The 260,793-nt window shown below is 36.9% G+C and overlaps 1 protein-coding gene across 2 annotated transcripts; it reads left to right on the forward strand.

Moving 5' to 3' along the window:
* Positions 1–6,229: 6,229 nt before the first annotated feature.
* Grasp65 (Golgi reassembly-stacking protein 2) lies at positions 6,230–228,410 on the forward strand. Of its 2 annotated transcripts, XM_090387074.1 has the most exons (11): positions 6,230–6,387; positions 29,552–29,632; positions 32,819–33,022; positions 75,875–75,961; positions 113,336–113,466; positions 140,704–140,869; positions 166,804–166,912; positions 169,400–169,462; positions 192,620–192,769; positions 207,365–207,386; positions 228,181–228,285. In XM_090387074.1, exons 1-11 carry the CDS (start codon positions 6,325–6,327, stop codon positions 228,194–228,196), a joined length of 1,092 nt encoding a protein of 363 aa, XP_090243200.1. In that variant the 5' UTR covers positions 6,230–6,324; the 3' UTR covers positions 228,197–228,285. The 2 variants fall into 2 exon arrangements, with proteins under 2 accessions (XP_090243200.1, XP_090243199.1); XM_090387073.1 differs by lacking the exon at positions 207,365–207,386 and having other exon boundaries at positions 228,181–228,410.
* Positions 228,411–260,793: the final 32,383 nt, after the last annotated feature.

Consider the following 260,793-nt stretch of genomic DNA (forward strand, 5'->3'; position numbering starts at 1 on the left):
TGATTGTTAATATAAGAATAATATATGCAAGGTATCCTATATTTAACTTTGTATGCATATTACATGTTTTTTTATTCAATTGCATATTATGTTGTATATATATATATATATATGTAAATAAACTTTGTTGCTTATTAAAATGTGTTGTTTGTTATTCCTGAACACTCAGCCCTTCCGAAGGGAATTATAATTAATTAAGAAGTTCCCTTGAATTTGGAATTCTCCTGTAAAGTAAGATCAGATGTGTAAGTGGGGAAATTAAAATAAGGTGGACAAACACACATAAGGAAACAAATAATAATATAACCAAATATAAATAAAATTAATCATTCTCTTCTTTATAAATTCCACCCCCCACAGCCTCCAGACCTGTACTCAGTACTTAAGGCGTGGCCTGGCCATTGCCTTACACAGAGGGACAATCAACTCTTTTTCCCTGCTAGCAAAATTCCTATATATCATTGACAAAACCCCATGACCTGCCCTGGCAGCCTGTCTACATTGCTCAGAAAAGTTCATATCTGACTGCACAATTACTCCCAGGTATTTTTAATTTTCTACCACCTTAAGTGTAGTACCACACGGTTGGTACGTTTCTCTGGGGTTATTTCTACCCAAATGCAGTACTTTGCATTTGTCAAGGTTAAACTTCAGGTGCCACTTCTTAGCCCATCTGCTCAAATTAACTAGATCCTGTTGCAGTAGCACACTGCCATTAACAACCCTGCAAACCTTTGTATCATCTGCAAGTAGCATTAGCATTAGCATTAGTAGAGTCATTTGATGCAAGAAAGCAAGCTTATGCAGCATCAGCCAAAAAAAAAATAAAGTAAAATAAATAAATAAAAAATAACCGCTTCCACTTCACCCCTCTGTTCGTTCGAAATACCTGTCCAGCTGAGCCTTAAACTTATTTAGGCTATCAACTTCCACGACAAGGGATGGAAGTCTGTTCCACCTACCAACCACCCGCTGACTAAAGGCAAATTTTCGCACATCTATCCTACATCGGTCTTTCCTCAATTTGAATTTATGCCCTCTCAGGTGATTATTCTGAGCGAGAGGAAGAATCCCATCAGCATTGAGCATGCTCAAACCATTCAAGGCTTTATACAGCTCTATCAGATCACCTCGCTGGTGTCTTGTCTCCAGACACTGTAATTCGCAAAATTTAAGCCTTTCTTCGTAAGAGCACCCCTTTGTCCCATTCACTAATCTTGTTGCCCTTCTCTGTACTCGTTCCAGCAGCTCTACATCCTTCTTGAAATGAGGCCTCCAGGCCTGTATACAGTACTCTAGGTGTGGCTTGACCATTGCCTTATACGAGGGAATAATCACCTCCTTATCCCTGCTAGAAAAATTCCTATATATCATTGACAATACACCATGAGCTACTCTTGCAGCCCGTCTGCACTGCTCAGAGAACTTCATATTTGCCTGCACAACCACCCCCTGGTCCCTTTTATTCTCTACCACTGTCAGTGTAGTACCACAGAGTTGATACGTTGCTCTGGGGTTGCTGTTTCCCATATGTAGTACTTTACATTTGTCAATGTTAAACTTCATTTGCCACCTCTCAGCCCATCTGCTCAACCTTTCCAGATCCTGTTGCAGCAGCATAGTGTCAGTAGTGTCCTTGACAACCCTGCCAACCTTCGTATCGTCTACAAACTTGGACATTAAGCTTGATATACCATCATCAATATCATTTATAAATACAGAAAACAATAAAGGACCCAATTCTGAACTCTGCGGGACTCCACTAATAACATTAGTCCACGATGAGCAGTGTCCATTGATTACCACTCTCTGTCTTCTCCCCCTCAACCACCCCTTTATCCATAGCAGCAATTTGCCTCCAATGCCACACTGCTCCAATTTGTGCAGCAGTCTTCCATGTGCAACAGTATCAAAAGCCTTTCTAAGATCCAAGTATATAATATCAAAGTTATTGCCTGCATCCAGTTCTTTTGTGACTGCACCATAGTATCCAATCAAATTGGTCAGGCAAGACTTACCCTTAACAAAACCATGCTGTGTCCGAGGTATAACTGAAGTCTTGTCTAGATGATCCTGCAGTGCTTCTTTAACCAGTGCCTCCATTAATTTTCCTGGAACAGAAGTTAAACTCACAGGTCTATAATTACTTGTGTCAGCCTTTGATCCTCCTTTGTGAATTGGGGTCACATTTGCACATCTCCAGTCCATGGGTACCTCCCCTGAGTCCAAGGAAGCTCTCATAATTATGGCTAAGCGTTTGCTCACTTCCTTTGCTACCTCCGTTAATATAACTGGATAGATCCCATCCACCCCAGGTGCCTTTCTTGTGTTCATCTTCAACAATTTCTCCTCCACTTTACTCTCAGTTATTACAACATTCTCTAGCTTACTGCCAGAGTTGAATACACCTCTGGCAATCCCCTCGCTGAATAACTCCTCATTTGTGAATGTCGATGCAAAATATTCATTTAGTTTGTTAGCTACCTGAGCAGGATCATCAACAGTTGACCCATCGATATCAAGTGGACCAATCTGATTCATCCCCTTCCTTCTAGAGTTTACATAAGTATAGAACTCTTTACTGTTTTTCTTTGCATCGCTTGCCAAGGATTTCTCGTAATCTGCCTTCGCCTGCCTAACCTCCTTTGTAACTTGGTTACAGATCAACTTGTATCTATCATAGGCTTCCATATCACCCATTAGTTTTTATGTATGCCATGCATTTTTCTTCTATGCTACATGTCTCTATTGTTCATCTGACATCCATTTAGGCCAATTGAACAATATTTCTTTGTTGCTATGTAAAGACTTCCAAGATTAATTTATTGAATGCGTCCCATTTGGAATTTGCTGTGGATAACATCATCAGTTGGTCCCATTGTATTACTTTAAATACAATGTATTTAAACAACAGTATTTAAATTTAATTTAAATACTGTCTCAGACCTCCGTAGTCGTCATTACGAAAAAGCAATAACCCTTCACTTTACCCCTGATGGTAGTTACCTCTTTGAGTAAATCCCACTTCAGCACACTGTGATCACTGCCACTTAGTGGTTCGTTTATCTGCAGATTCTTAACTTATCACTGCTGATAATCAAATCAAGAGTATTACTCCCTCTTGTTGCCTCCCGAACATGCTGATGTAGAAAACAATCATCCAATAAATCCACAAAAGCCCTGCTAGTGTGTGAGTGACCAATCCACAAATTCCAGTCAATATCAAGGAAATTGAAAATCCCCAATTATAAGACTAACCGATTTACTGGCCCACTTTATTTCCTTGTACAGTTTTTTATTATACTCATCAGAGTGATTAGGCCTGTAACACACTCCTACTCTCAATTTTGATCTCTCAGTGCTTATGTCACACCAACTGATTCGACATTGGGCTGTCCAGCGATATTGACTGGCTGCACTTCTTTGGATTTTATGTGTTTCTTAACTAATAGCATTCCTATCCTGTCTTTCCTTCCTGTACACGTTGTACACCCCAAATTCCAGTTCTGCATTCCTTATATCTGTGTGACACAACGTCTCTGATGTCCCAACAATATCTGCCTTTGATGTTTTGAGCAATACCTCGAATTCATCAAATTTATTTAATAAACTCCTAGAATTGGTGTACATTCAGGTATATATATGCACCTGTTCTTTTTCTTAGCTACACAACCGATGTGTTTACTTGTACCCAATGATTCCCAGCAGTCTCTGAAATATCCTGAAACTTATTTTCCAGGTTGCGGCTCATTCCAATAGAAGAAGTGCAAGAATCACTTTCACCTCTGCCAGTGGCTACTCTTTCTCTATTAATCCTTGTATCCCCCCAATCTAGCAGTTTTCCAACCCACCTAACACTGCCTCGATAGCATCAGCAAATATTCTTGCACCCTTGCTATTTAAGTGTATCCCATCCCTGTAGAAGCAGTCTCTCCTCAAGTACAGACCAGGCTGAAAACAATTCTACCCCTTGAGCCTTGCACAATCTTTCCAGGGCCGAATTGATCGACAGAGCTCTCATCATATACTCCCTCCTATCGTGTCTGGGCAGAATTGCAGACACTTTCAAATTTTCAACTATGATCTGAACTATGGATATAGGATAGGACTCAACTATGGATTGCTTTCACGTAATATCGCACCTAATGGAGAAAGCAAAAGTATATAAAACACTATTATTCCTAGCATTTTTGGATTATGAAAAGGCATTTGACTCCATACAGCATAAGGCAATATTTCGGGCACTGAAAAGGCAAGGCATAGATATCCCACATATTAAGATTTTGAAGAAAATATATGAGAATGCTACCTCCTTTATTACACTAGACAAAGACAGTAGGAAATTTAAAATCGAGAAAGAAATTCCACATGGAGACACAATATCTCCGAAGCTGTTTACTGCTGCCCTTGAGGAAGCTTTCAGAAGATTAGACTGGTCGCAGAAAGGAGTTGATGTGAACGGAGAGTACTTAAACCATTTACGATTTTCAAATGACATTGTGGTCATAATCCACGATCCCAAAGAATTAGAGGAAAATCTTAATCAGTTATGCACAGTTAGTAAGGATTTTGGACAAAAGATGAATATGGCTAAAACAAATGTAATGATGAACAAGAAGGGAAAATAATGATTGCAGGAGCAGTAATTGAACAGTTGGAGTCATATACTTATCTGGCACAAGTTATTAGCTGTAATAATGATAAATGGCTGGAAGTCAAGAGAAGAAGAAAGTTTGGATGGATAGCATTCAGGAAATATAGTCACATACTGAAGAGGAATATCCCAGTTTGTCTGAAACGTAAAATAATGAACCAATATATACTCCCCACCATGACTTATGGAAGTGAAACTTGGGCACTCACCAAAAGAATGGAAGAGAAGCTGAGAACTACACAGCGAAGAATGGAACGAATTATATTGTGAATCAGACTGTTAGATAAGAAGAGAAACACTTGGATTAGGTAGCAAACTCAATTAACGGACATTCTTATCAAAACTAAAGAACTAAAATGGTCTTGGGCAGGACACATAGCTCGATGACATGATGACAGATCGACTAAGAAAATAACAGAATGGTATCCAAGAGGAGCTATAAGAAAACCTGGAAGACAACAACAACGGAGATGGATAGATGAAATTCATGAGTTTGTGGGTAGTGTATGGATGGCCAGTGCTGAAAACAGAAGGAACTGGAAAGTTGCTGGAGAGGCCTTCATCTTGCAGTGGATTGAAAATGGCTGATGATGATGATGATAAAACAGTAAGCAGAGACCAGTGGCATATGTGGAACAAAAAAGCTAGTGAGAATATTTTGAATGCTTTATCTACATGATTCCGGGATTATAAGTTGCTTTCGCTATAAAGAACAACACTAAAGGAGGACACGTCTTGATTTGCGACCAGAACAAATTTAAAGTCTTTGCCATCTATTCAGATAGAGTGTTTGCACAACAAGCTGGAAGACAGATCAATGTGGAACTCATCCTTAACACAAGGCTTGTCATCCCTGTTGAAACCTTTAAAAACCTCTCCCCATTGATAATTATTAATAAGAATTGGTTTGTAAAGGTTTTAATACTTGACTGCACGATATGTTAGGAATGTTTATGACATTGAAGAAGCACCATAGAATAAATAACTGGTAACTTCTGTTTAAATTGGATAATTAAGACTGTGAAAAGGAACATAAGTTGTTCTTTTATAAAAACCTTGGTTATCCTTAATTTTTATTATTTTTTTTTTTTCTACAGTGTCAGTGAGGAAAAAAAAAAAAAAAACATTTTCAGAGTTTGGTTACCCAGCGGTTGAATGAACAGAGGATAACATAATCAGAAACATGTACAGTACTGTACTACTAGGGTTTAATATCAGGGTGGCATTGTGGCAAAATGCCACTGCCTTAATCGTTCATGATGTGCAAAAAAAAAAAAAAAAAAGAAGACCATAAAAGAACTACCTAGTACTTTGGAATATTTGACTTCAGTCGGTGACAGAACGCTAAACATTACTTTGCCGCACGATGAAGTAAAGTGGTGGCAGAACCAGCTATTCGACCATGTGGGCTTGGTCTTCATTGATAAAATTTCGCAAAAGTCTATCTTAGTTAACCTTACATTACTGACCATTTTTGGAATGTCAAATGCAGTACCTCTTACCGACAGAATACCACTCTTTGCAGTAAACGATAACGAGATGGCGCTTTTATGTATCACTCAGCCGTGTGCCACGTAATGGTGAAAACAATTTTGATAGTTTGTTTGTGATCGATGGATATGCTTCTGTTTTTGTGATTTTTTTTGTAAACTTGTATAACAAAACGCGCCATGGGTGCTACACAGACCACTCCCGTTCCTGGAGGAGGAACAGAGGGTTATCATGTTTTGAGGGTGAGAAAAATAATTTTTTATCTGTGGCAAAAACAGCTATCTTGAGAAAAGTAATGCACGTTCATAATCCGCAGTTATTGAGTGACGATAGTTTAGATTCCCTAGATACGATCAAGCTGTTTATTATGGGTTTAGTTATGTTTGCTTAAGATATAATTGTATATAAAAACATTAGACAAAAATTTCTTGGCATTTTTGAAACTATACAGAGCAAAGAGGCTTTAAAGAGTCAGTTTGCTTTCTCAGTAACATGGCTTGTTTCTATTTAGAAAAAGGCTGAAGAAGTCTTTATTTAATTTATAATTGTTATATGAATAACCAGAAGACCGTAGACTATAACTTGCGAAGTATTAATGATTGTTATATATTAATTCTTAAGTATATGCCCACATAGTGACACTGACATCGATGACTCGACTTACACAGAACTTTAACTTTTCGCTTTTACATTTTATTATATATAGCATATATAATAAGTACGTGATGTCATATACTTAGATACACATATACTTGTGCTATACATGTAGGTTAGGTTATGTCAGAAACCCCAGGGGCCCACATCTGGTGAGTATGGGCTTGGCAAACCAGGGTCCTGAGGTATCATCATTCTTCTCTTTCTTGGTGATTCCTTTCTACTTCTCTCTCTCTCTCTCTCTCTCAGGGTAACTGAGGATTTTTTTTTTTTTTTTTTTGGCTGGTGCATAATAAGGCTCAGGCTTCCTTGCACCATATGGCTAATAATAAAAATATACTTAGTTTTTGCATAAAAGGCTGCTGCACAAATTGGAACAATGTGGCATTAGGGGCAAGTTACTGCTGTGGATAAAGAAATAGTTGTGTAGGAAAAGACAGATTGGTTGTAAATGGACACTGCTCTTCTTGCAATAATGTTATCAGCAGAATTCTCCCAAGGTTCAGTGCTGGGGCTCATTGTTGTTTTCAGTATTTATTAATGATAGTGATGAAGGTATGCCAGGGTTAGATGATTAAAAGGTTAACAGGGTGGTTAATGACTGCAATCAAGGTATGCTACTCCAGCAAGGTCTAGAAAATTTAGACAAATGGCTGAGAAGTGGCAATGCAAGTTACTTGACGTGGGTAACAGTAATCCAAGAATAACATACCAACTGTGTGCAACACTGAGGATAGTATTGAACAAAAAAAAGATGGCTTAATTGTGTAGACATTAAGTTTTCTGAACAGTTCAGACAAGCTGCAAGGACAGTTCTTCATGGGGTTTTGCCAATGATATACAGGAATTTTTTCCACCAGGGATCCTGTTATATAATGCAGTGGTAGGCCACATCTTGGTTACTGCATACATGTCTGGAATTCTCATTTAGGAAGGATGTTGATCTGTTAGAACAGGTGTAGAGAAGGTTAGTGAGATTAGTTAAAGGGAATCAGATCTACGAAGAGTTTAGTATTCTTAGGATTATTTTGCTACTGTGGTTAGGTTTTGGATCTTTACTGTTTTTAATATTTGTTTATGATATTGATATAGATTTTCCAAGTTTAATATTTAAGTTCTATCAGTCCAGTTTCTGGCCTTCAATCCTCTAAGCATTTTAACTTAATATCTGAAGAGTGGATTGCTAGCTCTTCTTTTTGGTAGTGGACTGCACTTTGTATGACTCCTATTCTTTGACCTATCTGGCCAGCATAGCTCTCAGGGTCATTGGGGTACTCAAACCTTAGCACCATGATAAAGTGGTCCCTGGGGCAAATAAAGCAAAATTCATTGGCTAAGTAGAGGAAGGCTGAGAAGAAGATGGAAAGATAATATATCCTAAATTCAACAAGCAACTTCTGATGATAAAGGTGGGCTTGATGGTTAATGACAGTAATCAGGGTGTGTTGCTTAATAAACTAAGAGCTGAATAAACTAAGTAAATGTGTTGAAAAGTTGCAACTGAGGTTTAACATTAATGAGCTAATGCCACACTGCATTTGGATAGCAGTAGTACCAGAATAACATACACATGCTATTTGGATAGCACCAAACTTGAGGTTGTTGATAAGCAAAATGACTGGTGGTAATTGTACAGTCTGACAGACTATTCTGAGCAGAGCAAACAAGCTGCTGGAACAGCCTATGTGGTTGTCAGTGATACACAAGACTGCCAGCAAAGACAAAAAAGAGGTGACAATTCTATTGTATGAAATAGTGGTTAGGCTACATCTGGAATACTGCAGACAGGTTTGGAAACCTCATTTTAGGAATAAATCTATTGGAAAGGGTGCAGAAAAGAGCAGTAAGGTTTATTGGGGGCATAATAGCATATTCTTACTGAGAAAGACAGGGGGTTCTGTGAATTGCAATCATTGAAAATTTAGCATTTGCATGGTAACCTGTTTGTATAAACTGTTTTAATGTAGATGCTAATGGTACCTTTACTTTTTGCACACACACACACACACACACACACACACACACACACACACACACACACACACACGCACAAGATTAGCTGTATAATAGATATAAAGAAATTTGCCAAAGAGTAATTGATTTTTAGAATAAACTTCATTTACTGTTGTTATTTGGTTTTTAGGAGCATTAGCAACTAAGGCCATATTGCTCCGGGATATGCGGTGGTCAATCCCTGACCTTTCCGCATCCTCCGTATTTGGTGGTGATGGGCTCGAATCCCGGTCTAATCAAGAAGCGTGTGCTACGCACTGCTGCTCCTTCCCACCTGGCTACGGAGGCGTCATTTACTGTTGTATTGGTAGTTCAAATAAAAATAACAATTTGGGCCAGCTATTTGCACGGACAAATGATGCAAGGCTTTTTTTTTTTAGATGGAGCTGTATCAGAATTTCTTCCTTGCATGACGTTGCTAATACAAATATTAGAAGAAAATTTTTCAACTCGTGTAAGCTTAAATTTGCAGAACAGAGTTTATCGTTCCATTTTGTAACACAAGTGTTACAAAGCCTGACAGATCTTGTTTTTATCTTATTTTGTTTTATATACTTTTATTTTATTTTATCTTATTTTATATGCTTATTCAGTTGAAAGAAATTAGAACTGTAAATAAGCAGCTAGAAAGACACAATGATGTCCTATGCTTTGGTGAGACTACAAAATAGTGTCCCAGTCTAGAGGCCACACTTGAAAAAAGACATAGGACTTATAGAAAGGGTTCAACGTAGTGGTAATGGTGCCAATTAGTTTAGTAGTTTAGAAAGTGCAGACTGCAAAGCTTGGCAACTGCAGTGAGTATAGCATATACAGAAAGGACAGCAGGGGAGATGGGGGAGTTATGCTCTTAGTTAAGAAGCACATAACAAGGCAGTGTATCCAATTGGCAAGGATAGCCATTCAATGTTGAGTCAGTTTGGTGTAACATAAGCACTGAGAAAACAAAAATTAGAGTGGAAGTATGTTATATGTTTAATAACTGTGATGAGTATAAGAGAAAGAGTGAGAGTGTGTGTGTGGGCCAATTTTCCAAATATTGACTGGACCTTGTGAGTTCATCACTTACACAGTAGCAAGACTTTTCTGGATTTATTGGGTGACTGTATTCTACACCAGCATGTTAGAGATGCAACAAGAGAAGCAGTACTCTTGCTCTGATTATCATAAGTGACTCTCTTTGTACATTAAGAATCTGCAGATAAAAGACCCTCTAGGTGGCAGTGATCACAGTGTATTGATGTGGGATTTACTTAGAAATGCAAATACTGTCAAGGACAAAATTTAAAGGTGACTACAGTGTTCTCAGACAATTTTAAATTCAAATTCAATCAAAAATTTAAATTCATATTTAAATTCAATCAAGTCACAAAGGAGGTTAGGCAATCTATGGCAGATTACAAGAAGTGTCTGTCAAAGAATGCAAAGACTTCTTTACTTATGTAAACACTGGAAGAAAGGGGATGAATCTCATTGGCCTACTAGGTATGAATGGTTTAAATGTTGATTTTCCTGCTCAGGTTGTTGACAAACCGAATAGGTATTTTGTATCTACATTCATACATGAGGAATGTTTTAGGGATGGGGATGTTTATCAAATTCTAATTTTTAACAGAAATTCTAAATCAGAATTTTATCATATTACAACAGAGAGATAAATGATTTTTTGATAACTAAAAGTAAAGTGGAAAAGAAATTGTTGAAGCTAGATGTAAAAAAAAGGCACCTAGGGTGAATGTGATCTATCTAAATATATTGAGGCAGGCAGCAAATGAGGTAAGCAAACCTTTAGACATAATTATGAGTTCATCCTTGGATTCAGTGGAGGACACTGTGGACTGGAGATAATAGTAGTGGCATGTGATGCAAGAAAGCAAGTGTATGAGCTTATGCAGCATCAGGCAAAAAAAAAAAAAATAAATAAATAAATAAAATCACACCATTCCCTCCAAATGCCTGTCCAGTTCCTCCTTAAATTTATTCAACCTATCAACTTCCACAATGACAGATGGAAGTTTGTTCCAGCAATTAACCACCAGCTGACTAAAGGCAAATTCCGCACATCTGTTCTACATCTGTCTTTTCTTAATTTGAATTTATGCCCCCTTAGGTTCGTAATCTGAACAAGTGCAAGGATCCCGTCAGAATTCAGCGTGCTCAACCCATTCAAGGCCTTATATACCTCAATCAGATCACCACGCAGGTGCCTAGTCTCCAGCCACTGCAATTTGCAGAACTTGAGCCTCTCTTGGTAAGAGGATCCCTTCATTCCCCTCACCAATCTTGTTGCCCTTCTCTGTACACGCTCAAGTAAATCTACATCCTTCCTAAAATGAGGCCTCCAGACCTGTACTCAGTACTTAAGGCATGGCCTGACCATTGCCTTATACAGAGGGACAATCACCTCTTTTTCCCTGCTAGCAAAATTCCTATATATCATTGACAAAACCCCATGACCTACCCTGGCAGCCTGTCTACATTGCTCAGAAAACTTCATATCTGACTGCACAATTACTCCCAGGTATTTTTCATTTTCTACCACCTTAAGTGTAGTACCACACAGTTGGTACGTTTCTCTGGGGTTACTTCTACCCATATGCATTACTTTGCATTTGTCAAGGTTAAACTTCAGTTGCCACTTCTTAGCCCATCTGCCCAAATTATCTAGATCCTGTTGCAGTAGCACACTGCCATTACTGTCATTAACAACCCTGCCAACCTTTGTATCATCTGCAAACTTCGACATTAAGCCTGATATACCTTCATCAATATCATTGATAAATATACAAAACAACAGTGGACCTAACACCGAACCCTGTGGGACTCCACTAATAACATTAGTCCAAGAAGAGCAGCACCCATTGATTACCACCCTCTGTCTTCTACCACTTAACCATCCTTTTATCCATTGTAGCAACTTACCCTTAATACCATTCTGCTCCAATTTGTACAATAGTCTTCCACGCGCAACAGTGTCAAAAGCTTTCCTGAAATCCAAATATATGATACCAAAATTATTTTTTGCATCCAGTTCCTTTGTAACCACATCCAGATGTGTGGATATATCCATAATATATAAAGGGGCATCAAAGAATGGCATGAGTAATTACAGATCTGTTATCTTCTACTCCAGAGAAAATAATGGAGTCACTGGTTAAAGAAGTAATGCAGGACTGTTTAGAGAGGAATACAATTATACTGCAGTCCCAGCATAAATTTGTTAATTGGTGATCTACATGACCTATCTGATTGGATACTATAGCACAATAACAAAGGAACTGGATGAAAAAATAGTTTTGATATATACAGTATTTGAATTTCAGGAAAACTTTTGATACTATTGAACACAAAAAACTACTGTATAAATTGAAGTAGTGTGGCATTAAGGGCATTTTACTGCTATAAATAATGTAATTAATGCTAAATAATGGAAGTCACTGGTTAAAGAAGCAATGCAGCATCATCTAGACAAGACTGCAGTTATAATTCAGACACAGCATGGGTTTGTTAAGAGGAAATCCTCTCTGACATTGACTGGATACTATGATATGGTCACAAAGGAACTGGATGCAAAATGTAATTTTGATATCATATACTTGGATTTTAGGAAGGATGTAGAGCTGCTGGAACAAGTACAGAGAAGGGCAACAAGATTGGTGAGTGGAACAAAGGGTTGCTGTTAACAAGAAAGGCTTAAGTTGTGCAAATTGAGCGACTGGAGACCAGGCATCTGCAAAATTAAATAATTCAGGTGTATAAGGCCTTGAATGGTTTGAGCAAGCTCAGTGCTGATGGAATTCTTCCTCTTGCTGAGATTACTCATTTGAGGGGACATAAATTCAAACTGAGGAAAGACAATATCCCTGTATATCCCTGGAGCAATACGGCCTTAGTTGCTAATACTCCAAAAAAAAAAACAAAAAAAAAACAAACCAAACCATCTATTCTACAATTATTATAGAATAGATGTGCAGAAATTTGCCTTTAGCCAGTGGGTGGTGGATAGTTGGAACAAACCTGGAGGTCAGCAACTTAAATAAGTTCAAGGTAGAACTAGACAAACATTTGGAGTAAAGGGATGAGTGAGATGTTTTTTTTTTTTTTTTTTTTCCTTTGGCTGATGCTATATAAGCTTGCTTTATTGTATCATATGCCTCTACTTAAACATCAATAAATAAAAGGAATGGTTGAGTGGAAGAATACAGAGTGTGGTTATTAATAGACACAGAACTTCATGGATTAATGCCAACTCCATGGATCAATTAGTGGAGTTTCCCATAGTTTAATGCTGAGTTTATTATTGTGTTCAATTTTTATTAATGATAGTGATGAAGTCATAGCAGTTAATGTATAAGTTTGCAGTTGATGCAAAGGTTGACAGGGTGGCAGATGAATGACAGTAATCAGGGTTTGCTACTGTAACAAGATCTAGAAAATTAGGCAGATGAACTCAAAAGTTGCAGTTGAGGGTAGTGGAGTATACAAAAGACCTGTATGTGGAAAGGTCAGGGAATGACCACCGCATATCCCCGGAGCAATACGGCCTTAGTTGCTAATACTCCTAAAAAAAAAACTAAAACCAAACCAAGAAAGAGAAGAATGATAATATCCAGCTCAGGACCCTAGGTGTGCCAAGCCCATACTCACCAGATGTGAGCCCCCCCCGGGGGGGGGGGTAATTGTAACACTTGCTGGAATGAAAATACACTGTTGTTTACTAATTTGTTTTTAGCCATGAACTCTCCAAACAGTTGCTCTTATTTTCCCTGATGATACCCACATAGGCAAATGGTGGTCTTTGAGAAGCTTTGGGATAGTGGAAAACATACCATTTTCATCACAATGATGAAAAGCAGTTTTGCTACACATGCTGTCATGTAAAAGACTGTGTGCAGCAAAACTGCTCCACTGACAACATGAGCAGAGATTATACTAAAAAAGTCATTGTGACCAAATCAACCAATCAATCATAATATATATATAGTGTTATCCAATTGTGTGCATTATATATGATAGAATAATAATATAGGGTATATGTCAATTATCCTTACAAAAAAAAATACATGGGAGTGGGCTATGCATATTTATGTATAAATAAATATACATGCATATACTGTTAGGTTATGTTATGTTAGACTCGCCAGCAACTAATATAGCACTTTGTTTCAGTTAATATTAAATTAACAGTGTAATGAAGACATAGATATACAGTGTATTTTAATTTTGACCTAAATATAAATGGTAACAGAAAAAAAATAAGAAAATTTTAATCAAACAAGAAATATTAAATAAAACAAAATTGGTTGTTAATGAATTTAATGATCTTAAAATTTTTTGAATATAATGATTTCCATTAAATAGTTAAGCACTTCTAATTTTAATACTTGAAATTTGAATACATGATTGTGCACATGTGTATAAAAAAAAAAAAAAAAAACTATTGAAACATGTTCTTCTGGATAAACAGGTTGTGGCATCCAAGAACAGGAAGTTCTTTGGCGAATGTGTGGGCATGAGCAATAACATGTAATTTCAAATGAACTGTACTGGCATGTAGATTATAAATAATGTAACCAAAGTGACACCAAAGAAAAGTTCATACATAACTAACAAGTAACTAAGTACATGTTATGTGTAACTGAAAATTATCGTACTTTACTTCACTTACTACATCTCAAAATTATTATTATTATTATTAGCCATATTGTGCAAGGAAGCCTGAGGCTTATGCTGCACCAGCCAAAAAAAAAATTCTGAGTTGCCCTAAGAGAGAGAGAGAGAGAGAGAGAGAGAGCATCACCAAGAAAGAGAAAAATGATGATATCCAGATCAGGACCCAGGGTGTGCCAAGCCCATACTCGCTAGATGTGAGCCCCTGGAGATTAGTTATGTATTGAGGCCAGATATTTTTCCTGTAAGGAATTATCTTTTTTCAGCTAACTAATATTTTAAAACTGCAAGCATTATCTCACAGCAATCATTAATATTCTCTTAAAATGTGCAGTGAGCATGTAAGTTGATAATTGATATGGATATAGCCATGAGTGTGTGTATACCTATATGTAGGTATGGAAATCTATATGTGTATTGTATTATTTTGTCTATCCACTTTTCATTGATTTATAATTATTGGCAGTTCATTGTAAAAAAAAGGTAAAGTGCAGCCAATATCAACCCACTGCAGGATGGAAGCCTCCTCAACAATTCATCCTGAGGGAAATGGACCATAATCTGCCACGCTGTTCCAGTGTGGGTTGGCAGATCGACCGTATTCAGCAGTCAGGGGCTTGAATCCCAGGCTACTGAAAGAGCGTGTGCTACTGCACTCCCGCTCCTAGCCACTTGGCTACAGATTGTAGTGTTTATCAGTTTGATGGAACTTGTATTATTATATCAGTTATATTATTGTAATCACATTACAATTCATTTCTGTTTTGTGCTCTGCTTTGCTGGGCAATTGATGGGTTATGATTTAGATATGTGTGCACATATGGTAGACTTATGATAATCTTGAGGCAGGTTAACAAGAGCCTGGGAAGTCTAAGTCAGTCTAAATCAGATAACAAGAAATGCATGCAGTCCATTATGAGTGTTGTTTATTTACATTTTGTAATGTTCCTATGGCAAGACCTTTGAATTTTTCAGAAATCTCATCCTCACCTTTGCTTTCTGTCTAGTAGTTCACCCTAGTCACATTTCAATAATTCTGTTGTATTTTTAATTTTAACATTCCTCTCTCTCTCTCTCTCTCTCTCTCTCTCTCTCTCTCTCTCACTCTCACACACACACACACACACACACACACACACACACACACACACACACACACACACACAAATTCTTTCTATTGGACTAAAACTTGAGCTTACTAAACATGAAATACCCATTAAAGTGTCAGTATTAATGAGGAGTACGGTAGTAGTAAACAAGTAGAACATAATAAACAATTGACCATGTTTGCTGGAATTTCTGATAGTATACTTTTATAAATATGTATGTAAATAATATGATATTTTTGTCACATTTATGAGTTTTTCCTTCGTTCTGTATGTTATCCAGTAAAATTTATTTCCGAACTACCACAGATAATTGTGAATCAAATGTGTAACTTTATATAAAGGACACACATGCACAAGGCATTGTGCTTGCTTGTTCCAGTCCATATGATGACAGATATTAGGAATGTGGAATTGGAATTTGGGGAGTAAAATGTGTACAGAAAGGATAGACAGGATAGGAATAGAGGAGGGTTGATGCTGTTAATTAATAAAAACATAAAATCTAAGGAAGTGCATCCAGTTGACATACATGGACATTGTAGCCAGTGCTATGTTCCCATTTTTGAATAAAGTCCCTCTGTACCGTTTTGTTTCTGTTGTTGTGTCGGTGTTGTTTCCTTCATTTCTGTACCTCACGAGGTTCCTTTGGTATGCTTTTCCCATTTCCAGGCCACTCATATGAGAAGCTACAGGTGAAAACCTGACTGGTCCTTAAATTTTGCACACCAGTGTATTATCATCAGTGGTAAAGGGAAAGGTTTTTGCTTATGTAATGATGACTACAGTGGGACCAACTGATGATGTTACTGGCAGAAAATTCTAAGTGGGAAGCATTCAGAGAACTAATTGTGGAAGCTACTAGGCTTTCCATACAGATTAAAAAATATTGTTCAAGGTTTATAGCTAAATGGATGTCAGATGAACTAATGAGACTCGTGGCAGAGAAGAAAAATGCATGTGATGCATATAAAGTATCAGGCAACACAGAATCCTGTAGCAGATATAAGCTAGTCTATAATCAAGTCCTAAAGGAAATTAGGTAAGCGAAGGCAGATTATGAGAAATCTTTTGCAAAGGATGCTAGGAAAAACATCAAGGACTTCTATGGTTATATAAACTCTAGAAGGAAGGGGATGAATCAGATTGGTCCACTTGATATCGATGGTTCGACTATTGATGATCCTGCTCGGATATCCCTGATAATCTGAATGACTATTTTGCATCTATATTCACACATGAGGAGTTATTAAGGCGGAAAAATGCCAGATGTTTATCAATCTATAACAGGGTGCTTATAATTAACAGGGTGTAATAATTGAGAGCAAAGTAGTGGAGAAATTGTTGAAGTTAAACATAAGAAAGGCAGCTGGGGTGGATGTGATCTATCCAGTTATATTAAAGGAGGCAGCAAAGGAAGTAAGTAAACCCTTAGCCATAATTATGAGAGCATCCTTAGACTCAGGGAACGTCCCCCATGGACTGGAGATGTGCAAATGTATCCCCAATTCACAAAGGAGGATCTAAGGGTGGCACAAGCAATTACAGACCAGTTAGTTTAACTTCTGTTCCAGGTAAAATAATGGAATCACTAGTTTAAGATGCATTGCAGGACCATCTAGACAAGACCACAAAATAATTCAGTCACAGCATAGGTTTGTTAAGGGAAAGTCTTGTCTGACAAATTTGATTGGATACTATGATGTGGTTACAAAGGAACTGGATGCAAAAGATAATAATTTGGTTTCATACACTTGGGTTCAGGAAAGCTTTTGACACTGTTGCAAATGGAAGATTACTGTACAAATTGGAGCAGTATGGTATTAAGGGTAAGTTGCTGCAATGGATAAAAGGGTGGTTGAGTTGGAGAAGACAGAGTGGTAATCAGTAGATGCTGCTCTTTGTGGACTAATGTTATTAGTGGAGTTCCATAGGTTTTGGTGTTGGGCCCACTGTTGTTTTGTGCATTTATCAATGATATCGATGAAGGTATATCAGGCTTAATGTCCAAGTTTGCAGATGATACAAAGGTTGCAGGATTGTTAATGCTAGTAATGGCAGTGTGCTACTGCAACAGGTTTTAGAAAATTTGGACAAATGGGCTGAGAAGTGGGAACTGAAGTTTAACATTGAAAAATGCAAAGTACTGCATATGGGTAGAAGTAACCCCAGATAAACATATCCACGGTGTGTGGTACTACACTTAGGGTGATAGAAAATAAAAAAGACCTGTGAGTGATTGTGCAGTCAGATATGAAGTTTTCTGAGCAATGCAGACTGGCTGCTAGAGCAGATCATGGGGTATTGTCAATGATATATAGGAATTTTGCTAGCAAGGAAAAGGAGGTGATTATCCCTTTGTATAAGGCAAATGGTCAGGTTGCACCTTAAGTACTGCGTACATGTCTGAACACCTAATTTTTGGAAGGATGTAGAGTTTCTTGAGTGTGTATAGAGAAGGGCAACAAGATTGGAGAGTGGAGCAAAGGGGTACTCTTACCAAGAAAGTTCTAAGTTCTGCAAATTGGAGTGGCTGGAGGCTCGGCACCTGAGATGTGATCTGATTGAGGTATATAAGGCTTTAAATGGGTTGAGCATGCTGAATTCTGATGCGATTCTACCTCTTGCTCAGATTATGAACCTGTGGGGTCATAATTTCAAATTGAGGAAAGACAATTGTAGAATAGATGTGCAGAATTTGCATTTAGCCCGCAGATGGTTAATTGCTGGAACAAACTGCCATTTGTCATTGTGAAAGTTGATAGCTTACATAAATACAAGGAGGAACTGGACAAATTTTTAGAGGGAATGGATGTGTGAAATTGTTTTTTTTTTTTTTTTGGCTGATGCAACATAAGCTCTTATGTTTGCTTTCTTGCATCACATGCCTCTTACTAATACTACTGCTAGTACGTAACATATTAAGGGCATGAAAGGTGTGCACATTGGCACCAATGATATTAAGAGTAGGAGATCTGAGGACTTATTTAACAAGTACAGGGCAAGACAAAGGCCCTGACAACAGATGGGTCGCAAACCACCATCTATCTCGAAAGCATCCAGATCGAGCAAGTGCAGGACTTTAAATCCCTTGGGTCGCTGGTCCAGGAGAAGAAAGTTGCATCCACCATGGAAATCCTCAGCAGAATTGGACAGGCGGCCACTGTGTTCGCCTCGCTCAAATGGTGTCTATGGAAGAGGACCAACATTTCCTCAAAGACTAAAATCCGACTCTTCCGGACTTTGATCCTGCCCATTCTCCTTTACGGATCAGAAACATGGATTTGTCTCAAGCTAGATTTAAACAAACTTGAGGTATTCCAAATGCGATTCCTGCGTCAGATTTTGGGCATCTCACTTCGTGACCGCATCACTAATGATACCATCCGCACCAGATGCCAACAGCAACCAACCATTGCCGACCAAATCCAGAAGCGAAGGCTTAGATGGTTTGGCCACGTATGTAGAATGGGCACGAACAGAATACCATCCACACTCCTTTGGAGACAACGACCCACCCAATGGAGCATCCAACGGACTGCGCCTAGGAAAACGTGGGCCAAGCAAGTGGAAAATGACTTGAAGAGCCGACGTCTCGACCTTAACCAGGCCAGGACTGACGCCATGGATCGTAAAGTATGGAAGAACATCACAGAGCAAGTCCGAAACCCTGCAGCACCTACAGCAGCATACTGGTTGCGTGGCCAACCGCCTCCCCCAGCTGCCAGCTAAGGACCAAGAAGAAGAAGAACAGGGCAATGTTGAGAAAATCTTAGTTAGGATTAAATTTGAAAGTGTATGTAATTCTGCCCAGACATGATAGAAGGGAAATACATGTTGAGAACCTTGTTAATCAGTTAGACTCTGAAGAGACTGTGCAAGGCTCATGGGGGTAAAATTTTCTAGCATGGACTGTGATTGTTAACAGGAAAGACATTTTACAGAGATGGGATACACTTAAATAGAAGGGGTTGCAAGGGTATTTGCTGATGCTGTTGAAGCAGTGTTGGGTCAGAAAACTGCTAGCTTTAGAGGATACACAAACTAATAGATTAGTTGAAGCCACAGAAAGGTGAAAAGGATACTTGCATTGCTACTATTGGAACATGCAGCAGCCTGGAAAGCAAGGGATCGAGAATTTAAAGAGCTGCTGTGGGTCATCATGTTACGAGTAAATGCATGGGCTATGTTAGGGTAACTTAAAATAAGAATAGGTGTCTATATACTTGCATGTACACTAATGCTAGAAGCAGAGTAAATAATTTTGACAAATTTGGAGTACTGATTAAGTCAGTGGTTTTCAATCTTTTTTTAATAACAGCACCCCTAAGTAATTTATTCTATTTTGCGGCACCCCTACTCAATTTCAATTTTCTGCCTGTTAGATCCGATTCTCTCTGTGTGTGTATATATATATATGTAATATTAAAAATATATATGTTATATGATATTTATTACAATAATGCAATTATAAAAATAACATTTCATAATACAAATATATATATATATATATATATACACTGTATATAATTTTATTCTTTATATAGAGGTACTAAGTAAACATCAATTATAGATCACCACAAAATTAAAAAGATACTGTACACCTTTTTATAATGAAATAAACATATAAATTTAAAAATAATAATAAGTTTTAAGTAACTTAAACCCGAATTACGTGACACCCTAAGGTGCCACGGTACCCCGGTTGAAAACCACTGGATTAAGTCATGAAATGCAGACATTGTATGGATAATGGAGAATGTGGTGTCATTGAGGCATAAGAGATGCATAATTTGGAAGTAAGGAGTACAGTGTGTACAGAAAGGACATTATTTATATTATGTAGCTTTACTGTCTTGCTATATAAATTCTGTAAAGGCCAGAGATTGTGTAGTGGGGTTATATTGTTACTCTGGCCTCTTAGCAGCTGATCCCTGGGAACTGGGGAACCACTGTTATCCACCCAACACCACGAGGGGATGATAGAGGATGTAGAGTGTAAGGTTGTCTGGCTGAGACGAACCCAGGCATCACCAAAGCTTGCTAGGGAAGTCACTCCCCCTCCATTTTTGTTGGAATGGAGCACTGGTACTGAGGGGAAGGGTTTATGCCCTTAAAAAGCATATCAAATCTAAGGCAGTGCATCCATTTGATATGGGTGGCCAGTGCAATGCTGAGTCAGTTTGATGTAACATTAGCACTAAGAAAAAAAAATGAGAATAGAAGTGGTTTATCACAATCATTATAGGCCTAATGATTGAGATAAGTATAACAAACAACTATACACAGAAATAAAGTTCTTGTACATAGGAATGGTTTATAGTGGGAGATTTTAACTTTCCAGATATTGACTGTTACTTGTGGTATTGCTACTCACACACTAGCACCTTTGTGGATTTATTGGTTGACTGTTTTCTACAGCACCATATTAGGGAGGCAACAGGAGGAAGCAATATTCCTGATCTGATTATTAGCAGTGATTCTTTGTGCATTAAGAATCTGCAGGTACAAGATCCAATGGGTGGTAATAATCACAGTGGACTGATGTGGAATTTACTTAAAGACCAGTATTGTAAAGGGAAAGGCTTTTGCTTTCATAACAGTGATAACAGTGGTCTCAGACAGTTTTCAAATTCTGTGCAGTGGGATCAGCTGATAATGCTACCAACAGCAAATTCTAAATGTAAATCATTCAGTGAAGTAATTGTAGAACCTATTAGTCTTTACGTATGAACTATGAAATACTGTTCAAGGCATAGACCTAAATGGACGTTTGATGATTCTTGTGGAAGAAAAGAAAGCTACATGGGATGCATATAAATTATCAGGCGATTCAGAAGCATATGGTTGATATGAACTAGTCTGTAATCAAGTCATAAATGAGGTTAGTCATGCTAAGGGAGATTACGAGAAGTGTCTGGTAAAGAATGCCAAAAAATCAGCAAAGACTTTACATATATTAACAGTAGAAGAAAGGTTTAATTCACGTTGGTCCAGCTGATGTTGATGAATTAACTGCTGATGGTCCTGCTCAGGTTGCTGACAAACTGAATAGTTATTTTGCATCTCCATTCACAGATTACCAATTCTTTAGGAGCGAATGATAAAAGTTCATAAAAATCTAATAGGGTGCTAAATGATTTTGTGATAACTAAGAGAAAAGTGGAAAATAAATTGACATACAAAAGGCACCTTGGATTAATTGAATCTACCCAATTATATTAAAGGAGGCAAGCAAATCCCAAGCTATAATTATGAGAGGGTTTTTTGAATTCAGGAGAGGTCCCTGTGGACTGCAGATGTAGCCCCATTTCATAAAAGTTGATCCAAATGTGAAATGCATAATTACAGACCTGTTAGCTTACCTTCTGTTCCAGGAAAAATAATGGAATCTCTGGTTAAAGAAGTAATGTAAGACCATCTTGACAGGAATACAATTTTGTGGCAGTCGGCATGGATTTGTTAATCTCTCTTCGCACAAGCACATTACAAATATTGCTTCCTCTGCATCTAAAAAACATGGTTTTCTCTTTCACTCTTGGTGTTATTTTCTTCCAAACAGCTGTTCACTCTGTACAAATTGCAAATCTGCCCTATCATGGAATATTGTTCCCACATCTGGAACGATGCCCCCAAAAGCTCTCTCAGGCTTCTTGATTCCATTCAGAAGAGGGCAGTTAGGTTAATTAATGACTCATTTCTAACAGTCTCTCTCCACTCTCTGTCTCATAGACGTATTGTTTCTGCTGCATGCTTCTTCTACAGATATATCCATGGCACTGTTCTTCTGAATTGGCTTCTATAATTCCTGCCCTCTCTTTCAAAACAGTCCAAATATGTGCTGCCACCAGCCAACATCCATTTACTGTCTAACTTCAAACTCACAGAAACAACTTTTCATCTTCCTCGTTTATTCATTCAACTGCTGTTTTCTGAACCAACCTTCCTTCGTATGTATTTCCTGAAAATTACAGTCTACAGAAGTTCAAGTCAATGTCAACAAATATCTTCTTTCGTCTTCTCAACCTCCGACCCAAGCACGATACTGAGTACTATAGATTCTAATACCTCTACTGTTTGGGGTTTACATAAAAAAAAAAGTCACCCATTAATTTATATGTATCCCATGCATTTTTCTTCTCTGCCATATGTCTCATTATGTCATCTGACATCCATTTAGGCCTAAACCTTGAACAATATTTCTTAGTTGGTATGTAAAGTTTAGTAGCTTCCAAGATAAATTCTTTGAATTCTTTCCATTTTGAATTTTCTCTTGGTAACATCATCAGTTGGTCCCACTGTATAGAATTTAAATACTGTCTCAGACCACCATAGTCGCCTTTACGAAAGCAAAAACCCTTTCCTTTACCCCTAATGGTAGTTACCTCTTTGAGTAAATCCCACTTCAGCACACTGTGATCACTGCCACCTAGTGGTTCCTTTATCTGCAGATTCTTAAGGCATGAAGAATCACTACTGATATTCAGATCAAGAGCATTGCTCCTTCTAGTTGCCTCCCGAACATGCTGATGTAGAAAACAATCATCCAATAAATCCACAAAAGCCTTACTAGTGTGATTGACCAACCCACAAATTCCAGTCAATATCTGGGAAATTAAAATCCCCCATTATAAGACTCTAATTTACTGGCCCATTCTATTTCCCTGTACAGTTTCTTATTATACTCATTAGAGTCATTAGACCTATAACACACTCCTACTCTCAATTTTGATTTCCCAATGCTTATGCCACACCAAACTGACTTGACACTGCACTGTCCCAGCAATATCAACTGGCTTCACTTCCTTGGATTTTATGTGTTTCCTAACTAATAGTATAACCCCTCCTCCCTTCCTATCCTGTCTATCCTTCCTGTACACATTGTACTTCCGAAATTCCAGTTCTGCATTCCTTATATCTGTGTGACACCACGTCTCTGATATCCCAACAATATCTGCCTTTGATGTTTTGGGCAATACCTCAAATTTATTAAATTTATTTACCAAACTCCTAGCATTGGTGTACATGCAAATATACATGCACCTGTTCCTATTCTTAGCTACCCTAACACAACCCATGTGTTTACTTGTACCACAATGACTCCCAGCAGTCGCTGAAATACCCTGCATCTTGTTTTCGAGGCTGCTGCTCATTCCAATAAAAGCAGTGCAAGAATCACTTTCACCTCTGCCAATGGCTATTGTTAATCTATTAGTCCATGTTCCCCCCCCCCAATCTAGCAGTTTTCCAACCCATTTAACACTGCCTCTATAGCAAATATTCTTGCACCCTTTCTGTTTAAGTATATCCCATCCCTGTAGAAGTAGTCTCTCCTGTTAACAAGTACAGACCAAACTGAAAAATATTTTACCCCTTGAGCCTTGCACAATCTTTCCAGGGCCGAATTGATTGACAAGGCTCTCATATACTCCTAGCTATCGTGTCTGGGCAGAATTGCAGACACTTTCAAATTCAATCCTAATTCACAGCTTTTTTTCAACAGTGACCTGTACTTGTTAAGTAATTCTGCCGGTCTCCTACTCTTAATATCATTAGGTCCAACGTGTACAACAATATCACCTTTTGTGCCCTTAAAAGATGATATCCGCTCTACAATGTCATCAGACTTTGCCCCTGGCAGACATACTCTGGTCCTGTTCACCTATCCTTTTGGGCACCTCCGTAGCCAGGTGGGAAGGAGCAACAGTGCGTAGCACACGCTTCTTGATTAGACCGGGGTTCGAGCCCATCACTACAAAATACGGAGGATGCGGAAAGTTCAAGGGAATGACCACCGCATATTCCCGGAGCAATATGGCCTTAGTTGCTAACGCTCCTAAAAACCAAATAACAATAACAACAACAACCTATCCTTTTTACATAGCTTGTTCCCCATTTACCTGACAATAGAGTCACCAACAACTACTAGTTCCTGTGGGACCAGTGCATTCTGCCTTGTGGGTTGCCGCTGTGTTGCCTGATGATCAAGTGGAATCTCAACATTGATGTGGGCAGCTGAGAGCTTGATGGGTCCTCAATTTAGATCCTTCGAGGTCATCCACCCTGTCCTTCAAGCTCTCATGTAGGCCCATAACAAAGCTGAGTTGTCGTCTGATTTCCTCACACTCCTTACATCGCGCACACACAAAGACATCCCCCTTGGCAATATCATGTCCCATACCTGACTGTCCACAAACATCAAGCAAGCAGTGCATTTTAAAAGGCTGTGATTTAGAGGGCAACTGTCCCCCCTCAGTTCTCCCCTGAGCCACAGCACTCCATTTAGCTTGAGCCTTTTGCTTTGCTGTTCTGGTCTGAGTCATTGTTTCGATTCAATTTCAGTATAAAATTATAACCCTAAACTTTTATCCCAATGTAGTTGTAACACTATATATTTATATATATGTTTTCAGTATTGAGTAATACAAAAAAAAGTACAATTTAATTGACAATGAAGTTTAACAAGATTAATAAATTTTACTGATTAATTGATAATATTATATACTATACTAAGCTAACGCTATCTAGTTCAGGATATAACGTTGTATCGTATAACAATGGCGGCAAGTTATGAACGGTAAATCTATGGACACTTAAGTATTAATTAACTTCCAAAATCTCGCTGTCTCAATTCAGAATAAACCAATGATCTTGACTAGGTCTATAAGCTACTTATACATCTCAATCAGATCATTTGCAGGTGCCTAGTCACCAGCTGCTGCAATTTGCAGAACTTATGCCTTTTTTGTTAAAAGCACCCCTTTGTTCCCCTCACCAATCTTGTTGGCTTTCTCTGTACTCATTCTAGCAACTCTACATTCTTCCTAAAATGAGGTATCCAGACCTGTACGCAGTATTCAAGGTGTGGCCTGACTGGCTTATACAAAGGAATAACCTTTGTATAACCAAATTCCTGTATATCATTTACAAGACCCTATTATCTGCTCTGGCAGCCTGTCTGCACCTGCTCAGAAAACTTCATATCTGACTGCACGATTACCCCCAGATCTTTTGCATTCTTCACTACCCTGAGTTTAGTACCACATAGTTGGTACATTTCTCTGGGGTTACTGCTACCCATGCATAGTACTTTGCATTTGCCACTTATCAGGTCATCTTCTCCCATTCTGCCATCTCATATATGCTCTTGGTTTTTTCCCGTTCTGGATGTGTCCAGGGGGATGCTCTGGCATCATATCTAACTTCACTGCTCCACAGGTTACTCTAAGACTCCTCAATCACCTTCCTGTCGGGTGGTTTGCTATCCTCCTCCTCTTGTCCGATGCAGTTGTTTTCTTCTAGATCAGGTCCAGGCAAACTATGGCCCGCTGGCCGCACAAAAATGTGCGGCTCGCGAACTTTAATTGTATTTTCGAAAAAAGTTTACTTATTTTATGCCTTTTTGAAAAATAAATTTGTATATGTAATACATTATAGAATTTGTCGACTTGTAAATTGTTTTATCATCTCTGTATTTTTCAAATTGAGATAGAATTTGAAATTGTGCGCGAACCGGAGCGAGCCAACGGGCGCTTTTATAACGGCATAATTTGCGATTATGAACTAACCGCGCGAAATTACCGGAACAGATAACCGGTGATGATGACAACGGCTTTGCTGCGGTGGCAGAGTAATAGGATTGGACTGCTGATCGGCCGCAGTTCCAATCTGTTTTCTCTGACGGTCAATCCTGCAGTTAGTTATCTTCGGTTATTATCTTGGTGCCAGTAGCGATAAAAATAATATCTACGCCCTTTTAAAAATGAATAAAAAAACAAAAAATTCAACAAGAGCATCGTGTCTTCAATGAAGAGTGGAACACAAAATATTTTTTTGCTAACATAAATAACGAGACTATTTGAGAGTGTCTCAGTGTTGAAAGAGTACAGTATTAAAAGACATTTCACTACTAAACATTCCGAATATGGGGCCAATGTAACTCCGGAAGCGAGAAAGAAAACTGCTGATGGATTGATTCAAAATTTATCTAGACAACAAAATGTGTTTACACGGCTAACTAAGGAACAAGAAGCTACTGTAGAGGCAAGTTTTGTTATTTCTCATATAATTGCAAAAAGCAATGAGCCTTTTTGTGATGGAGACTATATTAAAGAATGTATGACTGAAACTTGTGGAATTATATGTCCTAACATTAAACACAAATTTGAGAATATAAGTTTATCTCGGCGAACCGTAGTAAGAAGGATTGAATGTATCGATACAAATTTGAATGAGCAATTGTTATCAGTATTAGAATCCATAACATGGTACTCGATAGCTCTCGATGAAAGTAACGACCAAAAGAATACTGCGCAGTTATTAATTTTCATAAATGGATGTACCTCTAATTTTGAAATTATTGAAGAGCTTCTTTCAATGGAATCTCTTAAAGACCAAACAATGGGAGCTGATATATTTGAAAAGGTTGAAAAATGCTTAACAAGATATAATTTACAATGGAACAAAATGGTAAGCGTAACAACTGATGGAGCACCAAGTTTGACAGGTAAAAATGTTGGAGCGTTAAAGAAAATTCAGGATAAAATTTGTGAAAATTATCCTGATTATAATTTAATTACAATTCATTGTATTATACATCAACAAGTATTATGTAAAAATGTGTTAAAAGTTGAACATGTCACATCTTGTATTATTAAACTATAAATTTAATACGATTGAGGGGGCCTGAAACACAGAAAATTCTTTAATTTTCTTCAAGATATTGAATCCAACTACACAGTTATCATAGCCAAATTCGATGGCTTAGCTAGCTTAGGAAAAGTTCTTCGACGAGTATGGGATCGTAAAGATGTCATCATTCTATTTTTAAAACTGAAAAATATTATGGACTTTCTCGAATTAACTGATGGATTTGTGATTTTGCGTTTACCCTGGACATCGTGACACACAAACACTTTCAACACCGTGTTACAAGGGAAAAATTTATACGCCCATGATATGGTAAAAAGTTTGAATGGATTTCAATTAAAGCTCCAGTTGTTCCTTCCACATTTATTGATTAACAAGGTAGACCACTTTCCAACCATGAAGTTGCTGAAGATTCCAGAAAATAAATTTGAAAAATATTGTGAGATTATCAACGCGCTGAATGACGACTTTTCACGAAGATTTGGCAACTTGCAAAAAAATTGAGACAAGTTTAGCAATAGTGCGCGACCCATTTTCAATAGAAATTGATCGTGCATCGAGTGAACTATAACTTCAGATTATAAATCTGCAGTGTGATACCGATTTAAGGGAATTTCACCGTTGTGAGGAAATCTGTAAATTTTACAATACTCTTAATTCGGACAAATTCGACGAACTTAAAGATTTTGCCCGAAAAATGTTGGTTATTTTTGGATCAACCTACATATGTGAACAAACATTTTCCATCATTAATCTAAATAAAAATTCTTTACGATCAAGCATCACCGATGAACATTTACAAGCAATTTTAAGAATCTCAACTACAAAATTAACACCTGAAATTTAAAAAAATGTTAAAAGATGTAAAACAGTTCCATTCATCTCATTTAATTCTTGGTTGTTAGAGAATAATTTTTTTTATATTATATTTCTTCATGATAACAAATAATATATATCTAAAAATAGTATTTTATGTGCAGCCCACCTTCTTTTTGAATTCCTAATGTGGCCCTTCAGCCAAAAAGTTTGCCCAGGCCTGTTCTAGATGCTTTCTGTGGTGATGCTCTTCACTTTTTCAATCAGCTTCTTACTTCTCTTTCCCCTTTGATGCTGGATTAACTGTTCTGTCTTGACTCTTAGCTCTTTTTTTTTTCTGTTGAAGACTCTTTACCCTGTTGGTGGTTCCTTGTTTTTGCATTTCTTTTTCTGCCAGTCTTTGGTTTCTCTTCTGTTGATCTGGGTGGCTGCTATGATGACATAATATACAGCTCTGCAGGTGACATCCATCATTATTTCAGTGTTTTTAAGGTAATCTGGTGTTATTCGTTGATTGACATAGTCTTTGACTTCCCACAGGATTTGGGTCTCTGCTTCAGTTGAGTGTGTGTCTTTGTGGGGGTTCATTCCCTCAACTTCTGTGAGGCCTTCTTCCACTTGTCTTCCATTCTGAATATGATAACCTGTTCTGTTCCCACTGGCTGTTCCTGGTTGTATTTTCTGTTCTTGCTCCTCTAGTTCTGGTTTGGCATTTTTTGTATTCTTTGTTCCTTTTTTAGTCTTTTTTAGTTGGTTGCTCACATCCTACTTGTTTTTTTGAAGGTTGCAGGTGCTATCAGGTTCTTTATGATGCTAGTCTATCTCTGGTTCAGCTGTTCAGTGACCTGAGTGTTTGGGAATCATTCTGACTACTGGTGTATAGTTTGGTCCAATTATTGTCATGTTGGTCACCATCTTGGTTATTTCATAGTATGTTTGCATGATAAATATATTCATTTCAATGCTCCAATTCATGTATTGGTGTTTTTCCCATCCTGTGTGGTCACTAGCACATTTGCGTTGGATGCACTTCCAGTTGGTTGAGTTCTCGTTCCTTGTGATAGTTATATGGAACACAGCACCACTTACTTCACTTTTTTTTCTTATGAGACTTGCCGACTTTTCAAACTGACCCTTCTGCCTAAGGCTTGAACGTGAGTGACTTTGTCTTGCCGGAACTCAGTGCATTATGTTCAAATACTTCTATTTGACATCTTCATCCAGCTATGGAGGTGGGCCTATTTGGCTTTGGCTTGCTTCCAGTGGTGAGCTTGAGTTATTAGGTGTGGTGCCAGAGGAGGGTACCACTTCTAGCCTCAGTTGTCATTTAGGTTCAATAAAGTGACTTGTAATTCTGCTTCTTGCTGGGGCAAGACTTGAACTCAGGTCTTCCAGTTGGTAAGCTGTTGTCATAACCACTGGGCTGTCTTGCCCTTTATTATTATTATTATTATCATCATCATCATTATTTTGATATTCTTATTTTCTATTTCTTTAGGTGCAAGAAAATTCTCCAGGACACAAAGCAGGGCTTGAAGCTTTTTTTGATTTCATTGTTGCCATTAGTAATACACGTTTGGTAAGTTGATTAATAAGATAAACATTCATATATTGAAAACGTTTGTTATATATTCTCCTCATTTAAAAATAGTGAAATATTGCAAGTAAATTGCATTTAACAGATGTAAATTCAGTTTTCAGGAGTGTTTTCAGTTATTTTGCTATATTCTTCCTTTCATATTCAGTACAGGTGCAGCACACTTATACGACATGCAAACTGATTTACAAATTTGATCAGAAATATAGAAATGGAAGAAAGCTAAGATATTAGTTTCTTGATGGAGCTTTTGGTTGGCTCATCATTTTCCCACAATTATTAGAGATTACACTGCAACACTAGTATCCACTGTCAAAGATGCCAAAAATCTTTTCCAAAAAAGATGGCATAATGGAATTCACATTCAAGAATCTAAGCAATCAAAACTATTGTAGTATGGCCAAATAGTAGTGAAAGACTGTCCAGATGCAGATATATGTAATAAAGGTTGAAATCTCATCATTCGTGCATGGTTGATTGAGGGATCTTAGCAGTTATGCTGATTTTAAGTGTCTGGCATGTTCCTTTGCCCATGGGGAGGGCACAAATGAATGTTCCTGTTATCAAATCCATTTATTTAAAGTGAAGGGTTGGGGGAGACAATTAGTAAATGAGTGTCATTTATATAAAGTTTGAAAATGACTGAGCTACTGTATTCTCTTCTGCAGTATATTCAGTTAGAGTAAATTTTTATAACCAACAGTACTTATCACTGTAGATTCACAGCTTCTCTCTACTTTTCGTTAACCAAAGAAGCAATAAAAAATATATCAATGAGAACACTAATTACTAAATACACATGGGAACTTGCAAAAATGAACGTTGCTTCTGAGAAGGGGACCAGCTACCATATCTAAAACTGCTAGTGGTTCATGCACACATTGTTCCTAAACTGATAAATAGAGTGCATGTTGTTAGAGTCTGTTACTGGCATCAGTTAGCATTCTCTCTAATTATAATGAACTGTAAATTTTGTGTGTGCTGTTCATAACCTGAAGAAATGCATCTCTTGAGGGGGGGGGGGTGGATAGTCTCCTTCAGAATGTAAACCAGCATTGTTATGTTATTTTCCTGTGGAAAGTGATTTCTAAGATGCAGGTTTTTGCCTTTCACTGTGATTACCAATATAGCATTAATTACATGATGACTATGCAGCCTTCTGTAGTTTGCTAGTGCCCTCTTCAAGCATAGGGCAGCCATTACCCGAAAGCAGCAGCAACAACATCCTGACATGCAAACTCCAACAACAAGATCAAATTGATCGGATAAACATTAATGGGACCACTCCTCCAACTGTGACCTACGAAGTAAGCGACCAACCTTGGTCTCTTGCTTCGTTAGGTAAGATTAGGTAGGTCACCTACTGCATCCAACTACTGCAACACAACCTGCACTGCGGGACTTATCCAACAAAGTCCTCACCTGTGACCACTTACTGCAACATCGTCTCTACAGATCCCTGAGTGGGATCATCAACAGATCACCATCAATATCAACTGGACCAATCTAATTCATCCCCTTCCTTCTAGAGTTTACATAAGTAAAAAATCTTTGCCGTTCCTATTTGCATCCTTTGCCAAAGATTTCTCACAATCTTCCTTCGCTTGCCTGACCTCCTTGGTTACTTGATTACAGACTAGCTTATATCTACCATAGGTTTCTGTGTATCCTGATAATTTGTATGCATCCCATACACTTCTCTTCTCTGCCACAAGTCTCATTAGTTCATCTGACATCCATTTAGGCCTAAACCTTGAACAGTATTACTTAGGCACTGATCACCATGATTAGATATTATGTTGTGTGTAATTCTGTATGTCACAATTAAAGTATAGTAGCTTCCAAGATTAATTCCTTGAATGCTTTCCATTTAGTATTTGCTGTTGGTAACATCACCAGTTGGTCCCCCTGTTTAGAATTTAAAAACTGTCTGAGACCACTGTAGTCACCTTTACAAAAGCAAGAACCCTTCCCTTTACTCCTGATGGTAGTTACATCTCTGAGTAAATCCCACATCAGTACACTGTGATCACTGCCACCTAGTGGTTCCTTTATCTGCAGATTCTTAATGCATAAGTGTTGGCAGCATACTAAAATCTGTGGTGAATGTTGCTGTTTGTTTAATTTATTATATCACAGAGAGTGAAATACAGATTGCATTTCAAATGTTGAGAGGTATGTGTAGTGAAGTGAAAACAGTTACCTTTATATATTATTAGTTAATCATTTAGTAATTAATTGGTAACAAGATAAATGAGTTATCTTTTCACTTCTGTTAATCAAAGAAAAAAGAAATTCAATTTTATCTTTTTCATCACTTTTGTGCAATATGTTTTGATATCATTATCTTTGAGTCCACTATATAAACAAGAACATTTAATAGCTTTTTTTTCACACATTCATTATTGTACCTGCTTTACTTCATTTGAGCTGCATCCCCTCCCCTTGTAAATAGTATATTTAACATTTGGCTATTGTCTTTTCTCCTCTTTTTGGAATTGTCAAAAGAAAACCCAAAACCCTTAAATTGATATAAATTTAATATCATTTGATATAAATTTTACAGTTGAGCACAACTTCCTGATACACAGATTGTAAGGGCTATGGCATTGGAAGATAAGAAAATGCACTTAATATTGCTATCTTCGTTTGATAAAATTTCACATGAAAGATGTATAGAGGGACATTATCTAACAAGAAAAATGTCAGAATGTTTCATTTACATATTTAACTTTTCCTTTTCAATGATTTTACTTCACTTACAAAGTGATGGTGAAATCATCCTGAAAGAATTTCAGAACTGTAATTAAATTCTTGTTTAGGGAAATTGTGTTATGCATAAATAAAATGTATACGTAAGGTGTATGTATACATACAAATAAAATGCATACATACAGAAGGTGGTCCGAGTACATAATCAAACTGACACGAGTTAAGGATTGCCTTTATTCATATTTTCTTTCCCTTCCATTAGCATGTATGAAGAGAAGTTTGCTGTATTAGCAATTTATTGGTTATTCCAGTATTGTCTTCGTTACAGGTCCTTGATAAGTCTCTTGTCTGTTTAAAATAGAGTTTAAAATTTTCTACATATGTACAAAAAAACTTTATTGCTTTTTACACTTTGTAAAGATTTATATATTTACTTATATATTTTTTTGGTTCCAGAATCAAGACAATGATACATTAAGAGAAATATTGAAGATAAATGTAGAAAAATCACTTGTAATGACAGTCTACAGTAGTAAAACGCAAACTGTTAGAGATATTGAGATCATTCCCTCCAATATGTGGGGTGGTCAAGGTCTGTTAGGTGTCAGCATCCGTTTTTGTTCATTTGAAGGAGTCAACGAGAATGTTTGGCATGTGTTGGTAAGGATAACGAACAATTCAATGGTTTATATATGCATTAAGTTATTCAGCATGAAAGTAGTTATATTTATAGTTTATGGTTATATTGTTAAATAAATAAATAAATTTTCTGTTTATGCTCTAGAATGACCATATAACGGATGAATTCAGAGATAGAGAGAGAGAGAGAGAGAGAGAGAACAGTAGCATATTTAGTAGTCGTGAGTTTGAACCATGGTTACTTGTAGCACTTGTACTTCAGTACTCACACACTTGACCACTCGGCTATGATGCAAGGAAGTGATTATCAGTTTTTCAGAAACTTGTATAAATATTTGTATAATCACTTGATCGCTTCATCAGTAGTAAATGAGATTCATCCCTTTCCTCCTAGTTTTGACTATATAATATCGGTGTAGATACACCATAGTTTATCCATAAATTTAACTACATATGTAGTGTAAAGGCATCATTTAATTTTATCTCATATTGTGGCTGCCTTCACAACGAGATACCTGGTATTGCACTACTTCGAATAAATGACGTATGCAGTTAAATTTATAGGTAAACTATGGTGTATCTACATCGATATTATATAGTTAATTTAGACCCATATCATATTATGCCTTTCACATTTAATCTTCAAATTCTAGTTTTAACATAAACAAAGAATTCCTTGCTACTTTGTATTTCTTGCCAAAGATTTCTCAAAATCAGGATTGATGTGCATAACCTCAGGAATTACTTGGTTACAGACTAGTTCATACTTAGTGTACCACTCTGGGTCCCCTGACAATATAATCATCCCTTGCATGTTTCTTCTCTACCACTAAACTTCTCAGTTTATCTGATATCTATTTCAATGTAAACCTTGAAAAATATCCCTTAGTTGGTATAAAAATCTTAATTAGTTTCAAGGACAACCACCTGGAATACTTTCCATTTTGGCATATACATTTCTTTAACAATAACAGTTGGTCCCAATGTTAGCTCATTATAATCATCACCTTTGAAAAAAACAAAACAAAAAACTTCTATTTTACCCTTGATAATATAGTAACTACTCTTTTACAAAAGGGATGTGTTATTTAATATTCATTTGTTAAAGAAAATTAATTGAGATTAATTATTTTGTTATAGAACTTTGCTATAGAATGCCCTTTAACTGTGAAAGCCACCTTTAAATTTTCTACTTAGGTTTATGAGGCTGCATTCTTCATCGGGTCATCTTCAGAAATCTCTAGGGCTGTGTCTTTCATCATGTCATCTTTGTTGAGGCTGTTTGAGAATTAGTCATCTTTTTCCTATGTGTACACTCATCTCTATAGGGCCTTTGTTTGTCAGATTCTGATTCAGAAAATAAGATTACAGAAGATAATGTTGATGATATACTGGAGTTTCACCTCCAGTATATCATCAACATTATCTTCTGTAAATCCTATTTTCTGCCATATTTCAAACCCAACTGAGTGAACACATTCTGACTGTAACTTCCTCCAGAAAACATTTGTGGCTGCATTGTTTATTTAATTTCACAATTCTCATGTTATTCAATGCCTTCTTAATGCTATTATTCTTTGAGAATTCCCAAACATTTGGTTTAGCTTCTCTGTCTTCTTTTCTTTTTTCCCCCTCTCTGTCAGAATAAAAAAAAAAAAACCACATGTATAAGAGTCTGCTTTTGACCAAATTAGCCACCTGTTTTGCCTCTTCCTTAATTATCTTTAATTACTTTAATTAATCTGGGAAACATCTCAGCATCATCCTTCATATGAAAGTTGTGCCTTTTCATGATGTTTAGTTTCATAACTATATTGACATCTTGACTGTATTTCTGGCTGGTGATATTTACTATTGCTTGGAATTCATGATGGAAGCAAAATATTTTGAAATTAAACTTACAGAAATTATTAATGTTAAGTATAGTACACATCCACCCAACAAACAGTATAGTACAAAGATGGTGACTGGCTGGGCAAGAAGTTGGGGGTAGGGTGTTACATATTCAGTTAACTGTGTATAATCCTTTTATGGCCAGAAGTCTTCCTTAAAAGGAGTCAGCATTCATCACTAAGTAAGTGCTAATTATTTATAATTTATGATAGAATAGTAGAGAGGTGGAGATTCCTGAGTAAGAGCAATAATACTTCAATTTATCATCTTCAGCAGTGACACCGATCTTATTAATCTCATTATCCTTTGATTCTTTGATAGTCTATACAAAGCATGCACAAAGCAAGGCTGGAAATATACCTATAATTTGATGTGTTACCTAGTAATGAAAATTCATTACATATACCAGAGGTTCCCGAACTTTCTCGGTTCACAGCACCCTTAGTGTCTCAGTAATTTTTCCGCGGCACCCCTAATGTCTCAGTAATTTCTTCACAGCAACCGTAGGCCAAAAGAAATACCTAACAGTTCCGTTTATTAAGTAGTTAGGTCTAAACAACTTAATAAGTAATGTTGAAACTGAACTACCTAGAGATATTAGTTCATGCAGTGTCTGACAGATTTCAAGTGTCCTTGTGTTTCCATCGAAAATTTAAAATATCCTGCAGCACCCCTGTGAGTTTGCTGTGGCACCCTGGGGCACTGCAGCGCACAGTTTGGGAACCGCTGGAAAAGGGGTATTGATGCGAAATTCATTAAGTAAAAGTTTTTAAAATAGGAAGTTATTATAATTATTTCTTTGAATAACTCCCACATTAGTACTCTGTGATCACTGCCACTTAGTGGTTTCTTTACTTGAATATTCTTAATACATGCTGAATCACTTCTGATAAACAGATCAAGAATATTGCTTTCTCTTATAGTCTCTCTAACATGTTGGTGTAGAAAGCTGTCTAATAAATCTAGAAATATTGTACTGCTAATTGGACTGCCAACCCACAATTGCAAATCACTGTCTGGAAAGATAAAATCCCCAGGATAGCTCATTCTTATTTGTCAGTGGCCCGCTCTGTTTATCTGTATACTTATTCATTACAGTCATTTGGACTATAACATATTCCTATTCTCATTTATGTAGTGTTAAGTCAGTCTAAGTCAACATTACAATGATCACACACATGTACTGGTTGTACTGTTTTAGAATTGATGTGCTTATTAATTAAAAGTATAACCTTCCCCTCCCCCTTTCCCACTCCTGTCATGTCTGTTCTTTCTGTATTTTGGCCCATGAATACACACACTGCTACAGACAAAACTTATCATACAGATGTGAGTGACACACTTCAGTGCTGTTAAATAAGGTAAGGTTCTACAATTTGAGAAATAGTAATGTGAGAATAATTTATGCACCTGAATGGTGTAGACCTGAAAACCGTAAGTTTGGAAAGAAACTTCGCTGCTTTGATAGAGTTATAGATGAAGGTTTGTATGTCTAACTGTATCATGAAGTGGAAACAAGGAAGGTGTATGGTGTTTTATCAATGATTTACCATAATTTTGTATCTAGAGAAAAGACACTTAAGTTCCATTATACAAGTCAGTGATGAAGACATTTGGAATATTTTGTTTAGGTTTTGAGGAGCAGATTAAAAGATGTTGAACTTTTTCAGAATCCAAACATGAGCAATTTGTCTAGTGAAATCAGTATCCATGTGTGGAAGGATTCCATTGGTGTGGGGCTTTGAAATAGTTGTATCAGAGAGGATCTATTGAGATATATAAGAAGTATGGGGTGGGGGGGCAAACAAATTGATTAATGGTGGAGTTTTCACATGAAATGGGATACAAAAATCAGCAAGCACAAATATAAACTATTGGGGAAAACTAATAGACTGGATTTCAGGAGGCTTAGTTTTTATCTCGTGGTGCACAATTGTGATAAACCTCTTTCCTTGGGTGGTTGAGATTGACAATGTAGTGAGAATTAAGGGACAATTTGATCAGTACTTTTAGACAGTGGAAAGAGGAAAGCATGTTTTTTTTTTGTTTTGTTTTTTTTTTGCTGATGCTTCAGATGCCTAGCTTCCTTGCATTTTATGGCCTGTATTTTAATCCTTGCCCTTCACATAAATATGCTGTTGTTGCTGCTAACAACCAAATTGAGAATTTTTCTTTCTCACATTGCCTTGCTAACATGGTTTAGAAAACAGTAATCGGGCAAATAACCTGATACCAAGTAAGTTGCCAATTTGGAAGCTATAATCAATGTCTGTAAAATTATACTCTGTAATTTTGTAAGTATCTGTAATACTCTATATTTGGATGGATTGAAATTAACTAAGTTATCATCTTTGTCCCACTGGAGATCAGCATTTAAGGAACTGGTAGTGGATATTCGAGAAATTGAAGGTGTTTGTATAGGGCAAGGTTCCTCAAATTGTAAGGTGGAATGCAATGTGCTATCATCAGGAAAAAATACGAATAGGATTTCCAATCAATGGAAGCAGATCATTAATATATGAGGAAAACAGTGGGAGAAAGAACTGAACCTTGGGGGAAACCAGAACTAGTGGAAAGGTTAGAAGACGGAAAGCCTTCTACCATCTCCCGCAGTGAACGGTCAGAGAGACAACTAGATATCCATTTACAAAAAACAGTTGACAAACCATAAGATGGAAGTTTATTTAGAAGACTTTTATGCCAAACACAATCAAAAGCTTTTGAAATGTCAAGCACAACTGCTTGAGTTTCACCAAACTTTTTCATTGAATTTGTCCCTAGATAGGTAACATAAGCCAGTATATCACTAATGGATTGGCACTGACAGAAACGCCACTGGTGATCATTGGTCAACTGGAAGGTTTCTAGGTAGGTTAGAAGTTGGTGGTTAATGGATTACTCCTTTACTTTAGAAAGAGTAGAAGTAAGTGCAATGAGACGATAACTAGATGGAAGGGATTTGTCACCCTTTTTAGGAACTGGTTGGATATGAACAAATTTTCAAACAGAAATTTGTTCATATCCAGCCAGAAGAAGACTGTTCAAAATTCTTCAGCCATCCTTTTGACAGAAGACCACAGGAGACATTGAATGGAGTTTACTGGGAATGGTAGGAGGTGGTTTACCAAGATTATTGATACAGGAGTTAGAACTAAAATAGAATGCTAGCAGGTCAGCTTAATCCTGAGGTGGAAAAGAATCTTAAAGCTGAGGTGGCAAAAGAATCATTGGATTTTAACGGAGGTGGGAGTAGAGATAGGCAAAAGTTGCAGCCAGTAGCTTTTGCAAGAGAACAGAATGCTCGACTACCATTTGGACAAGAAGCAAGTTTTCTACTTTTTGCCCACTCAAAATCTAGTTTGGACTGATTAATAACTGCTTTACAGTTTTTGCGAGCTTTTATGTAGGCAGAAAATGAACTAGAGATTTGGATAATATGAGCCAATTGCGATATGCAGCATTCTTATCTTGAACAGCCTTAGCACATTTATTGGAAAACCAATATTTAGATAAAGGATGAGAATTTAAGGTGGAGTGTGAAATAATGGATTTCATCCCTACAAGAATAATTTCACTGACATGATCTGAGGAAACATTGATCCCAGAAAGATTAAAACAGTAATCCAACAAAGGGAAAGAAGAAGAATAAAAGACTTACATATCGCCCCATTTTGTATTCTTGTAATGCCAAACAATGTGAGGTTGAGAATGGCCACAAGAAAAAGGCTCCATTGGAGAAAAAACAATCACGAAGTTGTGATCTAAAGTGCCTAGAGGACCACTCAGCCCTCTAAAATAGAATGCTATTTTAGAGGCTGAGTGGTTATTTCACTCTCCACCATGTACTTGGATGGGTTGTTTTTCAGAAAAAGATCAAGTGTTGGCTGTGTGCATCAGCCAAAAAAAAAAAAAATCACACCATTCCCTCCAAATGCCTCTCCAGTTCCTCCTTAAATTTATTTAACCTATCAACTTCCACAACGACAGATGGAAGTTTGTTCCAGCAATTATCCACCTGCTGGCTAAAGGCAAATTTCCGCACATCTATTCTGCATCTGTCTTTTCTTAATTTGAATTTATGCCCCCCCTGGGTTCGTAATCTGAACAAGTGGAAGGATCCCATCAGAATTCAGCGTGCTCAACCCATTCAAGGCCTTATATACCTCAATCAGATCACCGCACAGGTGCCTAGTCTCCAGCCACTGCAATTTGCAGAACTTAATCCTATCTTGGTAAGAGGATCCCTTCATTCCGCTCACCAATCTTGTTGCCCCTTCTCTGTACACGTTCAAGCAAATCTACATCCTTCCTAAACTGAGGCCTCCAGACCTGTACACAGTACTCATGGCATGGCCTGACCATTGCCTTATACAGAGGGACAATCACCTCCTTTTCCCTGCTAGCAAAATTCCTATATATCATTGACAAAACCCCATGACCTGCCCTGGCAGCCTGTCTGCATTGCTCAGAAAACTTTATATCTGACTGCACCATTACTCCCAGGTCTTTTTCATTTTCTACCACCTTAAGTGTAGTACCACACAGTTGGTACATTTCTCTGGGGTTACTTCTACCCATATGCAGTACTTTGCATTTGTCAAGGTTAAACTTCAGTTGCCACTTCTTAGCCCATCTGCCCAAATTATCTAGATCCTGTTGCAGTAGCACACTGCCATTACTGTCATTAACAACCCTGCCAACCTTTGTATCATCTGCAAACTTCGACATTAAGCCTGATATACCTTCATCAATATCATTGATAAATATACAAAACGACAGTGGACCTAACACTGAACCCTGTGGGACTCCACTAATAACATTAGTCCACGAAGAGCATCACCCATTAATTACCACCCTCTGTCTTCTCCCACTCAACCATCCTTTTATCCATTGTAGCAACTTACCCTTAATACCATTCTGCTCCAATTTGTACTATAGTCTTCCATGCCCAACAGTGTCAAAAGCTTTCCTGAAATCCAAATATATGATATCGAAATTATTTTTTGCATTCAGTTCCTTTGTAACCAAATCATAATATCCTATCAAATTTGTCAGACAAGACTTTCCCTTAACAAACCCATGCTGTGTCTGAATTATTGCTGCAGTCTTGTCTAGATGACCCTGCAATGCATCTTTAACCAATGACTCCATTATTTTACCCGGAACAGAAGATAAACTAACTGGTCTGTAATTACTCATGTCACCCTTCGATCCGCCCTTTGTGAATTGGGGATACATTTGCACATCTCCAGTCCGTGGGGACCTCCCGTGAGTCCAAGGATGCTCTCATAATTATGGCTAAGGGTTTGCTTAGTTGCATTGCCGCCTCCTTTAATATAACTGGATAGATCTCATCCACACCAGGTGCCTTTCTTATGTTTAACTTCAATAATTTCTCCTCCACTTTGTTCTCAGTTATTACGAAATCATTAAGTACCCTGCTACAATTTGATAACCTTCTGCCATTTTCAAGCCTTAATAACTCCTCAGGCGTGAATATAGATGCAAAATACTCATTCAGTTTGTTTCCTATCTGAGCAGGATCATCAACAGTGGAACCATCGATATCAAGTGGATCAATCAGATTCATTCCCTTCCTTTTAGAGTTTATGTAAGTAAAGAGTCCGTGCTGTTTTTCTTAGCATCTTTTGCCAAAGACTTCTTGTAATCTACCTTCGCCTACCTAACCTCCTTTGTAACCTGATTACAGACTAGCTTATATCTGCCATAGGCTTCTGAGTCGCTTGATAATTTATATGCATTCCCTGTATTTTTCTTCTCTGTCACGAGTCTCATTAGTTCATTTGATAACCATTTAGGCCTAAACCTTGAACAATATTTCTTAATAGGTATGAAACTTTTAGTAGCATCCACGATTAATTCCTTGAATGCTTCCCACTTAGAATTTACTGTTGGTAACATTGTCAGTTGAGCCCACTGTACAGAATTTAAAAACTGTCTGAGACCACTGTACTCACCTTTACGGAAGCAAAAACCCTTTCCTTTACCCCTGATGGTAATTATATCTTTAAGTAAATCCCACATCAGTACACTGTGATCACTGCCACCTAGTACACATCAGTACACTGTGATCACTGCTGATAAACAGATCAAGAGTATTACCCTCTCTGGTTGCCTTTCGAACATGCTGCTGCAGAAAACAATCATCCAATAAATTCAAAAAAAGTCTTACTAGTGTGTGAGTGACCAACCCACAAGTTCCAGTCAATATCTGGGAAGTTAAAATCCCCCATTATAAGACATTCCGATTTACTAGCCCACTCTATTTCTCTGTACAATTGTTCATTGTACTCATTCGAGTCATTAGGCCTATAACACACTCCTACTCTTATTTTTGCTTTCGCTGTGCTTATGTCACACCAAATTGACTCAACAGTGCACTGTTCATCTATATCAACTGGATGCACTTGTTTTGATTTTGTTTTTCTTAATTAACAGCATAACACCTCCTCCCTTCCTATCCTGTCTTTCCTTTCTGTACACATTGTACTCCCCAAATTCCAGTTCTGCATTCCTTATATCTGTGTGACACCGCATCTCTGCAATCCCAACAATATCTGCCTTTGATATCTTGACCAGCACTTCAAATTCATCAAATTTATTTACTATACTTCTAGCATTGGTATACATGCAATTATGCATGCACCTATTCTTATTCTTAGTTTCCCTAACACATGCCATATACCCACCTGTTTCACGATGACTGCCATCAGTCCCTGAAACCTCCAGCACCTCTTGCTCCAGGTCACTACTTATTCTAATAGAAGTTGTGCAAGAATCACCTTCACCTCTGCCTGCAGCTACCTTTAACCTTTTAGTCTGTGAATTCCCCCCAAACTGGCAGTTTTCCGACCCACCTAACACTGCCTCGATAGCATCAGCAAATGTTCTTACACCCTTTCTATTTAAGTGTATCCCATCCCTGTAGAAGCAGTCTCTCCTGTTAACAAGCATAGACCATGCTGAAAAAAATTCTACCCCTTGAGCCTTGCACAATCTTTCCAGGGCCGAATTGATTAACAAGGCTCTCATCATGTATTCCCTCCTATCATGTCTGGGCAGAATTGCAGACAATTGCAGACAAATTTAACCCTCACTCACGACTTTTTTGCAACATTGACCTGTACTTGTTAAGTAAATCTACAGGTCTCCTTCTCTTAATGTCATTGGTGCCAACGTGTACAACAATATCAACTTTTTTGCCCTTAAAAGATGATATATGCTTTACAACGTCATCAACTTTTGCCCCCGGACGACATACCCTGGTCCTGTGTTCAATATATCCTTTTTACACAATATATTCCCTGTCTCCCTAACAATAGAGTCACCAACAATAATTAGTTCCTTTGAGACCAGCACATTCTGCCTTGGAGATTGCCGCTGTGTTGCCTGATGCCCAGGAGTGAGCTCTGGCGTTGAGTTGCGTAGCTGAGAGCTTGACGGGCCCCTCATATTAATTTCTTCGAGGACATCTACCCTACACCTCAAGCTCTCATAGTCGCCCCAGTAGAACGCTGAATTGATGCCTAATTTCTAGACACTTTCTGCACCTGACACACACAAAGACATCCTCCTTGGCTAGATCATGTTCTGTTCCAGAGAGTTCGGCAAACATTTCACTAGTTGCACATTTTTTAGGCTGTCATGCATTGGAGAATTGCTCCCCTCAGTTCTTCCCCGAGTCACAGCATTCCTGCCACTTTGTACCCGAGTAGAGAGATTTTTAGCCAGAGATGATCAGAAAGAGGAAATTCTAAATTACTAAGTCTCTTTCAGAGAATATCAGAGCAGACTTATGCCAAATACCACCTTGAAGTCAAAGGAATTGTACAGCAAATAATTAGGACAACTGGGATAATCTGCCAATGATTGTTTTTCTGTCTGAAAAAGTAAGTGGGGCTTGGCAGACTGTAAGTGGAAATGAACATGGAAATAATTGGGAGTGTAGATCTTTTTGCAGATAGGTTTTTCCTATTCGTTTAACTATTCATGATGTATTTAGTGGTAAGAAAAGGTAGGGAGACATGTTGCATGAAGTAGTGAAATTTTGTACATGGCAAGAATATACCCAGCTCCTTGACAATGCCCCACCAATGGGTGGACTATCTAACGGCTGGCTGGAACACCAGTTTAGAGCTGTACCCTCCAAATGTAAGGAAGATTGGATCTACCCGTGATGCCCATCATAACCTCAAAAGACATCAATCATACTATACAACGGAAAAGGTGGGGGGTTGCTGGAGGTTTGCCCTGGAGACTAAACATGAGTTTTACCACTTCGAGCCTCCAATAAGCAATGTGGTGGTATTGCAGCAATTGATGAGTCGTGGACCACCTAGTATTGCCTGGTAACATAGAGGGACAGTATTTCTCAACTCCTGCTTACATGAATGGTTCACACCTGGGTGGTCACCTCCAGTATACTAGGTGCTGTATTTCAGAACTTGCACATTGGGGTTATACTCAGGGATATTAATGGTCCCACCATCGTTGAAGGTGAAGCTCCTTAAGTTGATGAGAATCAACCGAAAGAGCAAGCTGGCTTTAGGACAGGATTAGCATTAGCATTAGTAGAGGCATTTGATGCAAGAAAGCAAGCTTATGCAGCATCAGCCAAAAAAAAAAAAAAAAAACCCACTTCCACTTCACCACTCTGTTCGTTCAAAATACCTGTCCAGCTGAGCCTTAAACTTATTTAGGCTATCAATCTCCACTACAAGGGATGGAAGTCTGTTCCACCAACCAACCACCCGCTGGCTAAAGGCAAATTTCTGCACGTTTATCCTACATCTGTCTTTCCTCAATTTGAATTTATGCCCTCTCAGGTGATTTTTCTGAGCTAGAGGAAGAATCCCATCAGCATTGAGCATGCTCAAACCATTCAAGGCTTTATACACCTCTGTCAGATCACCTCGCTGGTGCCTAGTCTCCAGACACTGTAATTTGCAAAACTTAAGCCTTTCTTCGTAAGAGCACCCCTTTGTTCCATTCACTAATCTTGTTGCCCTTCTCTGTACTCGTTCCAGCAGCTCTACACCTTCTTGAAATGAGGCCTCCAGACCTGTATACCGTACTCTAGGTGTGGCCTGACCATTGCCTTATACAAGGGAATAATCACTTCCTTATCCCTGCTGGAAAAATTCCTGTATATCATTGACAATACTCCATGAGCTACTCTTGCAGCCCGTCTGCACTGCTCAGAGAACTTCATATCTGCCTGCACAACCACCCCCAAGTCCCTTTCATTCTCTACCATTGTCAGTGTAGTACCACAGAGTTGATACGTTGCTCTGGAGTTGCTGTTTCCCATGTGTAGTACTTTACATTTGTCAATATTAAACTTCATTTGACACCTCTCGGACCATCTGCTCAACCTTTCCAGATCCTGTTGCAGCAGCATAGTGTCAGTAGTGTCCTTGACAACCCTGCCTACCTTTGTATCGTCTGCAAACTTCGACATTAAGCTTGATATACCATCATCAATATCATTTATAAATACAGAAAACAATAATGGACCCAACACTGAGCCCTGAGGGACTACACTAATAACATCAGTCCACGATGAGCAGTGTCCATTGATTACCACTCTCTGTCTTCTCCCCCTCAACCACCCCTTTATCCATAGCAGCAATTTGCCTCCAATGTCACACTGCTCCAATTTGGCCTCCAGACCTGTATACCGTACTCTAGGTGTGGCCTGACCATTGCCTTATACAAGGGAATAATCACTTCCTTATCCCTGCTGGAAAAATTCCTGTATATCATTGACAATACTCCATGAGCTACTCTTGCAGTCATGGAAGACTGTAGCAGTCTTCCATGTGCAACAGTATCAAAAGCCTTTCTAAGATCCAAGTATATAATATCAAAGCTATTCCCTGCATCCAGTTCTTTTGTGACTGCATCATAGTATCCAATCAAATTGGTCAGGCAGGACTTCCCCTTAACAAAACCATGCTGTGTCCGAGCTATAACTGAAGTCTTGTCTAAATGATCCTGCAGTGCTTCTTTAACCAGTGCCTCCATTAATTTTCCTGGAACAGAAGTTAAGCTCACAGGTCTATAATTACTTGTGTCAGCCTTTGATCCTCCTTTGTGAATTGGGGTCACATTTGCACATTTCCAGTCTATGGGTACCTCCCCTGAGTCCAAGGAAGCTCTCATAATTATGGCTAAGGGTTTGCTTACTTCCTTTGCTGCCTCCTTTAATATAACTGGATAGATCCCATCCACCCCGGGTTGAATTTCTTGTGTTTATCTTCAACAGTTTCTCCTCCACTTTACTCCCAGTTATTTCAAGATTCTGTAGCTTACTGCTAGAGTTGAATACACCTCTGGCATTCCCCTCACTGAATAACTTCTCATGTGTGAATGTCGATGCAAAATATTCATTTAGTTTGTTAGCTACCTGAGCAGGATCATCAACAGTTGACCCATTAATATCAAGTGGACCAATCTGATTCATCCCCTTCCTTCTAGAGTTTACATAAGTAAAGAACTCTTTGCTGTTTTTCTTTGCATCCCTTGCCAAGGATTTCTCGTAATCTGCCTTCGCCTGCCTAACCTCCTTTGTAACTTGGTTGCATATCAACTTGTATCTATCATAGGCTTGTATCAACTTGTATCTATCATTTGCTGATGCTATCGAGGCAGTGTTAGGTGGGTCGGAAAACTGCTAGCTTGGGGGGAGACAAAGACCAATAGATTGACAGTAGCCACTGGCAGAGGTGAAAGAGATTCTTGCACTGCTTCTATTAGAATGAGCAGAAGCCTGAAAAAGAAGATGCATGGTATTTCAGAGACTGCTGGGAGCCATTGCGGTACAAGTAAACACATGGGTTGTGTTAGGGTAGCTAAGAATAGAAACAGGTGCAGGTATACTTGCGTGTACACCAATGCTAGGAGTTTAGTAAATAAATTTGATGAATTTGAGGTATTGCTCAAAACATCAAAGGCAGATATTGTTGGGATATCAGAGACGTGGTGTCACACAGATATAAGGGATGCAGAACTGCAATTTGGGGAGTACAACGTCTACAGAAAGGATAGACAGGATAGGAAGGGGGGAGGGGTTATGCTATTAGTTAAGGAACACATAAAAACCAAGGAAGTGAAGCCAGTCGACATCGCTGGACAGTTCAGTGTTGAGTCAGTTTGGTGTGACATAAGCATTGGGAGATCAAAATTGAGAGTAGGAGTGTGCTGTAGGCCTAATGACTCTGATGAGTATAATAAGGAACTGTACAGGGAAATAGAGTGGGCCAGTAAATCAGAGAGTCTTATAATGGGAGATTTTAATTTCCCAGATATTGGCTGGAATTTGGGGGCTGGTTACTCACACACTAGCAGGGCTTTTGTGGATTTATTGGATGATTGTTTTCTACATCAGCATGTTCGGGAGGCAACTAGAGGGAGTAATACTCTTGATTTGATTATCAGCAGTGATTCTTCATGCAATAAGAATCTGCAGATAAATGAACCACTAGGTGGCAGTGATCACAGTGTGCTGAAGTGGGATTTACTCAAAAAGGTAACTACCATTAGGGGTAAAGGGAAGGGTTATTGCTTCCGTAAAGGCGACTACGATGGACTGAGACAGTATTTAAATTCTATACAGTTGGACGAACTGATGATGTTACCAACAATGAATTCAAAATGGGAAGCATTCAAAGAACTTATCTTGGAAGCTACTAGGCTTTACATACCAACTAAGAAATATTGTTCAAGGTTTAGGCCAAAATGGATGTCAGATGAACTAATGAGGCATATGGCAGAGAAGAAAAATGCATGGGATACTTACAAATTAACACATGACACAGAAGCCTATGATAGATACAAGTTGATATGCAACCAAGTTACAAAGGAGGTTAGGCAGGCGAAGGCAGATTACGAGAAATCCTTGGCAAGGGATGCAAAGAAAAACAGCAAAGAGTTCTTTACTTATGTAAACTCTAGAAGGGAGGGGATGAATCAGATTGGTCCACTTGATATTGATGGGTCAAGTGTTCATGATCCTGCTCAGGTAGCTAACAAACTAAATGAATATTTTGCATCGACATTCACACATGAGGAGTTATTCAGCAAGGGGAATGCCAGAGGTGTATTCAACTCTAGCAGTAAGCTACAGAATCTTGAAATAACTGGGAGTAAAGTGGCGGAGAAACTGTTGAAGATAAACACAAGAAAGGCACCCGGGGTGGATGGGATCTATCCAGTTATATTAAAGGAGGCAGCAAAGGAAGTAAGCAAACCCTTAGCCATAATTATGAGAGCTTCCTTGGACTCAGGGGAGGTACCCATAGACTGTAAATGTGCAAATGTGACCCCAATTCACAAAGGAGGATCAAAGGCTGACACAAGTAATTATAGACCTGTGAGCTTAACTTCTGTTCCAGGAAAATTAATGGAGGCACTGGTTAAAGAAGCACTGCAGGATAATTTAGACAAGACTTCAGTTATAGCTCAGACACAGCATGGTTTTGTTAAGGGGAAGTCTTGCCTGACCAACTTGATTGGATACTATGATGCAGTCACAAAAGAACTGGATGCAGGGAATAACTTTGATATTATGTACTTAGATCTTAGAAAGGCTTTTGATACTGTTGCACATGGAAGACTGCTACACAAATTGGAGCAGTGTGATATTGGAGGCAAATTGCTGCTATGGATAAAGGGGTGGTTGAGGGGGAGAAGACAGAGAGTGGTAATCAATGGACACTGCTCATCGTGGACTAATGTTATTAGTGGAGTCCCTCAGGGCTCAGTGTTGGGTCCATTATTGTTTTCTGTATTTATAAATGATATTGATGATGGTATATCAAGCTTAATGTCCAAGTTTGCAGACGATACAAAGGTTGGCAGGGTTGTCAAGGACACTACTGACACTATGCTGCTGCAACAGGATCTAGAAAGGTTGAGCAGATGGGCTGAGAGGTGGCAAATGAAGTTTAACATTGACAAATGTAAAGTACTACACATGGGAAACAGCAACCCCAGAGCAACGTATCAACTCTGTGGTACTACACTGACAGTGGTAGAGAATGAAAGGGACTTGGGGGGTGGTTGTGCAGGCAGATATGAAGTTCTCTGAGCATGCAGACGGGCTGCAAGAGTAGCTCATGGAGTATTGTCAATGATATACAGGAATTTTTCCAGCAGGGATAAGGAGGTGATTATTCCATTGTATAAGGCAATGGTCAGGCCACACCTAGAGTACTGTATAAAGGTCTGGAGGCCTCATTTCAAGAAGGATGTAGAGCTGCTGGAACGAGTACAGAGAAGGGCAACAAGATTAGTGAATGGAATAAAGGGGTGCTCTTACGAAGAAAGGCTTAAGTTTTGCAAATTACAGCGTCTGGAGACTAGGCACCAGCGAGGTGATCTGATAGAGGTGTATAAAGCCTTGAATGGTTTAAGCATGCTCAGTGCTAATGGGATTCTTTCTCTAGCTCAGAAAAATCACCTGAGAGGGCATAAATTCAAATTGAGGAAAGACAGATGTAGGATAGACGTACGGAAATTTGCCTTTAGCCAGCGGTTGTTGGTTGGTGGAACAGACTTCCATCCCTTGTGGTGGAGGTTGATAGCCTAAATAAGTTTAAGGCTCAGCTGGACAGGTATTTTGAACGAACAGAGGGGTGAAGTGGAAGTGGGTTTTTTTTTTTTTTTTTTTTTGGCTGATGCTGCATAAGCTTGCTTTCTTGCATCAAATGCCTCTACTAATGCTAATGCTAGGCTTCTGTGTCATGTGTTAATTTGTAAGTATCCCATGCATTTTTCTTCCCTGCCATATGCCTCATTAGTTCATATGACATCCATTTTGGCCTAAACCTTGAACAATATTTCTTAGTTGGTATGTAAAGCCTAGTAGCTTCCAAGATAAGTTCTTTGAATGCTTCCCATTTTGAATTTGCTGTTGGTAACATTATCAGTTGGTCCCACTGTATAGAATTTAAATATTGTCTCAGTCCATCGTAGTCGCCTTTACGGAAGCAATAACCCTTCCCTTTACCCCTAATGGTAGTTACCTCTTTGAGTAAATCCCACTTCAGCACACTGTGATCACTGCCACCTAGTGGTTCATTTATCTGCAGATTCTTAATGCATGAAGAATCACTGCTGATAATCAAATCAAGAGCAATCTAGTTGCCTCCCGAACATGCTGATGTAGAAAACAATCATCCAATAAATCCACAAAAGCCTTGCTAGTGTGTGAGTGACCAACCCACAAATTCCAGTCAATATCTGGGAAATTGAAATCCCCCATTATAAGACTCTCTGATTTACTGGCCCATTCTATTTCCCTGTACAGTATGTTATTATACTCATCAGAGTAATTAGGCCTATAGCACACTCCTACTCTCAATTTTGATCTCCCGATGCTTATGTCACACCAAACTGACTCAACACTGCACTGTCCAGCGATGTTGACTGGCTTCACTTCCTTGGTTTTCATGTGTTTCTTAACTAATAGCATAACCCCTCCCCCCTTCCTATCCTGTCTATCCTTTCTGTAGACGTTGTACTCCCCAAATTGCAGTTCTGCATCCCTTATATCTGTGTGACACCACGTCTCTGATATCCCAACAATATCTGCCTTTGATGTTTTGAGCAATACCTCAAATTCATCAAATTTATTTACTAAACTCCTAGCATTGGTGTACACGCAAGTATACCTGCACCTGTTTCTATTCTTAGCTACCCTAACACAACCCATGTGTTTACTTGTACCGCAATGGCCCCAGCAGTCTCTGAAATATCATGCATCTTGTTTTTCAGGCTTCTGCTCATTCTAATAGAAGCAGTGCAAGAATCTCTTTCACCTCTGCCAGTGGCTACTGTCAATCTGTTGGTCTTTGTCTCCCCCCAAGCTAGCAGTTTTCCGACCCACCTAACACTGCCTCGATAGCATCAGCAAATATTCTTGCACCTTTTCTATTTAAGTGTATCCCATCCCTGTAGAAGCAATCTCTCCTGTTAACAAGTACAGTCCAGGCTGAAAAAAATTCTACCCCTTGAGCCTTGCACAATCTTTTCAGGGCCGAATTGATCGACAAGGCTCTCATCATATACTCCCTCCTATCGTGTCTGGGCAGGATTCTCAACTATGGATCACCTTCACGTAATATCACAGCTAATGGAGAAAGCAAATGAATATAAAACACCATTATTCCTAGCATTTGTGGATTATGAAAAGGCATTTGACTCCATATAGCATAATGCAATGTTTCGGGCACTGGAAAGACAAGGTATAGATACCCCATATATTATGATTTGGTTTTTGCAGAATGACCAGATTTTGTCAAAATTTAGTCCATTTGACTCAGATATCACCTGAATATCAGTTCCATCAGCATTTCAGATCCCAGGTAGCAAGCCCAGCATGTTTTACACAAGAGAATGTCTGTGACAGCCTGTAGAACTTTATCTTGGTAGTACACTACTACCACAGTAATGCTGTGATATACAAGTATAATACTAATGCTTTGTTATTTCCAGCTACTACAGCAGTCTGTTTACATGTTATTTATAAAATACTTAATAATAGTTAGACACTGTGAGAACCATACAAAAGAAATTATTTAAAATTATACCTATCTTCATTTTTATTTAGGAACTTTCCTACTTCTGTGGCTGAAAAGCCAAAACTATTGTACGAAGTTTTCTGCACTACTACCAGTGGCAATAATTAAATTTATATAAGATTTAAATAAATGTGAAATTTATTTAAATCTATTATTTAAATAAATGTGAAAATAAGTACAGCAGCATAATTAAAGTACATAACACTATTCCTTTGCTACGAATTACAATATTAGCTAAACAACAACGGTGGGGGGACTAGACAGATGACTGTCTAGGCAACCATAAATATATAAAAAGTCCATAAAGATATAAAAAACAACATTTTGGAATTCAAAAGTACATCGCTAAGGGCGTCAAGGCTACTACTACTCAGGATTCCTAAGAAGTACAAGCTAAAGGTTATAATGCTTTAAGCACCAACATTGAGCCATGATGAAGAAGAGGTTGAAGAAATGTACACCGAAATTGAGAGTCTTCTAGATGAGCAGAAAGCCACTACACTATCATTATGGGGGACTTCAATGATAAAGTAGGAAAGAGACAAAACAGAGCAGAAAGGGGAACTATAGGAAATTTTAGAATTGAAAGACTTGTGAAATTTGCAGAATCTCGAGGAATGTCAGTAATGAACACAATTTTTTCAAGAAAAGGGTGAACAGAAAGTGGACATGGAAGAGCCCAAATGGATTAACAACTAATGGAATTGACTTCATCCTCACTAACAGAAGATATATCGTGAATGATGTTACCGTCCTGAACAAGGTAAATGTTGGAAGTGATCACAGAATGGTAAGATGCACACCGGATATAGATGTAAGAAAAGAAAGGAAAAAACTGATATGAGTAAATAGTACAAAGTTCTTTGAGATAACAGAAGAGAAGAAAGCGCAGTATATACTGGAACTTAAGAAAAATTTGAGCTTCTACAGACTGCTCAAGACCAAGATATCGATGAGGAATATTACAACTTTCTGAAAGTGATAAAACCCAAGAAACCTATAGGTAAAAAGAAATCCAAATAAGAAAAAATTATTCGAGAAACACTTATCATGATGAACCAAAGACGACAAATGAAGAGCAAGATAAACACTGACAAGGAGAAAATTGACTATACTGAGTTATGCCAAGCCATTAGAAAGAGACTCAGAGAGGACATAAGAAGATTTAACACAAGAAAAGTAGAACAAACATTAAGGGGAAACAAAGGATTTAAATCAGCAGCATGAGCAGTAATACAGAATGACAAATGATACTGAAACTGAAGAATAGCGATGGTGTACTTATGAATAGCAGAGAAGACATAATTCAAATAGCAGAAGACTACTATAAAGAGTTATACAAGGAGCAAGGGAATGATGCCAGCATTGGGGAAGATGGATCGCAAATTAGTAACACACACACGACGTACATGATATCCTTTCTGATGAGGTAGAACATGATGAGAATGAACATGCGTTGAAGAAAATGAAGAATCAGAAAGCCCCGGGGGAAGATGAAGTTACTATAGGGTTGTTAAAACTGGGAGGAAGAGACATAACGCAAAAACTGGCAAGACTCTTCACAAAATGCCTTATAAAAGGTGTGATGCCTAAGAAGTGGAACAGTGCAATCATAATTTTGCTGCATAAGAAAGGAGATAAATTAGAAATTATAGACCAATTAGCTTGTTATCCGACATCTGCAAGTTGTTCACAAGGGTCATTACTAACAGATTAGAAAGAATACTTGATGAGAATCAACCGAAAGAGCAAGCTGGCTTTAGGACAGGATTCTCAACTATGGATCACCTTCACGTAATATCGCAGCTAGCGGAGAAGGCAAATGAATATAAAACTCCATTATGCCTTGGATTTATGGATTATCAAAAGGCATTTGACTCCAAACAGCATAAGGCAATGTTTCGGGCATTGGAAAGACAAGGTATAGATACCCCATATATTATGATTTTGAAGAAACTATATGAGAACGCTACCTCCTTTATTAGACTAGACAAAGACAGTAGCAAATTTAAAATCGAGAAAGGAGTTCGACAAGGAGACAGAATATCTCCGAGGCTGTTTACTGCTGCCCTTGTGGAAGCTTTCAGAAGATTAGACTTGTTGCAGAAAGGAGTCAATGTGAATGGAGAGTACCTAAACTATTTACGATTCGCAGATGACATTGTAGTCATAAGCCACCATCCCAAAGAATTAGAGGAAAATCTTAATCAGTTACGCAGAGTTAGTAGGGATTTTGGACTAAAGATGAATATGGCTAAAACAAAAGTAATGATGAACATGTATGCCACAGAAAGGGATGTAATGATTGATGGAGCAGTAATTAAAAGGTGGAGGATGCTTTATATTTTGGTTGTGTGGGACATTCGCTTTTGACTTAGAGTAGGGGGTGACTGAAGACTGGGGGTGAAAGTCAGAGTTGGTGGTCGATAGGGAAGGTGACCCCTGGGAAGATCAGTGGGGCAGGCCCAGTCTAATCTGAAAGCTTTCTTAAGAGCAGCAATAAACAACTTCAGAGACATTGTCTCCTTGTCGAACTCCTTTCTCAATTTTAAATTTGCTAATGTCTTTGTTTAGTGAACCCATGCCCATGCATAGGTTCCACCATGGCGGGACATGTGCCTGTCCCACTGATCTTCCCAGGGGTCACCTTTCCTATCAATCTCCTACTCTGACTTTCACCCCCCAGTCTTCAGTCTCTCCCCCCATATTCTGTCTAAGTCAACAGCGAATGTCCCACATAACCAAAATTTAAAGCATCCTTAACAGTGTCTTATCCCTTTTTTTTTTTTTTTTTTGAAATCTCAGGAAACTCGGTGGCAGGAGCAACCGGAGTACTTATCTAAAAATAATTGGTGTACCTTGTCTGCCTCCACAGGGCTTAGTGTGGCCAGGTTTGGGCCTCAGCATGTGGTCCAGCGGCTAAATGGCCAGATGAACAACGGTACACTACACCCCACAATGTCCACACACTTTAAATCTCTGGCCTTTACAGCGTACTGTAACACACAACAATGTATACTACATTTGTTATTTGGTTGGGTTTTTTTTTTTTTTTAGGAGCATTAGCAACTAAGGCCATATTGCTCCTGGGATATGCGGTGGTCATTCCCTGACTTTTCTGCATCCTCCGTATTTGGTGGGCATGGGCTCGAACCCCGGTCTAATCAAGAAGTGTGTGCTACGCACCGCTGCTCCTGCCCACCTGGCTACGGAGGCACCGTATACTACATGGAGATGGGGGAAACCCCTAGTGCCGTTAGACCCTAAACACATTTTACACTTTACTGTTATCTGGGACAAGTGATTAGCTGTAATAATGATAAATGGCTGGAAGTCAAGAGAAGAATAAAGTTTGGATGGATAGCATTCAGGAAATATAGTCACATACTGAGGAGCAATATCCTAATTTGTCTGAAACGTAAAATAATGAACTAATGTATACTCCCCACCATGACTTATGGAAGTGAAACTTGGGCATTCACCAAAAGAATCGAAGAGAAGCTGAGAACTGTACAGCGAAGTATGGAATGAATTATATTGAAGAGAAACACATGGATTAGGCAGCAAACTCAAGTAAAGGACATTCTTATCAAAACTAAAGAACTAAAATGGTCTTGGGCAGGATACATAGCTCAAAGACAGATGGACTAAGAAAATAACAGAATGGTACCCAAGAGGAGCTAGAAGGAAACCTGGAAGTCAATGACAGAGATGGACAGATGAAATTCATGAGTTTGTGGGTGGATGGATGGCCATTGCACAAAACAGAAGGAACTGGACAGTTGTTGGAGATGCTTCATCCTGCAGTGGATTGAAAATGGCTGATGATGGTGATCTAGGTAACAGAACTGAACAATGAAAAATAGAAAATTTTGAAGAAAGTAAAATTTTGTAAAAACTAAATAGCTAAAAACCAGAAAAATGTATCACTTTGGAACTTCTTACTTCTGGACATAATGCACAAAGGAGGAGGAAGAGATGGATGTTTTTTTTTTTTCCTGGTTTTCATTCCATATTAAATTATGCTTTTTCATTTTCTTCAAAACTTTACTATTGCAAAAATACATAAGGAAAGAAATCAATACATGTGACCTACTCATGTATTAGTATTATTATTAATAGCAGCAATGATCAAAAATGCAAGATTGAGCATAAACCAAAAAAAAAAAAAACCTATTTCACCTATCCATCCCCTCCAATAGTTTGTTTAGTTATTCCTTGAATTTAATAAAACTATCTACTTCCATAACAATAGATGGAAGCTTGTTCCAGCAATCAACCACACTTCCTCAGTTTGAATTTATTCCCCCCCCCCTATGTACATAGTTCATCTTTCAGGTGCCTAGTCACCAGATACTGCAATTTGCAGATCTGAAGCCTTTCTTGTTAAGTGCACCCTGCCTTTGTTCCCCCCTCACCAATCTCATTGGCTTTCTTTGTACCTGTTCCGGCAACTCTACATCCTTCCTAAAATGAGGCCTCCAGACCTATATACAGTATCAACATGTTGCTTGACCATTGCCTTATGCAGTGGGATAATCACCTCCTCATCCCTGCTAACAAGATTCCTGTATATCATTAACAAAACCCCATGAGCTCTCCTGGCACCCTGTCTGCACTGCTCAGAGAACTTCATATCAGACTGCAACAATTACCACCAGGTCCATTTCATTTTCTGCTACCCATATGCAGCACCTTGATTTTGTCAATGTTAAACTTAAATTGCCATTTCTCGGCCCATCTGCCTAATTTTCTTGGTCTTGTTGCAGCATTATACCTTCATTACTTTCATAACCACCTATCAACCTTTGTATCATCTGCAGACTTAGACATTAAGCCTGATATACCCTCATTAATGTCATTAATAAATAGAGAAAATAGCAGTGGCTCAGCATCGAACCCTGTGAGTCTTCACTAATAACATTATCCCATGAAAACAATGTCCATTGATAAACACTTTGTTTTCTCCCACCCAATCATCGCTTTATCCCTGGCAGCAACTGTCCCTTAATTAAAAAAAAAGGTAAAATGCAGCCATTATCAACCCACTGCAGGATGGAAGCCTCCTCAACAATTCATGCTGAGGGAAACCTAGAAGTAACTTTCCCTTTCCCTTAAACATCGATCCAATTTGTACGGCAGTCTTTTATGCACATCAGTATCAAAAGCTTTCCTTAAATCGCAATATATGATATCAGAATTATTTTTTGCATCCAGTTCCTTTGGCTCGATACTATGATGCAGTAACAGATTGGTCAGACCAGATCTCCCCTTAATAAACCCATGCTGTGAGTGAAGTATAACTGCACTCCTGTCTAGATGATCATGCATTACTTCTTTAACAAGTGACTCCATTATTTTCCCTGGAATAGAAATTAAGCTAAGAGGTCTGTAATTACTAATTTCACATTTTGATCAACATTTGTGAATTGGGGATACATATGCACATCGCCGATCCACAGTGACCTCTTCTGAATCCAAAAATGCTCGCATAATTATGGTTAAGGATTCGCTTACTTCCTTTGCTGCTTCTATTAATATAACTGTGAATAGATCCCATCCAATCCTAGTGCCTTTTTTTTATGTGTAACTTCAGCAATTTCTCTTCCACTTTCCTCTCAGTTATCACAAATTCATTAATTTTATTTGATATGAAAATTTTTCACAATTTTTGTAACTTTGTGGTTTCATATTCAATAAATAAATAGTTCCTTGAGATACGCAGGTAAATATTCTAATTCATAACAAACAAAAACAACTTCAGATGAAGTTGTTTTTTGTTCTTGCGAATGTCTGAAAGTAGCTGTAGTTCCTTTTTTTTTTTTTTTTTTTTTTTAATCGTATGATATGATCAATACACGAAGGAACCAGTTTTTTCCTGCTTCCTTCGTGTATCGTGGCCATGAGATCCAACCAGATAATACGTCACCATCGTGATATTCAAGCCCGAGGTGGGAATCGAACCTGCAACCTTTGGGTTGCCAGGCTGGCACTTTACCCACCCGGCTAGCCCGGTTGGCGTAGTTGTAGTAGTGACAAATGATACAAGCTTATACAGCATCAGCAAAAGAAAAAAGAGGCCAGTACTTCCCATTTCAATTGTCCATCTTCTCTGATGGTTTATCTAGTTCTTCCTTGCATTTATTCAAACTACCCATCTCTACAATTCCAGATGGGAGTTCATTCCAACAATCAACCACCCTCTGGTGGAAGGCAAATTTGCACATATTTGACCTTTATCCATCCTTCCTCAATTTGAATTTATGCCCCTTCATGTGTGTAGTCTGAGCAAGAGGAAACTACACATTTTACCCATTTATACGCTTCTAAGAATTTGTCTGGTTCTTTCTTGAATTTGTTCAAACCACCCACTTCCACAACAGAATTCAGAATGAAAGTTTGTTCTAACAGTCAATCACCCACTGACTGAAGGCAAACTACACACATATCCAGCAACCATCCTTCCTTAACTTGAATTTATGCTCCCTCCTGTGTGAAAATTTATGCTCCCTCCTAGTCTTAGAAAGTGGAAAAATGCCATCAGCACTGAGCTTATTCAATCCATTCAAGGCCTTAAACACCTTAATCTGATCTCCTCGTAAGTGCCTAGGTTTCAGACACTGCAATTTGCAAACCTGAAGCCTTTCCTGCTAAGTGCATCCTTTTTCACCCCTCACCAATCTTGTTGCTCCTCTGCACCCCTTCCAACAGATCCATGCCCTTCCTATAATGAGGCTTTCAGATCGCTGTACAGTACTCGAGATGTGGTCTGACCATTGCCTTATACAATTGGATAATCCCCCCCATCCCTTATTCCGTATGGTTGCTTTTGCTTTGTTTCTTATAAACAAAACAAAAATGGTGGGTGACTAAAGCAAGAATCATTTTCAAGAGTATTGAGATGCATATACTGGTATGGCATTCTATATTTTTGAAGTAAAAAAAATAAAGTAGGTTTGCATTTTGAAGTTTGTTTAAATACTCATAACACAAATATAGTTCAAAGTGTAAAAAAATTATATTATAGCTATTGTTTATTTCAATTCAGTTTTTCAGTTCTATTAATTTCAGTGTTGGATTTTGCAAGTATGATTAATCAACTGTTTCTGGTCTTTGTTGCATGTATTTCCATCACAATATGACACTGGACCATAAGATGCACCAGTTTAGAAGGTAAATTTTGGGGAAAAATATTTTATTCTGTATATGAGTGTTTGAAACACAATTCTATAGCAGTTCAGAAAATTGTTCTGTACAGCCCTGAATTCATATTTTTTGAAATAATGTGTCATCTTCAGGGCCATTTACAACTCTGCTGATTCCACACTTGAAAGATGAAACTGTCTCGTGTTTCACTAACTACCACTAATTTTCCACCTAGTCACACATGGGTGGTAGCTGGTCACTTTGTGATTTGGCACCTCCATCCTCAGGCATGATTGCTTTAAAGAATTTTTGTTAATTGTCAATTGTCACGAAGGCAGATATTGTTGGGATATCAGAGACGTGGTGTCACACAGATATAAGGGATGCAGAACTACAATTTGGGGAGTACAACGTCTACAGAAAGGATAGACAGGATAGGAAGGGGGAGGGGTTATGCTATTAGTTAAGAAACACATAAAAACCAAGGAAGTGAAGCCAGTCGACATCGCTGGACAGTGCAGTGTGGAGTCAGTTTGGTGTGACATAAACATTGGGAGATCAAAATTGAGAGTAGGAGTGTGCTATAGGCCTAATGACTCTGATGAGTATAATAAGGAACTGTACAGGGAAATAGAGTGGGCCAGTAAATCAGAGTGTCTTATAATGGGAGATTTTAATTTCCCAGATATTGACTGGAATTTGGGGGCTGGTTACTCACACACTAGCAGGGCTTTTGTGGATTTATTGGATGATTGTTTTCTACATCAGCATGTTCGGGAGGCAACTAGAGGGAGTAATACTCTTGATTTGATTATCAGCAGTGATTCTTCATGCATTAAGAATCTGCAGATAAAAGAACCACTAGGTGGCAGTGATCACAGTGTGCTGAAGTGGGATTTACTCAAAGAGGTAACTACCATTAGGGGTAAAGGGAAGGGTTATTGCTTCCGTAAAGGCGACTACGATGGACTGAGACAGTATTTAAATTCTATACAGTGGGACCAACTGATGATGTTACCAACAGCAAATTCAAAATGGGAAGCATTCAAAGAACTTATCTTGGAAGCTACTAGGCTTTACATACCAACTAAGAAATATTGTTCAAGGTTTAGGCCAAAATGGATGTCAGATGAACTAATGAGGCATATGGCAGAGAAGAAAAATGCATGGGATACATACAAATTAACACATGACACAGAAGCCTATGATAGATACAAGTTGATATGCAACCAAGTTACAAAGGAGGTTAGGCAGGCGAAGGCAGATTACGAGAAATCCTTGGCAAGGGATGCAAAGAAAAACAGCAAAGAGTTCTTTACTTATGTAAACTCTAGAAGGAAGGGGATGAATCAGATTGGTCCACTTGATATTGATGGGTCAAGTGTTGATGATCCTGCTCAGGTAGCTAACAAACTAAATGAATATTTTGCATCGACATTCACACATGAGGAGTTATTCAGCGAGGGGAATGCCAGAGGTGTATTCAACTCTAGCAGTAAGCTACAGAATCTTGAAATAACTGGGAGTAAAGTGGAGGAGAAACTGTTGAAGATAAACACAAGAAAGGCACCCGGGGTGGATGGGATCTATCCAGTTATATTAAAGGAGGCAGCAAAGGAAGTAAGCAAACCCTTAGCCATAATTATGAGAGCTTCCTTGGACTCAGGGGAGGTACCCATAGACTGTAAATGTGCAAATGTGACCCCAATTCACAAAGGAGGATCAAAGGCTGACACAAGTAATTATAGACCTGTGAGCTTAACTTCTGTTCCAGGAAAATTAATGGAGGCACTGGTTAAAGAAGCACTGCAGGATCATTTAGACAAGACTTCAGTTATAGCTCAGACACAGCATGGTTTTGTTAAGGGGAAGTCTTGCCTGACCAACTTGATTGGATACTATGATGCAGTCACAAAAGAACTGGATGCAGGGAATAACTTTGATATTATATACTTGGATCTTAGAAAGGCTTTTGATACTGTTGCACATGGAAGACTGCTACACAAATTGGAGCAGTGTGAAGCAGTGTGACATTGGAGGCAAATTGCTGCTATGGATAAAGGGGTGGTTGAGGGGGAGAAGACAGAGAGTGGTAATCAATGGACACTGCTCATCGTGGACTGATGTTATTAGTGGAGTCCCTCAGGGCTCAGTGTTGGGTCCATTATTGTTTTCTGTATTTATAAATGATATTGATGATGGTATATCGGGCTTAATGTCCAAGTTTGCAGACGATACAAAGGTTGGCAGGGTTGTCAAGGACACTACTGACACTATGCTCCTGCAACAGGATCTAGAAAGGTTGAGCAGATGGGCTGAGAGGTGGCAAATGAAGTTTAACATTGACAAATGTAAAGTACTACACATGGGAAACAGCAACCCCAGAGCAACGTATCAACTCTGTGGTACTACACTGACAGTGGTAGAGAATGAAAGGGACTTGGGGGGTGGTTGTGCAGGCAGATATGAAGTTCTCTGAGCAGTGCAGACGGGCTGCAAGAGTACCTCATGGAGTATTGTCAATGATATACAGGAATTTTTCCAGCAGGGATAAGGAGGTGATTATTCCATTGTATAAGGCGATGGTCAGGCCACACCTAGAGTACTGTATACAGGTCTGGAGGCCTCATTTCAAGAAGGATGTAGAGCTGCTGGAACGAGTACAGAGAAGGGCAACAAGATTAGTGAATGGAACAAAGGGGTGCTCTTACGAAGAAAGGCTTAAGTTTTGCAAATTACAGTGTCTGGAGACTAGGCACCAGCGAGGTGATCTGATAGAGGTGTATAAAGCCTTGAATGGTTTAAGCATGCTCAATGCTGATGGGATTCTTCCTCTAGCTCAGAAAAATCACCTGAGAGGGCATAAATTCAAATTGAGGAAAGACAGATGTAGGATAGACGTGCGGAAATTTGCCTTTAGCCAGCGGGTGGTTGGTTGGTGGAACAGACTTCCATCCCTTGTGGTGGAGGTTGATAGCCTAAATGAGTTTAAGGCTCAGCTGGACAGGTATTTTGAACGAACAGAGGAGTGAAGTGGAAGTGGGTTTTTTTTTTTTTTTTTGGCTGATGCTGCATAAGCTTGCTTTCTTGCATCAAATGCCTCTGCTAATGCTAATGTTCAGTGACTGTAGGTTGTTAAAGCCTTCTGGCATACAGCTAACTGCATATTGACTCTTGATTTTTTTTTAAGGAGTCCTTATGTACTGTTATGTAATAACTAGATCGTATGTATAGCTTAGCTTAATTTTCAGCACTCACCTCATAGTAATCCGCTTAGCTGTTGGAGAGTTTTACCACATACGTAGTGGTTATAGGATTCTAATAACTTACAGGGATTATAGGTTTAAAACTAAGTTATGGGCTATAAAATTTTTTTTAAGAAAGGAAAGTGCACCTTCCATTCTATGGTTGCCTAATTAAATTAAATTAAATGAAGGAAAATAGAAGCTAATAGTCGCGCACGAGCGACTTTCGAAATTCGTCTTCAGTTAGCTATAGTGGGGGGGAAAGAGAGCGCGCTTGTGTTATATACGGGTTGGGTTCCCGAAATGCATTTCAGTGCACGTGGAAACTTAATACGTGCTAAATTCCAAATGGGGGAGAAATTGGCGGGAATCTTTTTGTTTAACACATTGAGTGATGTATGGCGCTTAAACCATTCGATGACGAGGGCTTCGTTTTCAAGGATTTTGTAGCTAGAATTTAATTTAACTACTGTGATGGCTGAATCGATCAGTGGGTTGTGATTTTGAAATTGGACGTGTTGTGTTAGTTCTGTACTTGCTGAATTAGTTTTGAAGCTATTAAAGTGGTAGTATGCACGCGTGTTGGAATTTTTGATGTCCCAAATTTTGCTGTTGTACTGCCTATGTAACATGCTTGGCAATCTGATCGGCATCTGATCAAATATATAATGTTGTTGTAATCTTGTGTCTCGTACTCGTGTGTTGTCTTGTATGAATTGAATTTGGAACTTAATTTGTTATAAGATGTGAATTTGATATCTGTATTTTTTTTTAAGGAGTCCTTATGTACTGTAATGTAATAACTAGATCGTATGTATAGCTTAGCTTAATTTTCAGCACTCACCTCATAGTAATCCGCTTAGCTGTTTGATAATTTGTTAGCTGTTTTATTAATTTGATATCTGTATTTTTAAAAATCTGTTGAAGTCTTCTAGTGTATTGTTGATGATATGGGAGCGTGATAAGGGGTTTATGTATCTTATTCTTGTTCACGTGGTTAATAATTTTGTTTGGGTTATTAGTGTTATTATGAACTTTGGTGATGGTTTCTTTTATTAGTTGTGATGGGTATTTTCTGTTGATGAATTTTTTGGTGAGGTATTGCAATTCTACAGATAGGTCTGTTTGTGTGTGGCTATATTTTACAGCGTTGTATATCTGGTTGTATAGAACTGCTTTTTTGATGTATAGAGGGTGGGTGAGTGGTAATGTAAGAATTTACCTGTATGTGTGTTTTTTCTGTATATTTTGGTGCCTAAAGATGTGCTTATTTTGTATGCAGTGAGGTTTAGAAAATTAATTTTATTATCGGTTTCTACTTCGAGGGTAAATTTGAGTCTTTTATGTGTTGTGTTAAAGGTGTTCAGTAAATTATCGATGGTGGTTCTGTTGCCTATTAAGAGGAAGTCATCTGCATACCTCATGTATAGTTTAATTCCTGGGGGAAAGGGTTGGAGAACTCCCAATTAACTAGTAAACCTAACATTCCCCAACAACAATTAACCCACATACGAGACTTTACGAAAACCCCGAACATTATAATACAAAAGGCAGACAAAGGGGATACCATCGCAATCATGGACAAAAAACACGTATATAAAGAAAATGTTACACATCTTATCAAATTCAACAACATACAGAGCTTGCAACACGTTTAACATTAACAAGCTTAAAAATAAACTTGATGGGATCCTAAGAAGACTCAGAGCCAACAAACAAATTAATTTACATACCCTCCAGCAAATAGGCATACGCAGTAACATTCTCTCACACATTTTTGGAATAGTCAAACTCCATAAAAAAGATCCATAATCAAACTCCATAAACAGTCCGCTTATGCTAACCTATCCATATTCCTCGTCAAAATTATTTCAACTTTAATGAGAATTTCTCGGTTTGGGGTCTACAATAGTAAACAAGTACACGAACGTATAACTTCCATAACCATATCTGAAAACGATATTCTCGCGTCCTTCGACGTCGTCTCCCTATACACAAACGTGCACATCGAATCCATGCTACTGGCCCTTAAAGAACTATTAATTAAAGACAACACATTAACAAAACGTACCATCTTAACATTAATGACATTTTAGAACTCACATCACTGTTACTTGACGCCAAACAATTTAAATTCCAAAATAACATCTATGAACAAATTTTCGGTCTTCCCATGGGCCTCGGTATCTCTGCCCCTTTATCCGAAGTCTACCTCGCATCTATCGAAGAAAAAATTCTCCAACCCTTTCCCCCAGGAATTAAACTATACATGAGGTATGCAGATGACGTCCTCTTAATAGGCAACAGAACCACCATCGATACTTTACTGAACACCTTTAACACAACACATGAAAGACTCGAATTTACCCTCGAAGTAGAAACCGATAATAAAATTAATTTTCTAAACCTCACTGTATACAAAATAAGCACATCTTTAGGCACCAAAATATACAGAAAAAACACACATACAGGTAAATTCGTACATTACCACTCACACCACCCTCTATACATCAAAAAAGCAGTTCTGTACAACCAGATATACAACGCTGTAGAATTGCAATACCTCACCAAAAAATTCATCGACAGAAAATACCCATCACAACTAATAAAAGAAACCATCACCAAAGTTCATAATAACACTAATAACCCAAACAAAATTATTAACCACGTGAACAAGAATAAGATACATAAACCCCATATCACGCTCCCATATCATCAACAATACACTAGAAGACTTCAACAGATTTTTAAAAGTACAGATATCAAATTAATATTCACATCTTATAACAAGTTCCAAATTCAATTCATACAAGACAACACACGAGTACGAGACATAAGATTACAACAACATTATATATTTGATCAGATGCCGATCAGATTGCCAAGCATGTTACATAGGCAGTACAATAGCAAAATTCAGGACATCAAAAATTTCCAACACGCGTGCATACTACCACTTTAATAACAACACGTCCAATCTCAAAATCACAGCCGCCTGATCGATTCAGCCATCACAGTAGTTAAATTAAATTCTAGCTACAAAATCTTGAAAACGAAGCCCTCATCATCGAATGGTTTAAGCGCCATACATCACTCAACGTGTTAAACAAAAAGATTCCCCACCAATTTCTCCCCCATTTGGAATTTAGAACGTATTAAGTTTCCACGTGCACTGAAATGCATTTCGGGAACCCAACCCGTATATAACACAAGCGCGCTCTCTTTCCCCCCCACTATAGCTAACTGAAGACGAATTTCGAAAGTCGCTCGTGCGCGACTATTAGCTTCTATTTTTCTTCATTTAATTTAATTTAATTACGCAACTGTGGAATGGAAGGTGCACTTTCCTTTCTTAAAAAAAAATTTATAGCCCATAACTTAGTTTTAAACCCATGATCCCTGTAAGTTATTAGAATCCTATTACCACTACGTATGTGGTAAAACTCTCCACCAGCTAAGCGGATAACTATGAGGTGAGTGCTGAAAATTAAGCTAAGCTATACATACGATCTAACTGCATATTTAATTCAGCAGCTGTGTTTTTGTTTTTGCTGCTATTGCATGTGATCTGAAATGGTCATACAGTAAAAGAGTTGGCTTTTTTAGATGACCATCTGGATGTTTTGACCATACTGTCTCTAGTTGCAGCCAAAGATATCACTACATCACCCAGTATACTTTCAGACCATAAGACAAGGAAATTTTAGGCAGCATTTTCCATTAAGAAAATAGCACATCTTATGATTGGGAAAATAGACAAAAATCTTGAGCAGAAATCTTGAGCAAAAATCTTGAGAAAAGAATCTTGAGCAAAAATCTTTTACTGTCTAAAATTGAACAAAGCAAAAAAAACTATTTTTTTAGACCATGAAACTGAGGTAAATAACTTTAAAATACTGTTTATTATACTTCCTAATGGCATAGATAATTTTATTCTGTGCTATGTGATATGCATTAATTACACTGATTTACAGTGTATCTGGGGTTTGAGTAAAAGTATGTGGCAGTTATTTATGCATGTTTACTGATTACTAAACCAAAGTTAGTTTGTTTCTATCATGTAAAGATTTTTCACAATTCATTAACAAAATATTACCTAGGAATTATATGCAAATGTGTACATAATTATAGTTTCAGCAATGGTTTACAAGTTTTATAACCCTATATTCGTAATCAGTATCAAATATTTGCCTCAAATACAACAGACTGTGCATGTTTAACCCGTAACTACATACACTGCAAGGTAGCCGACCTTGACCCAGGAAGGTAGACGGCCCCCCACCCCGCTCTTCCGGCCCATCTGTGATTCTCAGAATTTTATTTTCCGAGTGGAGTCTGGGAGACTCCTGTGTGTAGTTATGAGTTAAACTTGTCTAAGCATGCACTCACTTGTTTGTACAGTCCACTCAACCACAGAGCCTATAAAAGTGGCACATCCCTTATGCGGTCACAGTACTGTAAAAACCGTCATGAACTCTTATTCTGTGTTAGTTTTCTTTTAGTATGGCAACCAGAAAGTGTATAAACAGTCCCGACATATTTTGTTATATATGTGGTTGTTTTGTTCCTGTAAAGCAGAGGTGAAATATTACCGATTTTGTAAAAAAATCATATTATGCATACTTTGACATAAAATTAGGCAATCAGGATAAATCGTGGGCACCGCATAAAGTATGCCATGCATGTGTCGAACATCTTAGAAAATGGAATCAAGGAAAAAAAGTTGTGCTTGCCATTTGCTATTCCTATGGTGTGGCGCAAGCCAGTAAGCCTTGCCGAATGTTACTTTTTATATGTGACATTAAAGGTTACAATTCAAAAAATAAAAAGGACATCAAATATCCAGATCTACCGTCAGCCATAAGACCGGTTCCGCATGGACCTGATCTGCCTGTAAAACCTCCACCAGAAACTTTGGAGTCCACATCATCTTCCATCGAAGCAGAAGCTAAAGAGGTTAGTGAAGAGGAATGTTATCAACCAGAAAATATTTTAATGCCACAGCAATTCACGCAAGTCGAACTGAACGATTTAGTAATGGACTTAGGTCTTCCAAAGTATGCTGCTGAAATTCTGGGATCTAGACTTCAAGCGAAAAACTTACTTGCTCCAGGTACATCATTTTCCTGGTACATAAATCGTGAAAGGGAGTTTATACAGTATTTTTCAAGAAGGTCCTCTCGTATATTGCAGTGATGTCACTGGACTCGTATATTGCAGTGATGTTAATAAGTGCCGTTGGAGCTCCATCATATGTTCCCAGTGAATTAGATAGTATGAATCAGAGCTGTACTACTCAATATGTTCTATGTTGATAATAATATTAGTAAAATAATAAGAGGAGTTTACCTCAATATAGTGCGTAGAACACTTCCGTATAATACCCTCCGGAAATTAAAACGGAAAAAATGAAAAAATCGATAACTTACTGGTACATTAGAGTAAAATATAAATAATTAAATAATCAATTTAACGCAATTCAAATCAATTTAAAACAATTAAAATCAAATTAATGCAATTAAAAGAATCTAACGAAAATATTCAAAACGATTTTCCGTTTAATGTACCGGTAAGTTGTCGATTTTTTTCGTTTTTTCCGTTTTAATTTCTGGAGGGTATCATACGGAAGTGTTCTACGCACTATATTGAGGTTCCCAGTGAATGGATACTATTTATAGACTCTTCTAAGACTAGTTTAAAAGGTGTTCTCTTGTATAATGGAGATAAGTACACATCTGTGCCAGTTGCTCATTCAGTCTACTTAAAAGAAACTTATGACAATCTAAAGTTGCTTCTGGAGAAAATTAAATATCAAGATCACAATTGGCAACTATATGGAGACTTAAAAGTGTTATGTATGTTGTTGGGACAACAGGGTGGGTACACTTAAATGCCATGCTTTATTTGTGCATGGGATAGCAGAGCTAAAGTGCTGCATTGGACAAAGAAGCAATGGCCTCGGAGGCACAGTCTTACACCAGGGTCAAAATATATTGTGCACGAAAGTTTGGTGAAGCCAGATAAAATACTTTTACCTCCACTGCATATCAAGTTAGGCATAATGAAGCAATTTGTTAAAGCATTGAATAAGGATGGCAACTGCTTTTAAGTACCTTTGCAGTAAATTTCCCAGTTTATCTGATGCAAAACTTAAGGAGGGTATCTTCATTGGTCCCCAAATTAGAAAATTGGTTTTAGACAGTCAGTTTGAAACTACTATGACTGATGTTGAAAGGAAAGCCTGGATTGCTTTCAAAAGTGTAATGGAAAATTTTCTAAGAAATCATAAATCACAGGATTATGAGAAAATTGTTCAAAATATGCTCAAAAAGCTTCGCAATTTAGGTTGCAATATGAGCATCAAAATTCACTTTTTGCATGCCCATCTTGATTTTTTCCCCGAAAATCTTGCATGGATGAGCGAAGAACAAGGGGAGAGATTCTATCAGGACATAAAGGAAATGGAGCAGAGGTACCAGGGAAGGTGGAATACAAGCATGATGGCCGACTACTGCTGGTGTTTAAAAAGAGAGAAACCTGGCACTGTACATAAAAGAAAAACGATTAAACGTTCTTTTCAAACAAAGAGACGAAAGTGTGATTAATGAAAGTTTCAGAATTTTGATTAATACTTGTTAGTATTTACGTATTTTTTGATATATGAAAATGTAATCTTATCAATTTGTCATTACTAAATACAGTAGACCCCCGTTATTCGCGGGGGTTACATTCCTGAGAAATGCCATGCATACTGAAAACGCGAATACTGAGTTATGGCTCCCATAGTAATAAAGGGGTTCTGTTCCAAAGTATGAAATATATAAGAAAAACTAGTCTAAAATTTTGTCTATGTATGCATTATATGTACCTTCATAATATGACTATGTACATAGACAGTACATAGTGAAATGCAAGAATATGGCATCGAAATGAAAATAAGAAACAATTTAATATTAAATGTAATTTTTATTAGAAATTTCAAACCAGCGCCTTTGCTAGCTAAAAAACTTATCCCGCCAGTGCTATCACCAGTTTCGCTAAAGTGTTGATAAAGGAGTTTTACCTTTTCACGAATGATGAGTGAACTTAACGGAATTTTATTTTGAGTTCGGTCTTCTATCCACAGATTTAAAGCTTTTTCCATTTTTTCTAATTTAGCATCACGAGTTACAGAGCAAATTTTTGAAGCAATTAGCGCGTTTTCACAGACACTACGGCAGATTTTTTCTTCAGATTTCCTGATTGATCGATCGTACTGTTGACTCACTGATTTTATAATGTTTTGCCACTGAGGAGACATTTTCACCATTAGAAATTTTATCTAATAACTCAATTTTATTCGCTAATATCATCACCTTCTTTGATCTTTTCACATTTCTCTTGTTATTCATAGCCATATTTTTGTACGGGTTAGAAAGAACTTGTCCACAATAAAGTCACTTTCTTCCATTAACACATTCAAAAAAGTCTGTTTTACACTGCAAAACGGTAGATTTATCACTTTTGTAATCATATCAATTTATAAATTTATTCAATTTATAAGCATATAAATTAAAAGTAAACGACGAAACCTTCCATGACAAGCGCATAACACATACTGAACAAGGATTAGCGAGAAACATCCACACTCGCAATTTTGTCACCCCTCTCCCCCCACCCACTGAGCGGTGTTTTGACCAGGAAAGATAATTTTAGCCACACCCATGTTTTTTTATGGCGGAAAATGTTCACGACGCTATAAAATTCGCATTTTTTTAGGTTTCATTTTATATTAAATCAGCGACCGCGAGTAGCGGGAGTTTACTGTACAATCAAGTTATGTGTTTTCGTAAAAAAAAACAATACTTTTTTATTTCTTAAATTGTGATGTATCTGAATGTGATAGAAAAAAATCTAAGTCATATTTGAAATCACAGCGACATATTTCAGCAGTAGGACCTATTGAAATTCAAACCTCAGTGAACAAACTTAAATTTGTAAACTAGTGTTAATCCTGTAAACCTGCACAACAGACCAGACATAAGTGACAGTACAGATTTCTGATTTCTGAGAGTTGGTAGGCATTTTACCATTATCTGACATCAGATGATGGTAAATTTCTGATAGATATTTTGTCTTCATTTTGTTCTTGAAGTAACTGTTTTCTTTTTAGTTTAGAGCTGTCAAATATACTGGTTAGACAGATTCCATGTATATTTGTAAATTAAATGGTTTATTGGCTGTTACCCAGAAGTGGAAAAGATTTTCTACACAAAAGCATATTCAATTAACTAAATAAAATTGAATTGGAAAGGGCCTCTGTCTCCATGATTCATTTTTAATATATATATATATATATATATATATATTTCAGTCATACCAGAGCAACTGAAAAAAAAAAGGTTTGAGCAAAAAATCGTTTAATATTAGTTAAAGACAAGTTAAGCAAACAAAAATAACTAAATCTACAAAAAGCTTTCGCACTTGCTTAGTTCTTCAGTTGGGGAATGAGCGTTATTATAAAACAAAGAATACCAGGTGCCCAGCTATGGTGGTCATGTGAGGTGAAACACGTGATATGGGTGCAGGTAACAATCAGTTGTTGGAAATGGAGGCTTGTGGTTGGAAATGTAGTGTTTCAGTATGAAGTGTGTGCCAACACTTATCATTCTGGAGGATAACTGCTTCCACGATGGGATGGGATGGATGCATTCTCCTTTATTTTGGTTAAAAGCACCTTGACAACAGGAAATGTGTTAACGATTCCAACCAGATGCAATGATGGTAGTGTCATGTTAGCTGATAATTTCGATGTCACGGCGTGGACCAAGGTTGTGCTGGAAAGACCAGAAGTGCTCTGTGATCACTGAGTGTTGCGAATCTGCGGAATGGATTACTCATGTGCGGAGATCCTACAAGACTCCTCAGCCAGTGCAGTCATGGCAAGATATGCAGTACACTGAACCGCTACGCCAAAAGGGGGGGTCAGCTTTTTGCCCTCGAGAGGACGGACCGCAACTTCCCTCTTTGGTAGCTGCAAGGACTTTATCCCGTGGGCCCCTTAAGATTTAGAGAGCTATTGTGACATGCCTGGGTAGTATGGGATAGTGACAATGGAAGTGACGTCATTGCTACGGGCCCTAGGATGTGCTGCATGGTTGGGCCTGCAGTTCACACCTATCTAGGGCACTGGCATCATTGCCACATCTAGCTAGATCTGCTTTGATTTTAATTATCTCATGGCATCTTTCATCCATTGAACTGGAATGAGTCCAGACATGGGTTAGTAGGGCTCGTGCAGTACCGAGAAGCTGGCTATGAGCGTGTGCTGACCAGTAGTTGGTGAATTGACTAGCACACATTGGTTTGCGGTGGACAGAAATTCTTAAACACGTGCCCTCAAGCCGAACAAGAGTATCTATAAAGGGGAGAGCATTGCTGGACTCCAGTTCAGTGGTGAATTGAATAAAGGGTAACAGAGTTGAGGTGTTGCAAAAGTTGGTCCCTTGTGTTTGTGTTTGTCGTCAACGTAGCAACACCAGAAGGCAGAATCTGGCAAATCCACAAACGTGCAACCTTCCAGCTCTTACATAGCAATATTTGCTCTGACCGAGCTGACGGGTGCACTCATAGCCATACCATGAATTTGATGGTAGAGGGATTCACTGAACATGACAACACCACCCACCTGTCAGACACAACTTGAAGGTGGCGCAAACGTTGTTGGCAGATAGTAAAGTTCTGCTGCTCAGAGTGGGGTCATTGACCAGCACACCTACAGCATTGTTTCGAAGCTACATAAAAGTTTCATCTTCATGGGCTGCCATAGTCAAAATCTTCAATTTGCACACCGTTGCAAGGCTAACTGCATCATTCCAAGAGGCTTCCGCTACAGAGCACCGTTTGCCCACAAACTTATGCAATGTTCAACACAGAACCTATGAATTGGAAATGGCCTCTGTCTCGGTGATTCATTTTTAATATACTTCATATATATATATACTTCAATTGTACTGGAGAAACGGATATAAACCTTATCCGTTGCTCTGGTAAGACTGATACATATATATAGTATGTATGAGTAGGAAATGTAAGAAAAAGGGAAAAGAGAGACAGAGAGAGGAAAAAAAAAAAAAAACAGGAACTGCAAAGATATGTTAGAAAAAAAAACAGGAACACCAATACAAAAAGATATGTTAGAATTAGAAGTAATTAATAAAAAATACAAAAAGATGGAGAAGTAAATAACACAAGGTGCTTGAGCCTAATGAGCCTAATATAGGGAAAGAGAAGAGAATGAGAAATTAAAAGAAAAAGAATGTTAAGAACCTAAAAAAAAAAAAAAAAAATTATATAGAATTAAAGGCTGAATTAACAAGCCAATCATATGTACATGAGCTGAAAGGGAAAGAAGAAATTAATCAATGTTAAATAATAGAGAGCACCAAAATGAGGGTGGTAGGAAAGGTAAATAGGGGAAAAAAAAACCTTTTGATGCAAACTAAATAAAATTGGTACATAGATCAGGTATTTCATCAGGGAACTACACCTGATCATGTAACAAAACACTGCGTTTCTATGCAAACTTATATCAATGGAGGAAAGATTAAAATATAACAAAAAAGGGGGGGGGGTGAAAGATAAAACCTCCAAAAACATAAGTATGGTAGCCCTAATGCAGTTTATGTAATTAAATTAAATTAAAGCAAATTAAAGTGTAGAAGCCTTATTTTCATGTACATGGCTTAAAAGTATAAAATGTAATGTAAATTCTGAATCGTCTAAAGGACGAAAAGTTTTGAAAATATTGAAAAGTGTTTTGAAAAAGACGAAAAGGTGATTTTATGTATTATAATAAAAGTAACATATTTTGAAAACGAAATGCACAAGGCATAATCCTTATGGGTTTTGATAATTAACTATATAGTATTGGTGTAAATACACCATAGTTAACCCATAAACTTGAACTATATATGTACCGTAGAAGGCATCGTTTTAATTGTATCTCATATTGTGGTTGCCTTCACAACGAGATAGCTGCTATTGCATTACTTCAAATAAATAACGCTTCTCTTGTAGAGAAGACTACTGTTATTTATTATTCAGCAGTACCACCACCCAGACGATTGTTTCAAAGCTATTGGGCTTCATCATCAGTGGGCGGGTAGGTACCCAGGTAAACAAGCCATCACAGTTGCGAAGTTGTATCCACAATATGAGAGATGCCAAAAGGGTGTGGTAGTAATGTATTTTGAAAAGGAAATGCACAAGGCATAATCCTTATGGGTTTTGATAATTAACTATATAGTATCGGTGTAAGTACACCATAGTTAACCCATAAACTTGAACTACGTATGTAGTTCAAGTTTATGGGTTAACTATGGTGTATTAACTTCGTGTGATGGCTTGTTGCATTATCTGGGTACCTGCCCGCCCACTGATGATTAAGCCCATTAGCTTCGAAACGATCATCTGGGTGGTGGTACCGCTGAATAATAAATAACAGTAGTCTTCTCTACAAGAGAAGCATTATTTATTTGAAGTAATGCAATAGCATCTATCTCGTTGCGAAGGCAACCACAATATGAGATACAATTAAAACGGTGCCTTCTACGCTACATATGTAGTTCAAGTTTATGGGTTAACTATGGTGTATTTACACCGATTCTATATAGTTAATTATCAAAATACCCATAAGGATTGTGCATTTCGTTTTCAAAATACATTACTACCATACCCTTTTGGCATCTCTCATATTGTGGATATAACTTCGCAACTGTGATAGCTTGTTGCATTACCTGGGTGGTGGTACCGCTGAATAATAAATAACAGTAGTCTTCTCTACTAGAGAAGCGTTATTTATTTGAAGTAATGCAATAGCAGCTATCTCGTTGTGAAGGCAACCACAATATGAGATACAATTAAAACTATGCCTTCTACGCTACATACATAGTTCAAGTTTATGGGTTAACTATGGTCTATTTACACCGATACTATATAATAAAAGTAACGGGCAGTTGTATAGAAATGGGAAATAAAAGAGGCAAAAATAGCAAGAATGAGAAAAGTAGGAATGTCCGAATCACCCTCGTATTGCACTAATAGTTCGACGGATAGAAGAAAGGTGAAAAGCAAAGGAAAAGAGTTTAAAGGATACTAGGCAAGCTAGGTGTATAAATACCCAACCTCTTAGAGAGGGCCTTGGCTGTGAGAGTGTTAATAGAAACTAATACCACCGGCCTGTGTTATATTTTAGAATGCCAAAAATGCAATGCCGATAAAGCCAAAAAGTAAATAAAAATAGTGAATAGGAGAAAGCAATTAAATACCTGTTAAGTTATGTAACATCAAAGTTGGCCAAAATGTGTTATATTAGAAAGAAAATAATTCATCGAGATGAGTAAGTAAAAATGGAATATAAACAGAAGGAGAGCCATGACGACTGTGTCAATCAGACACTTTTCAATAATGCCTTAAATGGCCTTTATACTAAATTAATGATATTCCAATTAATTTCATCAAATATATTGTGAAAAATATATCTGCTTTCATCAAACAAAAATTTGGATTCACTATTTCTCATTTCGGTTAGGGCTAACCTGATGCTTGTACAGTTGTATAGATGTAAATTTGAATGGGGTATTTCACTACTTTGAAAGTGAACGCATTACATGACTTCTTTCTGAACAATATTCATGCCTTTTCACTAAGTTTATTTTCTATATTATTATTATTATTCATTTTAATAATCATTAACAATTGTAACAATACTCCATTTTCTCCCGTCACCACCAAATACGGAGGATGCGGAAACGTCAGGGAATGACCACCGCATAACCCGGAGCAATATGGCCTTAATTGCTAATGCTCCTAAAAACCAAAAAACAAACAAACAAACAACTCCATTTTCTCTGCTATCGTCTATGACCTGTTGCTCACATTTCTTTCAGAATTTTTTTCCAGTTCACATCTTTTTTTTTTTTTTTTTTTTTGTGTTATCTCACCTATAGAGGGCTTCTATGTCCCTTTCGCATATTTCTCTACTGAGCAACTCCATAGTCGTCATGGCTCTCCTTCTGTTTATATTCCATTTTTACTTACTCATCTCGATGAATTATTTTCTTTCTAATATAACACATTTTGGCCAACTTTGATGTTACATAACTTAACAGGTATTTAATTGTTTTCTCCTATTCACTATTTTTATTTACTTTTTGGCTTTATCGGCATTGCATTTTTGGCATTCTAAAATATAACACAGGCCAGTGGTTATTAGTTTCTACTTCTACTAACAATCTCACATCCAAGGCCCTCTCTAAGAGGTTGAGTATTTATACACCTAGCTTGCCTAGTATCCTTTAAACTCTTTTCCTTTTCTTTTCATCTTTTTACTTTCTATTCTTTTTTCCGTCCGTTGAACTATTAGTGCAATACGAAGGCAATTTGGACATTCCTACTTTTCTCATTCTTGCTATTTTCGCCCCCTTTATTTTTATTACCTTTTTCCCTCCCTTACCCTGCATTATTCCCCATTTCTGTACCACTGCCTGTTACTTTTATTATAATACATAAAATCACCTTTTCGTCCTTCAGACGTTTCAGAATTTACGTTACATTTTATACTTTTAAGCCATGTATGTGAAAATAAGGCTTTTACACTTTAATTTGGTTTAATTTAATTACATACACTGCATTGGGGCTACCTTACTTATGTTTTTGGAGGTTTTATCATCCCCCCCACCTTTTTTTTTTTTGTTGTTGTTATATTTTAATCTTTCCTCCATAAACATAAGTTTGCATAGAAACGCAGTGTTTTGTTACATGATCAGGTGTAGTCCCCTGATGAATGTACCTCTATTAGGCTCGGCACCTTGTGTTATTGACTTCTCCATCTTTTTGTATTTTTTATTAATTACTTCTAATTATAACATTATATAAATATTAAAGTATCACTATTCACGTCGATTCCCATCCAACTAGCCATCACGTTTGGGATTGCAGGTTTATTTAGTCAGTTGAACAAGCGTCTGTGTACGAAATCCTGTTTTCCACGTCCAGGTAACATTCAGTAAACCATTTAATTTACAAATGTGTGTGGGTATTGTTTTTTTTTTTTTTTTTACTTTTTTTAACCTTATGAAATTTAATTATTGAATTCTATGTAATGCCTTTCACAGAATGTATAATTTTACATAATTTTTTGAACTTTTAGAACTTGTATTCACAGAAGGGTTCTTTAACATTTAATAAAATACTTGAAACTCTCATATGCACCTGTTATGGCAGTGATATATTCCTAGTTTGGAAACATGAAGTGAGGGAATTGACATATATGAATCAATAAAATTTAGCCTTGGAAAATAAGTTGACAGCACAATATCATTTTTTAATGTTGAATTAATAAAAAAATAGCAATAAGCTAATGACACAAGTTTACAGGTGAAAAAAAAACTGACTCAATAGATACCTTAATTTCCAATCAAACTGTTCAAGCAGTATAACTGAAGGAGTAATTTAGTCTTATCTTCAAAGCCAAAGAAATCTCTGATATAGAATGCCTGCCCGTGGAACTGGAAAAAATTATGGGTACCTGCCAAACTTAAAAATCATTGACAATTAGCTTATGGATAACAAGAACAATAACTTCTGCACAGTGGTGTATTATTACAAATAACTAGTTAGTTAAGATATATGTTTTAAATTAAACAGTAAAAAGAAAAATTCTTAAATTTTAGACTTAATAATAATAAATCTTAAATACAATATAGATGATACCTTATGTAATTATATTCTGACAAGTTAAATTAATTTAATTTAATCTACATATCAGAATATTTGTGTCATACTTGAATTATATAGATAAACACTTGAGTTGACAACTTCACTGAGTTAACTGAAGAATATTTTTGTTATAATTGAAAACAGTATATTTTATTTCTATATTTATTTAATTAATATTTAATAACATACACTGCATATTAAAAATGTCATTTTATTTATAACAGGAAGTACAGCCTCATTCTCCAGCAGACTTGGCAGGACTTCACCCTTTTGATGACTACATTATTGGTGCCGATTCTGTACTACATGAAGTAAGTTAATGCTAAAAAGCAGTCTTTTTTTCTATTAAATATCATTTGATATTCAGTCATTCTTTGTTAAATCAAACTGATCTGTCAATAATATCACATTCCATTTAAATGATGTGTAAGTTATTTTTTATGTAAGGTTTTACTTACTGTTCATGAAATTTCACATGAATATTTTTAACATAAAATGATATTGATTCATTAATTAATTGTGTTTTCATCTTCATGATTAAAGACATAATCCCCATACTAAGAAAATAAAATGTGCAAACAGCAACTTAAAAAAAGTAGCCGAAAAGTTAAAGCATAAAGGTAAAAATAGATAAATTATAGTTGAATGTAGGCCCTTTCCTATTCTATGTTTACAGACAAGGTTTATATTAGAAAATAAAAAATTTTTTCTGCAGTGGTATATATCTTTCATACATTATTGCTACCATTTGATAGTAAGTGCTTTATAGAGTATTGAACTTCTTCACTACTTGAAATGAGCAACAATTATGCTACTGAGCAGTATTATTGCATTTATATGAATGCCTCACCAACCTGACATCCATTTTGATGAGATTGAGAAAACTAGTAGGACTGGTGTTAGCATTTAATTCAGCAGTGGCAAACCTTTTTTGACGTAATGCCAAAAATAAGCTAAAACAGAAATATAACAATTCTTGCATGCTATAGGAGAAGAGAATATTTGTATCACACAAATGTATCATGACATTGATTATTGGGGGAGGAGGATATTCTTGAATATTGCTTAACATTTCCAAGATGATATTCTAAGATGTGCTGACTATTTAATAATTTTAGTTCTTGTGACTAAAATTAGTAATCTTTATTTATATTATAAAAAGTTAACAATACCTGAAAGTTTTTAATGAGAACTTTGTTGCTGCATAATTTTCACATGGGCTACATCCAGTTAAAATTATCTGTGCAGTCCATTGTGTAGTGTTTTTTTTTTTTTTCTTCTTTTCTGGAAACAGCATTTCTCAGTTTGGTAATTTTGCCTTACCAAGTGATGTGCAACAATGGACTGCACTGGACAGCTCAAATAAGTTTGTAAACATTCCTTACCGGCAGTGAAAAGATTAACAGTAACCACAGGCAAAGGTGCAAGTGATTCTTGCACTGCTTCTATTAGATCAAAGGGAAGGGTATTGGGGTATTCAGGGACTGGTGGGAGTCATCACGGAACTAATAAATGGGCTGTGTTAGGGTAACTAAGAATAAGAATAGATGCATGTATACTTGCATGAACACCAATGCTAGAAGTATAGTAAATAAATATGATGAATTTGAAGTTCTGGTCAAAACATGAAAGGCGGATATTGTTGAGATATCAGAAACATGGTATCACACTGATATAAGCATTGCAGAATTGAAATTTGGGGAATACAATGTGTACAGAAAGGATAAGAAGGGAGGAGGGGTTTTGCTGTTAGTTAAGAAACACAAAATCTAAGGAAATGCATCCAGTTGACATAAATGGTCAGTGTAATGTCGATGTAATGTAAGCACTGGGAAAGCAAAAATGAGAGTAGGAGTGTGTTATAGGCCTAATGACTGATGAGTACAACAAACAACGGTACAGAGAAATAAATTGGCTAGTAAATCAGGTTATGTAATAATGGGGGATTTTAACTTCCCAGATATTGACTGGAACTTGTAGTTGGTCACTTGCACACTAGCACGACTTTTGTGGATTTATTGGATGATTGTTTTCTGCAGCAACACATTAGAGATGCAACCAGAGAGAGAGTAATACTCTTGATCTGGTTATCAGCAGTGAATATTCGTGCATTAAGAATTTGCAGATAAAGGAACCGTTGGGTGGCAGTGATCACAGTGTACTGATGTGGGATTTGCTTAAAGATATTACTACCATCAGGGGTATAAAGGGAAGGGTTTTTGCTTCCATAAAGGTGACTACAGTAGTCTCAGACAATTTTTAAATTGTATACAATAGGACCAACTGATGTTACCAGCAGCAAATTCTGAATGGAAAGCAGTCAAGCAGGTAATTGTGGAAGCTACTAGGCTTTTCATACCAATTAAGAAATACTGTTCAGGTTGTATGCTTATTTGGATGTAAAATAAGCTAATGAGACTCGTGACAGAGAAGAAAAATGCATGGGATGCATATAAATTATCAGGTGACATAGAAGCCTATGATAGATATAAACTAGTCTGTAATCAATTCGCAAAGGCAGATTACGAGAAATCTTTGGCAAAGAATGCTAAGAAAAACAGCAAGGACTTCTTTAGTTAAACTCTAGATGGAAGGGGACGAATCAGATTGGTCCACTTGATATCGATGGTTCGACTGTTTATGATCTTGCTCAGATAGCTGATAATCTGAATGAGTATTTTGCATCTATATTCACACATGAGGAGATATTAAGGAAGGAAAATGCCAGAAGTTTATCAAACTGTAACAGGGTGCTTAATGATTTTGTAATAAATGAGAGCAAAGTAGAGGAGAAATTGTTGAAGTTAAACATAAGAAAGTCACCTGGGTGGATTTGATCTATCCAGTTATATTAAAGGAGGTGGCAAAGGAAGTAAGAAAACTCTTAGTCATAATTATGACTGCATCCTTGGACTCAGGGGAAGTCCCCACGGACTGGAGATGTGGAAATGTATCCCCAATTCACAAAGGGGGATCAAAGGGTGACACGAAAGAAGTTAGTTTAACTTCTTTCAGGGAAAAATAATGGACTCATTGGTTAAAGATGCATTGCAGAATCATATAGACAAGACTTCAGTAATAATTCAAACACAGCATGGATTTGTTAAGGGAAAGTCTTGTCTGACAAAATTTGATTGGATACTATGATGTGGTTACAGAGGAACTCTATGCAAAAAATAATTTTGATATCATATACCCTCATTTCAGGAAAGTTTTTGACACTGTTGCTACTGTTCGACAGTGTTTGACACTATTGTACAAATTGGAGCAGTATGGTATTAAGGGTAAGTTGCTGCAATGAATAAAACAGTGGTTGAGTGGGAAGAGACAGAGTGGTAATCAATGGACACTGCTCTTTGTGGACTAATGTTATTAGTGGAGCCCCCAGGGTTCGGTGTTGAGCCCACTGTTGTTTTGTATATTTATCAATGATATTGATGAAGGTATATCAGACGTAATGTCAAAGTTTGCAGATGATAAAAGGGTTGGCAGGGTTGTTAAAGACAGTAATGGCAGTGTGCTACTGCAACAGGATCTAGAAAATTTGGGCAGATGGTCTGAGTAGTGGCAGCTGAAGTTTAACATTGACAGATGCAAAGTACTGCATATTGGTAGAAGTAACCCCATAGAAAAGTACGAACTTGGTACTTTTCTAAAAAAAAAAAAAAAAAAAAAAAAAAATTTTAGCAGTGTAGACAGGCTGCCAGAGTAGGTCGTGGGGTATTGTCAATGAAATATGGAAATTTTGCTATTAGGGAAAAGGAGGTGATTATCTCTTTGTATAAGGCAATGGTCGGGCCACGTCTTGAGTACTGCGTACAGGTCTGGAGGCCTCATTTTAATGAAAGGTGTACAGTTGCTTGAGCAAGTACAGAGAAAGGCAACAAGATTTGTCAGGGGGAGTGAAGGGGTACTCTTACCAAGAAATGCTTAAGTTCTGCAAATTTCAGCGTCTGGAGACTTGGACACCTGCGAGGTGATCTGATTGAGGTGTCTATGGCCTTGAATGGGTGGAGCAGGCTCAATTCTGATGGGGTTCGTCCTCTTGCTCAGATTACAAACCTGAGGGGGCTTAAATTCAAATTGAGGAAAGACAGTTATAGAATAGATGTACGGAAATTTGTTTTTTAGCTAGCGGGTAGTTGATTGTGGGAACAAACTTCCATATGCCATTGTGAAAGTTGATAGCTTAAATAAATTGAAGGAGGGACTGGACACAAGTTTAGACGGAATGGATGTATGAAATGGTCTTTTTTTTTTTTTTTTTTTCTTTTTTTTTTTTTGGGTGATGCTACATAAGCTTGCTTTCTTGCATCACATACCTCTGCTGCTACTACTATTTTTACTGTAATGAGTGCGACCTTCACTTGCCTTCATTGCAAATGCCCATTGACAAGTGAAATTGTGTATATGTATCAGTTACCTTTGAAAGTGGTCAAAGTCTAGGGAGCTTGAAAATACCAAAATGATAATACATACATATTAAAGTGTCTGCATCCATATTGGAGAGTTGCTGTTTTGGAGAGGTCATAAAACATAATTTTTAATAGTGTCCCATTTAGAGAGTTATTCATTAAGGGAAGTTTCACCTGTAATGTAAACTATTTATAAATGATTATTTGCCAGTATATTTAACTATATGTGCCATTAGTTCAACATCATTCATAAAATTTTTTGCCATCAGTTTTGTATTCCGATGAGTTAGAATTTATATGTGATACAACACTTCTTGATATTGTGATGCGCCACATGAGTGAATTCTGTTGGTGAATGGAAGAATTCTTAATGCAGTCTTCAGTCAGAGCCATATGTAGCTGATCTTAGAGAGAGAGAGAGAGAGAGAGAGAGAGAGAGAGAGAGAGAGAGAGAGAGAGAGAGAGAGAGACTGGCACACTATGGTCTTGAGTAGTCAATACCCAAAAATTTACAAGGATTCTACAATGCTCTGCTACAAGCTGTATTTCAAAAACTTTGAATACTTAAAGGCCTGTTTGTTCGGTGGTATTGATAGTACCTATCTTGAGGGTTGTTCAGTAGCATATTTTCTACTATGTTTCCTGATTTACCAACTAGCACAAAAGTGACCTTGTTGACCCAGACAATGTTTCATCCAGTATGAGTTGTGTTCTACCATGGTGATACTGATTTAATGTATAATTTCTTCAGTTTATTCTACTTAGTCCCATATTGGCAACTCATCCTCATTTGTTCAGTAGACATTTAGCTGGCTCCCTTTTAACAGGTTACACCACGAGAAGGTTTTAAGAGGATATTGGATCTTGACCCCTGTTAGTTCTCTGTAAGCCTAGCTGAGGATATATGGAGTGCCTTCCTGGTTAGACTCAGACCCTTCACTCCACAGAATGAAACAATGTATTTCCAATGTCATAACATTGGAAATACAGTGTTTCGTTTAAAACATACACTTCTGTGTGTAAAACCGATTATTCAGCCCACAGTAGTGACCTCTCCTCAGAAATTTACTGTACCATTGGAGAATACCCGGCTATGAGCCAAATTATGCTGTAATCCTGTAGAAAAGGTAATAGTAGTAGTAGTGGCATGTGATGCAAGAAAGCAAATGTATGAGCTTATGCAGCATCAGCCAAAAAAAAAAAAAAAAAAATCACACCATTCCCTCCAAATGCCTGTCCAGTTCCTCCTTAAATTTATTCAACCTATCAACTTCCACAACGACAGATGGAAGTTTGTTCCAGCAATTAACCACCCGCTGGCTAAAGGCAAATTTCCGCACATCTATTCTACATCTGTCCTTTCTTAATTTGAACTTATGTCCCCGTAGGTTGGTAATCTGAACAAGTGGAAGGATCCCATCAGAATTCAGCGTGCTCAACCCATTCAAGGCCTTATAGACCTCAATCAGATCACCGCGCAGGTGCCTAGTCTCCAGCCACTGCAATTTGCAGAACTTAAGCCTCTCTTGGTAAGAGGATCCCTTCATTCCGCTCACCAATCTTGTTGCCCTTCTCTGTACACGCTCAAGTAAATCTACATCCTTCCTAAAATGAGGCCTCCAGACCTGTACGCAGTACTCAAGCCGTGGCCTGACCATTGCCTTATACAGAGGGATAATCACCTCCTTTTCCATGCTAGCAAAATTCCTATATATCATTGACAAAACCCCATGACCTGCCCTGGCAACCTGTCTGCATTTCTCAGAAAACTTCATATCTGCCTGCACAATTACTCCCAGGTCGTTTTCATTTTCTACCACCTTAAGTGTAGTACCACACAGTTGGTACGTTTCTCTGGGGTTACTTCTACCCATATGTAGTACTTTGCATTTGTCAAGGTTAAACTTCAGTTGCCACTTCTTAGCCCATCTGCCCAAATTATCTAGATCCTGTTGCAGTAGCACACTGCCATTACTGTCATTAACAACCCTGCCAACCTTTGTATCATCTGCAAACTTCGACATTAAGCCTGATATACCTTCATCAATATCATTGATAAATATACAAAACGACAGTGGACCTAACACTGAACCCTGTGGGACTCCACTAATAACATTAGTCCAAGAAGAGCAGCACCCATTGATTACCACCCTCTGTCTTCTAGCACTTAACCATCCTTTTATCCATTGTAGCAACTTACCCTTAATACCATTCTGCTCCAATTTGTACAATAGTCTTCCATGCGCAACAGTGTCAAAAGCTTTCCTGAAATCCAAATATATGATATCAAAATTATTTTTCGCATCCAGTTCCTTTGTAACCACATCATAATATCCTATCAAATTTGTCAGACAAGACTTTCCCTTAACAAACCCATGCTGTGTCTGAATTATTGCTGCAATCTTGTCTAGATGATCCTGCAATGCATCCTTAACCAGCGACTCCATTATTTTACCCGGAACAGAAGTTAAACTAACTGGTCTGTAATTACTCGTGTCACCCTTCGATCCCCCTTTGTGAATTGGGGATACATTTGCACATCTCCAGTCCGTGGGAACCTCCCCTGAGTCCAAGGATGCTCTCATAATTATGGCTAAGGGTTTGCTTAGTTGCTTTGCCGTCTCCTTTAATATAACTGGATAGATCCCATCCACCCCAGGTGCTTTTCTTACGTTTAACTTCAACAATTTCTCTTCCACTTTGCTCTCGGTTATTACAAAATCATTAAGTATCTTGCTACAATTTGATAACCTTCTGCCATTTTCAAACCTTAATAATTCCTCACGTGTGAATGTAGATGCAAAATACTCATTGAGTTTGTTTGCTATCTGAGCAGGATCATCAACAGTCGAACCATCGATGTCAAGTGGACCGATCAGATTCATCCCTTTCCTTTTAGAGTTTATATAAGTAAAGAAATCCTTGCTGTTTTTCTTAGCATCATTTGCCAAGGATTTCTCGTAATCTGCTTAGAGGGGAACAGGTATCCTGTATGTTATCAGACACTCAGCCTAAAACACTGATGGATCCAATATCTCTCTATTACAGAAGATTTAGGAGAAGTCCAGTTGGCCTGCCTCCCTAAAATCCACTCATGCACACCTTCTCGATGGTAAGCCCTGTTACGTCACTTAGGTGGCAACGAACGTGTAGAGTGGTTCTCTTCAAGACGCCTGGTCAGTGTGAAGAGGAAAAGACCAAACCCTCCAGCAATATGAAAGCACGATGAAACAAATGGCCCTCAGTCCCCAGCAGCTTTCACTCTCCCTCTTACGGCAGCGAGAGAATTAGAGTGGAAGCAGAGGGTGCTAAGAATCTCTGGGTACGACCAGGCTGCCATGCACGGAAACTGAACTTGGCCTGTTATAACGTAAGATCGCTCATCGGTGAAGACAGGATATTAGAGCTGCACAATTAATTAGAAAATGTGAATTGGAACATCATCGGTTTGGCTGAAACAAGAAGAAGAAATGAATCACTTATAAATTTATCAAGTGGAAATCTGCTGTACACCAATGGAAACAGTGAAAGCAGTGAAGGTGGAGTTGGGTTTCTGGTCCATAAAGATTTTAAAAACAACATTTTGGAATTCAAAAGTACATAACCAAGAGTGTCAAGACTAATACTCAAGATTTCTAAGAGATACAAGCTAAAGATTATAATGATTTATGCACCAACGTCGAGCCATGATGATGAAGAGGTTGAAGAAATGTACGCCAAAATTGAGAGTCTTCTAGATGAGCAGAAAACCTACTACACTATTATTATGGGAGACTTCAATGCTAAGGTTGGAAAAAGACAAAACAGCGCAGAAAGGGGAACTACAGGAAATTTTGGAATTGGTGAAAGAAATGAAAGACTTGTGGAATTTGCAGAATCTCAAGGACTGTCAGTAATGAACACTTTTTTCAAGAAAAGGGTGAACAGAAAGTGGACATGGAAGAGTCCAAATGGATTAACTACTAATGAAATCGACTTCATCCTCACTAACAGAAGATATATTGTGAATGATGTTACCATCCTGAATAAGGTAAATGTTGGAAGTGATTACAGAATGGTAAGATGTACACTTGATATAGATGTAGGAAAGGAAAGGAAAAAACTGATTCGAGTAAATAATACAAAGGTCTTTGAGATAACAGAAGAGGAGAAAAAGCAGTATGTACTGAAACTTAAGAACAAGTATGAGCTTCTGCAGACTGCTGAGGACCAAGATATCGACAAGGAATATTACAACTTTTTGAAAGTGATAAAGCCCAAGAAACCTATAGGGAAACAGAAATCCAAAGAAGAAAAAATTAGTCAAGAAACACTTGTCATGATGAACCAAAGACGACAAATGAAAAGCAAGAAAAACACTGACAGGGAGAAAATTGAGTATACTGAGTTATGCAAAACCATTAGAAAGAGACTCAGAGAGGACATAAGAAGATTTAACACAAGAAAAGTAGAACAAGCATTAAGAGAAAACAAAGGATTTAAATCAGCAGCCATGAGCAGTAATACAGAAAGACAAATGATACTGAAACTGAAGAATAGCGATGGTGTACTTATAAACAGCAGAGAAGGCATAATTCAAATAGCAGAAGACCACTATAGAGAATTATACAAGGAGCAGGGGAATGATGCCAGCAGTGGAGAAGATGGATTGCAAAGTAGCAACACATACGACATACCCAATATTCTTTCTGATGAGGTAGAACATGCATTGAAGAAAATGAAGAATCAGAAAGCCCCGGGGGAAGATGAAGTTACTGTAGAGTTGTTAAAATTGGGAGGAAGAGACATAACACAAAAACTGGTAAGGCTCTTCACAAAGTGCGTTAGAAAAGGTGTGACGCCTAAGCAGTGGAATAATGCAATCATAGTTTTGCTGCATAAGAAAGGAGATAAATCAGAAATTGGAAATTATAGACCAATTAGCTTGTTATCCCACATCTACAAGTTGTTCACAAGGGTTATTACTAACAGATTAGAAAGAATACTTGATGAGAATCAACCGAAAGAGCAAGCTGGCTTTAGGACAGGATTCTCAACTATGGATCACCTTCATGTAATATCACAGCTAATGGAGAAAGCAAATGAATATAAAACACCATTATGCCTGGCATTTGTGGATTATGAAAAGGCATTTGACTCCATACAGCATAAGGCAATGTTTCGGGCACTGGAAAGACAAGGCATTGATACCCCATATATTATGATTTTGAAGAAAATATACGAGAGTGCTACCTCCTTTATTAGACTAGACAAAGATAGTAGGAAATTTAAAATTGAGAAAGGAGTTCGACAAGGAGACACAATATCTCCGAAGCTGCTTACTGCTGCCCTTGAGGAAGCTTTCAGAAGATTAGACTAGTCGTAGAAAGGAGTCAATGTGAACGGAGAGTACCTAAACCATTTACGATTTGCAGATGACATTGTGGTCATAAGCCATGATCCCTAAGAATTAGAGGAAAATCTTAATCAGTTATGCACAGCTAGTAAGGATTTTGGACTAAAGATGAATATGGCTAAAACAAAAGTAATGATGAACAAGTATGCCACAGAAAGGGAAATAATTATTGAAGGAGCAGTAATTGAAAAGGTGGAGTCATATACTTATCTGGGACAAGTTATTAGCTGTAATAATGATAAATGGCTGGAAGCCAAGAGAAGAATAAATTTTGGATGGATAGCATTCAGGAAATATAGTCACATACTGAAGAGCAATATCCCAGTTTGTCTGAAACGTAAAATAATGAACCAATGTATACTCCCCACCATGACTTATGGAAGTGAAACTTGGGCACTCACCAAAAGAATGGAAGAGAAGCTGAGAACTACACAGCGAAGAATGGAACGAATCATATTGGGAATCAGACTGTTAGATAAGAAGAGAAACACATGGATTAGGCAACAAACTCAAGTAAAGGACATTCTTATAAAACTAAAGAACTAAAATGGTCTTGGGCAGGACACATAGCTCGAAGACATGATGACAGATGGACTAAGAAAATAACAGAATGGTATCCAAGAGGAGCTAGAAGAAAACCTGGAAGACAAAGGCGGAGATGGATAGATGAAATTCATGAGTTTGTGGTTAGTAAATGGATGTCCAGTGCTCAAAACAGAAGGAACTGGAAAGTTGCTGGAGAGGCCTTCATCCTGCAGTGGATTGAAAATGGCTGATGATGATGATGATGATGATACAGATTAACTTATATCTGCCATATGCTTCTGAGTCGCTTGATAATTTATATGCATCCCATGCATTTTTCTTCTCTGTTACGAGTCTCATTAGTTCATTTGACAACCATTTAGGCCTAAACCTTGAACAATATTTCTTAATAGGTATGAACCTTTTAGTAGCTTCCACGATTAATTCCTTGAATGCTTCCCACTTAGAATTTACTGTTGGTAAAATCGTCAGTTGATCCCACTTTACAGATTTAAAAACTGTCGGAGACCACTGTACTCGCCTTTACGGAAGCAAAAACCCTTTCCTTTACCCCTGATAGTAGTTAAATCTTTAAGTAAATCCCACGTCAGTACACTGTGATCACTGCCACCTAGTGGTTCTTTTATTTGCAAATTCCTAATACATGAATGATCACTGCTGATAACCAGATCAAGAGTATTACTTTCTCTGGTTGCCTCTCGAACATGCTGCTGCAGAAAACAATCATCCAATAAATCCACAAAAGCCTGACTAGTGTGTGGGTGCCCAACCCACAAGTTCCAGTCAATATCTGGGAAGTTAAAATCCCCCATTATAAGACATTCCGATTTACTAGCCCACTCTATTTCTCTGTACAATTGTTCATTGTACTCATTCAAGTCATTAGGCCTATAACACACTCCTACTCGTATTTTTGCTTTCGCAGTGCTTATGTCACACCAAACTGACTCAACAGTGCACTGTTCATCTATATCATCTGGATGCACTTCTTTTGATTTTATGTTTTTCTTTATTAACAGTATAACACCTCCTCCCTTCCTATCCTGTCTGTCCTTTCTGTACACATTGTACTCCCCAAATTCCAGTTCGGCATTCCTTATATCTGTGTGACACCACGTCTCTGATATCCCAACAATATCCGCCTTTGATGTCTTGACCAACACTTCAAATTCATCAAATTTATTTACTATACTTCTAGCATTGGTATACATGCAAGTATACATGCACCTATTCTTATTCTTAATTACTCTAACACATCCCATATACCCACCTGTTTCACGATGACTGCCATCCATCCCTGAAACCCCCAACACCCCTCGCTCCAGGTCGCTACTTATTCTAATAGAAGTTGTGCAAGAATCACCTTCACCTCTGCCTACGGCTACTGTTAAACTATTAGTCCTTGTATCCCCCCAAGCTATCAGTTTTCCGACCCACCTAACACTGCCTCGATAGCATCAGCAAATATTCTTGCACCCTTTCTATTTAAGTGTATCCCATCCCTGTAGAAGCAGTCTCTCCTGTTAACAAGTACAGTCCAGGCTGAAAAAAATTCTGTCCCTTGAGCCTTGCACAATCTTTCCAGGGCCGAATCGATCGACAAGGCTCTCATCATATACTCCCTCCTATTGTGTCTGGGCAGAATTGCAGACACCTTCAAATTCAACCCTATTTCACGGCTTTTTTTCAACAGTGACCTGTACTTGTTAAGTAATTCTGCCGGTCTCCTACTCTTAATATCATTAGTGCCAACGTGTACAACTATATCACCTTTTGTGCCCCTAAAAGATGATATCTGCTCTACAACGTCATCAACCTTTGCCTCTGGCAGACATACCCTGGTCCTGTTCCACCTATCCTTTTTACAAAGGATGTTCTCCGTTTCTCTGACAGTAGAGTCACCAACAACTACTAGTTCCTTTGGGACCAGCGCAATCTGCCTTGGGGATTGCCGCTGTGTTGCGTGATGACCAAGTGCAAGCTCTGGCGTTGATGTGGGCAGCTGAGAGCCTGATGGGCCCCTCAATTTAGATCTTTCGAGGGCATCCACCCTGTCCTTCAAACTCTCATATAGGCCCATAACAACGCTGAGTTGTCGCCTGATTTCCTTACACTCCTTACATCGCGCACACACAAAGACATCCCCCATGGCAATATCATCAGGTATATTAAAAAAGTGTGACGAAACAGAAAGAAGTGATTCCACCCTGGGAATTTTTATACTCTCCATTTTGGAAATAAAAATAAATGTTACCAAATATTATGAATATTATTAAAACCTACAAGTGTTAAAAGTGTGATAAGAATAAAAAGTATTCTTATCTAGAAAAGATAAGATTATCTTAAAAAGTATTCAGTGCCTTGCCAGTCTTAGAAAGTATGAAATTATGATAAGAATTTGAAACAGCTTCTAAAGTATTTGTTATTTATATTATGATAAGAATTTTTGCAAAATATAATCTAAAAATGGAAAAGACCAAGGAAATGTTTTGCATATCTGAAATTCTGACTGTTTCTGTTAGCCTATTGAATGTGAGATTTAAAAAAAAAAAAAAAAATGACCTCTGTCCTGGACTTTTATATGATCACAAAGTAAGGAAGAAAGGCAAGTGGCTATACCAATTACATGTGCATCTATAATAAGAATTGGGTAATATTATGAATTGAATATTTATTAAGTTGTACTGGACAAGATTTAATTAAAAGATATGAACTAATGGCCACAGATGGACCATCAAACAGCATTTCAGTCACTGCTGAAAATAGAATGAGCGATTGAATGATGGTGTTGTTATGCCTTGGTTAGATAATGGATGAAAAACTTTGCCTTCACAACTATTACAACATTGGACTGGTATTGCACTACTTTCAAATAAATGACATCTCCAAAAGGTTAAAAAAAAAAGTATATGTATATATATTTTTTATTATCATTACTTCCATTTTCATATATTTCAAAATATATTTCAAATTTGGCACACTGTGAAGATAGCAAAATATGAAAATTATGCATGTTAATAGCCATAGAGTATTAGACTTTCTGAGTGACTATCATGTTTCATATTTTTCTTTCTTATGCAAAAACAATAACAAATCTTCAAAAACATGGGGGGGCAAATAACTTTTAATTGTAAACTTGTCAACAAATTTGGCACTTCATAGTGTCTTCAGTGCCTTGCCAGTCTTTGAAAGTAGTGCAATACCAGGGAAGTGTTGTGAAGGCAAGGTTTGTCCTACAGTGAGCAATAATATAATTTCTTTGATTAGGTAGTTTAAAGTTTCAGATCTGCAAAAACCCATGAAAGCACAAAATAGTCCTTTAATCTAGCTGTTATTTTACTGCATAAAATATGAGAGTGCAAGCAAAAAAGTTTCTAGACTGGCCAGAGATAGAGCACTATCCACATGTAATATAGCAGTGGGCCATTAGATACTGCTAAACTATTTTATTGTGAGTTAGTGTAACAAGCTTTGCGCCAATAGGATATGCAATTGGTGTTTAAGTTTTTCTGTTGAGTATCAGAAAAAAAATAAAAAATTTTTTATTTATTCGAATAAAGATGGCAAACATTAAGGAACAGTGAATTTGCATCAAATTTTGTCATAAATTTGGGGAAAAAAGCTTTGTGGAGGCTTACAAAATGCCAAATCAAGCATTTGGTATGCAAAATGCTAAAACAAGCTGTGAATATATTACACAAACTTTTCAATGGTTTCATGGTAGCCAAACTTCGGTTAAGTGTTTTGAGTGTTCCGTTGTCTGTCATCAAGTCAGACTGACTAAAATATTAAAAAATTGCATCACGTTATCCATGAAGAAGGTGACATACAATTAACTATATTTGTGACATTCTAAGCCTATCATACAGTACGTGGTGATGCATTTTAACTGAAAATTTAAATATGAGGTGGACTGCTGCAAAGTTTGTGCCCTATTTGCTGGATGATGAACAGAAACAGACCTGGCTTTCTGTGTGCATGAAACAGCAAATAACCAGGCTGGAAAGGACAGAAACTTCCATTTCCAGGTCATAACAGGGGAGGAATGCTGGGTTTGTGAAAAAAAATATCAAGAGCATTCTTATTGTTTTCTTCAACACTAAGGGAATTGCTTATCAAGAATTCTTTCTGATAGTCTAAACTGTAAATCACCAGTTCTACATGGAGGTTCTAAGGCATTTAAGGGAGAATGTTAGGATAAACATCCAGACAAATGGTGCATCCAGGATGGCTTCTGCATCATGACAATGTGTCAGTCCCCATGGCTTTGTTGGTTCAGCAGTTTTTTAGTTTTCTAGCAGTTTTTTTTTTTTAAGAACAAAATGGTGATGATTTCACAACCTTCCTATTCTCACAACCTAGCCCCTCAGACTTCTTCCTTTTCTCCAAAATAAAAATCCACTTAAAAGGATGAAGATTCAAAGACATCATGGAGGTTTAAACTGAATCACAGAAAATGTTGGGCATCATGAAACAGGAATTCCAGAGATGCTTAAGGCAGTGGGAGAAGTGCTGGGATGATGTCCAAACTGTAGAGGGGACTACTTTGAAGGGGGCAGTGCTAATATAAATCTAAATTAATGTTATTGCTCAAGTCTGGAAACTTTTGGCTTGTGCTTCATATTAGCTACATGAAATATGAAGTAAATATAGTTTGAATGAATATAGTTTTATCAGACACCAAAAATTTAGAGTTACATAGACTGGAAAATTTGAGTGCCATTACAAATAGTTGTCAGCACTATTGCAGATGTCAAAAAAATATTTCTGAGCTTTATTGTAGGTATCCCTTATTTTATCTGATTATTGTCATAAGATCTGCCTGCTATCTGAAGAGCCTTCAGATCCTGATGCAAGCTGTTCAGATGGTCTTATCTTTCAAATAATTTTCAGAGTAACCTTTTGACACCATTGTAGCAGTTTAAATCTGCTGGCCACAAAAACATATGAAAGGAAAATAACCCTCCTAACTTTATTTTATAATTCTGAACATTTAAAATTTTATTTTTTTAAAGAAACTTATATGTATAATTTAAATGAATTTAGATATAAAACATATACCCTACTTTTAAGTTCATTCAGTAGTCACCTTTGAAAAAATTCGAATAGAGTGAATAACCATTTGCAATTTCTAACTTGTTTTGAGCTAATCCAAGTATATCTGTGACTGGACAGTCGCTATGCCCCGCCAAGCAGGGTGCCATTAACTATACTTCAGATTGTAATATACTGTACTTTATTTTAATAAAATATATTGCAGTTTAATATACTTTAATATTAAATTTAATAAAAACACGGAATACACGTATATTTCATCTTATTACTGTGATTATAATAAACATTTTATATAATTCATTATTTATATATTTAGTAAATTGATAATAAAAAAATGAATTGAATTCAAAGGCAATAACTTTACTTGTGAGCAGTATATAAACAAAAAACTTTTCCATATTGTGTGCCCATTGATTCCTCCAATAAGTATATTGCAACGAACAGTACATCCAGTGCTTCAGCTACAGTACATAGCAGTATTTGGGCAACCTAAAAGAGCCAAACATAAAATTTCATGAAAATTCATCTGCTAGGAGTCAAATTTTTACATGTTTGTGAACAGATGGAGGGATATGGTGAGTTATTTTATGCATATGCAAATGCTCCCAAAAATGATAGCAACTTTGCCCATATCGTTCCTAAACAAATTGATTTTTGTTCTAGAACTGCACACTACCTCTTCTTAAACATATTATAATTTAAGAATCTACCATGAGACCTATAGTGTTACAGTCTGCAAGAGTAGCTCATGGTATCTTGTCAACGATATACAGGAATTTTTCTATCAGGGATAAGGAGGTGATTATCCCCTTGTATAAGGCCACAATAATGATCAAGCCACATCTTGAGTACTGTATACAAGTCTGGAAGCCTTATTTTAGGAAAGATGTAAAGCTGATTGAACAAGTACAGAGAAGGGCAACAAGATTGGTGAATGGAACAAAGGGTTGCTCTTACAAAGAAAGACTTAATTTCTGCAAATTGCAGTGTCTGGAGACTAGACACCTGTGAGGTGATCTGATTGAGGTGTATATGGCCTTGAATGGTTTGAGCAAGCTTAATACTGATGGGATTCTTCCTCTTGCCCAGATTAATCGCCTGAGAGGACATAAATTCAAATTGAGGAAAGTCAGTTGTAGAATAGATATGCAGAAATTTGCCTTTAGCAAGCAGGTGGTTGATTGCTGGAACAAATTTCCATCTGTCGTTATAGAAGTTGACAGCTTAACAGACACACATTTCGAGTTAATGGATGGGTGAAATGGGAAGGGTTTTTTTTTTTTTTTTTTTTAGCTGATGCTATATAAGCTTGCTTTCTTACATCATATGCCTCTACTAATGCTAGGCAATACCTCTTATTATTAATGTTTCTGATATTTATTGATGGCTTTATGAAGGCATAACTGGTTCCACGTCAATATTTACTGATGCTTAAGGTTGCAAGAATAATCAATGATAGTAACCAAGGCATACTTCTTAAACAAGACCTAGATAAAGTATTTGTTCTAAAAAGTGGCAGTTAAAGTATATTGGGAAATATAAGCTTCTCCAAATGCCAGGAATTTTAAGAGTATGGTAAAAGAGGTAATTATGCCATTTTATAAAGTGTCAGTTAATCCAATGTGCTTGAATACTACATATAGATTTTGTGTCCCATTTTAGGAAGGATGTGGCCTGTAAAAGGTGAAGTGAACAGTAGTGCAATTAGTTACTGATGGAGAAATATTCCTAGTGAGAAAGAGAGAGAGTTCTGTTTCTTTGGTTTGCAAAACCTTGTGAGCAGGCATCTCTGTGGAGACTTCATAGGGTTTAGAATTTGAAAGGCTTGAGTAAGTCAAGTAGTATGATGCTTTTCCCCCCAGAGTCAGCAAGGCATATTTAACCTCTAAGTGGTCGTGTGGGGCTACTTGCTAGCTCTGGCACTTTCATATTAACCCCAGGGGCTCACACCTCTCTCAGGGTAACTTGGAATTTTTTTTTTTTTGGCTGGTGCAGCATAAGCCTCAGGCTTCCTTGCACCATAAAGCTAATAATAATAATATACAATTTTTTGACTTATAAATAATGTTCTTAGCCTTGGAGAACTCAACTACAAATTAAATATAAATGTTTTTTTTTCTAACACTACTCAAAAATTAAATGACTGTTTGTTTATGAAATAATGACTTAAACAGATACTTATGATTACAATATAAGCAGCCGATGCAAAATAAACATTACTAAACACCTGTAAGCAAGCAAAACAAGTGAGGTGATATACACATTGTGTTACATTTTGGGCACATTGAGTGTTTTTCTTAAATTAATTGACTTTTTTTTTTTTTTCTCCTTTTCTGTCATTAATAGAAATGAAAAGTATATATATTATTGTTACCTTCATATCAATTAATTACTAAAATTATAACTTTGTAGAACTCTTAATAAAACTCTAGTTTTATGTTCTTAAACTCAGCCATTCAATTTAGGATGTGGCCTGTAAAAGGTGAAGTGAACAGTAGCGTAATTAGTTACTGATGGAGGAAATATTCCTAGTGAGAGAGAGAGAGAGAGAGTTTTGTTTCTTTAGTTTGCAAAACCTCGTGAGCAGCTTTGTAATATTTATTACTTGATATATTTTTTTGTCTCTTCATCTCCCACCTCTCTCCCTCCCTCTCCCTCCCTCCCAAGCTAACAATATTGCATTAAAACCACATTTAATCTATAAATTTCTACTTTCCATGCAAACTGCATGGTAAAAGAAGTAATAATTGGCAGATTTTTATTTGTCATATTTTAATAAAATTTGAGATGGCTCAACAAATGTTTCTAAAAGAACTAAATATGAAATTTCATGAATATCTGTCCACTGGAAGTTGAGTTTTGTTACATACAGACTTACAGATATAGCGAAGACAATAGGTTCTCATGTATATAAATATGTGAATGCACCTAATAAACTGTTTGCACGAGCAACCTAGCCTAAGGAAAAAATTATGTAGAAGTGTAAAAGAAAACATTTTTCCTAAAAGTGAAAATGGGATGGTTTAGCTGTGAGGATGAAATTTAGTAATATTTACAATGAAGACACTATTTTAGAAAAAAAAAAAAAATATATATTAATAAAAATAATGCTATAGTTTGGGAATACATTATTGCATAATAGTTGCACAACCGTAGTCTTATTAATCAGTTAAATCACTTTATATTTTTTAAAAAAATAACTGCTTAAGTTCTATTTCACACATAGAATCTCTCAAATTTTCTGAACCAAGAAAACAAAAATTTCTGAGAAATGCTGAGCAACTACAGTGCTATATGTAGGCACTGAAATTTGTTCAAGGCCTGTGGTGCTATTAGGTAACCCTGTTTGGCTACTTATGTTATTCTTTTTTTTGCATATGTTCTCAAAGATTATGTAAAGAAAAGAATAGTTATTGACTGGATATAGAAATATAAGAAAATTCCCTTTTAGTCAAAGGGTCATTAACTATTTCAAATAATTTCAAGACTTTATTTAAATTTAAAAGGGCTGGACAACTAGTAACTGAATGAAACCAGGTGAATGGTTTTTCTTTTTTGGCTATTCTAAATAACCCTGTCTTTCTTGCATCAATTTGCCTTTATTAATATCAGTACTAGTAATCTGTTTAAAAGTGCCAATGGGCGCCTCCGTAGCCAGGTGGGAAGAAGCAGCAGTGCGTAGCACACGCTTCTTGATTAGACCGGGGTTCGAGGCCGTCACCACCAAATACGGAGGATGCGGAAAGGTCAGGGAATGACCACTGCATATTCCCGGAGCAATATGGCCTTAGTTGCTAATGCTCCTAAAAACCAAATAACAAACAACAAACAACAAAAGTGCCAAGTTCTATTTCCCTGTTTTTAGGTTTCAGAGATCTGTCATTTAGACCTTGTCATATATGTTTTGAAATTCACAAAAATTGTGCTGATTATCAGCATTTCAGTTTTTACAACTTTTGATTCCTTCTTTGAATTTTTTTCTAATTTTTCTAATTTTAAGATTTTTTTTCCCGTGAGAAAACAATTCCCTATCAGTTCATTTCATATAGCTGCAAACTGGATTAATAAGTCTTTTTTTTTTTTACTTGATTTTACCTTTCTTTGTGTCACCATTATAGTACAATTGGTGACAATGAATTCCTCCATGTTTATTTTTTTGTTGAGGTAAAAAAATATAAAACTATATTAAAATTGGATTTTTTTTTTTTAATATTGCAAATTTCTGCTTGTTTTCATTAATGAATTGGCTATCAGGTTTATTGTGGTAGTTTATATTGAAAAATATGAACATGCCATAATAGCATTATTCATGGTAATGTGATATTTCATTACACTTCATAATGCAAATCTAAGTAACAACATATATTTTCAGAAGACAGTATTTTGTGCAAGATTTTCCTTGGTCAGAAAAAGATAACACATTGCCTTACATAACATATATAGACGTGATATTTCACTTTCAAGCAGTGGGGACCACAATGTAATCAGATATATGCAAACAGATAAACATAACGACAGCTTACAGTACATAGAAAGAAATGCAGACATAGATATTGAATTTTGTGGTGATGATGCTGGTCACACTGAATATTTATTTACACTTTTTAGTATTACTATTAGTATTAATAGAGACAAATGATAGAAGAAAGCAAGGCTACAGAATCAGCAAAAAAAAAAAAAAAAAAAGCCAACACTTCCCATATTACCTCTCTGCTCCTTCTAACAGATTGTCTAGTTCTTCCTTGAATTTATTCAAACTACCCACATCTTTAACACAAGCTGAGAAGTTGTTAAAACAATTAACCACCCGTGGGCTGAAGGCAAATTTCCACACATCTACACTGCAACCATCCTTCCTCACTTCAAATTTATCCCCCTCATATGTGTAGTTTGAGCAAGAGGAAGGTCTCCATCAGCAGTAAGTTTACTCAATCCATTCAAAGCCTTAAATGCCTCAATCAGATCTCCTTGCAAGTGGTTAGTCTCCAGGTGCTGCAATTTGTAGAATTGAAGCCTTTCCTGGTGAGAATACCTGGTTGCTCTCACCAATCTTGTCAATCTTCTCTACACCCATTCAGACATCCTTCTTAAATGGAGGCCTCCAGACCTGTATGCAGTACCAAAGATGTGGTTTTACCATTGCCTTATACAATGAGATAATCACTTCCTTATCCCCACTGGCAAAATTCCTGTATATCATTGACAAAATCCCATGAGTAGTCTGAGCAGCCTGTCTACATTGCTCAAGGAACTTCATATTGGATTGCACAATTATCTCTCTCACACACATTTTTCATTCTCCACCCTAAGTATGATATCATACAGTTGGTACGTTAATCTGGGATTACTGCTCCCTGTATGAAGTACCTGCATTTGTCAGTATTCTTCAATATTGTCAATATTGAATTGTTAGTATTCTCTAATTTGCCACTTCTCAGCCCATTGACCTAATTTTCTTAGATCTAGTTGCAGTAGCAACTGTAACCACCGTGCCAATCTTTGTATCATCTGCAAACTTAGAATTCAGCTTGATATACCTTCATCAGTATCAGTAATGAATATAGAACACAACAATGGCCCCACCACTGAATGTTAGAGGACTCTACTAATAACATTAATCCAAGAAAAGCATTGAAAACCACAGTCAGTGCAAGGTAGGTTCCCAGCTTTTTTGACCCCTGTGCAGAAGAAATTCAGTGTACAGCATTGTGAGGATATTTTAGAGCTTCATGAAAGGGATCTTGAAACTTTCATCTCCAGAATTGTTATGGATAAAGAAACATGGGTTCATCATTGATCCCTCCCCCACCCAAAATATTTCGGACACAACCTTCAACTGGCAAGATTATGGCCACCATTTTGGATGCTTAGGGAATTTTGTACATTCACTACTTGGAACACAGGCAGACAGTCACTGGGGAGTTGTATGCAACCCATACTGTACAACCTAAGGGAAGTCATAAAGGAAAAATGCCAAGGAAAACTTTCCAGAGGTGTGCTGCTTTGAGAGACTGTGACTTTACAGAACTTACCCATCCACCTTACAGGCTGGATCCGGCCCCCAGTGACTATTTCCTGTTTCGACACCTCAAGAAAAATACTGTGGACATTGCTTTGCTGATGATAAAGAACTGGTGTCTGCTGTTTCTGCATTCTTTGATGGATAGGACAGAAAATTTTATTTGTCTCCTATTTCTTCATTGCCAACAAAATGGAACAAGTGTACTGACGTTCAGGGGAGTTTTCAATGTTGATTACATTGAAAAATAGAACCAGATTTTTGCCTCTATCTCATTTCCTTCATAAGTAGATAGATAATTTATTGAACACCCCTCATATTGCAAAGTCATTCAACTCCCTGTTAGAATTTGACACATTTCATGTCCCCATCCCTAAAAAATCTTTGTGTGTGAATCTAGATGCAAAAGACATTGATTTTCTCAGCAGGCTGAGCAGAATCATCAACAGTTAAACCATTCATATCTACTGGATTAATGTGATTCGTCCATTTCCTTCTAGTGTTTACATAAGTAAAGAACTTTTCTTTGCATTCTTTGCCAGAGACTTCTCATAATCTGATTTAGCTTCCCTAACCTCCTTTGTGACTTTATTGCAGACTAATCATATCTACTGTAGGTATCTGTATCATCTGATAATTTATATGCAGCCCATCTCTTTTCTTCTCTTCCACAAGTCACAAACCTTAGCAAACCCCACTTCAATACACTGTGATCACTGTCCCCTAGTGGATCTTTTATCTGCAGTCTTATTGCATGAAGGGTTACTGCTGATAATGAGATCAAGAGTATTGCTTTTTCTTGTTGCTTCTGTAACATACTGGTGTAGGAAATAATAATCCAATAAATCCACAAAAGTCTTGCTACTGTGTGAGTGCCTACCCGCAGGTTCCAGTCAGTATCTGGAAAATTAAAGTACCCAGTTATAAGATATTCTGTATTTTACTGGCCCATTATGTATGTCTGTACAGTTGTTTATTATACTTATCACAGTCATTAGGCCTGAAACACACTCTTGCCTTCATTTTTGTTTTTCCAGTGCTTATGTCATACCAGACTGACCCATAATTGTACTGACCACCGATATCCACTGGATGCATTTGATTTTATGAGCTTAACTAAGAAGGCGCCTCCGTAGCCAGGTGGGAAGGAGCAGCAGTGCGTAGCACACGCTTCTTGATTAGACCGGGGTTCGAGCCCGTCACCACCAAATATGGAGAATGCGGAAAGGTCATGGAATGACCACCGTATATCCCGGAGCAATATGGCCTTAGTTGCTAATGCTCCTAAAAACCAAACAACAACAACAGCTTAACTAAGAGTGTAGCTCTTTCCCCCCCCCCCCCCAAATCTTGTCTGAACTACTATATTTGTGATACTACTCCTAAGATGCTTGTGACTGAACTACTGTACAATCAAGGGACTACTTGTGCTAATGACCAGAGAACAAACTAGGTTTCAGCTTTTGGTACTAGCATGAAAAGAGAACAGACTAGAATTGATTATGTATCTCCTTGTGCTGCTGGCTAACTAATATGTCCAGTAACAATAATCATTTGATACTATTAATCTGTATTTGTATCATATATCTCTACAATATTGTAAATAGGTGGCAGGTATGGCAAAAAAATTGGCTGGGACTGCCTGTATAATAATTAAAAAAACTAAAAATAAACAATTTCCTTTCTGTACACATGGTACTCTCCATATTCAGATTCCGAATCTCTTATATCTGAGCAACACCATATCTCCAATTAACCCGCAGTGTCTACATTTTATTACTTTATTTACTATACTCCTAGCATTACTGTACATGCATTAGCAATAGAAGGGCATATGATGCCCTTCTAATCAGGGCTCCCACTCCTGGGTTTTTCCACCCAGATCTGGGTTTTTTGATTGTCATCTGGGTTGATAGGTTTTTTCGCAAAAATATCTCATTATCTGGGTTTTTTCGGTAATTTTTAATTTTAAGTCAAAATTTATTTTTATTTCTTGTAAATACAATAAAATTTAATACATTTAATAACAGTTTACAATTTTCTTAATTTTATATTCTAACAATACTGATCATAATTTGTAATATCTCAAGTGCTTGTACAAAATACTACAAATGTAAAAGGATTTCAAAGTTTTCGCAGGGTTCTACACTATGAAATTACGCCTACATGTTCATACATGTAAGCATACCTGATTAGAAGGGCATATGATGCCCTTCTAATCAGGGCTCCCACTCCTGGGTTTTTCCACCCAGATCTGGGTTTTTTGATTGTCATCTGGGTTGATAGGTTTTTTCGCAAAAATATCTCATTATCTGGGTTTTTTCGGTAATTTTTAATTTTAAGTCAAAATTTATTTTTATTTCTTGTAAATACAATAAAATTTAATACATTTAATAACAGTTTACAATTTTCTTAATTTTATATTCTAACAATACTGATCATATGTAATATCTCAAGTGCTTGTACAAAATACTACAAATGTAAAAGGATTTCAAAGTTTTCGCAGGGTTCTACACTATGAAATTACGCCTACATGTTCATACATGTAAGCATACATGATCGTGTTACTAACATGTATGCGCAGCCTATTGAGCAGGCAGAAGGCGGTCTTTACTGCACAGTCTTTCGTGATCGTTCGTGGTATTATTGCATTATTTGGTGTGATTTTTACATTTATGCGTGTACTACATACAGTGATATAATAAATTTAAATTGTAGTGACTATTTCTATTTTATGTTAATGGATTAGTGATTTATTTTTTATTTTATAGAACATTTTAAATAAGATAACTGCTAATTAGCCATACCCACAAATTGCCCACAATGTCTGAAACTTGTTCCCCACAGAGAAAGATGAGTAAACGGTGGTATACTCAAAATTTTAGAAATGAATGGTTAGAAGATCCGGAATTAAAGGATTGGTTGAAAGAAGATAGTAATGAAAAAGGTGCGTCTTACTGTATTTGTTGTGAAATGAAATTAAAGAATGCCAATAAATCGATGTTACTAGCGCATAAAAATACAGTTAAACAAAAAAAAGTGCAAATATTGCTAAGACAAGTTCAACATTAGACACGTTCTTCACAAAACGTAAACCTACAGAGAATGAAGAAGTAGCAAAGGCAGAGTTAACAATTGCTGCACTCATTTCTGAGCATAATATTCCATTTGCGCAATGTGATCACCTTATAGAAGCACGTAAGAAAGCATTTCATGATAGCAATATTGCAAAACAAGTTCAGATGAAGGCGACTAAAGTCTCTTATCTTATACAAGATGGCATAGCCTATCATGAAAAAATATACATTTCTAACATATGCAGAAACAACAAGTTTTCAATGATAATAGATGAAAGTACAGATTATCTTTATCGCAAGTTCTAGCTGTTGTTGTTAGATATTTTGATATTCAAAAACTTGATGTTGTAGATGTGTTACTTGACACTGCTTGTGTCGAAAATGGTACTTTAGAAGGGCTTTATCAAGCTGTAAAAGATCTTTTTATAGAAAAAACATTCAAATAAGTAACCTCGTTGGCTTTGATAGTGATAATTGTGCCACTATGATGGGTACTAAGAGTGGGTTCCAGTCATTGCTAAAAAAGGATGTACCATCAGTATTTATAATGGGATGTGTTTGCCATTCTTTTGCATTATGTGCTAGTCATCAGTCAAGGTACTACCATCATATCTAGAAATATTTATAAAAGATATCTCTTGTTATTTTTCCTGTAGTAGTAAAAGATTAAACGAGTTCAAAATGATTCAAGATGTTGTAGATACTGCTAAGCATAAAATCCCCAAATTAGCACAAACACGTTGGTTATCCCGTGGCAATGTAATAAAAATTATTATTGAGCAGTGGTATGTGTTAATTCTTTATTTTCAGTCTCAATTTTCAGTCTTTATTTTCAGTCTCATTTTCAGTCTCATATGTTGTTGTTTTTAGGATATGTACTGGAGAAAATAAACTGTCTGAATATTGAATTTCAATCTGAGCATTTCAGATTGCACTTACTTCATTCAATGGTTTCAATTGAGTATAAAAATATTCTTAGTTTTTTCATAAAAGAAGTCATTACTTCGTGCAAGCTGGTTGAAATTGATCCAAGCAATGCAATAAATCATAAGCCTCTGAATAAAATATATTTGGGAGGCCGTTATATGGTCTTATTAAATTCAACATCACTTGGTGACAGTGAAAGCAGGTTTTTAAAAATGATTGTTTAAAATTTCTTGTTGAACTTTGTATGGAAATCAGAAAAAGATTTCCTCTAAATGATGATGGAATTATCGCCAGTCTCAATGTTCTTGACCCAGCAGTGATACATGATCGTGCCAATTCGCCAACCTCAATTTTCCATTTAGCAATGCAGTTCCCTCACCTTGTTTCTGAAGACAAACTAGATCTTCTAGATGATGAATGGAGATCATTTCGTTTAAATCAAGATTTAGATTTCTCTTACAAAACCATCCCTGAGTTTTGGTATCTGTTACGTAATGTAAAAGATGGCTTTAATAATTCTAAATATGAGATTTTATCTAACTTTATGACCAGTCTAACTATTTTACCTCACTCTTCGGCAAGCGTAGAAAGAATCTTCTCCCAAGTAAACCATATAAAAACAAAAGCCACAAACTCCCTTAAACCAGAAACTGTGAAAAATCGACTAATGGCAAAACAGGCGATAAATAGATCTAATCAAAATTACTATACATGGAAACCTAAATCAGAATTGGTAAAAAAAGTCATACAAGGAACTTGTCATAAAAGATACGAAGAACGTTTGAAAAAAATGAAAGAACTTCAAAAAATAAATGTGGAGGGAACTGAATGGGATGAAAATTCTGATTACAATTAAATAAAAGATATTTTTGCATGGTAAGTTTTATCTTATTTGTGTTGCTATACTATATGATGAAAACTAGGTTTTTTTTGGGTTTATTTAAGTTGCAGTCTAAGTTTTTTTAAAATTTGTGAGTGGGAGCCCTGCTTCTAATGCTAATGCATGCCAAGGGTTTCTCGTAATAGATTACAAGAAATCCTTGGCAAGGGATGCAAAGAAAAATAGCAAAGAGTTCTTTGCTTATGTAAACTCTAGAAGGAAAGGATGAATCAGATTGGATCACTTAGCATAGATGGGTTGACTATCGATGATCATGCTAAGGTAGCTGATAAAATGAGTATTTTGCATCTACATTCACATGTGAGGAGTTATTCAATGAGGGGAGTGCCAGAAGTTCATCAGACTCTAACAGGGAGCTCAGTGATTTTGTAATAACTGAGATCAAAGTGGAGGAGAAACTGTTGAAGTTAAACATAAAAAACGCGCCTGTGGTGGACGGGATCTATCCAGTTATATTAAAGGAGACAGCGAAGGAAGTAAGCAAACCCTTAGCCATAATTATGAGAGTTTCCTTGGACTCAGGGGAGGTTTCCATGGACTGGAGGTGTGCAAATGTACACCAATTCACAAAGGAGGTTCAAAAGGTGACACAAGTAACTATAGATCTGTTAGTTTAACTTTGTTCCGGGGAAAATAATGGAATCACTGGTTAAAGAAGCATCGCAGGATCATCTAGACAAGACTGCAGTAATAGTTAAGACACAGAATGGGTTTGTTAAAGGCAGATCTTGTCTGACCAATTTGATTGGATACTATGATGTGATCACAGAGGAACTGAATGTCAAAAATAATTTTGATGTCATATACTTGGATTTCAGGAAAGCTTTTGATACTGTTGCACATGGACGACTGTTGTACAAATTGGAAAGGTATGGCATTAAGGGTAAGTTGCTACAATGGATAAAGGGATGGTTGAGTGGGAGATGACAGAGAGTGGTAATCAGTGGACACTACTCTTTGTGGACAAATGTTATTAGTGGAGTTCTCCAGGGTTCGGTGTTTCGCCCATTGTTGTTTTATATATATATATATATATCCATCTATGATATTGATGAAGGTATATCAGGTTTAATGTCCAAGTTTGCAGATGATAAAAAGGCTGGCAGGGTTGTTAACGACAGTAAAGACAGTATGCTACTCCAACTGGAACTAGATAAGTTGGGCAAATGGGCTGAGAAGTGCAACTGAAGTTTAACATTGACAAACGCAAAGTACTGCATATGGGTAGCAATAACCGAAGAGAAACGTACCAACTGTGTAGTACTACACTGAGGGAACTGGAAAGTGAAAAAGACCTGGATGTAATTGTGCAGTCATATGAAGTTTGCTGAGCAGTGCAGATGGGCTGCCAGGGCAGGTCATGGAGTCTTGTCAATGATATATAGGAATTTTGCTAGCAGGGACAGGGTGCTGATTATTCCGTTATACAAGGCAATGGTCAGGCCACAGCTAGAGTACTGTGTATGGGTCTGGAGGCCTCATTTTAGGAAGGATGTAGAGTTGCTAGAACGAGTACAAAGAAGGGCAGCAAGATTGGTGAGGGGAACAAAGGGGTGCTCTTACCTAGAAAGGCTTAAAGGGTAGTTGATTGGTGGAAGAGACTTGCATCTTTTGTTGTAGAAGTTGATAGCTAAGGTTGAGCTGGACAGGCATTTGGAATGAAATGGAGGGGTGAAATGGGAGGGGTTTTTTTTTTTTTTGGCTGACTTCCTATGATACAAGATAGCTTGCTTTCTTGTATCGTATGCCTGTACTAATGCTAATGATACAAGAAAGCAAACTTACATAGCATCAGCAAAAAAAAAAAAAAAAAAAAAAACACTTCCCATTTCACCCATCCATTCACTCCAAATAATTGCCTAGTTCTGCCTTGAACTTATTTAAGTTGCTGACCTCCACTACAACAGATGGACGTTTGTTCCAACTATCAACCACCCGCTGGTTAAAGGCAAATTTTCGCATATATATTGTACAATTGTCTTTCCCCAATTAGAACTTATTCCCCCTCAGGTGAATCATCTGAGAAAGAGGAAGAATCCCACAGCATTGAGCTTCCTCAATCCATTCAAGAACTTATACACCTCAATTAGATCAACTCACAGTGCCTAGTCTTCAGAAGCTTCAATTTGCAGAACTTAAGCCTTTCTTGGTAACACTAACCCTTTGTTCCACACACCTATCTTGTTACCCTTCTCTGTACTTGTTCCAACAGCTCTGAATCTTTCCTAAAATGAGACCTCCGCATGTGTATACAGTACTCAAGGTGTGGCCTGACCATTGCCTTATAACAAGGGGACAATCACCCACTTATCCCTGCTAGCAAAATTCCTCTGTATCACTGACAAGACTCCATGAGCTACTCTTGCAGCCTTTTTGCACAGCTCAAAAAACTTATATCTGACTGCACAATTACCCCAGGTCCTTTTCATTCTCCACTACCCTGAGTGTAGTACCACCCAGTTGATACATTACTCATAAATTCAAATTGAGGAAAGACAGATGTAGAATAGATGTGCGGAAATTTGCCTTTAGTCAGCGGGTGGTTAATTGCTGGAACAAACTTCCATCTGTTGTTGTGGAAGTTGATAGATTAAATAAATTTAAGGAGAAACTGGACAAACATTTAGAGGGAATGGTTGTGTGAATTTTTTTTTTGGTGATGCTGCATAAGCTTTCTTGCATCACATTCCGCTACTACTACTCTGGGGTTACTGCTACCCGTATGCAGTACATTACATTTGTCAATGTTAAACTTCATTTGCCACCTCTCATCCCATCTGCTTAACTTTTTTCAGATCCTGTTGCAGTGGTGTTCTATCATTACTGTCATTAACAACCCTGCCAACCTTCGTATTGTCTGCAAATTTAGACATCAACCCTGATATACCTTCATCAATAACATTGATAAATACTGGAAACAACAATGGGCCCAACATCGGACCCTGGGGGACTCCACTAATAACATTAGCCCATGAAGAGCCGTGTCCCCTGATAGACACTCTCTGTCTTGCCCTTAATGCCATTCCGCTCCAATTTGTACAGCAGTCTTCTATGTGCAACAGTATCAAAAGCTTACCTGAAATCCAAGTATATGATATCAAAATGATTTCTTGCATCCAGTTCCTTTGTGACCACATCATAGTATCCCATCAGATTCGTCAAACAGGACTTCCCCTTAACAATCCCATGCTGTGTCTGAACTATTACTGCAGTCTTAACTTGGTGATCTTGCATCGCTTTCTTAGCCAGTAACTCCATTATTTTCTCTGGAATAGAAGTTAAACTAACAGGTCTGTAATTACCTGTGTCACCCTTTTATCCTCTTTTGTGAATTGGGGACACATTTGCACATCTCCAGTCCATGGGAACCTCCCCTGAGTCCAAGGAAATTTTCATAATTATGGCTAAGGGCTTGCTTGTTTCCTTTGCTGCCTCCTTTAATATAACTGGATTAGATCCCATCCACCCCAGGTGCCTTCCTTGTATTTAACTTAAACAATTTCTCCTCCACTTTGCTCTCAATTATTACAAAATCACTTAGCTCCCCGTTAGAGTTTGATAAACATCTGGTCCTCTCTTCCTTGAATAACTTCTGATGTGAATGTAGATAATAATCTACAGTCAAACCATTGAAATTAAGTAGACCAATGTAATTCATCTCCTTCCTTTTAGAGTTTATATAAGTAAAGAAGTCTTTGCTGTTTTTCTTTGCATCCTTAGCCAAAGATATCTAGTAATTTGCCTTTGCCTGCCCGTAATCAATTACAGACTAGCTTATATTTGCCATAGGCTTCTGTGTCATCTGATAATTTATATGTATCTCATGTATTTTTCTTCTCTGCCACGAGCCTCATTAATTCACTGACATCCATTTAGGCCTGAACCTTGAACAGTATTTCTTAGTTGGTATGAAAAGCCTAGTACCCTCCAAAATTAAGTCCCTGAAGGCTTCCCATTTAGAATTCACCATTGGTAACATCATTAGTTGATCCCACTGTATAGATTTAAAACCTCTCTGAGACCACTGTAGCCAACTTTACAAAAGCAAAAACCCTTCCTCTTACCCATGATGGTAGTTACATCTTTAAGTAAATCCCACATCAGTACACTGTGATCACTGCCACCTAGTAGTTCCTTTATCTGCAGATTCTTAACACATAAAGAATCACTGCTGATAATCAGACTAAGAGTATTACTCTCTCTGGTTGCCTCTGCAACATGTTGCTATAGAAAACAGTCATCCAATAAAACCACAAAAGTCTTGCTAGTGTGCGAGTGACCAATCCACAAGTTCCAGTCAACATCTGGAAAGTTAAAATCCCCATTATAAGACATTCTGATTTACTGGCCCCCTCTATTTCTCTGCATAATTGCTCATTATACTCATCACATTCATTAGGCTTATAACACATGCCTAGTGCCATTTTCCCTTTCCCAGTGCTTATGTCACACCACACTGACTCAACATTGCATTGTCCACCAATGTCAATTGGATGCACTTCCTTAGCCCCTCCTCCCTTCCTGTTTTGTCTATCCTTTCTTTACACATTGTACTCCCCAATTTTCAATTCTGCACTGCTTATATCCGTGTGGCACCATGTCTCTGATATCCCAACAATATCCACTTTTGATATCTTGACCAACACTTCAAATTCATCAAATTTACTTACTATACTCGTAGCATTGGTGTACATGGAAGTATACATACACCTGTTCTTACTCTTAGTTACCCTAACACAACCCATGTATTTACTTGTTCCATGATGACTTCCAACAGCCCTTGAAATCCCCAGTACCTTGATTTGCAGGCTGCTACTGATTCTAATAGAAGCAGTGCAAGAATCACTTTCACCTCTGCCTGTGGCTGCTGTTAATCTATTAGTCTGTGAATCCCCCCCCCCAAAGCTAGCAATTTTCAAACTCACCTAACACTGCCTTGATAGCATAAGCAAATATTCTTGCACCCTTTCTAATTAAGTGTATCCCATCCCTGTAGAAACAATCTCTTCTGAAGCGCAGACTTGAGAAAAATTCTGCCCCATGAGCCTTGCACAATCTCTCCGAGTCCGAATTGATTGACAAGATTCTCATCATATACTCCCTCCCCTCGTGTGTGGGCAGAATTGCAGTCACTTTCAAATTTAATGCAAGTATATATGCAACTGTTTTTACTCTTAGTACAGCCTATGTATTTTCTTGTTCCATAAGGGCCCTAGCAGGTCTTGAAATCCCGAACACCTTGCTTTCCAACCACTGCATCTTCCAATAGAAAGCAGCACAAGAATCACTTTCATCTCTTCCTGTCACTACTATTAATCTATTATTAGCATTAATTGAGGCATATGATGCAAGAAAGCAAGCTTATTAATCTATTATTACCATTAGTTGAGGCATATGATGAAGAAAGCAAGCTTATGCAGCATTGACCAAAAAAAAAAAAAAAAACTCTCATTTCATCTATATACTCTAAATGCTTCTCCAGCTCAGCCTTAAATTTATTTAAGCTATCAGTGTCTACAACAAGAGATGGAAGTCTGTTCCAGCAATCAATTACCCGCTGGCTAAAGAAAAATTTCAACTGGCTTTCTTCAGTTTGAATCTGAATGCTTTCGAAAGCATTCAGTTTGAATGCTTTCGTAAAGGCGACTATGATGGACTGAGACAGTATTTAAATTCTATACAGTGGGACCAACTGATGATGTTACCAACAACAAATGCAAAATGGGAAACATTCAAAGAACTTATCTTGGAAGCTACTAGGCTTTACATACCAACTAAGAAATATTGTTCAGGGTTTAGGCCTAAATGGATGTCAGATGAACTGATGAGGCATATGGCAGAGAAGAAACATGCATGGGATACATACAAATTAACACATGACACAGAAGCCTATGATAGATACAAGTTGATCTGTAACCAAGTTACAAAGGAGGTTAGGCAGGCGAAGGCAGACTACAAGAAATCTTTGGCAAGGGATGCAAAGAAAAACAGCAAAGAGTTCTTTTCTTATGTAAACTCTAGAAGGAAGGGAATGAATCAGATTGGTCCACTTGATATCGATGGGTCAGCTGTTGATGATCCTGCTCAGGTAGCTAACAAACTAAATGAATATTTTGCATCCACATTCACACATGAGGAGTTATTTAGCGAGGGGAAAGCCAGAGGTGTATTCAACTCTAGCAGTAAGCTAGAGAATCTTGTAATAACTGAGAGTAAAGTGGAGGAGAAATTGTTGAAGATAAACACAAGGAAGGCACCCGGGGTGAATGGGATCTATCCAGTTGTATTAAAGGAGGCAGCAAAGGAAGTAAGCAAACCCTTAGCCATAATTATGAGAGCTTCCTTGGACTCAGGGGAGGTACCCACAGACTGGAGATGTGCAAGTGTGACCCCAATTCACAAAGGAGGATCAAAGGCTGGCACAAGTAATTATAGACCTGTGAGTTGAACTTCTGTTCCAGGAAAATTAATGGAGACACTAGTTAAAGAAGCACTGCAGGATCATTTAGACAAGACTTCAGTTATAGCTCAGACACAGCATGGTTTTGTTAAGGGGATGTCTTGCCTGACCAATTTGATTGGATACTATGATGCAGTCACAAAGGAACTGGATGCAGGGAATAACTTTGATATTATATACTTGGATCTTAGAAAGGCTTTTGATACTGTCGCACATGGAAGACTGCTGCACAAATTGGAGCAGTGTGACATTGGAGGCAAATTGCTGCTGTGGATAAAGGGGTGGCTGAGGGGGAGAAGACACAGTGGTAATCAATGGACACTGCTCGTCGTGGACTAATGTTATTAGTGTAGTCCCTCAGGGCTGGGTCCATTATTGTTTTCTGTATTTATAAATGATATTGATGATGGTATATCAAGCTTAATGTCGAAGTTTGCAGACGATACAAAGGTAGGCAGGGTTGTCAAGGACACTACTGACACTATGCTGCTGCAACAGGATCTGGAAAGGTTGAGCAGATGGTCTGAGAGGTGGCAAATGAAGTTTAATATTGACAAATGTAAAGTACTACACATGGGAAACAGCAACCCCAGAGCAACGTATCAACTCTGTGGTACTACACTGACAGTGGTAGAGAATGAAAGGGACCTGGGGGTGGTTGTGCAGGCAGATATGAAGTTCTCTGAGCAGTGCAGACGGGCTGCAAGAGTAGCTCATGGTGTATTGTCAATGATCTATAGGAATTTTTCTAGCAGGGATAAGGAGGTGATTATTCCCTTGTATAAGGCATTGGTCAGGCCACACCTTGAGTACTGTATACAGGTCTGGAGGCCTCATTTCAAGAAGGATGTAGAGCTGCTGGAACGAGTACAGAGAAGGGCAACAAGATTAGTGAATGGAACAAAGGGGTGCTCTTACGAAGAAAGGCTTAAGTTTTGCAAATTACAGGGTCTGGAGACTAGGCACCAGCGAGGTGATCTGATAGAGGTGTATAAAGCCTTGAATGGTTTGAGCATGCTCAATGCTGATGGGATTCTTCCTCTCGCTCAGAATAATCACCTGAGAGGGCATAAATTCAAATTGAGGATAGACGGATGTAGGATAGACGTGCGGAAATTTGCCTTTAGCCAGCGAATGGTTGGTTGGTGGAACAGACTTCCATCCCTTGTCGTGGAAGTTGATAGCCTAAATAAGTTTAAGGCTCAGCTGGACAGGTATTTTGAACCAACAGAGGGGTGAAGTGGAAGTGGTTTTTTTTTTTGGCTGATGCTGCGTAAGCTTGCTTTCTTGCATCAAATGCCTCTACTAATGCTAATCTATGCCTCCTCAGGCTGTTAATCTGAGCAAGAGGAAGAATCCCATCTGCATTGAGTTTGCTCAACCCATTCAAGGCCTTATACACCTCAATCAGATCACCTCACATGTGCCTAGTCTCCAGGCAGTGCAATTTTCAGAACCTAAGCCTATCTTGGTAAGTGCACCACTTTGTTCCCCTCATCAATCTTGTTGCACTTCTTTCTACTCATTCTAGCAACTCTAAATCCTTCCTAAAATGAGGCCTCCAGACCTGTATACAGTATTCAAGGTGTGGCCTGACCATTGCCTTGTACAATGGGATAATCACTCCTTGTCCCTGCTAGCAAAATTCCTATATATCATTGACAAGACTCCAAGACCTGCTGTGGCAGCCCATCTGCACTACTCAGTGAACTTCATATCTGACTGCACAATTATCCCCACTCTCAACTTCCCTGAGTGCAGTACTACACAGTGGATACATTTCTCTTGTGTTATTACTGCTACCCATATGCAGTTATTCTGTGTATCCCTCTTAGACTGGTCATTTTTCCACCCACCTAACCTTGATAACATCAGCAAATATTTTTTCATTCCTAGTTTTAAGTGTGCTCCATCCCTGTGAACAGTCTCCTGTTAACGAGTACAGACCTTAATTTTTTTTTTGTCTCAGAATAAAATCTACCTCTGAGTTGTGCTGAACATGCAGGTACTGTACTTTGTTTAGAAATATGTTTCCTGATCATGAAATAGCAAAAAAAATTACAGTTGTGGAAGAACAAAAACAACAGGCATTGTTAGTGAAGTTACAAGATTGGGAAATAATATATGTAGTGTGACTCAGAAAAATGGGCCATTTTCAATTGCTGCAGATGGCAGTAATCAAGGTGATTCCAAGCTATTTCCCATTTTGGTTACCTATCGTAATTAAAAATAATAAATTGATAGCAGCATGCTCTTGGTACCAGCACTAGAAGATGACTCTATGGATATAATATTGAACAGCTTAACAACCTGAAAGCATGTGGGATTTTTTTTAAAAAATGTCTAGCACTTAGTGTTGATAATGTACATGTTATATTGTAGGCCTAAAAACTGGAATGTCAAGGGTACTAAAAGAGGAGATTGAACACATGGTGATAATAAGCTAGCATTGTCACCTTATTAATTTGTCTCCTGAAAAAAGGTGCTGCATGTCTTCCTGTGAAAATGGATGAATACTTGGTAGTTATTTATTACTACCATCTGTAGAGAGAAGTGCTAAAAGGAACAGTAGATTTAAACAATTTCAACTGTACACAATACTGAAGTAAAAAAATATTTTTGTACTTGTTGCACATGTCTGTTCTTGTTGGCTATCTTTGGTTAAATGTGTAAATAGACTGCTAGAAAGTGGCAGCCTTGGAAAAGTCTGTTTAGAGAAGTTAGAAGTGGAAAGAAAAGCAGTATGAATACTTTTCAGAGTTACCAAAGTAAAACAGGCAATTGCTAGTGAATGGCACTGACTCATATTCAGATCCAGTTTATGATCCAAAAGTTTTAAAGACAGATTGATGAAATCATAAAAAAAAAAAAAAAAAAAAAAACTTCTGAAGTTCAAACTGATAAAAGCAATCCTAAACTGCTAAAGCATGCCAGTAATTCAAGGCATGTTATTTTCACGCATGCAGAAAGTGTTCATGTTTCTTCTGCCTTGTATAAAATAATGTTAATTAAATTAAATTAAATAATGTTTTATTTGTTTCTCTTATAGCTCTTCAAATATAGCTCTTCAATTCAGCATACCTCATGTTCATATCCTGAGGCTATTACTCCTAGATATGTTGTAGAATGTTAAATGCAGATTTATTTTACCAATGGTTTTCAGATCATCCACTTCCATTTTGGAAATTGATTACCACAGCAGACTAAACCAGATGGAAGATTTTGACTTATAAGCATTTCTACTGCCATCATGGAGAGTCTAAAACAAAAAAAGATTCTATTCTTTTGCTTATTGATGAAATAGTTTACAGCTGCCAGATAAGTTTCCAGTATTTCTTGATGTTATTAAAGATAAAGAAATAGATGAAGCAATAAATGTTTTCAGCATCATTTCTATCAGTTTCAGTATGAGAACTACCAGATCTTATTATAAAAAAAAAAAAAAAAAAAAAAAGAATTGATGTACAGTGGTCCTTGGTTGGGGAACTGACTAGTGTTTAGGGAAGCTTGAAATTATTGTAAGTCACTCTTGACATTTTAACAGTTCCTCATCGTAGTGCAGAATGTGAGAGAATATTTAACTAGGTTAAAAAAAAATCATTTCTCTCTTTCTGCTGAAGTTTTGGAAATGCTATTGATAGTGTAGTCTGAGTAGCTGTGCCATTGTTATAAACAAAACTTTGACTCAGCATTTCAGAATCAATTGATATCTAATAGAATATCCACAGACAGAAAAATGTTAGGTAAGCTAATGTTTAAAAGCATGAAAACCCCATAATCTGCAGCATTTTGAAAGTCAAAAGTTGGCTGCTATAGTTTCATCTGAGAACACCATCATAGTACTTGTTAAACAAATTCAAATCAGTGCTATTTGAAAAAAAAAAAAAAAAAACAATACAAGCCTGATATTTATTCACTAAATAACCACTACAAGTATTCTACAATGTGGAATATGTTATACTTTTACATTAATTTTACAACTTCACCAACGATGTTTTAAAGCAAAACTGATAATGGGATACAACTTTCTCATTAATGAAAATAGGCAAAATCTGAAATTTTAAAATCAAAGCAATAATACTTAGCAAATCTTAAATGTTTTTTTTTTACCTATAGGAGGGTGAATCAAAAAGTAAAAGCAATTTGTGTGTAAAACTACCACCATATGTCAAAACATGCTTCCAAGGTATATGCTGTTAGAGAAATTTGCATGTCACCAGTTTTCCTGCGTTCTGTTTTTTTTTTTTTTTTTTTTTTTTACATTTGATATGTAATCATTACAGCTGTGCTTTCCAATTACACCATTGGTGAACAACATGCTATGATCAGATTTTTCTAGCTAGGAGGGATCAAACCCTTCCAAATCCTCAGAAGAGTGTTCGCACAATATGGAGTAAAGTGCATCATTAAAAGTAAGGTGTACAAGTGGGTGGAAAGGCTCAGAGGTTATAGAACAAGTTTAGAAGCTGTTATATTAATAGCATTAAATAGTACAATCAAATTACTGCTGTTAGTCAAGAAAAGAGATGGATCACTGTTTTAGAAGGTGAAACTAACGGTATGATTGCATATGGGTCTGCACGTGGGATTTGAGGATACCCTCAAATATTATCAAGTTTATACAAGGTAGATCCCCAAATTTTTCACGAAAACATAAATGGGAGTCAAATAAACAGTGTATAGGTGGCTTCACAAACAACTGAAAATGTTTTTCTGAGATGGCATTGAGAAGCCACTGGATAAAAGGGGACTACATGGAAAAATAGCACCAATTATTATAAAAAATAAATCACCTTTATTTTTTGATTTACCCTCATACATATTATTATCTACTAATAAAACTCATTTTGTTCGTGTATGTAATCTATATATGTATATATAAATCTACAGAGTGAAGATTTGTTCACGCTAATAGAAGCACATGAAGGCAAACCCCTGACGCTATATGTTTATAATACAAATACTGATGCTTGTCGGGAAGTCATAATAACACCTAATAAGAGCTGGGGAGGTGAAGGCAGGTAAGCTTCTTTGGTATTGTATAGAATTATGCATGTATAGAGTTTTTGTTAACATTTTTTGGCCTTTGTTTTCAAATACAAATGAATATACCATCTGAGTTTCTTGTTGGCAGTACTTTTTCTTTTTGTAATCAGAGCTAAGACTCCTATCTTCTCCCCCAAGTATTGTTTCATGGGTTTCAGTGAAAATCATTATTATATAATTTATTATATATAATGTGTGGTCAAAATAACATCATTGAACTTTACTGAGAGCGGGGACTATGTTCCTGGAAAATTCTCTGCTCAGTAAGCTTAAAAACCTATGGGAAAAAATACAATTCAGAAAACTTAGAAAATAAGTTATTATATATCAAGTTTGACAATTAATTTCTAAAACTAAGTTTATTATATGCATGTCAGTGCATGTAGGAGGATCATAATGCAGTGTGCCATAACAGCTGACTTACATGACTGCTTCCTCCTTCAAAATCATTTGCATATCATAATTGTTCAAAGCAGTTGTGTTAAGCCATTGTTATTGTGTTAAGTGATGGAAAAATATAGCAAACGTTAAATTTTGTTTCATAGTGAGGAAGAATACAACTGAAGCCAGTAAATTCATAAAAGAAGTATGTGGTAATGATGCTCTGTCTTGCATGTTGCTGGTTTTCAAGATTCCAGCATGGCCATAGGGATATGGAAGATAACGAGCACTGTGGACTTGTTTGTAAAATTATCACACATATATTGCATCTTATCATCGAATGATAGGGGAAAGAACTTCACACTAAAAGAAAAACAACTTGTGCAATTTGACAGAAGAGTTGGATAAATGGGAAAGCTATGTTATTTTAGTTCTGCTCTATTTAAACTTTGGTATCTCATCAATGATTAATCAAACATTTGCTTGTAGAGATAGGAAGTGATAATCCCAATGTATCAACCCCAGGGGCTCACATCTGGTGAGTATGGGCTTGACACACCCAGTGTCCTCAACTGGATATCGTCATTCTTCTCTTTCTTGGTGATTTCCTTCTACTTCTCTCTCTCTCTCTCTCTGAGTTACCCTGTGTGCACCATATGACTAATAATAATAATAATAAATAGTAATAAGGAAGTTCAAAGACCATATTGGAATGCTGTGTCCAATGCTAAACATTAATGCTAATGTTTTTAGGTATGGGCTCCACCATACTTGGTGGAGCCCATACCTAAAAAAAAAAAAAAAATCAAGCTCGATGAAAGGATCCAGAGGCAGATAGCTCACTTGGTAAGATTTAAAAAGGACAAACATATTAGAAACAAATATGTGGGCTGTAGAACTTGGCAACCATGCCTTTAAGGAGGACCTGAGTGAGGTTTATAAGGCTCTGAGAGGGGATAGTATAATAAATGAAGACAGAATTTTCACTGTTATGATTCCAGAACTAGAGGCCATAAATTTAAGCTACAGGGGAAAGAGATTTAGAATGAATTGTAGGGTTTTCTTTAAGCCAGTGGGTTGTAAATTACTCAAATAAGCTACCTCCCTGAACAATTGAGGTTGACAGCTTAAGGGAATCTACAGATCTGCTGGATAGTGTTTTCTGCGATATGAAGAAAGAAAGATATAGGTTGGGTTTTTTTTCCCATAGATTTATTTATTTTTTTAATTTAATTATATATCTTTATATGTTTTTATTTAGTTAATTTTATTTTTTTTATTTATTATTTTTTTTAATTTAATTTTATATCTTTATATGTTTTTATTTAGTTAATTTTATTTATTTTTATTTATTTGTTTATTTATTTTTATTTATTTATTTATTTATTATTATTATTTTTTTATTTTTTTATTTTTTTATTTTTTTGTAGTACAAGCCAGTGGCTTACTTGTAAAATGTGGCTAATACTAATACTGATTTCCTTAATGGTTTTTCATTCTGTGCACCACCCTTAAGTATTGGTGATGCATAAACTTCTCCAATCCAAGGGACTCTTGACTCTAATGAATTTCTTATAATTAAAATTAATAGTTTTATTCTGCAATGACATATGATTAGTACCTCCTCCTGAACAGTACGCATTGGGAAATATAATGACATATGGTCACTCGTAAATAATTTATACTGCAACAGAGTACAGCTACTCCCTAACTTATGTAATACTAGGCTTTACGTAACTTTTTGCCAGCCGGTGCAAACTTAAAAAAATTGTGAAAGCGTATTTTGCATCCAGTAGGAATAAATGGAGGTATCATGAAAATATCATAATGTGAACCCATTAACACATTGTGTTTTTTTTTTTTGTTTTTTTTTTTTTTTTTTGGTAATTAGTTCCAAGACCTTGGAAGTTGAAATTTTCGCTGTATAACTAAGCTATTTATCTCTCTAAAAGGTCATTTCTATAATGGAACTTGCACTACACTTTTATCGTTATCATATGTTCCGTTATAAGAATCAATTTTGAATGCCTTTGTGATATTTTTCTAAAACATTTCTGGATGTCATTACCATAAAACAATTCTCACTTTATGGTTTATTGGGCTTTTCTGTTTGTGCAGCCTGTTATGAACGGGTAATAAACTTGATTTAGCATTAGCATTAGTAGAGGCATATGATGCAAGAAAGCAAGCTTATTCAGCATCAGCAAAAAAAAAAAAAAAAAAAAAACACACCACTCCCATTTCACCCCTCCGTTCGCTCGAAATACCTGTCCAGTTGAGCCTTAAATTTGTTTAGGCTATCAACTTCAACAACAAGTGATGGAAGTCGGTTCCACCAACCAACCACCCGCTGGCCAAAGGCAAATTTCCGCACATCTATCCGACATCCGTCCTTCCTCAATTTGAATTTATGCCCTCTGAGCTGATTATTCTGAGCAAGATGAAGAATCCCATTGGCATTGAGCATGCTCAAACCATTCAAAGCCTTATACACCTCAATCAGATCACCTCACCGGTGCCTAGTCTCCAGACTCTGTAATTTGCAAAACTTAAGCCTTTCTTCGTAAAAGCAACCCTTTGTTCCATTCACTAATCTTGTTGCCCTTCTCTGTACCCGTTACAGCAGCTCTACATCCTTCTTGAAATGAGGCCTCCAGACCAGTATACAGTACTCAAGATGTGGCCTAACCATTGCCTTATACAAGGGAATAATCACCTCCTTATCCCTGCTAGAAAAATTCCTGTATATCATTGACAAGACACCATGAGCTACTCTTGCAGCTCATCTGCACTGCTCAGAGAACTTCATATCTGCCTGCTCAATTACCCCCAGGTCCTTTTCATTCTCCACCACTGTCAGTGTAATACCGCAGAGTTGATACGTTGCTCTGGGGTTACTGTTTCCCATATGTAGTACTTTACATTTGTCAATGTTAAACTTCATTTGCCACCTCTCAGCCCATCTGTTCAACCTTTCCAGATCCTGTTGCAGCAGCATAGCGTCAGTGGTGTCCTTAAAAACCCTGCCAACCTTTGTGTCATCTGCAAACTTGGACATTAAACTTGATATCCCATCATCAATATCATTCATAAACACCGAAAACAACAATGGACCCAACACTGAACCCTGAGGAACTCCACTAATAACATTAGTCCACATTGAGCAGTGTCCATTGGTTACCACTCTCTGTCTTCTGCCACTCAACCATCCCCTTATCCATAGCAGCAATTTGCCTCCAGTGCCACACTACTCCAATTTGTGCAGCAGTCTTCCATGTGCAACAGTATCAAAAGCCTTTCTAAGATCCAAGTATATAATATCAAAGTTATTCCCTGCATCCAGTTCTTTTGTGACTACATCATAGTATCCAATCAAATTGGTCAGGCAAGACCTGCCCTTAACAAAACCATGCTGCGTCTGAGCTATAACTGAATTCTTGCCTAGATGATCCTGCAGTGCTTCTTTAACCAGTGCCTCCATTAATTTACCTGGAACAGAAGTTAAACTAACAGGTCTATAATTACTTGTGTCAGCCTTTGATCCTCCTTTGTGAATTGGGGTTACATTTGCACATCTCCAGTCTATGGGTACCTCCCCTGAGTCCAAAGAAGCTCTCATAATTATGGCTAGGGGTTTGCTTACCTCCTTTGCTGCCTCCTTTAATATAACTGGATAGATCCCATCCACCCCCAGGTGCCTTTTTATGTTTATCCTCAACAATCTCTCCTCCACTTTCCTCTCAGTTATTACAAAATCATCCAGCTCACTGCCAATGTTTACTTTACCTACATCATTCTCCTTCCTGAATAACTCCTCATGCGTGAATGTAGATGCAAAATACTCGTTTAGATTGTTAGCCACCTGAGCAGGATCCTCAACTGTTGAACCATGAATATCCAGTGGGCCAATCTGATTCATCCCTTTCCTTCTTGAGCTTAAATAGGTAACGAACTCTTTTCTGTTTTTCTTTGCATCCTTTGCCAAGGATTTTTCGTAGTCTGCTTTTTCTGGGAAATATAATGACATATGGTCACTCATAAATAATTTATACTGCAACAGAGTACAGCCACTCCCTAACTTATGTAATACTAGGCTTTACGTAACTTTTTGCCAGCCGGTGCAAACTTAAAAAAATTGTGAAAGCGTATTTTGCATCCAGTAGGAATAAATGGAGGTATCATGAAAATATCATAATGTGAACCCATTAACACATTGTGTTTTTTTTTTTGTTTTTTGGTAATTAGTTCCAAGACCTTGGAAGTTGAAATTTTCGCTGTATAACTAAGCTATTTATCTCTCTAAAAGGTCATTTATATAATGGAACTTGCACTACACTTTTATCGTTATCATATAAGAATCAATTTTGAATGCCTTTGTGATATTTTTCTAAAACATTTCTGGAGGTCATTACCATAAAACAATTCTCACTTTATGGTTTATTGGGCTTTTCTGTTTGTGCAGCTTATCGGGTAGTAAACTTGATTTTATTGCATATGAGAATATACCGATAACTGGAATTGTGTGGGTTTTTACATTATTATGGTGAAATGTGTTCCCCATTCACTTAAATCTTTAATCATATAAAAAACATAAATTTTCAGAATCTTCTCTTCATTCCTATTTACTTATTACAATGGTGAAGGGAAAGCAACCAACAGAAAGTGCAAGTGCTGGCAGTGCTAGGAAATGAAACGAAATTGATTTAGAAATGAAGATGATTAATTAAGAAGTACGAAGCAGGACAAAATTTGTCATTTATTGCATCGAATTAGGTCTCTCTGCTTCAACAGTGAACGTATAAAAGAACATGTTAAAGGATCAACGTATTTCACACCGGGGCCAGTCTGCTCTAACAGTGATCACAAAACAGCATTCAGGTGCTATATTGAAGATGGAAACACTGTTAATAATATGGATGGAAAATCAGATTCAGAAGCAAGTGCCCTGAATCTAATGACCATTCAAACAAGAAGTATTTATGAAGATAACAGGTACGGCAAACCCCAAGCCAAGTTCGTGGCAAGCAATGGATGGTTTAATAGGTTCAAGCATCATGCTGGTTTCCAAAACATTCAAGTATGCGGTGAGTCACCAATGCTGATTTTGCAGCTACAGAGAAATTTTGTGATGTGCTGGAAAAAACACCTTCTTAATCTCCACAGCCCTCAACTTCTGCAGCGGCGTGCTTATCAGCTGGAGAGTTAATTCTGGCAATGATGCTCGAAAGGTAAAACTTTTTGATGTTATGCCTGTCTCTTCTCTAATTTTGAAATTTTTGTAATTTTGTAAACTTTTGTAATTTTTCCTGCACATGAGATAAAAAAAAAAAAATTGAATAATTCTATTTACATGTTTGTCGAACATTTCTTTTTTGCTTCTATGAAATTCAGCACACATAGTTGCGAGTGCAGAATTTCCCTAAATGCTTATTTAGGGAAAGTCTCTGACTTACATAAAATTCAGCTGGCTTAGCACTCCATGGAATGCAACCCTTATGTTAACCGGGAGTGGCTGTATTATTGTTTTTATTTATTTTTTTTTTCTTTGAAGATAAATTTGTTTTTGTCTGCCAGCTGCATTTAGTTGTGAAAACTGGAAAAGTAATTGTATAGAAAATTATTCAGTAACAGAGTTTTTACTGTAAACTTTCAACTGTTGTTGCTTGTTTATAATATCAATAAAGCAGTTTACTAATTTTAGTCAGTTTTTTTGGTATGCAAAAATTATTGCATTTTTGTTTCAGCTTATTTTTGGCATGTAGGTGTGGAGAGGGTTGCAATCACTGGTTTGATGCATTCTCTTCCTTTAAAATAATTGGGCTTATCAGTCTATCCTTGGACCCTTACTTCAGCCTGAAAAGTTTTTAAACTAGACAAAACTCTGATTTTCATATCACAGATTTTAGTGCTTAGATTAACTAGCAAAGCTTTTCCTCTCTCTGAAGGACAGTAGTCTATAAAGATTTATGAAAAATTACATGCTCAGTTCATCGGCTACACTGCTTGATAAAATTAACAGAACATGTAGAAAACAGTGGAACTCATGCAGCATGCTAGGAAGCAAGAAACAGATAAAACAGAAAAAAATTTGGTATGGTAGTGTATCATAGAATAACAATTAAATGAGGATACAGTGAGAAACTTTGGACATGTATAAGTAGGATTGCCAGATTTGAGCCAAATTGCCCTTGTCTTTTATTGAAACAAGAAAGGACGCAATTTGTCCTTTATTTTCATTTTTCAATGCCTGTGGCGGATTTCTGCACAGGCGTAGGAGGCGTACGCTTCGGACCCCACATGTGCAGGGTCACCCAAACCGATAAAAAATTAGTTATATTTCAAAGCTTTAACAGGGGATATGTTAAAAACTCCCTCAAATGCAAAATCCACCACTGAGAAATGAATCATAGAGATAATTTTAACCTATTCTAGCCTCTCCGGCTCATATACTGTATACAGTTTCATGAATACCATGTACTTAACTTCATACTTCTCAATGAAATTATATTTTTTTGACAAAGCATAAAAACTTGCACCTGTGTGGCCATGATCTGATTTTCATGAAAATCGTGTGACTGGTAGATAATCAATAAAATCATAGGTATCCGAAAAATCACTTTTTAAAATATGGAGTTTAATGGCTTTGTTTAAACTGTTTTTCCTATAACTTTACAAAGAAACAGTTATCTATTTCATTTATATGGTTATAGGCACCTACATATTTCATGTTATATGCAAACATATTTTGAAAACATTTCATTTTTTAGCAATCAAAAATGGAATTTCCCCCAAAAAAGAAGAGGCTTTGTTCTTATAACAAAAATTGGGAGCAAGAATATGAATGGCTAGCTTCAACAAATGATCCTCATGAGGTGAGATGTCTCCTATGCAGAAATGTATTTCAAGTTGGTTGTATGGGCATCTTAGCAGTTACTCAGCATAAAGACTCACAAGCTCATAAATCTGCTTAAAAATCGGCAAATTCTTCCAATCTTCTTGATAGGTTTCTTGCGAAAAAGAATAAGAAAGAAGAGGATTTAGTTAATGCAGCTGAAATAACTCATATTTATTATTCAATTAAGCATCACCATTCTTATAACTCATTAGATTGTAGCATGAAATTGAACTCTAAACTTTACAATGATTCAAAAATTGCACCAAAAATATCGTGTGGAAGAACTAAATATGCTGCCATTGTTTGTAATATTTTAGATAAAAAAGCATTGCAAATTGTTTTGGATGATTTAAAACATGATCCACCATGTTTTAAATCATCCAAAATCATTATTAAATCATTCATTATTTTTTTTGTTTACAGATTGATGCTTCTAATAGAAAGAATATGAAAATGTTTCCTTTGTCAATTCAGTACCTCAACAAAGAAAATAGTCCTACAAACTATTTAGTTGAATTTTTTGAAAATGCTGATGGAAGTGCAGATGGAATGTTTGACTGCCTCAAAAATTCATTGAGTTATTTAGGATTTGATTGGCAAAGGGTATCCAGTTTCAGTGCAGACAATGCAAATTGTAATTTTGGGAATAATAAATCCTTATTACAAAATATTAAGAAATTAAATGAAGATGTAATTAAAGCAAACTGCCATGCTCACATTATTCATAATTTAGTTTCATAATTTCGGTAATTTAGATATTGTTATAGAAAATATTGTCTTGAAAATATATGATAATTTTTCTGTTTCAGCTAAAAGAAGGGATAACTTTAAAGAATTTCATGAGTTTGCCAAAACAGAGTTTACGGAAATTTTAAGGAACGTACCAACTAGACTTTCTTTACAACCACGTATACAATGAATTTTGCTTTCATGGAACGCTTTGAGCCTTTATTTCGTAAGCAAACCAAAAGACTATTCCAAACAGCTTTTTAAAATCCTTCAAATTAATGAAAATTCAAAAGAGATCCCTATAATTATAGAATTATATTTTGTTTTCTCAATGTATGCAAACAAAATAATTTGCAAAACAATAAAAGAGCTTGAAAAGAATGAAACATGTGCAAGTGATATTTTTATATAATCGATGATCTAAAAAATTCACTGAAGAATTTTTTTTTTATGAAAACCTGAAACACGAGTGGTATTAGAACCTATAGTTGGAGGTTGGGTTGGAGGTTGAGAAGAGAAGACGAAAGAAGACATTTGTTAACATTAGACTTGAACTTCTGTAGACTGTAATTTGCAGGAAATACCTATGAGGGAAGGTTGTTCCAAAAAACGGCAGTTGAATGAATAAACAAGGAAGATGAAAAGTTGGTTCTGTGAGTTTGAAGTTCGGAAGTAAATGGATGTTGGCTGGTGGCGGCACGTGTTCGGACTGTTTTGAAAGAGAGGGCTGGAATTATAGAAGCCAATTCAGAAGAATAGTGCCCATGGAAGTATCTATAGAAAAGGCATGCAACGGAAACATTATGTCTATGAGACAGCAAATGGAGAGACTCTGTTAGAGAGGAGTCATTAATTAACCTAAATACCCTCTTCTGAATGGAATATAGAAGCCTGAGAGAAGTTTTGGGGGGCACCGCCCCAGATGTGGGGACAGTATTTCATGGTAGGGTGGATTTGCAATTTGTGCAGAGTGAACAGCTGTTTGGAAGAAAAGTAATGCCGAGAACAAAAGAGAAAAACAAAGATTTTTAGATGCAGAGGAAGCAATATTTGTAATGTGCTTGTGCCAAAAGTGATTGGAAGTCAGGATAATCCCAAAAAAAGAGATATATATCATTTTGCCTAGAAATCAGAGTGTCAGCAAAGATAAGCATAGGAGCAGAAGAATAATTTTTGTGAGATATAAGACAAGACTGATTTTTAGAAGGATTGAAATCAACTAAGTTGTCTTTGCCCCACTTAAATGCTGATCTCCCACATTAAATCAGCATTTAAGGAATTGATAGTGGATATTCAAGAAGTTGAAGCTGATTGAGCAGGGTAAGGTTTCTCAAAATGGAAAGTGGAATGCAGTGTGCTATCATCAGCAAAACTATGGATAGAATTTCCAGTTAATGGAAGAATGTCATTAATATACAAGAGGGAAAAGAGTGGGGAAGAACTGAACCTTGGAGAACACCAGCATTAGTGGAAAAGTTAGAAGACAGAGAGCCATCTACCATCACCCTCAGTGAGCGATCAACGAGAAAGCTGGATAACCAATTACAAAAAACAGTTGGCAAACCATAATATGGAAGCTTGTTTAGAAGACCTTTATGCCAAACACGATCGAAAGCCTTTGAGATGTCAAGTGCAACTGCTTGTGTTTCACCAATCTTTTACATTAAATTTGTCCATAAATGAGTAACATAAGCCAGAATATCACCAGTGGATCAACACTGACGGAATTCATACTGCATAGATATACATACTGCCTACACGGAAAGTTTCTAGGTAGTTTAAGAGTTGGCAGTTAATTGATTTCTAAATTATTTTAGAAAGAGTAAAAGTAATTGCAATGGAGCAATAATTGGATTGGAGGGATTTGTCACCCTTTTTAGGAACTGGCTGGATATGAGCAAATTTTCAAGCAGAAGAAAAAACATCTTTGCAAAAAGAAAGTGAAAAAAGGCAGCAAAGAACAGGTGTAAGTTCAGGAGCACAGGTTTTGAGAACAAGTGGAGAAATACCATTAGAACCTGGAGCTTTCTTAGCATCAAGATTCATCAAAATCCTTCTGACATCCTTTTGACGGAATGCTTGGCTACCAGTAGGGCAAGAAGTGAGTTTTCTACTCTTAGCTGTTCAAAATCTAGTTTGGACTGATTAATAACTGCTTTACAATTGTTGTGAACTTTGGTGTAGGCAGAAAATGAAACTGAAGAATTGGATACAAGCCAATTGCGATATGCAACGTTCTTCTCTTGAACAGACTTAGCACATTTATTGAAAAACCAAGGTTTAGATAAAGGATGAGATTTTAAAGTGGAGTGTGGAATAAAGGATTTCATTCCTACAAGAATAATTTCACTGACACGATCTGAGCAAATTTTGACATCAGAAGTTTTGAAACAGTAATCTGACCAAGGAAAAGAAAAAAAAGAAACGCAGGTCATCCCCTTTTGCATTCTTGTAATGCCAAACAACATGAGGTTGGGAATAGCGATGAGATAAAGGCTCCAGTGGAGAGGAGAGAATCACCAAGTTGTGATCTCAGGTGCCTAAAGGACCATTCACTTCAATCGTGTACTTGGAAGGGTTGTTTGTGAGAAAAAGATCAAGCTATAAATAGGATTGTTCGGTAATCTTGTAGGTAAATGAACAATCTATGCAAGGTCATTTGTAATTGCAAAAGCCTCAGCATCTCTTGACCAGCTGGGTCGGTGTGACTAGAAAACGGGAGCCAGCTAGAGTTGTGAACATTAAAAACCCAAGAAAAATTACCTCACTGTTAGGAAAGTTGGACTGGAGAAAGTCAAGTAGGAAAGAGAGAAAGTCAAAGAGCTCCAAATGATTAGTGGAGTTGGGAGAACGGTAGAGACAACAGATGAATTTGACAGAATGAGGTAGAGAGATTTTAAGCCAGAGAAGATCGAAAAGAGGAGATTCCAAATTACGAAGTCTCTGACAGGGAATATCGGAACGGACATATGCCCAAGTACCACCTTTGAGGCGAAAGGAATCATACAGCGAAGAATTTGGGCAACTCAGATGAGCAGTAGTTGAATCAACCAATAACTGAGATTCTGTCAGAAAAAGTACATGGGGTTTAGCAGACTGCAAGTGGAAATGGACATCGTTGAGATTAGAATTGAGACCACGTATATTTGTGAAATGAATTAGAAAGTGTTTGGGAGGTTTAAATCTTTTTGCAGATAAGCTTACTCTATTAGTTTGACAATTCATGGTGTATTCAGTAGTAAAAAAAGGTGGATGGGACATGCTGTATGAAGTAATGAAATTTTTGGATATGGCGTACACATGTTAAAAATATACCCAGATCCTTGACATAAGTTGCCTCGACAATGCCCCCCCCCCCGCATACACACTACTCGGACTCCCTCCAGTCACTATCTGGCAGAGTAGAGGTAGCAAGATTATGCACTAGCTAATCCGGAAGCCTCCTAGAGAGTTACCAATAGGTTCGGTCCAGTGTACTAACTAGCGGCCGGCTTGCGAACCCTGTTTTAGAGCTGTACCCTTGAAATGTAAGGAAGATTAGATCTCGCCACAATGTTCATCATAACCTCAAAAGTCATCAATCATACTGCGTGATGGAAGAGATGGGGAAGAGTTGACCGGAACTTAGCTCTGGAGACTAAACATGGGTTCCACCACTTCAAGCCTACAATAAGCAGAGTGGCAATATTGCATGAGTTGATGAGAGTCATCTAGTAACACAGAGGGGCAGCATTCCTCCATTTGGTGTGGGCACCACACCTTTACCCCTGCTTACGTTGGTTCACATCTGAGTGGTCACCCACCGTGTGCTTGTGCATGAAGGTTATACCTAGGATTACTAATAGTCCCACCTTCGTGAAGGTCCAAGCAGAGGATTTGGCTGTCACAGACTGTCCGGACTTTGCCGAAATTGGATCCACTTGACTTCAGTGTCACCTGAATATCAGTTCCATCAATGTTTTAGACTCCCGGGTAGCAAGTACAGCTTGTCCGGCGTATCTGAGAGAATGTCTGTGACAACCTCAAGGTTGTCAAAGTTATCAAATTAAAGAAAATTCAACAGAGGTCCCTATAGTTATAGAATTATATTTTCTTTTCTCAATGTATGCGATCAAAATAATTTGCAAAACAATAAAAGAGCTTGAAAATACTGAAACATGTGCCAGTGATAATTTGTATATAATGAATAATCTAAAAAATTCACTGAAGAATTGCCTTGATCAAGAATTTTTTGGGTATCAAGTTCATCAGAATTTTCAGAAATTAGACCCTGTAGTTTAAAAGCACAGTAATAAATGATTTCAAAACATTTTATAATGCTGCAGTGAAATATAACTTGTTCAAGTACTTCGAGTCAATGGCATTTAAATTTGAAAAGTGTTGATTTTAAGCTTTCAAATATTTTCAAGGTTATTTCATACGTTTTTTTTTCAGTGCCAGGGACTTTGACAAATTCATCACACTTGTTTTTTTCGTATCAGTATAGCAGATACAGTAAGTTTCTACGTAATTTATAGCAGTGTAAACAGAGGATTATTAACTTTAAATTATAGCACTGCTTACATTTTTTAATAATTTAACTTGTCGTGTAGACATAACGTACAACAATAATAATATTAGTAGAGCTTTTAGAATCGGTAATTTGGCATAGATAGCTGGCATGAGAGTTTGAACCACATGGGTGGCAATAGACAGTTAAATTTATTATCTATTATAAATACTTCGATTTTACAAATGTAGAATTTTAACTTAATACATATAACCACTTAGATTTTACAAACGTAACGACGTTATAACTTAAACTTGATAGGAGACACAAAATTAATATAACATAATTCGTAAGGCTATAAAACTCGATACTGAAATATATGTATATAGTCTTATTACTGCATTGGGATAGAAGTTTAGTGTAATATTTTTAATTGTATTAAATTTATATTTAAACTGTATTAAAATTGAATCAAAATCATGCCTCAGACCAGAGCAGCAAAGCAAAAGCCTCAAGATAGTGGGAGTGCTGTGGCTCGGGGGAGAACTAAGTGGGATGGTTGTCCTCCGATCACAGCCTTTTGATGTGCTGCTTGTTTGATTTTTGTGGCGCAATCACGAACGAGACATGATATTGCTAAGGGGAATGTCTTTGTGTGTGTTGATGTAAGGAGTGTAAGGAAATCAGGTGCCATCTCAGCATTGTTATGGGCCTTTACGAGAGCTTGAAGAACAGGGTAGATGCCCTTGAAAGACTTGAATTGAGGGGCCCCTCAAGCTCTCAGCTGTCCACATCAACACCAGAGCTTGCACTTGAACATCATGCAACACAGCGGCAACCCCAAGGCAGAATGCACTGGACCCACAGGAACTAGTTGTTGTCGCTGACTCTATTTCCAGAGAAACGGGGAATATATTGTGCAAAAAGGATAGATGGAACAGGACTAGGGTATGTTTGCCAGGGACAAAAGTTGATGACGTAGAGCATATATCTTTTAAGAGCAAAAGAGGTGATATTGTTGTACAAGTTGACACCAATGATATTAAGAGTAGGAGAATGGCGGGAATTACTTAGCAAGTAGAAGTCAATGTTGGAAAAAAGCTGCCAGTTAGGGTTGAATTTGAAGATATCTGCAATTCTGCCCAGACACGATAGGAGAGAGAGAGTATATGATGAGGGCCTTGTCAATCAATTCGGCCCTGGGAGATTGTGCAAGGCTCAGGGGGTAGGATTTTTTTCAGCCTGGTCTGTGCTTGTTAACAGGACAGACTGCTTCTGCAGGGATGGGATATACTTAAATAGAAAGGGGTGCAAGAATATTTGCTGGTGCTATCGAAGCAGTGTTAGGTGGGTCGGAAAACTGCTTGCTTGGGGCGGCATACACGTACTAATATATTAACAGTAGCCGCTTGCAGAAGTTAAAGTGATTCTTGCACTGCTTCTATTGGAATGAACAGCAGCCTGGAAAACAAGGTGCTATGGATTTCAGGGACTGCTGGGAGTCATTGCGGAACAAGTAAATACATGGGCTGTGTTATAATAGCTAAGAATAAAAGCAGGTGCATGTATACTTGCATGTACATCAATGCTAGAAGTGCAGTAAATAAATTTGATGAATTTGAGGCGTTGATCAAAACAACAAAGGCAGATAATGTTGGGATATCTGAGAAATGGTAGAAGGAATGCAGAATTTGATAGAAGGAATGCAGAATTTGAATTTAGGGGGTACAATGTGTACAGGAAAGATAGACAGGAAAGGAAGGGAGGAGGAGTTTATGCTATTAGTTAAGTAACACAAAATCTAAGGAAGTGCATCCAACTGACATGGGTGAACAGTGCAGTGCAGTGCAGTGTTGAGTCAATGTGGTTTGACATAAGCACTGGGAAAGCAAAATTGAGAGTTGGAGTGTGCTATAGGCCTAATGACTCTGGTAAGTATAATGAACAGCTGTACAGAGAAATAGTGGGCCAGTAAACCAGATTCTCTTATAATAGGAGATTTTAATTTCCCAGATATTGAATGGAACTTGTGGGTTGGTCATTTGCACACTAGTAAGATTTTGTGGATTTATTGGAGGATTGTTTTCTACAGCAGCATGTTCTGGAGGTAACAAGAGGGAATAATACTCTTGATTTGATAATCAGTAGTAATTCTTCATGTAGTAAGAAACTGCAGATGAAGGAGCCACTAGGTGGCAGTGATCACAGTATGGTGATGTGGGATTGGGATTTACTCAAAGGTAACTACCATCGGAGCAAAAGGAGGGGTTTTTGCTTTCGTAACGGTGACTATGGTGGTCTGAGACAGTTCTTAAAGTCTATACGGTGGGACCAACTGATGATGTTACCAACAGCAAATTCTAAATGGGAAGCATTCAAAGAATTAATCTTGGAAGCTACTAGGCTTTTCATAACAACCACAAAATATAGTTCAAGGTTTAGGCCTAAATGGATGTCAGATGAACTAATGAGACGTGGCAGAAAACAAAAATGCATGGTATACATATAAATTAACAGGTGACTCAGAAGCCTACGGAAGATATAAGAAGGGTTCTTTACTTATGTAAACTCTAGAATAGGCGTCGGCAACCTATGACCCGTGGGTCACCAAGTGACCCATTTGATAATTTCAAGTGACCCACTTGAGTTCCGCAAATAAAGTATAATATATAAAAATAAATTATAAAACAGAAACATGAAACAAACACTTCGAGAAAATATAAATAATAAGATTAACATTTTGGTTTGATTACGAAGTTGCAGAAATGAACATAGGCGGAATACAGTGACATTGTCCGAACAAATCTCATCATTACTCGACGAGCGTTTATTCACTCCTAGTGGTCGGCTGGGCACTCTGACTGCATGCCACCTGCAGCTGACCGATAGGAGCCCTGCCCACTTGCTGATCACGCATCTACTCTTGTTTATGTTTACTTTGTCTTTAACGTGAATAAACAGTAGTTCAGTTCAGAAGTGTGAGAACAGTTACCTAAGCGAAATAATTATTTTTATTACCATGGACAAACAAACAGCAAAAAAGAGATTATTTCAAGATGTGTGGACTGAAAGGTATGGATGTATGGAAACTGGTGACCAATTGATATGTACAGATATAATGTACTTTATGTACAGATATAATTACTGCCAGTACTTACAATATTGAGCGACACTTTTCTTCAAAACATAAAGATGTGAGTGAAATGCCAAATGATGAGAAAAATATGAATACATTGCTAAACATGTATTAAATTATGGAAAACAAAATAAATTTTTGAAGAGATTTGTTACCAGCCACAATCACGCTACATCTGCCAGCTTTGTTGCAGCTCTTAGTATTGGTACCAACGGAAAGCCATTTAGAGACGGCGAATTTTTGAAAAACGCATTCATAAATTGTTCCGAACACTTATTCAATGACTTCGCAAATAAAAAACAAATAATTGAGAGAATTAAAGAAATGCCATTGTCGGCCAGAACAGTTCAGCATCGTATTGAAGATATGGCAAAAATTATTGACGCACAGGTCAAAAATGATTTGTTATCTATACGTAATTAGTACTGCATTTGATGAAAGAACCGATGTAAATAGTATGGCTAGGCTGGCAATTATTATTAGATTTGCATCAATAAATAGTTCGAATCAATGAAGAACTATGCGTTCTTGCTTCAGTGAATGACACGACCAAAGGCATTGATATTTTGCGTCAAGTACAAGAGTTTACAAATTTCAAAAATAGGAAAATATTGGATTTAAAAAGTAAATTGTTTTCCATAACAACTGATGGTGCTCCAGATATGAGAGAAAAAAATGTTGGATTTGTGAAACTAATGGAAAATGAACTTGGCCGCCCACTTTTATCGTTCCATTGTATCATACATGAAGAAAATTTATTTGCAAAGGCATATGCGCAATAACTTAAGGATGTAACGGAAAAGGGTTAAGATCGTAAACATAATAGTAGCACGATCTGCATTAACACACAGGTGCTTTAAAGCTTTTTTGGAGGAAATTGAATCGAAATATGGAGATTTGCTGTTACATGCTGAAGTACAATGGTTAAGTCGAGGCAAAGTTCTTAATAGATTTGTAGTGCTTTGATGATATACAAATATTTCTTTACGAAATCGGTGAAAATGATCTCGAACTCAATGATAAACAATGGTTTTTAAGACTTTTGTTCTTAACAGACATAATGAACCATTATAATGATTTCAATGTACGAGGAATCGAAGAATTTTTGTTCGAAATTAATATTATTTGAAACTGACATAAAAACTAAAATATTTCTTTTCTTTCCCTTACTAAAAAGCCAATATGAGAAAGAAAATATCGATGAAAGCAATCTAAATATGTTCGAAAGTTGTATTTTGAACATTAAAAGTGAATTTGAAAGTAGATATCAAAGTTTTAAGAAGCACGGTGAAATGTTTACATTTATAATACAGCCCGACGAAATAGAGGAAAATGTTTTAGATTTGCAGTATTTTGAATATCTTAAAATTGACAATTTAAGTTTAGAAATGATTGATTTTAAAAGTTCAACGTTGTGAACGGACAAATTCAAGACATTGCGGAAAGATTTAGAAAACACGGAAGATAATCATCTTCTCATGATATCATCGTGTTGGGCATCACTTCCTATGAAGTTTTCATCTTTGAAAAAAATTGGCTTTGCAATTTTGTCCGCATTCGGTTCTACTTATAAATGTGAGCAAATATTTTCACACATGAAATTTGTTTTAAGTAAGAACAGGAGCAGATTAACTACCGAAAATTCAGACGCTTGTATTCGTCTTAAGGTGACTAAGTACGAATCAGACTTGACTAAATTGACATCACAAATTCAGCATCAGGGGAGCCATTGATAATGAAGAGAACGCTTATAAATAAAGTTCATAAATTATTAATGAACTAAAACTTGATAATTATATTTGTTTTTATAATAATTAGAATTATAATTTTTTTTTTTTATGTGTAGTTTAAAAGCATATTGTAATAGTTTTCTCAGTAAAATTTATCTTATTATTCACTAATGGACTGTTTTAAAATGAAAATACTGATTGACCCGAACCGTCTTCTTAATAGTCACATTTTGGTTGATTTTGACCTCCAGCCAAAAAAAGGTTGCTGACGTCTGCTCTAGAAGGAAGGGAATGAATCAGATTGGTCCACTTGATATCGGTGGTTCAACTGTTGATGATCCTGCTCAGGCAGCTAACAAACTGAATGAATATTTTGTATCTATATTTACACATGAGGAGTTCTTCAGGGTGGGGAATATCAGAGCTGTATTAAACTGTGGTAATGAGTTAAATGATTTTTTAATGACTGAGAGCAAAGTGGAGGAGAAATTGTTGAAGATAAACATAAAAAAGGCACCTGGGGTGGATAAGATCTATCCAGTTATATTAAAGTAGGCGGCAAATCAAGTAAACAAACCAAACCATCGCTTCCATAGCCAGGTGGGTAGGAGCAGCAGTGCGTAGCACACGCTTCTTGATTAGACCGGGATTCAAGCCCGTGACCACCACATATCCCCATATTGCTATGGGGATATGTGGGGATATGTGACCACCACATATCCCCATAGCAATATGGCCTTAGTTGCTAGTGCTCCTAAAAACCAAAAAATAACAATAATAATAAGTAAACAAACCCTTAGCCATAATTATGAGAGCTTCCATGGACTGGAGATGTGCAAATGTCTAATGGTGTGACCCCATTCACAAAGGAGGATCAAAGGGTAATACTTTGTACAACTAATTACAGACCTGTTAGTTTAACTTCTGTTCCAGGGAAGTTAATGGAGGCACTGGTTAAAGAAGCACTGCAGGATCATCTAGACAACACTTTGGTTTATAGTTCAGTTTGTTAAGGGGAAGTCTTGTCTGACCAGTTTGATTGTATACTATGATGTGGTCACAAAGGAACTGGATGCAAAAAATAATTTTGATGTTATATACTTGGATATTAGGAAAGCTTTTGATACTATTGCACATGGAAGACTACTGTACAAATTGGAGCAGTATGGCATTAAGGGCAAAATTGTGCTATGGACAAAGGAATGGTTGAGTGGGAGAAAACAAGTGCGCTTTGTGGACTAATGTTATTAGTGGAGTCCCCCACCGTTCAGTGTTGGGTCCATTGTTGTTTTCTTTATTTATTAATGATATTGCTGAAGGTATATCAGTCTTAATGTCTAAGTTTGCAGAAGATATGAAGGTTGGCAGCATTGTTCATGACTAATGACAGTATGCTACTGCAAGCAGTTTAACTGAAGTACTTTACATTTGTCAATGTTAAACTGAAGTTTAACATTGACAAATGTAAGGTACTGTATATTGGTAGCAGTAACCCCAGAGTAACATATCAACTGTGTGGTACTACACCCAAGGTGGTAGAGAATGAAAAGGACCTGGGGTAATTGTGCAGGCAGATATGAAGTTTGCTGAGCAGTGCAGACAGTCTGCAAGAGTAGCTCATGGTGTCTTGTCAATGAATACAGGAATTTTTCTAGCAGGGTTAAGGAAGTGATTATCCCCTTGTATAAGGCAATGGTCAGGCCACACCTTGAGTACTATATACCGGTCTGGAGGCCTCATTTTAGGAAAGATGTAGAGCTGCTGGAATGAGTACAGAAAAGAGCAACAAGATTAGTGAATGGAACAAAGGGTTGCTCTTATGAAGAAAGGCTTAAGATTTGCAAATTACAGTGTCTAGTGACTGGGCACCTGAGAGGTGATCTGATTGAGGTGTAATAAGCCTTGAATGGTTTGAGCAAGCTCAATGCTGATGGGATGCTGCCTCTTGCCCAGATTAATCACCTGAAGGGACATAAATTCAAATTGAGGAAATAGTTTTAGAATAGATGTGCGGAATTCTGCCTTTAGCCGGCATGTGGTTGAGTGCTAGAACAAACTTCCATCTGTTGTTATAGAAGTGGGCAGCATTAAATAAATTCAATGCAGAACTAGACAAACATTTGTAGTGAATAGATGGGTGAAATGGGAAGGATTTTTTTTTTTTTTTGGCTGATGCTGTATCAGCTTACTTTCTTGCATCATGTGCCTCTACTAATGCTAAAGTGGAGCGATGGGCCAAATTGATGTTCAGTTTCACTCATAAAAAGCAAAGCAATGATCTACTTCAATTTTAAAGATAAGTGTTTAGATTTTTCTGAGAAAATTAAAAATGATGCCGAAGTAGTACAAAATATGTTCAATGTGAATGATTTCTAGCTTTTAAAACTGTGTTTTTTTTTTTTTTTTCACGTACCTCAAATTACTTTGATTTGATATCAATTAACGCACTAAACTTGCATTAAAATATTTGAATAAATTCATGCTTTTTATATCATCCATATCATTCATTATCCTTATATATCAATCCATATTCTTTCCCGTAGAAAGCCATGGTTTACCATTAAATATTTTAAATTCTAAATTAAACTAAAATTTGCAAATATTTATAGTCAATATGAAAACAAAATGTTTAATTATTAACTAAAAAATTCTTTCAATTTTCCTTTTTTGGGGTCGGAGAGGGCGAGAGTTGGAGAGTGGTAGCTTTAATGATTTTTGAGTGTCCTTTAATCCAGTCATAGATATCTGGAAACCCTAGGTATAAGGGACATTTAGGGGATGTATTAGAATTACCAAAAACATCACATTACAGAAGTCGATACAAGGTGTTCAAAAATATGGTCACATGACATCAGTGTGGCATATGATCCCTCCAACAGTTAAACAGACCTAACAGTGGCGAACCATGCTCGATGTAAGGGTGTCTATAAGATTCTGTGGCAACAAATCCCATTCTTTCACAGTGCAGATCTTAGCTCATCAAGTGACCGAGAAGCTGGCTGTCAGCATGCAATGTGACACCCAAGGGCATCCCTCACATATTCAATTGGATTTAAGTCTGGTGCTCGTGCTGGCCACAGCATTCACTGGATATCTTCAGTTTCAAGATATTCTTCCACTACTTGAGCTCTCTGTGAAGTGGCATTGTTGTGCATGAAAAGAAAATCTGGGCCAGCCATACCCCTAAAAAGTCACACATGGGCTTTGAGGATCTGTTTTCCATACTTCTGCATTGTTATGATACACTATATCAAAAACATGAAGAGGATGCAGCCATTGATCATTATTCTGTTGGGATGTGTCCCTTTATTTATTCATTTATTAAACATTTTACATTACTTTGGGACTACTGCCCACACTAATGCTGATATAAAATTTTTATCCCTTTGTTTTACTAACCATGTTTTACTTATTTTTGGCATTCTTTCAACATTAGTCTAGAGGTTCAAGGCACTATATCAGAGGTTCCCAAACCTTCTCGGTTCAAGGCGCCCCTGTTGGCTCAGTAATTTTTTCACAGTGCCCCTAGGGCAAAAGAAATACCTAACAGTTCCGTTTATTAAGTAATTAGGTCCAAACAACTTAATAAGTAATGTTGAAACTGAACTACCTTGAGCTAGTAGTTCACGTGGTGTCCGACAGATGTAAATATTGCTGTGTTTCCCTTGAAAATTTAAAATATCCCGTGGCGCCCCTTTGAATTTGCTGGGGTGCCACAGTTTGGGCACTGCTGCACTATATCATCCCAGATATATAATCATGAATTCCCTAATGAAGTTAGGCCTGATAATCTATCCAGTTAATTATTTTGTCATTAATGTTAAAGTTTACAGCCCGCTTCTTCCTGACTATTTTGGCCTTCTATTTCTAATTAATAAATAACCTGCTATCTGCCTTAATACCATTACTTTGCCTTGGCGCATTGTAGCCTTAGTTGCTAATGCGCCAAAAAATCCAAACAAACAAACCATTACTTCTAATTTACTTTCAGTGTATTCTTTTGCTTTTAACTATTGCAGATTATTGCATTATTTAAATATATTTTAATATGCTTAGATCTTTACTTTCTTTAAATATTTTGTATTTCTTTTGCATTTAGTGTATAATTACATACCCTCTTGCTTTACTTCCATCCTTATGGTAGTGTACTTATCTTAATGTGCCATTTTGTGCTATATTTATTAAAACCTTAAAAATATAGGCACCTGCAAGGTGATCTGATTGAGATGTATAAGGTCTTGAGTGGGTTGAGCAGGCTCAATTCTGATGGGATTCTTCCTCTTGCTCAAATTACGAACCTGACGGGGCATAAATTCAAATTGAGGAGAGACAGTTATAGAATAGATGTGCAGAAATTTGCCTTTAGCCAGCAGGTGGTTGTTAATTGCTGGAACAAACTTCCATCTGTCATTGTGGAATTTGATAGCTTAAATAAATTGAAGGAGGAACTGGACAAACTTTTAGAGGGAATGGATGATTGAAATGTTTTTTTTTTTTTTTTTGGCTGATGTTACGTAAGCTTGCTTTCTTGCATCACTTGCCTCTACTACTATACACAGGGTGTCTCAAAAATATTGGTACAAACGTTTAGGGGAGGTAGGTGACATCTAAAGGAATGTGAATCGCATAGGAACCCATAACTGGAAACGTCACCGTAAGTTGGTAGACGGCGCAGTAGTCGCCGCACGGAGAGCATGCATCGATATATGAACTGTGAGCTGGCAGACATGCACCTAGTGTATGGATTAGCAGAGGGAAATGGAGAAGCCGCTCAACGAATTTATGGAGAACGCTTCTCAGACAGACATGTACCAGACCACCGTTTGTTTGCACATGTGCATCAAAATTTGTGCGATTATGGGTCATTTAGAGGTAACAGGAGTAGTGCGGACAGACCACGTTCGACGCGAACTGACGCCATGGAAGAAAGTGTGTGAATGCCAATCAGAATAATCCTACTACCAGCACACGTGCCATTGCCTCTGCCTTAGGAGTGTCTCATTGCAGTGTACAGCATGTCTAGCACGATGATTCCTTACACCCCTTTCATCTCCAAAGGGTTCAGTTACTGCTCCCCTCAAGATCATCCTGCACGTGTGGCTTTTGCGCAGTGGTTTCTCCAAGAAAGTGTTCAAGACTTGAATTTTCCAGCCTATATTTTGGTCATGGATGAGGCTTATTCAGTCAGCACAATGCTCATGTGTGGGCTCACGACAACCCACACGGTGTGCACCCCCATGCGGCACGACATCGCTTCGCAATAAATGTGGGGAGGTATGGTTGCCGACTGCTTAGTCAGCCCATACCTGTTACCATTCCGCATGAATTCCGCTAAATATCTCATCTTTCTTGAACAAGTTCTACCAGGGTTACTTGACAATGTTTCAGCAAATGTGAGACGCAACATTAGGTTTCAACATGACTGGGCGCCTGCCCGTTATAGAAGGTGTGTTCGTGACCATTTGAACAGGCGTTTTGGGCGTTGATGGATTGGCTGTGGTGGACCCATTGCCTGGCCCCCATGCTCACCTGATTTATCGAGCCTTGATTTCTTTCTGTGAGGGCCCTCAAATCTATCATGTATGAATTGCCTGTGGAGACGGAAATGGATCTTTTGGCGAGACTCATCCGCGCTGCTGCTACTGTCAAAGAAACTCGAAGTGTGTTCGACCGTGTCTACCAATCCATGCTGCATCGGTGTCACGCATGCATCGCGTCTTGTGGTGGAACCTTCGAGCATCTGTTGTAACATCATGAAATGCATCCATCTCGTACTCCATTTTTAATATTATGTCAAATAAATGTTTGCCACTAATTACTGTCTTGTGTCATTTCTGCTTCTTGTGCCTCTGCTACTACTTTCCTGTGACGTTTCCGTTTATGGGTTCCTATGCGATTCACATTCCTTTAGATGTTACCTACCTCCCCTAAACGTTTAGACCATGTTTAGTCTCTAGAGCTAAGTTCCGGCCAACCCTTCCCTATCTCTTCCATCATGCAGTATGATTGATGATTTTTGAGGTTATGATGAATGTCGTGGCGAGATCCAATATTCCTTACATTTCGAGGGTACAGCTCTAAAACGGTGTTCGCAGGCCGGCCGCTAGTTAGTACACCGGACTGAACCTATTGGTAACTCTCTAGGAAGCTTCCGGATCAGCTAGTGTATAATCTTGCTACCTCTACTCTGCCAGATAGTGATTGGAGGGAGTCCGAGTAGTGTGTATGTGGGGAGCATTGTCGAGGCCACGTTATGTCAAGGATCTGGGTATATTCTTACCACATGTACGCCATATCCAAAAATTTCATTACTTCATACAGCATGTCCCACCCACTTTTTCTTACTATTGAATACACCATGAATTGTCAAAATAATAGAGCAAGCTTATCTGCGAAAAGATCTAAACCTCCCAAGGACTTCCTAATTCATTTCACAAATATACGTGGTCTCAATTCTAATCTCAACGATGTCCATTTCCACTATCAGTTTTCCAAACCCCATGTACTTTTTCTGACTGAATCTCAGTTATCAGTTGATTCAACTACTGCTCATCTCAGATGTCCAAATTATTTGCTGTATGATTCCTTTCGCCTCAAAGGTGGTACTTGTGCATATGTCCATTCTGATATTCCGTGTCAGAGACTTGGCAATTTGGAATCTCCTCTCTTTGATCTTCTCTGGCTTCAAATCTCTCTACCTCATTGTGTAAAATTCATCTGTTGTCTCTACCGTTCTCCCAACTCCACTAATCACTTGGAGCTCTTTGACTTCCTCTCTTTGCAACTTGACTTTCTCCAGTCCAACTTTCCTAACAGTGAGGTAATTTTCCTTGGTGATTTTAACGTTCACAACTCCAGCTGGCTTCCGTTTTCTAGTCACACTGACCCAGCAGGTCGAGATGCTGAGGCTTTTGCAATTACTAATGACCTAGCACAGATTGTTCATTTACCTACAAGAATACCGGACAATCCTAATCATACAGCCAATACGCTTGATCTTTTTCTCACAAACAACCCTTCTAAGTACAAGGTTGAAGTGAGAGGTCCTTTAGGCACTTCAGACCACAACTTGGTGATTGCCTCTTCTCCAATGGAACCTTTATCTCATGGCTATTCCCAACCTCGTATTGTTTGGCATTACAAGAATGCAAAATGGGATGACCTGCGAGACTTCTTTTCTTCTTTTCCTTGGTCTGATTTCTGTTTCAAAACTTCTGATGTCAACGTTTGCTCAGATCGTGTCAGTGAAATTATTCTTGCAGGAATGGAATCCTTTATCCCACACTCCACTTTAAAATCTCGTCCTTTATCTAAACCTTGGTTTTCCAGTAAATGTGCTAAGGCTGTCCAAGAGAAGAACGTTGCATATCGTAATTGGCTTGTTTCCAATTCTTCAGTTTCGTTTTCTGCCTACACCAAAGCTCGCAACAATTGTAAAGCAGTTATTAATCAGTCCAAACTAGAGTTTGAATAGGCTAAGAGTAGAAAACTTGCTTCTTGCCCTAATGGTAGCCGAACATTCTGGTCTCTTGCCAAAGCTATTGGCCGCAACTTTTGCCCATCTCTGCTCCCACCTCTGTCCAAACCAGATGGTTCTGTTGTCACTTCAGCCAAGGATAAAGCTGACCTGCTAGCATCCCATTTTTCTTTGAGCTCATGTATTAATGATCTTGGTAAAACACCTCCCACCATTCCTAACATGCTACATTCAATGCCTCCTGTGGTCTTCCGTCAAAAGGATATCAGAAGGATTTTGATGAACCTTGATGCTAAGAAAGCTCCAGGTCCTGATGGTATTTCTCCACTTGTTCTCAAAACCTGTGCTCCTGAACTTACTCCTATTCTTTGCCACCTTTTTTCACTTTCTTATTCCAAAGGTGTTTTTCCTTCTGCTTCGAAATTTGCTCATATCCAGCCAGTTCCTAAAAAGGGTGACAAATCTCTCCCATCCAATTATCATCCCATTGTAATTACTTCTACTCTTTCTAAAGTAATGGAGAAATCAATTAACCGCCAACTCTTAAACTACCTAGAAACCTTCCGTCTGATCAACGATCGCCAGTATGGATTCCGTCAGTGTCGATCCACTGGTGATATTCTGGCTTATGTTACCCATTTATGGACTAATTCAATGGAAAGGTTCGGTGAAACACAAGTAGTTGCTCTTGACATCTCAAAGGCTTTTGATCGTGTTTGGCATAAAGGTCTTCTAAACTAGCTTCCATATTATGGTTTGCCAACTGTTTTTTGTAATTGGTTATCCAGCTTTCTCGTTGATCGCTCACTGAGGGTGATGGTAGATGGCTCTCTGTCTTCTAACTTCTCCACTAATGCCGGTGTCCCCCAAGGTTCAGTTCTTTCCCCCACTCTTTTCCTCTTGTATATCAATGACCTTCCATTGACTGGAAATCCTATCCATAGTTTTGCCGATGATAGCACATTGCATTCAACTTTCCATTTTGAGAAACCTTGTCCAGCTCAATCAGCTTCAAGTTCTCGAAAATCTGCTGCCAATTCCTTAAATGCCGATCTTCAGGTAATTCTCCAGTGGGGCAAAGACAACTTAGTTGATTTCAACCCTTCTAAAACTCAATCTTGTCTTATATCTCGCAAAAAGGATTCTTCTGCTCCTATGGTTATCTTTAGTGACACTCCGATTTCTAGGCAAAATGATATATCTCTTTTGGGGATTACCCTGACTTCTAATCTCTCATGGCACAAGCACATTACAAATATTGCTTCCTCTGCATATAAAAAACTTGGTTTTCTCTTTCGCTCTCGGCGTTACTTTTCTCCCAAACAGCTGCTCACTCTGTATAAATCGCAAATCTGCCCTGCCATGGAATATTGTTCCCACATCTGGGGTGGTGCCCCCAAAACCTCTCTCAGGCTTCTTGATTCCATTCAGAAGAGGGCAGTTAGGTTAATTAATGATTCATCTCTAACAGAGTCTCTCCACTCGCTTTCTCATAGACGCACTGTTTCTGCTGCATGCCTCTTCTACAGATACTTCCATGGGCACTGTTCTTCTGAATTGGCTTCTATAATTCCCGCTCTCTCTTTCAAAACAGTCCGAACACGTGCCGCCACCAGCCAACATCCATTTACTGTCCAACTTCAAACCCACAGAACCAACTTTTCATCTTCCTCATTTATTCATTCAACTGCCGTTTTCTGGAACAACCTTCCTTCATACGTATTTCCTGAAAATTACAATCTACAGAAGTTCAAGTCCAATATCAACAAATATCTTCTTTCGTCTTCTCAACCTCCAACCAAAGCACGGTACTAAGTACTATAGGTTATAATACCTCTCGTGTTTGGGGTTCTCATAAAAAAAAAAAAAAAAAAATACCAATATTTTTGAGACACCCTGTATAACTGAAAACAAGGAATGAGAACTGCAATAATGGAGATAATGCAAAAAACGAACAGAATTGGTAACTCCATTACCTCTATTATTGCCCTTCTCTTCAATTACATATTTTTATTTTTTACATCTTACCCAAGTGGGCAGTGCAGTAGTGCACTCATTTGAGCAGACTGTATTCAAGCCTGTGTGACTGCCAAATATGGTTAATTATTGTATTAATTGTAAACTCCAGTGACCTAGTTGTCATGCAATGGTGTAAACAAAACTTATTTTAATAATATTTGTCTCTGCTGCTTCATGTGATGCCATATCTGTTCTTTCATTTATTCCATTATGTCTTCAGTTATATATAAAACTTCCTCAACATTTATACAAATTACACTCATGTATGTTCATTTATTGTATAAATTTGTAGTTTAAGTTAATGATAGTTTCTTGTTGTCTTTACTCATAATGATTCTTATTTTATTCTTTAACAGTCTAGGATGTGGAATTGGTTATGGTTATCTGCATAGAATACCAACTCGCATTCCTCCTAAAGTCAAAGTTGCCCCTACTAGTGGAAGTACATCTGTTAGCCTTCAGCCAACTGTACAAGTACCTGCTATATCACAGCCACCACCACCTATTGATGGTTATTCGCCGGTATGTGTTTGTAAAACGTCTTAATCATCCCAAATCTGTTATTTCCAGTGGTTGCACAGGTTGCTATGATAGAAAACTGTCATTCACTCTGGATTGACCGTCGGCCTTATATTCACAATTTTTTTGCTCTAGCTAGAGTAAACTCCTTTCTTGTAATGCTTGCTTTACACCATTGATAGCTGCCTTAGGCTGATTATCATTAATTTTGTTTTGAGTATCTAATTAGCTAATCTCCCTCTTCCATTCTTTCTACATATCCATACTTTTGCTCCACTTACCAAATTAAATAGTTGTTTTTGTTAGCCAAGGGTTTATACCATACTCCCTCATTTAATATATAGCCATATAATTACTTCCATCTTATAGATTTATTTATTTTTCTTAAAACATTCATTTCCAAAGCTTCTAATTTTTGATTACTTCCTTTATTTCTTACCCATCTTTTATACCATAAATTAAAATGGATTTAAAAATATTGTTTTAAATAGCTAATTTTCCCTTTCAGCCACAATTTCTACTACATATTCTATTGTTTATTGCCCATTTGATGATCCATCTTCATTAAACATTGTTCCTAGATACAGAAAATTGTTATTTTTATTTTTTATTTTTTTATTATTTTATTTATTTATTTATGTATTTTTTTTTTTGGGTTGTTCGTTCTACATGGATTTTTGTCTCTGTTAACCAAATTTCATACCAAATTCTCAGAAATCTTGTAAGGCTATTATTTAAAAGCACAATATCATCTTACAATAATAATTCAATTTTTACATCTCCAATAGCAAATGTGTCATTTGCTACATTAACTTACATTTTTTTATGAAATCATTCAAGAAAATTATAAATTGAAGTGAGAAAAAGATTTAAGTTTAGAGAAAAAGCCCAACTTCACTCCAAGTTTACACTTAAACCATATTCCAATGCTGCTTTCATTACTTACTGCAGATTGTTCACTTTTGTACAAATTTTTATTCTCATTAAAACATTAACCTTGATACCATTGTGTTTTTTTTTTTTTTTTTTTATTTGAAAGAGCTGATTTGTAGGTACTTCATCATATTCCATTTCACAATCAACAATTCTAAATATAGGTTCTTGTTATGTTCATATGACTTTTCTAGTCTGTTTGTCTTAATTCAATCGGTTTATTCTTGCATCCCCTATTTAGCCTAAAATCTAATCATTCTTCCCTAGAGCATTATTGAGCGATACTTCTAACCTTCTCTGACATGTGGTATAGACTTACTCTGGTACACTAAAGAGTGAAATTCCTCTGTAGTCGACACATTCAGAATTATTTTCCTTTTTATGTGTTGGTGCAGTTACTGCCTTGCTCCAGTCATCTGGAACTTGTAGTATGTTTCTAAAATATGCTTTTCTTCTGTTTTATCTTTGCTCTTTCATTTTTGATTATGTTAGTAAGGTACCCCCACTTCCCTCCCAAGATTTCTAACTTCAAAAAATAATTGCGTCTTCCTGATAATTGTTTTCCATATCTTTACCAAAATCTTACCAAGTTTTTTTTTCTTTAACCTGTTTCACAATATATCTTATATTATTTAAATAAGATAAATAATTTTATTTATATTTATTATTTTTATTTATTATTTATTTACCAGAAATTGTATTAGTTTTTGTTTTCTCTGACTGACTTTTTTGGGCAGCCTTAGTTAATTTTGGTTCACAAAGCATTTGATAATTTATTTGCAGAAATTTTATATTTTATTTCTTAAAGATACAAATTCTATAAGTAAGATTCTGTTAGATCTGCTAGATTACATTGATTCCTTTGAGAGTGTCTTCAGAGGACAAATCTGAGTCAGGATTTCAGCAGTGAGGTGTAAGGAAATATCTTATATCTCACTTAATGACAGGGTTAGGTTTTTTTAAAAACAAGTGAATGCCAGTTTCTTATATACTCCAATGTTAAAGTGATAGATGTGTTCCTTAAAAAATTTAATAATAAATTTTAAATATAAGAGTTGTTAGCTGTAATGCAACATTTGGAAAAGAAGACTTGCCTGTTTTATATAAATGATGTAATAACTGCCTAGTGTTGGAAGTGATCACAGAATGGTAAGATGTACACTTGATATAAATGTAGCAAAGGAAAAAACTGACTCAAGTAAATAATACAAAGGTCTTTGATATAACAGAGGAGGAGAAAAGGCAGTATGTACTGGAACTTAAGAACAAGTTTGAGCTTCTGCAGACTGCTCAGGACAAAGATATCGACGAGGAATATTACAAATTTCTGAAAGTGATAAAGTCCAAGAAACCTATAGGGAAAAAGAAATCCAAAGAAGAAAAAATTAGTCAAGAAACACTTGTCATGATGAACCGAAGACGACAAATGAAGAGCAAGAAAAACACCGACAGGGAGAAAATTGAGTATGGTGAGTTATGCAAAGCCATTAGAAAGAGACTCAGAGAGGACATAAGAAGATTAACACAGGAAAAGTAGAACAAGCATTAAGGAAAAACAAAGGATTTAAATCAGCAGCCATGAGCAATAATACAAAAAGACAAATGATACTGAAACTGAAGAATAGCGATGGTCTACTTATAAACAGTACAGAAGGCATAATTCAAATAGCAGAAGACTACTATAGAGAATTATACAAGGAGCGAGGGAATGATGCCAGCAGTGGGGAAGATGGATTGCAAAGTAGCAACACATGCGATATACCCGATATTCTTCCTTATGAGGTAGAACATGCATTGAAGAAAATGAAGAATCAGAAAGCCCCGGGGGAAGATGAAGTTACTGTAGAGTTGTTAAAATTGGGAGGAAGAGACATAACACAAAAACTGGCAAGACTCTTCACAAAGTGCATTAGAAAAAGTGTGACGCCTAAGCAGTGGAATAATGCAATCATAGTTTTGCTGCATAAGAAAGGAGGTAAATTGGAAATTATAGACCAATTAGCTTGTTATCTCACATCTACAAGTTGTTCACAAGGGTCATTACTAACAGATTTGAAAGAATACTTGATGAGAATCAACCGAAAGAGCAAGCTGGCTTTAGGACAGGATTCTCAACTGTGGATCACCGTCACGTAATATCACAGCTAATGAAGAAAGCAAATGAATATAAAACACCATTATGCCTGGCATTTGTGGATTATGAAAAGGCATTTGACTCCATACAGCATAAGGCAATGTTTCGGGCACTGGAAAGACAAGGCATAGATACCCCATATATTATGATTTTGAAGAAAATATATGAGAGTGCTACCTCCTTTATTAACTACACAAAGACAGTAGGAAATTTAAAATCGAGAAAGGATTTCGACAAGGAGACACAATATCTCTGAAGCTGTTTACTGCTGCCCTTGAGGAAGCTTTCGGAAGATTAGACTGGTCGAAGAAAGGAGTCAATGTGAACGGAGAGTACCTAAACCATTTACGATTTGTAGATGACATTGTGGTCATAAGCCACGATCCCAAAGAATTAGAGGAAAATCTTAATCAGTTATGCACAGTTAGTAAGGATTTTGGACTAAAGATGAATATGGCTAAAACAAAAGTAATGATGAACAAGTATGCCACAGAAAGGGAAATAATTATTGAAGGAGCAGTAATTGAAAAGGTGGAGTCATATACTTACCTGGGACAAGTTATTAGCTGTAATAATGATAAATGGCTGGAAGTCAAGAGAAGAACAAATTTTGGATGGATAGCATTCAGGAAATATAGTCACATACTGAAGAGCAATATCCCAGTTTGTCTAAAACGTAAAATAATGAACCAATGTATACTCCCCACCATGACTTATGGAAGTGAAACTTGGGCACTCACCAAAAGAATGGAAGAGAAGCTGAGAACTACACAGCGAAGAATGGAACGTATTATATTGGGAATCAGACTGTTAGATAAGAAGAGAAACACATGGATGGGGCAGCAAACTCAAGTAAAGGACATTCTTATCAAAACTAAAGAACTAAAATGGTCTTGGGCAGGACACATAGCTCGAAGACATGATGACAGATGGACTAAGAAAATAACAGAATGGTACCCAAGAGGAGCTAGAAGAAAACCTGGAAGACAAAGGCGGAGATGAATAGATGAAATTCATGAGTTTTTGGATAGTAAATGGATGGCCAGTGCTCAAAACAGAAGAAACTGGAAAGTTGCTGGAGAGGCCTTCATCCTGCAGTGGATTGAAAATGGCTGATGATGTTGATGATGAGTGAATAACAGGTTTTTTTTTTTTTTTTTTTTTAAACTTAATTACGAACAGAACTTAGTTCTAGCATTAGTAGACGCATATGATGCAAGAAAGCAAGTTTATGCAGCATCAGCCAAAAAAAAAGAAAGAAAGAAACCACTCCCATTTCACCCCTCTATTCATTTGAAATACCTGTCCAGCTGAGCCTTAAATTTATTTACGCTATCAACTTCCACAACAAGGGGTGGAAGTCTGTTCCACCAACCAACTACCCGCTGGCTAAAGGCAAATTTCCGCACATCAATCCTACATCTGTCTTTATTTATGCCCTCTCAGGTGATTATTCTGAGTAAGAGGAAGAATCCCATCGGCATTGAAAATGCTCAAACCATTCAAGGCTTTATACACTTCTATCAGATCACCTCGCCGGTGCCTAGTCACCAGACACTGTAATTTGCAAAATTTAAGCCTTTCTTCGTAAGAGCAACCCTTTGTTCCATTCACTAATCTTGTTACCCTTCTCTGTACTCATTCCAGCAGCTCTATATCCTTCTTGAAATGAGGCCTCCAGACCTGTATACAGTACTCAAGGTGTGGCCTGACCATTGCCTTACACAAGGGAATAATCACCTCCTTATCCCTGCTAGAAAAATTCCTGTATATCATTGACAAGACACCATGAGCTACTCTTGCAGCCCGGCTGCACTGCTCCGAAAACTTCATATCTGCCTTCACAATTACCCCCAGGTCCTTTTCATTCTCTACCACTGTCATTGTAATACCACAGAGTTGCTCTGAGGTTACTGTTTCCCATAAGTAGTACTTTACGTTTGTCAATGTTAAACTTCATTTGCCACCTCCCAGCCCATCTGCTCAAAACCTTTCCAGATCCTGTTGCAGCAGCATAACATCAGTAGTGTCCTTAACAACCCTGCTAATCTTTGTATCGTCTGCAGACTTGGACATTAAGCTTAATATACCTTCATCAATATCATTTATAAATACAGAAAACAACAATGGACCCAACACTGAACCCTGAGGGACTCCACTAATAACATTAGTCCACGATGAGCAGTGTCCATTGATTACCACTCTGTCTTCTATCCACAGATTTAAAGCTTTTTCCATTTTTACTAATTTAACATCACGAGTTACAGAGCAAATTTTTGAAGCAATTAGCGCGTTTTCACAGACACTACGGTGTTTTTTTTTTTTTTTTTTCAGATTTTTTGATAGATCGTACCGTTGACTCATTGATTATATAATGTTTTGCCACTGAGGAGACACTTTCACCATTAGAAATTTTGTCTTATAACTCAATTTTATTCGCTAATGTCATCACCTTCTTTGATATTTTCACATTTCTCTTGTTATTCATAGCCATATTTTTGTATGGGTTAGAAAGAACTTGTCCACAATAAAGTCACTTTCTTCCGTTAACACACTCGAAAAAGTCTGTTTTACACTGCAAAACGAAAGATTTATCACTTTTGTAAGCATATCAATTTATAAATTGATAAATTTATTCAATTTATAAGCATATAAATTAAAAGCAAACGACAAAACCTTCCATGACAAGCTCATAACACATACTGAACAAGGATTAGCGAGAAACATCCACGCTCGCTATTTTGTCACCCCTCTCCCCCCACCCACTGAGCGCTGTTTTGACCGGTAAAGATAATTTTAGCCACGCCCATGTTTTTTTATGGCGGAAAATATTCACGGCGCTTTAAAATTCACATTTTTTTAGGTTTCATTTTATATTCAATCAGCAATCCCGAATATGCGAAACCCCCGAATACAGTTACCGCAAATAGCGGGGGTTTATTGTATATAATATCAAAGTTATTCCCTGCATCCAGCTCTTTTGTGACTGCATCATTGTATCCAATCAAATTGGTCAGACAAGACTTTCCCTTAACAAAACCAGGCGCCTCCATAGCCAGGTGGGAAGGAGCAGCAGTGCGTAGCACACGCTTCTTGATTAGACCGGGGTTCGAGTCCGTCACCACCAAATACGGAGGATACGGAAAGGTCAGGAATGACCACCGCATATTCCCGGAGCAATATGGCCTTAGTTGCTAATGCTCCTAAAAACCAAATAACAAACAAACCTTAACAAAACCATGCTGTGTCCGAGCTATAACTGAAGTCTTGTCTAGATGATCCTGCAGTGCTTCTTTAACCAGTGCCTCCATTAATTTTCATGGAACAGAAGTTAAACTCACAGGTCAAAAATTACTTGTGTCGGCCTTTGATCCTCCTTTGTGAATCAGGGTCACATTTGCACTTCTCCAGTCTATGGGTACCTCCCCTGAGTCCAAAGAAGCTCTCATAATTATGGCTAAGGGTTTGCTTACTTCCTTTCCTGCCTCCTTTAATATAACAGGATAGATCCCATCCACCCCGGGTGCCTTTTTTATGTTTATCCTCAACAATTTCTCCTCCACTTTCCTCTCAGTTATTACAAAATCATCTAGCTCACTGCCAGAGGTTACTTCACCTCTGGCATTCCTCTTCCTGAATAACTTCTCATGTGTGAATGTAGATGTAAAATACTCGTTTAGTTTGTTAGCCACCTGAGCAGGATCCTCAACTGTTGAACCAACGATATGCAGTGGACCAATCTGATTCATCCCTTTCCTTCTAGAGTTTACATAGGTAAAGAACTCTTTCCTGTTTTTCTTTGCATCCTTTGCCAAGGATTTCTCATAATTTGCCTTTGCCTGCCTAATCTCCAGTTTTCTCTCTGATCGATCACTAAGGGTGATAGTAGATGGTTTCTAACTTCTCCACTTATGCTAGTGCACCCCCAAGGTGTAGTTCTTTCCCCCACTTTTTTCCTTCTGTGTATTAATGACCTTTTTCCATTAACTGGAAATCCTATCCATAGTTTTGCTGATAATAGCACATTGCATTCCACTTTCCATTTTGAGAAACCTTGTCCTGCTCAATCAGCTGAAATTTTTTGAATATCTGCTACCAATCCTTTAAATGCTGTTTTCCAGGTAATTTTCCAGTGGGGAAAAGACAACTTAGTTGATTTCAATCCTTCTAAAACTCAGTCTTGCCTTATATCTCACAGAAAGGATTCTTCTGCTCCTATGCTTATCTTTGGTGACACTCCAATTTCAGGGCAAGATGATATATATCTCTTTTGGGGATTACCTTAATCTCTCTTGGCACAAGCACATTACAAATATTGCTTCCTCTGCATCTAAAAAACTTGGTTTTCTCTTTTGCTTTAGGTGTTACTTTTCTTCCAAACAGCTGTTCACTCTGCACAAATTGCAAATCCACCCTACCATGAAATACTGTTCCCACATCTGGGGTGGTGCCCCCAAACCTCTCTCAGGCTTCTAAATTCCATTCAGAAGAGGGTATTTAGGTTAATTAATGACTCCTCTCTAACAGAGTCTCTCCACTTGTTGTCTAGTAGACATACTGTTTCTGCTGCATGCCTTTTTTACAGATACTTCCATGGGCACTGTTCTTCTGAATTGGCTTCTATATATTCAGCCCTGGAAAGATTGTGCAAGGCTCAAGGGGTAGAATTTTTTTCAGCCTGGACTGTACTTGTTAACAGGAGAGATTGCTTCTACAGGGATGGGATACACTTAAATAGAAAGGGTGCAAGAATATTTGCTGATGCTATCGAGGCAGTGTTAGGTGGGTCGGAAAACTGCTAGCTTGGGGGGGAGACAAAGACCAATAGATTGACAGTAGCCACTGGCAGAGGTGAAAGAGATTCTTGCACTGCTTCTATTAGAATGAGCAGAACCCTGGAAAACAAGATGCATGGTATTTCAGAGACTGCTGGGAGCCATTGCGGTACAAGTAAACACATGGGTTGTGTTAGGGTAGCTAAGAATAGAAACAGGTGCAGGTATACTTGCGTGTACACCAATTCTAGGAGTTTAGTAAATAAATTTGATGAATTTGAGGTATTGCTCAAAACATCAAAGGCAGATATTGTTGCGATATCAGAGACGTGGTGTCACACAGATATAAGGGATGCAGAACTACAATTTGGGGAGTACAACGTCTACAGAAAGGATAGACAGGATAGGAAGGGGGAGGGGTTATGCTATTAGTTAAGAAACACATAAAAACCAAGGAAGTGAAGCCAGTCGACATCGCTGGACAGTGCAGTGTGGAGTCAGTTTGGTGTGACATAAACATTGGGAGATCAAAATTGAGAGTAGGAGTGTGCTATATGGCCTAATGACTCTGATGAGTATAATAAGGAACTGTACAGGGAAATAGAGTGGGCCAGTAAATCAGAGAGTCTTATAATGGGAGATTTTAATTTCCCAGATATTGACTGGAATTTGGGGGCTGGTTACTCACACACTAGCAGGGCTTTTGTGGATTTATTGGATGATTGTTTTCTACATCAGCACGTTCGGGAGGCAACTAGAGGGAGTAATACTCTTGATTTGATTATCAGCAGTGATTCTTCATGCATTAAGAATCTGCAGATAAACGAACCACTAGGTGGCAGTGATCACAGTGTGCTGAAGTGGGATTTACTCAAAGAGGTAACTACCATTAGGGGTAAAGGGAAGGGTTATTGCTTCCGTAAAGGCGACTACGATGGACTGAGACAGTATTTAAATTCTATACAGTGGGACCAACTGATGATGTTACCAACAGCAAATTCAAAATGGGAAGCATTCAAAGAACTTATCTTGGAAGCTACTAGGCTTTACATACCAACTAAGAAATATTGTTCAAGGTTTAGGGCAAAATGGATGTTAGATGAACGAATGAGGCATATGGCAGAGAAGAAAAATGCATGGGATACTTACAAATTAACACATGACACAGAAGCCTATGATAGATACAAGTTGATATGCAACCAAGTTACAAAGGAGGTTAGGCAGGCAAAGGCAGATTACGAGAAATCCTTGGCAAGGGATGCAAAGAAAAACAGCAAAGAGTTCTTTACTTATGTAAACTCTAGAAGGAAGGGGATGAATCAGATTGGTCCACTTGATATTGATGGGTCAACTGTTGATGATCCTGCTCAGGTAGCTAACAAACTAAATGAATATTTTGCATCGACATTCACACGAGGAGTTATTCAGCAAGGGAAATGCCAGAGGTGTATTCAACTCTAGCAGTAAGCTACAGAATCTTGAAATAACTGGGAGTAAAGTGGAGGAGAAACTGTTGAAGATAAACACAAGAAAGGCACCCGGGGTGGATGGGATCTATCCAGTTATATTAAAGGAGGCAGCAAAGGAAGTAAGCAAACCCTTAGCCATAATTATGAGAGCTTCCTTGGACTAAGGGGAGGTACCCATAGACTGGAGATGTGCAAATGTGACCCCAATTCACAAAGGAGGATCAAAGGCTGACACAAGTAATTATAGACCTGTGAGCTTAACTTCTGTTCCAGGAAAATTAATGGAGGCACTGGTTAAAGAAGCACTGCAGGATCATTTAGACAAGACTTCAGTTATAGCTCAGACACAGCATGGTTTTGTTAAGGGGAAGTCCTGCCTGACCAACTTGATTGGATATTATGATGCAGTCACAAAAGAACTGGATGCAGGGAATAACTTTGATATTATATACTTGGATCTTAGAAAGGCTTTTGATACTGTTGCACATGGAAAACTGCTACACAAATTGGAGCAGTGTGACATTGGAGGCAAATTGCTGCTATATATAAAGGGGTGGTTGAGGGGGAGAAGACAGAGAGTGGTAATCAATGGACACTGCTCATCGTAGACTAATGTTATTAGTGGAGTCCCTCAGGGCTCAGTGTTGGGTCCATTATTGTTTTCTGTATTTATAAATGATATTGATGATGGTATATCAAGCTTAATGTCCAAGTTTGCAGATGATACAAAGGTTGGCAGGGTTGTCAAGGACACTACTGACACTATGCTGCTGCAACAGGATCTGGAAAGGTTGAGCAGATGGGCTGAGAGGTGGCAAATGAAGTTTAACATTGACAAATGTAAAGTACTACACATGGGAAACAGCAACCCCAGAGCAACGTATCAACTCTGTGGTACTACACTGACAGTGGTAGAGAATGAAAGGGACTTGGGGGTGGTTGTGCAGGCAGATATGAAGGTCTCTGAGCAGTGCAGATGGGCTGCAAGAGTAGCTCATGGAGTATTGTCAATGATATACAGGAATTTTTCCAGCAGGGATAAGGAGGTGATTATTCCATTGTATAAGGCAATGGTCAGACCACACCTAGAGTACTGTATACAGGTCTGGAGGCCTCATTTCAAGAAGGATGTAGAGCTGCTGGAACGAGTACAGAGAAGGGCAACAAGATTAGTGAATGGAACAAAGGGGTGCTCTTACGAAGAAAGGCTTAAGTTTTGCAAATTACAGTGTCTGGAGACTAGGCACCAGCGAGGTGATCTGATAGAGGTGTATAAAGCCTTGAATGGTTTAAGCATGCTCAATGCTGATGGGATTCTTCCTCTAGCTCAGAAAAATCACCTGAGAGGGCATAAATTCAAATTGAGGAAAGACAGATGTAGGATAGACGTGAGGAAATTTGCCTTTAGCCAGCGGGTGGTTGGTTGGTGGAACAGACTTCCATCCCTTGTGGTGGAGGTTGATAGCCTAAACAAGTTTAAGGCTCAGCTGGACAGGTATTTGGAACGAACAGAGGGGTGAAGTGGAAGTGGGTTGTTTTTTTTTTTTTTTTTTTGGCTGATGCTGCATAATCTTGCTTTCTTGCATCAAATGCCTCTGCTAATGCTAATGCTAATTCCCACTCTCTCTTTCAAAACAGTCCGAACACATGCCGCCACGAGCCAACATCCATTTACTGTCCAACTTCAAACTCACAGAACCAACTTTTCATCTTCCTCGTTTATTCATTCAACTGCTGTTTTCTGGAACAACCTTCCTTCATACGTATTTCCTGAAAATTACAGTCTACAGAAGTTCTTCAAGTCCAATGTCAACAAATGTCTTCTTTCGTCTTCTCAACCTCCAATCCAAGCACCATGCTATGTACTATAGGTTCTAATATCTCTCTCGTTTGGGGTTTACATAAAAAAAATAATAAAAATACAAGTTGTTGTCACATCATTCCAATCTCTTGAAATGTTGCATAAACCATCAAGGATGTTAAACATCTTCCATAATTTCTGCAGATCCATCTTCCCTTGCTCTGTTGCATTTACAGCCCCAGAAAATTTTGTCTGTATGTAATAAGCTTTAAAATCCCAGAAAACTCCCTGAGGGCACCTCCGTAGCCAGCCAGGCAAGAGGAGCAGTGCGTAGCACACGCTTCTTGATTAGACCGGGGTTCGAGCCCGTGACCACCAAATACCGAGGATGCAGAAAGGTTAGGGAATGACAACTGCATATCTCTGGAGCAATGTGGCCTTAGTTGCTAATGCTCCTAAAAAAAACCAAATAACAATAATAACTCCCTGATCCATTGGTTGAATCAAAGCCGTTGTATTTGGTGGGAATTATACCACCACCTTGACCTTGTCATGCAGATCATTAGATATTTTGGATGACCTGGAGCATTGTCAAGGAGAATTAATATCTCAAAAGGCACTGACATTTATAAGCAATATTTTTCAAATTCAGGGACAAACACATTTAGAAGCCATTCTTCGAACATAGTTATTGTCACCCAGGCCTTTGAGTTCTCTCTGAAGTATATAGAAAGCGATTTCTTGTTAGTGCCCCCTTAAAAGCCAGCTGGTTTTCTGAGTGATAAACAACTAAAGGTTTAAATTTATAACACGCTATGGTTAAACTTCCCAACCAAGAGCGTTACCCTGTCTTTGACAGCTTTAAACCCAGACGCTGACTTTTCTTCAATAGAAATATAAGTCCTGCTGGGCATATTTTTCCAAGAAAGGCTAGTTTCATCTACATTAAATATTTTTTACGGCAAATAACTACCACTTCTTATAATCGCATCCAATTCGTCCTTGAAATTTTCGGCAGCCTCACCATCTGCCCTTGCTGCTTCACCACTTATGGCAACTTTATGATATCCACTTCTCTTACAGAACCAATCAAACCAAGTATGACTTGCAACAAAGGTGGTTTTGGTATCATTGGTTCTCTTAAGATCTTCAAAAATGGCATAAACCTTTGCTTTGATGAGGTGGGTGCTTAAGAGAATGTTTTTTGGGATTTTGTCTTCCATCCACACAATAAGTAACTTTTCCATCTTGCTTATTATTTCCGTTCTACCCTGGGTTATTATAGTTGCTTCATTGGTGCCATTCCCTTTACGACTTTACGTATTCCATCTTTTTCCTTTATTATTGTGTTCACTGTTGATACTGACGAATCTAATTCTGCATGATACTTGTTAATGTTTGACTATTTTCATACATCCTTATTATTTTAATTTTCTGATCCAAATCGATTGCTTTCCTTTTCTTGGTAGATTTACTAGTACACTGTCACTTATTCTCTTAGACAGCACCATGATAACTGTAAAAATGAAATTTTCTGTAAAGAACCTCAGAAAGAACCGAGTTAAATTACAAGAAATGCTGTCACACCTTACGACATGTGAATAAAGCGCACACTACACGATGATAGTTTTATGCAAAGTCATTGAAAATAGTAAGACAGCGTGAATTTCAACTTCACCACAATAACCCGACATGGATAACAAATTTGCATATAAAATGCAAACAAAAGCTCCCACTTCACTCTCAAACAAAACTGAACTGACTCTACAATCCAGAAAGCAAGCAAGGAAGGAAAGGGTGTGCAGATGAAGGGCTGGGCTAGAATGTAACTCTCAAAGAAATAGCCGATGGGACACAGTCCACGGGGCTTGAATGTTGTGGGAGTTTCTCTGAAGTGCTTCAACATAGTTCACCTGTCTCAAACACATGTTGAATATTTCTTCAGAATTTTTAAAGCAAAAAACTTATACTTATTGTTCGACTTCCCTCTTAAAAATTATACAGAAAGTATCTTTATAATTTTAATTTTACAATTTTACATAAAAAATTTATGTAAGTTCGAAGTTACATAACTAGGGCTTATGTAAGTTGGGGACTGACTGTACATAAGAGAGGGATGGATAGTCTCCAACTGCATATATTTTCGATATATCCAAATAACATTAGTTCTTTTATTTTATAATTATTAAATTATTATCCATGCTTTATAGCTTTTGTGTAAAAAAACTGTAGACTTTTGAATAATCATTTTAATAATTTTTTAATAAAAATTGTAAAAGCTGTTGACTTCTATAATGACAGATTTAGATGATAAAAATTGTAGTTATATTTTTAAAATAAACCATAAATTTAGTTATATTCTGAGCATTTTCTTTAATTCCATTTGGTGCCTGTGATAATGACCAAAAGTGTGGGAATGAGGAATGGAAATTGCCATTGTGCTGAAATTATTATTATTTTACCACAATTATAATGATAGTAAACATCGTATTTTATGGAAGTCTGTTTCACACTTGAGAAGTATGAAATAGACTTCCATAAATATGATGGTTCCTTTAGATTAAAATGATTATTTAAAGTTTTATATTTCCAGATCAACTTGTTATTCTCTATTGTTCCTGTACTTACTTGTTTTGTTTTCCCTTCAAAGAAATTTAAACTCAGTATTCTAGAAAAATCTTCAACTATTAGGATACCTACCCAATATTTCACCATAACATTACAGGAAAAAAATTCATTTTTATTCCTGAATTTCTGAAATTCAAGAATTTTTGAGAAATCTTATTTAATGGGTTCTTTTTCAAAAGCTGTATTCTGAATTCTTTCTCAAAAGCTGTATTCTGAATATTTTCTGAAATATTGTGTATTCTGAATGCATTTTCTCATAGAAACAGTGTTATAAGTAGTGGTTGGTTCCTTAGAGTACCCCTCAAAAAATCTATAATGTAGCTAAAATCAGGGTCAAAGTTTTTGCTGAACTCTGGATCTAGAAGGCACAGAGCCGAGTGAAATTTTGGAGTTTTTAAGTTTTCTGAATATAAATAGAATTTGGAAGGAAACATCATGATTTTGTAACGGAAAATCATGTTTAACCAACCTGGGTAGCCATTTTGAGAGGGTCACTCAGCTGGATGTAGGAAATAATTTCAACATTGTTTACTCAGATTTCAGCAAAGAATTTGACTCAGCCTTATTTACAATTAAAAAAATAATAATAATAAATAATAAAAATTGATCAAAAATATGGGGTACACATGCATCATCTCAGAGCCATAAAATTCTTACCATGCCACTCTCACTGCCCCTCGACGTGGGCACCTGTACATGGTGAGGGCGGTTCGAGCCCGTCACCACCAAATACGGAGGATGCGGAAAGGTCAAGGAATGACCACCGTATATCCCGGAGCAATATGGCCTTAGTTGCTAATGCTCCTAAAAACCAAAACAACAACATGGTGAGGGAACCTCCCAGTGACGCTGCTGGACTTCCAGACTAGCATCACTGGGATCTAACGCCCATACCTTGGTTCCAGGGTTACATCTTTGGAATCCGGCATGTGCAGCCGTGCGCCGCGATCCATGGATTTCAGAAAGGGGGATCCTGGTGGTTGAGGGGCCCAGCCTTAATACACCACTTTGGCCCCAGCTTCGGCAAGACGGGAGGTCCCGGACCGGCCCAACTGGGATCAATCGGCGGGTGGTATTTTTCTGCTAGGGTCAACTGCGTTCCAATAAGTCTCCCTCCCTATGGTCCTGGGACGGGATAAAGACTTGTTGGTAACGTGGGTATGGTGCTCCTAAGCTAACTCGGCGTCCCATTCGTGTACGCAGTACCTGCTAGTTCACGAGTGGGCGTCCCCTTGTAGGGCTCCGTGGTGGGTGAGGTACTTAGGCATCAGACACTTTCTCTTTACTCTCATGAGTAATTTAAATCCCTCTTTTTCTGGGGCCCCAACAAGGCCCCTACCTAATCGATCTTCGGAAGAAAGTGAGAGCAATTCTGCTAAAAGAGCCAAAACTGAGGAGAAAACACCATCTGTGACACCACTTTTCCTCATTCTCCATTCCACCGGAGAGCAGTCAATAGGGAAAATGTCACCTTTCTTTATCCAGAAAGGATTAGAAGGGATGGCAGGTTCACCCAAATCCGTAAAACGGCTGCATTCTGGAGATATTCTAATTGAAGCATCGAACACAAATCAAGCAGAAAAAATTTTGAAAGCCACATCTATAGGGGGAATACCCATTATCGTAACCCCTCACAAAACTTGGAACTCTTCACGAGGTGTCATATCAGAGTGGGATCTTCTTCATGTTTCTGAAGAAGAGATCTGCTCTGAATTAAAAGAACAAGGAGTAACAGCTGTCAAGCGAATATCCATGCGTAAGGATGGGAATCTCGTCCCTACCCGAGTTCTCATCCTAACATTCAACACCCCAAGGCCTCCAAGTTCCATCAAGGCAGGGTACTTAAACTGCCCAGTGAGGATTTACGTTCCAAACCCACTGAGGTGTTTTAAATGTCAAAAGTATGGCCACTCACAAACAGCTTGTCTTGGTAACCCTGCCTGTGCTCGATGTGGTGCTAAAGATCACGAGAGCAAGGAATGTATAGCTCCTAAGCCTAACTGTATTAACTGCCAAGGAGAGCACCCTGCATACTCTCGAGCCTGCCAGTGGTGGAAGGACGAAAAGGAGATACAAAAGTTAAAAACAGAGCTTAACATCTCCTACCCAGAGGCTAGAAAACGCATACAACCAATAAATAGCGGGAAGCCTTCATATGCTCAGAAGGTTTCTGCGAAGTGCACTATCGGTACACAAACAGAGATGACTGTACCACCAAGAGAGTCATTCACGCAGATTGCACGCTATTTATTAAGTTCACAAAAGCCCACCAAAAAACGCAGTCAGCTGCTACTCCTATATCCATACCTCCTAGTGCTCCACCACTACCAAAACAAAGTGGTAAAGAAAAGCTAAAAAGTTCGGAAGAGCCACCCGTAACACCAGAAACAATGGATGTAGAGACTAAGGAGGTACCAGATGAATCAGTCTTGGAACTCTTTGCGGAGGAAGAAATGGACACGGGACAGCGTCCATTCTTCCTCAAAAAAGATAAATCCAAGACTGACAAAAGTAAGCCCTCAGCACCGCGGAAGCCGCCTGACGGACCCACCAAGCCAAAATAATGGCTAAATTCCTATAATGGAATTGTCGTGGATTCCGGCGAAATACTGATGACATCAAGGCCCTCCTGCAAAAGCACGAGCCAGTTTGCTTTTGCTTGCAGGAGACTTATCTAAAGGCAAATGATAACCCAACCATGCATAATATGACACTTTTTCGTAAGGACAGAATTGCGGATGGTCCTGCTCATGGAGGAGTGGCTATCCTTGTGGGGAACCAGACCCCAGTTCAGCCTTTGCTAATTACAACTAGCATAGAGGCTGTTGCAATTCGCCTTACAGTGGGATTTCTGTTAACTGTCTGCTCAATTTTTTTGCCACCTGGGACTGACATCTCCCAGGAAGACCTTGATGATCTTATAACGCAGTTGCCTCCCCCTTTCTTACTTCTCGGGGATTTTAATGGACATAACACCCTGTGGGGTAGTGCTAACATCAATAGAAGGGGACGAGTCATAGAGTGAATGCTAAATACAATGACATTTCCCTTCTAAATATTGGAACAAACACTTTCTTCCACATGCCTACCCGTATGTTTTCTGCCATTGATCTCTCTATCTGCTCCCCTTCTCTACTCCCTTCACTCACTTGGGAAGTGGAGGAGAACCCATATGGAAGTGATCACTTCCCTGTGATAATCTCGTTACAAAGTGGGAGACCATGTTTTCCTTTCAGGTTACCACGGTGGAAGACTGATCAGGCTGACTGGACTGCCTTCCAACATCAGGCAAGTTTTGACTTCAGTACCGTCAGTCAGGAGCCTATCAATGATGCAGTAACGTACATTACAGAAAATATCGTCCAAGCAGCTGCCAATACCATACCAAAAACATCTGCCTTGTTTCCACCTTTTCCCAAGCCATGGTGGAATCCACAATGCACAGCAGCAAAAAAGGCTCAAAACAAAGCGTGGGGGATATTCCGCCGATATCCTACCACTGTTTATCTAATAGCCTTCAAGCGTGCACGAGCCAAAGCACGCTACATTTGCCGTCAGAGTCAAAGGGAATCATGGATCCGTTTTACATCATCTATTAACCAGTCTACCAACTCTAAGGTAGTCTGGGATAAAATCCGAAAAATGAAGGGAAAATATACATCCCACCCTTCATCGATCCTAGACTATAATGGATGCACTATTGTAGAGCCCACTGCAATAGCCAATGCCCTTGGGGAAACATTTTGAAACATCTCTGGGATATCATCATATTCCCTAGAGTTTCTGGTCCTGAAACATAAAAGAGAAAAAGAGGCACTAAATTTCACACAGAAAGGCTTTTTTCCCTACAACCTGCCTTTCATTCTGCAGGAACTAAAAAGCTCTCTATCATTCCAAGGCAAGTGCTGTTGGACCAGATGGCATCCATTATGAAATTCTTAAACATCTGTCACCTGCATCTATGGATCGCCTGCTTGTTCTGTATAACAGAATCTATATAAAACAGCAATTTCCAGATTCCTTGCGCATGGCATTTGTGCTTGCATTTGCGAAGCCAGGAAAGGATCCTAAACTTCCTACTAATTACCGTCCTATAGCTCTGACTAGCTGCCTGTGCAAAATCCTGGAGAGAATGGTTAATTTTCGATTAATGTGGTATTTAGAATCGAATGATCTTCTCTCCAGCATCCAGTGCGGCTTCCGAAAAAACAGATCAATTCTTGATCATTTAATTAGACTGGAAACATCCATCTCGGATGCTTTCCTAAAACGCGAACACTTGGTGTCAGTGTTCTTTGACATGGAGAAGGCGTATGACACAACTTGGAGATTTGGCATTTTAAAAGATTTGCATAGCCTTGGTCTTAGAGGGCAACTCCCCATTTTTATAAAAAAACTTTTTAGCCAATCGATTTTTCCAAGTTCGTGTGGGATCCTCACTCTCTCGTCCCTTCTGCCAAGAGGAGGGAGTACCACAAGGATCAGTTTTAAGTGAGCCGACCGGGCTAGCCGAGTGGGTAAAGTACCTGCCCGGCAACCCAAAGGTCGCGGGTTCGATTCCCGCCTCGGGCTTGGATCAAAGTACTGCAAAAACCTTGGGAGGTGCAATATGGCCACAGAAGCCGATGCGCCAACAACTACCAAATCAAAAAAAAAAAAAAAAAAAAAGTTTTAAGTGTCACGCTTTTTGCCATCAAAATAAATTCCATCACTGAACAACTTCCTCCAACTGTAAACAGTGCCCTCTATGTTGATGACTTTAGCATATTTTGTCAGTCATGCAACATGAGGGTTATTGAAAGCCATCAAGCAACAAGCCGGGAATTAAGGCGATTGATGGCAACAAGCCATCAATCGCCTTAATTCCTGGGCACTTGCAAATGGCTTCAGGTTCTCGCCGGAGAAGACCGTTTGCGTACACTTTTGTCGTAAGCGTAATCTTCATCCTGAACCTGAATTAAGGCCCGGACAAAATGCTATTCCAGTAGTGTCAGACACAAAATTCTTGGGACTTGTGTTTGATAAAAAGTTGACCTTTCTCGAACATATTCGTCAACTTCGTACAAAATGCACGAGGGGACTAAATATTCTTCGCTCTCTCTCTCCTCCGCGCGTTGGGGAGCAAACAGGTTCACCCTACTACGTATTTACCGTGCACTTGTACGATCCAAATTAGACTACGGGGTCCAGGTATACTCCTCAACTAGAGATAGTGTCCTTCGATGGCTGGACCCTGTCCACCATCAGGCTATCCGTATCGCTACTGGAGCTTTTCGAACATCTCCCGTCCAGAGCTTATACGTCGAAGCAAACGAACCATCGTTATCCCTTCGACGTAAGCAGTTGTCTTTAAACTATGCTTTAAAGTTGAAATCCCTGCCAGACCATCTTACGTGGACATCCGTTTTTGAGCCATGTTGGGAAAACTTGTACAATACCTGTCAGACTGCCAACCGACCTTTTGGTATTCGTGTCCAAGAGCTAATCAGAGAGTTTAACATCATGGTAGACAAGGTTGCACAAACACCAAAAGAAACTCTTCCACCCTGGCATGCTCATACCCCATCGTGCGACTTTTCCCTTAAGAAATGGGTAAAGTCTGAGACCTCATCATCTGTCTACCAGCAGCTCTATTCTGCACACCGAGCTGAGTACTCAGACTTCCTGCCCGTTTACACAGACGGCTCAAAGTCTGAATCGTGCGTAGGATCTGCTGTTGTGTTTCCGGACACTATAATATCTCAGCAGATTCTTCCTGAATCCAGCACATACACTGCAGAGCTGTATGCTATAGAGCTAGCCTTGGATCACATTCGAACTTGTCAATGCCAAAGTTCAATAATATATTCTGACTCTTTGAGTGTATTACAGGCTTTATTATCTCTGAGACACAACTCTCATCCAGTTCTCTGTCGGGTTCAGCAGAAGATACATTCTCTTCATGAATACAAGTTTGATATCCGCTTCTGCTGGATTCCTAGCCACATGGGATAAAGGGAAATGATTTGGCTGACACTGCAGCCAAATCAGCAACACCCACTAATAATCATTGCCTGTCAGTCCCCTATACAGACTACAGGCAAATAATACGCAACAAGATGTATTCCCAATGGCAAGAGCTATGGCATAGAGAGAGAACAAATAAATTATACCAAATAAAGCCTGTAATAGAAACATGGCAGTCTAGTCTGCGCAGGAATTGGAGCGAGGAAGTTGTTCTTGCTCGACTCTGCATAGGACACAGTCATCTGACACATTCTTTTCTGCTGAGGGCAGATGACCCTCCAATGTGCGAGTCTTGCGACACCGTTTTAACTTTAAAACATATTTTAATAGATTACGATCATTTTACCCATGTTCGCAATATACATTTTACTGCTTTTACTCATCCGACTGAGCCTTATACACTCAGATTTTATCAGACAACGACCACGTGTCGGAAGTTTTTACAAGCTATTAATATATACACACATATATAAATAACAATTTGACGAGGTAACCTTTTTAAAGGTTACCAGAATTTATCTTTGATGACATTTTAATTGTTTCCTGGCACAGTATAACCTTAGTTATAACCTTAGTTGTTTTTGCACCAATAAAACCAAAATCAAATCAAAATCAAGCCACTCTCACTGCTTTGAAGTTGCAATATTTATTTTTTAACAGAAGCAAGAGCGTTAGTTCATGTACTTGTTGGTTGCTCTTCCAGAACAAATCCATTTCTCAGTGGCTCTTCCGTCCAGATTTTAGTAATATCCGTTTCACTGCTTTTAATCATCTGACTGAGCCGTATACACTCAGTCAGATTTTATCCGACAATGACAATGTGTCTGCTATTTTTAGATTTTTAAAATCAATAAATATTTTTACTCGTTTATAAAATTTACGTTTTTCTTATACTTCTTGACATAATGACCTAACTAATTAGGTCACTGAAAGTTTAAATTTTTTTATAAATGACATGGTCTTGGCGCATTATAGCCTTAGTAGCTAATGCGCCAATAAAACCAAAACAAAACAATCAGTGGCTCTTCCAGACCCACTGAGAAATGGACTTGTTGTTCATCATCCAACAACAATTGAATCTATCATAAAATATACTTGACACAGTGCAGTGAAACTACTATATTACTTAGTCTGGCACAGAAGTCCCAAGGAGTGTGATGGCTGGTTTGGAATAATTATTAAAGATCATATGAAGAATCATATGTTCAGAAATCTAGTTGTTGTTGGAGGGGCGGGTATCAGAATTTATTGATTTGCTTCTGTTGACAGCCAACAGGCAACCTTTCTTGTCATGGGGGGGCGTATAAGAGAGTATGTTATTGCTGAATTTTGAGAAAGATCTTAATGTGATAAGTAGATAATTATATGAAAAACATGATTTGCAGTTCATGAGAGTCATATTTTCAAGGACCTATTCAAAAACATGGGACATTCTGGGGACAAGTAGCCAGTTCTGCAGATGTCTGCTAATCCTAATTTAAACTGCATAGTTAATTCAATGGTCTTAATGCTCACAGCAAAGCAAACTTTGCATTCATAACAACAAGTGCCCTGGTACTGGGCTGGTTTTAAACTGTTATTTGAAAATAGTGCATTTGGGAGATTAACCTTTTAGCAATGTAATTACATCACAAAAAGGTTAATTATACACTTTGGCAATTGTCTCATATCATAAATAAATGACAGATTAAGCTTTTGTCAGTGTCATTTTTTTGAAACTAGTACAATACTTGGACAGTTTATTGTTAAAGCAATTTTTTTTTTTTTTTTTTTTGTTGAAAGCAATAAGACCATTGCATTAACTAAGCATTTCAAATTAGGGTTACCATAGGTCCTCAGAATTGACTTCTGTTCTTGGAAATTATTTCCAGAGACAGGTGTTCAATTCTGGGGACTGTTATATGTGGATTATAAATTCTCAGAAATACAAAGGACTGAATTAAGTCATATTCCCTCCATACTACACAGGAATTAAAATAATGGAACCTTCATTTTCTTTTTTTCTTTTTTTTCGTTTTGCTTTATTTAAACTTCATGTTCCCCCTCTCCCTTCCTCAAATTTGGCTCTCTGCCTGGCTATCTAGTTAGCATTGGCATTAGTAGAGGCATACGATGCAAGAAAGCAAGCTTATGCAGCATCGACCAAAAAAAAAACCTCCCATTTATCCCTCCATTCGTTCCAAATATCTGTCCAGCTCAGCCTTAAATTTATTTAGGCTATTAGCTTCCACAACAAAAGATGGAAGCCTGTTCCACCAATCAACTACCTGCTGGCTAAAGGCAAATTTCCGCACATCTATTCTACAACTATTTTTCCTCAATTTGAAACTGTGCCCCCTCGGGTTCTTAGTCTGAGCAAGATGAAGAATCCCATCAGCATTCAGCTTGCTCAACCCATTCAAGGCCTTACACATCTCAATCAGATCACCTCGCAGATGCCTACTCTCCAGGCACTGCAATTTGCAGAACTTAAGCCTTTCTTGCTAATAGTACCCCTTTGTTCCCCTCACCAATCTTGCTGCCCTTCTTTGTACTTGTTCCAGCAACTCTACATCCTTCCTAAAATGAGGCCTCCAGACCTGTACACAGTACTCTAGGTGTGGCCTGACCATTGCTTTGTATAACGGGATTATCACCTCCCTATCCCTGCTAGCAAAATTCCTATATATCATTGATAAGACTCCATGATCTGCCCTGGCAGCCCGTCTGCTGTCTGTGCTTGTTGACAGGAGAGACCGCCTCTACAGGGATGGGACACACCTAAACAGAAAGGGCGCAAGAACACTTGCCGACGTCACCGGGGCAGTGCCAGGCGAGTCGGAAAACCGCCACAGTTTTTCTATATTGATAGCATCTTCTTGAACTTGGTACCCTACAACTACATAGGTAGCCTATATGGATGCTGCCTCTGGTGCTACTGCTACATATGAGCAATTTGTTAAATAACCCAAGTTAAATTAAATAATGAAAATATAAAATGAAAATCAAGTTCATTTGAAATATAACTATTCATTTCAGTGGCCAAAATGGAAGCATTTATGAAGCAGAACTCATGCAATTAAATAATATGTTATTTTAATAAAATATCTTATTTTTGATAACAAGTATATATGTACATGACATTATCAGTGCACGTGATGAATCAGAATAGCATTTTGCTGCACTTTGGTTCATTCTGAGCATGTGCTTTTAAATGAACTGGAATGTATATCAGGTACTTTTTTTTTTTTCCCCTCAATTTGCCAGAAGTTGAAATAGTTCATATTTTGAGCTGAAATGGAATTTGAAAAACTAATAGTTTCCTTACAGGAGTGAAACTCTAAGTAAACACTATGGTCATATGCTCCTCAGCTTACTGGTGGCGGGGAGTGAACATGAATCCATGAAGCGTTAATTGAATAAGAAAGGCCGTGGGTCCCTTTTAGATTTAAGGCTTCTGGAATTTATTTATTTATTTATTTTTCATTGAATTTATTAATTTTTTCCTCCTTTCCCCACCGTATCTTTTTTACACAAAAAATTCAGTCATGCTTAGTCCATTTTTCGCATTCAGATAACATGCCTAACATTGATGAACAAGTTATTACTGCAGATAATACAAGTACTGATACATTATGCTGAAATAACGGCATCCTGAATCATACCTGTTGCCTCAATCACTTACTTCAATCTTTTATATAAATTGTTTGAGGTATCTCCATTAGTAAATATAATTGATTTAACACTATTCATAAGAGCTGTTTTTATATAACATAGAGGTTGAATTAAATGAACGTGTTTACTGATTTAGGTGAATTAAAAGCATAATTTTGCATCAAAGGCCACTGACTGTATTTATTAGCTCTAAATGTTTATATTTATAAATCACTTTATAAATATCAATATCCTTGAAATGTAGCAACAATTTTATCACCTTCTTCCGAGCTAAACAATCAGATTATTATTTTAAAGCTACAGTGCATAAAAAAAAAAGTATTTGAATGCCCCTTATTTTAGTGATAATTCTATAAATAAAAAAAAAAAAAAAAACAGAAACAGTATAAATGAAAATCATTCTATATAGTTACTTGTTATAAAAATCAATGGTGGGTGTGATTTATTCTTTAAAAAAATAAAAGGATAAAAACACATTTTAAGGTTAAAAAAAAAATGTATGAAGACTTTTAATACCATCTATTCGAAATCCACAATAGCAGCATCCACTTACACAAAGTACTGAACTGGATCCTTCATCCTTCTTCAGTTTATGACAGTCAAAATGAATCGCATGTATCATTGTGCAGGAAAAATTTTTTTAACGAAGCACAAAGCGGTCATCAAATCAATAAAACATTAAAGTTTTAATGTAAAAACTGAAAGAAACTTATGACCAGACCAAAAATAAAATACACTAATGATGCCCAGAGTCATTAATCTGTAGGGAGTACATCAAGTTGTGACCCAAGAAGATAAAACCCATTTGCTCATGATTTGGCAGCAGACATCACTTCAGTGCATGAAAGAACTATCATAAGAATTGTTTTGCACAAAACACAAGTTTTAAAGAAAAATCCTGGGGGAAGGGGTATTTTTTTTATAAGTAATGGCAACAGAGAAAAGCAATTCCGGTTTGCAAGTCGTATCCAAATAAACCCGAAGGACTTTTGGAAAACTTTGATCTGATCTGCTCATATGAGAACAAGTTTAATATTTTTCGCTCTGCACATCGCTTTTCATTTGGAAAACATGGTGACTAGCCCCCTCCAAATAAAATTATTCAAGTGACAGTTTGTCATCCGTGAAATCTAGTAGAAGCCTTATAGTGGTTTTGCTGTTGCATTACCTACAAGGAGTTTTGGAAACAGTTATTGACAGTATTATGAATGTCCACAAATATGTTGACATGTTGGGGGCTAACTTAATAAGCAGTGTAGACAAATGATTGAGCATATGAGAAATATTCTTCTTTCAACAAGATATGACAACAAAACACTGACATCCTCACAAAGGGAATGGGTACTGCTGCATCCAATGACCAGATCTAAAAGCAGTTCTGAATTTGTGGTATTTTTTTGACTTGAAGGTGACGAAGTATAAATCTTCCAACAAAAAGTTACTTAAAAAGAAGAATGTCATGTGAAGAGTAATCAATGAGTTCAAGCGAATTACAAGAAATTTAGTTGATTCAATACCCCTACATGCTGTCGTAGATGCCAAAAGTAGTCTAATGAAATATTAAAATGGAATTGGTACACTATGGCCATGGATGCTGATGCACCTAAAAAATCCCCAAACAAAATCAAATATTTTTTAAATATTTGATTTTGTTTGGGGATAAACTCTGTCTGTGCAATTAGAATTAAATTGTTTTGAATTGCTTGTTTTGATCTATAAATCTGTATTTTTCTAAAATAATTTTTGTTATATAATAATTTATGAAAATGTAAAATTGTATACTTTTGCCGTCAGTAGTTATTTCTCTAATTAATTGCCATTTATATATCTTTGATTCTTTTATATAATTATACCAAAAAAACAGGGCACTGTTTTTACCTGCTGTATATTGACATATTAAATATTAAATTTCTGAATATTGTTAAAGTTCAAAACAGATAATAGTAATACTTACACTATATATTCATGTCCCAGAGTTAGTAGAGAGAGAGAGAGAGGTGCTTACCACATGTTAAAACAGCAAGATGCAATGTGGACAGCAAGCACCACTTCTTATTGCCCCTGAAGAAGTAGGGAGAAGTGCTTGCTTGTCATGACTTTTATCTCTAAGTATTTAATACATGTATTTACTATCTTAAAAATAGCAGTTAAATTGTTTAACCTCTGAGGAAATTGCTGCTGTAGAAGGTTTTGTAAATATTCAATTATAAATTAATAAATCCAATTAGGATTTATTTTCTTTATTTATTTATCTGTTTTTTCTTAATTTTATTTTTTGTTTTCAAAATTTCCTTCATTTGATCCCCTCAGGATTACGGACACTTGAAAAACTGAATCCATTATTCTTTTGCAGTTGGTAGTTTATCATCTCATCAATCTGGCAGGAAAACTAAGAACTTACAAATTGAATTAAAAAAACATTTAGAAAGCTTCATTAATGTTTCATTCATAGTTCTAATAAAAATATTTTTTTTTCTTATCTCTCTCTCTCTCTCTCTCTCTCTCTCTCTCTCTCTCTCTCTCTCTCTCTCTCATAGGTACAACTTAATGCTGGTGGCATTTCTCAGGGAATTAGTGCTCTGACACTGCATTCTGGTCACCCTGTTGTAAACTGTGAAACTGCACCATCTTCGTCTGACATGTCAGGTAAGCATTATATTTCCTTAAGCCTGTTTTTGTTAACTGTTTTAACTGATAAACAAGAACACTAAAAGATTGAAATATGTATAAGTTGGCAACAAGTACGAGAAAGATCTTAAAATTTTGGAAAATGCCTATGAATCAATGAAAACATATATATTAGGGATTAAGGTGTCTCCCCTCTGGTACATATACACTACATTGCCAAAAGTATCTCTGCACTCCTGGAATTTGAAAAAATTAACCATACCATCCATCTCTATGTTAGGAATAGGTATAAAACTGCAGTCATGCTAGAAATAAGGAGATCAGTGAAATACAGTAGGTGGTTTAAGACAAAGAGCTTAGCAACTTCTGGTTAGGGGCCCGCCATAGGGTACCATATTAGCAGCAAAATACTCTAGTTTATTGGTGGTTGATGTAATTGCCAAATGTAAATTTCTGCATCATGATGCTAGTATAACATTGATGCAGAAATTGGCGGAAAGAGATCAGAACATGCTTAAAAAGGTTGCATGTAGGTGTTGCCAATCATTGCTGAATGCTGTCAGCCAGGAGTTAGGAGCCATAGGAACTGATATTAGTACAAATTTGTACAAGGACACTACAACATATGTGGAGCTCAGTGACATTGAATTTTACAGAAGAGCTGTAATATGCAAACTAAACATCACAGTGCATAATGTTGACTTGAATGGTACACAAACCTTATAATTGGCCCTGAAACATTGGAAAATTGTGTCATGGAGGTTCGAATTATAGTACATGATTTTCTGATCTGATGACCACATTTGGATGTCTGACAGATGCATGGAGAACATTAGTGTCATTGTAACTGTGATGTTTGACATTGGTTACTGTCAGCCTCTTTCTCGTGGCTTTATGCATTGACTTTCTGGACAATTCTGCTCTTCCTCCTCTGTAGTAGAAGTATGGGGAGGGCCCTTTTCTTTTCTCACTTATCAAGAGGGAAAACAGATGAACAGTAACTATACCTACCATAGTGGCAACATCTTCCTGGCATGTCTGCCTTTAAAGCACTAATTCCCTTTAAAGTTCAGCTATCATTTCCTGTGAGAGATTTCTCCATTGCAGATCTGCCAAGTTGACAGCATAGAAGAATAGTGATAGTCAACCTTAGTTTCCTAGGGTTGTCTGTCACATGACTTTGCTAGCTGCGATCAGATTTGCTGGATGTCTTGGTTGTTTCCTATGCCCTGTGCATACAGCAGATGACTTTGATAATAGTCATCTGATGAAACTAGCAGCAACATTAACAGAAACATCATATCACTACTTTTGAATTTTTATTACTTTCATTAGTATTTATTCAGTTTTTAATGTCACTTGTTTTTAATAAAGCCTTGTACATTAAATAGTTGGTTTTTATTTAATGCACAGCAAGTCTTATTTAATATTAAATCAACATTTATAAATATAATTATAAATAAATATGTAATTATACACTGAATGGCCACTTTATTAGTTACACATACCTAATAATAAGTAGGTCCCCCTTTACCCCTCATAACAGCCTAGATTCATTGTGCCATGGACTTAACCAGGTATTGAAACATGTCACAGGGATCCTGGTCCATGAACAGGATGGTTGAACATAATTGAAATCTAGTGATTGTGGAGACCACTATAGTAGGCCGAATTCTCACATATTTCTGGGAACCAGTTCTGTATGGTTCTGGCCCCATGACATGGCACATTATCCTATTGGAAGAACCCATTTGCAGATGGATACACTGCAGCCATGAAGGGATGTGCCTGATAGCATCCAAAATGTTACCCCACTGGTATTAAATGTCCCCAACTTGGTTACACTCCATACTGCCCAAAATCAGCCTGCATTCATGGATGCATGCTGTTTTTGTCATATTCTTATCCTCCCATCAGCATAGCAGCAGGAACCAGGCTTTGACCAGGCAATGTTTTTCCAACCCTCCACTGTCTGGTGTTAGTGTTCCTGAGCCCACTGTAACCATACCTTCTTCTTTTTTGCCTACAAGAGTAGAACTCACTTTGGTTATTGGCTGTTATGCTCATCTGTTACAGGGTATGATGTGTAGTGCATTCTGAAATGCTTCTTTGGTTACCATTGTTATACTGGAGTACCTCCGGCTACAGGATCACTGTTGGCTGGATGTTATTTGATTTTTGGACTAACCTCAGTAACTATACCTACTCCACATAAATGAAAGCACCAGTATACTCCACATAAATGAAAGCACCAGCAAGGTTGCACTTTCTGAGATACTCATACCAGCACATCTGGCACCAACTACCATATAATGTTCGAAATCACTTCACTTAGAACTTTTGTACTGGCCACATGCTTTATATCACATAATGTGTAATGCTGTTAGTGAAGGAGCACTCCATTTCATGAAATGAGTCAGTGTGCCTAATAAAGTGATCTTTTCTTTTATTGAAAGCATAATTATAAATAAGATATTGTAAATATTTTCAATATTTAATTTATAGGTGCAGTCACAGGACCTACAGCACCATCAATAGCCACTCTAGCAGGAGGTGAACCTACAGCAGGTAGAAGTTCAGCTTTTTTTTAAAATCCTTTTTAATCAGAAAAGTGTGTAAAAATATAATTACTCAGAACATCTTTTTTTAAAAGTCTAGACCCTTAAAAAAAAAAAAAAAAAACCACTAACATGAATTATTCAGTCCAGTTTTTATTTTTATAATTACCATTTTGCTTTTTGTTCATTGTCCACCTTGCATCTTCATACTCGTAACTTTTAGAAATTTTTCCTAAAATTTATGCATAATGTTTATAATAAATACAATAAAATAAATAAATCCATAGGTTATCTATATACAGGCAGTTCTCGCTTTACAAGTTTTTTTTTCCCCAAGTATCAACAAAATCGAAAATTTAAACATTAATTGAAAAAATGAATGTTAAGCATTCATAAAAAACGCATTCCAAACCACGTGCATAGCTATACAATACAGTGTACCCCACTTTACAATATTAATCAGTTCCAGAGACACCATCGTATCGTTAAAATATCGTAATGCAAACCCAATAAGACATTGTTTTTTGTTACTTCGTTTCAAGATCTCGGAAGTTGAAATTTTCGCTGTATAACTAAGCTATTTATCTCTCTAAAATGTCATTTTTAAGGTCACAAGCATGACCTTAAGGCCATATAAAAGTTCAAGAGCGTGGTTTGTAAATTGTATTAGTTACCAATTCAAATCATTAAAATGTACTACACTTTCATCGTTATCATATGTTCCATTATTAGAATCAATTTTAAATGCCTTTGGGATATTTTTCTAAAGCACGTTTCTGGAGGTCACGACCAAAAAACAATAAAAACAATTTGCACTTTCCGGTTTATTGGGATTTTCTATTACTGCAAGCAATTATAAACAGGTAGTAAACTCGATGTTATTGCATTTGCAAAAATACCGATAACTGGAATTGTGTGGTTTTTTACGTTATTATGGTGAAGTGTGTTTTCCATTTACTGAAATCTTCAATTGTATAAAAAACATAAATAAATTTTCAGAATCTTCTCTTCATTCCTTTTTTTTTTTTTTAAGCTTCTTAAACTTGTTACTCCACACGAATCGTGTTAATTGCAATTTGTGTGTGTGCCGTTAAAAAATGCTTATGCATGCAATCGTGAAATTTATAATTAAAAGAGAAGATTATCTTGAAAACAGACACCTCTTGAAACATTTCTGAAGACGGCAACTCCTTGTGCAACAAACTAATGAGTGCCGAGCCAATAATGAGTGATCAAAGAGTGTGCATTTAGTCGATGATGATGAAGAATAAACATTCTTTAACATTTGTAAGTCGTAAATAATTTCTCTATTATAATTTGCTTGATTTTACATACTACATTTTCATTTCTTTCGATAAATCAATCATTGTTTCAACATAAACTAATTAGCTAACTAATTTCATTATTGAGAACGTAACATTTATTTTTAACATTGTCTATGGTAAATAAATTCCCGCTTTACTAGCACGCACTAGGAACGAATTAACTCGTAAAGTCAAGAACTACCTGTATTGTGATTATCTTTTCAATTGTCTTTTACAATACAAAAAACATGAACTTAATAAAGATTGCTCTATAGACACTTTCGTTCAATGCAAACTAAAAAGAATTATTTATGCTAGGGACATGTTCAATTATTTTTGGTTTGTTTTTTGCACTAAATGAAATATTGGTTCTTGTAGACATAAGGAGTGAAATGTATATTTCATTTTTTCATTCCATATGTGGAGAAATAGTTTGTAACTCAAACACAGTTAGCTAATAACTTTTTGCAGAAATGTCTTATTAGTCTGCTTTATAAGAACACAATGCAAGGTATACATATTACAAAGTAAAATTTTATTTCACAATTTACAAGAGAAATTCAGAAGAATCCACAGCTTTTAGAGCTAATTCCACTTAAATGCATAGTTGATTCCACAATAAATTTTTATTACAGAGTAAATTGTATAATTAATTGAAGTTAACTCTAGATGGCAGAAAATCATGAAGAAACTAATCATTCAAAGTTAAAGTAATTCCACCTCTTCAGATAGATGTATGTTATTTCAGTCTTTCTTAAAATTGAAACAAATCGAAAAGAAGTAGAATTGGCAAAAACCTAGGTCAATATGATATCTTCATAGCAGATATCAGAGAAACAAAGAGGGTGAACATGTGGGTAAGCTGCAGCTAAACAATAGTTATAAATTAATTTATTCTGGACATAAGATATGGTGTAAGAAGGGTAGAGCAGCAACTTTTAGAACCAGCGTGGAAAAAAGTTTAATTGGCTGTGAATCATTATCCAGTAAATAATGTGGGTAAAATGGTTTATGAAATTTAACAGTGCATATGTCTTTTTTTTTTTTTTTTTTTTCTTTTTATGAAAACTCGAAACACAAGAGATGTTAGAACCTATAGTACTTAGTACTGTGCTTGGGTTGGAGGTTGAGAAGACAAGAGAAGATATTTGTTGACGTTAGACTTCTACTTCTGTAGACTGTAATTTTCAGGAAATACATATGAAGGAAGGTTGTTCCAGAAAACGGCAGTTGAATGAATAAACAAGGAAGATGAAAAGTTGGTTCTGTGAGTTTGAAGTTGGACAGTAAATGGATGTTGGCTGGTGGCAGCACATGTTCGGACTGTTTTGAAAGAGAGAGAGCGAGAATTATAGAAGCCAATTCAGAAGAACAGTGCCCGAAGTATCTGTAGAAAAGGCATGCAGCAGGCAGAAACAGTACATCTATGAGACAGCAAGTGGAGAGACTGTTAGAGAGGAGTCATTAATTAACCTAACTGCCGTCTTCTGAATGGAATCTAGAAACCTGAGAGGGGTTTTGTGGGCACCGCCCCAGATGTGGGAACAATATTCCATGGTAGGGCAGATTTGCGATTTGTACAGAATGAACAGTTGTTTGCAAGAAGAGTAAAGCCAAGAGAGAAAGAGAAAAACCAAGATTTTAGATGCAGAGGAAGAAATATTTGTAATATGCTATCATTTTGACTAGAAATCAGAGTGTCAGCAAAGATAAGCATAGGAACAGAAGAATCCTTTTTTGCGAGATATAAGACAAGACTGAGTTTTAGAAGGATTGAAATCAACTAAGTTGTCTTTGCCCCACTGGAGAATTACCTGGAGAACGGCATTCAAGGAATTGGTAGCGACATTCGAGAAGTTGAAGCTGATTGAGCAGGGCAAAGTTTCTCAAAATGGAAAGTGAAATGCAGTGTGGTATCATTGGCAAAACTATGGATAGGATTTCCAGTCAATGGAAGAAGGTCAATAATATACAAGAGGAAAAGAGTGGGGGAAAGAACTGAACCTTGGGGGACACCGGCATTAGTGGAGAAGTTAGAAGACAAAGATCCATCTACCGTCACCCTCAGTGAGCGATCAGAGAGAAAACTGGATAACCAATTACAAAAAACAGTTGGCAAACCATAAGATGAAAGCTTGTTTAGAAGACATTTATGCCAAACGCGATCGAAAGCCTTTGAGATGTCAAGTGCAACTGCTTGTGTTTCACCAAAATTTTCCATTGAATTTGTCCATAAATAAGTAACATAAGCCAGAATATCACCAGTCGATTGACACTGACGAATCCTTACTGGCGATTGTTAGCATTAGCATTAATAGAGGCGCATGATGCAAGAAATCAAGCTTATGCAGCATCAGCCAAAAAAAAAAAAAAAAAACCTGCTCCCGTTACACCCCTTCATTTGTTCCAAATACCTATCCAGCTCAGCCTTAAATTTATTTAGACTATCAACTTCCACATCAAGAGATGGAAGTCTGTTCCACCAACCAACTACCCGCTGGCTAAAGGCAATCTTCCGCATATCTATCCTACATCTCTTTCCTCAATTTGAATTTATGCCCTCTCAGGTTATTCTGAGCAAGAGGAAGAATCCCATCAGCATTGACCATGCTCAATGCTGATGGGATCCGGATATAGTAGTTTAAGAGTTGGTGGTTAATTGATTTCTTCATTACTTTAGAAAGACTAGAAATAATTGCAATGGAAGAATGGGAGGGATTTGTCACTGTTTTTAGAAACTGGCTGGATATGAGCAAATTTCCAAGCAGAAGGAAAAACACCTTTGCAATAAGAAAGTGAAAAAAGGCGGCAAAGAGCAGGAATAAGTTCAGGAACACAGGTTTTGAGAAGAAGTGGAGAAATACCATCAGGACCTGGAGCATTCTTAGCATCGAATTCATCAATATCCTTGTGGCATCCTTTTGACGGAAGACCACAGGAAGCATTGAATGGAGTATGCTAGGAATGGTGGGAGGTGTTTTACCAAGATCATTAGTACATGAGTTGGAAGAAAAATGGGATGCTAACAGGTCAGCTTCATCCTTGGCCGAAGTGACAACAGAACCATCTGGTTTTGACAGATGTGGGAGCAGAGATGGGCAAAAGTTGCGGCCAATACGCAAGAGACCGGAATGCTCTTCTACCGTTAGGGCAAGAAGCAAGTTTTCTACTCTAAACCTGTTCAAAATCTAGTTTGGACTGATTAATAACTGCTTTACAATTGTTGCAAGCTTTGGTGTAGGCAACAAATGAAACTGAAAAATTGAAAACAAGCCAATTTCGATATGCAACATTCTTCTCTTGAACAGCTTTAGCACATTGAAAAACCAAGGTTTAGATAAAGGACGAGATTTTAAAGTGGAGTGTGGAATTTTTTTGTTTTTTTGTTATTTGGTTTTTAGGAGCATTAGCAACTAAGGCCATATTGCTCCGGGATATGCGGTGGTCATTCCCTGACCTTTCCGCATCCTCCGTATTTGGTGGTAACGGGCTCGAACCCCGGTCTAATCAAGAAGCGTGTGCTACGCACTGCTGCTCCTTCCCACCTGGCTACGGAGGCACCGAGTGTGGAATAAAGGTTTCCGTTCCTACAAGAATGATTTTTTCACTGACACGATCTGAGCAAACGTTGACATCAGAAGTTTTGAAACAGTAATCCGACCAAGGAAAAGAAAAAAAGAAACACAGGTCATCCCCTTTGCATTCTTGTAATACCAAACAACACGAGGTTGGGAATAGCCATGAGATAAAGGCTCCATTGAAGAAGAGACAATCGCCAAGTTGTGATCTGAGGTGCCTAAAGGACCATTCACTTCGATCGTGTACTTGGAAGGGTTGTTTGTGAGAAAAAGATCAAGCGTGTTAGCTGTATGATTAGGATTGTCCGGTAATCTTGTAGGTAAATGAACAATCTGTGCAAGGTCATTAGTAATTGCAAAAGCCTTAGCATCTCGACCAGCTAGATCGGTGTGACTAGAAAATGGAAGCCAGCTGGAGTTGTGAACATTAAAATCACCAAGGAAAATTACCTTACTGTTAGGAAAGTTGGACTGGAGGAAGTCAAGTTGCAAAGAGAGGAAGTCAGAGCTGCAAATGATTAGTGGAGTTGGGAGAACGGTAGAGACAACAGATGAATTTGACACAATGAGGTAGAGAGAGAGAGGAGATTCCAAATTACGAAGTCTCTGACAGGGGATATCGGAACAGACATATGCACAAGTAGCACCTTTGAGGCGAAAGGAATCATACATCGAAGAATTTGGGCAACTGAGATGAGAAGTAGTTGAATCAACCAATAACTGAGATTCTGTCAGAAAAAGTACATGGGGTTTAGCAGACTGCAAGTGGAAATGGACATCATTGAAATTAGAATTGAGACCACGTATATTTGTGAAATGAACTAGGAAGTGTTGGGAGGTTTAGAACTTTTCGCAGATAAGCTTACTCTATTAGTTTGACAATTCATGGTGTATTCAATAGTAAGAAAAAGTGGAGGGGGAGACATGCTGTATGAAGTAATGAAATTTTTGGATATGGCATACACATGGTAAGAATATACCCAGATCCTTGACATAAAGTGGCCTTAACAATGCCCTCTGCATACACTCTACTCGGATTCTCTCCAGTCACTATCTGGCAGAGAAGAGGTAGCAAGATTATACACTAGCTGATCCGGAAGCCTCCTGAAGAGTTACCAATAGGTTCCATTCAGTGTACTAACCAGCAGCCGGCCTGCGAACACCATTTTAGAGCTGTTCCCTCAAAATGTAAGGAAGATTGGATCTCGCCATGATGTCCATCATAACCTCAAAAGTCATCAGTCATACTGCATGATTGAAGAGATGGGGAAGGGTTGACCAGAACTTAGCTCTGGAGACTAAAAGTGGGTTCCACCACTTCAAGCCTCCAATAAGCAAAGTGGTGGTATTGCATCGGTCAATGAGAATCATCTAACGTCTAGTATTGCCTGGTAACACAGAGGGATGGCATTCCCAGGTGTTGGTTCACACCTGGGTGGTCACCCACAGTGTGCTTGTGCATGGAGATTATACCCATGATTACTAACAGTCCCACCATCATGAAGGTGCAAGCAGAGGATTTGGCTGTTACAGACTGTCCAGACTTCGCCAAAATTGGGTCCACTTGACTCGAATGGCACCCAATATCATTTCCATCTGTGTTTTAGACTCCCAGGTCGCAATTATAGCTTGTCTGGCATATCTGAAAGAATGTCTGTGACAACCTCAAGGACCACCTGTGACTACCTCAAGAAAACATAAAATATAACAATTGTTTAATATTGTAGAAAAAACAAATGTCACTAATAACAAAGAAAGAATAGTTTTGGTTGCATTTTTAAACAGCAGAGTAGGAAATGATGATTACATCTACAAAGATATTTTTAAAAAATTTGGAAATAAAGGCAACAATGATAAAAGAGTACTAGAATTTTTTGCGAACTCATATTTCAGCATAAAGATAGCCATGCCATAATCCTGTTTATAATCTGGCTTGACCAGATTATAATCAAGATTGTGGTCAGAGAAGCTCAGAATTAATTATTTTTATTTTTACAATGAATATATAATTGTTAACCCTGTTTAGCAGTCATCTGGGTTTAAATCACAATTCACTCAAACACATGTGCATTGCTGCACTCTCGTACTTGGCTACAGCAGAGCATAATTGACTATATCATTATATAAAAGGATCTGCCATTGTCTCACATTGAGTATATTCAAATTATAATTACAAAAATAAGAGGCATTAAAAAAGTGTTAAAATGGACAAATATTGAAAAGCTGTCATATTTGTCAACAACCATTCCTGTGTAATAGTTACATATCATTCCTGATAGTAATATGATTTCAGATGAAAAGTAGCAGAAATTTTAGAGAACCTCAGTTTAAACTGCAAAAGAAGCATGTAGAGAGAAAGTATGTAAAGACAGAACACCATGATAGATTCAAGAAATTAAGAGGCAATTAGAAGAAAGTTTTTTTGTATTATTATTATTATTATGATAACCCCAATTATGAAAGGGATAAAAACCTACGGTACTTAGGTACTGTATTTGAGCTGAAAACTGACAAGACAGAAGATATCTGTTGACATTTGGACTTGAATTTCTGTAGATTGTAATTTTTGGGAAATAAATATGAAGGACAGTTGTTCCAAAGAACAGAAGTAGAAGGCATAAATGAGGAAAAGGGCCTATACAAATATCCATAGAAAAACCATGCAGCAGAAACTGAAATGAATGTCTGAGTGGAGACACTTTGTAAGAGTCCAATCATTAATTAACCTCACTAACCTCATTTGGATATTGTCTAGGGCAGGGGTGTCAAACTCATGTGGGCCACACATGACCTACAAACCTTGCCATTGCTAAACCTAAAGACACTTTTTAATTATTCAGTTGTTACTTGTTGCTGATTGATACTCGCAGCTGAAAATGCACTAATAACTAATGAAAGGAAATAAAAGTCTGAATAAACAATGCAATGAATAATGAAAAGCAAGTTTATTCCAGATAATACAATACTTCAACGAGGGAATATACATAAAATTAGGTAATCTAGGCCTTTTTCCCAGACAATTGACTCTGTTGGCTTGCAACCAGCTTCGCGAGATTTGGAGTCAAAGATTGAGATGACACAACCTTCATTATGGAAGAAAGATTGGTGTCGGTTAGCCTTGATCTGTGGGCTGTTTTGTTAGCTTTCATAGGTGAAAACAGTTGTTCACATAAATATGTACTCCCAAAGTAATATAGAATTTGTGCGTCAAACTTTCTTATCTCTGAGTATTTTTGCCCTAAATATGAGTAGATTTTTGAGATCCCAACTTCTCCGTATTTCTCTTTTAAAATTGAGTCATTCTGCAGATCAATTAGTTCCATTTGTATGGAAATGGGAGCTCTCTTGACATTAAAAGAAAAAGGACCGTGAAAAGAGAAAAATCTTCTTGGTGTTCCTTGAGATCTTTAAAGCGCCTATCAAATTCGTCTTTAATCTTTTCTATTCTCTCACAATATTTTGAAAAGGTATAACTTTGACTCTGATTTTTCAACTGTTCACACATAAAAGTAAGTCAGAGTACCCTCTTTTGATTGATTTTGCCACACAATCACCTTTTTTTGGAAACTAGCCTGTGCATTGTGCATGTTTGTTATCAGCTGATCTTTCACTTGTAGTTTGATGTTTAGGTGACCTGTAATATCTACTAGGAAATCCAGATCTTGTACCCAAGACTGATCCTTCAGAAGCGATATATCCTGACCTTTCATTTCTAGGAACAGTATTATTTCTTCCAAAAGTAAAAAAAAAAACCTCTTTAATATGTTGTGGCAAGACAACCAACAAACCTCTGTGTAGTACAGCAACCCTTCGAATTCACTTTCCAAGTCCTTAAGAAGGAGAGCAAACTTGTGGTGGTTCAGTACTCTGGACCGAGTAAAGTTCACTGTTTTGGCCACAGTCTTGAGCACATAATCCATTTTCAGTATTTTCGAACACAGAACCTGCTGATGAATAATGCAGTGGAAAGATCGCAATTTTTGTTTGTCCGGGTATTCATCCTTCAGTTTTGCTTCTAGTGTTGATACAGATCCTTTTACTTTGCTGTCATCGCTGCAGTGCCATTAGTAGTCACAGCCATGAGTCTCTCCAGAATGCTCCATAAACACATCACAAATGTCTTCCCCAGTAGTACCATGGATGGGAATCATTTCCAAAATCTCTTCAGTTACTATCAAATTGTCATCGCAGGCTTGAAGACAGTGCAACTTGCGGCACGTCTTGAATATCGTTAGGGTGCCTCCGTAGCCAGGTGGGCAGGAGCAGCAGTGCATAGCACACGCTTCTTGATTAGACCGGGGTTCAAGCCCATGACCACCAAATATGGAGGATGTGGAAAGGTCAGGGAATGACCACCGCATATCCCCGAAGCAATATGGCCTTAGTTGCTAATGCTCCTATAAACCAAATAACAACAAGAATATCATTACTTTTGTCAAGTGCAATTGAAAAGTATTGAAACACTGAAACAGCACCATTGCACTGTTTGCTTTTTTATGTCCACATACAACACAAAAAGGTAAGGGGAAATTTATGTCCCCTGTCCACGTAAAACCAAAATTTAAGTAATTTTCGTTATATTTTCTTGTACTAATTTTTGATCTTTTTGGCTGAGATTCATCGGCACTGGTATTGTTCATATTATCACTATTTTCAATGGATATATTTGTATCTGCTGCAGAACTACTGTCACCGACATCAATAGTTTTGTTTTTATTTAAAAATTTTCGTATATCCATTTTCAGTTTTTTCTAATAAACAAAAAACGGTTTTGTAGAATTTAATTTTTATATACATTTAAATTATCTTAAGAAATCGCCTAACCCTAAATTATTTACTTTACAACACAAACACAGTTTAATATGATATTAACACGATATATATAAACACGTAATACGCCGCATGCCTACGCGTACAACTCCCAGAGAACTAGAGAGACTAGAGACAGGATCCTGTATTTTGACTTTCTGGGGTAATTCAGGGGTGCTGTGCACTTATACAGTATCGCGTCTGTCCAATTCACGTGGTCTGCGGGCAACAGATAATTGGTCTTTATTAGTGTTTGCGCCTAAATGCAGATGCCCCTGTATTCGGATATGTCAATTTCAATTCATCATAAAAAGATCCTTCGTGTACTTTATTCTTATTAATGGGATTGTACGTATATTCGAACAATGATGTTAAAATAAAAACGACGCTAGTTTTTTTTTTTTTTTTTTTAAGATTTTGCGGCACACTTGGAAAATTTTGCAGCACACCCTTTGAGAAACACTGATCTAGTGATTCCTTTATCTGCAAATTCTTTATGCCTGAATAGTCGCTATTGATAATCAGATCAAGAGTGTTACTCCCTCTGGTTGCCCCTCAAACATATTGCTGTAAAAAACAATCCTCCCATAAATCCACAAAAGTCTTGCTAGCGTGTGAATGACCAATCCACAAGTTCTAGTCTATATCTGGGAACTTAAAATCCCCCATTACAAGACATTCTGATTTACTGGCCTACTCTATTTATCTGCACAACTGTTCATTGTACTTCTCAGAGTCATTAGGCCTATCACACACTCCTACTCTCATTTTCCCTTTCCCAGTGTTTATGTCACACCAAACAGACTCAACATTGCACTGTCCACCCATGTCAACTGAATGCATTTATGATTATTAGATTTTGTGTTTCTTAACTAACAGCATAACCCCTCCTCCCTTCTTATCCTTTCTGTACACATTATACTCCCCAAATTCCAATTCTGCACTGCTTGTATCTTTGTGACACCATGTCTCTGATATCCCAACAATATCTGCCTTTGATGCCTTAATCAGCACTTCAGATTCATCAAATGTATTTACTATACTTGTAGCATTGGTGTACATGCAAGTATACATGCACCTGTTCTTACTCTTAGTTACCCTAACACAACCCATGTATTTACTTGTTCCATGATGACTCCCAGCAGCTCTTGAAATCCTCAAAGTTTTAGAAGTATTGAAGTTAATTAAGTTTTCTTTCCATCACTGGTAAATTACTTTTCAATCAGCATTTGGGGAATTGGCAGCGGATATTCCAGGTGGTTGAAGCTGATTATTTTGTTGACCAAGGTTTTTTAAATTGGAAGGTGGAATGTAATGTTGCTTCATTAGCAGAACTATGGATTGGATTTCCAGTCTGTGAAAGAAGGCTATTAATATACAAGAGAAAGAGTGGTAGAAAGATCTGAACCTTGAGAAATAGCAGCATTAATATAAGTTAGACGACAGAGAGCCATCTACCATCACCAACGCTGAGTGGTAAAAGGAAACTTGCTACCATTTAAAAAGGAAAGGAAGAACCATAAAATGGAAGCTTTGTTTGAAGACCTTTGTCAAACACTAGCAGTGACATGAGAAATTTTAAGAGTAGCTGCTCTAGTTCTTCTGAACTTTTCTGTCATATCATTCCAAAAATAGTAACATGCTAAAATACCACTAGTGAATTGACACTGATGGAATCTATATCAGCAATTGTTGATCGAATTCATTTCATGTTATTGGTTGATAAATTTCTCCATTACTTTGGAAAGAACAATTGTAATTGCATTAGGGTATTAAATGGAAGGGATTTCACCACCTTTTTTGAAAATTGCTGGATATGAGCAAATTTTCATATAGAAGGGAAAATTCCAGTGAAATAACACAACAGAAGCAAGCTCTCGAACACAGATTTTAAGAACAAGTAGAGAAATGCCATCAGGATCTTGATGGTATTTCAACCAATTTTAGAAAGTGGCTGGATATGAGCAAATTTTCATACAGAAGAGAAAATGCTCGGATCACAGATTTTGAGAACAAGAAGAGAAATGCTGTCAGGACCAGGGAGTGCTTGGCATCAAGATTGTTCAGAATTTTTCTAATATTCTTTAAGTTGGAAATCTTCTAAGACTGCCTTCTGTGAAATTCATTGAAATGTGTTTCAATATGGTAGAAGGGCAATTAGCATTAGCATTAGTAGAGGCATTTGATGCAAGAAAGCAAGCTTATGCAGCATCAGCCAAAAAAAAAAAAAAAAAAAGTAACATAAATAAATAAAAATAACCACTTCCACTTCACCCCTCTGTTCGTTCGAAATACCTGTCCAGCTGAGCCTTAAACTTATTTAGGCTATCAACTTCCACGACAAGGGATGGAAGTCTGTTCCACCCACCAACCACCCGCTGGCTAAAGGCAAATTTCCGCACATCTATCCTACATCTGTCTTTCCTCAATTTGAATTTATGCCCTCTCAGGTGATTTTTCTGAGCTAGAGGAAGAATCCCATCAGCATTGAGCATGCTCAAACCATTCAAGGCTTTGTACACCTCTATCAGATCACCCCGCTGGTGCCTAGTTTCCAGACACTGTAATTTGCAAAACTTAAGCCTTTCTTCGTAAGAGAACCCCTTTGTCCCATTCACCAATCTAGTTGCCCTTCTCTGTACTCGTTCCAGCAGCTCTACATCCTTCCTGAAATGAGGCCTCCAGGCCTGTATACAGTACTCTAGGTGTGGCCTGACCATTGCCTTATACAAGGGAATAATCACCTCCTTATCCCTGCTAGAAAAATTCCTATATATCATTGACAATACACCATGAGCTACTCTTGCAGCTCGTCTGCACTGCTCAGAGAACTTCATATCTGCCTGCACCACCACCCCCAGGTCCCTTTCATTCTCTACCACTGTCAGTGTAGTACCACAGAGTTGATACGTTGCTCTGGGGTTGCTGTTTCCCATATGTACTACTTTACATTTGTCAATGTTAAACTTCATTTGCCACCTCGAAGCCCATCTGCTCAACCTTTCCAAATCCTGTTGCAGCAGCATAGTGTCAGTAGTGTCCTTGACAACCCTGCCAACCTTCGTATCGTCTGCAGACTTGGACATTAAGCCTGATATACCATCATCAATATCATTTATAAATACAGAAAACAATAAAGGCCCCAATACTGAACCCTGAGGGACTCCACTAATAACATTAGTCCACGATGAGCAGTGTCCATTGATTACCACTCTCTGTCTTCTCCCCCTCAACCACCCCTTTATCCATAGCAGCAACTTGCCTCCAATGCCACACTGCTCCAATTTGTGCAGCAGTCTTCCATGTGCAACAGTATCAAAAGCCTTTCTAAGATCCAAGTATATAATGTCAAAGTTATTCCCTGCATCCAGTTCTTTTGTGACTGCATCATAGTATCCAATCAAATTGGTCAGGCAAGACTTCCCCTTAACAAAACCATGCTGTGTCCTAGCTATAACCGAAGTCTTGTCTAGATGATCCTGCAGTGCTTCTTTCACCAGTGCCTCCATTAATTTTCCGGGAACAGAAGTTAAACTCACAGGTCTATAATTACTTGTGTCAGCCTTTGATCCCCCTTTGTGAATTGGGGTCACATTTGCACATCTCCAGTCAATGGGTACCTCCCCTGAGTCCAAGGAAGCTCTCATAATTATGGCTAAGGGTTTGCTTACCTCCTTTGCTGCCTCCTTTAATATAACTGGATAGATCCCATCCACCCCAGGTGCCTTTCTTGTGTTTATCTTCAACAATTTCTCCTCCACTTTGCTCTCAGTTATTACAAGATTCTCTAGCTTACTGCTAGAGTTGAATACACCTCTGGCATTCCCCTCGCTGAATAACTCCTCATGTGTGAATGTCGATGCAAAATATTCATTTAGTTTGTTAGCTACCCGAGCAGGGTCATCAACAGTTGACCCATCGATCTCAAGTGGACCAATCTGATTCATCCCCTTCCTTCTAGAGTTTACATAAGTAAAGAACTCTTTGCTGTTTTTCTTCGCATCCCTTGCCAAGGATCTCTCGTAATCTGCCTTCGCCTGCCTAACCTCCTTTGTAACTTGGTTACAGATCAACTTGTATCTATCATAGGCGTCCGTGTCACGTGTTAATTTGTATGTATCCCATGCATTTTTCTTCTCTGCCATATGCCTCATTAGTTCATCTGACAACCATTTAGGCCTAAACCTTGAACAATATTTCTTAGTTGGTATGTAAAGCCTAGTAGCTTCCACGATAAGTTCTTTGAATGCTTCCCATTTTGAATTTGCTGTTGGCAATATCATCTGTTGATCCCACTGTATAGAATTTAAATACTGTCTCAGTCCATTGTAGTCGCCTTTACGAAAGCAATACCCCTTCCCTTTACCCCTAATGGTAGTTACCTCTTTGAGTAACTCCCACTTCAGCACACTGTGATCACTGCCACCAAGTGGTTCATTTATCTGCAGATTCTTAATGCATGAAGAATCACTACTGATAATCAAATCAAGAGTATTACTCCCTCTAGTTGCCTCCCGAACATGCTGATGTAGAAAACAATCATCCAATAAATCCACAAAAGCCTTGCTACTGTGTGAGTGACCAGCCCCCAATTTCCAGTCAATATCTGGGAAATTAAAATCCCCCATTATAAGACTTTCTGATTTACTGGCCCACTCTATTTCTCCGAACAGTTTCTTATTATACTTTTCAATTTACCAAGAACATTGATGCAAAAAGTTTGAGGGAAAGTAAGATGTTAATAAGTTAGCTTTATCTTTAGTGAGGAAGCAACAGAACCATCATGTTTGTGATAGAGGTCAAAGTACTAGTGGACTAAAGTTGTGGCCAGTGACTATCGTTTGGATAAGAAACAAGTTTTCTGCTCTTATCCAATTCCAAATAGAGTTTAAATTTATTAATAACTTTTTTGCTGTTGTTGAAATCCCTAGTGTATGCAGAAAATGAAGCTGGAGATTTGAATACTAGCCAATTAGGTTATGCTGTTCTTATCTTGAACAGTCCTTAGTACGTTTATTGGAAAACCAAACTTCAGATAAATGATGAGATTTTAGGATGAAATAAGGATTAAAGAATTCGTCCCTGCAAGAATAATTTTACCCACTTAATCTGAGCAAACGTTACAATCAGAGGATTTAAAACATTAATCCGACCAAAGAAATTAAGATTATAAATCATGTAGCTCATTACATTTTGCATTCTTATGATGGAAAATGACATGAGACTTAGAATGGGCATAGAGAGGTTGGCTCTGTGGAATTAGGTTTTCTTTGCCTAAATTATAGGTGCGTTAATTATGTTAAGTATTTACCATATCTCCATTGATACTCCAGCATAAAGTATGTGTATTGATATATTACTTGTTTTTTGAAGCACTACTGGACTTGAGCTATGAAAAGTTACCCTCCTTTCTCCTATTCCCACTGTGCCATTTGGCTGCAGTATACCAAACTACTTCAGTGATTCCTGGCTCGTGGAGGGTTAAGTATTCCCCTTAATTTCAATGGAAATCTGTTTATAGCAGCAAGCAAGTGTCAGTATCTATGAATAACTGCAACAGTAAACATGATAAAAAAAACAATTTTAAGCACATAAATGAAAAATTACAATTCAGATACATATCTATATACAATTATGTCAAAATTCATAAGACTTCACACAAATGATGGGGTTAAAGTTAGCCAACTATTAACGACAATATGGCAGTAACTATGCCCTCATTAATTAGGCATTCTCTCCTCGATCGACAGTGTTCAGTCTCACTTAGTTGATTTTTTTCATATGTTGATTTAGTTGATAGTTAATTTTTCGTAGTTGATTTTTTTCACAATACATAACATAACATGTATGCAAGTAACATTTATATAGTGATAAGTATACATGAAATTATTCAATCAAGTAATTTCTAAACATAGCACATAATCTGTTTCATATAGAATTTTCTTATAGAAGTCATATACCTTTAATTAGCCAGATACTTGGTTAGCTCTAAGGTTATCTTAATTCTCATTAATTGTTCTGATCCCCACTATAAATTTAAGTTATTCTTCATGAGTTACACAATTTCCCTACCTTGGGAGCGGCAAAATATTCCCATCAACGTAATGTTACACAATTTCCCTAGAATCTCTTGGGAGTTTAAGTAATGCTTGCCTATAGGTCAGGCCTCTATTAACCTTTTCTTTAATGTTTAATTTTCTTTTTGTATATTTCCAACACTTAATTCCCCCTCCCACTTCATATTAACATCACCTTAACTAATATACACAATCTATCATATACACTCTAGTTTCTGTTCCTCTTCTTAGGGTGCATGTACAAAGTATATGTATATATATATGGAATCAAATTTGTAGTTGCAGAGTTCTCATTATATTCTTATTAATTGGTCTGCCCTACCTTACAATTTCCATCATCATAGTTTGTCTCATTGCCATGCCACTCTCACAATATTTTGAAAAGGTATAACTTTGACTCTGATTTTTCAACTGTTCACACATATAAAAGTAAGTCAGAGTACCCTCTTTTGATTGATTTTGCCATACAATCACTTTTTTTTTTTTTTTTGGAAACTAGCCAGTGCATTGTGCATGTTTGTTATCAGCTGATCTTTCACTTGTAGTCTGATGTTTAGGTGACCTGTAATATCTACTAGGAAATCCAGATCTTGTACCCAAGACTGATCCTTCAGAAGCGATATATCCTGACCTTTCATTTCTAGGAACAGTATTATTTCTTCCAAAAGTAAAAAAAAAAAAAAAAAAAACCTCTTTAGTATGTGCCGACCGGGCTAGCCGAGTGGGTAAAGTACCTGCCCGGCAACCCAAAGGTCGCGGGTTCGATTCCCGCCTCGGGCTTGAATCAAAGTACTGCAAAAACTTTGGGAGGTGCAATATGGCCACAGAAGCCGATGCGCCAACAACTACCAAATCAAAAAAAAAAAAAAAAAAATCTTTAGTATGTTGTGGCAAGACAACCAACAAACCTCTGTGTAGTACAGCAACCCTTCGAATTCACTTTCCAAGTCCTTAAGAAGGAGAGCAAACTTGTGGTGATTCAGTCCTCTGGACCGGGTGAAGTTCACTGTTTTGGCCACAGTCTTGAGCACATAATCCATTTTCAGTATTTTCGAACACAGAACCTGCTGATGAATAATGCAGTGGAAAGATCACAATTTTTGTTTGTCTAGGTACTCATCCTTCAGTTTTGCTTCTAGTGTTCCATTCTGTTCGTTCTGTCCCTAATGTAACTATTTAGAGTCATCATCCCACCTTACTCGAGATACTTTTCCATTCTTCCTTGGGCTTCGAATGGCAGTTCCTTATGGAGTCCTTTAGTTATCCTCCTGTAGTAAAGGTTCCGGATTTCAGGACGTTTGCGATCATTCGGCATCCATGGGCTACATACATTCTGGGGATGTTGCGTGCATTTCGATGAACCCGCCACTATCGGCACATATGATCAGGATTTCTCAATTCTTTGGACAGCTTCATTACTACCTAACGATTTCCCTTTTTAGGTAGATGTTCACGATTATCCCTTCACTCTAACACTCTACCATTTTATTTCATTAGGGCCTTGGTTATACACAATGGGGGGCTCTCCTTTTTTTGTTTAACTCTCTGACTTCCACACTCCTTGCTAAACTTTTTCAGACTGCCTGCTTTTTTCTCTCTCTTTTTCTTCCTTGAAGCTTTCCACCAATCAGAGGGCTTATTACAAAATTCTCCATACAGTTTTCGGAATTTGGTCCCCCTTTCTATAAGGATCTCATCCTCTCTCGCATTCCTAATTAGTTACGCTCTATATTAGGAAGTGGTTGAGAAACGTATTCAATGGATTACTTTCCCAGCATACTGCACTGCTACATTCCTTTCAGCATACCTTCGGGTGTGACCAGGATTATCTTTCCCACTAGCTCGAAATTTGTTGCTTTTGTGTGTGTTATACTAACCTAAAAATGATTTGCATTATTTTACTCAATTAATTAAATTATTACCTTCACCTCTCTTTAAATTAATTTCGTTAATTTTTCATAGATCACACTGCAGATTGTATATAAATCCCCCCCCCTTTCGTAGTCAATTGTTTCCATCTAATTCTCTAATAGCCCATACATGTAAGATTAATATCTTACAGCTCCGTTAGGGAAGAAACCACCAGATTGTGGTCTAAGGTACTTAGAAGACCACAAACATTAATTGTGTACTTTGAAATGTTGTTGGTGAGGAAAAGATTGAAAAAAGAATGTTGGGTGTGTGGTTTGGGTTGTTTGGTATTATAATGGGTAAAAGAACAAATTGCATAAAGGTAATTATTCAAAGCAAAAGCCTCAGCCTATCAGATGGAGTTGTGAACATTAAAATCACCAAGGGAAATTATTTCACTGTTAGCAAAATTAGATTGAAACAATTGGCATTTAAAATAAAGGAAGTTATGTTCTGGCACTGATTTGTAGAGGTGGGAGAATGGTAGAGGCAAGAGCCAGAGGAGATCAGAATTAAGCAGTTCCAGATTAGGTCTCTGGTATTGAATATTGGTGCAGAAATATGCAAAAATATAACCTATGAAGCAAAAGGAATCTTAGAGCAGAAGAAGTTTGTGTTATATAAGGCACAGAGTGGAAGAAAGAACTGAACCTTAGAGGACACCAGTCAGAGTCGTCAGACTGGTGTCCTCTAAGGAGACCAGTCTGGTGTCCTTAGAGTCATCTGCCATCACCTGCAATGAATGATGGCAGATTGCCTTCTGTAGGGTAACTGCAATGAGTGGTGGTTGAGGAAACCAATAATTCAGATTCTCTCAGAAATAGTAAACAAGGCTTGGTCAAAGCTTGCAGGTGGAAAATGAATATCATTAAAGCTGAGACCATGGAGTTGTGAATGTGTATTTGTAAATGAATTAGAAAGTTTTTAGTAAGTTTAGGCTTTTTAATAGTTTAGTATATTAGTTTGGCTATTCATGATGCATTGTGATAGAAGAAATGAAAGTTGGGAGGGGTAGGATGCGTTGTATGAATTGAAGAATTTTTTTTGGATATGGCACACATATAGCAAGAATATAGCTCCTCAACATAATGTCACTTTAACAGTCATGTTATGTCATGGAGCAGGCATATTCATTTGATTCTTCCCCACGCATGCACCCATTCCATATCATCGTGGCTGGCTACACTTGTAGGTTAAAAAACCTATTTTGTAGAGACAGAATACATTTGAACAAAGATAGTGCAAAGGTCTTTGCCAGTATCATTGATGAGACCTTAAGGATTCATGGAAACTGCTGGGAGATAGTGAAGGATCAGGGGAGAATTGAGGCAATAAAGACACCCATTTATCTCATATGGGTTAAAGTAATGCTTGCACACCTTTCAAGTTCTTGTTTGTGGCTGCTAAAGCCAATATGTACAAGGTGTGACAAGAATAGCGATGTTTCAAATGAATGGGAAGTTAATGTTATGGAGATGTTAATGTTAAGTTAACTTTGTTTATGGGCAAGATACCACTATGGATAAATGGATAGTTAAGTGGTAGGAGATAGAGTAGTTATAAATAGCTGATGCTATTAGTAGGGTGCCACTGTCTTGGTGTTGGGCCCCCCTATTGTTTTTAACGTATATTAGTGATATTGGTGTAGGACTTTCAAGTTCAACATATAAGTTTGCTGTACAAACAGAAACAGGGTGAGTAATTATGTTAATTATGGTATGCTGCTTCAAGGTCTAGCTAAACTAGACAGATGAGATTAAAATAGCATTTAATGTTTAACATAGATCAATAAATTTGGTTACTAGTAATACCACAATAACAAATAGATCTCAGAGTTTACAATGGAGAATATATATTTTTGAATCCAAGTTATATTGAGTCAAAAAAGATGCCGTTTAACACCATCTCCATCTCACTTTGTGACATAGTTTGTATGATTTTTTTTGTAGTAAGATTAGTTTATCTCTATCATTTCCTTTTTGCAGAAATATAGGAAACTGCATTAAAAATCATGAAGTTTTATTTTCTGCAAATTTCCTTATTTTTGTTAACAGCTACAGCCTAATAAGTGCCCGCCGAGAATAGCGTGCTGTGATTGTTCAGTTAGCCATAAAAAAAAAAACTATTCCTGCAGTTTTTTTTAGTAGCATATAAGAAATGGTCCAGGAATGATACTCTCGCTCTCTCTGTTTGGAAAGCAATAAAGATTTATTTTCAAAGAATGTAAATGTACAGGATGGCAACTCCAGGGGTTCACATCTGGTGAGTATGGGCTTGGCACACCCAGGGTCCTGAGCTGGATATCATCGTTCTTCTCCTTCTTAGTGATTCTTTTCAACTTCTGACACACACGCACTTTCTCTCTCGCTCTCTCTCTCTCTCAGGGTAACTAGGGAATTTTTTTTTTGGCTGTGCAGTATAAACCTCAGGCTTCCTTGCACCATATGGCTAATAATAATAACTCCTAACTTTCATTACCATAGAGCCTAGAAATATGAATTAAAATAGCATCATCCCCTGTCAGTAAATTAGTAAAGACCAATTGGAGATGTCACGAACATCAAAAGAGTTGAATAATTTCAAGGGAGAACTAGACCAATTCTTGGAAGGTACGGATGGGTGAACTGATTTTTTTTGCTGATGCTATATTAGCTTGCTTTTTTGCATCATTTGCCATTACTACTACTAAAACAGGTTGGTGGATGATGCTCTCATCAGTAGTACAGAACATTTGCTTGGCCGATGATTCAGGGAGCTTAAAATAAATTATCTGAAGTATATTGGCATTTTACGAATTCCTCTTATTGCTGCTGAGGATGATAAAATATTCAGACAGATGAAAATAAAACTGAGTTCAGATCTCTTTCTAGTGAAGCTTTCAAAATATTCTTGAGAACCAATTGTAAACAGCAGTGCCATTGTAAACAAACCTTTGACTCAACGTTTCTGAAGAGGGGAAAAGACTACAACAATCTTTCTTGAAGCAGTCAAAATCATTTAATGTATAACAGACAATACAAACAGAAATCCATGGAAAACAAAATCCTAAGTTAAGCTAAGGTTTGAAATTATGCTATACTGGTAAACAACCTTTTGACTCTGTTTTAATATAAAATGGGTATGTTGTGTCATCAGTGAAATTTGATTTCTAATGCAATGCATTTAAAAAAAGTCCTGATTTACCCTAAGAACTGCATTTTTGGAATAACATTCAAGTTTTCCTCTGGCTTACAGTTATTCAGTCTTGAGCTTTTTGAAAGTCAAAAGTTGGCAGCTATGAACATATCATTTTGCAGATGATACAAAGTTTGGCAGGGATGTTAATGACAGTGTGTTACTGCAACAGGATCTAGAAAAGTTGGGCAGATTGGGCTGAGAAATGACAACTGAAGTTTAACATTGACAAATGCAAAGTACTGCATATGCCAAGAGAAACATACCAACTGTGTGATACTACACTGAGGGTGGTAGAAAATGAAAAAGATCTGGGTGTAATTGTGCAGTCAGATACGAAACTTTCTGAGCGGTGCAGACAGGCTGCCAGAGCAGGTCGTGGGGTATTGTCAATGATATACAGGAATTTTGCTAGTAGGGAAAAGGTGGTGATTATCCCTTTGTATAAGGCAATGGTGAGGCCACGTCTTACGCACTGCATACAGGTCTGGAGGCCTCATTTTAGGAAGGATGTAGAGTTGCTTGAATGAGTACAGAGAAGGGCAACGATATTGGTGAGGGGGGAACGAAAGGGTGTTCTTACCAAGAAAGGCTTAAGTTCTGCAAATTGCAATGTCTGAAGAGAAGGGAACCTGTGAGGTGATCTGATTGAGGTGTTATAAGGCCTTGAATGGATTGAGCAGGTTCTGATGGGATTCTTCCTCTTGCTCAGATTACGAACCTGAGGAGTCATAAATTCAAACTGAGGAAAAACAGTTAATAGATGTGTGAAAATTTGCCTTTAGGCAGCGGGTAGTTGATTGCTGGAACAAAGTTCCATTTGTTGTTGTGGAAGTTGATAGCTTAAATTCAAAGAGGAACTGGACAAACATTTAGAGGGAATGGATATTTGAAATGTTTTTTTTTTTTTTTTGAAAAACAAGCTACATAAGCTTGCTTTCTTGCATCGTATGCCTCTACTGCTACTACTATGTGGAAGAACACTAGATTGCAAAATGAATCTTGATCAACATGAACTGTTCTCAAATTTATGGTGCTTCAAATGAAAGGAACTGCAAAAGCTTTTACAGAGAATTGCTACTGGAATGTGGAGAGCCAACCATAGAAGGCAGTACTGTTTGAAGGTGAATTCTTTATATCAAAGAAGAACAAACATTGACTGAGGATAACCTACAATCTCTGAAGCCTAAGACAAGCCTGGTTAATGAAATGTATTGAAAGTTGATGTATTTTTGATGAAAGACTGCTGTGTCAGTGTTGTGAAGGAATGCTTTTAACACTGTTGTGCATGGAAGACTACTGTACAAATTGGAGCAGATAAAAGGCAAGTTGCTTCAATGGATAAATGGGCAGAACAACACTGTGTCAGTGTTGTTCTGCCCATTTCTTCATATTGGTCAGTTCATCTCCTGTTATATGAATAGGAGTAATGTATGTGCTTGACAGATGTCCCACAGTCTCATTAGCAACCTTCCAAAACAGCTGATATCAACTGCCATTGATATTGGATGGTCCTTTGATAATTAAACTCTGTACAAAAATTTAACTTTATAAAGTTTCTTTATGTGATTAACTTTTATCTCTATGGTAAATTAATTATAAATTAAATATTAACTATTGCCAGTATATTGAAGCAACACATTGAAAATGCACATGAAATGATAAATTACTGAGCTACTCTCTAGTTAAGAACATACATCCAACTGAAGACTACTGCACATGCAACCAAAGCACCATGAGCTAAACAGTGTAAAGTTTTCATGAATGAACATTTTAAAATATTTATTTTTCCCTGTTCATTTAAAAAATAATATTTTCTGTATCAGTGTTCAATAAGAAACTAATTATCAAATGCTCCCAAGGGAGCTTTTGTGCTATCCCGATGAAAGTTGAATATGACTGTTTGGGCTATTATTCTTTGTCATGCTTTCTTTAACCATCAAGATTTGTTCTATAAAATAATGATCTTGGTAATTTAGTATCCTTACCAAGAGTCCATCATAGTAGTACCTCATTTGAAAGTCATGCTAATCATAACAAAATACAGACCACAGCAAATGTAAAACAAAGAGCTGACAGTTATACCTTACAGCTGATAGACTGACTTGCAAAATACTAGTTGCCAGCCAGGTTTCTTAGTCATCATGGTGACCAATGTTTGTCAAGTCCTTGTAATGAGAGTTCTAGAAAACTGCTGAAAAGGAAACTATATCAGACTTCATGAATGGTTGAAATCTCTTATAGCCTTTATATATGATTAACTTTTCTGTCTGTTCTTTTTGTTACAGACGTGATTTTCTTATTATTTCCTTAGTTTTGTCTGAGGCTACAAAATCTACTACAGAATCAACTCAGCCTCTAACTACAGCCCTAAGCCTTCCTGGTATGCCTGTGATAACTGTTAGTGCAACTCTGCCATCAGACACTCTTGCAAGCTTAACTTCATCTTCAATTCCTTCAGCAGGTAAGAGTATGGATATAAAGCAATTGCAATACTCTGGAAGAGTTTAGCTCTGTATTTTACCCCTAAAATTATTTAATATATATTATTACCCTGAGAGAAATTTTGCTATAAAGAAATGCATATGCATCATTAATTAATTATATTACTGAAAATCTTATTCATTTTATAATGGGTAATCCAAAGTTGGCAGCATCACCCACTAATAGCATAAGGCTTTGCAAAGTTATGATATATTTATTGCTTAATTTGAATTAAAATAATTCAAATATAATACAGGCACTCCTCTGTTTTTAACTGAATCATTTGTAGAAAGCATGATGTAGATCAAAACATTTTTCTATTATAAGTTGATTGATATAAACAGGGATGCATTCCTATGAAATACCATATGACATATTGTAGGTTAGTTTTTGCCATCTGCCAGTGCTTAGTTACCTCATGGTGTGGTGTGACAGTGTCAAGCCATAAGCATGGCAGTCACCCCAAGTCCATTGGCTGTAAAACAAGCTAAACATCAAATAATTCCTTAGTTAACTGGTTTCCAGATGGCATATCTAGAATGAGAAGATGTTACTATCCTAGTTTTTGTCTGCTTGGTTGCTCTCAACAGATGCAGAGAAATGTAAAGTTGTCATCTTCCGTTCCCTCCATGGCTCCTTGCCTGCTGACACCCCATCTTGGGCATAGGATTGAACTACATCCTTCCTTCTCTCCATGTTCCCCTACCTTCTTGTATATTGTATGAAACGGAATGAGCTGGCCTTTGAAACAGTGGGTTGATTACAGGAAAACAAGCTAAACATCTTGTTTAAAAAGATATTTCTAAAGAAAATTCCATGAAAATGCTTCTAAAAAGTAGATGGCCCACCTTCTTGTGATCAGGACAGGTACCGCGAAGAGACCTTCTCAGTGATCATTGTTCTTTAATTACTAAGAAGCCAGTAATACAACACAACCTGATAGCCATGCAACATATCTGATTCTGTTCAGTTTTGTCTTTGCAAGGCTGCTAAGCAGATAAGGAGAAATCCTTTGGTGCTGCTGTAATAGAAGATAAATCTCAGAATTATGTAAATGCATACATAACCTGATATGGCGCCTCCGTAACCAGGTGGGCAGGAGCAGCAGTGCATAGCACACACTTCTTGATTAGACTGGGGTTCGAGCCTATGACCATCTCAAATACGGAGGATGTGGAAAGGTCAGGGAATGACCACCGCATATCCCTGGAGCAATATGGCCTTAGTTGCTTATGCTCCTAAAAACCAAATAACAAACAAACATAACCTGATATGAAATCATCATTTGAGAAATTAGCATTAGTAGAGGCATATTGTACAAGAAAGCAAGCTTATACAGCATCAGCCACAAAAAAAAAAAAAAAAGAACCCTTCCCATTTCACCCATCCATTCACTCCAAATGTTTGTCTAGTTCTGCCTTGAATTTATTTAGACTTTTCACTTCTACAACTCCAGATGGAAGTTTGTTACAGAAATCAACTACCCACTGGCTAAAGGCAGGCAAATTTCTGCACATCTACTCTATAACTGTGTTAACTCAATATGAATTTATGTCCCCTCAGGCTTAATATGATCTAGGCAAGAGGAAGAATCCCATCAGCATTGAGCTTGTTCAAACCATTCAAATCGTTACACACTTCAATCAGATCACCTTGCAGCTGCCTAGTCACCAGACACTGAAATTTACATAACTTAAGCCATTCTTCATAAGAGCAACCCTTTGTTCCATTCACTAATCTTGTTGCCCTTCCTCTGTACTCGTTCCAGTAGCTCTACATCCTTCCTAAACTGGGGCCTCCAGATTTGTGTACAGTATTCAAGGTACTATATACAAGGGGATAATCACCTCCTTATCTCTGCAGGAAAAATTCCTGCATATTGTTGACAAGACACCATGAGCTACTCTTGCAGACTGTCTGCACTGTTCAGAAAACTTCATATATGACTGCACAATACCCCCAGATCCTTTTCATTCTCTACTACCCTGAGTGTAGTACCACACAGTTGATAAGTTGCTCTAACCCCACATGCAGTAAAGTACTGCATGTGGGGTTACTGCTACCCACATGCAGTACTTTACATTTGTCAATGTTAAATTTCAATTGTCACCTCTCAGCCCATCTGCTCAACTTTTCTAGATACTGTTGCAGTAGCGTACTGTCATTATTGTCATTGACAACCCTGCCAACCTTCGTATCGTCTGCAAACGTAGACATTAAGCCTGATATACCATCATCAATATCATTAATAAATACAAAAAACAACACTGGATCCAACACTAAACCCTGTGGGACTCCACTAATAACATTAGTCTACGAAGAGAAGTTTCCATTGATTACCACTCTCTGTCTTCTCCCACTCAACCATCCCTCTATCCATAGTAGTAATTTGCCCCAATGCCACACGGCTCCAGTTTATACAGCAGTCTTCCATGTGCAACAGTATCAAAAGCTGTCCTAAGATCCAAGTATATGCTATTAGAATTATTCTTTGCATCTGGTTCCTTTGTGACCACATCAAAGTATCCAATCAAATTGGTCAGACAAGACTTCCCCTTAACAAACCCATGCTGTGTCTGAACTATAACTGAAGTCTTGTCTAGATGATCCTACAGTGCTCTTGGACCAATGCCTCCATTAATTTCCCTGGAATAGAAGTTAAACTAACAGGTCTGTAATTACTTGTCACCCTTTGATCCTCCTTTGTGAATTGGTGTCACATTTGCACATCTCCAGTCCATGGGTAACTCACCTGAGTCCAAGGAAGCTCTCATAATTATGGTTAAGGGTATGGTGACTCCCTTTGCTTTCTCCTGTAATATAACTGGATAGATCCCATCCATTCCAGGTGCCTTTCTTATATTTATCTTCAACAGTTTCTGCTCCACTTTGCTCTCAGTTATTACAAAATCATTTAACTCACTGCCAGAGTTTAATATACCTCTGGCATTCCCCTCCCTTGAATAACTCCTCATGTGTAAATGTAGATGAAAAATACTCATTCAGTTTGCTAGCTACCTGTGCAGGATCATCAACAGTTGAACCATCAATATCAATTGGACCAATCTAATCCGTTCCTTCTAGAGTTTACATAAGTAAAGAACACTTTGCTGTTTTTTTTTTTTTTTTTGCATCCTTTGCCAAAGATTTATCATAATCAGCCTTTGCCTACCTATCATCCTTTGTGATTATTTACAGACCAGCCTATATCCTTTCACCTCTGTTAGTGGCTACTGTTAATCTATTAGTCCTTGTATCCCCCCCCCAAAGCTAGCAGTTTTCCGACTCACCTAACACTGCCTCTATAGCATCAGCAAATATTCCTGCACCCTTTCTATTTAAGTGTGTCCCATCCCTGTTGAAGCAGTCTCTCCTGTTAACAAGCACAGACCAGGCTGAAAAAAATTCTACCCCATGAGCCTTGCACAATCTCTCCAGGGCCGAATTGATTGACAAGGCTCTCATCATATACTCCCTCCTAACATGTCTGGGCAGAATTGCAGACACTTTCAAATTCAACCCTAATTCAGGGTATTTTTTCAACATTGACCTGTACTTGTTAAGTAATTCTGCCATTCTCCTACTCTTAATATCATTAGTGCCAATGTGTACAACAATATCACCTTTTGTGCCATTAAAAGATATCTGCTCTACATCATCAACTTTCGCCTCTGGCAGACATACCCTGGTCCTGTTCCACCTATCCTTTTTGCACAGTACAATCCTCGTTTCCATGACAGTTGTCACTAACAACAACTAGTTCCTGTGGGACAAGTGCATTCTGCCTTAGGGATTGCCACTGTGTTGACTGATATTCAAGTGCAAGCTCTGGCATTGATGTCCGTGGCTGAGAGCTTAATGAGTTTATCCTCACTCCACAAACTAATTAATCTTTCCATATTATCCATAAGTTGATATCTTGCTTTTGTAACTGGCATCACTTGGTATCCCACTAATACTAGTTTGGATTTGATGATGGACAACATTTATTTTGGAAAGGTCAATAAAACCTGTGTACTGTATTTTTGAGGTAACTCTACTATACTCAAAATTGTACTGTACTGTACTGTAAAAAATTTGTACAAATTGTACTGTAAGGATTCGAAGAGAGCAAATGTGTTTTAAGTTGGCTCTGGCTACTCTAGGAGATTAACATTGTGTCTGGTTGACAAATTTTTTTTTTTAAATTTAATTTCTGTAATTTTTATCTTATTTCATTAATTTTGTGAAATTTATTTCTACAATGTTTTATAAATTTAATAGAAACTTGGGTAGCTTAATTTTAAATTCATAAGTGGATAAAGTTTTGGTACAGTTTAATTTTTGTAATATATTTTAAATTTAAATTTTGTAATCTTTTTTTAAGTTCAAATTTAACTTAAATAATGGTTGTTACAACGTCCACTTTCAATACGTCATCCAAGGACGATGTGATTCAGATAGAAATGCATGAAGGCATTTCTAGTAACAAACTCATGATTCACTGATGTGAATCATGAGTTTATTGCTTGTATAGCTTGTGGCAGTTATTCAGAGTTTTGATTTGTCTAGTAGACAAATCAACCTCAACTGATGATTCTTTTCTTTGCACCTGATGTAAGAAGTGTAACAATCTCAAATTAAAACTTTGTGCATTACTGGAAGAATTTCAGTCACTGTAGAAATGGGTGCTTGCCCTAGAAACAAGTGTAACTGGGAGCTGATCAGGACTCAATTATCTTGTGGTCTCCAAAGTGATGCACTCCTGATTTGGGTCCCAGACCAGATTAGTCAAGTGCACATACTGCTCTGGATGAAGGAGATTAGATTTATTGGGAGATTCTATTGTCAGAGAAATGGATAGTGTAATTAGGATAGGTAGACTGGAACTAGGGCATGTGTGCTGGGAGCAACAGTTTATAATGTTACCAACAGATTGCCATATTTCAAGAGGAGTAAAGAAAGTACAGCAGACTCTCGATTTATCAGGATCAGATTAACTGGGACAGTTCAAGAATCCAAATTAAAAAAAAATCAACCATAAATCATAAAATTCAAGTAATAACTATAATTGGTATAAACATATGTTTTGCAATTCGTAAAGCGACTTAGAAACTGCATTATAAGTTGTCATTGGGAGATAATGTATCTGTTATCTTGCAACCCCTGCCTGCTGTCTTCACATCTCAAAAAAAAAAAAAAAAGAGAGAGAGAGAGAGAGAGAGAAGAAACGTTTAGTTTGTTTTAATGCACAGTGTCAATTCTTGTGTTCCATTGTACTGCAAGAGGACAAATTTTGTTTTGTTATTTATGTCAGGGATGTTGAAATTTTTTTTGTTTAGAAATCACAAAAATGATGGGTAAACACAAAAGAGCTGCGCTTTCAGAAAAACTTGAAATTATTCAAAAGTTTGAAGATGGTGCATCCATTAAATCTTTAAAGAACCATTATAATGTTGGTCACCAAACCATGTGCGAAATTGTAAAAAATAAAGGGAAGCATCGTATTGGGCATGTGAGTAGTGTGTGGTAAGTTTTTTTGTTTTTTATTTATTGCCATACTTTTTACGTAGGTTGCTGAACATTTTTTTAATACAGTAGGTCCCCGACTTCGCAACTTCTGACTTACGAAAATTTTATTTCACTTTTTTTTTTTTTTTTTTTTTTTTTTTTTTTATGATTGTAAAATTTAAAACAAAAAAATAATAATAAGCAATCAATAACAACGATCACGGCACAAATTGCACAAGTGAGATACAGGGTAACAAGTAAAAAAATAGGAAAGAAGAGAAGATTCTTAAATTTTATTTGTTTTTTTATATGACTGAAGATTTCAGTGAAGGGGATACACATTTCACTATGATAACATAAAAACCCACAGAATTACAGCTATTGGTATTATTGCAAATGCAATAACCCATTACTACCCATTTATAATTAAATGCACTAACAGAAGAGCCCAATAAACCAGAAAATGCAAATTGTTTTTATTGTTTTATGGTCGTGACCTCCAGAAATGTGCTTTAGCAAAATGTGAGCTCGTGTGGGGTGATAATATGTTTTCGCCTTAACCCTCTGAAGTTCTTTACAGAAAATTTCATTTTGACCATTATCATGGTGCCGACTAAGAGAATAAGTGTGACAGTGGTATTAGTAAATCTACAAACAAAAGGAAAGTGATCAATTTGGATCAGAAAATTAAAATAATTAGGATGTATGAAAATGATCAAACATTAACAAGTATCGTGCCGAATTCAGATTTGTCAATAATAATATAGTAGCAACATGTTATTAGTCATTCCTGAGTTATGTAAAAGTCGACTTACACAAGAAGTTCTGGAACGTATCTCTTACGTATGTTGGAGACTTCTGTATTTTTGGATTAACCAGGAAATCGATTATCCGGAATTTTTTTTTTTTTTACCATCTATCCCGGAAATTCGAGAGTTTACTGTGTTATTATCCATGTGGAGAGTAATGTTGTGAAACAAATACAAACTGTGTGTTTGTTTCATACCATTACTCTCCACAAATGCAACCAATTTGTTAGATAAATAGTTAATGTTAGTATTAGTGGTGGTAACTGATGCAAGAATGCAAGCTTATAAAGCATCAGCAAAAAAAAAAAAAACTTCCCACATCAACTATCCATCCTCTGTAGTACTTTGTGTAGTTCTTCCTTGAATTTATTAACAAATGGAAGTTTGTTCCAACAAACAACCATCCACTGATTGAAGACAAACTGCTGCACATCTATCCTGCAGCCATCCTTTCCCAATTTAAATTTATGCCTAATCATATGTGTAGGCTGAACAGGAGGAAAAATGCCATCAGCACTCAGCTTGCTCAGTCCATTTTAAGCCTTAAACACCTAAATCAGATCACCTCACAGGTGGCTAGTCTCCAGATGCTGCAGTTTGCAGAACTGAAGCTTTTCTTGGTAAGATCGCCCTTCCCCCCCCTTTATTAATCTTGTTGCCTTTCTCTGAACCTGCTTCAACAGATCTATGTCCTTGCTAAAGTGAAGTCTCTGGACCTATATGCGGTACTCAAGTTACAGCCTAACTATTGCCTTGTACAATGGGATAATTACCACCTCATCCTTGCTAGCAAAGTTCCTGTATATCATTTGACAAAATCCCATTTCCGTGCAGACTGTCTGCATTGCTCAGAGAACTTCATATCTGATAGATATGATGGCACAAATACCCACCCCCAGGTCTTTTTCATTTCACACTACACTGAGTGTAGTACACACATTTGGTACATTAATTCGGGATTACTACTACCCATATGCAGTACTTTGCATTTGTCAGTGCAAAGAACTGCATATGTACTGCCATTTCTTCAACTTCAACTGCCATTTCTCAGCCCATCTGCCTAATTTTCTTGATCTTGAGCAGTAGTTTGCGCTGATTACTGTCATTTAACTACCCTTCCAACCTTAGTATCATCTGCAAACTTAGACATTAAGCCTAATATACCTTATCAATATCATTAATAAGTATAGAAAACAACAATGGGTCCAACAGTGTCTAGAAGCTCTTTCTGTCCTCTTCCACTCAACCATCCCTTTATATTTAGCTGTAACTTGCATTTAATGTCACATTGCTCCAATTTGTACAACAGTATCAAAAGCTTTCCTGAAATATTTTGCTCCTAAAAGCTTTCCTTTTATGCACAAATATAGGACCATGCTTTAAAAAATTTGCCACAATTTAGGTTAGAATGTGTAATGTGCTTGCACTTTGACAGATATAATAGGAAGGATTGTATGCCAAAAGCCTTATGGATTAACTGAAGACTTTAGGGAATCTACAAAGCTTTTGAAGAATTTTTTTGCCAGCTCGGTCCATACTTTTAGGTAGAAGGAATCTATTTTGTAAAGACAGGAGATTTCCATGCAGTGCTCAATGTTCAGCCTAACCAACCATTGCTTCTTACAATGAGATAATCACCTATCTGAGCTACTATCCTGGCAGCCTGCACTGTCTGCTATGACCCCACTGCCAAGCAACTTGGTGATCAAGCAATATCAAGTGATTTATACGATTCTTTCAAAGATATATATTGATTTTTTGTTTGATATCAAGTCTCTGTTTTCTGTTTTAATTAGATGTTTATAGTTCTACAAGTAGCACAGTAGAGCACAGAAGGGATAGTCACTGTTCTGTTTTTCTATTTTTCTTACTAATTATTAACTCATCTAACCTTTCCCAGCCACTTTGTTGAGAAAGGTTAGTGGTTGATGTTGCTCCACATGGCAGTGCTAATGGAGCAAAAATTGATACAAATTACTATTCACCTCTAACTACTACTTCATCGTATTGACAGTCATGAAACTGAACATAACCTCTCTCTCTCCCCCCATACCTTTCTCTCCTCCCCAAACCTAATAATACAATTATTATCAAATCAACCAGTAAAAAAACTCTCCTTTCGTCACAGAGAGATGTTTAAAAAAATCAATAATGGTACACCAATCAGATGACCTAATGATTGAGTTAGTCGATCAAAAAAATTCAGATTACCTTTTAAAGCTTACATTGTTAACATTTTTTTTTTTTTTTTTTTTTTTTTTTCAGAGAAAAAATGTATTCATGTTCGAAAGACATTGGATAATATGGTAATGGTAATAGTATTCACTAAATAGTGCAAGTAAGCCACAGACTCTTGCTGCACTGGCAAAATAAAAAACCAACGAAGTAGATAAGAAAACACAAATTATATGCTTCCCTCCTCACACGGGTAAATATCCAGTTGACCTTTGAATTTATTCAAACTGTCAGCCTCAATTACCTGCGAGTTAAGTTGGATTCCAGTTAAAGTTTCTCCACATGCCACACTAAATGCCTCTAAGGCAGTTAGAAGATAATGGGACTTGCTAAACTGTTCAGAATATGAAATAATCCAGAAATTACAAGAACAAGAAGCAACACAAGCAATGATCCAGAAGGATGGTAGCCTAATTCCAGTGTGCATCATTCTGACTCTTAATTCATCAAATTTGTCCCCCTCAGTTAAAGCAGGATACTTAAGCTGTCAAGTTAAGAGTGTAAAAGCACTCCCCGACTTGACTTAACGTAAATTCAACTTTACGTAAGTTTTTGCCGGTTGGTGCAAACTGAAAAAAATATGAAAACGTATTTTGCATCCCGTAGGAATAAATAATAGAGGTATTGTGAAAATATCATAATTGAACCCAATGATTTTTTTTTTTTTTTTTTAGTAATTCATTCCAAGACCTCAGAAGTTGAAATTTTCACTATATAACTAAGCTGTTTAACTCTCTAAAAAGTAATTTTTATAATGGAAATTGTATTAGTTTTATATAAATTTATGCCAAATAAGCAAAACACAAAAATCACTTTTAACTAAAGAATGCATAAACAAAACATGCGGCCAACACATTTACAAACACTACTATTGGCTGAGAGGAAGAGCTAAGCGCTCCGACCAGAGAATGCGCTACACTTTCATCGTTATCAATTATGTTCCGTTATAAGAATCAAATTTGAATGCCTTTATGATATTTTTCTAAAACAAATTGTGTGGGGTCACAACTATAAAACATTAAAAACAATTTGCACTTTCTGGTTTATTGGGCTTTTCTGTTAGTGAAATCTATTATAAATGGGTAGTAAACTCAATCTTATTGCATTTGCAATAATACCAATAACTGGAATTGTGTGGGTTTTTACTTATTATGGTGAAATGTGTTTCCCCTTTACTGAAATCTTCTCTTCATTCCTATTTACTTATTACAATGATGAAGGGAAAGTGACCAACAGAAAATTCAAGGTGGCAGGGCCAGGAAACAAAACAAAATTTATTTAGAAATGTGAAGATCAAAATGATTAAGTAAGAAGCAAAACAAAGTTTGTTATCTATTGCATGGGAATTATTATTATCATTATTATCCTTGTGGTGCAAGGAAGCCTGAGGCTTATGCTGCACCAGGCAAAAAAAAAAATTCTGAATTACCCTGAGAGAGAGAGAGAGAGAGAGAGAGAGAGAGAGAGAGAGAGAGAGAGAGAGAGAGAGAGAGAAGTAAAAGGGAATCACCAAGAAAGAGAAGAATGATGATATCCAGCTCAGGACCTTGGGTGTGCCAAGCCGATACTTACTAGATGTGAGCCCCTGGGGTTAGGTCCCAATTCTTCAATGGTGAATACTATTTTAAAGGATAGTGCATGTATAAAAGAACATGTTAAAGGATCAATGCATTTAAGATCAACAATAATTACTAAACAGTGTTCAGGTGCTATATTGAAGATGGAAAAGCTATTAATAATATGGATGTAAAATCAGATTCAGAAGCAAGTGCCCCTAAATCTAATGGCCATTCAAGCAAAGCAAGAAGTATTTATGATGATATTAAGGATAAATACAATGAACCCAAAGCCAAGTTCATGGCAAGTAATGGGTGGTTTTATAGGTTCAAGCATCACGCTTGTTTTAACATTAAAGTAAAATTTTTGTAATTGCACACTTTTGCAATTTTGTACACTTTTGAAATTTTTCCTGCACATGAGTAAAAAAAATTGAATAAATAATTCTATTTACATGTTCATTGAACATTTCTTTTTTTTTTTTTTTTTTTTTTTGCTTCAATTAAATTTGGTGCACATAGTTGCGGCTGCTGCATAAACCTTGAAAGAAATTCCAACTTACGTAGAACGCAACCCTTACATAAGTCGGGGAGTGGCTGTACATACCCAACCCCTTACTATGTTACAGATGTCAGAGGTTTGGATGCTCTCAGACAGTATGACAAAGTGATGCTTCTTGTACAAACTGCAGATCTAAAAAATCACACACCAACTGAATGTACTGCCTATCACCACAATGTCCCTTGTGGAATATATTAACTAATGCTACAGAAGCTTAATGACAACTCCTTACTTTCTTTAATGGCTCTTCACTTTGTTAAACTCTCTGAGAGTTTAACCCCACCTCTTTTGGGTCATTCAATTATGTTAGTGTTTCCAAAACTAGATAAGGATCTTTCTGATCCACAAAAGGACCGACCAGCCTCTCTTACTAGCTGCTTAGGGAATATTTTAGAAAACTAATACATAACAGACTCGTGGTATTTAGAAACTCAATCACTGATGTATAAAAGCCAATTTGGTTTCCATAAAAACAGGTACACATTGGATCTTATGATTCAAGTCAAAACAAACATACAAAATGCCTTCATAAAAATGAGCCTTTACTTAGAGTATGCTTGGATATACAGAAAGCCTTTGACACCACTTGGCGTCATGGCTTACTTCATGATTTGCAATACTTGTGCTCCAAGGTTAATTGCCACATCTAATTCAATTTTTTTTTTTTTTTTTTTGTCAAAATAGAACATTCCAAGTTCACTGGACAAACACCCCTATCCAGTCTTGGACTATGAATGTAGACGTTTGTGCACATCATTCCTGATTATTTAGATAATTATACAATCCATCAGTGTTTCAATTGGATCAGGTTACATCATCATGCTCTTCTTGTAGAGCCGACCGGGCTAGCCGAGTGGGTAAAGTACCTGCCCGGCAACCCAAAGGTCGCGGGTTCGATTCCCGCCTCGGGCTTGGATCAAAGTACTGCAAAAACCTTGGTAGGTGCAATATGGCCACAGAAGCCGATGTGCCAACAACTACCAAATCAAAAAAAAAAAAAAATCTTCTTGTAGAGCACATGTGGTGAGATTTTTTCAGGGCTGGGTTGTTGAAATATCACTGTTCATATCTATCACTATTGTCTCTGGGTCAGCCTTGACTGACACCATAAACATTGCATGAGAGAGACAGCTATTACTCTGGTCATTGAGGCATTATTCCAGCAAGACCTTGACTGGGCTAGCATTTCAGGGATCACTTTGATTTGTAACACAGGCAGGCATTCACTTAGTGCTTCAGTTCGCAATCCCTCTAGAAACGTTGGAGTCTTTGAGCTTCCCCTCCTCCAGCTCCATTTTCCATTATAATTTACGGGGTGAACTCTGACCTTGCTGACCTTGGGCCTGTGACCTACTTCTGCTTGGCATGTAAAATTAACATTGTCTAAGTATTCCCGTGGGTTGTTTTATTATAGCTTCTCACTTCTGCTATAGCTACTGAAATGCTATTTTTGCCTGAATGGTTTTGTACTGCAAACTGTTCCGGTGTACAAATTAGGAATCTATCGGTTTCTCCCCCCCCCCCACCACCATTTTCTGGAGATATGGCTGAGACAGATGATGGACATCTCAACCCAGTTGTTGTTGCAATGAACTTTAAGCTAGAGAGACTCGCTTCTTATGAGGGAAAACTCTAAAAGCAACAAACCACCCACTCACCTCAAAGAAGAAAGGGAAAAAGAAATTTTTCAAAGCTAATGTTTTAATCCTCCCCTTCCTCCCGCCACATGAAGTACAAGACATTGCTGTGGATCAGGTAGTGGTTCTGACCACAAGTGATGTCCCTCGGGACATGGAAGTTTTAGAAGAGAGCCCTCCAGGCCCCTGCTCTGCTAAATTAAAGCTAAAGTATAAATCAGAATTATCTCACGAGTCTACAGGATGCTGGCAGAATACATCAAGTGGAGAATATCTGTTGTAATCAGGAAGGGGGTGAGCACCCTATTTACAGTCCTCTGAACTCCACTCTCTCTAAAGTGGAAGAAAAAGACTAAGAAAATTCTCAGAAAATCTCTAAAATTGAAAACCAGAGTCAAATCCCCCCAAAAATGGCCAGAAGTTCTGGAAACTGACATATCATCATAAGCTTCTGGAGGTGTCAGAGCTCATCTTGACACTATTCCAATTCTCCATTGGAGAGTTGAATACTGCTAAGCAGCAGAGAAGACAAAAATCTCAAAAGATGCTGTTATCAAGATCATTCATGCATGTGGTTTACTGAAAAAGACACTGTACAAAGGCATCATTGACAATAAGCAGTTGAAAGCCCAAAACGTTAGGAACTATCACTCACCCTACTAGAGTCCATGACACGGCCAAAGTGTCACATGGAGATGTAACCCAATCCACTATTAATAAAGTTGTATCATATGCTTCCACTTTGAAACAGCCTGCTCCTTCCCCTTTCCACAGTCCAAGGCCTGTTGTAATTATCAAAACTGATTAGGATATCACATTGGCACCAGTGAAGAAGTGAAATCTAAGGTCATTAGAACCCTGAAACCACAATTAATCAACATTAAGGTAAAAGAAGTTAGGACCCAGAACAGTCATTGTTGTGGAAACTGCATCTAGGAAGAATGTCAAACAAATCAAAAGTTGTGAGAGAGTGGCAAGGCGAGCCTAGGTCTCAGAGCAGAAATTCCAAAGCAACGTGGCCCCAGCATCCTTAACTTTGATGTGAATCCTTCAGTCACCAAAGAGGAGCTGACCGCAGAGATAAGCAGATGCAACATACAAGATTATCTTGGCCAGAGGAAGCCAACAAGCAGGTCAGGGTGTGCTGTTTACAACTACTGTATTTTGCTACTGTATGAGTAATACAGTAGTAGTGTCCTTACCTCATGCAGTAATTATTCTTTCATGGATTATTTTTGCATTTTGTCCTTTTGTGCCTAGTTTTAAAAACATCTAAATTTCTTTTATTTCTAATCTTGATGATTAGCCATATTTTGCTCCTAAAAGTTTCCTTTTAGACCAAAAAAAAATTATAAAATACACATTTATTTGGTATATCTTTTATATGCTTAAATATAAAAGATACTGATTGAGTGACATAACTTTGATGGCCCATTTTTGATTTTGTTTGAAAACACATTTAAAGATAAGAGCATATCTTAAAGCAGTGGTTTTTAATAACCTTTTTTGAGTAATCGAGCACTTTTCAATGGGTAAGAAATTGGCAGAACACCAATTTGGTGTTTTATATTGCTGGAATATCAATACCAAAACTGCCGACCAGGCTAGCCGGGTAGGTAAGGTGCCTGCCTGGCAACCTAAAGGTTGCGGGTTCGATTCCCGCCTCCGGCTGGATATCACGATGGTGCCGAACCAACCGGTTGGTTGGATATCCCAGCCACGATACACGAAGGAAGCAAGAAAAAACTGGTTCTTTCGTGTATTGATCACATATGAAATAAATAAATAAATACCAAAACTAAGTAATCTCTCTTTTGTTCATTCACTTTCAGTGTAAAGAACCTTTGTCTTCATTTCTGAAAACAAAATAATTCTAGTTAATTACATCGTGAGGATTTGTTTTTAGTTTAGATATATCAAATATATTTTGTTATTTAAGATTCAAAATGTAGATAAATGCTAATTATATTTTCTTATTTTAAAATGCTAAAATGTAGATAAATGGAATTGTTGGTGGAACGTACTGAACACCAGTTAAAAAAACACTAATCTAAATTATGTATATTTGAGTAATGACATATTTAAAGTATTATTTCACTGAACACCTGTACAAACATTCTTGCATCTCTCTCTCTCTCCCCCCCTTCCCCCCTATGATATTCACAAATTGCAACTATCATTTATTAATTAGTTTAGTGTAAAACTTTCTATCACTGTTCTTGTTTTTCTTTTTTTCTTCTCACTGCGTAAATTTAACTCAACTATGTTTTCTTCCTTTCACCCTAGACTTTGCAAGGAATGACATTAGGTAGGCCTTGACTTTAATCTTGAGTTTTTAATTCATATTTATTCTGCTTGTGACATTGCAAAATTTGCCATAGATCATTCTATGTAGTTTCTAAAATAATATGCAGTAAAAAAATTGAAGAAATTGTTCAATGCATTTGAATGTCATAAGATAATTATGTATAATTGTACAGTAGTTTAAATTAATGCTTAATAAAAAAAAAAAAAAAAAAAACATAATCCATACTTAACTTAATCCTTTGAAGAGTACATACATATATTCACATTTTTCATGTGCGAAGGGGCCTTATGCATCCATTTATCTATATGTAAATAATTTTAGTAGACAGTTAAAATAGCTTTAAAAATTGGAAGTGGTTTTTGTGTCTGTTAGCCTTAGTTGTCTGATTTAACTCACAAAAATGAATTCAAAGAAATTCTTTGGAATTCAGATTGTGAAGTTGATGAAGCAGGATCAAGAAGTACACAAACAGATGTAAAGGATATTACTGCTCCATCTTTAAAAAAATTTGAGCATTAATAATTGATTTTTAATAATTTCACTCTGATATTAGACAAACAAACCAAAATAAGTACTTCACGCTACTCCCACACATTTTCTGAAAACTACCTCAAAGGATTAAGTTATATTTGTTTTGCTAGTTAGAGATAATTTATTTTGATGGAGATGCAGCTAAAAAAGAAAATAACTAGGTAGTTGTTTTATCCTAATGTGTTTATATAAATAATAATATCCAAATTTAGATGGATAGTAAAGTTGACAACTATTTTCGTGCTTAATATTTAATAAATTTCCTTAAGAACATAAGAGTGCTATAAGACATTGAGTGCATATTCTAATTATCAGATATGTTCTAGAAGTCATAACTATGCTTTAAAGTTAATTGCATTGTGTAGAAAGTTTAATTAATGTGGTTATACTTAAGGTGACCAAAAATTCTGTTTTTTTTTTTTTCTGGGATAGTTCCCTTTATTCTTTTTTTTTTACCAGTGTCTCATATTACTTTCTTTGTTTATTTCTTTATCTATTTCTCTTTGTCTGCAAAATGCTCTGTAATTTGTAATTTTCAAGTTGTGTATAATTGTCCCCTTTTTTATTGAGAACAGCATCAAATCTGTTTTGAAATCTACATTAAAATTGCCCTCCAAATACAAGCACAATTGGAAGTCATGTCACAGAAAATTCAGCCATTGCTCTACACATAACATAGCATTTAAAACAATTTATTATACTGAGAAATATTTACAGTGAAAATAGCTTTATAAGTTAGTTGCAGCCATGTGTTATTGATAGCCTGTCGATTGTACCTTTCCATATAATTTAACTTTTCAAATCTAGAATAATGAATGTAATAGTTACAAAAACACTTAAAAAAAGTTTTTAAAACAAACACATTCCTTATCTGTCTCATTTTAAGAAATATATTTGTTCTTATAATACAGAAATGTTATAATGAGAAAGAAATGGATATCATGATTCAGTTTCTGTACTCATGATGTTATTACTTTAAAAGTGAATATGACATATGAGGAGCATTTGAAAAATTTGTGGCCTGGGTATCATATGATGGGCTTATTTAAAGTTTGGTAACATGTTACTTTTCAATATAGTCCCCTTTGCAGTCAATACACTTTTTCCAAAGATGCTGAAATGTGTTGATTCCAGCTGCAAAAAAAAAGCTTTCTCTTGGGCCTTAAGGAATGCATCCACTGCAGCAATCACATCATTGTCAGTGGGAAAATTAATGCCAGCCAGGTATCTTTTCAAATTAGGAAATAGGCAAAAGTCCAATGATGCTAGATCTGGTGAATATGGAAGATGGTCCAAGATGTCAAAGCTACACTCATGCAGTGCAACCATGGCAGTGACAGACTAGTGAGCAAGTGCTTTGTCCTGATGGAACAAGGTGCCTTTTGCTTAGTTTTCCCTTGGCATTTGTCATTGATGTTTTCATGCAAATGCCTCACAAGATCTGTGTAATATGCCCCTGTGAGTGTCTGGCCTTCCTGAAGGTAATCCACTAGCAACACTCCATCAACACCTCAAAAAACCAATGCCATCACCTTGCCAGAGGAGGAAAAACAACATGGCTTTCTTTGGAGAGGAAGAAGAGCCATGTTTCTACTGTTTGAACTGCTCCCTTGTCTCTGGCTAAAAGTGATGTACCTATATCTCATCCATGGTTACAAATCTTGCAAGGAAATTTTCTGGATCTGTTTGAGAACAATGTGAATATTCACTTGACAACTCGTGTGAATTTTTGAACTGCCATCAACTTTGGTACCCATCATGCTGACACCTTTTTCATAGTGAGAACCTCTTATATGGTACATATGTTAAAATGAGATGCCCAAGACACTGGCAGTGTACTGAATGGCACTCATCAATCACTCATCACCAGATCATGCACACTGTCAACAACTTCTACAGAGATGGACATTGTAGGTCTTGCATAGCATGTGTCATCTTCCTGGCTCTCCCTTCCTCGTTTAAATTCCGCTGCCCACTTTTTAATCACGGAATAGGTAGGGGCATCATCCCCAGTGTTGTAACCATATCCTCGTGAATTGTCTTTGACATTAGTACCTTTTTTGCCAAACATTGAATGACTGCACGGTGACTGATTTTGTCCGTCTTTTCTCATTCGCACAACTTTGTTGACTTCAGGATCTGAAATTAAAAAATATATTATTGAAACTGTAGGAAACTTCGTGGGTTACTATTTTCATTAAGTACTGAAATTTTTAACACTGACATAATAGGGCTTACGGAAATGTGGTGCAATCCAGAAATGGAGGATAATGAGTTTCAGTATGGTATGTACAATGTATTTAGGAAGGATAGGGCAGACAGAATGGGTGATGGAGTCATACTTCTTATCAAAAGCAGCCTGAGTGCAATAAAGCAAAGGTAATAGTAATCGTGGCATGCGATGCAAGAAAGCAAGCGTATGAGCTTATGTGGAATCAGCAAAAAAAAAAAAATTTACACAACCGTTCCCTCTAAATGTTTCTTCGGTTCCTCCTTAAATTAATTTGTGACAGATGGACGTTTGTTCCTGCAATTAACAACCCGCTGGCTAAAGGCAAATTTCTGCACCCTCTGTTCTACAGCTGTCTTTCCTCAATTTGAATTTATGCCTCCTTAGGTTTGTAATCTGAAAAAGTGGAAGAATCCCATCAGATTTCAGCGTGCTCAACCCATTCAAGGCCTTATACACCTCAATCAGATCACCTTGCAGTGCTTATTCTCCAGCCACTGCAATTTGCAGAACTTAAGCTTCTCTTGGTAAGAGGATCCCTTTATTCCCCTCACTAATCTTTTTGCCTTCTCTGTACATGCTTAAGCAAATCTACATCCTTCCTAAAATGAGGCCTCCAGATCTGTATGCAGTACTCAAGGTGTGGCCTGACCATTGCCTTATACAGAGGGACAATCACCTCCTTTTCCCTGCTAGCAAAATTCCTGTATATCATTGACACGACCCCATGACCTGCTCTGGCAAGCCTGTCTGCATTGCTCAGAAAACTTCATATCTGATTGCACAATTACTCCCAGGTCTTTTTCATTTTCTACCACCCTAAGTGTAGTACCACACAGTTGGTACGTTCCTCTGCAGTTACTTCTACCCATATGTAGTACTTTGCATTTGTCAATGTTAATCTTCAGTTGCCACTTCTCAGCCCATCTTCTCAAGTTTTCTAGATCCTGTTTGCAGTAGCACACTGCCATTACTGTCATTAACAACCCTGCCAACCTTTGTACCATCTGCAAACTTCAACACTAAGCCTAATATACCTTCATCAATATCATTGATAAATATACAAAACAACAGTGGACCCAACACCGAACCTTGTTGGACTCCACTAATAACATTAGTCCATGAAGAGCAGCACCCATTGATTACCACCCTCTGTTGTCTCCCACTCAACTATCCTGTTATCCATTGTAGCAACTTACCCTAAAGTTGCTACAATGTATCTAAATTCATTTTTATTTCCCTGTACCTTAGTAGCACCATCAGTGGCCATTGTTATGATTTTTGTATAGTAGCGCCCCACAAGCTACCTTGCTGCGTTAAAAAATGAGAATTTCCAGGAGCTGAGGGATATTCCCCCCCCCCCCATATATATATATATATATCTGATAATTACGTTAAATCTGATATTTAAAATAAAATAATCAGCCAGTAGTGCGGCAAAAAAGTAGAGCGAAACGAAACGTATAAAATAATAAAATAAACAAACAGGGAAGGGAAAGTAAAGATAATAAGACAAAAAAGTAGTCGATAATCCCCTGTATAATTTAGTCATTAAACCCAATTAATAAAAACGATGTAAATTTAAAATAATGCCAATTATAAATAATTTAGCGGTGCTGGCTAAGCTTACATTATGTCAGTGGTGTGGCTCTGATCTAGAGTGCTGTCTGTTCTATAGATTATTTCTCACTGCATAAGGACCACCGCCGTGCAAATCCTCTGCATTGGTTGATCTATCGGAAAATGGAAGGGTGGTTTAGTTCTTCGATATTTCCGCCTTTGCGATGATTTGTATGACGATTGAAATGCAGCGATTCCATGACATTATTGGCCTCGTGGTCCTCTGTCGATATGGGGCATGATGGTCAGTCTATCATTTTGATATTTTAGTTTTTTGTAGTTTCTTTAACCCCTTTTTTTGGTGATATTTCACGTCTTTTGGAACTGGTACCTTCGAGGGGGGTACCGCTAAATTATTTATAATTGGCATTATTTTAAATTTACATCGTTTTTATTAATTGGGTTTAATGACTAAATTATACAGGGGATTATCGACTACTTTTTTGTCTTATTATCTTTACTTTCCCTTCCCTGTTTGTCTATTTTATTATTTTACGTTTCGTTTCGCTCTACTTTTTTGCCGTACTACTGGCTGATTATTTTATTTTAAATATCAGATTTATTGTAATTATCAGATATAATTAGGCTTCATGTGGAGGATGTGCATTTGCTGCCTCTAATGATAGCTTCATATTTATATTTATTTATTTTTATTACTTTTGCCTAACTTTTACATTACATTATATATATATATATATATATTATATGTTAGCTGTCAGTTTCTCAAGAGCAATGACACAAATATAAAACAAAAGTCATTTATCATACAAATTTACTTACAATACATAACTGGTGTTCATTTACATCTAATCCATTCATTTTTCTCATTTAATCATTTCCGTAAAATTTCTCTCAATTAACAATCTCAACTCTCTCTACAGCTTCAAACATTAAACATTCAATCTTAATCACTTCCTTATATTTCTCTTAATCACCAGTATCAATTCTCTTCATAACAGCAATCCATAAGTCACTAACTTAATGCTAACAATTCCATGTAATCTCTCTTAATTTAGCAGTATCAATTTTCTTTACAACTTCAACCAGTAAACCAACTCAATACTAATTTCCCTATTTCTCGTATTTCTTCAACTTCAATTTTCCTCTAAAATAATCTCCCACTTTATCTAAGTACCATTTCCAAAACAACACAGTTCAGAGGAATTGCCTTACTTTTCTTTCACGTACAGGTGGGATTCCTTTGTGCAGGTTCCTTACATGGAGTGCGGTGATATCTCTCTCTCTCTCTCTCTCTCTCTCTCCTTAGCTGAACTCTGCATCTCTGCTGTATAGCTCTTCCAGTACTGTCTTATTTCGGGATTTCAAGAACAGTTCTCTGTTAATACTGAAGGAAATTATCACAGCAGTAGTAGAAGCCAGGGCACTGTCTGACTGGCTTTTTATTCAACTTCCGGATTAACTTCTAGCACAGGAACATGCCAGGCAGAACTCTTCACTGCTGGACACACCTGAACCACAGAACTACCACTGCAAGTCTGCAACCCCTCCGAACAACAACCACAAACCCCTGTTTTGGCATGAGCACCTTATTTATTTCCTTCTCATTTATTTATTTATTGAATTGATTGCAAGTTAGAATTGCCCCCTTATACTATTTTATACGCAAACTTATGTGCAAACCTCAGAGGGGTTTGCACGTATTTACATATCTAATTTAAACCTGATCCAATCACAGTGTTATTCTTTAAACTCACTCTTCTTCCTTTGGTGGGAAAAACAGAATATTTTTCCCAGACAACAAAATGCTTTCATCTTTTACCTCAAGATTACCTGTTCACAATACCTTTGAACTGCTCCATGCCAACACCCTTTCCCAAAATGCACTGTGTCACCTCCTCAAATAGCAGTGTAATAGAGGGATTAAACTATTGTTCAGAAGCTTTTAATTTTAACCTGCCGTACGATTGTTCACCATATTCCTTAATTGCACTACCAGGCCTACAGCCACTAATGTAAATATTTTCATAATGATGTTTTCATTATTCCTTAAATATTTTACTTCCACACACACACACTGTACTTACTAAGAGAAATATATCTGTAGGATTTTGTCTTAGTTTTGTGACGTTTTCAGGTTTCCGTTGCGTTTGTACTGTGTATAACAATCCCTCATTTGCAAATTCAGCAGTATTAATGATTTATTGTTGTCGATTTTATAACCTTTATGTGAATAAATTGTGGATAATTATTTTTTAAATTAGTACCCAAAAACTGGTATTTTTGTATCAATACCGGGAAAAAATTACCGGTGTTCGGGATCCCAGAATCTGGGTGTTGTAAGCCTTACTGCTACCCACATGCAGAATTTTGCATTTGTCATTGTTAAACTTCAGTTGCCACTTCTCAGCCTGTCTGCCCAACTTTTCTAGATCCTGTTGCATAGCACACTGCCATTAACAGCCCTGCCAATCTTTGTATTATCTGCAAACTTGGACATTAAGCCTGACTAAGCCTTCATCAGTATCATTGATAAATATACAAAACAACAGTGGGCCCAACACTGAACCCTTCGGGACTCCACTAATAACATTAGTCCACGAACAGCAGCATCCATTGATTACCACTCTCTGTCTTCTCCCACTCAACCACCCATTGTAGCAACTCATCCTTAATACCATACTGCTCCAATTTGTACAGTAGTCCTCCATGTGCAACGGTGTGAAAAAAAGCTTTCCTGAAATCCAAGTTTACAACATCAGAATTATTTTTTGCAGCCAGTTCCTTTGTGACTACATCATAGTATCCAATCAAATTTGTCAGACAAGACTTTCCCCATGCTGTTTCTGAATTATTACTGCAGTCTTGTCTAGATAATCCTGGAATGCATCTGGAATCTTATCAAGATGATTCTGCAGTGATCATCTGGATGTTCACTAGACAAGGATGATCATCTTGTCTAGATGACTTTGCAATGAAAACACTTTCGAGCCTACAGGCGAGTAAGGCTCTTAGGGTCGATGGCATGTACTCTATAATTTTAAGGGAGGCAGCAAGTGAGTGCATGGAACATTGAGGCTAATTATGAGAGCATTACTGGACTCAGTAGAGATTCCATTGGATTGAAAAAGTGCCAATGTATTTCCAATACATGAGGGCTGTTCTAAGAGTGTACCGACCAGTCTAACTTCAGTAGTAGAGAAAATCATGGAGGAAATGATCAAGGGTGGAATTTGGCATCATTTGGATAGCAATGGAATTCTGAAGAATAAACAGCACAGTTTTGTAAAGGGAAAATCATGTTTAATAAATCTGGTTAGCCATTTCAACAGGGTCACTCATGAGTTGGATTTAGGGAATAATTTTGACATTGCTTATTTGGATTTCAGCAAAGTATTTTACTCAGTCCCACATGAGCAGTTACTTAATAAGCAGGAACAGGTTGAAATCACAGGGAATATCCCTAGTTGGATAGCAGGATGGTTTCAGAGCAGGAGGCAGAGGTTTTGATAAATGGTTATTCCTCAGCTTGTATTAATGTAAGGAGTGGAGTTCCCCCAAGGAGCAATGTTGGGACCACTGATGTTTTTAATTCACTTAAATAATATCGATGAAGAAATAGAGGGCATAATGTCTAAATTTGCAGATGATGTAAAGATCGGTAGAGTAGTTAATGGTCACAGCCAAGCAGAGCTTCTTCGGAGTGACCTAGATAGACTTCAGGGATGGCCAGTAAAATGGCTGCTATGCTTTAATCCAGCAAAATATAAGGTATTGCACCTGGGAAACAACAACCCCAAAATAACTTATACACTTTATGGAGTTTAACTGAAGTCGGTAGTGGAAGAAAGGGACTTGGGAGTTACAATACAGTCAGACATATACTTCAGTGAACATTTGTAGTTGAGCTCTTGAGTCCTGCTAAATTTGGTATTGGAAGATTTAGTGATTGACTGTTGACTGCAGGGGAAGAGAGGTGAGTCTGTTAGTCCAAGAGAGTATAACTTTGCGTTTATCCTGCCATTTCTGTTCAGCAAAAACGATAGGTGAAGTCCAGGCCTGAACCATGTAGCATATTGTTTGTTGAATACTTCAGCTTCTAGTAGGATTTCATATGTGGTTCTTCCTACAGACAGGATAGGGGTATGCTCTTAGTTAAGAAGCACACAAAATCTAAGGCATCGAGTTGACATGAGTGGCCAGTGCAATGTTGAGTGACTTAAGCACTGGGAAAGCAAAAATGAGACTAGGAGTGAGTTATAAGCTTAATGACTCTGATGAGTACAACAAACAGCCGTACAGAGAAATAGTGAGCCAGTAAATCAATGTCTTATAATGGGGGATTTTAACTTTCCAGATATTTACTGGAACTTGTGGTTTGATATCACTCAGCCTAGCAAGACTTGTGCATTTATTGGAGGACTGTTTTCTACAGCAGCATGTTAGAGAGGCAACAAGAGCGAGTAATACTCTTGATCTCATTATCAGCAGTGATTATTCATGCATTAAGAATCTGCAGATAGAAGAACCACTAGGTGGCGGTGATCACAGTGTATTGATTTAGGATTTACTTAAAGATGTAACTACGACCAAGGGTAAATAGGGAGGGTTTCTGCTTTCGTAAATGTGACTACAGTGGTCTCAGTCCATTTTTAATTTCTCTATAGGTGCTGACTGATGATATTACCATCGGCAAATTCTAAATGGGAAGCATTCAAGGAATTAATCATAGAAACTACTAGGCTTTTCATACCAACTAAGAAACTCTTCAAGGTATAGGCCTAAATGGATGTCTGATGAACTGATGAAACTCATGGCAGAGAAGAAAAGTGCATGGGATGCTATAAATTAGCAAGTGACACAGAAGCTTGTAATACATATAGACTAGTCTAATTAAGTCACAAAGGAAGTCAGGGATGCAGAGGCAGATTATCAGTAATCCTTGGCAAAGAATGCAAGGAAAAACAGCAAAGATGTCTTTGCTTATGGAAATACCAGAAAGAAGGGGGGTGAATCAAAATGGTTCACTCAATATCAATGGCTTGACCATTGATGATCCTGCTCAGGTTGCTATCAAACTGAATGAGTATTTTGCATCTACGTTCACACACACGAGGAATTCTTTAGGGAAGGGGATGCTTGAAGTTTATCAAACTCTAACAGGGAGCTAAATGATTTTGTAATAACTGAGGAAAGTGGAAGAGAAATTGTTGAAGTTAAACATAAGAAAGGCACCTGGGGTGGATGGGGTCTATCCATTTATATTAAGGAAGACAGTGAAGTAAGTAAGCAAACCCTCAGCCATAATTATGAGAGCATCCTTGGATTCAGGGGAGTTTCCTGTGGACTGGAGATGTGCAAATGTATCCCCAATTCATAGAGGAGGATCAAAGGGTGACATGAATAATTACAGACCCGTTAGCTTAACTTCTGTTTCAGGGAAACTAATGTCGTCGCTAGTAAAAGAAGTAATGCAGAATCATCTAGACAAGGCTGCAGTTATACTCCACTCGGCATGGGTTTGTGTTAAGGTGAAATCTTGTTTGACCAATTTGATTGGCTACTATAATGTGGTCACAGAGGAACTGGATGCAAAAATTAATATTAATATCATATACTTGGTTTTCACAAAACATTTTTATACTGTTGCACATAAAAAATAGCTGTATAATTAGGAGCAATGTGACAATTTTGAGTGCAAGTTGCTGCTAAGGATGATGGGATGGTTGAGTGGGAGAAGACAAAGTGCTAACCAATGGACATTTCTCTTTGTGGGCTAATGTTATTAGTGAAGTCCTTGGAGTTCAATATTTGACGCATTCGGTATTTGTTTTCTATATTTATTCAATGATATTCGTGAAGGCATATCAGGATTAATGTCCAAGTTTGTAATTGATACGTCAGCTGGCTGGGTGGTTAATGACAGGATTAACAGTATGCTGCTGAAACAGGATATAGAAATGTTAGGAAAATTAGCTGAGTTGAAGTTTAACATTAATAACTGCAAGATGCTGCATATGGGTATCAGTAATCCCAGAGTAATGTACCAACTGTGTGTGGTACTACACTCAGAGCTCTGGAAAATGAAAAAGATAAATATCTTTTTATCATCTAGACAAGGCTGTATTTTGGCTTAATTGGATATGAAGTTCTCTGAGCAATAAAGAGAGGCAGCCAGGACAGCTAATGGAGTTTTGTCAATGATATACAGGAATCTTGCTAGCAAGGATAATGAGGTTATTATTCCATTGTATAAGGCAATGGTCAGGCCACATCTTTAGTACTGCATACAGGTCTAGAGGCCTGATTTTAGGAAGGATGTAGAGCTGGTGGAACAAGTACAAAGAAGGGTAACACGATTGGCAAGCAGGAGAAAGGTATGCTCTTACCAAGAAAGACTTCAGTTCTGCAAATTGCAGCATATGGAGACTAGGCCTGTGAGATGATCATCTGATTGAGGTGTTTAAGGCTCTAATTGGATTGAGCAAGCTCAAAGCTGATGGGATTCTTGCTTAGACCACACAAACGAGAAGCCATAAATTCAGATTGGTGAAGGATGGTTGCAGAATAAATGTGTGGAAATTTGCCTTTAGCCAGTGGTAGTTGATTGCTGAAACAAACTTCCATCTTTTGTTGTGGAAGTTGATAGTGTAAATAAATTCAAGGAAGAACTATTGGGGAGAATGAATAGATGAAATGGGAGGGTTTTTAATTTATTTATTTAATTTTATTTTATTTATTTATTATTATTTTTTTTTTGCTGATGCTGTATAAGCTTGATTCTTGCATCATTTGTTACTGCACCATAGAATCCAATCAGATTAGTCAGACAAGATTGGTTCTCAACAGATCTATCCTGTGTGTATAGTATAATTGTATTCCCATCCAAATTTAGTTCTCATTACTTCTTGAACCTTGGACTCCATTATTTTCCCTGGAGCAGAAGTTCAGCTAACAGGTCTCTAATTACTCTTGTTACCTTTTAATTACCCTTTGTGAATTGGAGATACAGTTGAACATCTCCAATCCATAGGGACCTCAATCTAAATCCAAAGATGCACTCATAATTGTGGCTAAGGGTTCACTTACCTCCTTTGCTGCCTCCCTTAATATAATTCGATAGATCCCATCCACCCTAAGCACATTTTTTTATATTAAGCTTTAACAATTTCCCTTCCACATTCCTCACAATTATCACAAAATCATTTAGTGGAGGAATTCTTTAGTGAGGGTAAATCCTCATGCTTGAATGTAAATGCAAAATACCTATGCAGTTTGTCAGCAACTTGAGCAGTATCATCAACAGTTAAACCATTAAACAGGTAAAATAATGGAGACACTAGTTAAAGATGCATTGCAGGATCATCTAGACAAGACTGCAGCAATCATTGAGACACCGCATGGGTTTGTTAAGGGAAAATCTTGTCTGACAAATTTGATAGGATATTATGATGTGGTTACAAAGGAACTGGATGCAAAAAATAATTTTGATATCGTATATTTGGATTTCAGGAAAGCTTTTGACACTGTTGCACATGGAAGACTATTGTACAAATTGGAGCAGAATGGTAGTATTAAGGGTAAGTTGCTACAATGGATAAAAGGATGGTTAAGTGGGAGAAGACAGAGGGTAGTAATCAATGGGTGCTGCTCTTCTTGGACTAATGTTATTAGTGGAGTCCCACAGGGTTCGGTGTTAGGTCCACTGTTGTGTTTTGTATATTCAATGATATTGATGACGGTATATCAGGCTTAATGTCGAAGTTTGCAGATGATACAAAGGTTGGCAGGGTTGTTAATGACAGTAATGGCAGTGTGCTACTGCAACAGGATCTAGATAATGTGGGCAGATGGGCTAAGAAGTAGCAACTGAAGTTTAACCTTGACAAATGCAAAGTACTGCATATGGGTAGAGGTAACCCCAGAGAAACGCACCAACTGTGTGGTACTACACTTAAGGTGGTAGAAAATGAAAAAGACCTGGGAGTAATTGTGCAGTCAGATATGAAGTTTTCTGAGCAATGCAGACAGGCTGCCAGGGCAGCTCATGGGGTTTTGTCAATGATATATAGGAATTTTGCTAGCAGGGAGAAGTAGGTGATTATCCCTCTGTATAAGACAATGGTCAGGCCACGCCTTGAGTACTGCGTACAGGTCTGGAGGCCTCATTTTAGGAAGGATGTAGATTTACTTGAGCGTGTACAGAGAAGGGCAACAAGATTGGTGAGGGGAATGAAGGGATCCTCTTACCAAGAGAGGTTTAAGTTCTGCAAATTGCAGTGGCTGGAGACTAGGCACCTGCGTGGTGATCTGATTGAGGTGTATAAGGGCTTGAATGGGTTGAGCATGCTGGATTCTGATGGGATCCTTCCACTTGATGAGATTACGAACCTAAGGGGGCATAAATTTAAATTAAGAAAGGACAGATGTAGAATAGATGTACGGAAATTTGCCTTTAGCCAGCGGGTGGTTAATTGCTGGAACAAACTTCCATCTGTCGTTGTGGAAGTTGATAGGTTAAATAAATTTAAGGAGGAATTGGACAGGCATTTGGAGGGAATGGTGTGATTTTTTTTTTTTTTTTTTTTTTTTGGCTGATGGTGCATAAGCCAATACACTTGCTTTCTTGCATCACATGCCACTACTACTACTACTACCAATAACATTAAGTGGACAAATGTGATTTAACCCCTTCCTTCTACTGTACATATAACTAAAGAAGCCTTTGCTGTTTTTCTTAGCATTCTTTGTCAGAGACTTTTCGTCATCTGCCTTAGATTGCCTACTTTCCTTTGTGACTTGATTGCAATCTAGTTTATATCTACCATAGGCTTCAGTATCACCTGATAATTTATATGCATCCCATGCATTTTTTTTCTCTGCCACTTCTCCTGGCTTAGACCTAATGGATGTCACATCCATTAGGTCTAAGCCTAGAGCAGTATTTCTTAGTTGGTATTAAAAGACTAGTAGCTTTTATGATTACTTCCCCAAATGCCTTCTATTTAGAATTTACAGAATTAAAAACTGTCTGAGATCACTATAGTCATCCTTATGAAAGCAAAAGCCCTTCTCTTTACTCTTGACAGTAGTTATGTCTTTAAATAAATCCCACATGATCACTGCCATCCAGAGAATCTTTACCTGCAAGTTCTTAATGCTTGAAAAATTACTACTGTTAATCAGATCAAGAATATTGCTTACTCTTGTTGCTTGGCTAATATGCTATTGTAGATAAGTCATCCAATAAATCCACAAAAGTCTTGCTGTTGTGTGAGTGACCAACCCCACAAGTTTCAGTCAATATCTGGAGAGGTATCAACCCCCATTATAAGACATTCTGATTTACTTTCCCACTCTGTTTTTCTATAGTGTTGTTTATTACAGTAGTTAGACATATAGTACTCTCATTTTTGTTTTTCCAGCACTTATGTCACACCAGACTAACTCACATTTCACTGGCCACCCATGCCGACTGATTGCACTGCCTTAGATTTAATATGCTTCTTAACTAAGAGCATAACTCCATCCCTTTCCTGTCCTTTCTGTACACATTGTATTCCCATATTCAAATTCTGCATCTCGTATGTCTGAGTGACACAATGTCGCTGATATCCTCACAATGTCTGCATTTGATGACTTAATCAGTACTTCAAATTCATCAAATTTATTTACTTTGCTTCTAGCATTAGTGTACATGAAATTACAGTAGAACATTGATTATCCAAATTATATGAATTGGTAATTTTTTTTTAACCGAATCACCACAACTATGGAATGCGCACTCAGTCTTTGATGTAAATGCTTTCCCCCGCCCCACTCACTGAGTTAGCCCACATGGTTGTCATTCCTGTCTGTTCCCAGCCATCATCGTAGTCACGTGTCAGTGTTTAGTGTTGTGTTTTGTTTGATTTTCAAACCTGTTGAAATTTTAATTGATTCTAAAAAATGTACAATATCAAGTGAAACAAAAATATGTTGTTCTGACAGTGGTGGACAATGTGGAAATAATTAATTTGTTAAAAAAAAATAAAAATAATAAAAAAAGCAGGAATCAGAGAAGAAAATTGCTGAAAGATATGGTGTCAAGGGGGGACACAATTTCTGACATTAAAAAGAATAGTGAGTCAGTTTGTTTCTGTATTAGAAGGCTCTGACAATGAAAAAAGCTGATAACAACAAATTAGAAGAAGCAATATACAAATGATTTGTGCAAAAAAGATCAGCTGGACAGCCAATTTCGGACCCAAATGTGAGAAAGCTCAAATGTTTAATAAAGAGTTAGAAAGCAATAGTGACTTTAAAGCAAGCTCTGGATGGTTACATAATTTTAAATCTCAACACAAAATATGAGAGCTTGAAATTCACAGTGAGAAATTGTGTGCTAACAAGGAAATGCTGAAGAGTTCATCACTGAAATGACCTCATTTATTAAAATCGAGAATTATGATTCCGATTTTATTTACATTGCCGACGAAACTGGTTTAAATTGGAAAACACTGCCTCAAAACATGAATCTACTGCTCCCGGCTATAAAATTAGTAAGGATTGAGTGACAGTGATGGTTTGTGCTAATTCAGTTGACAAAAACAGATTAAATCTGCTTCTAATAGGCAAGTCAAAATGTCCAACAGCTCTAAAGAGTGTGAAAAATTTGCCCATGACTTATATGAATCAGGCTAAGCCATAACAGCTAATTTATTTGTGGAGTGGTATGATAAGACATTTATTCTCGAAGTGAAAATATACCAAGAAAATATCGGAAAGTTTGGGAAAGTATTGCTCATTTAGACATCGTCTCACCATTGCAGCAAACTTTTGGAGCGTGGAGATGGAAAGTTTAAAATCATGTTTCTCCCTCTAAATGTAATACCTCTATTGCAACATATGGATCAGGGGATTATTGAAACTCTTAAAAGATGTAGAGGAAAAAACTCTTGAGAAAACTTTTACTGTGTGATGGTGATGAAAATGATGTGTTTTGCTTTTATAAAAGTCTTAATTTGAAAGAGAGTGCTTACATGCTTGCTACTTGCTTCATGTAATTCTATTAAAGCTGAAACGTTGCACAAAACATGGAGGAATCTGTTTGGAAAAGACAAACAGCTTTTCCAAGTCTCTGCAGAAACAAGTTGAACTGAACTTCTTGAAATTATTAAGAACATTCCTGGTTGTTCTGATTGTGGAATCGAAGAAGTGACAGATTGGATGAAAAGTGATGCAGACAATCATGTTTTCCAAATCTCTCTCTTGACAGATTTGGAAATTGTTGACAGTATTCAAGAAGAGGATAACTGTGAAGAAGATAATTAAGAAAATGATGAACTGACTCCCGCTCATAGTGCCTTGAAATAGCATTGAAGTGGTACAAAAAGAAGTATAAATGCAATACTTCACAGCTTCTTATACTTAAATTGCTTGTGTGACTTCGCAGCTAGGAAACAAGTTTTGTCTACTGATCAAACATCATTTTTGGATTTTTTTTCTAATAAAGTATTTTGAAAATGTTAATTTAATTACTCTATATTTATTCATTTTTCATCTGTTTTAAGTTTTTTTTTTTTTTTTATTTTTTTATTATTATTACTGAAAAGTATATTGTATATATTCAATCATGTCTTTTAAATTGTACAATAATTGTTTTTCATGAAGTAGCTTTTTTTCCTTAACCCCTTAGTGGATTATCCCGAGATATCTTGTTTTTAGTTTTAAAGGTTATTTGGAACTACACGAAATATCTCGGGATACAATAATACCCGAAGCAAACAATAATACCTTCAAATTTTGGACTGAAACGTATTTTCTCTGGCATTTACCTGGCTAATTTTGCATTAGACAGGTAAATCCCGAGTTTTCTCAGGATTTTCTTACGCCTGGCAGCAAAGGACTGGCTTTCGTTTTACTTATATTGTACAGCAATGTCAGAACACTATAGCGCACGTTCCTGTGCCGCCAGTAAGCAAATATAATTTTCCATCCTAAATGCAGAATACTGGACCCACGAAAATAATTCACAAAAACAATATCAAAAAATATTTCGGCGCCCTCTTGAACTGCCGCCTGTAAGCGGCGCTTACAGGCGGCAGTAAGCGACGCTTACCTCACCCCTCCACTTGTGATGGCCATGTGTCAGAATGTAGTTAGTTCACAATTACTGCTTGTGCATTCCGCTTGATTTTTTAAAATTTATTTACAGGTGACCCCCGCTTAAAGCTGATAATTTATTCCGGTAAAACAAAGCACTAAGTGAATCCGCGCTAAGCGAGCGCAGCATTCCCATAAGGTAACATATGTATTTGTGAGTTGCGGTCGGTGCCCTAGGATATTTGAAAATATTTAATATTCAAATATTTGTACATATAAAATATTCTGCATTACATACGTATATAATTATGTGGTAGCTACTTACATATCAAAATTAAACTTAAAATTCCAATTAAAATCATGGATTTAATTGATCTAAATTGATTTAATTTAATCATGAAAAATGTGTCGATTTTGGGTTGTACTTTGGCCCTCTTCCTGATAAACTAAAAGTGGTTTTAATTTTAAATCGCCCACAGCGTTACCACCTAACAATAAAGCTTTCTTCTTTCAATATGAAACTTCTTTTAGGAATTCGTTTCTAAAAAATTCCTGCTTCATCTATGTTAAAAACTTGTTGAGAAGTATAACACATAATACCCCTCTTCAATAATTTTAACAAGTTCTTTTTTGAAATTTCGGCTCCTTGATCTGCACTTGCAGCTTCTCCCTGGATTTTAAATCTTATTCAACCAGCCCTTACTAGTTTTAAGTGGTTCCACTTTTTTTTCTTTTTTTTTTTTTTTTTTAGAATTCTGCATTGGATATTATCTTCAATAAAATTAGTTAAAGTCTCTCCATTTCAATCCTAATAGCCGGTCCAGCCCTAGTTGCTTGCAGTGGAACAGCTGTCTTTCCACTTCTAAAATTAATTCTTTATTTTTTATAATTGTTCTTACAGTTAAACTTGCCAGTCCTAAATTATGGCACACATTATGGCTTATCATTGACCAGAATTGATCCGCTTCAAAACGTCTAATTTAATTTTTAAATTCGGTCTTTTTCTTACATTTATAGTCCTTGTACTGCATCCAGACGTTGTTACTTTTTTATTCTTATCCGCCATTATTAACTCTTTGAAAATGTAACTGTGTTGGTTGCATTAAAATTATGATTCAGTGTTCGAGTAAACTGTACGTTACGCACGATGTCTGATACTGTACTGAGTGATGACTAGACTTCGGATAAATGCATATAACACAAATATTACAAGCAATATACTTGATCATTTTTTTTTAAATGTTGATCTCAGAACAACATAACAAGTCACTGTACTGCAATTAAATTAGCGTGAGAAAATTTCTGAAGTCGGCATGAGAAACGTTTGAATGCTGTTTTGCTATTCATTTTCTAGCTATAGACTCCATCAGATGAAAAGCTTTCGTTGAATATGCCAAAAATGCAATATGTACGCTGGTAAAAGAGCGTTATAGTGATTTGTGACAGTGTTATAATCAGATACGGGTTATAATATAAGAACATCGTAAAGCAAACCGCGTTATAACGAGGGCATGCTGTATATAATGAGTAATGAAGACTTTTTCTGTGTCTTTCTTTTAGATCAAGTGCTAATTTATTAAAAAAATCTCTGTAATTTGCACACTTTTTAACATACATGAGATAACTCGGGATAGCCCAAATTGGTTAATTATTCCCATGTATTTTGTACGAAAAAATTAATAAAAAACACTATACAATGAGTATTCATTGTATAGATTAAATCATTAAAAATCACTAAAGCTTAAATCACTAAAATAAAAAAAGTCGATCCGTTACAGCACGTTTTCCGGAAAAAAATGTTCTGTGAAGGGGTTAATCCAATTTTCAATTATCTCAATCACTTTTGTCACAAATCAATTCGTATAATTGTCATTCTGTTGTATATGTGCACATATTCATTCATGAATACATGCAAATTGGAAGTGCTTTTTCTGAAATTGATGTTTCAAATTTACCCATTCTTCACTACAACAATTAATTTGGATGGACCGTGTAATTTTTTCTGACTAGTTTACAAAGAAATTCATTCCAACAGTACAAAGCATTTCAGCATTTGAAATTGCTTAATCCAGTGGTTCCCAAACTACTGAGATCTACGAACCCCTTTAAAAATCAAAAAAAGTTTGCAGACCCCTATATATATATATACAAGGTGATTCAGGAGGAATAGTAAATATTTTGGGAGGTTATAGTATCGCTTATTCTGAGTAAAAAAGTTCATATAAACACATGTCTAATTCTCACTGGATACTGAGATACAGCTGTTTGAAACTGCCATGCACAGTGCCCTGAATCAGATGTGACAAAGAAGCAGTTATAACCTGATGCTGTTTGGTGTTAATAGTGTTGTTAAGAATGCTACACATCTTCACATGTTCTGAATATGCTGATATGTAGTTTGTTTGTGGTTTTTGTGGTGGAAGTGCTAATGCTGCTTGTAGAGAATGCTGTTGACGGTTTCCTAACTGCAGAATACCGGATTCAAGAGCATTTACTAGTGTTGACATGAACTGTGTGAGACCATATTTCTTCTGAACATGCAAATGAACAAAATGTGGATGAAATAGAACACATTCTTCAGTCGGTAGAACATAGTCCTACTATTAGCACACAAAGAATTTTTACGTGTATTGGTGTTCCACAGGCAAGAGTATGGCGAACATTACATGAGCAGGGCTTGTATCTGTTTCACATACAGTGGGTGCAACATCTTCAACCAAGAGATGACTCGCAGTGATTAGAATTTTGTCAGTGGGTAAATGCTAATCGCTAATTAATTCCATTAGTACTGTTCAGCAATGAAGCTACATCACCCATGACGGTATCAACAACACCCGTAACTCTCATAGGTGGTCAGACAAAAATCCACATGCCACTGTAGAAACAAATTTTCAACAGTGGCATGTGTGTAAACATGTGGTGCAGCATTATCGACAATCAGTTGATTGGGCCTATTGTTTTACAGAATCATCTTACAGGGCCCATTTACCTAGAATTTCTGCAAAATGAACTTTCACTACTATTGGCGGGGGGGGGGGGTTCCCTTGGCTACAAGGATTGGTATGTACTTTCAGCATGACAGAGCTCCTGAACATTATACCCATCTGGTGATACAATATCTAAATTGAACTTTCCCTGAACGATGGATTGGCCACGGTGGTCCCGTTCATTGGCCACCAAAGTCTCAACGCCTCACAGCATTATATTTTTGTTTGTGGGGGTAGATGAAAAGCGCAGTATACAAAGAAAAGGTGAATACAAGCAACTAATTGCTTACTCACATTTTGGATAGTGCTGCCCTCATAAAGGAACACCAGAACAACGCACATTACCACATGAGTTGCAAAGTGCATTGAGGTTGGCAGTGGGATTTTCGAACATTTATCATGAACTGTAAAAAATTTGTCAATTATTTGTGTTTTTTTTATTATTCAAAATGTCAATAAATACAAACAATAAGACATTTAACATTTTTTAATACCTCTCATAATAGCTTTGTGCACGCTGGTTTCAAACAGCTGTATCTCCGTATCCATTTAGAATTGGATACATGTTTGTCAAAACAACTCAACTTTATTCTGTTTATAATCTTTTCAGAAAATATTATGTGTACCTGCAAAAGACGAAGTTCTTAGTGACGAGACTAATAACAACATATTATATGATATAAGACAGACTGAAGGGTTTGAAATTTTAGATGAAGAACCAGTTGTTGAGTAGTTTAATTCAAATAAAAATCTAACAAGTTAGTGGAAATCATCTTTTTTGTTATATCTCATATTGTGAATGCCTCACAAACAAGTTGCCTGGTATTGCACTACCTTGAATAAGCAATGTTTTGCCTGTAAAAAAGACTAATGTTACTTATTCTCAGCAATGTGAAGGTATTTTCAATATGAGATGCGCAAAAAGAACATGCCATTTCACTTACTTCTACGAACTAAAATGATGCTTTCACTAACTTGTTTGTCTAATAAATTTCCCATAGTTTAAGACTTTCAGCCCTAAACGTTTTTAGTACTTCAGATAAAAATTTAATTTGTTTTCACATGAAATATTATGTGCTTGCTTCTCGTCAGCTGATGTGTGGCCTCTAGTGAATGTATGCCTAACTGTGAATAATGTATTTTTCTCTAAATGAATAGCCAAGCATTGTATCCTTAAAAAACCTAAAATATTACAATTTAAAAAAATTTTTTTTTCTCCCCATTACTGTGTGTGTGTGTGTGTGTGTGTGTGTGTGTGTGTGTGTGTGTGTGTGTGTGTGTGTGTGAGAGAGAGAGAGAGAGAGAGAGAGAGAGAGAGAGAGAGAGAGAGAGAGAGAGAGAGAGAGAGAGATCTCAAATTAAAATATGTGCTGTTTTTGTTTAGATTTTCATCAAGCTGAGGTTACCAGCTTAAGACCTTCACCAGGAATGCCTGCACCCCAGCATCTATGATATGAACTGGTCCAACGCTACCTACTAAAAAGGTTTTAATAGAAAAATCTTAAAAAACAAAAAATCCTGAATGGTAGTCCTTTAATTTTTGGGCTTTTTTTTACTGTAATATACTGTATTTAATTAGATAAAATAAGAGTATTATACTTGAACAAAGGAATTCTAAATTACCCATGATCAACTAATTTAAAGCAAATCACTATCTATACTGAAGTTGTTTATTTTGAAACTGTTATTCAGTGTATAATTTGTAGTAAAAAAAGATTTGTACAAAGCAGTAATATGTAACTTTGAATATATATCAGTTATGTTTATTCCACCATTTCATTTGGCTTGTTTTCTGTATGTTGTGTGTAAAATAGTAGATTTCTAATAAGTTCTGGATGTTGTCAGCATTATTTAAAATTTTGCCCTTGCACTTTCTCAGAAAATATCTGAACAGTACCATGATAAATCACACATTTATTTTAAAGTTTACTGCAAGCATATAGTGCTTTCTGTGCATATTTTAGTTCTGTTTCCTAATAAACATGGCATTCAGCTTCAGCAAGTTTAGTTTTATCCTTTTTTATTATTTTCTAATTACTCAGTTAAAAAAAGAACAAAAGGCTTTTAAAATGTTTTGTATAAACTTATAATTGTTCAAATTGTTATAGATGCAAAAAAACAGAGTTTTTAGGAAAAACATGTAATATGAAAATATAAGATTCAAAAAAAGTGTGTGTAAATACAAAAGAATGTAGGGAAGGAGGTTTACTGCAGGAACTACATTTCACTTATATTACAATAATCACATTTGTGGTAGCTTATTTTAGACTGGCCATTCTTTTTTCAACAACAAATACCTAGTTAAATTCTGAAGAGCAACACATTAAATTGTGTAACTCTGTCTTTCACTGGCAAACAAAAAATGGGTTAGCCTAGCCCATACTTCATAGAAAAAAAATTCATGTACGTCAGCATTCATTTGATAAAAATTGCTTTCCAAGAAATTTTAATGTTGGCACAAATGAACAGTTCCTTGAATAGATTTGGTTAATTTGCTTTTCTCTGACAACTTAATTTTCTCAAAATAGGTGTAAGTGAAATACCTTCACTTCTATAATAATTAAAGTAGGCTATAGTAATTAAATTATTATATTATTATACTTCAACAGCATAGTTAATTTTAAAAAATTCAGATATTAATGTTATATGTTACCAAGTTATGGTATGTTCATTTTTCCAAAATAAAAAATAACAAAATAAAATAAAATAAAATCTTGATAACAGAACCTAATATTTTTTTGTAAATTAAAATTACATTTCTTTTAATCTTTTCAGATTAATGTTAATTTTTGAAAATTAATATTAAGGATTGAGTTTTCTATGTAAGATGTCTGATTATTAACTATTTACCAGAAATTTCAGATTGCAAAGGAATTTATTTAGTAATAAAAGTCCAGGGGAATAAGTTATATATATAATTAATATTAATCTAGTTCATTAGAATATCATCAAATACAAATTCGTTATTCATGTATGCTTCTCAAGAATCAAAATATTTCAATTTAAGTTTCTGACATTCAGTTGCAAGTCTTCTTGTGTAATATTTATCATTTCTCTTTCATTTAGGTGCTGTCTGTTCCCATTCTAGTGTCTAGCCCAGTGTTTACATCACAGACCATTGATGTAAACACTATTTGCAGACCATTAACATTTAATTATTTATTAAATGTTAAAAATTTTGTAAATACTTAAGTTAGAATTATTATTCAGCTAAATATGATCTTTAAAATTAGGTACATAACTTGAAAATCATTTACTTGTCCAGTTAGCCTTCATAATAATTTAAAAGGTAAAAGTTTTTAAATAATCTCCATTAAATAGTACATGCTGGTTTATGTATAATCAGTTTCAAAACATTGCAAGTTAATAGTTAACTGAATATGTGCAGCAGTGATAAAATATAGAAATATTTTATATTCATGTATATTATTTATTAAATGTTAAAAAAATTGTAAATACTAAATTTAGAATTATTAGTCAGCTAAGTATGATCTTTAAAATTAGGTACATAACTTGAAAATCATTTACCTGTCTAGTGAAAGAACTGAAGTGTTTGACAGAGTTGACACCTGACTATAGTCCTGTTGTTGCAATATCAAATACCTGCTCAAGATACTCACTTATCATTATTCATCACTTGTTAAATCTTAATACAGAAAATTCCTTTCACAAATTTATGGCATAAAGTATAGTTGTAAACAGATGTGTATATATAGTGAAAACTGAAAACATGATAAGGGAACCTTTTTACTTAACCCAGCAGCAGTGGCATCCCTCTGATCATAACAAATACAATGGTATAGGGCTTGACAGGCCCACTAATTTCTGATAAAAGTTTTTTTTAAGATTTTGCTTGTGGTAGGCCAATGTTTGACATTCACTTAGTGAATTGCAATACTTATTAAATGTAATTATTTATTTACTTTTTATGAAAAATTTAAATTTATAAAACTTAGTTGGTGTAAAATACATGCTATAAACATAATATGAAACCGTTTCATCTCTTCTATTTTAAATTCATAAAAACTGAGTGCACAAAACTTTAAATTAATTCATGTACATGTATTATTGTTTTCTCAAATAAATAACAATTAAGACACAAAACCATTTTATATAATAATTATACATAAAACAAAGAGTACTTAATTTCTGTAGCAGTAGCAGCAGACACCCAGTGAGACATGTGTTTGTTTATTTTATACTGAAGCATATTAGAGAGTGCTTGAACTATCAGCACATTTCACTTAACTCTTCATAAGCAAATACATACGATAGCTCCTACCAGGCTAGCCGGGTGGGTAAAGTGCCTGTCTGGCAACCCAAAGGTCGTGGGTTCGAATCCCGCCTCAGGCTTGGATCAGAGTAGAAAATGCAAAAACTCTGCACCAACAACTAACAAAAAAAACATACGATAGCAAACTTTCAAAGCTACTGCAGTAAAATTTTATGTATATCATTAGGAAGGTAGACAGAGTAAGAAGCAATAATGACAAACTGGTGAGGCGCCTCCGTAGCCAGGTGGGAAGGAGCAGCAGTGCGTAGCACACGCTTCTTGATTAGACTGGGGTTCGAGCCCGTCACCACCAAATACAGAGGATGCGGAAAGGTCAGGGAATGACCACCGCATATTCCCGGAGCAATATGGCCTTAGTTGCCAATGCTCCTAAAAACCAAATAACAACAACAAACTGGTGATTAATGTGCAATAAATATTTTTCAGATTGGTCTGTTAAAGCTCAGCACCAATCTCACTCAATTAACCTGTATGCTTGCCTACTGGAATGTGATAGACATCCCAGTGACATAATTCTTCCCACACTTCCTCCATTTTACCTATCCCACTTAACTTTCATTACCTTTTTTTTTTTTTTTTTGGAAAACTATAAAAATTTATGAGAAACTTATAAAGATTTGACAAATAACTGAAAACTATTGTATATGTTGGCAACAAAAATACAGAATATCTACATCAACTAGAAAGCTACTTGACTATAAAGTATTTTCTATTATAGCATTGGTATTATTTATGAAATCATTTTGTGTGTCCTAAAGGAAACATAAAATGACTTATGTAAATCAGCATCCATTGATAACTTATTGCTGTTATTTGAGTTAATGGGGTAGGTAACATATTGACTTTATTAAATGTTTTGTGATTATGGTTCTACAATACTTACCAGAAAGATACTGATTATATAAGAACACAAAAGCCAAAAAATAAAAAGATAATTTTTAATTGGTATGTAAATTATCCCACATAACAACTTTGGATGTGAAAGTTTATTTTAAAAAGCAACTGGCCATTATAAATATATTTTATTTTGTCCTTATAGGACAAATAGATTGTGACAAATATATTGAGCAGGAAACAAAATTAATGAGAAATATTCATGAATGTTTCTCATTAATTTACACCATGAGCCTCTGAGTTTAGGATCAAATAGATTGTGCTGCATATAGGTCTCACATGATCACTGAAAATTTTTATGCTAGTGTCATGATTTTTAAAAAACTGCATGCTACTCTTATCGTGAATTTTTGATAACAGTAATGTTTTTCCTTAGTTTTAAGTGGAATTAATAAAAGTTTCTACATCCATACGTAATATTATAAGCGAAATATATACACATGCACAAAATTAAAATTTCTTTCTCTTAACAGTTGTCTCTTCTGGAAAATGGAATAGACTATTAATTTCATGTTTATATTTTATGGCTGTAACGTTCTTTCCTTTTTTTTTTTTTTTTTATAATTAAAAAATAAGAATTTAGATACATTACAATAGGAAATGATTATGAAAAGAATATTGGTATACTGCAAGCAGAATTCAGAAAATCAAAAAAAAAAGATTGTTTTTGGATTTTTTTAGGGTTTTTTTTTTTTTTTTCCTCTCTTCCATAAATGAAAATCAAAGTTGGTCTCTTGAGAGTGGTAGTCTGAATTATATGAAAGTTTGGTTTCACGTAATCCATATGTGAGTTAGTTAGCATTAGTATAAAATTATGCAAGGAAGCAACTTATTCCGCTGGTCAACAACATGCTCCCTGAATGTGAATTTCTTGTGATATAATCATCTGTTTCTTCCCAAATTTTATATTTGTTTCCTGCTTCTAAATGTTTTAACTATGTGGATTATCTCCCCCATTCATTGTGCTTATTTCCTTTAAGGGCCTTAGCCCAGAATCAGTCATGTGGGGTCGATTCAACCCTGATAATATTTCAGCAACTTGTGTTTCACTCCATCCACACATCCTGAAATTCCTAATAGCTGCTTTTCAAATTGGGGTGTTTTTTTTGTTTTTTTTTTTTAATTCTTGCAGAAAATTTCGGAAATAGCACGGTTAGAAAAAACTCTTGATTAAATTAAATTCATGTGTTCCTACAAGTGGTAATGCTTTCTCGCTGTATGACATTTATGCATTGTCTGTAATCAAACTGTTGATGTGCACACCTCACATTTCATGCAGCGAGCACTCCTGTTACTGACAAGCTCTTGTCTAATCAAAGTGTTTGTTCAAAAAAGGATGTGGTTTTTAAATGTGTATATTTGCTTGCCAACAGGTCTAAAGGGAATTCTAATTTAAAATATTAATTTTAAAAATATGTTTAATGCAAACCATGGATTTTTCAGAAAAGATTGAAAATATAGATGGTGTAAAAAAATGAACAATTCCGAATTATTTTTTGCTGATTTTTCAAATTTTCCCATGACTAAGTTGCAGGTTAACATCTCAGTAAGGCTGTTTCTTGTAGAAGGTCTTGTCTCCAGGCTATGTAGTCATTGTCCTCTAAAATACTCCTCATAGGGACAATCTTGCCAAACCAATCTAGTCTCCCCTTTTTTGGATCCTCTCTAGATAATCTGTGCCCTTGTTTAGATGAGGCCACTAAACCTAAATACAGTAATACCCCGAAGTTACGCAATAGGTGGGTCCGACGAAAATCGCTTAAGTCGAATTTGCATAAGTCGGGGTACAACTTGCATATAAATACATATAAATTTTGTTTAATTGGGACCAAGGACTAATAAAAACACTAGTTCAGAAGAAAAATATTTAATAAAATTGCAGTTCTTTATACATATTAATACAAAATATGTATTAAAAAAATAAATGAGTTACATAAAAAAGTTATTTCGATGTTGATGGATTCATAAAATCTAACAAATTCGTCTGCCGACACAGCGCCTTTTTTTCACCCAGAATTTCTTCGTAGCAAGCTAATCATTTTTTTATTCCTTGCTTTGCAGCTATAACGCCTTCTTCGTTGGAGTCTATGTTTTCTAAAAATTTTAAGCCCTTTTCAATTGAGCTGAGACCTTCTGTCAAGCTTGCAATTGTCATGTGCTTTTCTGGTGGAACTGGGTCTGAAGTGTCTGATACTTCAGTGACGTTTTGCTCATGCATCTCTATGAGCTCATCCATTGTCAGCTCCTAACTATGTGAATTCAACAGCTCGTTGACATCATCACCATTGACTTCCAAATCTAATTGCCTGGCAAGATTAACAACTTATTCTATCACATGAGCGACATGATCAGTTTCTGGCATAGTTTTCATCTCGTTTTTGAAAAAAAAATGGACAAAGTTTCTTCCAGACACCATTCAATGTTTTTTTGTGAATTTCATCCCAAGATTCTTCAATGATCCTTACGGCATCTAAAACATTGAATTGTTTCCAAAAATCTTTAACAGATTTCTCACTATTTTGTCTCATAGCTTCATTCAGATGTGCAAACGAATGCCTCGTGTAGTAAGCCTTGAATGTTTTGATGACTCCCTGGTCCATCGGTTGTAGCAAGCTGGTTGTGTTTGGAGGCAAAAACACAACTTTCACACGTGGGTCGAAATTAATTAGGGTGACAGGAGGGTGACCGGGTGCATTGTCAATAAGAAGCATCACTTTAAATGGAATCTGTTTAGACTTGCAATAACGTTCAACTTCGGGTTTGAAGTGGTGACCAAACCAGTCCTCAAAAACGGAAGCTGTCACCCAAGCTTTATGATTTGACTTCCAAATCACCGGTAAGCTAATTTTAGATATACACCAAACGAAAAAATCAAGAACCGCGTAACTCCGAGTTCGCGTAAGTTGGGGTATTACTGTACAGTATTCCAAATGTGGTCTTGCCATATGTTCATAAAGAAGAATGATAACCTATCAGTATTTGATTCATACCAAATTATTATTATTATTATTGCTCTTATATTATTTCTCCCTGATTGAGGGTTCCACCTCGTGACAGGTGCCTCCGTAGCCAGGTGGGAAGGAGCAGCAGTGCATAGCACACGCTTCTTGATTAGACCGGGATTCGAGCCCATCGCCACCAAATACGGAGGATGCGAAAAGGTCAGTGAATGACCACCGCATATCCCGGAGCAATATGGCCTTAGTTGCTAATGCTCCAAATAACAAACATAACAAACCACCTCGTGACAGGTATTGGTACCAAGTACACAGGGTGGTTGGTGTTACTGTTGGTCGAGGAACTCTCTGACTATCCTACAGGTGTTCAGGATTGCGACTTTCTGGAGTTCCTTGTAGGTGTTCGCTGGGAGACCTTTGCTGCTAGGCTGTTATGTAGGGTCTTTGGCACCATACCTGTGGTTGACACGATGATCGGGATGGTCATTACTTGTTGCATATGCCACATCTCTTTGATTTCCTGTTTAGGTTCGTGTACTTCTTGATGGGTTTCCTGCAGGTTGCCAGTGTTGGGTACCACTATGTCAATCAGATAGTTACAAGGGTTATGTCCACAAGGGTTATGTCCGGTCTGTTGTGCAGGATTGTCCTATCTGTTATTATGGCGCAGTCCCAGTACAGCTTGTGGGTTGGGGTCTCTAGTACTGCCTGGGGTTCATACATGTAGTACGATACACTTTCTTCAATCAACTGGTATTTCCTTGCTAGCTTCTGATGTATTATGTTGGCTACCTGGTCGTGTCTATGAGTGTACTCAGTCTGGGTGATCACCTTACACCCTGCAGTGACGTTGTTTGTTATTTTGGTTTTTAGGAGCATTAGCAACTAAGGCCATATTGCTCTGGGGATATGCGCTAGTCATTCCCTGACCTTTCTGCATCCTCCTTATTTGGTGGTCACAGGCTCGAACTCCGGTCTAATCAAGGAGCGTGCGCTCTGCACTGCTGCTCCTGCCCACCTGGCTGCGGAGGCACCCGCAGTGATGTGTTGGATCGTTTCTGAGGCCAGGTGGCATCGTCGACATGTGTCATCGGACACTCCGGGCTCCTTGGCTATGTATTTTCTATAGTTTCTGGTGTTGATTACCTGATCCTGGTCTGGTTTTCTAACTTAGTTTGTGCCTCCTGGTTGGGGGGGGGGACTCCTCGCTTTGGTTGAGTGGGGTATACCACTTGTCTATCTTCCTTATGGAGTGCTGCTGTGTGTTTCTGGAAGTAATCCTTCAGGTTAACAGTCGCTGTCTTCTGTTACTCAATAAGGTCTGTCATGCTCCTTCTTTCCGGGCAATTGTCAGTCTCTCCACGGCAGATTTCGGGTAGTGTTGGCAGCCCTTGGTCATCATTGTCCTTGTCTTTCTCATGATATCCTCCAGCTCGGTGTTAGTCCAATCTCTGACGCCGAAAGACTGGGACTGCATAGGTATTTATGGCTTTAACTGCATTTCCTCTGTTCAGCTTTGCTTTCAGCAGGCTTCTGAGTCTCTGATGGTATTTTTCAGTCAAGCAGGCCTTAATTTCCTTGAGCTGTAACTGCGGAGCCTGCATTATCCCCAAGTATTTGTAGGCCTCTCCCTCTGCCATAGCTTCGATCTCTTTACCAGTCTGCAGCTGGTAGTTTCGGTTGACTAATTTTCCCTGGTGCAATTCGTGGATCTTGCATTTGTCTAGACCAAATTCCATCCTAATATCATTGCTGGATTCTTCGGTGATCTGGAGTAGTTGCTGGAGGTGCTTCTCGATTCCTGCGTAGAGCTTGATGTCAACCATGTACATCAGGTGGGTGAGGATATACAGGTTCTTCCTTCCTTCTTTGAGGTTATATCCATACTTGCTACTGTTGAGCATGGTGGATAGCAGGTTAAGTGCTAGACAGAACCGCAATGGGCTCAGGGCATCTCCCCGAAAGATTCCTCTCCTGATGGGTATTGGCCTGGTTGTGGTTGTGATGTTTTCGACCTTAATGGTGGTACTCCATTTCACCATCGTTTCTCTTAGGAAGTTTGTCACTATCAGATTGACTTTGTAGATGTTCAGCACCTCTAGCCAGCTATGAGGCACAGAGTTGAAGGCCTTGCGGTAATCGATGTAGGCTGTGTACACGTTGCGGCGCTTCTTATAGGCTTGCTCCATAACCGTGGCATCTATGGTTAATTACTCCTTGCATCCTTTGCTCAGCTGCCTGCATCCTTTCTGCTGTTTGGCCATTATGTTCTGGCTCTCCAAGTGGTCTGATATCTTCATGGTTATGCAGCTGGTCAGGATCTTGTACATTGTTGGGAGGCACGTGATCGGCCTATATTTTGCCGGTCAGTCTCTTCGCCTTTAGGCTTCAGATATGTGATTCCTTGAGTGAGAAACTTTGGGATTGTCTCTGGGTGCCTCATCATTCGTGTGAACTGCTATGCCAGATGCTTGTGTGTGCAGGTGAACTTCTTGTACCAGTAGTTGTGGAATGTAGCTATACTGGTGTAAGGAAGCCTGAGGCTTACGCTATACCAACCAAAAAGAAAAATTTTTTAAATTTCCCTGAGAGAGAGAAAACAAGTCAGAAGCAGAAAGGAATCACCAAGAAAGAGAAGAATGATGATATCCAGCTCAGGACTCTGGATGTGCCAAGCCCATACTCACCAGATGTGAGCCCCTGGGGTTATATGTGCAACCAGGCTGAGTCATTCTTAAGCAGCATTGCCTGCTCCTGATTAATTGCCATCCTACCTACTTTTAAATCATCAGCAAACTTTGGACAGCTTTCTCCTGTATATCCTTATCAATAGATTTTAGAAATCGATTGATAATGATAAAGATTTCTCAAAAAGAATCAGAAAGAAGGACTCAACCTTGAGGGAGCTTTCTCACTATACTACTCCACTCTGAAGAATGCTCATTGATATAATAAACCTCTATCTTCTTTCACTCACCACACTCTAGTTTGTACAGTAACCTCACATGGTTGGCCTAATCAAAAGCTCTACTAAAATTTAGTCAATATCAAAATTATTTCCTGCTTCTAAATGTTTTTAAATTTTATATGACTATCTATCTCCTTTACAAACTCATTCTTGATCCCTCATATTTCTTTTATATCAAGATATTTCTATATTGTATCTCACCATATTCCATTACTTCCTTTTTTTTTTCACCACAGAGATCAAACTCACAGGTCATATAGTTACTCATCTCTCCCTTAGCCCCTCTCTTATGAATCAGCATATCATTTTTACTTCTACAGTTCGGAGGAATCACTCAGAGTCTAATGATGATGATGATGATCTTAGTACCATTCCTAAGGGTGTGATACACATCCTTTTTATGCATTCTTTAATTATAACTAGATATACCCCAGGAGCCTCAGCATCAGTAGGTTTTCTAACAAGTGCTTCTTGGAGACCTTTATCACTAATCTTATAGTGGTCTGGTTCAAATGTGCTTTCAATTGTAGAAATGGATGCAAAATACCTGTTTAACTCATCTGCAGTTCCAACTGGATTGTCTATGATTTGCCATTTCTGACCTGGAGGAGTCCTGTATATTCTTTTTTATTGCATTCATATATCAAAGGGATTCCTTGTCCCCTTTCTTAGCTCTTTTTGCTTGTAATTTTTTGTACCCAGCTTTTTATTTTTTTACCAGACCTATGTAACAGTGTCACGCATTAATTCCAGGGAATCCCTGGATTAACCTGGAATTCCAGGGAATCCCTGGATTCCAGGTTAATGCCCTTAAATGTTTCCCAGAGACTGTTATATCCAGCAACCTGAAGTTACCACCACATTTGATAGAACCTAATAAGTCCCTCAATCTGTTATAGTTTCCCTCCCCCTCATAAAATTGCCTTTGTTCATCAAAATTTCTTTGTCATGGTGACCACTTCTTGCGGATGGTTCCCATGCAGGTGGGAGTTCGTTCCAACAATAATCCACCTACTGGAAGAAAGCAAACTTCTACACATCAATCCTGCAACCATCCTTCCTCAATTTGAATTTATGATCCTCATGCATGGGGTTTGAGGGAGGAAGAATACAATCAGTATTGAGCTTGCCCAATCCATTCAAAGCCTTAAATACCCCAATCAGATCACCTCACTGGTGCCTACTCTCCCTCCTAGTGTATCAAATATCTTTGATAACACTTGGATCTTTAGTGAGGACCTAGTCAAGAGTATTTGGGTTCCTTGTACTTGCTCTGCTGTGTTGAAGTAAATAACAGTCATTGGGTGGTTCAAAAACTGGTCCCACTTTGTTGCTTGGTCACAAGTTCCAGTCCATTAATGATAAGTAGTCATCCATAACAAGGCATTCACCCTTGTTTGCTCAAGTTTATAGGAATGTTCAAAGATAAAATTACATTAGTTGATAATGAAATACACATTAATCTAGTAAAGAAAATTTATTGCATATCAAAATTTTCATGTGGAATTTTTTTTTTTTTTTTTTTTTTTATTATTATTATTATAACTAAAGTGGTTGTTTTTACAAAAGTAGTACCTGAAATATTTAAGATGCTTGATTAATTTTGAATACATTCTGGGTTAGAAACTGAAGGAATTCAAAAGTTAAAACATTAAAATTTATTAAGTTTCAAATCTAAGTTACTACTTCTTAGTGTTGTGTGTGAAAATCAGTTCAACCTGTTCAACCACTTCAGTTGAAAATTTTCGAATAAGAATAATAAAATAACTGTTGCAAATATAAGGTTGGTTTCACAGTATTTATATCATTATTAACCATGAATAAAAATCAATGGGAAGTATTCCAAAATGCCTACAATATGAGCTTCTAAATTTGGGAGTTACCAAATCCCCTTGCACCTCTATGCATTATAAACAATTTTATAACCACCACTAGTTTGAGTCATTATAAAAGTATTCTTTTTATTTTTTATATCTTTACATATGTCTTTATTGTAGACATATTCCAACATACTGTTACATGTCTTCAGCATTTTTTTTAAGAAACCACATATTCTGTGCACTAATATGGTGATGATCATGAGAATTTATGGCACGTAACAGTCAGTTGTTGCATCACATTTAAGGAAACAGACTTCATTCCAAACAGCCATACCACCTGAAAAGCTATTAAATCCAAAGAGAAGCATTACCTCTTTGGATGCTATAACTGTTTGTCTCTTTAAACAAAATAACAAATTCATTAGTTTTCAATATCCACAGCATCATCCCACATAATGCATCGCATTCAACAAGGCAAAAATAAATAAATAAATCCCTGTTAAACATTATTGGAGTTTTCTTTATTTTTGTTCCTCAAAGAAATTTTTGTTCACCATTTCTTTGTATTTTTATTTAAATAAATTATTTAATGATCAGTATTTCACTTTGATTTTTCTTAACAAAAAGTGTACAATTTATGTAAAAAAAATGGTATATTTTTAGGTTATTATGAAAATATCTGCTCAAAGCATGACAAATATAATAAATTGTATGATGGTAGATTGTACAAAATACTTACAAAATCTTTCTCTCTCTCTATATATATATATATATATATATAAATAATGTCACAGTTGATAAATTGTGGAAATCCTCTTACAACACGGTACTTATATAACATGGTTTAGCTCTAATACGGTTTGAGAATTGCGGGAAATCTCGCACAACATAGTATTTTTGAGCTTTTGTGCTGGGAAAACCCTGCTATTGTGTTAGATAAGCATAAGCCATAGGCTTTCTTGCATCATGCGGCCATTACTAATACTAATATAATTTTCAATGTTTTCAATCCTTTTGATGAATCCCTGCTTTTGACTCGCTAGTCGTTATCACTTTCATAATATTTTTCCAAAGCACATTTCTGGAGGTCACTACCATAAAACAATAAAAATAATTTGCAGTTTCGAGTTTATTGGTCTTTTCTGTTAGTGTAATCAATTATAAACAGGTAGTAAACTCAATCTTCTTGCATTTGCTACAGTACTGATAGCTGCAATTCTGTGGGTTTTCACATTATTATGGTGAACTTGAAATATTCAATCATATAAAAAGTAAATAAATTTTCAGAAACTTATTACTCTGTATCTCACGTGTGCATATCATGTTTGTTGCAACTTGTGCGTGCCGTGTTCTTTGTTATTAATTGATTATCATTTTTACTGTTTTAAATTTTACAAAAAAAAAAAAAGTCAGTGCACAGAAATATCAATTAGTTACATATTACCTACGTATTAATTAAGCTATATATGTAAGCGTAAATATATTTTTATTTTGCTAACTGGAAAATGTTCTTTCGATTTTCACATATCATTTAACTTCGTTAATTGGTAAGGTAATAAAGTTAAATTTGTGCTTTATATCTTTAAAGTGGGGGTCCACTGTATTTTGTTGGGAGATCCCTGGGTTAAAATTCTGTGCAATTGAACTTGTGCTTGTTTGAGACCATAAAAAATTGACTTCGAAGCATGAAGTTTGTGACTTTTGAAGAGAGCAGAAGGTACACGAAATCTAGATCCTGCAGAAGAAATTGTGCTTAGCAGCAATAAAGAGGAAGAAAATTAAATGAACGTACATTATCTGACATATAAGTACCACAGTAAGGTAAGACATTTGTTCAGTTATTATTATTTAAGTTACTACTGTTATAAAAAAGTTAAAATATTAAGTTATTATCACTATAAAAATTAAGTTTCCGATAGTTATAAAAAAAATGGTGTATTTTTGTTAGCTTTTGGAACGTAACCCCCCCCCCCCTTCCTTTTTGTACTGGTTCTTAGTCCCATATAACACAGTTTCGCATTACACAAGATTTTGTAGGAACCAAACTACCGTGTTATACAAGGGTTACACACACCTTCGCACTAAGTAATGTAAAATGAAGTAGCATAAGAAGAATGTATCATAAAATATATAAATTAGATATAACAAAATTAAAGTAGGTATGAAGATGGTGTTCTGTGTTCATTGTCCAGATTGCCAGCCTATAAGAAAAAGGAAAGAAGAAGAATGATAAAATATGAAGAAGTTTGAAAGCTTGGAAAAGGTGAAAATTTAAATCATATTATGAAAAAAACACATCTAATAGATAATGTAATATATCAGCAATTGATGCTCAGCAGTTTTAGAGTAGATAAGCAAGTATCCTAACCGCCAGTGATGGAAAAAAAAAAAAAAAAGAAGAAGAAGAAGAAGAATAAACATGAGTAATCAAGAACTTGATTATTATAATATTATTATTATTATTTTTTTTCCAGCACTGGTGTTTAGGATACTTGGTCATCTATTCTAAAACCCCTAAGCATCAATTTCTGATACTACATATTTATTATCCAATTATTTGTAAAATAATAAGAGAAGTTTACCTCAATATAATATCAACGGAGAACGTATTGAGCATTACAGCTCTGGTTCATACTATCAAATTATCCAATTATTTAGGCTGTGTTAATTTGTTAGGCTGTGTTTCATCCATAATAGGATAAAACTTCTTTAAGCTTTCAAACTGCTAATTTGTCATTCATACACATAGTAGAACCTCGTTAATAGAAATTTCAAGAGACCTATATTTATGGGTTTTGTAATAACAAGGTCTGACAAAAATGTCATAAAAACACTCATTTGTAATGTTAACTTAAGCTTTGGCAAACAATAATAAGAATAATATTTTGTTTAGATTTTTCCTATATTTATAAGAGAAGCCATGGAAAGAGAGAATTTTAATGAAAGTATGTAATTTCAAATACAAAAACACACTAGTAAAAGCAGAATCATTGTATTAATATTAAAGGAAACATGAAACCAATTAACTCTTTAATAAATTAAGCAACTTAAAGAAAGAAAGAATACAGTTTCATATATGCAGTTTATCTTATGTCTTACGTTCATTCTTAATTACCGCACAGACATTTTAACTTTCCCTGTCATCACTAGTAATAAAAACTTTGGTTTGCTTGGTGATCAGCAGCTCTTCTGGTTTAGCATTATTGTAACATCAACCACCTTAAACTCCCCAAATTGTCCAACAAAATTTGTGTTTTCCTTCAATGTCTCATTCTTTTCATAACGCATTCAGTTGATAACTGTAAGTCATCAAAATGCCCCTTTTTTTTTCTGAAGTTATTGAGATAGATAGAAGCCATCTTCTATCCACTCTCAGTAATCAAGAATGAAAAATTGACTACAAACTAAGCAACTTCTGTTGGTCTCATAATTTCACAGTAGTTGGTTAGCTAGTTTAAAAAATCTTGGTTCGGAAAATTTTCATACATGGATATAGTTTTATGTTGCCATCTACTCTGCAACATAACAGAATAATAATGATTTATTCGCTTAATTTTTTTGCTAATGCGAGACTGAAAATAGCATTTTTTTTTTTTCTGGAAATAAATTAAATTTTAATTAGGATTGTACCAAGCTTTGTATTATCCTTAAAAAATAACATAATATATTTTGTATAAACAAATACATTATATAGAAAGGCTAGGGATAGGCCATATGGAAACGTATAGCCATATATGCATATGGGATTTAATTTAATAGTTATGGATTGTGATACATGGGCAGAGTTTGTTTCCCAATGTGTATACAAAATACACAGCCATAATGGTTATGTATTCATTGTTCTAAAACCATAATGGCACGTAAATTATATGACATAGTTCCAAATTTTATTGTCAACATTTTGAAACAGAAACATACATATCCAGTAGAGAAATTATTACTTCCAAAAGTTGTTGCTATTAAGTTCAGTAAAATATCTTACCCTTGCACCTAATATAATTATTAGTATAAGCTAGAGAAAACTTTTGCTATTATATTACATTTAAGAAAATAATAAAAATAGTAAAACCATAAATTTATTTGGAGAGAAGTATTTTGTAAATATAAATAAGCTATTTTGTGACTGACATGGCCAAATACTATTATAATGAATATATTTTGCGATTTTTCATGTTACAGTAATAATTATTTATCAGTAAAATAAAAATTTATGACAGGTAAGAAAAGGGCATAAATTTACATTTATGTCCCTCTCTTTTTGGGTTCAAATCCTGTTGGAAACTGAAAGAATTCTTAAAGACCTGTTGAGTTGGAGCTGTAGTTAGCTGTTCTCAGGTGGAGGGAATAGGGTCCCCCTCCTCCAGTGAGTTATTCAAGGTTTAGTCAACACAGGTGAATCAACCTGTGAAGGCACACTCTTGTACAGGCAATAATATATATATATCACTTAAATGCTAATGCACCGTAGAAACTGCTTTTATATTTTCCATGTTATATGTGCCATGCTATTTGTTGTTTCTGTTTAAAAATGGTAAATATATTATTTATGATAAAACCATATCAGTATCAATATAGGCTTCGATACAGGTAATTGTATCAAAACCTATATTCAGTTATGTCAAGTTTTTCAGGATGAAAGACCTGGAATACAACATGGAAAAAACCATGCATTTTTGACTGAAACTGGCTAACTAACTACAGCTGTGAATGAAAAGTCTGTTATATCTCTACTATATATATAGTAGAGATATAGCAACTATTAAGTTGGTTGCAAATTCTGGCTTTGCTTTCAAAGTTTTGTAGACTTTAAATCTTCGGTTGCTCCTTGTGTAACTTCTTTTTTGTTTTGTAGAATATACAAATTTATATTTTGATGACTCATTGATTATTATCCACATTATTTAATTTTACGATATAAAAGATATACAGTAGTAATTTGATCAGTTTTCGTTTTTTAAGCTTTCCAGTATTACTGCAAATAATTTAGAATCTCATAGTCTGTGTATAAAGTCAAATGGGTGCTTACTCTACCCAAGACAATGATTCCTTCCACCATCACTTTGGGTATATATATCAGTATCAAAGGGCAGATAAAACAATGTTTTGGTAAATATTTATGGGCCTCAGCAAGATTATCAAACCTATAACAATGGAAAATTCTTTAAATAAGTACATACTCATTTAAACAGATGAATATGTAATTTACAAAAATGTGTGAATGTAGGAAGTTGTGTATATGAGAAACAAGATGCAGATTTGAAACCAAAGTAAAGGAACACCAAAAGCACATAGAACTTGCAAGTTATTCTTTCCTCCTATCTTCTTTTTCTGAAATGAACAAAAAAGAATCAGAACAGTAGGAAACAAAAATTTTGAACCGAACTAAAAATTTATCACTTAGATTTTATAATTTCTAATTTAAAATTGTGCCTAATCCAATGTTTTTTGTTTTGTTTTTTTTCTCAGTGGGAAAGGTGTACCTTATCCTTGGTTTGGTTTAAAATATCATTGGTATATTTCTGAAACAAATGCACTCCAATTTTATTGAAAGGATTAAAAAAAAAACAGTTGTATATGATCACTCCTCAGTATGTGTATTTAAATAACACCTGTGAGAGTGTTATGAGTTTGAAGCTCATGCGACAAATGTGTTTTGTTTATTAACAAAAAAAAATTTTGTTAATTTTTTTTTTCTTCAAATAAAATCAGTTTACATTCACTTCAGGAATACAATGATGATGTTTTTAGACTAAACTAAGGAACTTGCCCATTGAGAAATTAAGCATTTGATTAGGCAGAAATTAAATTTATAAATTGTAAAGTCTAAAAATACTTAGTCTAATTTTAACATCAGATTCAAAATCTTTAGCCCATACGTGACAATAAATAGCCTAAACTTAAAAATAAACAACATATACCCCAGTATCTTTTAATTGAAATACACAGTATTTTTGTACAGTAAAACCTGACTAATTCTGACCACCTTTTTTTATATATGTATTTTATTTATGCAGAACAAAGAATTTTCTTGAACAGCAGTTTAATGATACAGCTTCAAAATTCTTTTAGAATGGTTTCACAGTCACTTGCAAAAGTAAAATCATTCAAAGGGGAAAATTAAAACATTGAAAATGTTTTAATTTTAATATTTAAGATAATGGCCCTACAGATCCTTCTAATGAACTGTTATCAAGGAACAATCCAAGTATCACAGCCCTCATACAATCTGTAGATCATTAAGTAACATTCAGCTATAAACATTTATATTGAAGTGTGTTGATTTTTTTTTTTTTTTTTTTTGAAAATTCAGACAGAAAAAAAGACAGCAACCAGTATTAAAAATTATTTACAAGTTGGAAGTTAAGCAAACTACAACAATAAGTTTATGGAAAAGATTATTAGTCTGAATTGGTTTAGATGGAATCAAAGATAAATAGTGTCAAAATATTTTGCATAGCAATGCTCAAAGAAATCTATAGGTGAAGTGGGAAGTGAAGAAGAAAAATTTTAATTAGGCAAAGAAATTGGCTGATGCTATATAAGCTTCCTTTCTTGCATCATATGCTAATGCTAAAAGAAGCTGCTTTTGCATTCTTATTAAATTTGCTCTTTCTGATGAATTCAAAAAATATATTTTTAAGAGAAATGAAGAACAATGTTATGAAACAGCAATGCAAAAGGTCCTTTACTCAATAGAATATTCCAAATTTTTCAAAAAAGAGAGTATGATCAAGGAAAAAACCATGTGTGTATGATTAAATTTATAGTTATTTTGAAATCTATACTCTATTTTGTTTTAAATATAAACATTTTCATAAAACTTTATTTTTCTTTTTGTCATATTTGTGTCCTAATGCCATCTGAATTAATATGTTTGCTGGATTGTGAATAAATTGACTTATTTTTAAAAACTGCAATGTGAAGATATTTATATATAATTTTGTTCCATAATTTGGACTTTTCACTAGGCCCTCCAGTCCAAATTGGGAATAGAAAGTAAACCAATACATAACTACAGCAACAAGAAAGGAGGGAATAAATTATAAATAAATGTAGATCTTATATATATATATATATATATATATATATAAGATCTAAATTACATATAGTAATATTGTATACAGTATAAACCCAAAAGTCAGGATAAATTAGTGCCTAATATTAGTCATTGTTATGTTGAACAGTTTCTTATATGACAAGTATTGGGAAGAATTCGGTACCTTTCAATTTAATAAATTGTTGCTTTCACTGTTTCTCGATGAACTTTAGGATTCTGTGGTCAGGTCTGAAGATGTGTGATTAACTCTAATGAGATCCAGAAACAGTATCTGTTTTCATACTGAGAATAAAATTCCAAAGGTGGTTCAGAAACATCTTTTTAAGCAAATAATTTAGTAAATTGAAAGTTCTAAGTGTAGGTACCATTTCTCACATTTATTATCATTATTATGATTAGCCATATGGTGCAAGGAAGCCTGAAGCTTATGCTGCGCTAGCCAAAAAAAAAATTTCCGAGTTACCCTGAGAGAGAAGTACAAAGGAATCACCAAGAAAGAGAAGAATAATGATGATATCCAGCTCAGGACCCTGGGTGTGCCAAGCCCATACTGACCAGATGTTGAGCCCCTGGGGTTTACAACTCATTGACTAAAATTTGGCATAATTTCATATGGAGTTTAGTGTTAATTATTAATATTTTATCAACTTTTTTTTTTTTTTGTTACATATAAGACCATAGCAACCAGTTTAGTTTTTCTTCCTTTCATGTTTTATATCTCCACAAAGCTGCCATAGTCCTTGAGCCATATTCTGTAACAAACATAAAGCTTCTAGCTTCTGCACTCATACTAAGGAAGAGAGAATATTAAGCTGGATGAAAAAAGACACTGTTCAGATCTTTTTTTGCTGCTGAAACATTGGACATGGCCTTGCAGCTAATTCTAAACAGCAGTGCCATTTTTGTAAACAAAACTTCAACTCAGCATTTCTGAAGAGGCTAAACCTGTGATGGTATACTTCTTGAAGCAAATCATACTTAGAATGTTGAATTATTTTTTTCTGTCGAACATTTTTATGAAATACGGTAAAGAATGACGAAAGAATTTTTTTTTTTTTTTTTTTTTTAATTTTTAAAATCAGACTGCTGAAATCTGAGATATAGCAATTTAAAATGTAAATGACACGTGTGCGAGTTGCACCATGGCCACGCTGTAGGGGTACTGATTGTGTCGTGTGTTGCTGCTACATATGGCACTCCATCACTCGTGCCTGATACGGAGTGGTACAATGGTGGGAGGGGCAATGAATCATTTCGTGGCGATTTTTGTCAATCCACAGACTCAAGTTACTTCCATGTGAAATCTGCCTAGGGTGCACCTAAAAAAGTTTCACTTCAAAAGTATATGTTTATGAAATTTTATTTTTTGTGCAGATGGACTTCTAAAAACCTTGCTTTTTCTGAAAAATCTCCTGCCTTTTTTTTTTTTTTTTTTTAAGATATGTTTTTTGCATATTTTTATAGCAAAAATTTATCATTAACAAAGTCTTAAGATAATGCTTCTATATTACATTTTTTTTTTCTTTTTGGAAGACTAATTTGAAAATTTAAGTTAAAATGCTCTTTCCATTGCAATGATATTTTAAGAAATTTTCAAGGATGGCTAAGCTAGCTACCTCAGGCAGTGGCATAGATCTCCACTCCATCCTTAGAACACACGGTTTAAAAGCACAATTTTATGTGAAAAATTTGCAGGAAACATTTTACTGAAAATGCTTTTTTCATTTTTACAAATTGCAGTCGGGTTTGTATTTGTTTATCAGATATACACTATAGGTGTTGATGTGGAAATCATGATCAGTATTGGTTGAAAGATGCTATTAGGTGGCTGTGGTTCTGTTTGCCTTTTTTATAGAGCAAAAATCTAGTTGTAAAAGTTTCAGTGGCCATATTTTTCTGCTACTGAATAATGAAGTTATAGTTATTATTGCATTATTTACTTCAAACACAACATTTTCGGTAACATTTTCAAGTATTTAGGGATGTATATGATGCTTGTTCACCTATACTTTCAAGTCAAAGAAAAAGAAGTGGGTGCACCTTTTAAAATTTTGCAGATGTGACATGAAAATCGCAAGAAATATGAAGATGATGACAACAGCAAAAAAAAAGGGTTTTTTTTATATATCAAAAATGAAAATGTTGAGTCAGATGCAATATAAGTAGAGTAGCCTTTTCTTTATTTTGAACTTAATTTTCCTAATACTGTAGCAAGTCAAACAGATCCATTTTATTTAAGGGGAAGTCTAAATTGGAAGTTGAAAAATAGTACAATTCTGAAAGGATATGAAACAGTGTGGGTAGCAACAATGATGGAATGCAAAGATATTCCATATCATAACTTTTATGATGATAAATTACAAAGAACCTGTGAGTACTCTACTTCCCATATTTTTGCTGGCAGGAAAGTTGGTGATTGAATGTATTGCATACTCTTTAGCCAGTGCTGCTGTTATTGGGAAAGGATATATCTGGGATTCTGAACTTACAGTTTTATGCACCAGAAACCATCTCTGAAAGGGAAAAGTCCGAAATGTCTTCAGAACTACATAAAACTGTAAATTAAACTTTAGAAGTTAATTGTTAAAATAATATTATAAAAATTAATCAACTTATGTTCATTATGAGGCCCGTAAGCTCTTATGTAATGAATTGCTGATCATAGTTAAACGTGAAACTGGTAAATATTTGAAAGCATATGCTAATATTAGCAACCTTCTATAGATAAGTTATAAAATAACATACTATACATACTATCTTCCAATCCTTCTCCAAGCCATGGCTGTACAATGGTGAGTTATGTAATGTTATGTAACTCAGTTAAATAAAAGTTAAAATGAAGAAAAGATGAAGTCGGGTTCTAACCATAGTCCTAGTTTCAAAAAAGCTAGTTTTTAAACTCAGTATCACATTTTTGATGGAGATGCAAATGTATTTCTTTCTTCTGATATGAACACAGCATTTGACAAAGTGGACATATAATTTTTCAGACAGTATCTCCACACAATTTAAGAGAACTGGAAATGGATCTACTAAGAGAACTAACCTCAAAATTTATAATGTGTGATGCTGTTAAAAGATAGTTCGTTGTCCAGTCCACTTCTTGAAGTATATTATTCTGTTCAGCAAAAAAAAAAAAAAAAAAAAAAAAGGTACATTTGCACACTTTAAAGCAAGTGAAAATTTTTTTTCATTTGCTTTAAGTGTGCAAATCATTTGCAATAAATGATCTAAAATACAGTATCTAAGATCCAAAACGACAGATTTTAGATCTTTTGCAATAAGATAAAAAGTGAAAAAAAAACTGACTTATTTGTGCAATGGCAAAGATTTATTTAATGTTTTTGGAGGGAATGGTGCGAAATATTATTTTTCCTGTTCTTGCAACTAGCATATTTATTAACTTTTTAATATATATATATATATATATATATATATATATATATATATATATATATATAATAAAAGATTTTCTGCATGTAAAGATGGAGTCATAATTTTGTTACAGAACTATTGTTTATTATGGTTGCACTTCATCTTTTAACAATTACTTGTACATAATTTATGAAATGTAAATCACGATCCAAAATAAAGGACTGCCATTTGGGATCTTCTGAATGTCAGTATAACTTTGGTGGCTGTTGTAATGCCAGTATATATAATGGTTTTAAAGACATTTTTACTCACCAGTGTTGACACTATTTAAGGCAAATGAAATTTATTGAATTTAGCCTCTACAGATTTATAATTTCAATTTTAACTCATCAAAATTGAGTTAATACTTGAAACAGAAGACTATTATCTCAAAGCAAAAAATTTTTATTTTGTTCTATGTATTGTTACTGATTTCAACAAGAAAAAAAAGTAATTTCATCACAAACTTCACCTTGTTATATATTTATAAGAAAATTCTTGGTGCTGTTTTCTTTCTGCAAATAAAATGTTTCAATTTTTAAAGTCTCCTGTGAGTTTGTTTATATTAGCTTCATCTTGTTATAAAACTATTTCCTACTAAGTTAAAAGTTAACCATCATCAGTTTGATGATAAATTATTCTCATTTGAAACATTAAATGAAAACAACCTTACACGATTTTTGCTGAGCCATAAAAATAAACTATACTTTTCTTTGTTAACTTGCTTTAAACTAATCTTTATATACAAAGAACAGTTGGGGGTTCTTTTTCAATTAAATATATTAAAATATCACAATTGTTTATTTCAAATTTTTGTAATATTTTGAAATTATAACTTGAATTATAAGAGTTCAGATTAATTTGTTTACATAGTTATCAAATACAAGGAAATCCTGATTTGATGTTCCTACACTTGGTCATACATTGATTTGATTTTTTGTGATCCTGGCCAAAACTCCATGTTAAGTAATGTATTTTCATCCTCAGACTGAAGCTTCTTGATTTATGTCAACAGGGATTTTGCCCATCATGATATTTTATGATAGGCAAAACTTGAGAATGGCTGAGGCATCAAGGCAGAGGTAGTTTCCATTACTAGGAAGCCTAATAATACCATCAATCTGTTTGTATGTCCAACTGTTACACTGGTTTTTGTGTAATCTCAAATTTGCTTACTCCACAACTTCTTCCTTATGTTATAAATATTAGGAAGCATGTTTTTCTGTGTTTTATTCATTGCATAGTCATAAGTTATGTTTATCAAAGTGGTGTCTCATTTCCTAGCAAATCTTTTGCAATCCTTGGGATATCCCTTTATTACTAAAATTTTCAATTCACGTACTTTTTTGCACATTTCAGGATACATTACTTTCGAATGAGGCCAATCTCAAAATTACATTTCATTACCTTTGAATGAGACAAATATCTCAAAATGAACTGCATATGTATTCTTGTCGGTTACCATTAGTTAAGAAACTGAATGACCTTTGATGATAGCATATTCCTTTATTGAAAAACAATCAGCAAAGTTAAGTGGTGATATGACATAAGTTTTGCCAAAGAAAATGCTACCCAAGACAAGAGCCAAAGAAGAGCTGGTGTAGTCTTCATAGCATTGATATGTATGTTGCACAGTTGAGTCCATACAGCATCACAAAAAATGCTCAGTATTTTATGGTAGCCAATATACTGAATATTGGTATATTAGCTGCCATAAAAACAGAGTGAAGCTATAAACTTCACTTACCACTTCTTATCCATACTTGAAGTTAATCGTCTAATAAACTTTAATAAACTTTTGTTTTATAATTTTGTTATACCATAAACTGGTTGTACATGCTTCAAAAAATTATTGAATCCATGATCCCTTAGATTCTCAGGAAGGAGTACACAGATTGTGATAAAATGCACATGTGGATGATCTTTATAAAAAAAAATGCTGGCTGGTAAATATGACTAATACATTGGATTCTAGTTAATTGGGACACTTCGGGACTAGATCACTCCGGCCCAATTAAGCAAAATTTTAATGAGCTGAAAAACACATTCCAACGGAGGAAAAAAAGTATGAATAAAATAAAAGGAATGTGGCATTTAAAGAAAGCACACTGTATTTAAGTTATATTAGTACAAACATTTATTTAAAAATAACCAAAGCTAAAAACAAACAATGCATTTATGTTCATATGTAAAATGAAGGTACATAATAATGTCTGTGTCAAGCAAAGGTTAGACATTACTTAAGGGTTCTTAATTTGAAAAAATTATCATGTACCCTGACATGTTCTCTATATTGACTGCAATTGAACAAAGTCGACACAGCGATCTAATGCTGACAACCCCAGGGGCTCACATCTGGTGAGTATGGGCTTGGCAAACCCAGGGTCCTGAGCTGGATATCATCATGCACTGTATTATTGTGCGTACCACAATAATACAGGCCTGTTTCGTTGGCGTAAATGTCATCCCCACTAAATTTTTTAAGCAACTCTGGCAGTTTTTCAGATTTCCATTTCTCAGTGCTCCTAGCATCAGCACTGTCCTTGCTGTGTGCTTTTTTGTAACTAATGTCATGTCTACATTTCCATTGAGACAACCAACCATCTGTAGCTTTGAAATTTACCTGAGCTAGCTTTTTGGCCAACTCTTCTGACTTGGTTTTTAGCATAGGTCTGCTTACACACACACACACCTCGTTTAGATACGTGGGAAACCATTGATTCAAAGCATCCTCAACATCTGGATCTTTGCCTTTCCTCATGCTTATGAGATGTTTTCTTTAAACCCATGTGCAATGTCCACAGTTTTTCGTGTTGCTGTAGCAGTCATGAAATTGTAGATTTTGGCACCTTAATTATCTCCGCTAACTGACGACTAATGTTAGGAGATTGACTTTTTATCTTATCAAGAAGGCGCCTCCGTAGCCAGGTGGGAAGGAGCAGCAGGGTGTAACACACGCTTCTTGATTAGACCGTGGTTTGAGCCCGTCACCACCAAATATAAGGATGTGGAAAGGTCAGGGAATGACTTTTCCACTATGGCAATATGGCCTTAGTTGCTAATGCTCCTTAAAACCAAATAACAAACAAGCAAACCTTGTCAAGAATAGCGATTTTTTTCTAAAAGCGACAAATGTTTACATGGAATCTTGACAGGGGTCTTAAATGTACTGAAAAAAAACAATGCACTATTTTAGTACAGTTTATGTCAACCCACAAGACATATACATGTGTACCTAGTGTGATCGTAAACAATTGTATACTGCAAGCAAAATTTCTATCAGAATCCAATTACCACAACACAACCACCCTATAGCACGACTTCACGATAACTGGCTCGACTGCTGCCCGCACAATCTATGAGTGTGCGCCACAAAATTTAGTTTGTTCTGCACTCCGCTCCACAATATTGGAATTCCTACTGGTCCTCAAAGTTATTCACTTATTGACCTGAAGGCCCAGCGTTGTACAATATGTTGCAAGGAGATTCCCAACTGCACTGGGAAACATACGCCTACTGTATCTAGCCATGCGCACAAGTTTGAAATATGCAGCGTTGAAATGGATCACCACGATCTTACGAATGTGCGCACCATCTACATACAGTTTATTGTTTAATCACAACCTTCACTTCCCCGATTAGCCGTGGCCCAAATAACCAGAATAAATTCAGGCTAAATAATTGTTTTGTTTCTGTTCAAATTTTGTCCCCAAATAAAACTGCTGCCCCAATTAATTGGTGCTTCAATTAAACAAAATCCACTGTATATGGAAATCATGTTTTGGCAGATGTACAAAGTTAATTTCAATATGAACCATGCGGTTTATAATATAAACCATGTGGCCTGATATTTAAAGTTTTCATATGCTCAGTGCAGGCTTGCTTGCACAGTTTTCATTTTTCTTTATTTATTTTTATGTTGAAAGACAGGAAAGAAAAATGAAAGAAAAAAAAAACAATTTTTTGAAATGTAATTATTTGGTCGTTGCCGTCCAAAATTGCAAAAAGCATTCAGCATCGTAGCCATACCATGGAATAAGAAAGCCGTGTACCTCTCATGAGAAGTGAACTTAGTCTGGGCTTAGTTGCTTATAAATTATAAGTGTGAGCAATTTTACTTTTAAACTGAATACAATACATCACTAATATATTTTTTTAATTCACAAAACACGAATGTTTAGCTAAAGAACTCTCTGTGACTGCTTTTCTTTGTGTAAATAATACAGTACCCTTAGATAGAATATTCTCTTAACTTCAAAATGTAGCCATGATTTAGTTATTGTTTTGTATTTTTGTGATTCCTTGATGTTTTTAATGCGGATGAACTTGGAATTGTGGTCCATTTAGACAGTGCCTCTTCATGCAGCTGGAGGCACAGTGATCCATTCAACGTTGTATGCTTCAAACCTGTGCGTATGGCTAAGTGCAGTAGGTGTGTGTTTCCCAGTTCAGTTGGGAATCTCCTTGCAACATATTGTGCAACACTGGCCTTCAGGTCAATAAGTGAATAACTTTGAGGACCAGGTTCTTTGTTCTATCTAGGAATTCCAATATTGTGGAGTGGAGTGCACAACACTAAATTTTATTGGAGGCTACAGAAAATTCCCTGTGCTTGGCATGCTGCTGATAAAAATTATAAAAATAAAGAAATGAGATATTCCCCAGCAGTTAGGGTCTAAGTATCCTATGAATTTATAATTGGTTCTAAATAAATTTAAAAGCCTAATTTTTTACTTCACAAAGAACACAAAAAATTGATTAAGAAAAAAGTGGATCTGCAAATGATACTTACAAATTCAGTTTATTCGCTTATAAACATCTGTTTATACTTGAGGGAGATAAGTTCAGGACTGGAAAAGAAACAACACATCTGATTCCAGTATAAAATGATGGAGATATGGACTGGAAAAGAAATGACACGTGGTGACTGATAAATAAGTCTTTGGTTCTCAATTAGCTATACAATGTACATGTATTTTTGTATCTAGTTACTTGGTCACTGCATCGTTTTACCCTATCAGCTTGGTTAGGCAGGACTGTCCGTTGTCAAATCCATGCTTTTATTGCAGTATAGTTGCATTTCCTGTCCAGACGGTAGTGCATTACGTCTTTCACTAATGGCTCCATTATTTTCCTTGGAACACACGCAATTTTATAGACACAATACACATGGGTAGAGATCTTCAGCTAGTAGGTCTGTAATTGTATTCATTACACCTTTTGATTTCCCCTTATGAATTGTAGATACATTTGCACGTCCCCAGTCCATAGGGACCTCTCCTGAATCCATACAAGTTCTAATAGTAATGGCTACGGGTTTGCTTATCTCTGTTGCCTTCCTTAATATGATTGGATGGATCCCATCCATCTCTGGTGCCTTTTTTTATGTTTAACTTCAGCTATTTCTTTTCCGCTTTCTCTTTATTATTATTATTATTATTAGCCATATGGTGCAAGGAAGGCTGACGTTTATGCTACACCAGCCAAAAAAAAAATAATTTCTGAATTACGACGAGAAAAAAAGAAATAGAAGGGAATCACCAAGAAAAAGACGAATGATGATATCCAGCTCAGCTCAGGACCCTTGGTATGCCAAGCCCATACTCACCAGATGTCAATTTCTCTGTTTTTATCCCCGGAAACTCAGGTTTTTCGTCCGCTTTCCGGTCACCCGGAAACTGGACGAAATAACTTTCCGGGTGACCCTAACGAAATACTGTAGTTTTTGTCCTTCCTGCATACATTGTACTCCCCATATTCAAATTCAGCTTCGCTTATGTCCGAATGACAGTCTCTGCTATCATTAAAATGTATGCCTTTGATGACTTAGAGTAAGAGTACAGTAATAGCCATGTAGTGCAAAGAAGCCACAGGCTTTGGCCAGGAAAAAAATAAAAATAAAAAGTTATTTGCCGAACTCCTCACATAGTTAACTACCCAGCTAACTTTGAATTTATTCAAACTGTTGGCCTCAACTACCTGTGAAAGCAGTCTCTTCCAGCAATCGACTCACGGGATTAAAAAACTTCCTACAATCTAGTCTGAACCTCTTCCCCTTAATTTGAATTTATTCACTAGTTCTGGAATTCTATATAACAGTGAAAATTCTGCTTTCATTCATTTTACTAGCCCCTCTCGGAGCCTTATAAAGCTCAATAAGGTCACGCCTGGTTGCCTAGCTCTGTAGCCCACATATTTGAAGTCGTTCCCCAAACTGGTTACTCTTTAGTCAATCTCACCATGAAAGTTGCCCATCTTTGAACCCTTTGAAGAAGCTCACTCATTTTATTCAGATGAGATCTCCATATTTGGACTGTATTTCAGATGCAGTCTTGCAAATTGCTGTATACAGTGGGATTATGACCTCTAAAATATCCCTCCAAATGTCTACAAAATAATAATGTTCAATAAACCATCAATAAGACACTAGGGGCTTCATTGGGTGACTGTTTACACTGCTCAGAAAATTTCATATCCCCATGTTATATGCCCATATTATAACTCCCAGATCCTTTTCTTACTCTAGTGTTTTAATTCAACCCCACCAAGCGTATAATTTATTTTGGGATTGTTATTCCCCATGACCTTGCATTTTGTTGCATTAAAACATAGCTGTAATTTTTCTGACCATTCTTGAAGCCTGTTCAAGTCATCCTGAAGGAGCACTGCGTGATACTTATCATTAACTACTCTACTAATCGTTACATCATCTGCAAACCTTGACATCAAACCTCCTATCCCATTGCCGATGTTTATAAAAATCGCAAACAACAGTGGTCAAGTGTAAAGTGTGTTTGGGGTCAAACGGCACCAGGGGTTTCCCCCATCTCCGCGTAGTTTACATGGTCGTGTGATACAGTACGTTGTAAAGGCCAGAGATTTAAAAGTGTATGGATATTGTACATAAGTAGTGTTGTGTACCGTTGTTCTTCTGGCCATTTAGCCGCCAGGCCTCTGCTGAGGCCAGACGTTGCCCACACTTCGCCCCGTGGAGGCAGACCAGGTACACAAATATTTTAAATAAGTACTCTGGCAGGTCCTGCCACCTACTTTCCTGAGATTTCAGTGGCTAGGACCTAAAAAAAAATAATAATAATAAATAATAAATAAATAAATAAATAAATAAAAATTAAAAATAAAAATAACTAAGTAAAAAAAATAAATAAATAATAAATAAATAAATAAAATTTGAGAGGTTATGTGGTGGTTGTGCTAGAATTGTGAGGCCGAAAATTGTGGGCGAATCTAATTTGGCTGTACTTAAGTTTGGATGTGTGGGGCTTTCGCTTGCGTGCAGGTAGAGTGGGAGGGAGACTGAAGGCTGGGGGGCGACAGACAGAAGAATGGAGTCGATAGGGAGGGTGACTCCAAGATTTGGAGAGGCATGCCCATGCCCCACCAGAAGGGAAAGTGTGGGTGGCAAGGAGGGAAGGAGACAAAGGGACCGTCACCTCCCCACCCCGGCCAGGGAAATGGAAGAAAAGTGGGCCACGCAAGGGCGCCAGGTCAGATCGCCAATAAGGCTAGTGTGCAGAGAGGCTCTGCAGTTTCGTCAGTCGGTGGAATGTCATTTCTGGGACATTGTCCCGTCCGAAGTTTACAAAAGTCCAGTTTATTTTGTAGCCATTCATTGTTAGGATCCCATCCGAGGTTATTTAGTCCAGTCAGTTTGGATGTGCATTTGCGATTTCATTTTGTTCCTTCTGTTATGAAATCGGATCCCTGCGGGTTTGATTTGTTCTGGTGGTCCTTAGTGGTTTCGAATTATTTTTCAGATTATGGGCAGCTTTGATGGGTACTTCCATTCTCTTCATTGCAGTGGTTGCGGCTGGGGGAAGGTCCGTCTTCTGCTGAAGAGGCCCTGAGCGAATTTTGTTAGCGCTTTATAGCTGTCTTCTTCTAGGATGAGGTGTTCCTGGTTTTACAGTGTGAATCGAATTTCAGTGATGAGCTGGCAGCATAGATCTTGATACAGGTGACAGTGATACATGAGGTGCTCCCATGTTTCTGAACAACAGTGGTCACTGGGGGATCCATTTCTTACTTTACACCACACCAATCTGAAGAATAACCATTAACCACAACTCTATGCCTCCTGCCCTACAGCCGCCCAGAAATTCATCTTAGAATTTTTCCAGTAATCCCACGTCTTCCAGCTTATACAGTTTAACCCCAGGGGCTCACATCTGGTGAGTATGGGCTTGGCACACCCAGGGTCCTGGGCTGGATATCACCATTCTTATTTTTCTTGGTGATTCCCTTCTACTCTCTCTCTCTCTCTCTCTCTCTCTCTCTCTCTCTCTCTCTCTCTCTCTCTCTCTCTCTCTCTCTCTCTCGGAGTAATTCAGAAAAAAAAATTTTTTTGGCTGGTGTAGCATAAGTCTCAGGCTTCCTTGCACCATATGGCTAATATAACAATAACCTCTCATGACGGGCTGAGTCAAATGCCTTGCTAAAATCCAAACAAACCATGTGGAAATTGTTTCCTACATTCAGCTCGTGAGTGACCGTGTAAAAATTGCCTACTAAGTTAGTTAAACATGATTTTCTTTTAAGAAACGTGTTTTTTCAGAATGCTATATTTATCTAAATATCTTCAGTTACTGTGTTCTAAGAATGCATATTGTGTTCATACCATCCAAGAAACACGGAACTCACATCATTCATGAGAATTCCATAAAATTTCTACAAGCACACACTTTGTGAAAGTACAACTTCTCTTTAACGATAGCATGCACTGAACCAATGCTAATTCTCTGTGCCATGGAAATTTCTTCAATAGTAATATGATGGGTGACCCAAAATGAGCTATTCCACTGCCACTTCTACTTCTGGTGTCATGGCCTGATGTGCTTTCCATAATCAAGGTCTCCATTCTTAAACTTGTTCACCCACTTCTACACTTGCCATTGACTTCTGCATTCAAAAATTAGATTAGTCATGTACAAAGGTGCATGACTGTAAGGATCCAAATAAACTATGTTAAAATTTTTCATTTTACTAGCCCCTCTTGAATATTGACGTTCCAAATAATACCTGAAGATGTTGCCTTGTGACCACTAATCGACTCACTAAGTGTTGTCACAGACTTCAATGAATTTGACACATCATCATCAGTTTTTTCATAATATGCATTTTATGTTGGTTTTGCATTTTCATTTGAATGCCCTTTATATGGACATAGAACAACACAGAGGATGCATTTGACAAGCCAACAACATTTTTTTTAAGCTCAAAATGACAGTCCTGGTTACCCATTCTTAAATTGATATGCCAGATTTATATGATGGAAGGAAGCCAGCCATCGTACCAAGAATACTGAATCAACAAGCCTATCTAACACATCTAGGGTTTCTGCAATAAGAGGAAGTGGAAAGGGTCTAGAATAGTCAAACTTTAATTTACAAAAGTTCATGTACAACTGATGCATTTCATGTTTTTGCAGAACAAGAACCACAGCTGAACTATAAGAGAGCACTACATGAACCCTGCATTCAAGAAATTATTAACACATTTATCAGTCTGTTTTGAATGCATAAGGAGTGCAGTAAGAACACTCACAAACAGGAATGACATTAGCGTAATGCGATATTGGAACACTGAAACATCCCAGCTCGTTTGGGTGTTTAGCAAAGACATGCAGCTGAGTTAAGAGTCAACACTCTTCCAGTTGTTGCCTGTGTAATGGGTCTAAATGATAACTTGCTCCATAGTGACACTTTTAGTTCTTGCTCCTTACTCAAGAATTACATTATCCATATTAATTTCTTCAATCTGAGCTATTCTTACCCCTTTGGGAAGGTGAAATTGGTTTCGATAACAAATTTTCCACCATAACCTTCATATTTTGCTCCTCTATTACCTGGAAAAGCATAATGTACTTACAAACTAAGATGCACTCCATATGGAAAATAATTTTGCTAATCAATACCTCAGTACTACTTGGCTCCTTTTCCATAATACAAATTCCCAACAATACTGTTTCATGAATCTTCATCATCTGTCAATCACGAATTCTCAGCAAATCAAATCCTCCAAACCCAGTGCCGGCTTTAGCAAATGCTGGCCCGATCGGAGCATTAGCATTAGTAGAGGTATAGGATGCAAGAAAGAAAGCTTATGCAGCATCAGCCAAAAAAAAAAAAAACAAAAAAACCCCCTCCATTCGTTCCAAATGCCTGTCCAGCTCAGCCTTAAATTATTTAGGCTAACAACTTCCACAACAAAAGATGGAAGTCTGTTCCACCAATCAAATACCCGCTGGCTAAATGCAAATTTCCGCACATCTATTCTACAACTGTCTTTCCTCAATTTGAATCTGTGCCCCCTCAGATTCTTAATCTGAGCAAGAGGAAGAGTCCCATCAGCATTCAGCTTGCTCAAACCATTCAAGGCCTTCTACACCTCAATCAGATCACTTCGCCGGTGCTTACTCTCCAGGCGCTGCAATTTGCAGAACTTAAGCCTTCCTTGGTAGGTGCACTCCTTTGTTCCCCTCACCAGTCTTGTTGCTCTTCTTTGTACTCGTTCTAGCAACTCTACATCCTTCCTAAAATGCGGCCTCCAGACCTGTGCACAGCACTCTAGGCGCGG

The sequence above is a fragment of the Mastigoproctus giganteus genome, chromosome 13, assembly GCF_048544385.1.
Source record: "Mastigoproctus giganteus isolate SK-2022 chromosome 13, ASM4854438v1, whole genome shotgun sequence".
Taxonomy (NCBI): domain Eukaryota; kingdom Metazoa; phylum Arthropoda; class Arachnida; order Uropygi; family Thelyphonidae; genus Mastigoproctus; species Mastigoproctus giganteus.

Excerpts from the sequence above, each read along its gene's own strand:
- Grasp65 (XM_090387073.1), top strand. The coding sequence starts at position 6,325 with ATGGGTGCTACACAGACCACTCCCGTTCCTGGAGGAGGAACAGAGGGT. Across the intron at positions 166,913-169,399 it reads ATCTTCGTCTGACATGTCAG|GTGCAGTCACAGGACCTACA; the intron begins GTAAGCATTATA and ends TTTAATTTATAG. Across the intron at positions 169,463-192,619 it reads AGGAGGTGAACCTACAGCAG|TTTTGTCTGAGGCTACAAAA; the intron begins GTAGAAGTTCAG and ends TTATTTCCTTAG.